We start from the raw sequence: 288,358 nt of genomic DNA on the forward strand, positions 1-288,358 counted from the left end.
TGTTCGGCTCGTTAAAACTATCGAAAATTCATCCCTTCTGTATTGTTTTATACTTTTTCGGACTTAAGGGATTAGATGACGAAAAAGGAATTTCGAAGTTAACTTTACGTACCTTTTTAGACTCTCTAAAAATGAAAAGGACCGAGTTATCTTTGTCGTTAGACTCGTTAAAAAGATTAATAGCAACAAACTTGTCTTTAGACGAGATCGCTAGGCTCGTTAAAACATAGCGATGGGTTTGCTCGAAGGGCAAATTATAGAACAAGCATATGTTATCCTCCTCAAGCTTGACAAAAATAAAGAGGTACTGGTCAGCAATGACTGGGGAAAAATTGGGAAGAAACTCAAAGAATCTTTATTGGTAGCAAGTCGCTCTTGAACATGACACTTCCACTCCGTGCTTGAGTCAGGTTGGGTTGTTTCATTCACCGGTCACATCACCATGGTCACGCCATACCATCCACATTTGGGGTGAATGCTACCAATCCATCACATAAGTGTCGCCGACATGTTCAAGAGAAGTCATCCAGAGAAGTCACCCGTGTCCCATCCACTACCATACATTATACTTCATTCCTTCATGACCGCCACCCTGAACCATATATCATCAGATCGTTTTCACCTCCATCAAAATCATTTGCTCCGTTCCGTGTCATTGATGTGGGATTCATTAAGGCCCTCCTTTGACGGATCGCTTCTTGTCGACATCAGCTCAGTATCCAAGAAGTTGATCTAGGAACACCCCATTCAGTACTTTGAAGCTTGCATGCCTCAATGGCAAGTTTCTCACTTCCGGCGACAGGTATACATCAATGACCTTCGACCGAAAGATTTTGCGTGGTGTTCGACGCCAAGTCCTTTATTCACACCACGTGAATTGTACTGCAGTACCTTGAGGGTCATCATCATTATCGGTGATTCCTCTCGCGCTTGTTAACAGTTTACATCATTGACTGGTAATCAAGCGATGTCTTTCCATGTTCGACTTCAAAACATTTCTCACATGGATCGACTTGTACTTCGAGTGAAGATCGGACGAGATTGAAGACCCCGGATCTAGTTTCATCCATCTGGGTTGCGATATATATTCAGGAAAAATAAAGACATTGACATGTACAGCATTGCAACACAGATAATCATCCTACCAAAAGGATGATGACTTCATCAAAATCATCAGTCTACCATCAGACGATTGTCTGTCCTGTGTACATAAAAATGAATTTATAAAGCTGAGCATGGGAATGCCCGCCTCAGCTAGATCATGAAAACAGTATGAAAATAATGTATTGTATTGTATCTTATTACAGGTCTCCTCCCAGCATTGAAAGAACTTCGGATCCTCCTAATAAAGCATTTCACCCGATAAACGGCCTCATACTTTAGGGGGCAACTGTTATAGACATTTTTGTGCCTTACAGCTCTAAGCATGAAATGTCCATAAACCAAGGGATCCTAAGTCCCTAAAAGTGTTGTTCCTACCCCTAGAGGAACAAGGTCAACCAATTACAGCTTCTCCCAGAAGTTCTCCACCAGAAACTGCTCAGAATCAGTCAAATCAGGATCATTTCAGCTGCTCCACTACCCAGCTGCGTTGCATAGCACCCCAGTACACTAGCTAGGTGCGTTGCAACGCACCTAAATTCACTACCAGGGTGCGCTGAGCGGGAAATGACAAATGGCAGTGTCATTCCGCGAGGTGGACAGACAATGGAAGCTTCCAGAATCTTCCTCAATGACACTTGCCTCACTGAGTTCGACCAAGGATGAGTAAGAGGCTCTCAGTCTCCAAGTGGAAGCAAGAACTGACAAAGAGAAGCCACAAGTCAAATCATAAGCTGACTCATCCTCTCTGCATACATCTATATATGGATCCCTCATCCCAGAGATCCAAAGGCTGGAATTTTGTACTTTGCAGAGAATTGCTATTGGTTTTGAGATTGAGATCAGTGCATTGGGTGATTTATGCTTTGTTGGAGGTGAAGAAGGGATTCCTTTGCTGGGAGGTTGATGCTGGATCGGGACTCACTTGGTTGTATCTCCTCCTGGATCTTCTTGTTATATCAATAAAACTATTTGAGTTTCTCCTACATGCTTGTGTATCAATGATGTTTATTTATATTTGCATGTTTAGCTTAAATCTGATCCTAAGCTATTTATGAATGTAAATCTATGTCTTTGTGTAGTTTTCCTCTTCTGTGATCTTGCAGGAACTTGGTGAAGCTGGGCAAGTAAGGGAGCAGGTAGCGGGAGGCTGTCAAAGAGAAGAGAGATTGGATCAAAAGACTAGCGAAAGACACAGGTTGGTTCATCCTATTCCTCTTCGTTTACAGTTCATAAAGAAGAATACGAAAGTAGTTTTCCTTGTTTGTTGCTAAGGCACTATCACACCTTAGTGGGATAGGGGCTTTCTGAGTAGACACTTTTCCCAACAACAGGAAAGCAGTGGTTGCATTTGTTTACATCATAGAGAAGGGTTTGGCCTGGAGTGTGGGAGATGGAACCCAGATCCGTTTGGGCCGAGATCCCTGGATAGGATGTTCAGAGGGATTCACTCTATCTCCGGGATTGGTTGCGGCTTTAAAAGATAGGGGTCTATACACTCTAAATTAGATGGCTAATCCTCGGGCTTCTACCATCTGGAGTCAAGGGTGGTTTCAGGGAAGAGATTTAAATTTGATCGATGATAGGTTGGAGGAGTGGGACAGGTATACAAGGGAGCTCCTCAACTCCTCAGTCAGGCTTTCTGACTCCCCGAATGAGCTAAAATGGGTATTTTCTCAGAATGGTTGTTATTCTCCAAAGGAGGGATACAAATAGATGATGTCTCAAAAAGGTTGGGAGAATCCTGACTGGTGGGCTAAATCATTATGGAAGTTAAAAGGGCTAGCTAAATAAAAATTGTTCTTCTGGTGTGTCCTTCTCCAGAAAGTTCCTACATGGGATTTCCTTCAGAGAAGAGGTAGGATTGGTCCTGGCAGGTGTCCCCTGTGTAAAGACAGCGCCGAATCTATTCAGCATCTGTTTCTCTTTTGCCCATTTAATTCCAGCCTATGGGCCGAAATGTTAAGATTGATTAATGTCCCTTATAGGTGGGAAGGGCAGGGGCTCCTAGATGCTTGGCAGAGATGGTGGAATGATTCCTCAAACGAAAGAGAAAGAACCATTCCGTTACTCATCACCTGGGGGACTTGGCTTGCTAGAAATCAAGTTATTTTCAAGGATTCTGTCTTCCCTATTGGAAGACTCGCCGCAGAGGGAGCTGCCATTTATGAAAGTATTCCTGTTCCTCAAGCTCTTTCTTCTTCCAGAGCTGTTTGCCAAGAACTCATCAGATACTCTATGTCGTGGGCTTACTTTGATGGGGCATCAGATATTAATGGTCGTTGCGGGGCAGGCTTGATCATCCACTTTTCAAAGGAGAAGGTTGTTAAAGCTTCAATAGGTCTGGGACAGGGTTCTAATAATTTTGCAGAATTGAAAGCCTTACATCTCCTTCTCAGCTGGCTTATTCTTAGAAATGTGAGAGAAGCTCAGATCTTCGAGGACTCCATGAATGTTGTGAAGTGGTTTAATGGGGCTCAGCGCTGCAGCAATCTTACTCTTATTACCCTGTTTAAAGAAGTTTCTCACCTCAGGAGTCGTTTCATGGAGATTTCCCTTAGTCACATCTTTCGGGAAAGGAACTTCGACGCGGACCGTCTCTCCAAAGTAGGTGTTGAGCTTGAGATGGGGTCATGGTCTGTCTCGGAGGTTGAAAATGGGGTGGTTCGATTCGTCGAACAACCCATATTTGTTTAATTTTTACTTCTCAGCTCTTCGGTCCTTGTAAATAATTTGTCTGGATCATTTTTGTTCCTTGTTTTTCCTTCTGTATTTTTCATTCCGGTTTCTTGGGTTGTTTCGTGGAGGCCGGGAAGCTGTTCTTTTTTCTTTTCTTCTCTTCAGCGCACGAATCCTTCAAGTGTCAACTGTGGATTCCCGAGGTCATAGTCTTTATTCTGATCTCTATGCGGATGTTTCCTGCGTGAATATTTTCCCGGGAAGCGTGTGTATTTGGAGGAGTAGTCCTTCTTGCAGTGGCTTGCTTAGATTTTTCTCAGCGAGCTGGTTTGACAGTCGGCCGAGACTTTCCCCGTTGGCAGGTGGATTTTTGTCTCTGCGTTTTGCTTGCATTTTATATGTAACCCTTTTATTTTTTTTAATAAGAGGTTGGTCTTTTTTCTGTGGAAAAAAAAAAACACAAACAACGTGACCAACTATTCATACAAACCATTCTTGGTTTGAATCTCATATTTGACTCATCTCCTTCTCGAATTCAGATTTGGAAATATCCACTCCTCGGATCTTACATTGACTTTTAACACAATCTAATTATGCTTATTGAGAAGCTATAAGAGATTGAAAATGCATGAGTTCGAATATCGAATATTCTCGTCACCTTGAGGACTAACATAAATAAGTAAACAAAATATAGGTTTGATAAATATGCATTTGTCTTTACTGTTATGGATATCATGGTTTATAATTTTGATGAGCATTGATTAGAGATTAATATGCATAAGTTTAAATGTCAAATATTTTCATTGCTTAGAAGATTGATATAAGTATGTGTATTGAAACCTATGGATCATAAAAAGTATTAGCATGAATGGGATGAGCACTTAAAAGGTTTACAAAATGCACATATGCTTTCTGGTTGGACTTGGTTGCCTATTTTTAGCTGATGTAACAGTTCGAAGAGCACCTAGTAGGTGTGTGCAACTATTTTATTTTGTTTACAGCTTTAGTTTGGACAATGTGGTTGTCAAGTAAGCATATTTTGGCCAAATGAGGCAACTCACACATGTTGTCATCCATGGAAAAATTGCAACTAATTGTGGCATTCTGAGTTCTAATTCATGGTTATAAATATGCAAAGAATGGCCATGACTATAAATGAGTGCTATAATTATATATTGGGCCTGTTACTAGTTCATATTCCTTCTGCTACTTATTTCTTTTCTTATAAAGAAATCAACCTTGCTCTCAACTTGAAGGCAAGAGTGAGGTTGTTGGTACCAGGCCAACCTACAGAGTCATCGACTGTACATGTCTTTCCAATAACATTAGCATCCAATTTCCCCAAGACCTCTATTCATCACGTATCTATATCTATTTTGTTGTTATATATATGCATGGATGAGAACTAACCTGCAGATTGGAAAGAACTATATGATAACCAAGATCTACTCGTCCATTGGGGAAGATCGAGACATCTCATGGGAAGGTATAATGTACATTGTTCTATTACATTTGGTATCTACTTGATATGCACTCTTATGACACGAGTAAAATGCAAATGATAGGTGGCAAGAGGACTTGACTAGATTATTCGGTGACAAGTCCAACCAACACTGTAGTGTGGTCCGTATTAGGGCGTTGACCCTAGATGTGAGGAGGGGTGGAGGCATTTCCCACTATGTAACCTCCAAACCTAGAATAATGGGAGGGTAGTGATGGACACGCTCCCCTAGACGTGTGATGACGATTGCCAGTTGCCTGTTGGGGAAGTTAGGTCGATATAGTTGACGCTTCCACCATGTTGGTTTTATAACCATGGTTAGATTGGTATAGCCGATGCCACCATATATAGTAGCAGAGGACGGATAGGGTGGGAACGAAAGTAGGTCAGGATGGATAGGAGGATATAGATCAGTTGGAGACTCTTGATGGGAAGAAATGACATTATCTTATCAAATTTTACTACTATAACTCTCTATATTTTGTTATGCCTTCGAACTCCTTGTATCTTTCACTCTAACTTCGAGACAAAGTTTTCTAAAGGAGGGGTGTATGTAATGCCCCACTTAATCTTATCATGCAAATTTTACTAATGTTTACATTACTTGAAAATATTGAGAAATATTGGTGAACACCTTCATTTAGGAAACTGTAAATTTTATTTACTGATGTAAAATTTATTATTTCTATTATTCAAATTCCCAACTTGTCTTCTCAAAATTAATCTTGGATAGGATATGGTCTCCTTCCATTATTACCAATTTATATATTCATCTCACATTCCCAAATGTACTCTCACATACACTTGGGAGAAGACATGGTCCTCTCCAATTAATTACCCAATTTTATATTCATATCACATTTCCAAATGTACTCTCACATTTACTTGGGAGAATACATGGTCTTCTCCAAATAATTACCAATTTATATATTCATCTCACATTCCCAAATGTACTCTCACATTTATTTGGGAGAAGACATGGTCCTCTCCAATTAATTACCCAATTTTATATTCATATCACATTCCCAAATGTCCTCTCACATTTACTTGGGAGAAGACATGGTCCTCTCTAATTAATTACCCAATTTTATATTCATATCACATTCCCAAATGTGCTCTCACATTTACTTGGGAGAAGACGTGGTCCTCTCCAAATAATTACCAATTTATATATTCATCTCACATTCTCAAATGTACTTTCACCTTTACTTGGGAGAAGACATGGTCCTCTCCAATTAATTACCCAATTTTATATTCATATCACATTCCCAAATGTACTCTCAGATTTACTTGGGAGAAGGGAAGTCAACTGTAAGGATGAGGGAGAAGTTATGACATTAATTGGAGGTTGTTGAGGTGGAGAAGCGGGGAGGGGCATAAAAGGGGAAGGAGGAAGGGAGAAAGGGGGATGTTGGGTCTGGCTTTTGGTTTTGGTTGGCTGTGATTTTGAGGAATTGTTAGAGAGAGAGGAAGGGAGTATTATTTATCTTGGTCTTGGACACACACACTACATCTGGTTGGACTTGGGCTCGGAGGGCTAGGGAACCTGTGGAGGTTTCCTGGGCTAGGAATTACTTCCTAGTTGGCTGGGAGGTAAATCCAGTCAGTAGTCAAGAGGAGTGTTCCAGCAGGAGCAACAGCTCAAGGGAATCTCCACCGGGCCATCGGTAGAAGTATTCCTCTATGCATAGATTACTCATGTAAGTGATTAAAATGAAATGTTCAATATTAAAATTGTATGGATTAGTATTTAAATGGTAAATTATCATCGTTTAAATGTCTTGTAAGAAAATAGATTATTGCCTCTTATTGTATTTAAATTTAGAGAATATAGATCTGTTAGAAGACCCTAGGATGGGACCTTATAACAAGAATCATAGCAGGCCATCCTGGAGACTTATTAATCCAGAGGGTCTGTTAGTTTGACTATCCATTGCATTGGGCCCATATGAGCGAGCTCACGTGGCATTGACCAAGCACAAACTTAAAGTGGGCCATCCCTGAGTTTTCATCTCGGAGATATAAGCATTAAGGCCGACGGTTGCAAGCGGGCACTTGGAAGCCACAATCGAGGGAATGGTTCTATGGAGGCATCAACTTTATGCCATAAGAGGTACTAGAGTCTACAAGAGTGTTGTGGTGGTTCTACCATCTAAAAACTTAGGAAAACGCAAATCTGCATCAAGCTAGAGGAAGAAAATGTAGATATGCATCATATCTTCTTTCCATGGCCTCAACATACATGACATTTTCTTAAGATACTAAGGGAAATGTGTGGGACCTCCTAGAGTAGATGAAGAAGAAGGATGCACAAATATCTAATCTAGAACAACGTGTAAAATTGTTGAAAGCAGAAACTAAGACAATAATATAGATTATCATCAAGGTAAAGGACTATAAGGCACGTGCATCATAAATACATGAGTCTTAAAAGGCTTTGGCCCTGTAAGTATACCCTTTTCTATAGATCATGCAAGAAATATCAACCAAGTTATTACCACTTTGGCAGCTAGTGAAGGAGTGAGGCATCTGATTACAAGGAGTCCTTAACGTTGTCAAACAACTAGAGCAATGGCCCAAAGAATATCCGTAGGCCCCAACAAAATTTATTAGAATCAACACTCAAGAATTAACATATGAGTTCATTTCTATCAATTGATCCATAAGATACAAGAGAAGTTAGAAAAGGATATAGAGCGGTCAGTGGCACAATATTAGGAGCATTACTCCTTGGATGAAAGGATCATCATAATGAATAGAATTCCATCAGTTAGGCCCTAGGGAGAGGCCATTCCAAGTGAAGAATTAAGTAGATATTTGGAGGAGTTATTAAATGCAAAATAAACATCTTTTAGTGTCTTCACCAACAAGCTCATTAAGGACAACCTGAAGTAGCTCCTTGTTGATTTTGATAAGCAATAGGCAATCTTGAACTCTTTCCTAGTTTCACTCAATAAATACAAGCAAATTCTCTCCCTGGAACATAGTAGAGTATCAAGTATTCACGGAGAGTTGTTTCCCAATAGGATCAAGATGATTGCATCATACTATGAAGTTTAGGTGGATTATCTTCAACAAATCGTGAAGTTCCCAATTAAAGACCCAATCAAATTCTAACAACTGTCAACTTCATCTTTGAGGGATTTTTAAAAATATTTTCTTTATTATATTTGTAAATCATGAGAAGCTCAAAAGTAACAAGGGAATTTAATGACTCAATATATAAATATTATAAAACTCTCAGTATAAGTGATTCCAAATTTTTGAATTTATTGATTTTCGTGCAAAGCAGAGTTGGGAGGTTGGTACTTTAATATTCATTGTTATAATATTAAGAAGCATTGAAGGTCATTTCTAAAGCCATATTTCCACATGCAATGTGTCTTTGTTTTAGACTCCTCTTGAACAAGTTCTTTTATGTGTGTATTTTGTGAAATGATTTGCTACTAAGTTAGACTGATTTGTGGGGTAGATAATCTATTCTCATATGTCTATTATCCAAGTTTTGCAACTTTCATTAATGATCACTTCTTAAATCAAAATGTCGACCATTCTGGATTTTTTCTAGTAATTTAAGCATTCAATTTCATCCTAGATATCAAATAAACATTTCCTTGAGTGTGCATTTGTATCTTTATCAACTCATTGCTTCCTAATTCTTACCTATCTTTCAGAAACTAGCTCACTTAGATTAGTTTCATTTCGATTTAGTTATTTTTATCTTAAAATTCACGTCCCTTATTGTGGAAATCATTTATATCTCACAAGATTCTTAAAACCAAGAATGGATATTATGCCAAAATATCTATGGATCTCTTATCCCAAATGATATGAGGTCTAATTGCGACCTCATACAGGAAAGAATCCCTTAGTAAATGTTGTTAGGCCATTTCTTCCTATCAACATGTACATCTCACCTACTAAAAATACATCATACGAACCATCAAATAAGTAGATCCTCCACCTATTACAACGTGAAAATACAGTAGCATCGACTAAATCAAATCAACCACCTCTTATAATCCCCTTGAGCATCACACCCACTAAAATAAATCCATACCATTGATCAACAAAGTCACTGATTTTTCCACGACACTCAAGAATCTCGTTTGAGTCTAAAATCTCAAACACAAAAACACTTAAATGCCACAACACTTCTACTTAGCACAGTGGAAAATACATACATCAATGAATCAACTAGTGTGAATAACGATTTTCAACCCACTATATGTTATATTATAAAACTTTAATACAATAGTCTGTACCAGGGATCATGGCCCTTACCTACAACCCTGATACAAGGACACAAATAGGGCTTGGTATCAACTATAGAAATTCTGCAAATTCTCTACAAATCTTGCTCTAAGACCATGTAGAAAATCTCACTGTAGATTAACCCGATAATGCAATATACATCAAAGCAAAATACTATAACCTACTTCTACTATCAATTTGTGGAAGCTTAAAGATCGAGTTGAATCGAGCTGAACAATATAACCAGAAGAAGAAGAATCAATGCACAAAACACATGAAAATACTTTTGGGAAAGCCTCAACTAAAAACCCCACTATCTGTATTATCATACAAGGTGGAAATACATAGGAATCATACAAAGCCTTAGCTCTCACAGCTAGCCAACTCTCAGTACAATCCTCACAGATGCTCACAGGCAATATTGGCTTCTCACAAGCCTTCCTCTCTGCCCTCCAAGCTCCTATTTCCTTGCGTTGTTCCTCTGGGATGATTCACCTTCAACCAAGTGGAACATTGATCTCGCACACTGTCAAAACTACACAATCCTCAAGGAATGATTCCTTCTACATGCATGAGTTTTCTTTATAAGAAAACACATGCAACTGATAGTACATTGTCCTTGACATTTAACTTAACTCGGTCTTTCTCAGAATAGACATGCATGAGTTTCTGATGAGGGAATCTTCAGTTAACTGGAGTACACTAGTTGAGTGCATGCATGCATCAACTGACTGTTAACTCTTTATTAGTTCCTCAAATAGTTTGGAACTAATTTAACTGGAATTAACTCAGTAAACTAAGTTAACTAATTACAACTCAAATATAACTCAATCTTATCACCTTAATTTAAGGCTTATCTCTTTAATTTAAGGAATAACTCTTGCACGACTTCAGAAAGACTTCTAACTTGAATTTCTCCAACTAATTAAGTCAAAATAACTTAATTAATTATTTCCAAGTAGCTGTTAAGACTAAATTCAATTTTAATTCACAATTAAATTCAAGGACAAATTAAATTGGAATATTCTTGTTGCCACATTTCAAGATCAACAACTATGATAACCAATCTACCCTGAACAAGATAATAAGTGACCTACTTGTTGATGGTGCACATCCGCAAACCTTTCAATTTATGTACCTTGAACGCATCTAGTAGGTCCATTTCCTTCCCATCTATTGATCACTGCAACTGCATCTCCAGTTGTCCAACCTGCCACTATCAATGATCACAACTCCTTTTGTGTCATTGAAATTTGGCTCACTGATCTGCCCACTGGCAGCCCTCTTTCTCCACTAAGAAGTCTGCTTATTGGGTCTTTTGGATCTGCCCTCTTATAAACAATGTCTCCTTTCATCAACTGAACTAGGGCTCCCATAAGTATGCCTCCTAATATTGCATGGATCCTTTCATGAAAATTGTACTTGGAGTCTTCTACCCACTGTATACTGCATATGAGAATCACTTGTTCGCAACTTCAGTTGTGAACGAAAATCAACTTCCTTCACACAATGTCTTAGTTGCTCTAAAATTGTTGTCATAAGGCCTTCCAAATTTGCACACTTGTCAACCTTCTAGTCAAATCAAAATGTTGATCCTAGGGCATCATCAATCTGACATGATGTTGTGACATATCAATCCTCTTGTCACTCTTCTTAGGGCATGCAAATCTACCCACACACAATCAACACTTTGTCCGGTATAGGGCTTGAAATTATACCCTCTTATCAATCCTCTAACTTCCACTCAACTGACTAAACTAGGGATTCTTCATGCTGCCTCCTAATAGTGATTTGACTCCTCCAAAATCATTGTTCTTGAGCATCAAAATTTTTGTTGTTCAAGCCTATGAATAGACCTCCAAAACCATCACTTTCTCTTCTTCTTTTCAAGGTTGATTCTACACATTTGTCCACTACTTATCTATATTCATGGGTGACATAATTTAGCCCTATTTCACACTTTACACAACCCTTCAAGTATGTGACCCTACTCACAGATGCTCACCACGCTAGGACGCCATCTTCTAAGGGTTACAACTCGCTGTTGAAACACATAATCTTGGCACTTGAGGGTTAGAACATTAGGACAGACCTTGTGCAGAAGAAGAAGCCCTAAGCTAGGGAATATTCACCTATGTCCTAAACCATTCAGGACAAATATTTCCCCATCCACTTAAGCTCATATCTTACCTTGATCCTACCTTATGTTGGCCCTATTCCACATGCCTCATCAACCTTCTCTTTTTCCCTAAAAATCACAATGTTGTACACATTTCTTAGCCTCCCTAATCCAAAGATCACATCCACAAAGATATGCCCGCAAATCTGTGACCTTATCACAAGGTTAAGGTCTTCTCTCTAAGGGTATCGATCCTCTCCCTTGTATAGAATCCAAAGGATACATAACTGACTTTAGGACAGAGACTTTAGGACTGATTAACTACGAAAGAAACCCTAACTAGAGCTTGAACTTTACACAGAAATAAACCTTCTCTTCATGCACAGATCTACTCTCCTTGACAGTCAAGTGTCACAGAGAAACTTCTCCACAAATTTGAACAACTTCGACCTCATTTCCAGACTTGGATCAGACCACCCATGCTCCCACTTCTCCTCCTTTAAGGCTCTGCAACTCCTGAGGTACTCAAACCTCCTTCTAGGTAGAATAACATGAGATAATCCATCTAAGATATGTCCAAATGAATTAAAAATATTTCCTTCTTATAGTTTCCTATAAGGGTAGATGTTAGCTCTCAAAGGGTGTATTTCCAAGCCAAAACCGACTTGAAATTTCTAGACAAACCTCAACTATCATTAGGCAAGGGTTTTCTTCCATTTAATTTCACCATCACATTGTTCCCTTAGGTCAACCTTGGTCCATTAAGTTTGACTCACTTGTAAAAATGAATAAACAATCGTTTTTCCTCATGATTTCTCATCCACACCTTGGCTAGAAAACCCCAATGCTTGGGTACTTCACCCACAAAACCCCTTTGTGGTCAAACTTCTCACAAACCTGACTCCTAGGGTTGTGTCATACCACCTAAGCTGCATAAATCAACATGAAGTAGATCTACCACCTATTTCAAGTGAAAACACACTAACATTGATTTAGATTGGATCATTATGTTATTTTTCATCCATATTGATGCTTTTAAAGTGGAAATTTTGGTGAAATCAGCTCACATGACTATTTTTCCGACAATCCCAATTTGGTGAATTAGGGTTTGAAGCCTTCCGAAAATAGTTTGAGACATTAAATTACATTTTTAGGGGGTAAAAATTTGCCACTTAAGTGTTGCACTGCCTAGTTCTATTTGACACTCAGATATTTTTCCAATGAGGCAAGAAATACCTAAAACAAAGTCTTTAAGCAAAAGTTATGCAACTCAGAAGTTGACCTTCCTATTTTATCCACCCTGATTCGAGAGTAATGTCAGCGCCCATTATTCATGGAAAAAGAGATATCCATGTGATCATGTTGCAAAAGAATCTAGAAGAGTCAATATTTTAACTCTAGTTAAGAGTTTAAGGAGTCAAACTTAACCACTAGGAGGTTATTGGGTTGTGTTATAACCAGGCCACTAGGAAGAAAATATGATTCATTCTATTTAGGTGCATCTTGTTCCATAGATGGGTAGAGTAGCTAAGAGTGGATAGTTGGAGAGAAAACATAGAGGGTTTGTGTTCTGTAGCAATCCATTGGTCACAAGTCTCACTCCTCTGTACTTACATCCATTTCCGTTAAGAGAACAAAAGAGTAGAGCAACCTCACCTTATTTGGGTATTCTCCCACTAGGGTTCCTAGATCATATCTTTTATTATTATGGTTCTAAATGATTGTATTTTTGTTTGTTCTCTATTTTCTACATTTATATATTGCATGTAAGAAAACAGTGACTTAATAAATCCAAAAGTCTAAGGAAAATAGCCCTCATAATATAGATTTCATATTTTACGTATAATTTTATCATACCTGTTGAGACAAACTGTGAAGTGGAATATCCAAAGTAGTTTATGGATCATGCATCAACTAGAACAAATCAACCACCTGTAAAAGTTTCTCATGGAATGTAGTTACCAAAGTTTTTCATGGAACCACTTTTCAATTTCGAGGTTGATTTTAATGTTTTTAACCCAAATAATATAAATAATAATAATTGACAAGTATAATTAATTATGAAAAGGCATGTCCTAAACTGTTGAAATGTAACTAGTGTCGGTCTTTATATTATAATGTAAAACAATCATTGATGTATTTATTATATTCATTATTATATATATTTTTGGTCAAAGCATGTTTTTCTTGCTTATAGAGTCAAAAAGAATTTGTTATGAGTCAAAGAAAATGTACTTGAGTCATGTCCCATTTGGAAAAGTGTAAGAAAAAGGATTTTGAAATTTTATTGAGTCAAAGTCCACCAAAAATTGTCAAGTCGGTCCTCCTTGGGAACAAGTCAGCTTGGGCCTCCAAGAGCCACCTATTCGACCTCCTAGAAAAATATATGGAAGACAATTCAATCACTTAGAAGGATATACACTCACTCATCATCATATATATCTTCTGCACCCAACGAAGGAATAATAGACCAAGAATATGGAGAGAAAGAGCTCGCACATGTGGAGGAATTTCAGTAAAAAATATGATGAATTTCAGAGCTAGTTGCAGGGCTCAATTTCAGAGCTTGTTGCAGGCCTGAAATTTCAAGGGTCAAAATTTCAAGAGTTTGACCTATGTTGACTTTGACTTTGAAGGTGACTTGGAGGAGGGTTGGACTTGGAATTTTGGTGGCAGTTTTGATTCTTGGTCTTAGTCTTGGAGATCCAATTTTTTTTTATTCTATATGAGAAGGATTGTTGGGTTTTCCCCCTTGTGGGGTTTTGCCCTGGCTTAGAGTCTAATTTTTGGTGTCTCTTGTCTCTTTGTGATCCTTTTGTTTTGAACATTTGTATAATTTTTTAATGAAGAGAACATAATAAATAATAAGAAAGCATATAACATTCACAAGTAATTATCAAGAAAGAAAAATCAATCATAGTCTACATTATACTTGGTTTCTCAACACAAAATACATGACTCCTTACAAAAGGGCACCCTCATCTAGCTATATATAACGGACCCTCATTGTACAACCAATATCATATTTTCTACTAGCAATTACTTTTATACAATTTATATATTTTCTACCTAGAATTCTTTATATTCTAGACATATTGAATATTTTGCGTAATAATAAACTTTGTTCATATCATTTGTTATCAAAGCCAATTTCCAATCCTAATGATTGGCCACACATAAAATAAAGGCTCAATCTAATATGGCATTTTGTCACACATTGTTTAAATTTTTCTGATTCTGATCTTTGACCAAAATTGGGCCACAAGCTATTTTTGAAAGTGTACAAGGAGAATAAGTATTTGCTACAAGAAGAAATTAACAAAAAAAGTTTGAAGATTGATTCTAGAACTATATATATATATATATATATATATATGTGTGTGTGTGTGTGTGTGTGTGTGTGTGTGTGTGTGTGTGTGTGTGTATAGATAAACCCAAAAAAATGATAAAACTGCATGCCACAATTGTGTCGGCGTAGTAAATTCCAATCGACCTGTGTGTACCAATATGAGAGCCAATTCAAATTTGTCACTCAGCCATATAGTTGTCTACCATCAATTACAATCCAAGCACCACTAATTACATTTCACACTTCCGATATTTTTTTCTTGTTCGAAAGTTTTTGTTTTAAATGTTTGTACCATTTAAGTGTAGTTTTCGATCATACAACTACCTATGTTGTACGACCATCACTATCATAAGCAACCCAATCATTCTGGTAGAAAAAGGAAATTTGAAGTACATTGAAGAATTTGGGGCTTGACATAGATTGCATCCAATATGCTTCCATTGGGTTTAACTTACCACAACCATTATTTGGTCATGGTTGAGGTAGGGAAAGATCAAATAATACATCACAAATCAACAAACTAGAATCGACCTTAATTTTCCTTGTCAATTTTGTACAATTAATATGCTACCATATCTATCCTTGCAATGAGTAGGTCACCGTAAAATCACTGCGGTCATGAGCCATACAAATTCCCTTCACTGCCATATGGAAAATCAATTGGTAAGCCGCATCCGTACATCCACCAATTGCATCTTACCTTTTAAACTTGTTTAAATCTAACGTTGGGCATATACAACCCAATCACATTAAATATCTTATAGACTGTTAACTATTGCTTGCCTTCAATTTTAAAGATATTCAAGGAAAGAAATCAACATCCTCTTTGCCCAAGAGCTAGAGTAATCAATTGGTAAGCCGCACACGTATATCCATCAATTGCGTCTTACCTTTTAAACTTATTTAAATCTAATGTTGGGCATATACAACGTGACAGCATTAAATATCTTATAGACTGGTAGATATTGCTTGCCTTCAATTTTGAAGATATTCGAGGAAAGAAATCAACATCCTCTTTGCCCAAGGGCTAAAGTAAGGTTGTTGGTACGTTCACAAGGATCATACTCCTCTTTGCCCAAGGGCTAGAGTAAGGTTGTTGGTACGTTCACAAGGATCGAGGTGAATACAACAATATTCATAGGGACAAAGCCATTACAACAATATTTATCAAGGTATTTAGCTCATCATATCATTAGCAAGGATTTGAACTTCGGTGGGGAGGATAATAACTATTTTGTCCAACCACCCAAGCTAAACTTAATTCACAACAAATATATATATATATATATATATATATAAAGTTTATAACAAAGAAGTACCTTATAAAAATAATAAAAAGGTATTTTTATATAGTATAAAAAAAGATTTAAGGGTGGAAGCAATTTTGGAGATTTAAGATTTTGGAGATTCCGGTGACGGAATCCGGCGGAAGAAATTGAGATTAAATCATGATTTGTTGCAGTTAAAATGGTTTTTTAACTGCATATTTGGATTCAGCACCCTGAAAAACCTCTGGGACGCTTTGATTGTGCAGAAACTAGCTATCAAACTTGCGATTCCAATAAATTGCTGCCGGATTTTCACCGGAAAAACCCGCCGGAAAGGCTTTCAAAAAGTCGCGTTATAGACAACTGCATTTAATGTGTGTTAAAAAAAGAGAAGTATTATTATATTTTAGTGAATCTTTTGTATTTTTGCATTTAATGGTAATAAAAGAGGTGAGTTGGAGAATAATGAAATTGTGAACTATGAATTCCTTACTTAAGTCAACATTTTGGATTAAATGTTTTTTTATGTGAAATAGAATTTAAGAATCTTTTGATTCTTAAAAATTAAAATGGTGTTGTCTAATATATAGGAAATTATTTATTATGGAAGAATATTAAGGTAATACACAAATACAATTAAAAAGTTTAGAAGATGAACTCTCAAAACTTCAACCAAACAAGAAAGTCAACAAATTAAGTGCTTTGATTGTAGCTTTCATGGACTAGCTAGTTTCTACAGGAAATTTATTAGAAATTTTAGCAAACTAAGTGCTTTGATTGTAGAAACAATCAAGAAAAATCAGCAACCATTCCAGTGGATTGATGAGGCCAAAAGGGAGTTCCAACTATTGAAGAAAAGGATTATTGAACAACCAATACTTGCATTACCATATTTCAACAAACCATTTCAGGTAAAATGTGATGCTAGCAATGAGGCCATTGGAGTAGTTCTCAGTCAAGAAGACCGACCCATAGCATATTTCAGTGAGAAATTAAATGAAGCCAAAAGAAAGTATACTTCTTATGACAAGGAGTTTTATGCAATGGTCCAGGCATTAAAGAAGTGGAGGCATTATTTGTTGTCTAAGGAGTTTATTCTTTACACTGATAATCATGCATTGCAATTTATTATGCAACAACCTAAGTTGAACCAAAAGCACATTAAATGGGTTGAATATCTGCAAAGCTTTACATTTGTTTTAAAATATATTAGTGGACAGTCTAATAGAATTGTTGATGCCTTAAGCATGAGATAATTGTATCTACAGGAATGATCTAAAATTGATTGCTAGTTAATGTTGTGCTAGTATCATTTCCAGATATAAAATTTTATTTGCTTTGGTTTGCTTATCCATAAAGAGTTCATCCACGAGCATGTGATTGTCAATTCATCTAACTTGGTGAAATTTAGTGTTTTGTATGAACTTAAAAGCATGAATTTAAATGGTTGAATAGCAACATATAGAAACACAGCAAGCACAAATAACAGAGCTCAATACACATTTTTTTGTTGAAGGAGTTCACCCCTCCTGGCCTACATCTCCTTGGCCTAGCTTCATAGTGTGGGCCTTTGTATTAGCTTCAATAGTGCTCAAATTAATGTTACATGCATCCAATTCTCTTCGAACCTATTCAAATGAGTTTAAAACATTCAAATCTATCATAAATGACTTTTTTTTACTAAATTTGGTTACCAGCTGCTCTGGGAATGACCTCCAACACCTGGTGGCCCTAGGCTTCAAAAATCTTCAAGTGACCAAAAACACCTATAGATGACATCTTTTGCCTCTACAACCTACTCCAATGAGTTCCTTGCATGCCAATTAGGCAAAAATGACTATTCGTTTTTGAAATTTGGCTGAGAATTGCCTCAATTATGGAAACCAATTTTTCCTAGAAAACCTCCGCTAAATCTGGAGAGACTCCAGTTAAGTCCACCAAGTTTCATGGCGGTTTCGAATTAGGTGGCTCTGCCATAAATTCCGCCAACTTAATCAATTGTTTAATTAAATGCTAAACATAATTAATTAATAGTAAGCACGATTAACGCGCTAAGCACATTTCGTTGGCCCTTGGTCGCATGCTTGAGGTCGCATAGGGTGGGGACTGGCTCCCACCACCCCGCCGTCGGACTTAACTGCACTTTAAATAGGATTTTGTGGCAAATAATTTTAAAGTACTTGTTGTGGTTCAATGGTAGAGCATGAAATTCGGGTGGGGGAGGTCATGGGTTCAAAACCCACCTCCACCCATCCCATTACCTTTTACCATAATATATGCTCCAATATATATATTCAAATTTTTGAATATATTTGAACTATGCGGAGTTTATATGTAGGCGGATTTAGATTTGAAGTTTACATGAATTCCAATTTAATTAAAATTAATATATTTAAAAAATATATAATATATAGTTAATAAAAACAATATAATGTAAATAATATATATATATAATTTCAACTTGTCACAGTTTCACTCGCTGAAACTAGAGAATATTCTTTGAATGATATCTGTGCATTCAGTCAACTCTAGTCAAACTTTGAATTTTTTACCAAACTTTCAGAAGCTCTAACTTTTGCATACGATGTCGGTTTTTTGAACCGTTCACGACAATGGAATTCTGGCGACGAACTCTATTCGGTCGTTCAGGTCTGAAGCAATTCTGAGCACTTTCGTTTTAAAATATTGATCCCTGATCAAGGAAATTCAAGTCCAAGTGTTTGAGTTTGATTTTATAAAGGAATTGTATGAGGTGGATGTTGATTTGAAGGAATCTTATGCAGCTTGTAAAAACCCAGCAATTCAAGATCAGATTCCATGGCATGATTACATGACTCAAGATGGGTTGTTATTTAAGAACAACCAGCTTTTCATTCCCAACTACTCGATGAGGGAAAACTTGATCAAGGAGAAGCACAATGGCGGTCTTGGAGCACATTTTGGGCATGATAAAACATATGAGTTGTTAAAGAGGAATTATTTTTGGCCAAGATTAAGAGCATATATGCACAAATTCATGAGTAATTGTCGAATTTGTCAATATGCTAAAGGAAGGAATCAAAACACTGGATTATACACTCCATTACCAATTCCAGAAAGGCCTTGGGATTCAGTAAGTATGGATTTTGTTTTAGGACTGCCAAAAACTCAAAAGGGCCATGACTCTATTTTTGTGGTTGTAGACAAGTTTTCTAAAATGGCTCACTTCATTCCTTGCACTAAAACTAGTGATGCTACTCATATAGGTAGTTTATTCTTTATGGAAGTTGTAAGGCTACATGGAGTACTCAAAAATATTGTCTTTGATTGAGACACTAGATTTTTTTGGACACTTTTCAAGAACATTATGGAAAAATCTTGGAACCGAGTTGAGTTTTAGTGCGACATATCACCCACAGATGGATGGCCAAACTGAAGTGGTGAACAATAGTTTGGGTAATATCTTACGCAATCTCATTGGACACCATCTTAAACAATGGGACCAAGTTTTAGCACAAGTTGAATTTGCCTACAATGAATCTCCCAACAATAGTACTGGTCAAAGCCATTTCTAAATTTTATATGGAATGCATCAAAGGGGAGTACATGAACTCATAAATTTGAGAAGAGCAAAGCAGAGAAGTGCAGTAGGTGAATATTTTTCCACGTCCATACATGAAATTCATGAACAGTTCAAGCAAAAGCTTTAGGAAAGTAACCTTAAGTATAACAATAGAGCAGACCTCAAAAGGAGAGAGCATAATTTTGAAGTAGGAGATAGGGTGCTAGCACATTTGAGGAAGAAGATATTTCCAAACAGAGAATATAATAAATTGAAATTGAAAAAGATTGGTCCCTACAGGATTCTTAGAAAATTCTCAGCAAATGCTTATGAGTTGGAATTACCCTCAGGGATTGGTATTTCTCCTATTTTTAACATTGCAGATTTATACAAATATCAACCAGGAGAAAAATTGTAACTCGTAGAAGACAATGAACAACAACAGATTCAATGGCAGAATAAGTTACCAACAACAAAGCCCTTGCACCCGAAATAATTCTGGATAAAATACTGATCAATAAAACTTGAGGCAAAGAGTACTATGAGTACTAGGTCAAATGGAAAAGCCATCTAGTAACTGATGCAACTTGGATGACTGCTACACTCGTACAAAAAAGTGGTAAAATTGTTGAAAACCTCATAGATAGGAGACCATAAATTCTTTGTTCCTCGGGAGTATGATGTAGGGGCATCAGTAAAAAGTCTGATTAACCGAGAGGTCAGTTTCTTTTATTAAAAGAGTTGGTTCCTTAATGAGTGGATTGTTAGAGTAAGATTTGTTTTAATTTGTTATGTAATTCATTAAATTAGGCAAATTGTTGTAATTTTTTTTGTTTTTCCCTCTTTTAATAAGTAAAAATTTTACCCTAAGAACCAGCTCTGCAATCTTTATATTTCAGTATATATATATTAACATGTGCATAGTATAAAACTATAACCCCAGTGATTCTAGGTTTAATTAATAATAAGGTCGAGCAGAAGATGCATTCTACAGTTTCATTTAGATGAAGCTTGCAAGATGTCTGTAAGGAGCGAAGGGGAACAAAGGAGTTGAGAGCATACAGAGGAGTCAGAGCTATTAACTATACGTTATATATAGAGGAACATTGCACAAAACTTAAGTTTGTTTTTTTCAAAGGTAGTCGGAGTCCGTTATTTAATGAATTTGAGATCAACAAGAAACAAAAGCGAGCTCATGTGCCAGCTGACTATATTGAGGAGTCGAGTGGGTCATGTCGAGTAGTTTTATGCCTTGATGGTTTGTTAGGTTCAATTAACCATGGTCCCTAGATTTTGATAGTAGCCCGAAACATTTAGTTGTGGGTCCTTCCCAGAGGCTTCTACCCCAATGGATTTTATAAACACGTTTTCCATCGATCCGAGCTTGCATGGGCGAGCTCATGTGGCAGGAGCTGAAGGTAGGCCATCTTAGAGTTTTATGAACTCGAAGGGTTTTATTAAGGTACTTTTTCATTGCATCGGGTTATTGCATCCAGGTTCACATGGCATCAACTAAGCATGAATCATAGTGGGCTAGCCTAGAGGCTTATTAACCCATAGGTTATATTAGTTCGACTATCCACACTGGGCTTATGTGGCATCGACCAGGCATGAACTTAAAATGGGCCAGCTGAGAGTTTTAATCTCGGGGGTATAAGGATTGAGGCCGATGGTTGCAAGCAGGCACTTGGAAGCCATAATCGAGGGAATGGTTCCGTGGAGGCATTGGCTATAAGCCAAAAAAGGCAGCGGAATCGTCAAGAGGGTTGCAGTGGTTTTGCCATCTAAAAAATTAGGAAAACACGGATCTGCATCAAGCTAGAGGAAGAAAAAGGTAGATATGCATAATATCCTCTTTCCATGGCCTCAAACATGGCATTCTCTTAAGGTGACTAAGGAAAATGTGTGTGACCTCCTAGAATAGACGAAGAAGAAGGATGCACAAATAGCTAATCTAGAACAACATGTAAAATTGTTGAAAGCAGAAACCAAGACAATGATATAGACAATCATTAAGGTCATGGAAAATTTTAGGGGTGAATTTTCGCCCTTGGGCTAAATTAAGGGGTTTTATATTTTTATTGGGCGAATATTTTGTATCATAGTACATTGTTATAAATCGCCTCAAATTTATTTTATAAAAAAATTAGGTATGGAGGTTAGCCCACCTTATTTTAAGGGAGAGCGTAAAAAAAGTAAATTTAGCCCTTTAAATTAGGAGTTACAATCTTCCATTCGCCGTCATTTTCAAGAAAATGTATTTATGATAGTTATAAATATAAATATAAATACAGTGGAAGTATGGTAAATAAATAAAAGCTCTTTTTATACTTACTCCAAAAGTATGGTAAATAAATAAAAATACAAATAAACTAGGGGTATGGTAAATAAATAAAACATATTTTTATATTTAGTCCATAACCCTCTTTCTATTTAAGAAGGTTCAAAAACGAGGTTCCATTTAAGTGAATCCTATGGGCCAAATACCATATTTATAAAAAAGGTATGGTAAATTAATAAAAATATAAATAAACAAGAGGTATGGTAAATAAATAAAACATTTTTTTATATTTACTCCATATGTCACCTTATATTTATGAACACGCAAGCGTGTAAATAAATAAAAATATAAATAAAGTGGAGGTATGGTAAACAAATAAAACATCTTTTTATGCTTCAAAGGTATGGTAAATAAATAAAACCTCTTTCTATATTTAGTCCATAACCCTCTTTCTATTTAAGAAGGCTCAAAAAAGAGGTTTTATTTAATTGAATCTTATGGGCCAAATACCATATTTATAAAAAGGTATGGTAAATTAATAAAAATATAAATAAACTAGAGGTATGGTAAATAAATAAATCATTTTTTATATTTACTCCATAATCCACCTTATATTTACGAACACTCAAAAAATGTGTTATATTTAGGTGAAGCCTATGGGCCAAATTATTATTAGTACCATGCAAAAAAACAGTATTAACCCTAATATTAGTATTAATAAATAATAAAAATAAAGATAACACATGGTATTGACCCATGGTATTCACATGGAATGCAGCCTATTTAAAGGGGGGAATTAAACTAGCATAGATCCATCTTTACTCTCGATCAAATATCGTGATATGCAAACTAACATAGAGTGAAAAAATATTTGATCCCTCTCGGGGCTTGGTAGATCAAGAGTAAAAATGGATCTTGTAATTTAATGTCACTTGAACATTTTAACTTGGTTAAAAAAATAAAATAAAAAATATTAATTATTAATTTTATTAATTTTTACAAATTACTAATAGTGGTTTTTAAGCTCCACGTTTATGATAACCCATGGTATTAACTCATGGTAATACCATGGTATTCATGTGAGCATAGACTATTTAAAGGGGAAATTATATCAGCTTAGATCCATCTTAATTCCGGATCTACCAAGTGTTGGGAGGGATAAATAGATTTCATCCCTCTAAGAGTGGTATATGTGGAGTTAAGATGGATATAGGTTGGTTTTTATGATAATGAATATATTAAATAGACTTAGGAAATTATATTGTAAAAAAAATCTTAAGGTGAATGATTAAAGCTACATTTAGTCACTTCACAAAATTTAGTAAAAAATAACGATATCTCCATTAATATTGGTTTTTCATATTTAACAAAAAAAATTCAAAACAATGAAATCTTAACTCTTTCCGCGTCACCCTCACAGAAGAGAGATAGTCGTTGCCCAGATTTCCCACCATTTTTCAAACATTCTCAATATGATATCTTCATGAAAAAGTTAAGGTACTGATCTTGGATTAGTTGTTTCAAAAATGTGCTGGTTTGTACAACCTTTCATCTTCTTTTCTATTCTTAGTTTGTCGTAATGATCTATAGGGGTTGGGTCACTGCACCATATTGTCCTAAAAGGCGGAGATTGTGCAGCAAAAAGGAAATTAATCCACATGTTACAACGTTGTTAAAAATGGTATGAACGTAGTGAATTATGCTAACAAGAAATTTAGATTAGGAGAGACATAATTAAATTTTATTATTTAATTGAAGATTTATAATTAGAATAATAATAAATCTACATTTATATATTGATTGGAAGGCTTCTCACAACGGTCACTTCTTTCCATTAGATCCCCTTCAAGCCTTTGGGATACCTACTACTTCATTATATTATATAGTTGGGGCTTGCTACTTGTTGGCGTGTTGGGGTAAACAAACTTGATGTGTTTTTTTTTATCTCGCAGTTGGAGTCTATGGAATAAGAAAGAAATTTGATAGCTTGGCAAAAGTGGTAGAGAAATTATTAATCTCTCCTACCATGACAAACATAACCACTAAAACTTGCAACATTGTTTGTAGGAAGTGAAAATTATGTTTCTTTTTTCCAAAATGTATGTTAGTATATTACAGTTTAATGAATATGTTTTATTAGTATCATATATGGTTTCATAGTTTAATAAAGCATTCGCCAAGACTTCACAATGTTTTATTATTAAGTGAAAGATTTTCCAAGATCTTACAAGATTTTATAATTCAGTGAAAGATTCGCCAATACTTTACAAGATAAGATAATTTGGTGAGAGATTCGCCAAATATATATATATATATATTAGTGATAAAATCGCCTCCCATTTTTCCTATGTATCATGGGGATTCGCCCATTTATTATACATATAAATTTAGGGTGGTTCTTAAAATTTTCCCTGATTAAGGTAAAGGACTATAAGGCATGTGCCTCATAAATACATGGGTCCTAAAAGGCTCTGGCCCTGTAAGTATACCCTTTTCTATAGATCATGCAAGAAATATCAACCAAGTTATTACCACTTTGGCAGCTAGTTGAGTGAGGCATATGATTGCAAGGAGTCCTTAATGTTGTCAATCAACTGGAGCAATGGGACAAAGAATATCCTTAGGCCCCAACAAAAATTCCTAGAATCAACACTCAAGAATGAACATTTGATTTCATTTCTATCAACTGATCTATAAAGATACAAGAGAAGCTAGAAAAAGATATAGCGTAGTCAGTGGCACAATATTAGGATCATTACTCCTTAACTGAAAGGATATTCATAATGAATAGAAATCCATGAGTTAGGGCCTAGGGAGAGGCCATTCAAGTGAGTAATTAAGTAAAGATTTGGAGTAGTTATTAAATGCAAAATAAATGTCTTTTAGTGTCTTCACCAACAAGCTCATTAAGGACAACCCGAAGCAACACCTTGTTGACCTTGATAGGAAATAGACAATCCTGAACTCTTTCCTAGTTTCATTGAATAAATACATGACAATTCTCTCCCTAGAACATAATAGAGTATCATGTATTCACATAGAGTTGTTTCCCAATAGGATCAAGATGATTGCATCATACTATGAAGTTTGGGTGGCTTATCTTCAAGACATCGTGAAGCTCCCAATTGAAGACACAATCAAATTCTAACAATTGTCAACTTCATCTTTGAGGGTTTTTTAAAATAATTTCTTTATTATATTTGTAAATCATGAGAAGGTGAAGAGTTTTAAATAACCCCATGAGAAGCCCAAAAGACACAAGGGAATTTACTAACTCAATCAATAAATATTATAAAATTCTCAATATGAATTGTTCCAAATTTTTTAATTTATTGATTTTCCTACAAACCAGAGCTAGGATGCTGGTACTTTTATATTCACTGTTATAATATTAAGAAGCCTTGAAGGTCGTTGCTAAATCCATATTTCCACATGCATTGTGTCTTTGTTTTAGACTCCTCTTGAACAAGTTATTTTATGTGTGTATTTTGTGAAATGCTTTGCTACTAAGTTAGATTGATTTGTGGGGTAGATAATCTATTCTCATATGTTTATTGTTTCAATTTTGCAACTTTCATTAATGAGCACTTATTAAATCAAAATGTTGACATTCTAGATTTGTTCCAGTAACTTAAGCATTCAATTTTGTCCTAGATATCAAATAAAAGTGTCCTTGAGTATGCATATGTATGTTTATCAACTCATTGCTTCTTAATTCTTACCTATATTTCATCAGCTAACTAGCTTAGATTAGTTTCATTTTGCATTTAGTTAGTTATATCTTAAAATTAACATCCCCTATTGTGGCAATCATCTATATCTCACAACATTCTTAAAACCAAGAATGGCTACTATGCCAAAATATGTATGGATCTCTTATCCCAAATGATGTGAGGTCTAATTGAGACCTCATACAGGAAAGAATCCCTTAATAATTGTTGTTAGGTCATTTGTTCCTGTCAACAGTACGTTATGGACATCTCACCTACTAAAAATTAATCATACCAACAAGCAATTAAGTAGATCATCCACCTATTACAACGTGAAAATACACTAGCATCAACTAAATAAAATCAACCACCTCTTATAAGCCCCCCTGAGCATCACACCCACTAAAATAAATCCATACTAACGATAAATGAAGTGATGATTTTTACATGACACTCAAGAATCTGGTTTGAGTCTAAAATCTCGAACACAAACACACTTAAATGCCACAACACTTCTACTTTGCACAGTGGAAAATATATACATCGGTGAATAAACTAGTGCACATGATAATTTTCAACATTTTCAACCCACTACATGTTACATTACAAAAAATTAATATAATAGTCTGTACCATGGATCATGGCCTTTACATACAACCATGTTACAAGGACACAATTAGGGTTTGGTATCAACAACTATGATAACCAATCTACCCTGAACAAGATAACAATTGACCTACTTTTTGATGGTGCGCATCCACAACCCTTTCAATTCACGTACCTTGAACACATCTGGAAAATCCAATTCCTTCCCATCTGTTGATCACTGCAACTGCATCTCCAACTGTCCAACCTGCCACTATCAGTGATCGCAACTCCTTTTGTGTCATTGAAATTTGGCTCACTGATCTGCCCACTAGCAACCCTCTTGCTCCACTAAGAAGTCTACTCAATGGGTCTTCTGGATCTGCCCTCTTGTAAACAATGTATCCTTTCATAAACTAAACTAGGGATCCCATAAGTCTGCCTCCTAATAGTGCATGGCTCCTTTCATGAACATTGTATTTGGGATCTTCTACCTGTTGCATACTGCATACGATAATCACTTATTCACGACTTCATTTGTGAGCAGAACTCAACTTCCTTCACACGATGTCTTAGCTGCTCTAAAACCATTATTACAAGGCCTTTCAAATCTGCCCACTTATCAACCTTCTAGCCACATCAAAATGTTGATCATAGGGCATCATCAATCTGACTTCATACCGTGAAATATCAGTCCTCTTTTCACTCTTCTTAGGGCATGCAAATATACCCACACACAATCCACACTTTGAATGATCTGGGCCTTGGAATTTCACCTCTTATCAATCCTCTAACTGCCACTCAATTGACTGAACTAGGGATTCTTCATGCTACCTCCTAATAGTGATTTGACTCCTCCAAAATCATTGTTCTTAAGCAACAAAATTTATGTTTTTCAAACCTATGAAAAAACTTCCAAAACCATCACTTTCTCTTCTTCTCTTCAAGGTTGCTTTTACACATTTGTGCACTACTTATCTCTGTTCACGAGTGACATAATTTATCCCTCTTTCACACTGTACACAACCATTCAAGTTTGCGGCCCTAATCACATATTCTCCCCACACTAGGACACCATCTTCTAAGGGTTACGACTCACTGTCGACACACATAATATTGGCACTTGAGTTATAGAACATTAGGAGAGACCTTGCACATAATAAGTCCTAACCTAGGGCATATTCACCTATGTCCTAAACCCTTCAGGAAAAATATTTTCCCTATCCACTTAAGCTCCTGCCTTACCTTGATCTTACCTTATGCTACCCGTATTCCACATGCCTCATAAACCCTCTCTTTTAGCCTAAAACTCACACTCCTGTACACAGTTCTTGACCTCCCTAATATTTAGATCAAAACTACAGAGGTATGGCCAAAAATATGCAACCTTATCACAAGTTTAAGGTATGCTCTTTAAAGGTATTCACCCTCTCTCTTACACAAAATCCAACGCATACATAACTGACTTTAGGGCAGAGACTTAAGGACTAATTAACCACGAAAGAATCCCTGACTAGGGCTCAACCTGTACATATAGATAAACCTCCTCTTCATGCATGGATCTACCCTCCTTGAGGGTCGAGTGTCACAGAGAAACTTATCCACAAATCTGAAGAACTTCAACCTCCTTTCTAGAATTGGATCAAACCACCCACACTCCCACTCGCCCTCCTTTAAGGCTCTGCAGCTCCTGAGGTACTCAAACCTATTCTAGGGTAGAATTAGATGAGATAAGCCATATATGTCCAAATGAATCACAACTCTTTCATTCTTATAGTTTCCAATAAGGGTAGACATTAGCCCTGAAAGGGTGTCTTTTCTAGCCCAAACCGACTTGAAATTTCAGACAAAACCCAACTATCATTAGGCAAGGGTTTTATTCCATTTAATTTCTCCATCACATTGTTCTCCTTGGTCCATTAAGGTTGCCTCACTTGCAACAATGTGTTAGCACTTGAGATTTCACCCTAGGCTGAGAAAGGTAAACCTTCAAGGCAACATCAAACCATTTCACCTCGTAGCTAGCCCTACGGGGTATGAGAAGGCTCTCTCCGGTCAAACTCGGTAGATCTTTCAATAGGATGAGCTGACCCAATTAGGAACACTGATATTAGGCTAGTAAACTGATAAGGGGGGTTGATTTAAAGTTTTTGGTGTTTTTGGTGGCAATTGGAGGGAGTGCGATTCAGGGTGCGGGGATTGAGCTCAGTTTTTGCAGGTGGGTCTTTGGGGCAAGGTAGGAGTTTGTGCTGATGCCTTTAGCTGAGATGGATGATCAAAGAAGAAAAAAGAGAAGCTAAAGAGGGCAAACAATGACTTTGAATCCTCTCTAGACAGTGGAAAACATAAACATTAAACAAATTTGAAAGCTGAGCATGGCAAGCATGAATTCAAACTTTATCACTTCATTTGTTTAATTAGCAGCAGTAAAGAAAGGGATGGAACACATAAACACACTTACAATTACAATAATAGAACACACCATCAACACAAAAGTCTACAAGAATCCCAATGATGTCTGCAAAACCCTGGTCTTCCTTTTCCTCAAATTGCAGAGATACAAGTAAAATATACAATAGGAGCTTCTCCCTCAAGAGTCCAACCATGAAAATGAGCAAGAGAAGGCATAATATAGATCATCTAACTCCTTTCCCCACCTCTAGGGGTCGAGCTCAGCTTCCTAGGAGCAGTTTGAACTAATTCTAAACTGAGCACTAGATAATAGGCAGTCAAAACAACTTGCCTCTAAAACTTAGGTAACCCATCCATGCATTTAATATTCACTATTTACATCAAGGAAACTTCTAGAAGGGTTAAAGGAGAGTAAATGTATCCATGTGCCATGAAAATTATCCAAAAATCCATCATTTACAAGCATTAAGAGTCAACCATAGTAAAAACTGAGTTTTGCAGGCCGAAATGGTCAAACTGGCAAAATTTCCCTGAGTGGTCGCGCCCCTCCCTTGGAGTGGTCGCGCACATTGGCAGCTGTGTTTGAGGGCCTTCCTGGTGTCCAAATCAAGTGCAAGATAGCTTGTTGGAAAGGTCTATGAGTCTACTTTCCAACCCCACCGGAATTTCTGAATTTGGAGTTGATTTGACCCCTCAAAAATCATTTGTCCCAAGGCAGCTTTCTGCAACTCAAAAAAGGGGCAGAAAGTCAAAATTTGCATGTATTTTGAGCTTTTGGAAGTCCAAATCTCCATAAAATTTGAAGTCCATCCATAGGCAAGTGTATTTTTGCATGAAAATTCCAAAAATGTAGAGTTTTCCCCGTTTTGAGCTGTCCCCACGAGTGGTCGCGCGCGGGGTGAGAGCACTCCAACGGCCAAAACCTGTAAAATTGCACAAAAAATTCACAAATGACAAAATTTTCTCCAAATTTCTTGAAATTTGGGCTGGGAGTCCCCAATCAAGTACCATGCTCAGTCAAAGAGGCTTTGGCCAAAATTTGGAGTGGATCGGGCGTTTTCCTTCGTTTTTGTGCTTTGGCCAACCGTCCTTGGAGCACCTTCGTTCTCGCCGGTATTTTTGACATTTCTCTCAAACCATGACACCTGTGTAAAAAGTGAAAGAGGTTTTTCTTCCTTGGCATGTTTTGGACAAAAACCTCTCTCAGTTTTGCAAAATTCATCTTTGATTGCTCAGAAATAGCTTTTGAGTGAAACTTGTCCCGATGTGTGAAACAAGGGATTTTGTCGAAATGGAGCGAAATGAAGGGGATAGAGGGCTTCTAAATTCTTGGGGAAATTTTTGGGAGTGGGGAGGTATGTTAGGAAGCAGGGGAAAGTGGAATCTCAGAGATTGAGTGAGGGGAAGGGGTCGAAAAGGACAAAACACAGGCCAAACCTAGAAAATTGCCAAGTTGTAGCTAGAAACTAGGGTTTGTGCAAAAATGAGGAATTTGGCGGATCTAAGGGATGGGAAGTGTTTGATAAGGTACTTTAAGGATGGGGAAGGTGTATGAACATCAGGAAACAAGTTTTGCCGGTGATTTGACCATCCAAGAGAAATTGCCTTCAAAACCCTAGGAGAGGGAAATGACCTTGCCTGGGCGCAACATGAAGCATGAACAAGGTGTAAAATGACTCATTAGACACTGACATGATAATGAAAACCCTACGAATGATGATAAACTCAGCTGCATGGTGACATGGACTGACATTTGGGCAAACCCTAGACCTAATGCCTAGTGACCAAATTTTGCTTGAAGACTCACTGAAATGACAAAATTTGACCTTGACAATCTGAGACCACTTTGTAAGAGCATATTTGATCACTGTAGGAAGGCTGGAAAGACTGACACTAACACAATGAATAAAAAATCATTTTTCCTCATGATTTCGCACCCACACCTTGGGTGGAAAACCCCAATGATTGTGTACTTCACCCACAAAACCCTTTTGTGGTCAAACTTCTAACAAACCCAACTCCTAGGGTTATGGAATACCAACCAAGCTACATAAATCAACATGAAGTAGATCTACCACTTATTTCAAGTGAAAACAAACAGGAATTGATGTAGATTGGATCGTTATGTTATTTTTCATCCATATTGATGCTTTTAGAGTGGAAAATATGGAGAAATCAGCTCATAGGATTATTTTTTCCAACAATCCCAATTTGGTGAATTCGGGTCTTAAGCCTCCCAGAAACAGTTTGAGACATTAAATTACATTTTCCGGGGTAAGAAATTGCCACATAAGGGTTGCATTGCCTAGTTCTATTCTACACTCAGATACCTTTCCAATGAGGCAAGAAAGACCTAAAACAAAGTATGTATGCAAAAGTTATGCAACTCGGAAGTTGACCTTCCTATTTTATCCACCATGATTCAAGAGGATGCAATGTCAGACCCCATTATTCATGGAAAAGGAGATATCGATGTGATCATGATGCAGAAGATCTAGAAGAGTCAATATTTTAACTCTAGTTAAGGGTTGAAGGAGTCAAACTTAACCACTAGGAGGCTATTGGGTTGTGTTATAACCAGGCCACTAGGAAGAAAAGGAGATTCATTCTATTTAGGTGCATCTTGTTCCATAGATGAGTAGAGTAGTTGAGAGTGGATAGTTAGAGAGAAAACATAGAGGGTTTGTGTTCTATAGCAATCCATTGGCCACAGGTATCACTTTTTTGTACTTACATCCATTTTCATTAAGAGAAAAAAAAGAGAAAAGCAACATCACCTTCTAGTTGGGTATTCTCCCATTAGGGTTTCCTAGATCATATCTTGAATTATTATGGTTGTAAATAATTGTATTTTTGTTTGTTCTCTATTTTCTACATTTTATATATTGCATGTATGAAAACAATGACTTATTAAATACAGAAGTATAAGGAAAATAACCCTCATAATATAGATTTCATATTTTACGTATAATTTTGTCATATCTTTTGAGACAAATTGTCAAGTGGAATATCCAAAGCAGTTTATGGATCAAACATCACCTAGAACAAATCAACCACCTATAAAAGTTCCTCATGGAATGTAGTTATCAAAGTTTTTCATGGAACCACTTTTCAATTTGGAGGTTGATTTTAATGTTTCTGACCCAAATAATATAAATAATAATAATTGACAAGTATAATTAATTATGAAAAGGCATGTCGCAAAATGTTGAAAATGTAATTGGTGTTGGTCTTCATAATGTAATGTAAAACAATCATTGATGTATTTATTATATTCATTATTATATTTATTTTTTGTCAAAACATGTTTTCCCTGCTTATAGAGTCATAAAGAATTTGTTATGAGTCAAAGGAAATGTACTTGAGTCACGTCCCATTTGGAAAATTGTAAGAAAAATAATTTTGAAATTTTATTGATTCAAAGTCCACCCAAAATTGTCAAGTCGGCCCTCCTTGGGAACAAGTCGGCTTGGGCCTCCAAGAGCCACCTACTCGACCTCCTTAACAGATATATATGGAAGACAGTTCAACCACTTTGAAGGAAATACATTCACTCATCATCATATATATCTTCTGCACCCAACGAAGGAATAATAGACCAAGAAGAGGGAGAGAAAGAGCTTGCACATGTGGAGGAATTTCGGTAAAAAAAAAAATGATGAATTTCAGATCTAGTTGCAGGGCGAATTTCAGAGCCCGTTGCAGGCCAAAAATTTATGGGGCTAAAATTTTAGGAGTTTGACCTATGTTGACTTTGACTTTGAAGGTGACTTGGAGGAGGGTTGGACTTGTGGTGGCATTTTGGGTCTTGGTATCAGTCTTGGATATCTCATTTTTATCTGATCCTATAAGAGAATGATTGTTGGGCTTTCCCCCTTGTGGGGTTTTCCCTAGCTTGGAGTCTAATTTTTGGTGTCTCTTGTCTCTTTGTGATCCTTTTGTTTTGAACATTTGTATAACTTCTTGATGAAGTGATCCAGGTGGATATTGGTGGCCACCCGCCAAGTCTACTTAGACCCCCATCATTGTTTCTTTCAACTTTTCTGTTTCCTTAATTGTAGCACAGTTTACTATTTTTAGCAGTTTTTCGGGTCCTGAGCTTCCGAAGCCGTTTTTGAGGCCCTAAACGATGTTTTTTGGGCAAAACTGGGAGCAACATGGATCTATCAACTGATGTTTCTCTTCCCAAATTTGTAGTTCTCGAATAGATCTTTCTAACGAGATATTGTGCGCGTCAAACAGAGATCATATGCCAAAGTTACAACCCCAGGAAGTTGATGTACCAATTTACCCAAACAGGGCCCACAGTTTGGTGTTTCATCTTCTAGGGTTAGGTTTTTGGATGTTTAGGGTTTTCCATTGTTTCTCAACAACAAATAGGCATTCGAGTTTCATTGTAACATAGTTCAGTGGTATGTAGCTGCCACATTCCTTCTCAGAGATAAGCTACCATCGCCCTAGCTAGTTTATTTCCATTTCTGTTTGTAAGCATATTTCAGTATTTTACAGTAATGAAATGAAGTATTATTTCTACTGCATCTCTATATGTATGGTTATATTTGTAATTTGTTGCGTTCCTGTTTAAATTTGGATCAGTGGTATCAGAGCGGTCTGCTTTTTCTCTGTCTTTCTTTGCATGTCCCCAACGAGGTCGGGATATAAGGAGTTAGGGCTTGAACTGGTTGAACCTTTGTAAGACCAGCCTCACAAATCCCGATGGCCTCCCATGGAGGATGAAAAGAAAGACGAGGGGGCAGGAGATCCTATCAAAATCTTGCTCGAAGAGGCCCTCGAGCGACAAAGGAACATGATGATGGACAACTTTGCCCAGATCCTTCAGCGGCTACCCAGGGGCGACACATCTACTTCCAGCAGCTACTCTGGAAGCGCCACACCCTTTAAGGTACAAGTTAACTTTGACATCCAATATTTGAGGGTTAGATACATGCAGACATCGTAGATAAATGGTTAAATCTGCTAGAAGGGTATTTTTTTGTTCACGATATTTCCTGCCGGGAAAAGATTACTTTCGCTCTTCTCAAAGCCGCCCCCCACGTCAAGGACTAGTGGGAAACCTATTGCGAGCATAAGGATGAAAGTACGACCTCACTGTTTTCACCCGCACCCACTTGGAATTCATTTCGGATTGTCATCAAGGAGCAATACTACCTTGTTAGAAGCTATCAGGATCAATACATAAAGTGGACCACGCTACAGCAAGGAAGGGACCAAGATGTGCCGGAGTTTACCAATATTTTCCATACCCTTCACAAAAAGTTGGGTATCAAGGATTCGGAGCAGCATTTGGTACTCAAATACCTCAGTTTCCTGCACATGTACATACAGGAAGAAATAGAATTCCTAAACATCTCCTCGCTCAACACGCATACCGATATGTCGTCAAGATCGAGCAAAAGTTTAAATAGAAGAAACGAGACTTTGGATCTGCAAATCCGAAGCAAGGGAAAGGTGCCCCCAAACCGCAGAACAAAGGATAAAGCCAAGGTGGGGTGGCCCAAGACAACTCTCCAAAGCTGCAAGCAAAGAACAGTGTTGCGAAGCCGAAAAAGGACATGAGAAAGTGGTGTGAGTTCCATAAGAGCTCTACTCACAACACGAGTGCGTGTCGGGCAAAATAGTCACTGGTGGCTGAGCTAAAGGTTTCAGAATCATATGCATGTTCCGACTTTGAGTCAGAACCCGACAAGGGGAATGACAAAGGGAAGCAGATTATCAATGCGGAGCCTAATGCCACCGTTGCCACCATGAAGATCTAGAAGGAGGAACCCGAAGATCTAGAGGGGGAGGAGAGTCTCCTCCACTCCCAAATGTGGGTAAAGGGATCCCCGCTACAGTTCATTGTTGATAGCGGGAGCCAAAAAAACCTCATTTCAATAGAGGTCGTGAAGCGGTTGGGCTTACCAACCACATCACATCCACAACCGCACACCATCAGGTGGCTTCACCAAGGACAGGATCTTCGCGTGAGCCAACAGTGTCACCTTCCATACAACATCAAGCCCTTCACGGATGAGGTATTGTGTGACGTTGCTCCCCTTGATGTTTGTGATGTATTGTTAGGACAACCATACTTGTGGAAGCGACATGTTGTGTATGAATCAAGGCCCCATGCTGTTATTGTTACTTTGGGAAATAAGTTGTACAGGATACCGGAGGTAGCACCACCTACCGCCATCTTTTTGGTTACTGCAAAACAATGCAGTAAGATCATTTCCAAAATCGGGAAATTTGCTTTCTTGATGATACGCCCTCAAGGAAAGAAGAATATGGTGGCCACGACCTCTAGACAGGGCCCCTCCGCACGACAACTACAGATGGACAAGGTCGTGGACGAGTACAAGGACATCTTCACCTGCCCTACAGGGGTTCCTCTACACTGTTAGGTCAAGCACTCCATCGATCTGACCCCAGGTGCGTCGCTGCCTAATGGACCAATCTATCGATGCTCCATTCTATAGAACAATGAAATCAAGAGGAAAATTTAGGAGCTACTGCAAAAAGGTCACATTCGTCTGAGTTCATCGCCCTGTGAGAGCCCGATCGTGTTGGTACAAAAGAAGGATGGGATTTGGAGACTCTATATTGACTATCAGACACTGAACAATATCACTGTCCGTAATAGGTACCTGATCGCATGGATTGATGACCTCCTGGACCAACTGAAGGGGGGGGGCATATTTCAGCAAGATCGATTTGAAGTCACGATATCACCAGGTACCAATCGAACCCTCCGATGTGTGGAAGACTGCCTTCAAAGCCAAGGAGGGCCTTTTCGAATAGTTTGTTATGCCTTTCAGATTGATGAATGCTCCTGCAACCTTCATGAAGCTAATGGATGACATCCTGATCTTTAGCCAGAGTTGGGAAGAGCACCTCCACCACATCCGACAGGTTCTCCAAACACTGCGGCTACACAAGTTATGCGCCAATTTGGAGAAATGCACTTTATGCATGATTCGGGTTCAGTATCTGGGATACATTATTGATGAATGAGGGGTGCATGTGGGTCCATCCAAGATCCAAGTCATTCGGGATTGGCCATCTGCAACCACTCTGATAGAGTTCCATAGCTTTCTAGGTCTTGCCAACTTCCATCGCAGGTTCGTGTTGGGATTTTCTCATATCACTTGGCCCTTGAGTCAAGTCACCAAGGGAGGAGCGAAAGAAAAATTCTTTTGGTCTGAATCTCAACAGAAGGCATTGACAGAGTTGAAAGATCACCTCTGCTCGGCACCAGTGCTCACATTAACAGACTTGCAACAACCATTTGAGGTCGAGACAGATGCCTCTGACTATGCTATTGGGGCAGTCCTTACTCAACATGGGCATCCAGTGGCATATCACAGTGAGACACTTTTAGACACAGTCTCGAAGTATCCCACTTATGACAAAGATATGTATTCCATTGTATAGGCCTGCCGACAATGGAAGCGTTACAATTTGGGGAAGGAAACAGTCATCCACACAGACCACCGACCCCTGCAGTTCATATAGACCCAAGGGAAATTACAGAATGATCGCCATAAGAAGTGGTCCATATACCTGCAACATTTCCATTTGAATATCAAGTATAAGAAGGGCAGCACCAATAATGTTGCAGATTGCCTTAGTCGACCACCGATCATGGCATTAACCACCGTGCTCAACTCTTGTGGGCACAAGACTTTTGATTGGCCACTTCTCTACAAAAGCGACCCAAAATTCGACCACACATCCCAGACACTCTTGGAGGGTCAGCATGTTCCATATTTTAACCTCCATGATGCCTTGCTATGCCACTTGGGTCACCTTTGTGTTCCTTCAAGCGATCATGCCAAGATGATTTGGGAAGCACACTACAATCGGGATGTTGGGCATTTCGAGGTCGAGAAAATGCTGGCAGTACTGCAGACGTATTTCTATTGGCCGAATCTTCGACAGGATGTCGGGAAGTACATCAGATCATGCACTGCCTTTGCCATTGCCAAACCGACCATCGAGAAGCAAGGCCTCTATACCCCGCTACCTACCCCTAATCGACCTTGGGAATCCATCTCCATGGATTACATGTCGGGCCTTCCTTCTACTAAGCATGGAAACTGTTAGGTTCCTATACCAATAGGAGTCATAATTTTTGAATGACTGAGATTGAAACTGTAATATGTACATACCTTTGCTTTTTGCAAATGTTTTCCATATTCAAAAACTCAAAAAATTAAAAAATGTAAAGAGGGTATGTCCTAAAAGAAAAATCAAAGGACAAAAAGAATAAAAAGGTTTAAAAAGATGAAAAATATGAACCCCAAAGAAAGAAAAGAGCAGGAAAGTATGCTAGTCAAAATGCCACTACTATTTACTTTTTTATGCAAAATAATGATTGTGTGCAACTTGTTATTCATGCCACGGTCCATGGTAATCAAACAGTTTAATCTTGGTTATTCCATGTTTTGAATTTCATGTTTATAGATAGAAAATGAAAATCTGACCAAACTGTTTAACCTTAGCAGATAATTAGATTAGGTAGAGTGAATAAAAGGAGCTCAATTGTTTAATATGAGCCCTTGGATGTAATAAAGTTAGACTTAGATAGATTACTCTTGTAAAAGAAAAGAAAAGGTTTTGATAAGGATTTGCCAGCTTAAGTGCACCCTAATAAATAGAAGTAAAAATGGTAGGATGAGTAGGTGGGTAAGTAGAAAAATGGTTGCAGAATTGTGATGATTGTTAGATAAAAGCATGTTGATCACCTTCATCATCAAAGTTCCAAATATGGATAATAATTGGGCATGTATCAAATCCACAAAGTCAAATTGATTAACCTCCTTCACTCATTACACTTTTAACTTAACTAATTTCCAAGAAAAGTCCTAAGTATCTAAAATATAAAGTCAAAGGGGCTCAGAGCATTTCTCTGACTTCTGGAGGGATCGAACCCTCGGCCTAATGACTTATAGACCTTAAGTACAAAAAATCCCCTCATAAACATTTACCCCTTTTCACTCCCCCTCATTCCCCTCATAAAACCCGTTTTCCTAAGGTTTAAACTCTATTTTCCTAAGGGAAAGCAATTACTCCCATGTAAACCCTTTTTCCTAACAAACCCTCAAAAATTACCTTTTTAGCCTAAGTTACAATGTGTTTATGAAAAGAAAATGAATTAGATACATTACACTTAGCCCTAAAACCCATTTTCCGCCATCTTTATATTAATTTCTAACACTTATATATGTATTAAATCCAAAAAAGAAATATAAACCCTTCTAGTATATATATTAATAAAACCCTTATATTAATACCCCGTCCCGAAAGTTTGAAATATAAACTTTATGAATAAAACACGACATAATTAATCAATCTGTGGTTAATTACAAGTCAAACCATCCGCTAATCAAATCACCCCCGATGCCCTTAATCCACCATAATCCGTGATTAATTAAACCCGCCGCTTTTAAACCCTCGCCAGGCCCCCCCACTACCGTTCGTGCATCTTCATGAACCGACCACCGCCTGATCTTCCCCCGTCAAATCTAACGATCCTCGTTGATTTCGCAAGGCCTCCGAAGACCAACCTTTACCTGCCCAATATAGGAAGTTTCCTGTTGGACCCCAATGCTACGTGGCGCCCGATGAATGGCATCGGGTGGCCTCCCCCCAATACCGCCAAGCGCCCAAAAGCTGTGCGAAACAAACCGCTTACCGCCCGCCTGCTACGCGACAAACCGTCTACTGTTCAGTTTGCGCCATATTTTAAAAGTTTGCCCGTTAAAGTTCAAACCCCAAGAACCCAGGTTTTCTCGCCCTTCGCCCATTCTACTGTGTAAACTTATGAAACCCTTCTGCTCCACCTGAAGCCTCTGCTAACCAATTAAAGCATGGTTTACCTCCCGAAATCACTTTGGACTCACTCCATAGACCTATAAAGCTCGATAAATCCATTAATGACCCTCCCTGTCAACCCAACGTTTTCCTAATAGTTTTTTTTATTTTACAGGCGATCAGGCGACTGCAGCCTTGGATAAACAGTCTTAATACTAGTCATAAGACCTGTTTACTCTGAGATTGTTATCAAATCTATTCAAACAGAGATGGAAAATAAAACATACAGTTAAAAGACAAGCAGAGGAAACATGAAATTAAATGATTTACTGTTGAAATAGATAGTAAAAAACCTAAAATATACAGTGAAGGTAAAAGGACACAGTAAAGAACAGTCAAAGTGTATCAGGGTTAAAGAGTATTAGATTGAAGACCAATTCAAGTAAATCAGCTAGCATGAAGATAAACAGCAGGGAAGACAGTTACAGAGCATACAGATTCATGTCAAAGTGAAGACAGATGAAAAAACAGAGCTGTAAAAGTAAACAGTAAAAGTAAACATGGAGGCAGTAAGGGTTAAATAGAGATGAAAACACTTTCACCAGCAACAATGAAGTTTATCCAAAGTAAAAGTGAAAAACAGTTAAAAGAAATTTAAGGTTAAAAGATGAAATCAGAGCAGAAATGGTATATTCTTCAGAAATTTCCAGTTTAAGTCATAGTTTTGCAGAAACTATTTTGGTAAATACAAGAAGTATTTTCAGAAAATGGAGGAGGTTTTTGTTCCTAAAAGGATAATCTACAAAACCTATCTCACTTTTTACACATGTATTACCAAAAGTGAGATAAGTGCATGTCTTCACAGCCTATTTTTTGGACTGTGCAAACTCCTGTTTTTGACATCTTTTTGCAGAGAATATTGTGAACAGCTGGAGCTGAAGTTTGGGAAACTGAGAGAGGTTTATCTCCAAAACATACTTATATACAATAACCTCTTTCACTTTTTACATATATATCACGAATTAATATATACAAAGGTATAAATGGACCCTAATCTTACAGAATTGCTCGAGGAGAATGCACAAAGAAAGGATGCAGTTAGTGACTGTGATACCTTATCATCAATTAAGAGTTGCTATCAAATTCGACTTTCTCTTCTTTATCACCATAAATCCATAAAAATAGTGCCAAATAGATTCATTAGTTTTGAATGTCCTTTATTTAAGTTTTATTAGTGTAAAACAGTTTGAGATATTTGTAAAACCAACCTTGATATTTTTTCAAGATATTTCAGTTTAGAATTTGTATAAATACTTCTGCATTTGAAGTATTTTGGGTGGATTCAAAGACATTTCTGTAGACATTTAATATCAAGCTAAAGATCTATTGTAATCAAGATTGGATTGGCTTGCTGGATCATGGAATAGAGTTAAAGTCACAGGATTCTTGTGCATAGTGGAAATCAAATAAGTATTATCTCTTGATGTTTATTACTGTTTTCTCTTCATGTTTATAAATATTCACATGTTTCTCTATTAAATCTAAATGGTAAACAAGGAATGATATTTCAGAATTAGCTTTAATGCTCTCTGTCTTGATTATTTACTTTCTCACTATTTTCTACTAAACTATCTTAGTCTGGGAATTCTTAATTGCTCCCTTACTTTCGTAGTTCCCCCCCCACTTTTGGTCCATAGTAAAGGATTCTTAGTTTCCCTTTGCTACTAATCATCCTTCTTTTCTTCATATTGATCCCGGTTTAAGGATTCTTCATTTCCCTTTACCCTGGTTAGGACTACCTCATCCATTTGAACTTGCAGATTTGCTTTTTGTTTTGCTAGCCTGCCCTATGAACTCCTCCTTTAGTAATTGATCTGATCTAGTTAAGCCACTCTTTGGTTGACTCCATAACCCAATGGCCTGAAGGCTTGCTCTACCCATATGTTATGAGAATTCCACCACCTAACTTCAATTTCAAAATCAAAACCTTATGAGCACTAAGAACTAGCCTAAAATCCCACCAAAACAAAGTTAAATTATAAAGAGAGAGCCCTCTCTGGAATTAGGTTGGCTAGAGCCTAAGCCTAAAAGATTAGTTTGTGGTTACCTCGGAAATTTCTTTCTTTAACCTTGAGAAAATTCTGAGTGATAACAGAAACGACTGTGTTTTTGTGGTTGTCGACAGGTTCTCAAAGATGGCCATTATGGCGACCTGCAAGAAGAATATCACAGCAGAAGCCACTACTAAACTCTTCTTTGAACGAGTGTGGGTACACTTTGGGATCCCGCAGTCTATCATCTCAGATTGGGATAGCAGGTTCCTCGGTAAATTTTGGTCCAGTCTCTGGTCAATGTTGGACACCAAACTCACTAAGTCCACAGCCTTCCATCCTCAAACTGATGGTCAGACAGAGGTTGTCAACAGGATGATTGTACACATCCTGCACATGTACAACTCAAATCATCCACGCAGATGGGATGAGAGCCTCCCCTATGTTTAGCACAGCTACAATCGGACTCTCCACAGCTCGACTGGCCACATCCCTTTTCAAGTGGGCTTAAGATTCCAGCCACTATGTTCCATTGATGTGGTCATGCCATTTGTAGCTACTCACGCAGATTCGGCTCATGTCCAGTCTTAAACAGATAAGGCAAACAGCTTCATTGAGCACATCCAACATATTCGCCAGCAATTCCATGAAATTCTGGAGAAATCAAATGCAAAGTACAAGCAACAACATGATCAACATCGGGTGCCACACAAGTTTCAAGTGGGCGACAAAGTCTGGTTGCATTTGCAAAAGGAACACCTTACCGAAGCCCATTGGAAACTCAGACCACTCTGATATGGTCCTTACACCATTACCAAGGTTGTGGGAGACAACGCATTTGAGCTCAGCATTCCCCCATTCCTTGGCTTGCACCCAGTGTTCAATGTTGACTGCCTTCGGCCATACTTTCCACCATTACTAGACACATTCGACATTGCAGAACAACTCACACCCACAGAGTTAAATCCAGATTGCATGGAACAAGCTGCAACTGATCGGATCATGGACACACAGATCAAGCACACTCGCTAGCAGAATATCCAACTGTATTGAGTTGTCAAAGCAGGCCAACTTCTTCACCAGGGCAAGTGGCTCACTAGGGACCAAGTTTAGCAGAAGTTTCCTCATCTCATGGAGGAACTCAACGCAATGGGGACCATTGCTTCGTAAGGGGGGAGGAATGATCCAAGTGGATATTGGTGGCCACCTGCCAAGTCCACTTGGACCCCCACCATTGTTTCTTTCAAATTTTATGTTTCCTTAATTGTAGCACAATTTACTATTTTTAGCAGTTTTTCGGGTCCTCAACTTTCAGAGTCGTTTTGAGGCCCTGAACGAAGTTTTTCGAGAAAACTGGGAGTAACATGATTTCCTGTACCGATGTTGCTCTTCACAAAGTTGTAGTTCTCAGATAGATCTTTCTAACGAGATATTGTGCGCATCAAACGAAGATCGTATGCCAAAGTTACGACCCCGGGAAGTTGATGTACCAATTTACCCAAACGGGCCCCACAGTTTGGCGTTTCATATTCTAGGGTTAGGTTTTTGGACGTTTAGGGTTTTCCATTGTTTCTCAATAATAAATAGGCCTTCGAGCCTCATTGTAACACAATTCAGGGGCATGTAGTTGCCACATCTCTTCTCAGAGATAAGCTACCATCGCCCTAGCTAGTTTATTTTCATTTTTGTTTGTAAGCATATTTCAGTGTTTTACAGTTATGAAATGAACTATTATTTCTGTTGCATCTCTATATGTATGGTTATATTTGTAATTTGTTGCGTTCTTGTTTAAATCCGGGTCATGAAGAGAACATAATAAATAATAAGAAAACAAATAACATTCACAAGTAATTATCAAGAAAAAGAAATTAATCATAGTCTACACTCTACTTGGTTTCTCAACACAAAAGACATGACTCCTTACAAAAGGGCACTCTCGCCTAGCTATATATAACGGACCTTTATTGTACAATCAATATCATATGTTCTAGTAGCAATTACTTATATACAATTTATATATTGTCCACATAAAATTCTTTATATTTTAAACATTTTGCATAATAACAAACTTTGTTCATATCATTGGTTATCAAAGTCACTTTCTCATACTAATGATTCACCACACTTAAAATAAAGACTCAATCTAATATGGCATTTTGTCACACACTGTTTAAATTTTTTCTGATTTTGGTCTTTAACCAAAATCGAGCCAAATGTTGTTTTTGAAAGTGTGCGGCGAGAAGAATTATTTGCTACAAGAAGAAATTCAAAAAAAATTATTTGAAGATTGATTATATATATATAGTAGCATCGATTTCTTGGCATTGTCTTTTCAGCGAGGGGATTGTTGGAAGGTTGGGCTAGCTCATCATCAATTTGAATAAGAAAATGATTGAATTGCAAAAGGTGAAAAGCAGGGAACTAATGGTCCCACAGACTACTTTTAATCTCATAAACATTAAAATATAATTTAATTTCATTCTATATATATATATATATATATCCAAAAAAAGGATAAAATTGCAAGCCACATTTGTGTCTGCATAGTAAATTCCAATCGACCTGTGTGTACCATTGTGATAGCCATTTCGAATTTGCCACTAAGCCGTAGAATTGTCTACCATCAATTACAATCCCAACATCACTTACTTCCAATAGTTTTTGCTTGTAGTTTTTTTTAAATGTTTGTACCATTTAAGTGTAGTTGTCGATCATATAGCTACTTATGTTGTATGACCATCACTATCTTAAGCGACCCAATCGTTTTGATAGAAAAAAGGAAATTTGAAATACATTGAAGAATTTGGGACTTGACATAGAATGCATCCAATATGCTTCCATTGGGTTTAACTTACCACAACCATTATTTGGTCTTGGTATTGTTGAGGTAGAGAAAGATGAAATAATACATCACAAATCAACAAACTAGAATTGGCCTTGATTTGCCCTTACAATTCGGTACAATTAAGATGCTACCATATCTATCCTTACAACCAGTGGGTCACCGTAAAATCACTACAACCATGAGCTATACAAATGCCCTTCGCTGCTGTTAGAGTCGGTCTAGTAGCCCTCCACCAGAGATCAAAGCTCTTTGCATTTCATGATTAGGTGTCCCATCAGTATGATCATGTTGCATTCCGTTAGGCATGCCATAATCTTGGTGGAAGGAGTTTATGTTGTTATTCCCCTCTTGTTTGGCACTGCTGGTTCAGGTTTGTTCAAATAAATAAAGTCCTTAAAGGGTCATTCATCTTGCTTTAAGTTTTAGGTCTTAGGTCTAGGGTTGAGTCTAATTTTATCTTGAGAGGTCATCAAGGACCAGCAGGCCAGAGGGATGTCCTTCATTAAACATTTCTCATCATTGTACAGCTAAATTTTTACCTTGTTCTCAAAAAATCTGTTTTTGAAAACAAGGTCATTATCTCATTTTTGTAAAAATTCTCAAAATTTCAAATTCTTCAAATGTCGAAGTGCAGCCTTGGTCTCCTTTGCCAAAGCATCCCAGAAGCTATCCCTGCAAAAAATTTCAGAAGAAATCATCATTTCAACCAATTTTTCAAAGAAATGAAATTAAAGGTCAGAGCCAATTAAAGCAAAAAGTGTCAACATTCAAAACATTACAAAGTGGGTTTTGGGCAAGTAAAAATTAAAAGGAAGCCTATAAAAGCATGCCATTCCTCATTGGTAACTCATTTTCCTCTCAACACTTCAAGAGAATACTTGTCAAGTCGATTTCAAGGTTCATTGGGCGAATTGGGCAATTGCAGTGGCGCGCTACGCATCAGAGAAGGCGCGCTACGCGTTGGGGGCGCACTATGCATCAGCGCGCATTTTCCAGTGTTAAATAACTCAGGCGCTACGTGTTGGAGGCGCGCTACGCATCAGGATGGGCGTGCTACGCGTTGGGTTTCTTGCTCAGGAAATCGCCAGCAAGCCACCAAAACTACTTCTCTCTCAAAATCTTTTCATGTAGGCCTCTAATCCATGGTGATTTTGGTTTGGCTAAGATGAATGAGCAATGAACATGTAAAAAATGCCATGCTAATATGAAGTAAAAACCCTACCTTGCTGTATCAAATTTTAAAAATGCAAATGTGCTAGGGTTTCATTGAAATTTTCTGCCCAAGGTTGCCCATTTTCCATTCCTCTTTCCCCATATTTTCCTCACCATTTTCCTTGACATTTTTCCATGCAAATCATATAATTTCCCTATTAAAAATCATTAAAATCCCTAAACCCTACTAATTCCTAAAACCCTATGTAAATTTCCTAAACCCCACTTCCCATTAAAGTCCCACAAATTATGATTGTATATGTTCCATGTTCCTTTCCTAAAATTTCCTTTCACATTTGTTTTCCCTAATCCCCTCAATGTTCCCTTTTCCCTAACATTTCCCATGTGTATTTGTCCCCTTGGTAACAGCATCTAAACAAGTCAAAACAGCAGTTCATTGGGTGCACAGTCAACATTATTTTTCAGTCACTTGCCTCCAAAACCATGTCAGAAACCGAAACAGATTATGAGCAAAGTGATGACCGTGAATCAACACCAGAGGTAGAGGTGCCAAGGAGGCATCACAGGGGTGGTAAAGGTGGTCAGCATGTCAGGGAGGAGCCCACCTCTTTGGCTTATCTACAAGCTTGTCCACTTGCAATGTCATGTTTCCGATATCAATCATGCTATGAATATTGTGAGAGAATCTCCCAAATTCAACACCACAAGGAATTGGCCCGCTTGTTTGTCCTACATTTGCACAATGGGCATGTGAATCTTGCAGTAGTGGACTTCACATTGTCACCCGAGATTGTTGCTCAAGCAACAGGGATACCCAATATTGGAGAAGAGTGGAACAAGCACCAGCAGTTGGACAGATTTCATTATGAGCCATATATCAAACCTGTATATATGAGGCACCTAACTGGTGTTTTTCCCTTCAGATTCTTAAGAGACGAATATGCACCTTTGATGAGGATCATCATTCGCTATTTCACTTGCGAGGGCAGATTTTCACGTTTATATTCGTACCATATCCGTTTGTTGATGCATTTCACACGGGTACGAATGATGAACATTCCATTCTTCATGTGCCGAAATATAGAGAGGATGGTGCCCTTGGTGCAAAGAAAGAGCCCAACACAGCAACACAAGAGCATTTATCATTATGCACTGATCAAGATTGTGGTCATGCATCAGTTGGCACAACAGGGTATTCCATGGGAGGATTTCATTTCTCGTGACTTGTTCACAGTGCCACAGCCACCTCCTGAGGTTGTCCGTGATGAGGGAGGACCTTCACATCAGTTTGACATTCCAGAGCCCGAGCATGTCAGCTCCCCTCCATTTGTTACATACCAGAGAGGCCACAGGGCCTTATTTGCATCTGCACGGCGAGTGTTATCTCCACATCAGGTGGAAGGGGCCTCGCTTTCGACAGCAGCGCAGGTACCAGAGAGAGGCAAGCAGCCCAAGATTGATGAGGGGCCATCAGGTGTTCCAGGCATAGATGTTGTTGACCTTGATATCATTTCTCCTAGCCTAGAGTCAAAGGAGATCATCCAGCAGCTAAGGGCTGAAAATGACTTGTTGCAGCAAAAATTGGAGATGGAAAATTGGACAATTACTTATTTAGATCAACTCAACAAGCAATTAGAGGATGAACACTTTCTTGATGAGTTGCGGAGGATCCGAGAATACCGGAACTTGGCTCGCAAGAGACCCGGTGATTTGACACCTAAGGAGCAAAGCTCTATGCTCATTCAGGTGAACACACATCTAGAGAGGTTGATAGCAAAGGCAAACATGGACAAAGACATGCTCCGCCACATGAAGAACCATTATTGGGCCCGCATGCATGTATGCAAAGCAAAAGTGAAGGTACTTAAAGCACGCTTGGCCAAGGCACTAAAACGGAGGAAACAGTCTGATCCGCTTCAAATTTTGGCTGAAGCTACTTTGAAGGAGCATGGTGCTCAATGATGCACTTCCAGCTCAAATTTCAGGAAATTTTGAGCAATTTTGGTCAATTTTGATTTTTTTTTTGTGCCACACACAGGTTTTTGCTCTCAACGCGTAGCGCGCCGCGCGCTACCCTGAAGATGGGCAAGTCCATTTCTCAAAAACTCAGCATTTTTGGATTTTTCATGACAAATTACACTTTCTCAGCAATTTCCAAGACATTTCATCAGGTTTTGAGCCCTCGGAAGGTCAAAAAACATGCAAAAAATGACTTTCTGCCACTTTTTGGACACACAGGAAGCAGTCTTGGGAGATTGCAATTTTGGAGGGGCAAATGGACACCAAATTGAGAAATTCCACTTGGGTTGGAAAGTAGACATCCATACCTTTCCAACAAGCCTACTTTTGCCTTATTTGGATTCCGGGAAGTGCCTCAAAAGTTGGCTTAAAGGCGCGCTACGCGTTGAGAATTGGGGCGCTACGCATCAGGGAAATTTGCTAGATTTTCACCTACAGCTCAGCAAAACGAAGATTTGACTAGTTTTGACTTTTTGGAGTGATTTTTCATCCTCCTTGATGTAATTGATGTAATTTTATGATGTCATGGCACTTATTTATCTCTTCTAGAAGATTCATTCATAAAAAGTCAAAAATTTAATGAATGAATTGGTTTCCTAGCTTATAGAGGCAAGTTGTTTTGACTGCCTAGATTTTAGTGCTCAGTTTAGAATTGGTTGAAACAGCTCCTAGAAGGATGAGCTCGACCCCTAGAGGCAAGGAAAGGTGTTAGCTTGCCTATATTATGTATTTTCTTAGTCATTTTCATGGTTGGACTCTTGAGGGATAAGCTTCTATTGTATTACACTTTGTATCTCTGCAATTTTGGCAAAGGAAAGACCAGGGTTTTGCAGCACTTTTTGGGATTCCTGTGGTTATTTGTGTTGATGGTGTGCTTCTCTCATGTACTTGTAAGTGTGTTATGTGTATCATTTTCCCACTTTTCTTTTCTGCACATTAAGTAAATGAAGTGTTAAGGTAGAATTCATAATTTTTATGCTCTGCCTTTAAGTTTGCTTAATATCTATGTTTTCCTCTGTCTAAAGAGAACTCTCGAAAGTTTCTTACTCTCTTTAGCTCCTCACCGGTCATTCCTATTCATTCACTTAAATCAAAGGCATCAAGACAATCTCCTACCTTGCCCCAAAAAGACCTCTGCAAAAGCTGTGTCCCATCCCCGCACCCAAAATTGCTCTCCTCCTGTTTTCCACCAAAACCCTAAAAATCTGAAATCAAACCTTCTCAATTAGTTTAATAGGCTAAAATCAGTGTTCTTTATTGGTCATCTCTGCCCTTTGAAGACCTTTTGCCGAGATAGACCCGGAGAGAGCCCTCTCCTGCCCCGTAGGGCTAGCTACGAGGCTAAGTGGTTTGATGTTGCCTTGGATTTTGTCTTTTTCAGCCTGAGGCCAAATTCAAGCCCTAACAGCTGCCATATGGAAAATCAATTGGTAAGTCGCATCCGTACATCCACCAATTTCATCTTTCCATTTCAATTTTGAAGGGGTTTAATAAAAGATAAACTTACTTAAGAAAAAAGTATATATATATATGAAGAAATAATTAAACTTTCTCTTAGTCTCTTGGTACCAGGGCAAGCCACAGGTATACTCATATAAGAGTTCAAAAGGCTCGAGGCTAATACAACAATATTCATTAAACTGAATTTACAACAAATATATATATATATAAGAGAAATAAAAGTTTTTAACAAAGAAGTACCTTATAAAAAATCTAAAAAGGTACTTTTATATAGTATAAAAAAGATTTAAAGGTTGGCGGCAAGAGTAATTTAACCTATCTGAAACGAAGCAGCGAATAAGCTTTCTAAAGATGGTCTGCAGCAAGCTATGGGCGTTTGGAAATTAACTGAGCAAATCCATGACCAGATCCGTGTGTCGGATCTCCCTCCTTATGCTTAAATTTCAATTTATCAGTTGTTTTGGTCTTTTTTGGTACTTTCAAAATGTATATAGCTGTTTGTGAACGATGATACAGCTATTGTTTTACTGGACATGATAAATTTGTCTGCCTCTGCGTTTATCCAGGATGCATTGGTTCTTTTTAGTGGGTTGTTTTCCTTTACGAGGAGACCCACGATTAAAACCTGACCTGTGATAACGCGTCACTGTTGGGAGTTTCCATAAAAAGGACTGTGTTTTTTGTATATGCCGGAAGGGCGAACGATCTGTTCGGTCGTAGGTGAACAGGGTTTTGTCTTTTTTTGTTTTGTTCAGAGGAGACTGCTTACCTCTCTGGGGCTGCTGTGGGTGTCGTCTCTACAGCAAACTGAATGCTATGCATCTACTTGTAACTTTTTATCTATCTCATATAAAAAGTTCGTTTTTTTTCTTTGGAAAAGAGTAATTTAACCTATGTAAAAAAAAAAGAGAAGTATTATTATATTATAGTGAAACTATTGTATTTTTTTGCATTTAATAATAACAAAAGAGATGAGTTGGAGAATAATGAAATTGTGAACTATGAATTCCTTACTTAAGTCAACATTTTGGATTAAATGTCATTTTGTGAAATAAAATTTAAAAATCTTTTGATTCTTAAAAATTGAAAACGATGGTGTCTAATATGTGGGAAATTATTTATTATGGAAGAATATCAAGGTAATACACAAATACAATTAAAATGTTTAGAAGATGAAATCGCAGAACTTCAACGAGACAAGACAGTCTTAGAAAATAAATATAAAGATCTCTAAGATATTTTTTACCAAGAGCTAACAAAAAAGGACACCGCATTTTTTTGCCTAAGGGAACATAGTAAAAAACTACTCACACTACACAAGATAGCAACAAATATGAAATTTTTTAATAAAGAACAAGAACAAGAAAAGGAAGTTCTCGAGAAATATTGTAAAAAGAATCTAACGCAAAAAGAAAAAGAAAATTTGCACTTAAAAAACCTTAACCAAATGTTATTATAGAAATCATAGTTTTAAAAGATGAGAATAAAGTTAAAAATCCAAAGAGAAAAGAACTTTCACGTTTAAAAAATCATACTCAAAATCCACTTGAGAAAATTAAGAAGCGTAAGAGTGATAAGCAATTGCTAGAAAACAAAGTACAACAACTAGTCAGAAGGGAAGCATCAAAATCTTTAGATGTGAAAATTCAAGTTGAAGAAAATAGAACTTTTGGAAATACTAAGAGGGGAGTGAATCAATATTTCACTTACAATTAGTTAATTTATTTTTTTAGAGCATTAATTATATTCAACAATAATTATATAAAAAATAGTGCAAAAAATCAAGACAATAGACACACAAATATTTAGGTGGAAACCCTTCTGAGAGAAAGTCCACTAAATGCTTTTCTATAATTTTATGAGTACATAAATACTTCAGCTACAAATTGTTAGCACTTCGTAAATTTCCCTAGGCTGAGGAGAGAAATTCCAGAGGTAACCACAAAACACTTTTAGGCTAGAATCTAATCCTTCTAGCCTTGGAGAGGGCTCTCTAGCTTAGATTGCTCAAACTGATCTGATATTAGGCTAGGTATATTGTTCAATGAGGATTGGTTTCAAAAAATTGTTGGAAAGAGAAGAGAAAGATAAATTTGGCATGGAGTCATGTCTAAATGATTTTTTTGTCGCGTGACAAGATGAAAAGAGAAAGGGTTTTTCCACAAGGGCAAGGTAGGAAGTCTTGATGATGAAATCAAGTTAAATCATTGTAGGAGGTTGAGTGGAAGAAAGGTGGAAGAAAACACATAGAAAATCAAAACTACATATGAATTCTAAATGTTGATTTACGAGGAAAACATATATCACTTGGAAAAACTAAATCAAAGCACCATTAAGATGAATTATGAGTTAAACATATGGTTTTTCCAAGCAAGAAGGCATACATTCAAGAGATGTAAACACATAAGACAAACTTAAAAGAATAAATAAGCACACATCATCAAGATTTGACACAAGAATCCCTGCAAATCACCTTATGTCTTTCATTCATTCACTAGCAAACCTTTCAGAAAATACAGTGCACAAAAGTTTGTTTCTCTCTAATCTGACCAACATAACCCTTTACTATGTTTTTCATCTTTATATACATCATGAATTTCGATCCCCCACTCTAGGTGGTCAAAATTATTTAATAAAACAAACTTCTAACTAGATACATCGAAATTTTGGTGCATATAATTAAAAATAGGAGTGATTGCACTTACAACCAATTATGCCTAAAACATCACCAACTTGGAATATTTTCAAATAAAAAATAAATACACCTCCTAAGACAATATTACACCTATCCACATGATCCAAACTACTTCTAGAAGTCAAAAATTTGAAATATGAAGTGAAATGGTGTCGACTGTTCAGTTTCGCAGCGCATCAGCCAGTTTCACAGCAAGTTGAAGCAGCCCTCCATGTTCTGTTTGGTTGCATCCATCCCCTGAAAAAATGGAGCAAATTGGTGTCTTTAAAATGTCTCTATGATGGTACTTAATCTCTGATATAGGCTTCATAGTTCTTGCAAAGTTCCTTATTGACTAACCCCCACTTTTGCAGCAAAATTGTCACCTTTCGCGCCTTCAAAATTCTGAACATATGATGACTTTCTTGTGGTATAAATGTTGGAGGCATCAATATAGGGGTCAAAGACTAGCTCATATCTCTTGAATCTTGACAGTTGTTACAAAACAAAAGGAATTTTTTTTTAAATGAGAGTGTCCTTGAGAGAAAATTCTCTCGTTTTCCAAAAATTCTTCTCCAAATCCTCACAATCTACACCTAAACATCATAACTAAAACAAGAAATTACAAAACCTAGAAAATAGGTTGTAACGATGCATTTGAATCTTCCAATATATGACACATGTGCAAAAAATGAATGAGGTTTGTGTTCTTTGGGCAGTGCTTGACAAAACCTCTTTTGGTTTTCTAAAATTTAGCTCCAATTGGTCGGAAAAATCTTTAGCAAAATATGACAAAAAAGGTCAGTTTCACAGCAAATTCATAGCAAGTCCAGCGTTTTGACCTTATGATGGCCTTTCTGCTTCAAAATTTCTGATGAGCAGTCTTACCACATAAAAAATCTTTATAAAACCTTATCAATATTTCAAAACTAAAAAACTCCCACACTTCACCAAAATGAGGGACTATGCAACTTGCGCAACAAATGGGAATCAAATGCGAATGCACATCCAAGGTTCGTATACTTCGGGTCTTCTGCAAACTCTAAGACTCACAGGAGGGTGTTCAAAAAGCTTCATGCAACATTTAAAATCGATCAGAAGAGTGAAATACTCTTACTCAAAAGCCCAAGGTCATTTCACCACTCATGCCGCAGGTCACTCACGCAGCATATTCATAGCGACTACTTGAAATCGACCTGCAACCTTTCCTTCGTCCTTCTCAATATTGTATTTCACCTTCAACTTGCTTTAGAGCTCAAACCATACTTCATTTGAGAGAAGTTTCAAACAATTTTTATTTTTTTATGCCACCCAAAGCCTTCTTCTTGTTATGATGGTGGATATTGAATGATGTAAGTGAGATGAAATGAGAGGGTATTCTTGTAATCATGAACTTGATATGACACTGACTAACTCTCCAACCAACTGACATGAATGGCCTGACACCAACAACTAAGTTATGATAACCAATTTCCCCATGACATGACCCTTTTTGACACAAATATTTACAATTACCCTTTGACTAAATTTGACCCTTTTGTACAAATACCCCTTAGACTATGAGACTCGTGAAACCATACGTTAAATTTTACAAAAGACCCCCAAATGAATAGTAAGACAGGAACACTATGATCCCTATATTATAGGACCATAAAATTGGCTCCAATGGGGATGACATCCTCCGTGTGAGGTGCCAAGAACATCGTAGACTAGTTGTCTGAACCATTGGGAAATGAAGTCCAATTGCAATTTTCTCTGACCTGCGACCTTCTCCAACTAAAGCCAAATGAAAATTGAAACTGAAACTGAAATTACTTCCCTCGATTGAAGCTGGGAGTGAAAACCAAACTGTAACCAAACTGAATACCTATTCTAATCCTCAAATTGATCCAAATCCATTCTTCAAATTGAAAGATAAATTGTGCACTGAGAGCTGAAAACTCTGCTGCAAACTGAAACTAAAAATAACGCTCAAGGTGTTGAGCTTATTCCTCACACCCACCTACTCAAATTTACTGGAAACATTTACTAGATCACGCAATAGAAAAATGCTAGTGTAACCATGAATGCAGATGACCACTTACTTGAATTCTACTCACACTTTCCTTAAGTAGGCAGAGAAAATAAGAGAATGGAAACTCAAACTGTAACTGAGACTGATAACCATAATCCATAAATGCAAGAAAATCCATCTTCCTTGATGAATGCAATAAATTGGCAAAAGGGTCTTGAGACCATGAAGTCCCTCATTCGGTTGATCCTTCTCAAATTGCAATGCAACAATTTGTTCTTTCCTATCATCCAAATTAGAGACAAGGTTTTTGTGTTCTTGCAGATCTTCAATTGAGGCAACTACATTTTGAATAACAGAAATGGCTACATCCAAGGGGTCTAGAACAACCTATTCTTCTTCATTATTTCCTTGCAACTTTAAGTAATTATTTTCATAAGTTTTTTCATGAGATGAAAACTGAGAAAATGAATGACACAAAGAATACACTGATCTATTATCCTTATCCCTTTCTTGGTCATTTGAAAACTGCTAAATATTTTCAACAAACTCAAGAAAACAAACATGTTGTACATTATTATTGAACTTAGTGGGTGAATCATGACTATCATATGTAAGCGTTGATTCTTCATTATAACTTAGCTTATTTTTTTCCAGTTCTCTGTAAATGTCTAAAGGTTGTTGAATTTCATCAACAAGTTCAGGAGAAAGCATGTCATTGAGATGCAGATTTGTTTCTTTTTCAGCCAGGGGAAAAATAACTACTTCTCGAGTGTCATGGCAACTAGCTCATACATCTTCTTCATAGTTAAAAGGGTTCTCATGAATAGCCTCCAGAATCTCATCATCCATAAACTTATCATCTTCATAAAAACTCTCCAAATGCTCAATAAAATTTTTAAATGAGTGCAAAAATCTTTGACCAGCAACAAGGATGACATTATTTATATCTCTCATAAAACATTGTATGAAAACCTCTAAGAGAAGATAAACAAGCATTTGGCAAGCTTTCATACGATGATTGTGCATGTTGTACTTGTTTCTCATAGGCAATTATTGGCTGCAAAACTATGCTAAGAAACCAACTCGACCAATCATTAGGTTCAATCTGGCCCTTGAACCATAGGGAACTCCCTCAATTGTTACGAGACTTTGTTTAACGATGCTCACTGTCATTAGACAACAACCTATGAAACATAATGATAAAATTTATGATTTATTTTGGGTGGTTGCTAATGCTTGTCTAATCTTTGTTTATGAATAAATCTCTCTCTTATAGAGTCCTTGGTCAAAGTGCCAACATCCAATTTGACAGAATAACATGACTTTTAAAGAATTTCATAGAAGAATAAAAGAGAATTCATGATAATTAAGTAGTCATATTGAATACTTAATCAACCAGACATAGTGGATCCGTATAGAATATTTCTACAGCCAAACAAAACACATTCAAGAGATGACAGAAGGCAATAATTAAAAGATGTAGAGGAATTAACCAAGACAGACAGTTTAGCTAGTTAATCTCTTTAAATGATTATAACTTTGCACAGGGGATTTTAGAGAGATTGACACTCAATAAATTCTTACGCAGATCTCCTATGTTACTTTGAACATGTGCATAAAATAAGGTATGAAAGCACTAGAAAAACACACAATAAACACAATTTCTGTAATGAATCGGAGCTTGAATACTTCAATTAGGATTTTTGTAGTAAAAGCTTTTCAAATCGACAAGGTCTTGGCATCAAAAGCCAACGCTATTACATCTTTACATAAAATTTTTTTTATAACTTACATAATAGTTTGAAAAATAATAGAATCCTCATAATTATAATACTGAGATATTATAAATATCTTTTTAAGTTCATGCATGAAAAATATAAACTTTAGAAAATATCTAATGAACCCTAGAAAAGTTGTAGGCAATTCTATTGTAATCTAGGCAAAACTAGAGTGATCTGGTCAATTGTCTAGCTGGAAAATAGAACAGGTTCCCCTGTAGATTATCATCGTTGTTTCAACAAAATATTTCCCTCTGTATACTTCATCAACATTATTCCTAGATGTCTTGTGTTGTTTGCACTTTTATGGAAAATTTGCTGACAAGCAGGCCATCGGCATTACTGATTTTGTAATATGAGATATTGGTTACAATTAAGAGATCAATCATTTCGAATATCGCTCACAACAGAGATGTCAGCGTCTTTGTTTCATTCCAAAATCGTTGATAGGCATGCTGTCGTCATTTTCCTATAGGTTTTGTTTATTGACCAGTATGCATAACTTTGTTCAAAATATTTGATAGACACACTGTTAGGCTTATAAAAAAAAGCGTTGCCAAAGGCATTGTCAGTTCTCCCGATTTGCATACAAAAGTAGCAGGCTGACTATCGAAAAAGCTGAGTTTTGGAATAAACAAGTGGACAAAAATGGTTATGGTACCCTACACATTAGTTGAGGGTACGGGCAACCTCAAGTAACACATTCAACTTATCTAATCTATGTTTCTTGTTCTTTCTAGTCTCCATGGGATTTGCTTTGGCAACATGTTTATTTCTTTTCTTATGGGGGCTTGCAGGGTTTTTCTCAAACTCTATAGGCTTTTTATTAGACTTTGCAGGTTCCTTGTTGATAATTAAGTCTTTCAGAGGCACATCATTTATATCAACGATTTTTTTAACTAATTTTGGGTTACTTCTAAGCTTGATTTTATACCCCAGTTTGTTTGTTGGCCTAGTGTGCCTATTACCATGTCTGAGAATCTTAGGTGTTGGTTCATTTTCCCTTTCTTCTGTCACTGGCTTTTTTCCCTTCAAATCTCTAGGTGTAGCTGTGTCTGTAGGGGAGATTTCTGAGGATAAAGGTGAAAAACTAGTGGAGCCAATATAAGTTCCTGGACTTCCTAACGATGTAGGCTCTGGCTTATGAAGCCGAGCACTCCTCCTTTGATAAACCTTGTGAGTTTTTGGGGCAGCTAAGGTGAATGGAGTTTTTGATTCTTCATACGTGATAGGAGTCCGAATAGGAAATTGAGTCTGATCTTCATCCTCCTGATAGTTTGGGGTCTGCCCCTTTTCCTCCTCGCAGGTTGAGGCTAGAACCCTCCCCAGAAAAGGAAATTGTTCCAAGTACTCCCTAGTTTAATCAACTGGCTTTCTATTAGAAGTTCTATCAATGCCTTGTGATAAATAAAATGTGATGAAGGGTCAACCCTAGCCCTGTACCTAGAAGCCATGTGCTTGAGGATTTCCATCAAGTACAAGCATGGATTAATCCTAATCTGTCGATCTAAATGAGCCAAGAAGTAGAAATGATACAAATTGACTCTATTATAATGACCCTCACAAGTAAAATATTGTTTTCAAAGTCACAGGGGGACATACCATTTGTCTTGTATCCAGTCCTTTTTAACCTCGACTTTTGAGTTCTTTGCTCTGTGCTCCTCTTTGAAGAAAGACGAAGCATTTATATCTACTAGGATATGACTATGAAAGACCCTTTCTCCATCCATGGGCAGAATTGTGGCTTCGTAAACAATGTGCTATGTGACTTCAAACGCTAAACCACTGACCTCTACATGGCTACCATCAAACATGTTGCAAACGATTGAGCTACCAAATCGTGATAATCGGAACGCTAATAGAAGAACTGACTCCACCATGCTTGTTGGAACAAATGTAGGAGATCAGGGTACACATCTAACAGGTATGGCGCTTCAGGCTTAGATCGTTCTAGCATGCCTCCCTTTCCCATTCCGACTGGCACTATCCACGAGATTCGATGTTGTGTCCTTGCAGTGGAACTATTTTTCAATTTCCAAGTAGAAAACTCAGATAATTTACGAATATAACTGCTTTACATGATATGAGTTGTAAGATACGTTGAACGCAATTATGTGTTAATTTAAAAATTAACATCACCCTTACTTATGATTGTGCATCAGAGTTCGTTTGATACTGAGGAATCGATCACATGGCATTCTTTATAATTACATTGGTAAGCATGATTAAATTCGTACTTTACCCTTTTGATCATAACAAAGACACATGCGCCCAAAATATTGGTGCTAACATGGTCAGTACAATCAACATTCTAAATATTTAAAAATGACTTAGTCGTTGACAACTGGCATGTCGATAAAAATGAGAGAATACCGCCATCCTCATTGTTGGCGATATTCACTTTCCAACTGTATCAGGTCCTAAAATGCTATTAGGAGTATTAACCTATTTATTATAACCTTAAATGCTAACGATGCAGCTGTCAACATTTTATAAAAAATTGAAAACATGAAATTTATTGTGATCTCTGGGGCTAATACCTATGCCCTGCTCTCTCTCCCTCAGACATCAGGAAAGTGAATTTCGGGGGGACCCCTTGGTGGTATAGGGTTTCAAGTCGGGGGGGCGGGGGTGTGGGGTGCGAAATTCACGAGAATATGCCACGTGATCAAAGGTGGTTTTGTAAAAAAAAGACTTCGGACCCCCCCTCAGTTGTTAAAGCTCGAATGACCTTGGGGGTGCCGAAATGGAATATAAACCGTTGATTCCCAAGATCCAACATCTGCCATTGAAAACTGCGAGAAATTTAATGGTTGAATTAAAACAACAATTTTAATTTTAAACTTAAAATTTTATAAAAATATATTCGATGATATATTTTAATAAAATTAAAATCATTTAAAATTAAAATTATTATTATTATAACAAAATAACCCAACATCACGTATTAAACCATTTTATCCTTGACAATTCGCATATGCGTGATAATGTGGCCATGAATAACTGGTAAATTTCACGATTTTCTTATAAATTTTAATGGTGCCAAAATAAGTTACAATAATGCATTTCCCTCCAAGGATACCATGAACATCTTCGAGAGACAATCTTCATGAAAATCAACCTTAAGTCTACGTACATGCATGTGAAATTTGACCAAATGAAGAGCACCGTCATCTCCTTTTTGATCTCTGAATTTTGGCAAATAAGTTTCCCAATCTACATAACCTCTAGCGATAGCCTCTTTGCAACTTTCCAAGAGTGTTGGTTTCACAGCTCGCTTGACGAACTGCGCAATGCTGGTTGGTAGTGCGGATGTATAGTAACCAACAGTGATGGAGTCATGAGGTTTAGTGTCCACTGAAAACTTGTTCAAAATACGTGTAAACCTCTGATTGAAGTCCTTTACCTTCTCTTTTCCCTCCATCTTGAGGCTTCCCAACTCTTTGAGTAGCATGGTTGGGGTCTTTTCATCAACGAACTTCTCAATAAACATGCGTTTGAATGCACCCCAGTTCTGTATAGAGTTTGGTGGAAGGTTGTGATACCATGCAGTTGCACGATCATCCAAGGTACATGGGAACAATCTACATGCTATGTCATCAAAATGTACCTCAAGGGTCTACAACTATAGGTAGAAGTTGTCTAAGTGGTCTTCTACCTTCACCATATTGTCAGGGTTGAACTTGATGTTCATCCTCTCTGCTCACTTCAGCATCTTGTGCAGAACAACCGGGAGAGGCAATGGTCCCTGAGTCATCCATTCAAGGTTTGGGTTAGACATATATTCTTCTTCTTCGCCCTCTTCTTCTCTTTCAGAGTCTGATGGTTCCATCTTTGAGTCTGTTGGTTCGTTTCTGCCTCCGCCTCCTCCGCTTCCTTCCCCCCGCCTCCTGTACCAGAGTCTGATCCCAAGATCACAAGAGTGTCTTGTTCGCCTTGCCGGAAGACTGGAGGTTCCTCTCCGTCTTTAATAGCTTCTGCCAAAACTTCAAGTGTGGCAAGGACTGCTTCTTCTATCGCTGATACAACAACTCCTGTGGGAGTGGTTTTTGACTTCCTTGACGCGTATGGAATATGTTGTATGCCTGGGATCAATCCGACTGCTTTCGCGAATTGGCGAGTGATGGGACAAACAAAGCAAAGTTGATGATACCGAATATCATGTTCAATTCTGAGAGGTGAGGAGTAACCAACTGCAGAGTTGCGTGTAGGTGAGAGGGAGTGTGAGTAATTGCCTTGGCCAGATGGTTGATGAATGAGTGTGAGGGGATGTTCTGCCATATACAATTGGTTTCCCTCCTTCTAGCACCAGAAATGTTGACGATGCTGGACCCAACAACATTTAGGGGATCACCCCGGTATGAAGTCCCAACTAGACCTCACACCGTTTGGTGTGGGAGTCTCATCTAGTACGATGGTCCAGTTGCCATTGTCTTAAAGATTTGCCTCAACTCTTTCTTGTCAGCACAAGAGAGTGATTTGCTTTGCCTTTGAGAAGTGAGTTTCGTGTGCTTGGTGAATGCTAGTGTACTTGTGTAAATGGTTCTTTCACTGTAAATCTAGCGGGTGAGAGTGAGTCCCAAGTTGGTTGGGATAAAGTCCCAACTCGGTTAGGAACACACAACACAACAAGACGTGCACAGCTTCCAAAGGAGTAGTCCACACAGATGCGGCAGTCACAACACACAAGGTAAGATAACACGTACAACACTCAATGGATATGTGAAAGGCATGTCTGATATCCGGGGAGATAGCCACCATGGGTGAGACAACGTTAACAGCATATACAACACATTTCCATTAACATATTATGTATTACAACAAGTGAAATAGTTCAAGTGTTCAACACAAGTTAAAGAAACATGCATTACAAGTGTTCAAGATTAGTCTCACAACAATTACAATGCACGTGTGAAAATGTGTTGGCCTGTTAGCAGGCTTATGAATTAAGCGAAAGTTCCAAGACACATCGTTACACCATACATCACTAACCCCATGAGTGGATCATTGGAGCCACTACTTACTCCTCAAAGAAAAGATTACAGACTCTCTTGGCTATGTGGAAGGAGATGAGGTGAAAAATTCCTTTCCATGTACAAATGAGGGGGTATTTATAGCCAAGGGTGAAACTGACCCTTGTGGTTGTTCGACTACCCTCCTGACTGTTTGACTTCCATGACTTTTCAACTTTACATGACTCTTTGTACAACAAGTGGGTCTCTTGGACTTCCAAGTTACATTACATCGATTGACAACATAGCCCATAGTAGAGATGTGGATGACATGACTCGACATGACAATGCTGGTACATTTATGTTGCTACTGGAGTGCATGTTGGGCTACAGTGCTGCTAGGTGATGGATGTGTTCATGGTGTAGCACAGCTTCACCTCCGCATGGCAAAATGTGCAGAGTCTTCGATGGTCTTTGGTTCGCTTGATGATTCATTGGCATGTTGTCCCTTGGTTGCATGTTGAAAGGCTTGACAGGTTCATATGTTCGCAAAAGATGCATGTTCGTTCATTCGTTCGTTCGTCCGTGAGCACATCTTGCATGTTTGCTCGTCTGTCCGTCCGCCTCTTTGCATGATTATCTGTTCATGAGCACATCTCTTTACATGCATCGTTTGTTCGTCCGTTCGTGAACATGTCCTTTTGCATGTGCTCCTTTCATTCATCCCTTTTGTTGTCACGCCATGTTTATTAGTGTACCTGTGCCTGCAATCACTCATGACGAGATGACATCAAATCCAAAAACCTCCTGGTCTACCATGACACATGATCATTTTGGATGCAGGTGATCAGGAGAGGCAGCAAGGTTGTGAAGTGGGATGATGGCTCCAGGCACTGCTGATGAAAATTGCGCAAGAGTCACTGAGTGATGAAGATGGTCAATCCAATTTGATAGTGGTTGTCCACAAGGTCTGGCTCGGTTGGAAGGAAAAATTGCGCAAATTTTGAGAGGGACAGTCGGGGCTGCAGGAAGGAAAGGTAGGCAAAATCTGTGCAGTTTCTGGAATGAGCTGGCAGCAGAGGATGGAAGGAAAAATTTGTGCAATTCTCTGGAGGAACAGGTCGGGCTGCAAGGAGGATCAACAGGCAGAAACTGTGCAATTTTTGGGAGGAACTGGATGGAAGCCTAGTAGTCAAAACTCCACAATTCCCAAAGGAAACTAGAATTTGGCTTTGGGTCACTGGTAGCAGAAGCTACACAATTCCCAAGGGGAACCGGTAGTCGGTTGCCGGGTGTTTGGTAGCAGAAATTGCGCAATTCCTGGAGGGAAATGGTAGTTTGCTGCTTGGAGTTGCTGGTGAGGAAAACTACACTAAGGCTGACAAGCTGACCTGTTGATCATCTCTACGCAGTTTCTGAGCTGAGCGGACTGATGTCTAGCAGAAGGCCTGCTCATGAAAACTGCGCAGTTTCCTGGATGAGCAGTCGGTCAGCTGTCGGGAGGACTGACTAGGAAAACTGCACAATTTTTTGGGGAGACAAGGACGGGCACTTGGTGTTTGTTTGGGTTGTTTGCACAATTTCCTCAGTCAGTAGAGTGGGAAAGGTCTACAGCCTCTACGCAATTTTTGAGGGTAGTCAGTCCCGGGGTGGCTGTCGGGTCCGACTGTCCAGGTGATCATCATGAAAGTTGATTGGATTGCTTGCGATCAACGCAGCTTGGAAAGACTTGCTTGGTTATTCTGCGATGTTCTGGGTGACATTCGATTGTGTAGATGACGTGGTGATGGTCTGGCTGTCAGAGGGGAGTCCGGTCGTCAGAACTTTAGCAAAATGATCAAGTGTGTGAACGGTCAAAAGATGCATAGGTGATCATTGAAACACACACTCATATGACTCGACGACGAAGCAACTTAAAACATCCAAACACACATGTTCAACATGACTGACCGACGATGCAAGTGATAAGTGCGACACTCGTGACTGATCATTGATTGACCATGACGACGCTTGTGCGATAGTGAATGTGACTTTCTCTGTGAGTGCGACAATTGCTTTCATAGCGAGCACAACAAGTACACACGAAGCTAAGACCTTGACCATAACCAGAACATGGACACAAGCATGACTTAGACACCAACATGCTGAAACTTGGATGAAACGAACAAGCAAGGCGGATGCAAAGACTCCCAAGGGCTCACAGAGTGAACTTGAGGGTGTGCAGTCATCGAGCGAAACTCCCAAGGGAGGATCCAAAATTAGGTGCAGGCCAAAATTTTGGAGGGTGGTTGTAGCCGCTACAACACTTGGAGACACACTAGTAGAACTCCATCTTCTCTGTTTTGGTTCATTGCTAGCACAGGACCTTGTTCTTTTGGGGAGTATTGAATCGTTGCGCGAGTACCTTTAGCTTCCCCACTTACCCCACGGACATACGTGGTTCACTCTTTGCCAACTTAGTCAATCACAATCAAAAGTTCAGCTTAGATCTCAATGTTTCGAATCCGGGAAGGGTAGTTTGTCTTGCGAGTTGAAGATTTTCAGAGTATAAGTTTTCATCTCTGGTGTTGCTCCGCTGCCAGTAGGCCTGGACAGTACCCCGGCGGAGTCACGCAGGAACACACACATTGCTCCACTGCCAGCGAGCCTGGTCAATACCTCGGTGGAGTTGCATGCTTCACCTCTTGGTGCACAAAGCCTTTCTCTTCATTCGCCTTTGTATTTTTCAAGAGGATTGTGCATAGGCACTTATTTATTTCTAGGGTGGAAGAGGGATCCCGACTTATTAAGAGAAGAAGAGGTTGTTCCTTCAGAGAAGCATGTACAACCTCTGACATAGGTTTTCTCGTTTGGATTTTCCCCTTCTCCATTTCTACTAGTTGGATGAGCTTGAACACACAGGGCAGAAGGTTGAGTACAGGCATGGGGCTTCCCAGTGTGGACATAAGTTCATGGTTGGACCAAAACTTCCCTTGCAGACAACTCGTAGTTTCCGTCAAGACTTCATCGGTCGAAGGTTATAACCAAGCACAGAGAAGACGGACACAAGACTGGCCAAGTGTTGCAATGTCACAAGTCTCTTCAAATTTCAACCACATACTCTATTCAAAAGCTAGAACATAGTAGTTGGCAACACTTATTTACAAAAGCAAAAATAGTAATATACCAAGCAAACAAAACAAACATAAACAAAAATAGTAAGCAGAATCAAACAAAATAAAAACAAAGATAATAAGCAAAGAAAACAAGATGAAAACAACAAGCAGCAAGTAGACTATGTACAAGGCACGGGCGCGGCCTGGCCTACTGAAAGTAATGCTTGAGATCTTGGCCACTGATAGGAAGGTTTTCAACCCTCCCATCAAGTGATTGCAGATGATATGTGTGTGGGCCAAGGCTCTCATGGACCAGTGTAAGTCCACCGAGCTCCGCTACTGCAACCTGGTGGCATTCGAAAAAACCTTTAAGTGAAGACAACACCACTGCTTCAGGTATCGCATGCAACATAGGCTCAGATGATGGCGCAGGTTAGTTGTTTTTATTCCGGGAACGGTTCAAGTTCCTGAAATCAATGCATAAGCGGATTTTCTTGGATTTCTTATGTGCAGAATTTAAATTAGAAACCCACGTATGACAACGAAATTTGCAAGTAACCCAAACATCCAACAATTTAGTCAATTCTTTCTGTATAAGGAGTTCAAACGATATATGTGTTTTACCTGACTTTTGCTGCAATGGTTTGGCTCCTCTTTTACCTAGAATCCCGTGTTGGGTTATTCGTGTGTCGTATGTACTCAGGTCGCCATCTACCCTCATGGACACATATTGGTACCATTTGATCAGGCGATCAATAGCTAACCACTGTTGTAGCACGCAGTTTGTACCAAGACTGACCATCTTCGGATTGTGATTGGTCCCCATGTTGCTTTGTTCGTTCGTAGTGGTGGGCTTGTGGGTTCTGTTGTTTCTTGGTCCTTGATCAAACTTTTGCAAATCATAGAGCTTGTTGATAGAACCCAACCCCTCGGGGGTGGGGTCGCCTTTGTTACCCCTAGCTGCAGTTTTCAAATATTGCTCGTGCTTACCTTCATCAATTGTTATGTTCTTGAAAGTATCAACACTGTTCGCAGAGTGTAGTACTACTTTGAGTGTGACCATGTTGAGGCTGAGGGTTCTTGGTGATCCCAACACGAGTGCTTCGTGCTCAGCGATGTTGTTTGTGCATTTTAACTTCAAGTAGCTTGAAATCATGCATTTTTTGTTGTTTTGGGCGACTAAGTTATACCTGGTCCTTGAGCCATCATGTGTCTTTGATTCGTCAAAATCCATGGCCCACAGCTTGTTTATACACAAACCGTTTGACATGCTTGTACTGCTGCTACTACTACTGTTGCTACTATTGCTACAATGAATTGTACAAGTTTCATTACCATCAATTGGGTAAGGAAGGAGTCCCAACTGTGTGTCTGATGAGATTGGAGTTGGCCGTGCAGGATAACACTCCAATGTTGTTTCAAGGAGGAAGTTGCCAAACATGAGTTCTGCGAAGGCCAATGGTTCGTTCTTGCTGTTAAGGGGAGTGACATTGTGTTTCATATACCTCTCGGATAACACCCAGATTTGGTTGCATTTTCCCTTGTACGGAAGCCACATGTGAGACCAGTCTGTAGCAAAATATCCATCTAGCTTGCTGGACCAGTCTCTGCTCAGTAATAGACCATATGGTTTCGGTATGTCCACAACGACTATGTTGATGCATTGGTGTACTCAAATGTCATGAGATAGTCATATGATCACGTCTCGCAGTTCACCAATGGTTGGTATTGATGTTCGATCAAGTTGGATGATTTGCGCAGATGTCTCGCTCAATTGCACATTGATCTTCTCAGCAATGGAGAGCGACATGATGTTGGCTGTCGCGCCAGAATCAACCAAGCAGTTGTGAACATTATAGTTAAAACTTCGAAATAAAGTAGGAATGGAGGGAAACTTGAGTTTGCGTCTTCCATCCAGAGTGTGTTGAGCACAATGGAAAGTGATCTGGGAGGTGTGCTTGCCCCTTCACTGGTGGACGCTATGTTGTCCATTGTTGTCTATCCCATTGCACGTCGTAGGATATCTTGCTGACTCTGGACCTTAGCTAACTTGAACAAACAGATGTTCGCTCAAGTTTTCTTCATGTCTTCAACAATGTTGTAGTCCAGAGGTGGTAGACTTACCGAGGTGTCCGGGGTGGAATGGATGTTCATGTTGTCTAACAGAGTGTTTTGCAACTTGCTGCTCATGGATGTACTCTTATTTGCCACTATCTTCCCAGACTTGCTTTTTGTTTTCTTCTTTGGGGCGGCTGATGGATCGGCCTTCTGCATTAGTAGTCTCACCTTCTCTTGCATTTCCCCAAGTGTAGGGGGAACCCTTTTACTCCTAATATTGTAACGATCATTTTTCTTTTGGGGTTGCTTCTTGGTGTTCATCTTTAACATTACTTGCAAGCACTGATATGTGTCCACCACATGCCCTGAACTTGATGTTTCATCAGGTGCAACCTCTTCGTCATCGTTAGTGTTTTTCGACTACTCCTGCATATTTCTTTCCGCCTCAAGTGTATGACTACAGACAGAGCTAACGACTCACTTCCAATCCGAACAAGAGTTTTGGGAGTGATGTTCTTTGTGGAAGGAACATAACTTGGGATCTGCGCACTGTTCAAGTTGGAACACAGGATTCTACACAATTTTTGAAGGGAACCGGTTGCTGCTTGATGAGCCGCTCGATGAGCTTCTTGCCTGTCTTCGTTTGGGCGGATGACTGCTTACAAATGTGTCCATTTTTTGTTGTTTGAGCTCGGACACTTCTGTAGTAAAGTTCTTGACAAGGCGAGTGAGGGTCTCAATATCGGTTGCTTCCTTGTCTCCACCCTTGCTCTCCATTTCTTGGGGCTTCCTGTTCGCATCCTTGGATTCCTTCATTGATTCGTCATCCTTGATGACTCCGATTGCGTGCAGGTCTTTCTCAACAACGATAGCCTCTTTGCAACTTTCCAAGAGTGTTGGTTTCGCAGCTCGCTTGATGAACTACGAAATTTTGATTGGCAGTGCAGACATATAGTAATCAACAATGATGGAGTCATGAGGTTTATTGTCCGCTGCAAGCTTGTTCAGAATACATGTAAACCCCTGATTTAAGTCCTTTACCTTTTCTTTTCTTTCCATCTCGAGGCTTCCCAACCCTTTGAGCAGCATGGCTGGGGTCTTGTCATCAACGAACTTCTCAAGAAACATGCATTTGAACGCACCCCAGTTCTGTATAGAGTTTGGTGGAAGGTTGTGATACCATGCAGTTGCACGACCATCCAAGGTACATGGGAACAATATACATGCTACATCATCAAAACGTACCTCAAGGGTCTACAGATGTAGGTAGAATTTATCTAAGTGGACTTCTGCCTTCACCGTACTATTAGGGATTAACTTGATGTTCATCCTCTTCGCTCGCTTCAGCATCTTGTGCAGAACAACCGGGAGAGCCAATAGTACCTGAGTCATCCATTCAAGATTTGGGTCAACCAACTCTTCTTCTTCTTCGCCCTCTTCCTCTCTTTCAGAATTTGATGGTTCCGACTCTAAGTCTGTTGGTTCATCTCCGCCTCTGCCTCCTTCGCTACCTTGCCCCCCGCCTCCTATACCGGAGTCTGATCCCAAGATCACAAAAGTGTCTTGTTCGCCTTACAGGAAGACCGGAGGTTCGTCTCCGTCTTCAATAGCTTCTACCAAACCTTCAAGTGTGGCAAGGACTGCTTCTTTCACCGATGATACAATAACTCCCGTGGGAGTGGATCTTGACTTCCTTGCGCATATGGAAGATGTTGTATGCTTGGGATCAATCCGACTACTTTCGTGAATTGGCGAGTGATGGGACGAACGTAGCGAAGTTGATGATACAAAATCTCGTCTTCAATCCTAAGAGGCGAGGAGTAACCAACTGCAGAGTCGCGTGTAGGTGAGAGGGAGTGCAGTCAGTGCCTTGACTAGATGGTTGATGAATGAGTGTGAGGGGATGTTCAACCATATACAACTGGTTGCCCTCCATCTAGCACCAAAAATGTTGACAGTGCAGGACCCGCCAACATTTAGGGGATCACCCTGGTATGAAGTCCCAACTAGACCTCACACCGTTTGGTGTGGGAGTCCCATCTGGTACGATGGCCTGGTTGCCATTGTCTTAAAGATTTGCCTCAACTCTTGCTTGTTAGCATAGGAGAGTGGTCTGCTTTGCCTTCAAGAAGTGAGGTTTGTGTGCCTGGTGAATGCTACTGTACTTGTGTCAATGGTTCTTTCACTATAAAGGGAGAGGGTGAGAGTGAGTCCCAAGTTGGTTGGGATAAAGTCCGAACTCACCTAGGAACACACAACACATCAGGACATGCACAGCTTCCAGAGGAGCAGTCCACACAGATGCGGCAGTCACAACACACAATGTAAGATAACACGTACAACACTCAATGGATGAGTTCGAATGAGTGCAACAGTTGTTACAACAAGCTTTATGTGAAAGGCCTATCTGATGTCCAGGGAGATAGCCACCACGGGCGAGATAACGTTAACAACATATACAACATATTTCCATTAACAAATTATGTATTACAACAAGTGAAATAGTTCAAGTGTTCAACATAAGTTAAAGCAGCATGCATTACAAGTGTTCAAGATTAGCCTTACAACAGTTACAATACATGTTTGAAAATGTGCTGCCCTGTTAGCAGGCTTCTGAATTAATCGAAAGTTCCAAGACAGATAGTTACACCAAACATCACTAACCCTGTGAGCGGGGCGTTGGAGCCACTACTTACTCCTCAAAGAAAAGATTACATACTCTCTTGGCTATGTGGGAGGAGATGAGGTGAAAAAGTCCTTTCCATGTACAAATGAAGGGGCATTTATAACCAAGGGTGAAACTGACCCTTGTGGTTGTTCGACTACCCTCATGATTGTTTGACTTCCATGACTCTTTGTATAACAAGTGGGTCTCTTGGACTTCCACGTTACATTACATCGATTGACAACATAGCCCATAGGAGAGATAGGGGTGACACAACTCATGACATGACTCGATTTGACAATGCTGGTACATTCATGTTGTTGCTGGAGTGCATGTTGAGCTACAATGCTGCTAGGTGATGGATGTCTTCATGGTGTAGCACAACTTCACCTCCACATGGCAAAGTGTGCAGAGTCTTCGATGGTCTTTGGTTCGCTTGATGATGCTTTGGTACGTTGTTCCTTCCTTGCATGTTGGAAGGCTTGACAGACTCATCTGTTCGTGAAAGATGCATGTTTGTCCATTCGTCTGTGAGCAAATCTTGCATGTTTTCTCGTTTGTCCGTCTGCGAACACATTTTTGCATGATTATCCGTTCACAAGCACATCTCTTCGCATACATTGTTCGTTCGTCCATTGGTGAACCTGTGCTTTTGCATGTGCTCCTTTCGTTGTCATGCCATGTTTGTTAGTGTACTTGTGCCTGCAATCACTCATGACGAGACGACATCAAATCCAAAAACCTCCTAGTCTACCATGACACATGATCATTTTGGATGCAGGTGACCGAGAGAGGCAACAAAGTTGCGAAGCGGGATGATGGCTCTGCGCACTGCTGATGAAAACTGCGCAAGAGTCACTAAGTAATGAAGATGGTCAATCCATGTGGAAAATGACTATCCGCGAGGTCTAGCACGGCTGGAAGGAAAAATTGTGCAAATTTTGAGAGGGACAGTCCGAGCTGCAGGAAGGAAAGGTAGGTAGAATCTGCGCAATTTCCGTAATGAGCGGACAACAGGGGCTATAAGGAAAAATTTGTGTAATTCTCTGGAGGAACAGGCCGGACTGCAAGGAGGATCAACAAGCAGAAATTGTGCAGTTTTTGGGAGGAACTGGCCGAGATCCTGGAAATGAAAACCGCGCAATTCCCAAAGGGAATTGGTAGTTGGTTGTTGGGTCACTGGTAGCAGAAACTATGCAATTCCCACGGGAAACAGATAGTCAGCTACTGGGTGCTTGGAAGCAAAAGCTACGCAATTCCTGGAGGGAACTGGCAGTCTGTTGCTTGGAGCTGTTGGTGAGGAAAACTACACTAAGGCTGACAGGTTGGCCTGCTGATCATCTATGCACAGTTTCTGAGCTGAGGGAAATGCTGTCTAGCAGAAAGCCTGCCCATGAAAAATACGCAGTTTCCTGGATGAGCAGCCGGTCAACTGTCGAGAGGACTAACTGGGAAAACTGCACAATTTTCTAGGGAGACAAGGACGGGCACTTGGTGTCTGTTCAACCTATCTGCGCAATTTCCTCTGTCAGTAGAGTGGGCAAGGTCAACAGCCTTTGCGTAATTTTTTAGGGGATTCAGTCTTGGGGTGGTTGCCGGATCTGACTGTCCGGGTGGTCAGCATGAAAGTTGATTGGATTGCTTGCGATCAACGTAGTTTGGAAAGACTTGCTTGGTGCTTTTGTGCTGTTCTGGGTGACAGTCGATCGAGTCGACGACGTGGTGATGGTCTGGCTGTTAGAGGGGAGTCCGATCGTCAGAACTTCAACAAAATGACTGAGTGTGTGAACGATTGAAAGATGCATAGGTGATCATGCAAACACACACTCATATGACTCAACGAAGAAGCGACTCAAAACATCCAGACACACATGTTCAACATGACTGATCGATGGTGCAAGTGACAAGAGTGACACTCGTGACTGATCGTTGATCGACCGTGACGACGCTTGTGCGCCAGTGAATGTGACTTCGTGTGTGAGTGTGACAGATGCTTTCATAGCGAACACAACAAGTATAGACGAAGCGAAGACCTTGATCATAACTAGAACAAGGTCGCAAGCTTGACTTAGACACCAACATGCAAAAACTTGGGTGAAACGAACAAGCAAGGCGGATGCAAAGACTCCTAAGGGCTCACGGAGTGAAATTAAGGGTGTGCAGTCATCAAGCGAAAATCCCAATGGAGGTTTCGAAATTAGGTGCAAGCCAAAATTTTGGAGAGTGGTTGTAGCCGTTACAATAGGACATAAAACTCTAAGTGTGTCAACCTTTCCTCCACGTGCTCCATACGCTCCACCAACCTGTGTTGACCTCGCCGTAATGAAGCCAAACAATCCAACATACTCCACTGGTTTTGTTGCAAATCATTCATGAAGTTGATGGCTTCATTTCAAACATCATGGTGGTCCTGTTCCAAAAGAAGGATGACGTGTTTCATCTGGGAATCCAAAGTGTCAAAAGGGTGAGGAAAAAAAACATGACCAGTAGAAGGGAAACTTATAAAGGCCACCTCCTCCTCTAGCTCTGCTTCCACATTGCCTTCTCGCCCTCCCTCCAAAGCAGGTCCTTTGTGCTCATTGTGTTTCCCTCTCTGTCCTAACCAGTGCCACTCTCTACCGCATTGTATGTACATTGTCTACTCAACACCTGCACCCTGAAATTCACACCTTACCTCCAACACTACACATGAGTTTGGCTCCTCGATAACCGTGTATCCTGCCTTGAGCTTTGCCCGATACCAAGACCATGCCTCTCTTAAGACATGCGACACCCAACCAAGGATTCCCCCACCCTCTACTGAAATTCCACTCCACGTCAACACCAAACTTCTCCGCACAACAATATTTATATGAGCCAAGTTACCACCACACGCTTCGGGATAGATGTGGAGCTTGCATATCGTTATGAGCATACCAGAGGCCCCAATTAGCTTTAGTCGCAAGAAGAATCTATAACCACCAACAATCGGTTGTGTATATGCCACTGCAACTGGAACATACAAACATAAAAACCCCCAAAGATGAACACAAAGCGCACTGTGCCTGGAACCTCGCCAACCACAACCTCTAACTTCTGGTCTAGGGCTTGAGAGTCTCAAGCCAGATATCCATAAACTAAAGAAATGACATTTATCAGGTGGTTCCACCACCCTAACAAGTAAAACGATTACTCTATGATGGTAACACAGGCTGTCAAAAATACTTACTAGAGTGCCAAAAGCGGGAATCTAGTACTGAGATGCCCCTTCGACTACTGAGCACAACAAACCCCATCTCTTCGCCTCACCATGATCCTAGATTTGATGCAACTTGCCCCCAACAGCTCCACTCGTAGCTCTCCACTTGCCCATAGGAACTGGAAACACAGAGAACCAAAGACGAAGGAGCATGCATAGGTTGGTTGCCTGCGCATACTCTTCACAATCAACACCACCCTCCCAACCACCCATAACCAAGCTTGCACTCATGTAGACTAAACTCGCCAACCCAGTAATAAGTTTTCCATCTATCATCTCGAAAATTCCATGTAATAGTCATGTCAAGTTGCTAGAGGGATTAATTCCCCTTCCTCTTCCCTCACGCGCTCACGCTCTTCTACCCCCATCAAGGCATTAAGGCTATTAATGTTAATAACATGATAATATTAATATTATCCACATTAATATTAAAATATAATTATAAAGATGCATTAATATGTCTATGAAAGAATAAATTGATATGTCTTTCAAAGAATGGATGAACAAAAAAGAAAGGAGGGAGAAGGATAATCAGAGGGAAAGAAACGAGGGGAGGTGAAGGTCTGACAAGGATAATATAGGGGAGAGAAATCAATCAAAGGAAAGAGAAAAAACAATCAGTCAAGGGAAAAATAAACTAGGGAAATAAACTAGGGGTTGATGAGCTGAGTGATAAGAGGGAACAAACTACTACTTACCTCATGTCCACCATCTCTATTGAGATTGCTTGGATGTCTTAGTATCTCCAAAGCCTCTCTAGATCTTCTTCTGGGGTAGTGGTTTTCTTTGGAGACAATCTTCGTGTTTTCAAGATAGATATGGTGTTTAGAGTGGAGGGAGAGTTTTGTAAGAGCAAAGGTGTTGATTTTTTGTGTCTGCTCCATGTTCTTTTATTCTTATTTTCAAGGATCTCCTAATTTCACCAATGTAACACATTCCACGTAAACAATCAATTTTGTAAACTCCCTTAAAATTAAGATGTTCCATCATTTAAATGTCATTTTTCAATGTAAAAATAAATTCAACACCATAAATAACCCTAAAATGTACAAAATCATCAACTTAAAATTATAAATATTACGAATTTCTAATCAAACTTTTAACAAAATTGACCAAAATCACTGTTCTTGTTAATCCCTAAAAATCTATACTTGTTAATCCCTAAAAATCTATAACTACATTTGAATTATTGTGCTATAAAAGGACCAGGATTTGAAAATTTATGCTCAATTTAGCCCTTGACGCATGAACTTAAGACTTTCCTGGCCTTGCAAATGGTCAATGTGAACCTTCGAATTGATTAGACTCCAATCACCTAAACCCCACCAACGAAACCAATTTATTATAAAAATTATTATCATTAACATGAAGACAACCATTCCCAAGGCACTTCCTCTCGTGTAAGTATCCTAATACCTGTCCCAATAATAACTAAAAGACAAAATCTCAAATATACCACGTCATACCTAGAACTCATCGACCACTGCCACGTGGAAAACTCTTCAGGCCGCACTGAGAAAATCTTGAACTGGTGGCTGAAACGGGGCAGTTTACTTTTTATAAATGTGTTTTACTTGCTGGAAAGTAATTTGGCGGTATCGAGAGATGAAACATCCAGATCATAACAATAAAAAAAAAATGATTCTTAAAATCTTCACTGTATTTTGGGCAAAATTGAAGAGGAAAAACATGCTTGGTGAAGTACCATGTTGTTTATACAAGTACTCGGAAAGGTGCTAAATCTATTTATGTATTTTAAACAAGAGGAAATCACAATATTATCTATTCCCAACAATTTTATTTATTGATTACATTGCACTTTAAATAAATGTTGTCTTTCAAATTTATAATAAATTAAATAAGTAAACAAATTCACTATTTTATTTTTTTTAATAATTTTTAAGTTAATTTATTTATTTTTCACGCATTATTGTACCAAAAAGCACTCTCCATTTCAATAAGGAAGAAATGTTGTAACACACTATTTAACATTTTGACTGTCCAAATAAAAAATAAATAATTATGAGCCAAATTATATAACTAAAATAAAATAAAATACAAAACAAAAAAGCTAATAATTATATTTAAAATTATAATTAATAATTACCCATTGAATCAGTTTAGATCTATTTTAATTTAGGATCTAGTTTTGGAAAAGCCTATCTTAAAATAGAAAAAAATCATCTTCTCCACCTTTCATAAAATCATAGTTTATTTATTTGATGTTTTGGAAAGTTTTCCAGCATATTTTTGGATTTAATTTGTGCAGAAATTTCTTGGAATTATAAATTTGAGTTAAATATCCCAGGGTTATAGAATCATAATCTATTTATTTTAAGTTTTAGTGGGTTTTTCAACATATTTTTCAATCTAATTTATTTAAAATTTCGTCTAATTTTTTTAGAACCATAAATTTGAGTTCAATGTCCCAATTCTTTTTTTCCGAATACTAAATTCATAGATGCAATAAAAAAAACCATTTTAAACCATTAACATTAAGATTTCACCCCAATTTTTTTTATAAATTAAGATAAAACCATTTTAAACCATAAAAATTAAGATTTCAGCCAAAAAATTTTCACCTATAAGAAATTAAGGTAAAATCATTTTTTACAAATTAAAATAAAACCATTTTAAACCATAAAAATTAAGATTTCAGCCAAAAAATTTTCACTGGTAAAAAATTAAGATAAAACCATTTTAAACCATAAAAATTAAGATAAAACTATTTTAAACCATAAAAGTTAAAATTTCACCCTAAAAACTTTTCACCCGTAAAACGTAAAAAATAAAGATAAAACCATTTTAAACCATAAAAATTAAGATTTCACCCCCCACAAATTTCACCGGTAGGAAATTAAGATTGGCTATAAATACGAAGTAAAGATGGGCTGGCTATAATTTTATAACTTTGAACAAAACTCTTCTCGTTTAACTTAATCCAATCTGATTTCTCGTACCCAAATCTGACAGTAAATGTTGGCAGGAGCATGCGAACCAAATGTTACAAGGAACGAAACTCCTCCAGGGTTCAAATGGCGTAAGGCTCAAGTAACTAGCTCTTAATTACGACGCCAGCTTCGAGGTGGTGAACAAGTTCTCTATATGTTAATGCCACCCATTTTTAATTTTGCTTAGTCAAAGATCTGCAAATCTTTGTGATTACCAAAATTGGGTTATGTTGTACTGTTATTTTCTCATAATGAATTAATAGATATACAGCTTTTTTCGTGCTGAAAAATATAGCAGCCTTCAGGTAGCTAACTTTCAACTTTTCTGGGGCGAATTCTAATGGAGTTCAGTGGCGACTACCTAGGGGAAGTGGCAAATGTGGCCCAGATCACAGGGCTGGACTATGCCAAATTAATAGCGCTGATCGTTAAAGCAGCCAACAATGCGCGCATGCACAAGAAGAACTGCAGGCAGTTTGCCCACCACCTGAAAATGATAGGGAACCTTCTGGAACAGCTCAAGATATCTGACCTCAAAGAGTGGCCAGAGACCAGGGAGCCATTGGAACAGTTTGAGGACGCCCTCAGAAGAGCCTATGGGCTTGTCAACAGTTGCCAGGATAAGAGCTATCTCTACTTGCTTGCACTTGGCTGGACTATTGTTTCTCAGTTCAGACACTCTCAGGCCGAGATTGATAGATACCTCAAGCTCATTCCTCTCATTCAGCTTGTTGATAACAAGAGAGTAAGAGTATGTCTCTACCCACAAACTCTTTTTTCCTTGTTATGTTACACACAATTTCCACCCCCCATTCAGGCTGCAGAATGCAATGATGTTTTGGGGTATTTCACGTTGATCAAAGGTTAGGATCTTCAATGCTATTTCAAAGATAGTCTCTAAGTGGTTGTGGGTGCCCAATAATTTGCACAGATATTGATTGCCATTGTATCAGTGCTTGTGGGTAAGCCAACTTTTGTAGCCTAGCGTCATGGTTAACCCTAAGGATTGATACCATAACAGCATTGAGATTTTTAGAGGAATTTGATATGTCTCGGCATATAATGGATTTGCGGTTAAACTGGGTTTTGTACAGGTTGGCCAATATTCAGAATAATAGTAATAAATATATTGATAATAATACTAAACAGTATGTCTTCAAAGTCTTTATGAATCTAGACTAGCTGGGCTGTAAAACTTGCCTCTAGGCACAATAAAATCACATTCTACCAGTTACCAAATAATAATATTCAGAATAATAGTAATAACAATATTAATAATAATACATATATGTCTTCAAAGTCTTTATGAATCTAGACAAGCTGGACTGTCAAACTTGTCTTTAGGCACAATAAAATCACATTTTACATTTGACAGAGATTTTCGGAATAATAATACATATATGTCTTCAAAGTCTTTATGAATCTAGACAAGCTGAGCTGTCAAATTTGTCTTTGGGCACAATAAAATCACATTTTACATTTGACAGATATTTTCGGAAGAAAACTATGTTGGAGAAGCTAAATTCTTAACACAGTTATCGTCGGAAAATCTCTGACAATATGATCAACTGTGAAAATCTGTATTCTCTCACATTTTACCAGTCACAAATAAAATTAATATAAGCATTTTTTAATCCGGATAAACAAGAAAAAGAAACAAAAACATAGATCCATCTTAGCCTCAGCTATTAAGCACTGCACTAGAAAGTTTGCACTGCATTTTTTAAATCTATTTAAATTCTTAATATAATAGAATGTTTTTATTAAGTCCACTAGAAAACCTATAGGATCCATGGGACCATATGAAGAGTTACATGTTGTTTTTGGTTTTTGATTTTTTTTTTTTTTTTTACCTTCAGAGCTTTGTTCTCGTTTATGTCAAAGATGTTTCAAAATACAATGTAGTTATTTTTTGGAGTTGTTCTAACATCTTTAATCAGAGCTTTTTGATTTTTCTTTTGATTTTTGAACTCCAAAAAATCAAAATCAGAGCTTTGTTCTAACATTTTTTGGAGGTGTCCATAAACATTTTGTGTTTGTATGTAACCTTGTGTTGAATCTAGATGATGTGTTGAATGTATTGAATATGAATTCGAACACTGAATCATATATGCTTTAGTTTAACATGCATGTAAAGATCAAGGACGCATATCTCAAATTGGCATAAATGGTTGACTTATTAGGTATCAGAACTTGAGATGTGCAATCTCAATGAGATGGGAAATATTTTAAGACTTTTGTGAGTGACTTCTGCAACTACATTCTTGCTATACATACGTCAAGATTTCTGTGAACATTCGAGATAGCTTTGCAAGATCCTAGAGCACGGAATCCCTTAGTGTTTGGGAGATCCTACTTAAGTTTGCTACGCATCAATATTTCTGTGAACATTCGAGATATCTTTGCAAGATTATAGAGAACAAAATCCCCAAGTGTTTAGGAGATAATACTTAAGTTTCAAATAATTTTACGATAGAGTACAGATTAAGATGCGTTGATTCTCCTTATATCTTAGCACAGAACAGTAATGACCTTTAGGGATTTTGGATGATTTTTTGTTCTTTTGATTTTTGAACAATAATTCAAATGCCACCTGATTTGCGTGTCTGCTTATGATTGTTAAATTTTCCACGAAATTCTGCAACTGCTTAGATGAAAAATCTGAAACTAACTTTCTTTCACCAAGACACAATTTTTTAACACTTATAAGCAGTGGAATTAAACTCAGATAAAAACACAGTCACACCAATTCAAAACGATTATTTTTCTTGGGAACCCCCACTGGGAAAACACTCTTCTTTGCTGTAGTATTTTATTGATACAGTTTGAGCAATAGAATCTCTTACAAGGCAAACTGTCACCCTGAGAACAGTCTTGTCCTCACACTGTACTAGTTGGACTCATCCTGCAAACACACAAACCATCGCTCCTACTTTCTTGTGCTCAGACAGTTCCTATTTCCTTGTGCACAGGCTTCCTATTTCCTAGCGCAGAGGACTCCCTATTCTTTAGGGCTTGACTCCTATTTCCTGGAACAGAATTGCCCTATTTCCTAGTGCAATTCTGCCACAAGAAAGACCTCTTCAATGCTGTGTATTGGCTCCTCCAAGATACACACTCATAACAAAGATTTCTCACACAACCTTGTGCTCTCTCTCACAATCTCGTGAGCTGTGTCTTGTCATAATCCTTTGTGCACAAAACAACCATGTAACTTTGTGCCTTCGTCCTCCTTTTTATTGATTTGATCCATGATAAAATTGGCAAGTTACAAATTTAGAACATGAGTTGTGATTGACTAGTTAACTGAGTCTAACTGGTTCTCTAACTCGTCCTTGCTTCAATCAAGGACTGAGCCTCTCAATTTGTCATCTTCTAAATTTATAACTGCCACTCGAACCTATAGTCAAATTGAAGAAGGTCCACATAACTGATCCTCCAATACTACACATGAATTCACTACCTCCACGAACTCATCCATGGTCAAAGGAAGACAAATTGTGGTCTTTTTAGCTGAGGTACGCACCAAAGAAGACCTTCTCTCGCTACACTTTTGAACACTCCCTTTTAGTGAGGAAGGTACTTTTGGAAGAACCTCATCCACTTGGATCTGTCTCCAACACTACCACATTCTCCGCTGCTGCAGCTGCTCCCTTTGAACTAGAAGACTTCCCGGCTTTCTCCTGTGGAACCTGATCTGAAGACCTGTTCTTTCCAACCTTGCTCTACGAGTCTATCACCTCATTCATAGGTGCCATGTACCCCATGTATCTCAGTGGCTGCTTACTCTGGTTGAAGGTTGTATTGGGAGATCCAACTCTCTTTTGATTCTCTTGAAACAACTCTTCTGCCCACCTAGCTCGAACTTTCCCCGTACTGGGAGTCACTGACTCAGTAGCTGCCTCCACTCACCCTAGGCTCCGCTCCTCCTCATCTAGCTGGTCGGCCCAACTGCCAACTAGCCGAGACTCAAACTAAGATACTGTCTGAGGCTCCATCTTAAGTAGCTTCTTCTCAAGTACTCTAACCTGCTCTTGTTCTATGGACTCCCTTTGAGCTATGCTCTTCTCAATCCTCATGTCTGTTGGAAAATCAGAAAGGCAGTAAAGATTTTCTCGATCTTGAGAATTATTCGTGATGTTTCTTATTATTACAATTCTTTATATCTTCTTTCTTTAGTTCATCAAGCAATTACCAAAAGCAGCAGCACATAAAACAATGAACACAAGATGTAGGCACATGCCAGGGCAAAACCCCCTTCGAGGGGAAAACCCAGTCAAAGTAATTCTTCCTTTCAATAGTATTCTTCACCCTAGACCTTGACCAGACCTTCCCTCCACACCAAGTTAGCCTCCAAAAGATTGACCTCTTCCCAACAACTTCGACTATGCAACAACTTGCAGCAGCCAACAACTTCCGACAACAGTCCAACTTGGAAGAATTCGTTCTCCCAATCCAGAGCACGAAACAGAGTGATACCACCACCAAAATTTCAATTTTTCTCTTCTCCTTAGACTCCCCCAAACTCGCATTCACTTTGGCTTCCTGACAATAGACTTTCCCAACTATCCACTTCGCACTTCTGCCCAACAATAGGATTTTCGCACTTCTGCCTAGTAGATGAGAAGATGAGAAGTGATGCTCCAAATGAATTTGTAGTCCTTCCTTTTATAGGCTTCTTGTGGGGTAGAATGGGTCCTTAGGCCGACTTGATCTTCTCTTAGGCCGACATGGTGTGGAGGTTACATAATTCATATTTGACTCAATACTTAACCAATTTACATGATTCAAAAGCCCAAGAAGGGTCTCTTTAAATGTACAATAATTCTATAGACCCAAAATAAATCCTAGAAGTCCTCAATGGGGACTTTGACCTAAAACATGGTGACCCAAGCATGAAACCCATGCTTTAATAAGTCACAATAATAATAATAAAAATTCTTTTCTTTATTCTTTTAACAAGTGCATTACATAATGACTCAAGTACATAATTGAAGACTGAACATAGTTACTTTTTCCAACACTCCCTTTTAACTAGGGAGGCATTCATAATGTACATATACAATGGAAGATCTCAAACTATATGAACCATGAAGAATTTTAGGCACCGCAATGCCATGGACTAGATTCCTGATCAGGGAAATCTATCCAGGTGGGACTAAGGTGGACTCAAGCTTTCAACCCCTCTAGGTACCATCAGGCTTACTTGCTAATCACCAACCCAAAAATCCAGGTGCGTGTTAGAGCTCAATGACCAACGCCACCTTTCCAACTTCGGGGACTCAAACATCAACTCAAAGTGTCAGCCAGATGTCTCCCCAGGCAATGCTTCACTTGCAAAACCTCAACATCCCTTAATCCAACATATCAAGAATAACCAATCTCTTCCAATCAAACTGATTGGTAACCAACAGGCTTTCCTTCGAGAGATTCACCTGTACAAACACAACCCCAATGAATAATATACTTTCACATGTACATAATCAAATACAAATCTCTGGGGTCTTCCAGGCAACAAATGTTACTTCTCAACTTTCCATAGTAGGACTATCAACCAAATCTTTGACAGAAGATTCTTTAATCATATTTCCTACTTTACATGCAACAACATATCCTCCGAGATTTATTCTTCAATTGGTAACAAGCTATGCTTTCCCTCTCAACAAGGAAGCACCTCTTTATCCAGACTCCCTCTTAATCTTAGGGAGATCTCTTCTATTCATGCTTCCTCTGGGAGATCAACTTCTTCTTTTCGACATCAGAGAATCTTTCGTGGCTTCCAACCATTTTATCAGAGTTATCATCATCCCCATCATGCTCATCACATCTTCACCAAGTTGAAGATTGTGTACCTGCACAACTTAAATAGCAAGTACAACCAAATCTATAGAAGCATGATGTTAGCCATATCAAAATTACGGAAGCATTTCAACTTTATTCATATCAGATACCCAAACTTTTAAACAAGAGACATATACTCTTCAACATTTTGCTAGGGACTTTGTTATGCACCCTAGACTACAACATTCATTCCATCTAGGGTTTCAATATGTTTTCCAAAGACATGACATGCTTTAACACAACACTTAGCAAACCCTAGAAACCATTCACACAAATATGGATCTACAAATCATCTAACAACCTTCCAAAATACATGTGTTAGACTTCTCACTAGGGATTTATACAAATCCTAGATGTCATACAAACAAATCAATCAAAGTCAATCACAACTTAGTCATCAACCTGACCAGCTTCCACTAGGGTTAGTTCCAAACCCCTAGATTTTCAATCAACCATCAATTAGTCACTAACATGACCAACTACTACTAATGTTAGTTGCAAACCCTAGATTTCTGAGCAATCATCATACTCAACCAAAAATTCAAATTTCAACAATTTCTTCACAAATCTCAAATCATCATATTCCAGAGATTTTACTTTGACTAAGGTTTAATTCCAAAACCTTAGATTTCCAATCTCAACAATCATTTCATGCATAAATCTCAGATTGTTATATTTCACACATACTAAGCAACTTTTAACTTCACTAGGGTTTAGCTTTAACACCCTAGATTTTCAAATACCATCATCCTAGAATCTCAGACAAGGACTTCCATAAAATCCTAAAACTCCTGACCATCAGTAACTAGGTCAACACACATATCTAGGAATTCATAACCATATATAATCATGTCATATGTTCATAAATGCATTTGACCTAGACCAACCTAGGACTTCAACCAAAAGGACATATCTATATATGCCTAGATTTTATCATCATGCAAATATATCATATCATGTGTTAGTCAAACCCAATTTCACAACAATATCAAATAAGAGTTAGACACACAATCATTTGATTACACTAGGGTTTGATCAGATAAACACACACATACCAAGTAAATTAATTCTAAGACAATGTAAGGGTCTTGCTCACACATTCCACCAAACCCTAATAAGCTAAGGTTCCAATGTAGAACACATATTCCACCAAACCCCAATGAGCTAGGGTTCCAACGTAGAACACACAACAAACCCTACATTACCAAAACTTCAAAGGTTCGGGATTTTAGACTTCATCATTCAACCCTAACAAGTTAGGATATCCAGATCATACCAAAATCCCAAACATGACTTCATCAATAACACTTCAACTAGCATTTCACAATATCCCTCAGCAACTTAGCATTTCAGACATTCACATTAGCATACCGTTCAGTTAGGGTTTTCCAAAACTTGTCTAGGGTTCTACATAATCAATCAAGAAAATGAGTGGGGTGGGTAGATTTTTCAAGAGATGAATCACCCAAACAAGAATCACTAGGATTCAATACAACTAGTCATGACAGAGTTAGTAATAGATCATCAAATGAATAAACCAATCAATGTATTCAAAACATACCTTTGTTTCTTGACTAACCTTGTCTTGAGAGATCCTCCTTCTTGTAGATGTTTTTCCTAACCAAGACAACAGAGGGGGAAAGGTGATTAGTATTTAATATCATCAAAACTAAATGAGTACATGAACCCAAACAAAAAAGACATGAAATACTTATCTTTGAAAGTTGTTGAGAGCTCCTTCCAAAGCTTGAGGGAAACCTACAAACTTAAAACAATACAAAAATGTCTTTTTCCAAAGATATGTTAAAAACCTATGAATTCTAAAACATGTAAAACAAGTTATGTAAAGCAAATGACTTAATAATGTAAGTCCCTAATGTCAGATTCTTTAGGCTTGACTTTCTTTGAGTCTCCTTCTTCAACAAAGTTGGCTTGATCTCTTCCTCTCTTCTTATTCGTTGGATTCTTGGGTCAGTCACTCTTGTAGTGACCTTTCTTATGACATTGATAGCACTCTATGTGAGACATGTCAATTTTCTTCCTTCGTCCCTTCGATCTCTTTTATTTATGATGAGCAACATAAGCATTTGATACTTCTTCAGGATTGGCAACCGTTGAGATCCTTAATTCTTCTTGACTACATGCGGTCCATAATTCTTCAAAGGTGGGAGCTACCTTCCAATTGTTGAGACCTGAAGCAAAAATACTCCAAGAGGGTGGCAATCCTAATATAGCAGTGATCACCAATTCTTTGTCTGGAATAATCTCATCGATGGCTAAAAGATCATCTTTGAGTCTAGCTATCTTTACAAAGAAGGTTGCAACAATATCTTCTTTAGTCATCTTTGTATTCCTCAGCTCATTCTTTAAACTTGCTACTTGACCAATGTTCTTAATAGTTAACAACTTCGACAAGGCTTCATACATCTCCTGAGCATGATCGGTGTTAGCTGTGAATGGGACAAGATTATCTTTTATCCCTTCTACCATTAGATCATAGCCACCAATTCTAGATCCTTGAATTTCGCTTTGTCCACATCATTGGCTTCTTCGGTAGGCTTCTTTATATTTCCTTTTACCAGATCTAATACCTTGTTTTTCTCGAGGATTAGGTCAATCCTCTTCTTCCATAATTTGAAGTTAGATATTCCTTCAAGCTTATACTCACCCTTGATAGAGTTAGACGTCTTCCTTTGATATGATAGATTCCTTCCCTAAGATAGTGCCTCTGAATGGATCTACCTTTTTCTTCTTTCTCCACCAAAGCTCCGAAACCATGTTTGAAAATCAGAAAGGCAGTGAATATTTTCTCGATCTTGATAATTACTTGTGATGTTCCTTATTATTACAATTCTTTATATCTTCTTTCTTTAGTTCATCAAGCAATTACCAAAAGCAGCAACACATAAAAAAATGAACATAAGATGTAGGCACATGCCAGAGAAAAACCCCCCTCGAGGGGAAAACGCAGTCAAAGTAAATTTTCCTTTCAATAGTATTCTTTGAGACTCTTCACCCTAGACCTTGACTAGACCTTCCCTCCACACCAAGTCAGCCTCCAAAAGATTGACCTCTTTCCAACAACTTCGACTATGCAGCAACTTGCAGCGTTCGGCAGCAGTCCAACTTGGAAGACTTTGTTCTCCCAATCCAGAGCACGAAACAGAGTGAGACCAAATTTTGATTTTTCTATTCTCCTTAGACTCCCCCAAACTCACATTCACTTCGGCCCGACAACAGACTTTCCTAGCTATCTACTTCGCACTTCTGCCCAAAACAAGATTTTCGCATTCCTGCCCAGTAGATGAGAAGATGAGAAGTGATGCTCCAAATGAATTTGCAGTCCTTCCTTTTATAGGCTTCTTGTGGGGTAGAATGGGTCCTTAGGCCAACTTGATCTTCTCTTAGGTCGACATGGTGTGGAGGTTACATAATTCATATTTAACTCGATATTTAACAGATTTACACGATTCAAAAGCCGAAGAAGGGTCTCTTTAAATGTACAATGATTCTATAGACCCAAAATAAATCCTAGAAGTCCTCAATGGGGACTTTGACTTAAAACATGGTGACCCAAGCATGAAACCCATGCTTTAATAAGTCACAATAATAACAATAAAAATTCTTTTCTTTATTCTTTTGACAAGTACATTACATAATGACTCAAGTACATTATTGAAGATTGAACATAGTTACTTTTTCCAACAATGTCTCTGCTTTGTGCACTTCCTGCCCTGCTGCTCAAGACTGTGCTTGTCTCTACCTGGAACTTGTAGAGATTCTTCACCCTCACACCTATTTGCTTCTTACATCTAGAAGCTAAGTGCTAGAGGTAAGCCTTACCTCTATTGAAGATAACATCATAACACATGTCCTCAAGGGTAGCTACCGTAACAAGATTTTGCTTTAGGCTTGGAACATAAAGGACATCTCTAAGGTTGAGAGGATTACCTGACTCCCTTTGAAAATTGACAATACCAACTCCTCCAGTTGCATACATACCATCATCTCCTAGCTCGATCTGAAACTGCATGTCCTTCTCCTTCAGGTGGCTGAAATATTTCTTCTTCCTGGTCATGTGGATGGATGCTCAGGAATCAATATACCGTACACTATTGTCTACTGAGCTTTCCATGCAAGCTATCAATGAGAAATCTTTCTCGAACTAGGTAGAAAGCACATCTACCTCCGCTGATGTAGCTACATGATCCTTACTGGACTCCTTCTTTCAATTAGGACACTTAGTGGTATAGTGTTCGAACTCATGGCAATGGAAGCACTTGATCTTGCTTAGATCCTTCTTCTTATTCTCGCTCTTCTGACTGGACTCGACCTCTCCTTGGCCCTTCTTGCCCTTGGCTTTGCTACCTTTGCCTGACACGGCAAAATTCTCCTCGTCCTCTGCTGGAGCTTTTCTACCAGCTCTCGTCCTTCTCTAGATCTCTTCTTCAACACAATCACTCCATAACTTTTCCCAACTGGGAATATTCTCTTTGCCACTTACTACATCTTGGAAACTATACCAAGACTTATGGAGTCCTAGTAGCTCGAGACTCACAAGGTCATTGTTTGCTACAGTCACGCCCACACCACCTAACTCATCTCAAACTTGAGTGAACTTCGAAAGATATGTGATGATGGTCTAGTCTAGATACTTCTTAGCTTCTCTTTGAGGGTAAGCTTCCTGACATCACTGGAAGGCTGAAACAAATCTAAGATGGCTTTAAACATCTCATACATTGTCTTCTTCTCATGGAGATGAGGAATAATATGATCTCTGACCCTCTCTAGAACGATCCTCCTTGCCTTCATGTCATTCTTAGTATGCCGGGCCACCTGTTGGGGATCTTGAGGTGGCACTATTCCTTGCTTGACAAACTCTTCCATGCCATTATCTTGCAACACTAGTATGAGTCGCTCCTTCCATGCGCAGAAATTTGAGGCTCCCTCTAAACTGTAATTTGACCTTAGCCCCAGGAACGGCAAACTGCTATCCAAGGAATTGCTCTGCTCTACTCTTCAAACTCTTGCGCTAGCCTTCCTCTCTGACCTGCGCCCTAGCCAATTTATCAACTTGTGCTAGTCTTTGTACTAAACTCTGCTATGATACCTGTTACCCACCACTAGTAGGTGACACCCATAGAATAGGATTTTCTCCTAGATTGTCTTCAGTCGACAACCAACAACCCCTTGCTACCACCAAATAGCTTGATGTGCCACCATCTCCGCCACCTGAGCTAACTGTTATGTGCCCTCACCCATCTATTATGATCGTATGTTTGAAGGTATGACTTTCATTATTTAATTGGGTATTGTTGCTTGCTTATCATGGTCACATCTGGGCATGCATTAGTAGGGGGATTCAACAGAAAGAGTGGGCTTGGTCTGTACTCTTGTCCCCTCGTCCAACTTGGTGGTTAGTCTTGTATCCTAGTATTGCGGCATCCCCTTTATTGGTTGCTGGCTTTAGTGTCCTTCCAAACCTCTAAGGTATGACTTTCATTACATAATTGGGTATTTTCCCTTGCTTATCATGGACACATCTGGGCATGGATTAGTGGGGGAATTCAGCGGAAAGAATAGGCTTGGTCTGTACTCTTGTCCCCTCGTCCAACTTGGTGGTTAGTCTTGTATCTTAGTACCGTGGGATCTCCTTTATTGGCTACTAGCTTTAGGAGTTGCACTACGTGGGAAACCCTGAGTTTGGTTGCGTGGTCTCACCTTGCGACACCACATACATCGCTCCCCTCCGCTCATCATAGCGCCTTTTTGCTTATTATCTGGGTCCACATTCGTCCATTGGGCCCACAAGGAGTTAACTGTGAAAATTTGGTAAACCCAAATCCTATTGCAACAACTAGAAATAATTCTCCTAATTGTTAAATTAATTTTAACAATTTATTTACTGTTTGCTATAGCAAATACTAAATCTATCACACTGCAACCTGCACAAATAAACTACAAAAGAAATAAACGTTGGAAGAAATACTAGCACACACACATAAAATGATAGTTATTTTTGGACTAATGTCTCCGGAAAAACCCAACTTGGGAAAATCGGTGCAACAACTGAGGGTTTTACTATTATGCAACAGTGAAATAATCTGAGTACAACTGGATGCCAAAACTGGCAAACCTACAGAGAAAAACTGGCAAAAATCTGGAGAGGAATTTCCTCACCACACAGGCAATTTCCCGACACCACTTCACTTCAGAATTTCGGCCTTCTGAGGCACTACGTTAGACTCTACGCTGCTTTGCGTAGCTGGCTGGATGACTTGCCTTCTGCTGGATTTTAATGAAGTCATTTTGCCTTCTGCTGACCAGAAATACGCTTCTTCGACACTCTGGAACTGAAAACGTCAATCCTCCTTAGCAAATCGACTTTGCCTCTAGAGGCTACTGCGCAACTCTGCGTCAACCTCACTGTGGCTCTTCTGCCTCTCTGCAAATGCACTAACCGGAACTGGAATCCTTCCTCCGGCTTCACTGTCTTTGCCCCTCTCTCACTACTTCTATTTCACTGGCTCTCTCTCCGTCAACTGACTGCTGCGACTCAGGAAATCGATCTGTTCATGAAATCGAACTGTTGAACTGATTTCTCCAAGCCCCATCGACTTCTTATAATCCTTTGTTGAGACTTCAACGACCAAGATTAGATTTTAAGCGATGGCTAGGATTAACTTGAAGTCGATCCGTGTGAGTTTCTATAATTTTCACACCATAACTTAATTAATTCTGATTAATTAGTCATATTCCCTAAGTTTAGACTCTACTAAACTGTTGCCAACACTGCATCTGCATTGCAACTCCCTCTCCATCTGTTGCTGTTGCAACTGAAAAGCATCCTAAATACTGAATCAACTGTGATCAGTATAATGCATCTGTCACCCGAGTCTCCAACTGTTGCTAGTGTCTGCGCTGCTGCCGACTCTGTGCTGTCACTAAGGCATCTGCGCTACTGCCGACTCTGCACTGTGCCACTCTGCAGTGCTGCCAACTCTGCCCTACGCTGCCCAACATCTGACTGCAACCAGACTCTGCATCTGTCACTCTGGCATCTAATTACATCTATTGCTAGTGGTCCATCCTGCTACAAAATATTGTGGGCTCCCGTACCAAGGTACTGATTCAAGAGGTGGACCTCCTCAAGAATCCTGCCCATCTGTAGCACTCTAGGGTGACAACACCAAATCACCCCACTTGACTCCTAGGGGTTTGTCAACAAACATGGCAAAGTCTTCCTCCAACCTGGAGGAAAGCCTATCGATCTCTGCTGATGCTGCTTGCTGGTCCTGCTTCTCCTCCTTGTCCTTCTTCCTAAGAGGACACTGAGTACTGTATCGACCAAGCTCACCACATCTGAAGCACTTGACCTTCGATAGGTCCTTTTTCTTTTATTGCTCCCCCTGTCCCTGACTGGGACCCTTTGATCCGAGGGCCACATTCTCCTCTTCCTTCACTTGCTTCGATTCGCTACTGCTGCCACTGATGGAGCGCTTCACTAGATCTCGTCTCAACTTCTCCTACTGCAGATCGGCCCACATCCTATCCCACCTTGGCAAGGAGTCTCTGCCCAATATACTTTGGACAAATACTTGCCACTCCTCTAAGACACTATTTAGTGCCAATCGCACTAGCTCTGTGGGTTGAGGCTTTGCCCCAACAAGTGCAAGCTGGTCTTGGATCTCCTGAATCTTGGTGAGGAAGGGGTCTATGCGTTCCCCTTTTTGCATCTTGGTGCATCTTAGATTCTCCTCTAAGTACATCTTTTGCTGCTCGGAAGTGCCTTGGTACAACGTGGTGAGAGTCTCCCACATCTCTTTGGCAGTCCCTTTGCCAACTATGTGAGAAACTATGTGATCCCGAACACCATCAAGGATCAACCTCTTTGCCCGCGCTATCTCCTTTCTGTACTCCTTCAGCTGATCTGCATCCGTGGGGATAGCTACCACTGTATCTATAAATGGCTTCAAGCCATATTCATTCAGAAGGAAGGACATCCTTGCCTTCTAGATGACATATTTGGAAGCACCATCCAATCTGTCCTAATCTCGAAGTCTTGCAGTGGCCATCTCAAACAATGTCGAAGATCTCCTCTTCCCTTCTGCTTAGCTGTTGCTAGGCTATTCTCACTCCCTTTTGGAGTGAGAAATTCTGCTCACAATGACTACTGATCTGCAAGGGAAATCGAACTTCTTGAGACTAGAAGTTCTCCGAGGAAAATTTTCCCTTAGTGTGTGCTCTTCTTCCACTCGATGCTAGTTATGCTCTAGCAAACTGTCTAGCTAGAGATTTGCTCTGCGAAAAACACTAGTTGCTCCCTTTGCCTCTTGAATTCCTTGATCTAGAGAGATCGAATTTTTCTGTCCCTCTCTCACAAAAATCTATTCTCCTCGGGAAACTTGACCTCTTGGCCAAGGTGACTGCATTGCCTCTGGGGTTTCAACCTGCTGCTCCTCAATGAACAACGAAACACCCTCTTCCTTCGCTATTGAGCTCTCAGGTTGATCATTTGCGCCTTGATACCATGTGAAAATTCGGCAACCCCAAATCCTATTACAACAACTGGAAATAATTGTCCTAATTGTTTAATTAATTTTAAAAATTTATTTATTGTTTGCTATAGCAAATACTGAATCAATCACACTGCAACCTACACAAATAAATTGCGGAAGAAATAAATGCTGGAAGAAATACTAGCACACACATAAAATGACAGTTACTTTTGGACCAATGTCCCTGGAAAAACCCAACTTGGGAAAACCGGTGCAACAATTGAGGGTTTTATTATTATGCCCCAGTGAAATAATCTGAGTACAACTGGATGCTGAAACGGGCAAACCTACAAAGAAAAACTGGCAAAAATTTGGAGAGGAATTTTCCTCACCCCACAGGCAATTTCTTGGCACCACTTCACTTTAGAATTTCAGCCTTCTGAGGCACTGTGTTAGCCTCTGCACTGCTCTGCGTAGCTGGCTAGACGTCTTGCCTTTTGCTAGATTCTGATGAAGTTGTTCTGCCTTATGCTAACTAGAAACACGCTTCTCTGACACTTTGGGACTCCTTCCTGGCCTCTGGAACTAAAAACGTCAATCTTCCTCAGCAAATTGACTTTGCCTCTAGAGGCTATTGCGCAACTCTGCATTAGCCTCACTGTGGCTCTTATGCCTCTTTGCAAATGCTCTCATCGAAACTAGAATCCTTCCTCCAACTTCATTGTCTTTGCCCCTCTCTCACTACTTCTATTTCACTGGATTTCTCTCCGGCAACTGACTGCTGCTACTCAGGAAATCGATCTGCTCATGAAATCGAATTGCTGAAGTGATTTCTCCAAGCCCCATCGACTTCTTCTTATAATCCTCTGTTGAGACTTCAACGACCAAGATTAGATTTTAATCAATGGCTAGGATTAACTTGAAGTCGATCCGTGTGAGTTTCTAGAACATTCACACCATAACTTAATTAATTCTGATTAATTAGTCATATTCCCTAAGTTTAGACTTGGGAAATATTAAAAAACTGACTAATAATCTAATTAAGTCATTTCTAGGCGGAATTTCCAAAAACGATTATGGGTTTTGGAGATCTGATGCATTCTAGCTTCTCCACAAAATTTCAAGGCTAGAACACATCCGATGCTACAAAAACTAAGATTAACTTCCCCCTCCCCTTGTCCATAATTTAGGTCGGGCCTAGAATGATTCCCCAAAGGTTGATGCAGCGAAAAAGAAAGTTAAAAACATAATTTGGCCACACACAATAGGAAATGTACCATAAGATGCAAAAGATGGCTGAGGCAAACATTTAGCACGTGGGCAAAAGCCAAACATGAGATCTACCCCTATCATTATGGCCATCACCCTGGTTCCTAAAGCCCCTTATGTGAGCCCTTTGCATCATTAAGGAACCCATGATTGTCCCAACCCCTGGTGGGCGTTGAACTGCCCTACCCTAAGGGGGTATCCATTGCTATATCATTCACGTCATGCTGTCATTCCCTGGAGACTCGAGCAATCAAAAGAAATAAACATCAATAAAAGGAAAAAGACATATGAAGAAGGGTGGAAAAACGAAGGACGAGGTAACTCATTTACCACAATTGCTCCCTCCTCCATCTATACACCAATGTGTGGGTTTTCCTCATTATAGCTACCCTTGTACCATGTTATGTGGCTTGGAGCCTTCCTTGTTGCCCCACTCCATTCCATCATTATTTCATATGACACCTACCACCTAACGGATGTACCATGGACCTGCCACTTTCTTACGGGTTGAAACCACCTAATAGGATCCTTGATTAACCTCCCTCTTGAGACTAGGGACACATGTACATTCTGAAGGCCTTTATGGAAGGGCATGCCACTACAAAGTGGCCACTTGGTTCCATGATTTGTAAGGCCATTTGCTTAATTGCACTAATGAATTGTTGTACTGGAAGGTGAGAAGACATAATGGATCTTATACAGGATTGCAGGTGGGTCTTCATCTTGGGGTGTGGCCCCCCTATATGGGATCCAAGACCTCAAGAGGCTCATGATGGCACTTGTAGGGTGAGTAGTCATGTTCCTCCACCACAACAAAGAGTAGATAGCCACATAATGGGATCCTTCAACACCACCTATTGCTTGTTTGTGTTCCAGTTATTTGATGATGATGATGCACTTTGACCACATTGCCCAGCCGACTACACACTTGCACCACACACTTGGCAGTTGGTCCAGGGCCCAGATGGGCTTGTGTCTCACCTAGGGAGACAAGGGAGGGCTTGCATCATTGTTACAACCCTTATAGATGGAGCACAATCTTGTTTGATTCAGTTGGAGACCTGTGAGGACATTCTTTGTGCCCCCACATCCACTTGGGAGCACCACAGGTTATTTTCTTGGAGATTAAGGGGCCACGCCGCCACCCTCTTCACCATTGTTGTTGGAGACCTCCTTTTCATTTTGGCACATGAGGGACTTGATTTGGCCTTCCAACGACCATATTAGCTATTGTTCTATCATTTCGACCCTCTTAAGAGGCTTATTATTCATCTTGTGGAGCTATTTGGCGGGCTTGTCACCAAAGTAGTGTTATTTTGCACATTATTTTATTCTAGGGGCATTATTAGGCCAAATTAGGCCATTTGAATAACTTTCATATAAATACATGAGAACCTCATTATAACATTGATCATCATTTGTATTGGATTTCTCTTGTGAAAAAGAATTCGAACTTGCAATCTTGGACGAAATTTGGAGCTTTAAATGCATTTTGATGTTTGGATAAGTTTTACACTTCTTTCTTGGAGCTTCTATGGCATTTTCATGGTGGATAGATATACTCTCTGTCTTGTAAGTGGATTATGATGCTATTTTATGTTATAATGTATGTCTAATGCATGGATTTTTTCTCTTTTAAAAAATGGGAGATGCCCTAATTTATGTGAATTTGCTTGGATCATTGAAAATTTGGTAAAATTTTGCATGTGTTACTTATTTAAAGGCATTGAAGAATGAATGTTCCTAGGGGAAATAATGTGTAATTAATTCCTTGAAACTCCACTTTGTCTTGCTTTGAAGTATAAAGTTCTTGAGGGTTTTTAATTGTTGTCTTTCAAAAGGATAACGAAGTCCCTCTAGGCCTCCTTGAAACATCAAAGTTGCCTCATCAAAATCGTTTTGACTCCATTTTTCCCAAGGACTAGGCACTAGATCCCAATCCTAGTTGATCACCTAAAACAAACCCTTTCCTTTAACTTTTTTGCCCTAACGTAATAGCCTTCTAGGGTCTAGTGTGAAATGCATTAGGTTGGTCCAAATCAAGAACGAGTTGGTCTTGATTTGCATTGGAGTGTCCTCCAGTTGTTCGCAAAATTTCAAGCATTTTCCATGATTAGATTTGGAGAAAACCTAAGCCCTAGCTCCAACATCGTTTTTGCTCCTAGGTGGCTTTGGTTAGTGGCTTTCAAAGGGTCCTTTCACTCAAAAACTCAAAGGAAGTTCATCTCTCAAAGGGGCCTTCCTCTCATCCTTTCTTGACCTAGTCATATTATTGATGATCACCCCAAACCCTAGGCCTTGCTTGGATCCCCTAGGCCTCTCTTGTGGTCCCAAGCCTTTGTATGATATATATTTCACAAAACCTTAAGAGAGGTCCTTCTCCCTTTCTAGGAAACCTTGCTCTAGGCATACCTCTTGTATTGAATAATCTTTCACCTAGGTCTAGGCATCCTTCCCACAAGCCTTTCTTGGAGAACCCTTCTTTGGCTTCTAAAACAAGCAACCTATTATCTGAGTCTCTCCTTTGAATGGGCTTTGGAAATCACATTGCACATTGTTATTGACCTCATTATTCTAGTAATTTCCACTATACCGGGACTCCTCCCATCAGTGAAAGTTCGTAAAGAGCAGGGGACATTGACTGAGGTGACAATGGGTCCTTATCCTGTTGTTGCCATTTGGTCTAGTAGTTGCCTTTTAAGTAGCCCTCCTAGGACCTCTGCTAGATTGTGTGATAATATTTTTGGCATTGTTGCTGGGGACATGAGACATGTGTCTTGTTTCCTATACGACAATATTGACATATCTATTGGTGACTCCATTGGAGGAACGATGCCCTAGTTCCTCATTGATCTTCAAAGTCTTGCTTGTGGGGTGAAGGAAGCATTTGTAAAGATAATTTCAATCGCCCTGGAGACTCCTCATATGATTAACATAGAATACTCAACACAATGTGGGATTGGACTGCAGAGCACCCAACATTGGATATTAAATGGGTTCTGGGATACCCAAATGCCATTAATTGTAATCGTAGGGAACCCTTGCCATTGTTTGATGGTGACCCATCTACAACAATTAACCATGTGGCTAATTTCAAAGCATATATCTCAAGGGTCAACGTGCCTCATGAAGATGTTCTTATTTATACATTCCTCACCTTTGTTAAAACCAAACCTGTGGGCTGACTTGGAAAATCACATGCACCCAAAAGTGTCCCTTCTTTATATGCTTTAGTTGACCACTTCCTAACACATGAGAAGCTTAAACTGCAAGTGGTTGAAGATGCCATCCATAGCCTAAATTCATTCAAATCATTAAATTTAGAGGCATTCCCCATCACTCCTCACTTGTTACTTGCTAAACATAATGGGTGGTTGCCCAAGTTTGATGGAAGAAAAATTGATGCCAAAAAGCATGTGGATGACTCTATATGGGAAGTTAATTTTTGATGCCTAATCAAGATGACGAGGATATCTTTATGATGGTCTTTGCATTATCACTTGAGGAAGAGGCTAGGGACTGGTGTGCCAACCTCCCTCGAAGAAGTATTGAAGATTTTGATCAATTTAAAGATGTATTCATGAAGAGATGGACTAATCAAGACAACCTTAGCAATGCTTAGGAGGGCAAATAAAGTCAGGCTCACCTTGATCTTGACGGAATCAACGATGAGGTAAATAAAGAAGAAGAAAATCAAGAAGAACCCTTTCTGCATGATCAACATGAATCAAGTAATGGAGCTTGTAATCTTGAAGGAGACCTTGATAAGAATGTCCATGAAGAGTACCCCTTGAAAGGAGAAACTAAGTGTGTCTATTCGTTTGTTGAAGATAGTCATCTTCTCATTGCATATGATAAAGCCATGAAGGAGGACCCTCCCATTACTCCTTTGGATATCTCTGACCACTCTTTAGGTGAAAAGGGAATATGGGAGATGAGGGATCATTCTTGTTATAGGAACCTTATCTATGATATCGATGACACTGTTAGGGCTCCTATTTTTCCCTATTATCTTGGAGGGATGTCTGAGTCATCAATTGATCCTTTTCCCATTCCTTGTCACACAACCATTGATGATAACGCTCCTTTTTCCCTTTCCAAGCTCGATTGTTTGGGAGAGTGCCTCGCAGACCCTGACCCTTCATGCCAACTTCTTGAGGAGGACCATGATGATGATGATATGCCTGAATTGGCACTCCATCGAAGATTCATGAGACTGATCATTGATATATCCATCTTTTGGTTAAAGCAGAGGTGCACATTCCATTCTTCTCTACCCTCCTTATATCATCCTTAGTGCATGGTAATTTCATTCGGCTAACTCCCACCCTCATGACTCTATCTGTGATTGTTCTTATCATTGTTATCATATGGGTGATTGTAGGGGTGTGTGCTTCCATGATGACTTGATGACATGTTGGTTACATTGGCTATATGACTTCACCTAACATTTCCATAATGTGGCCATGCATGTTAGAGTAGGATGCATTGCATATAGTTTTTGCATTAGAACCAACTTCATATTCTTTATCATGCTAGATTAGATGCATTTAGATTAAAATTGCATTTAGAATTAATTTTTTTTCTTGTTGATTTTTATGACCTAACAAAAACATGGGCGATCATAAGATGCCGCAAAAACATGCTGCCCCGTGTGCTTAGTCTGTGGTGTGCAAGTAACAGGTCTGCGGTCCCAAGAGATTGTTGGTGTTCTCATGACCTCCCCTTTCGAGTACGTTCATGCACTCTACCAAGTGATCATATCCCAGTTAGAGCTAGATGTTACCCACCACCAGTGGGTGGCACCCATAAAAGAAATTCTTCTCCTAGATTGTCTTCAGCCGGCAGCTAGCAGCCCTTTGTAGCCACCAGATAGCTCGATTTGCCACCATCTCCGCCACTTGAGCCAATTGTTATGTGCCCTCGCCCATCTATTATGATCGTATGTTTGAAGGTGGGCCTTCCAAACCCCGAAGGTATGGCTTTCATTATGTAATTGAGTATTTTTGCTTGCTTATAATGGACACATCTGGGCATGGATTGGTGGGGGGATTCGACGGAAAGAATGAGCTTGGTTTGTACTCTTGTCCCCTCGTCCAACTTGGTGGTTAGTCTTGTATCCTAGTCTCGTGGGATCTCCTTTATTGGCTACTAGCTTTAGGAGTGGCACTACATGGGAAACCCCGATTTTGGTTGCATGGTCCCTCCTCCCGACACCAGATACATCGCTCCCCTTTGCTCATAATAGCCCCTTTTCACATATTTCCCATCTGGGTCCACATTCGTCCATTGGGTCCACAAGGAGTTAGCCTCATCCTCCCCTTGTCCACAATTTGGGTCGGGCCTGGAATGATGCCTCGAAGGTTGATGCAGCTAGAAAGAAAGTTAAAAGCATAATTTGGCCACTCACAACAGGAAATGTACCATAAGATGCAAAAGATGGTTGGGACATAAACATTTAGCACGTGGGCAAAAGCCAAACATGAGCTCTACCCCTATCATTATGGCCATCACCTTGGCTCCTAAAGCCCCTTATTTGAGCTCCCTGCATCATTAAGAAACCCATGATTGTTCCAACGCTGGTGGGCGATGAACTGCCCTACCCTAAGGGGTATCCACTGCTATATCATTCACATCATGCTCTCATTTCTTGGAGCCTTGAGCAGTTAAAAGAAAGAAACATCAATAAAAGACAAAAGGCATATGAAGAAGGGTGGAAAAACAAAGGTCGGGGTAACTCATGTACCACGATTGTTCTCTCCTACATCTATACGCCCATGTGTGGGCTTCCCTCATTATAGCTACCCTTGTACCATTGCATGTAGGTTGGAGCCTTCCCCGTTGCCCCACTCCATTCTATCATTATTTCATATGATACCTGCCACCTAACGGATGTACCATGCACTTGCCACTCCCTTACGGGTTGAAACTACCTAATAGGATCCATGATTAACATCCCTATGCATTCTGAAGCACATTATGGAAGTGCATGCCACAACGAAGTGCCTAATTGGTTCCATGATTTCTAAGTTCATTTGCTCAATTTCACTAAAGAATTGTTGCACTGGAAGGTGAGGAGACACATTGGATCTTATATAGGATTGCAAGTGGATCTTCATCTTGGGTTTTGGCCTCCCTATACAGGATCCAAGCCCTCTAGAGGGTCATGATGGCACTCGCATGGTGAGTAGCCATGGGTTTCAACCACAACAGAGAGCAGATAGCCACACCATGGGATCCTTCAGCATCACCTATTACTTGCTCGTGTCCCAGTGATTCGATGATGATGATGCACTTGGACGACATTGCCCAACTGGCTGCACACTTGCACCACACACTTCGCAGTTGGTCCAGGGCCCAAATGGGATTGTGTTTCACCTGGGGAGACAAGGGAGGGCTTGCATCATCGTTACATCCCTTATAGAGGGAGCAGAAGCTTGTTCGATTTAGTTGGAGACCCATGAGGACATTCTTTGTGCCCTCACAACCACTTGGGAGCACCATAGGTTATTTGCTTGGAGATTAAGGGGCCACTCCCTTCAACATTATTGTTGGAGCCCTCTTTTTCATTTTGGCACACGAGGGACTTGATTTGGTCGCCAAAAGGCCATATTAGCTATTGTTATATCATTTCGGCCCTCTTGAGAGGCTTATTATCCATCTTGTGGAGCTATTTGGTGGGCTTGTCACCAAAGTAGTGTTATTTTGCACATTATTTTATTCTAGGGGCATTATTAGGCCAAATCAGGCCATTCGAATACCTAAAAAGCTCATATAAATACATGAGAGCCTCATTATAACATTGATCATCATTTGGATTGGCTTTTCTCTTGTGAAAAAGAATTTAGATTTGCAACCTTGGACGAAATTTCGAGCTTTAAAGGAATTTTGATGTTTGGATAAATTTCACACTTTCTTCGAGCTTTTATGGCATTTTAATGGTGGATGGATATACTCTCTGTCCTGTAAGTAGATTATGATGCTATTTTATGTTATAGTGTATGTCTAATGCATGGATTTTTTCTCTTGTAAAAAATTGGATATGCCATAATTTATGCGAATTTGCTTGGAGCATTGAAAATTTGGTGAAGTTTTGCATGTGTTACTCATTTAAAGGCATTGAAGAATGAATGTTCCTAGGGGAAATAATGTGCAATTAATTCCTTGAAACTCCACCTTGTCTTGCTTTGAAGTATAAAGTTCTCAAGGGTTCTTAGTTGTTATCTTTCAAAAGGATAACAAAGTCCATCTTGTTGAAAAATGTGTAACTAGGTTTGGTCTTCATAAATATGAAATGTACTTTTGATTCTTGTATATTGTAAAATGAAAGAAAAATGATTATTGTTAATTTTGCAGCATGGGTTTCATGCTCAAGGTCCTTTATTTTAGAGGCCAAGCACCCATTGAGTGCTTCTAGGGTTTGTCCTAGTGTCAAGAAGTCAAAAGAGTCATTGTCATATGAAGAAGACCCCATCGGGCACATTGTAACTTGTAAAAAGAATTATTTTTATATTTTAAAGTGGCATGATACTCTCCAAGACCAAGTCGGCCTGGTAGCTAAGAAGTCGGCCTAAACTAAGGCATTTTGCCCACCTTGGAAGCCTACATATAAGAGGGAAGTCGACCTCCTTAGGCCATCATTCATCCTTTCATCATTCAAGTGAAGGAGAAGAAGAAGGCCAATGAAGAAGGAAGAAAAATGAAGACAAGTGTTTGGGTTACTTCTCTCTCTTTTCACATGTGCGAAGGAAAGGAGGCTACAATTTTGTTGCTGCAAGATCGAACTTGGAGAAATTGAAAAAAGAAGGTCCAAGGAAGGTCCATTAAGTCATCCTCAAGCCAAGGAAGAGAAACTCAAGTGAGCCTTGGAAGCCCTAAACGTGCTCACACGTTTGGAGGCAACAGTTGTTGCAGGGGCCAAAAATTTTAGACCTGTAGTAGAGGCCGAAATTCTATAGCTGGGGGTTGAAGTTGTGCTGATGGAAGATATTCAACTGGGTTTGACTTGGACAAAGGAAACACATCATCAAGAAGGTCGGACTTGGTCTTGGAATGGTATTGGTATTGGAATTCGTCAATTGAATAATCTATAAGAAGAGAAGAGATTTGTTGGTTTTCCTCTCAAGTGGAGAAGCTTTGGCCCAGGTTTGCAGCGTATATCTTGTGTTCCTGTGTACTATTGATCTTCTTGTTTTTGGTCGCTGTTTGATGATAAGAATAACATAATATTAAGAAAAGCTAATAAGTAAGAAAAAGTAAAAAGGCATCACAAGCAGTTATCTAGTTTAAGATAAATCATACTAACTATAGCCCTTTAGATTTATCCACATGGTATCAGAGATAAAGTTGGCTAAGGGCATGATGAAGATCATTACATCCTTGAAGAAGTGTTCTATGGTAGCAAGTCATCTCAAGAAAGGTATCAAGGCATTATGGAATCTCTTATTATCCATCAAGAATAGAATGACCAAGACTTCTATAAAGGACAAAGGACTATTCTCAACACTTATTGGCACATTTGAAGATGAGAATATTTGGGTCATCAACAGTGGAGCATCAAGACATATGACAGGTGAGCACAAACAACTAAAGACCTTATCAAGAGGAAAATCCTCCTACTTCGTTGAACTTGGTGACAAGAAGAGCTATCCCGTGAGAGGAATTGGATCAACCTCACTAGAGGTAAAGAATGGAGGAAATATTCGTCTCAACAACATCCTATTTGTTCCAGTTTTGCGAAGGAATCTACTGTCTATTTCATGTCTAGAAGACAAAGGAGATAGAGTTGCTTTTATCGCTGGAAAGGTTGTAGTATGGGATGAAAAATCTAGCATTGAAAATGCAAAGATGATTGGGATTCGTGAAGCAAGACTCTATAGAGTGTTGACTCCTCTCTCTCAAGATTTGGTTCACATTGAAGTAAGTCCATGTGAACTTTGGCATAGAAGGTTTGGTCACCTTCACTACAAAATCTTATCAACTCTCAATTCAATGGTGAATGGCATCCCTGAAGTCAAGGAGGATAATGAAGGAGTATGCAAGGGATGTGCATTAGGTAAAAATGTCAAGAGACGATTTGGAAGCAATGCTTCAAGGTCAAAAGAAATTCTGGATCTTATTCATTTTGATGTACGTGGTCCTATGTCTACAAAGTCTCTTGGAGGTCATCTATATTATGTAACATTCATTGATGACCACTCAAGGAAAACTTGGGTCTATTTGCTGAAGACCAAGGATGAAGTATTCAACAAATTTCAAGAATTCAAAGCTGAAGTGGAGAACCTTATAGAAAGAAGGATAAAGATCTTAAGATATGACAATGGAGGAGAATACACTTCAAAGGAACTCATAGCTTTCTGTAAGGATGTTGGGATTAAGAGGGAGCTGATAGTCCCATACAATCTCGAACAAAATGGAGTTGCTGAATGAAAGAATCGATATATTGAAGAAAGTGTAAGAGCCATGTTACATTATCAAGATTTGCCAAAATTTCTGTGGGTTGAATAAAAAAAGACTGATGTATATATTCAAAATCTAAGTCCTCACATATCACTAGACAACATGACTCTCGAAGAAGCATTCACTAGGAAGAAACCAAGTGTGGACCATCTCCAAATATTTGGCTGTTCTGTCTATATTCACATTCGAAGGATAAGAGAAAGAAGTTGGATCCTACAAGCATGAAGGGAATATTTTTTGGCTACTATAATACTTCAAAGGCATGTAGGATCTACATAAAGGAAGGACACCGAATAGAAGTAAACCAAGATGTAATCTTTGATGAAAGTATTACATTCAAGAAGTAAAAGGACCTCCCGATGGACTTTGATGATGAAGAACTTCCAATATTTGAGGAAGAATGCACAAGGGAGGAAGAAAACACAAATCATGAAGATCTTAGTGAACCTGTGCAAACTGTGATCATCCCTGAAAGCAGAAAAAGACCTAATTGGTTGAAGTCTACACTTCTATATGCAGAAGGACATGGAGCAACCAAAGGCACATTCAGGGAAAGTAAGAAGCCCAAAAGATATTTAGGGTATGCAGCTTATATGACGAAGTTAATAGAAGCAAAACCATCCACGTTTGAAGAGGCTGTCAAACATCAAGAATGGAAAGATGCCATGAATGAAGAGTATCAATTTATAATGAAAAATGGAGTTTGGGAGATCATACTTAGGTCCGAAGACAAATATGTGGTAACTTCCAAGTGGCTCTAGAAGATTAAACATGCAACAGATGGAAGTATTGATATATATAAGGAAAGATTTGTGGCTAGGGGCTTCTCTCAACAATAAGGCATCGATTATGAAGAGACATTTGCACCTTCAACAGGGTATGCAACTATACGGTCGTTGGTCTCTTTGGCAGCATCAATGGGATGGAACATCCATCAAATGGATGTCAAGACAACATTCCTGAATGATACTATTGATGAAGAAGTTTACATAGAGAAACCATTGCGATTCAAAGTAAAAGATAGAGAGACTTATGTCTATAGGGTGAAGAAGGCACTGTATGGCCTCAGTGATCCTGACTTGTGTAGGAATGACACAAAATATAGATATAAACATAAACATAGAGATGTAGTAGAAATAAATCTTCATTTCATTAATATCAAAGAACTGAAATATGCCTACATACATAATGGAAATAAACTAGCTCAGGCAATGGTAGCTTATCTCTGAGAAGAGATGTGGTGGCTACATGCCTTTGAACTATGTTACAATGAGGCTTGAAGGCCTATTTATTATTGAGAAACAATGGAAAACCCTAAACATCAAAAAACCTAACCCTAGGAGATGAAGCGCCAAAATTGTGGGCCCCGTTGGGGTAAATTGGTACATCAACTTTCAGAGGTCATAACTTTGGGTGGCCACCAATATCCACGTGGATTAGTCCTCCCCCTCAGGAAGCAATGGTCCCCATTGTGTTGAGTGCCTCCATGAGATGGGGAAACTTCTGCTGAACTTGGTTCGTGGAAAATATGGCCGGAGGCGGTCCATGTTAAACATTAGGTGCAGGCCAAAGAATGGTGGAATGCTGAGCTTGAAAGCATTGTCTCCTACAACCTTAGTGATGGTGTAAGGCCCATATCAGAGCTTGTGAAGCTTGCGGTGGGCCCCAACAAGGTGCTCCTTCTGCAAATGTAACCAAACTTTGTTGTCCACCTGGAACTTGTTTGGTACCCGACGCTGATCATGACGTTGTTTGTACTTTAGCATTTGCTCTATCCAATATGTCATGGACTTGCCGACGGATGTGCTGAATGCGCTCAATGACGCTGTTAGCTCTGTTAGTTTTTTCTTGATATGAGCTGAATCTACCTGACTAGTTGCAAGTGGTATGGCAACATCAATGGGACATAGTGGCTAGAATCCCAATCCCACCTGAGAGGGGTTGTGGCTAGTTGAGTTGAGGAGAGCTCTGTTGTAGCGGTGCTGGACATAGGAGAGGCTTTCATGCCATATGCGTGGATGCTTTGAGTTGTACATGCGTAGGATGTGCATGGTCATTCTGTTGACGACCTCTATCTGGCCATCAATTTGGGGGTGGAAGGACGTGGACTTAGTGAGCTTGGTATCCAACAACGACCAGAGGCTTGACGAAATGTACTTAGGAACCTGCTATCTCGATTTGAGATAATGGATTGTGGGATTCCAAAGTGTATCCATACTCGTTCAAAGAAGAGTTTGGCAGTGGCTTCTTCTGTGATGCTCTTCTTACATGTCGCTAGAATGGCCATTTTAGAGAACCTGTTGATGACCACGAAAACATAGTCAATGCCATGCTTGGTAGAAGGAAGGCTCGACATGTAATCCATGGAGATGGATTCCCAGCGCTGGCTAGGAGTAGGTAGAGGAGTATACAGACCTTGCTTCTTGATTGTAGGTTTGGCTATGGTGTAGGCAGTGCAGGATCTGATGCACTTTCCAACATCCTGTTGATGGTTCGATCAATAAAAATACTTTTGCATCATTAGCACTGTCTTTTCTACCCCAAAATGTCTAGCGACCCAGCTGTAGTGCGCCTCCCAAATCATCTTGCACGCTCGCTTGAAGGAACACATTGGTGTCCCACGTGGCATAACAGTCGTCCTGGAGGTGAAAGTTTGGAACTTGCTTACCTTCTAGGAGCATCTAGTATGTGGTGCCAAATTTTGGATCACTCTTGTAAAGATGTGGCCATCCCAAAGTCTCGTGTCCACAAGAGTCGAGCAGAGTGGTTAGCACCATAACCGACGGTCGACTGAGGTAGTCTGCAACATTATTGATGCTGCCCTTCTTGTACTTAATGTTCAAATGGAACTATTGCAGATATGTGGACCATTTCTGATGTCGATCATTCTGCAACTTTCCTTGTGTTTGTGTGAACTGCAGAGATTGTTGTTCTGTGTGGATGACTGTTTCCTTCCCCATAATGTAATGCTTCCATTGTTAGCAGACCTGCACAATGGAATACATCTTTGTCATAGGTGCGATACTTTCAAACTGTATCTGAAAGTGTCTCACTATGATATGCCACCAGATGCCCCTGCTGGGTAAGAACTGCACCAACAACATAGTTGGAGGCATCTGTCTCAATTTCAAATGGTTGCTGTAGGTCTGGTAATGTGAGCACTGGTGCAGAGCAAAGGCGATGCTTCAACTCGAAAAACACCTTCTGTTGGGATTCAAACCAAAAGAACTTTTCTTTTGCTCCGCCCTTGGTGACTTGACTCAAAGGCCAAGTGATATGAGAGAATCCCAACACAAACCTGCGATAGAAATTGGTAAGACCCAAAAAGCTGCAGAGCTCTGTTAGAGTGGTTGGGGCTAGTCAATCCCGAATAACTTGTATCTTGGCTGGGTCCACATGCACACCCCGCTCATCAATGATGTACCCCAGATATTGAACCTGGGTCATACCAAAAGTGCATTTCTCCAAATTGGCACACAATTTGTGTTGTCGCAGGGTTTGGAGGACCTGTTGAATATGGTGTATGTGCTCTTCCCAATTCTGGCTGAAGATCAAGATGTCGTCCAGATATACTACCACGAACGATTTGGTGAAGGGCCATAAGATGTCTTCCATCAGCTGCATGAAGGTTGTAGGGGCATTCGCCAACTCGAAAGGCATAACCAGCCATTTGAAAAGGCCCTCATTGGATTTGAAGGCAGCCTTCCACACATCAGAGGGTTCGATTGGTACCTGGTGATAATTGGACTTCAAGTCAATCTTGTTGAAATATTTGGCCCCCTTAAGTTGGTCCAGAAGGTCATCAATCAGTGGGATTGGATGCCTATTCTAGACAATGATCTTATTCAATGCCCGATAGTCAATATAGAGGCTCCAATTTCCGTCCTCCTTTTGTACCAACATGACTAGACTCCCACAATGTGATGAACTTGGCCTTATGTCCCTTTTTCGACAACAACTCTTGAATCTGACTCTTGATTTCATTGTTCTCCAGAACAGAGCGTCCGTAGATTGGTCCATTGGGTAGCGGTGTGCCCAAGGTTAGATCGATAGAGTGCTTGACTTGATAGTGTAGGGTTACCCTTGTGGGTGAGGTGAAGATGTCCCTGTACTCCTCCATGACCTTGTCCATCTGCTATTGCCATGCAGAGGAGCCCTGTCTTGAGGTCATGGATGTGGCCACAATCTTCCTCTTGCTTTGAGGGCGAATCATAAGGAAGACAAATTTCACGGTTTGGGAAATATTCTTACTGCATTGTTTAGCAAAGACCAAAGAAAAGACGGTAGGCGGCACTACCTCTGGTATCCTGTACAATTTTTGACCCAAAGTAATAATAATAGAACGAGATCTAGATTCATATACAACATGACGCTTCCATAGGTATTGCTGGCCTCATAAAACATCATAGACTTCTAGAGGGGCAACATCGCACAATGCCTCATTTGCAAAGGGCTTGATGCTATAAGGCAAGCCACTCTACTGACTGACACAGAGATCTCGCCCTTAGTGGAGCCACCCAATGGTGTACGGTTGTGGCTGTGGCGCCATTGACAGCATCAATCTCGCCCTTAGTGGAGCCACCCAATGGTGTACGGTTGTGGCTGTGGCGTCATTGAGGCATCAATCTCTTAACGACCTCGGCTGAGATCAGGTTCTTCTGTCTCCCGCCGTCAATGATGAATTGCACCGACGAATCCTTTACCCACATCTGCGAGTGGAAGAGGCGCTCCCCCTCCTCTAGATCCTCAGATTCTGCCCTTTGGAGCTTCGTAGTGGTATCAACGTCAATGATCTGCTTTCCCTTGTTGGGTTTAGTCTCAGAATCAGAGCATGCATCCGTCTCTGAGTTTTTTAGTTCGACCACTAGCGCCTGCTTCGCGTAACATTCGTTCATGTTGCGAGTGGGAGTTTTATGGAACTCGCACCACTTGCGATGTCTTTCTTCGCCTTTCCATTATTCTTGGCTTGCGGCTTCGAGGAGTTGTCCTGGGTGGTCGCGGCCTGACTCTACCATTTGCTATGTGGCTTGGGGGTGCCTTTTCTCTGCTTCGAGTTTGTAGATCCAAATTCTCGCTTCTTCTGCTTGAATTTCTGCTCAATCTTGGTAGCATATCGGTATGTTGCACCAAGCAAGGAGATGTCCAGGAACTCCATTTCCTCCTGAATGTATTTGTGCAAACAACTATGGTACTTGAGCACCAAATGTTTCTCAGAATATTTGATACCCAACTTTGTGCGCAGGGTATGGAAAAGATTTGTCAGCTCATGCACATATTGATCCCTTTGCTGTCGTAGCATAGTCCATTGTATGTACTTGTCTTCATACCTCCCCATGGGGTAATACTGTTCCTTGATGGTGCCTCGGAAAAAGCAGTGAAGGTTCTCTCTCATCCCTCTGTTCACAGTAGGTTTCCCACCAGTCCTTGACATGGGGGGCGACTTTGAGGAGTGCAAAAGTAATCTTTTCCCTATTGGAAAAATCATGAACCGAAAAATATCCTTCCAACAAATTGAACCATCTATCTACAGTGTTTGCATCTCTCTGGCCTTCAAATATGGGAATGTCAAAGTTGACTTGTACCTTGAAGGGAGTCGTGCCTCTAGAGTTGCTGTTGGATGAAGATGCGTTGCCCATGGGCATCTGCCGAAGGATCTGGGCAAAGTTGTCTATCATCGTGTTCCTTTGTCACTTGAGGGCTTTCTTCAAGCAATATTTTGAAAGGATCTCCTGCTCCCTTGTCTTTCTTTTCTTTCGCCATGGGAGGCCGTTGGGGTTTGCGAGGCTGGTCTTGCAAAGGTTCAACTAGTTCGAGCCCTAACTCCTTATACCCCGACCTCATTGGGGACATGCAAAGAAAAACAGAGAGAGTAGATCGCTTTGATACTGTTGGAAATACTGAGAAGGGGGGGTGAATCAGTATTTCTTAGCAATTAACACTTTTTAATCCTTTTCAGAGCATTAGTTAATCTTTAGTTATTATTATTGTTCTTCTTCAAATGATCATAAACAATAATCAACAGTAGACAACACCATACAACAATGCAGAAAGATAAAACAGAGGACACAAAGATTTTTAGGTGGAAAACCTCCTCCGGGTCAAAAACCACCAAATGCTTCTTTAGTAATTGTCTTCTCCTTGTTAAAAGAAAATTGATTACATCAAGATTTCAGCTACAATTGAGGGAGGCGTCAACCCCCTAATTCACAGGCTACAACCTGTAGGATGCTACTAAACCCTAATATCCTGTTGCAACCAGAAGGACGCCCCAACGCCCTGTAGATCAGGCCATAACCTGATGAGTGCCCCAACACTCTGTTTACCAGCTGCTGTCGGAAAGGATGCTTCATTGCCTTGTTATTTTATCAGCTACAGCTGAATGGACGCCACAATGCCCTGTGCAAGCCACAACTTGCCCTAGCACCATCTTGCCACCCTGAAGTGTTCTCAGGCCACAACCTGAAGGTGATTCCAATCACCTAGAAGAGTCGGTAGATCACGTTTCACAATTTTCACACTGGATCCCCTGTACTCTGAATCAATGTAGAATAGATGTAAGGAAGATGTTGTATATCTGTCAAATCCTAGTAGCCACTGACCACTGCACAATCAAATCAATCACTGCACAATGCTGCACATTAAAGTCACTGCTCAACTGCACATCATTGTCACTGCTCAACTGCACATCAATGTCACTGCACACATAGATCACTGCACAACTGCTGGCTATCACTGCATGTCACTGCTCATGAATGAATAGTCATCAATGCACAACCACTGTCACTGCACATCTGCTGGCTGCCACTGCATGTCACTGCACTGAGCTGCTCACGAATGAATAAGCATCAAGACTCAATATATCTTGTTGCCACACTGTATCAAGTTGCACACGATGCTGCAACCATCTGGCATTGCTATCAAATGATGGCACAAACAAAGGTGCCTTAGGTCATCCCTATGACCTGCTACCAATGCTCTCAAGCTTTGTCCACAGAGAACTACCAGCATATGTCTAAACACTTCTGCCCTTGTACCATGTCAATACGCTGTTACAGACAAGTTATTTACCATTGTCAAGTGTCTTGTCAATTAACAAGTTTACAAGTCAATGTCAAAATAATATGCTTCTTATACTGAATTCTAGATGTCTCCAATTTGTTTTATGTCCAAATTTACCCAAGTGTTGCTCTAAGCACATGCAACCCTTTTCTTCAATGAAACCCTAGGACATAACACCTTAGGATAAAACTCTAAACCCTAGGACCAAACTAAAACCTTGCACTGCTTGAACAATTTCCTTGTCCAATTAACTGATAACTTCAGCAATACTTAATGTATGTCAAGTGTCAATTATGAGGATTATGTCAAACTACAGGTTATTAAGGTAACCAAGGTCACAATAGTTGGATTACTTAGGTTTTTCCACGCAACAAGTTTAATATCTTAACAAGGTAAGTGAACCACTGTTTACTAACTTCAAAGTTCAGTTCACTGAAGTCAAGATAGAATAAAGGTTATTGATGAACAAGTGTCACAGTCAATATGTCAATGTATCATTCTTAGTCAAATATGATATCTCAGTTAAGTATAGTCAAATGTCGAGGTCATATCACTGTAGGGTAGATAGGTTCACTGTGTATGTGCACTGTTGTTCACAAATTTGATGCATAGATCACTGTCAATGTAATATCAGATGTCAAGTCATGGTTAAGTCTATTACTGCAAGGTCACATAAAATAAGTGCTATGTTATTTGTGTTACTAAGTGTCACTTACAAGCCCATATATATATGTCACAGTTATCTATCTGTCTTTGTCATGTTAAGTTACTGTTATATCATTTACTGCTTTGTAAGATCACATAAAGTATGTCACTATGTTTTGGTTCAAAATTGCAATGAGAGGTTTTTCAATAAGATGCTGAATCAATCATTGGCTTAGTGCATGATGCTTAAAATTGTTCAATTTAATACGAGCTTACTGCCACTGTCTTCAAATGAAGTTCAATGTCATATATTCACAAGAGAATTGGATACCTAGTAATTTTTGACTAAATGCCAAAACCAAAGTTACAAATGATATCCCGGCTGCCTTCAAATACGGTTATATAGATATGATTCAGGTCTATATGATCTTGAGGATGTCTTAATTCATGTATATAAGCCTTGAGAGACCTACACCTTATAACAAGCAACCACAAGACTATACACAATCCTGCCTTAACACTGATCAATACTAGACAAGAGAAACTACCCAAATGCAAGCTTAAAAACTGCATAAACTAAAAAAAAATAAAAAATAAGAAAATCAGACCTGTAGAACACAACAGGCTTACCACTGATTTGATGACACAACAGAATTCAGAGCACAAGTTCTTACAGTTACACTAGGGCAGTCAACAAGAGTTTAGTCATCAAAAGATCACTGTTTTATTAGGACAGTCAAGATCATTTTACTATTTTAAAGTCATATCACTGTTCCAAATTAAGGTCATGTCATTGTTTCACTAGGACAGTCACAGATATATTGTCACAATTCTCAATGCGTCACAGTGATGCAAATGTATTACAAGATTTCTGTCGTATACACTATTAACCAACAAGGATAATGCAAAATACAACAGTTTCCTAAGTGCCAAGGTCTTGTCAATGCACAGTCCTAAACAAAAAACACAAGAGCCAATAATCCTTACTTGAAAGATTTCGCTGCCCTAGCTTTACTACCCCTTGCCTCAGGAATCCGAATCTTCCCTCAGATAGTCTGCACACTTTAGAGATAGATAGTCCGCACACTTTAGAGATAAGATCAAGATGACCGAAAATTTCAGATGATATGTTTGTGTATTGAGAATGTTATGTTTGGATATTAGAATAGGTCCCTTTTTATAGTGTTTTGTTAGGCTTAGAGAGGGATTCTAAGTGTTAGACGTTGGAGGAGCTTCATGAAATTTAGGCCATAGTGCATTAAAATATTCAAGTATATCTTTTTAAAAAGTTAGGAGGACCGCAGCACTAGACTTAAGCTTAGGCTTAGGTAGATTATTATAGGAATGTTTTTATAAATTAGAGAAGGGTTTTCTAAGTGATCGTTGGTTGAGAATAGGAATTTACTTTGAGAGTTGACTACCAAATATTCATAATTTATTAATTAAATTATGTCTAAAGTAAAGAAGTTGTTAGCTTTATGGAGGAGAGATAAGGGTTATTAATTAATGAAGGACCCTTCTTGTGAGCACAAAATGGTTTGATATCCATCCTTAAAATCATTTCTCCATGAGAGATGATGTGGAACCCTTAGACTTGATTTTTATGCTCATAACCAATAAAATATGCCAAGTCACCACCCCTTGGGGTTTTAGCCTAGAAACTAGGGTTTTTACCTTCAAACTCAATTATCTCTCTAATCAAGAGGAACCACATGGCGTACCACATATCACTGGAAAGATCTCGACAAGGAGAATCCAATGATGTGGATCTCCAAGCCAAACTCAATGTTTTGACCCTTAAAAAAACCCTTGACAAAGTCGGGATACATCCTTAGTCCAGGGAACCCAAAACCTAGGACTTGGGTTTTTAACCATCCAACAATATAGCTGCAATCTTGATGTAATTTGACAATTACTAAGAAGCGTTCATTAACCATTTGACATCAATGACTGGTGTTTTTGGTCAAAGTCAAACTCAGTCAACTCCATGAGTTGACATCAATAACAACACCATCCAACAGATACCAGTGATCCAGACTTATGCAAGAACGAAACAAAATACAGATATAGACATAAACACAAAGGTGCAGCGTAAATAAATATTCATTTCATTAATATCAAAGAACTGAAATATACTTACATACAAAATGTAAATAAACTAGCTCGGGCGATGGTAACTTATCTCTGAGAAGAGATGTGGCAGCTACATGCCTTTGAACTGTGTTACAATGAGGCTCAAAGGCCTATTTATTATTGAGAAACAATGGAAAACCCTAAACATCCAAAAACCTAACCCTAGGAGATGAAGCCCCAAAACTGTGGGCCTCGTTGGGGTAAATTGGTACATCAACTTCCCGGGGTCGTAAATTTGGCATACGTTCTCTATTTGATGCGCATAGTGCCTTGTTAGAAAGATCTATCCGAGAACTATAACTTTCGACTGCAAACATGAGTTTGCCCATTTTCCAAAAAAACATCATTTAGGGCTTCAAAATTACTCTGGAAGTTCAAGACCTGAAAAACTACCAAAAATAGTAAACTGTGCTACAGTTAAGGAAATTGAAAGAAACAGTGGTGTGGGTCCAAGTGGAATAGGAAGGCGGCCACCAATATTCACTTGGATCACTCAGGTAAGCACCAAGGGCATGGTATGTAAGGATGGATGCATACTTACAAAGATTGGGATTCTCGAAGAGTTCTGCTGATCTGAATCAAGATTGTGAAGGATGAGCCTATAATCATTCTTCTATATGTGGATGATCTTCTCATGATAGGTATGGAAGGTCGCATTCAAGAGTGCAAGAAGCAAAATTCAACATGAAGGTTCTAGGGCTAATGCACTATTATTTAGGATTGGAAGTTTGGCAAGGACCTGGTGAGATTTATCTTGGTCAAGTAAACTATGTGATCAAAATGCTAAAGAGGTTTGACATGATGGATTGCAAACCTAAGACAAACCCTATGATCACAAACTTGAAGAGGCTAAGAAGTTTTGAATCAAGCCTGGTGGATCCGACAAGGTATAAACAATTGATTGGCTCGCTGATGTTTTTGGTAAATACTCGACCAAACATTTGTTTTGCAGTAAATGTTCTCAGTTAATTCCAAGTAGAGCCCAAGCATGATCATTGGATAACAACCAAACATATACTAAGATATCTGCTAGGAACAATCCACTGCAACCTGAAGTATGATAAAAGGAATGATGTCCAATTGATTGGATATACAGATTCTGACTGGGGAGGCAGTGAGATGGATGCGAGAAGCACTACTGGAGGATGTTTTAGTTTGGTATCCTCCATGATATCTTGAATGAGTAGAAAGAAAGAATCAACTGCTTTGAGTAGTGTTGAGGTTGAATATGTTGCAGCCTGTGAAGTAATCAGAGAAGCTGTCTAGTTGAGGAAGCTGTTGTTTGACTTGTTTGAAGGATTGATGGACCCTACGGTGATACATTGTGACAACACCAGCTATATAAGGTTGTCTGAAGACCCAATATTTCATGGAAAGACAAAGCACATAAATAACAAGTATCACTACATTCGAAAGTTGGTGCAGGATGGAGTGTTGCAACTAAGCTATATTTCCACTGATGAATAGGTGGCTGATATCTTGACAAAATCTCTTCCTAATAAGAAGCTGATGTATTTGAGAGACAAGCTTAAATTCATTGATATATCCTCCCTAGTTGAGAGAGAGATAGACACATCATTATTGTCTTCATTCCGTGAAGAAAGAATGGAGGATTGAGTAAGCATCTGGCGTTCAATACTTTTTGAGGATAAGGTAGGGCATCCAAGACAAGAGTAGTCGTAGAGGAAATTCCTTGAGGATGTGGTATTCAAAGATAAGAATTGTCTTGGAAGGACATACCCTGTGAACACTTGGGTGGGGTATGTGCCTTGAGAGACAATGATGATGGTGTCTATTAGTCATTGGTCTCGCCAACATTGTGCTCTGATCTTGTGGAGAGATAGAGCTATTAGTCAAGGCCTTGCTCTGTGACAGTGTTGATTGATTTGATGCAAAGAGATGGCTTACCACTCTGACTCTTCTTATGAGATCTCTTTAGTTTGAGAATGTCCATGCACCATTTATGAATACCTCCCTAGTTAAGAGGGAGTGTTGCAAAATGTGTAACGAGGTCGGGTCTTCATAAATATGAAATGTACTTTTATTCTTGTATATTGTAAAATGAAAGAAAAATTATTATTGTTATTTTTGTAGCATGGGTTTCATGCTCAAGAAGTCAAAAGAGTCATTATCATATGAGGAAGACCCCATCGGGCACATTGTAACTTGTAAAAATAATTATTTTTGTATTTTAAAGTGTCAAGATACCCTTCAAGACCATGTCGGATTGACAAATAAGAAGTCCATAGCTAAAAAGTCGACCTAAACTAGGGTATTTCATCCACTTTGGAACTCGACCTCCTTGGGACATCATTCATCCTCTCATCATTCAAGCAAAGGAGAAGAAGAAGGCCAACGAAGAAGGAAGAATGACGAAGACAAGTGTTTGGGTTATTTCTCTCTCTCTTTTCACACGTGCGAAGGAAAGGAGGCTAGGGTTTTGTTGTTGCAAGATTGAACTTGGAGAAATTGCAGAAAGAAGGTCGAAGGAAGGTCCATTAGGTCATCCTCAAGTCCTAGAAGGAAGAGAAACTCAAGCAAAGGTCAAGGGAAGCCTTGGAAGCCCTAAATTTGCTCACACATGTGGAGGCACCTGTTGTTGTAGGGGCCGAAAATTTCAGACCCGTAGTAGAGGCCAAAATTCTGTAGTTGGGGGTTGAAGTTGTGCTAATGGAAGAAATTTGACTGGGTTTGACTTGGACAAAGGAAGCACATCATAAAGAAGGTCGGACTTGGTCTTGAAATGGTATTGGTCTTGGTCTAGAGGTCTTGGAATTCATCAATTGAAGAATCTATAAGAAGAGAAGAGTTTTGTGGGTTTTCCTCTCAAGTGGAGAGGTTTTGGCCCGGGCTTGCAACCTATATCTTGTGTTCCTGTTCACTGTTGATCTCCTTGTTTTTGGTAGTTTTTTGATGATAAGAATAACATAATAATAAGAGAAGAAGCTAATAAGTAAGAAAAGTAAAAAGTCATCACAAGTAGTTATCAAGTTTAAGAGAAATCATACTAACTATAGCCGTTTAGATTTCTCAACACCTCTAGGCCTCCTTGAAGCGTCGAAGTTGCCTCATCAAAATCATTTTGACTCCATTTTTCCCAAGGACTAGGCACTGGATCCCAATCCTAGTTGATCACCTTAAAAAAAACCCTTTCCTATCACTTTTCTAAACCTAACCTAATAGCCTCCTAGGGCCTAATACGAAATGCATTAGGTTGGCCCAAATCAAGAGCGAGTTGGTCTAGTGCTACACTAGAGTGTCCTCCAGGTGTTCACAAAATTTCAAGCATTTTCCATAGTTAGATTTGGAGAAAAACTAAGCCCTAGCTCCAACATCATTTTCATTCCTAGGTGGCTTTGCTTAGTGGCTTTCAAAGGGTCCTTTTCACTCAAAAACTCAAAGGAAGTTCATCTCTCAAAGGACCCTTCCTCTCATCCTTTCTTGACCTAGTCATATTGTTAATGATCACCCCAAACCCTAGGCCTTGCTTGGATCCCCTAAATCTCTCTTATGGTCCCAAGCCTTTGTATGATCTATATTTCACAAAACCTTAAGAGAGTTCCTTCTCCCTTTCTAGGAAACCTTGATCTAGGCATAACTCTCCTATTGAATATCCTTTCACCTAGTTCTAGGCATCCTTCCCACAAGTCTTTCTTGGAGAGCCCTTCTTTGGCTTCTTAAACAAACAACCTATTATCTGAGTCTCTCATTTAAATGGGCTTGGGAAATCACATTGTACATTGTTAATGACCTCATCATTTTAGTGATTTTCACTATACCGGGACTCCTCCCATTGATGAAAGTCTGTAAACAGCAGGGGACATTGATTGAGGTGACGGTGGGTGCTTGTCCCATTGTTGCCATTTGGTCTAGTAGTTTCCCTTTAGGTACCCCTCTTAGGATCCCTGTTAGATTGTGTGGTAACAATACCATGTTAAGTTTTTCACGAAATTCTACAATTGCTTAGATGAAAAATCTGAAACTAACTTTCTTTCACCAAGACACATAATTTCTTAACACTTATAGGCAGCGGAATTAAACATAGAGATAAAAACACAGTCATACCAATTCAACATGATTATTTTTCTTGGGAAACCAAACTGGGAAAACCCTCTTCTTTGTTGTAGTATTTTATTGATGGATTTGAGCAATATAATCTCTTACAAGGCAAACTGTTACCCCGAGAACAACCTTGTCCTCACACTGTACTAGTTGGACTCACACTGCAAACACATAGACCTTGCTCCTACTTTCTTGTGCTCAGATAGTACCTATTTCCTGGCACAGAGGGCTCCCTATTCTTTAGGGCTTGACTCCTATTTCCTAGTGCAAAATTACCCTATTTCCTAGCGCAATTTTGCTACAAGAAAGGCTCTCTTCAATGTTGCATATTGGCTTCTCGAAGATACACACTCACAACAAAGATCTCTCACACGATCTTGTGCTTTCTCTTACAATCTCGTGAGTTGTGTCTTGTCACAGTTCTCTGTGCACAAAACAACTATGAAACTTTTTTCCTTTGCCCTCCTTTTATTGATTTGATCCATGCTAAAATTGGCAAGTTACAAATTTAGAACATGAGTTGTGATTGACTAGTTAACTGAGTCTAACTAGTTCTCTAACTCGTCCTTGGTTCAATCAAGGACTGAAGCTACCAACTCGTCCTCTTCTAAATTTATAACTGCCTCTCGAACTTGTAGCCAAACTCAAGAAGGTCCACGTAATTGATCCTCCAACACTATGCATGAATTCACCATCTCCACGAACTTGTCCATGGTCAATGGAAGACAAATCGTGATCTTTCTGGCTAAGGCATGCACTAGAGAAGACCTTCTCTCGCTACGCTTTTCAACAATGATTTGGTGGTTTTCCTTGTCTTTTATCCTTGTTTCTGAAGAGTATTTATTTTTTTTTATTTTTTTTTTGATTACAGAGGAATCAACAACTGGAGCAGCCTCGCAACTTGCGTTACACGGGGTCGATTCTGACCGCTACCACTATAACCCCTGGCAAACTGCGCCTACCCCTCTCCACAGTTTACGGGGCTAGTCCGGGGGATTTGAACTTGTGACCTTCATTACGGAGCCCGCCTTTCTAATGAACTTCACCGCATTGTGATTACCAACTCACCTACCCCCGTGGGGCTTGTTTCTGAAGAGTATTAAAGTGGCTTTTACTTTTGAATTTATCCATATTCCTTTAGTATAGCATCTTAAACATTTGAATCTGTTCGATTTTAACTAGACATGCACATGAAATAAACACATGCACAATATAATGAAGATAATAATAAATGTAATTAATCAGATAGTATGTTGCAACAATATATCAAGGGAGCCCAACATGGGCTACTCTGTCATGTATCTCATTTATCTCATTCAAGTGTCATATATGGGACCCTAAGACAGTTAGGCCATCTAAGCACCTTATTAACCTTTTAATCATTAACATTAACTGTTATGTTACATGGTCGTATTATTACATTAACATATTAATACTGGCGCTTGCAGTTTACTTCCCCAAGACACCCCTTCAAACAAGAGTTCCAATAAAGCTGTTAACTTCTGAATCTGATCACCTTGAATTTGCGGATAAGTTTTTAACTCCAGCAAATATAGGTTTTAACAGATAACCCTAGCATTCATTATCTAATGTTGAGATCTCCACTTTCAACACCGCAATTTCAATACTCCTACTCAACCTGAAAGCTAGTGACAAGTTCTGTCTATTTCAGACCAGATTTCGAAGCCAGTTTGTCCCCTACTTGTTCTGTTACAGATCCTTGCATATAGGTAAATAAATCTTGTGGCCATCTTCTCATGGTTTTCAAAAGAAAATCATGTGCAAAAATTCTGAATAACTACTTTTCAACACCAGATGTTGTTCCACTCACACCCTACGTAACAAGGTTTGCTAAACTTCAACCTTTAGGTTTGAAGTTTGGCAAACCTAAAAAGTTTTCTCAGGTTTGAGTAGGTTTGTCGAACCTCATGGCTGAACCTCAAGTCAAATTCAAACTTGAAGGGTGAACCTTAAATTGAATTCGTGTTAGGATTAAAAAACAATACAAGAGAACTAATGATAACAATCACACACATAGCAACAACCCACATAGGCCATGCACACCATGATTTACCTTGGAAAACCCCAACTGGGGAAAACCAGCCAAATAATAGATCTATTATATTTTGTATTAAAAAACAACCAATCCAACCAACACCTTGGCCCTTGGCCTAGTGAGGCTTCTGCTCAACTTTGGCCCCTTACAATGGAGAATCCCCAAGGTTTTTATGCTAAATATTCTAATATTAGATCTGATTTATTTGTACCTCAACAATTCTTTTATAGCAAGAAATTTTTTACTCAATAAAATCTGAAAATCTACTGGAAAATAAAATCGTTTGTATTTTAACTTTCAGAAATTAAAATGCAGCGGAAATAAAATAGGGAAATCAATCACACTACAACAGGAAATTCTGCCCAACACATTCTTCCTTTACTTTAAATGACTTGGGAAAACTTAGGTCTAGACCCACAGAGAATACACAGAGAAATTGCAACTGTTGGAACTTGGAAATTGGTCTCAAGGAATTCGATTCACTGGAAATCATCCCTCTTGGAAGAATTCGGTCCTTGGAGAATGTAGCCTCCCACACCAGCAACTTGGTCCCTCCTTTTCCTCTCATATGGCCCTTGCACACTTGAGCAATTTGGCCCCTGGTTTGCCCCTCCAAAAAACTGCCCTCCTCCAAAACACGACCCTTCTCTTTGGCTAGCTCGACCTCTCTCTCTTAGGCTCAGCCTCCCTGAAAATTTCTCTTGGAATTCCCCTGCTGTAATCCTTTTCTCTTCTCTTCAGCGCTGGAATCTCTCACTCCTTGAGAAAACCATCATCTCAACAATGGCATTGTAAATGTGTCTTCATCCTCTCCCATAGGTTCTCTTATAATTTCTCCATGGGCCAACTCCCTAATCTCCAAAGTGATAGACGACTAATATTAAATCCTAGCCTTCTTAGATCAACAATGGAGGTTGGATCTAAGTCACTTAAATAATTAAGTTGAAACTTAGGAAAGAGACCATATGAGTTGCTCCTTTTGAACAACCACCTAAAGAGGACTTCTTATTTTACATGAAAGACACCAACCTATGCAAAAGTCCTTTTGAAGCTACAAAATCAACACTCTATCCTAACAAGGATGGGATTCTCCACCAACCCCAACTTGTCCTTGTAGAATGCAAACTTCCCCTTCACTAGGGACTTGGTGAGGATATTTACTACTTCCTCTCATATTGCAATCTCACAACACCTCTCTGAACCTTGTCTCTAATGAAGTGGTATTTGATCTGTATATGCTTGGACCTATCATGAAACATTGGATTCTCCAAAAGCTTGATGCAACTTTGATTATCGTAGTGAATCACCGTAGGCCCCATCTCAAGATCAAACAACCTTGAGAGCATTTTGTGAAGCCATATGGTCTCATAACTCGCTAGACTCGTTGCCATGTACCCAACCTCTGTTGAGCTTAGTGCCATTGAGTGCTGCTTCCTGCTAAACCACGAGATCATTGTTAACCCTAAGCTAAAACAACATCCACATGTACTCTTCCTGTCCACTGCTTTCTCTGCCCAGTTTGAATATGTATAGCCATGCAACTGCACTCCACCAACTTTGACATATCTCAACCCATAGTCCATTGTACCATAAAGCTACCTCAACACATGCTTCGTTGCCACCCAATGAACCCTCCTTGGCTTCACCATAAACTGGCTGAGTATATTCACTAACCATATATTCAGTCTTGTATTAACCAAATACATCAACAACTCGATCAACTGCTTGTACAATCTGGGTTCCACCAATTCACTTTCAAAAGCATAAGCTTCCTCAAGTTGGTGATATTAGGTGTAGACATCGTCTTGCAATCCTCATTTTGAATCTCATTAAGATCTAAATCGCATACTTGCGCTGTCTTGGGAAAATCTCTCCTGGATGTTGCCACATCTCCAATCCCAAAAAGCAATGCATCAATCCAATATCCTTTATCTTGAACTTCGAAGCAAGGTCCTCTTTGCACATCCCTATGAGCTTCTCCGATCTTGTCAGAAAGAGATTGTTAACATACAACACTAAGATAAGCAGCTAACCATCAACATGTACATAGTACAAGTTGGAGTTTGCTTCACTCTTGGTGAAGTCAAGTAGGTACCCATGTATCCTAGAGTACCATGCACACGATGCTTTCTTAAGTCCGTATAAGGCCTTCTTTAGTCTAAATACATGGGACTCCCTCCCATGCACCTCAAATCCTTGAGGCTACTTAATATAAACCTCTTCCCTAATTACCCCATTGAGGAGTGTAGTCTTCACATCCATCTAATGAATCCTCCACCCCATCTCTGAAACAATAGATATAACTACCTTGATAGATGCATATCTGGTAGTGGGTGCAAATTTCTCCTCGTAATCCACTCCTTCCTTCTGGGAGAACCCTCTCGCCATGAATCTTGTTTTGTACTTCTTGACACTACCATACACCGCATGCTTGATCTTGTAGATCCCTCGAGAAGTGACCATTGACTTCCCCTCAAGCCTCTGTACCATCTCCCACACATTGTTCCTCATGATGGAACTATATTCTTCGACCATGGCATCCATCCAAACCTGCTAGTCTGCTGCCTTCGCAAAGGTAGAAGGCTCGAACTCATTGATGCTGCTCATGAAGGCCATATAATTGGAAAATCTGGCTGGTGGTCTACTCTCCCTGAAGGTCATGCTAGGAGCCTCCACATGCTCCTCTGCATTTCTCAAGGTCTTCTCAACCCATCTTGACCTCCTCCTTGTAGATATCAAAGGAGTATCTTGCTCCTCATGTTGATCATAAGGCTGTGACTCTGTTGCTAGTCCTTGCTCAACCTTCAAAACCTCTTGCTTGTAATCCTTTTCCATTATTGGACCTATCACATGCAAATTCCTCAAGGTCCTACCCTCCTCAAGTTTGACATCTTGGCTAACTAATATCTTTCTATGTTGCAGAATGTGGACCCTGTAGGCCTTTGAGATCTCACTGTATCGAACAAAAATCCCTCTCTTAGATAAGGGCTCTAGCTTAGTCCTCTTCTCTGATGCAATATGGACATACATTGTGCTACCAAAGATGCGAAGATGACATGCCTTGGTTTCACTCTTGTAAATGCCTCCTCAAGAGTCTTGTCCTCCATTGCCTTGGGAGGACTTCTATTCTAGAGGTACATTGCTGTGTTACAAGCCTCTGCCCACAAGAACATAGGTAAGTCTTGATCATGGATCATTGCCTTTGCTGCTCCAATTATGGTTTTGTTCTTCCTCTTTGCCACTCCATTTCGCTGTAGATTGTAGGGCATTGTCATTTCTTTTTTGATTCCTGCCTCCCTACAAAAACCCTTGAACTCATTGGAGGTATACTCGCCCCCATCGTCTGATCACAAGACTTTGATCTTCTTCTTAGTTTGGTTCTCCACAAGAGCTTTAAATTCTTGGAACTGATTGAAGGCCTCATCCTTGGCCTTTAGGAAGTAAATCCATGTCCTCTTGGAATAGTCATCAATGAAGGTCACAAAATAACTACACCCAGAGATAGACTCCACTGACCTAGGACCACAAGTATCGGGATGCACCAAGTGCAACACTCCTTTGCCAAGCGCACATCCTTTGCACACTCCGTCTTGCTCCACATTGAACTCCGGAATGTGAAAATTCCGGAACCCAGAATCCTACTGCAACAACTGATTAAGTTTCTTCTATTTCTTAAATAAATTGAACAAATTATTTATTGTGATCTATGGTAAATATTGAAACTAATACACTACGACCTTCACAAATAAAATACTGCGGAAGAAAATAACGTTGGAAGAATAGATGCACACACACACAAATGCATAGTTATTTTTGGACTAAGTCCCCGGAAAAACCCAACTCGAGAAAACCGGTGCAACAGCTGAGGGTTTTAATTATTATGCAATAGTAAATCTGAGTACAAAACTATGGATGCTCAAATCTAGCAATCCATATAGAGAAATGACTGACAGAAAGTCTAGTGAGAAAAATCTCAGTTCCACTGGTGATCCAACACTGACCTTGGCTCAAGATCAGTTGCTCTCTGTTGCCTCTGCGCAGTCCCTACGTTAGCCTACGCAGTACTACGTCCCATAACTTGGAAATGCGTCTCTCTTGCTATCTGATCAGTTGCTTTCTAGAAGATGGACTCTCTTGGCCTCCGAGCTCCCACTTCGGCTTCTGGCACTGAATCATTGCTTCTCCCCAGCAAAATACGGATCCCCCCTGAAGCACTGCGCTGCCTTTGCGTTGCCTCCCTGTGGCACTCACTGCATCTCTGCGATGCACTCACCGGACTGGAAAATATCCCTCCGACCTTACTATCCTTGCCCCTCTCTCATTGCTTCAAGCTCACTAGCTCTCTCTCTGGAAACTTAGCGCTGCTACTCTGGATTTCGCTCTGCTAGTAAATTCGAACTATTTGTGGCTCAAAAAGCGTGTTCTCCAACCTCCATCGAATTTCTTCTTATAATCTCTCGTTGAGACATCAACGACCAAGATTAAAACATAATCGATGGCTAAGATTAACTAGAACTTGATCCATATCTTCTTCTAGAAGATTATCACCATGACTTAATTAATACCCTTTAATTAATCAGATTTCCTAAGTTTAGACTTAGGAAACATTAAAAAATGATTAATTATTTTAATTAAGTCGCCTCTAGGTGGAATTTCCAGATCGATTTATGGGTTTTGGAGAATACATGTATTCTAGCCTCTCCACCAAATTTCGTGGCTAGATCACAAACCAGTGACCATCCCCCGTAACAGTGGTAGAGCCGTGTAGTGTAGATGCTCCATCCTCCATGCAAGCTCACTTTGGCTGTCACTGTAATGTGTAATGGCCTTCACTTGTTGTCCTTTCAACAAATACAAGTTGCTCTCTCTATTGCCTGTCACTTGCCTCATGCTAGGATCAACTCCTTTCGGCTCGACAGATACCTCACCTTTCATGAAACTGACCTCAAGTCCTTTATCCTCCATAATTGAAATAGAGAGCAAGCTTTTCTCCAACTCAGGTACATACAATGCTTCTTTCACCTCCATAGGACTCCTAGAGTTCAACTAGAACTATATGCTGCCAATACCCTCCATTGCATACTTGGCATTATCACCAAGCTCCACATGAAGATCATGGTGCTCCTTGGCCATACTGGTGAAGAGGTCGCAAGATCTTGTTACATGACGATAAGCTTTGCTATCCACAAACCATACACCACGTTTCATGGTGCCTAAAAGATATGATACAATGCAAACTCGTCGAATTTTTCAATTAACTCATCCATTTGTGCAGATGTAGCTGTTGATGTCTTCCCTCAGTCTTTCTTCTTGTTGGGGCACTATCCAACATAATGGCCATACTTGTGACATGCAAAGCTATTGACTTTGCTCATGTCCTTCTTTTTCTCTGCATGTAAAGATCCTCCACTCTGGTTTCATTTGGCTTTACCCTTGCCCTTCTATGCTTTCCCAATAAGAGCAAGTTCCTCATCTCCACTTCCATCTCTACGCCGTCCACAAGATATCGAACTCTCCCATATCTGCTCTTGGGTGAAGTTGTCCCACAACTTAGTCCAATTGGGAAGCTTGTCTCTGGCAAGGATGCCTGTTACAAAGGTAGCCCATTGCTTGGTACACCACTCAGGGCTATCTTAACACGTTCACCCTCATCCACGACTTCCCCAACAACTGACAGTTCATCATGAACTTGTTGGATTCTTGTGAAGGATGAGGCTATAGTCTTAGATCTGTTCATTCTTATGTTTCTTAGTTTCTTTGTCAACACCATCTTCTTGTTTTGGTTGTTACTTTGGTATAGGTTCATAAACTCTGACCACATTTGGTGGGCTACATGCTTCCGTGATATGTTAGGGGTTATGTGATCCTCATAGTTTTGCCGCTTAATCCACACCTGGGCTAACGTGGAGAAAATCTTTAATCCCCTTGGTGTGGCCTTGGGAGCAAGTCTCAAGTTGAGTAGTTTCCACTCAATTCTCAACTCCTCCGTCTAGGCTAACTGCCAACAAAGTTAAGGGGAGTGGACCCTATGAGACAACCAAGGTTTAATTAAGCCATAGCAAGATAAAAAATATATTCTAGGAGTTAATTGAATAACACAAGAATACATTCAACCATCAACATATAATATGAAAGATAAATGAACAAGTAATCACATTCACCACCAATATACTAGACGAGCAAGATAGATAAGCAAATGATTAGGTGGCATAAATGAAGAGCAATATAGATCAGTGCCAAAAAGTAAATGCTTATGCTTGAAACTGAAGTGCTCAAAGAAGTTGCTTGTTGCTCAAAAGTAACTCTGGCAAATGAAATATGTTGTAAAAATAAATGTTGTGGAGAATGTTCTTGGTAAATTTTATTAAGTTAGATTTCAATTGGATTTAGATTAACTTGTGAGTGCATGCACAATGGAGAAGTCTGATTGCAAGAAAAGTAAATCTTATCTAAGGTGTGTTTCCCCTATAATTCTTATCTTTTGAATGAGGTAGAGATGGTTGCAAGGAGATCCAATGGGAGGAAGCTTCGCTTCAATGAGTACTCCCCTGATTTCACAAGTCAACCAGTTGCAAGGAGATCCAACACTATGAGAATTTAGCTCCTAGCATGATTTCGCAAGTTAACCTTTACTTTTCCCCCAATCTCGCAATAAAGGTAAAGTGGTTTTCCCTAATTAAAGTAGATCAACAAACAAGCTCTTTTTGATCATGCACAAGGATCAGGCTAGGCTTGCAATGGTGGAGAGCATGATAGAGCCTGATGGGGTTCATTACTCTTTGCAAAATGAAATCTATTCTAAAGTATAATCTAATCTACGAAAATGAAATCTACTCTGAGCTTTGCGGTGTTAAGTTAATTTTAGCTCAATATACACACCATGAAAATGAGACACAAAGCACAAGAGAGGCCCCCCTGCTGGGTAAGGGGGATTGAGATGACTAAGAGACTCTCTTAGCTCCCTCAATGTTACAATGCTTAGTAGTGATGGCGTCTCTTATGAATAAAGGGAGAATAGATGATTTTTTGAGTTACAATGGTGGAAGAAATGCTTGTTTTACAAAGGTTATAGTATGAGGTGCCTTCCGGGTGCTTGAATTTCTTCAACTTGACCAAATTTCGGCAGCACCTCCCTTTGTAAAACTGCTGACCTGCTAAAAACCAGCAAGCGGAGTTATGCAGAAAGCGCCCAAAATGCCTTTTGGAACACTCAAAATTGTTAGCATAAAAAACCCCAAAAAGACCAAGTGAATTGCTAGAATTAAAACTACGAATTTCTACTCTATACAACTAAGGAAAAGCCAAGTTACTTGGCTTTTTCTCAGCTGATTGGACTGTTGTTAGGACACCAATCAATTTGGTCTGCACAATGCTAGATTTATCAATGAAGCTCTTAGAAATCAAACCAAGAAATATTGAGGAAATTTTTAAAACTTTGTATGAGAAAAGGAAGAGATTTGGGGTCTTTGAGGCACTTGGAGGCCCTTGATGCCAAGTGGGAATAAAGCTTTGTTTATGTTTGGAAATGGATGCTCCAACCAAGGAGGTCCCATTCTTCAATGCTAGAGGAACCTGTAAAACTTAAAATCTTGCAAGAGATTAGTAATCATAGGTGTAGCTTGCATAATGAAAATGAGTAAACATGCTATTCAACCGAGAAACACATGTAAATTTCAATTCAACAATGCAAACTATCAAGAAGGCAAACAAACAATTGTTTGTCTTCTCCTTTGGACAACAATGCCCCTATTAAGGCCTAAATTACAAACTCAAAAGCAATGCAATGAAATAATACAAGGTTACCTCAAGAAAAGCTCCTAGCAAAACACACAAGTCACAATGCCATAATCCTCCAAAGCCTTCTTTTTATTAATAAAAAATTGGACAATTACGAAATGGCAAAACTTCCCCAAGCTCTCAAGCTCCAATACTCCTTGCTCAAGAGAGGGAGCTTCAATTTACAACAAGAAGGAGAAGATCTCAAGAAATTGACAATCTCAAGGAGAACCAACAAATTTCAAGTGGAGGGAGGAGATCCCAAAGCAGCCATGTGTTGATACCAAGGGAGAATGCGAGTTACAAGTGTAGTATGATGAGCTGTCAAAAGAGAACTGTGTGGGTGTTCCAATGCAACTACAAGTGGGTAGTGTGTATCTCTCCAAAGGTAGTGCGTAGGCCAGGTGTAGGGATAGTGGGGGAGTGAGGAGTCAATTTACTCTCCCTCTTCCCCAACTTGTCCTTGATTTTGAGTGCAACTCAGCCTGGCTGTAGTGTAATTCGACCTTCAATAAATGAGGCAACTTAGCCTCCATGTGGGCAGCAAACTCAGCCCTCACACTTGGTCTAACTTGTGTGTCATAGTTGAGAGTGGAGACATGTCACTTAACTCCCCTTGAGTGCTTAGCCACTCCACTTAACTATTTGCGAGAGTGAGTTGACTAGAAACATGTTTTTAATATGTTCCTAGTTATTTTATTTCTTGTTTTTTCTGTTCTTTTTCTCACTTTTATGAGTAAAAATGATTTTTCATGAGGAAATTTAATATTTTCCACCCCAAAGTCGGTACTAGGATAACGTTGGTACTCCAAGGATGAAAAACAAGTCCTCACATGCCATACAACATTTCCTAGCACCACTTTTTTATTTGCTACATAAAAATCAATTAAAAATTCCTGTTCTGCGGGAAATTTTTAATTATTAAAAATTCCTATAAAAACCTAGACTCTAGATCATGCCTAGAATGGTAATATACATTGACGCTAGACTTAGAAAACACACTCAAGGCCTAGTTATTAAGATGCAATTCAACTTTGGAGGTTGTGAGTGAAAAAACTCAATTAATATTTACTGCTAAAAAGTGGAAATAATTAAGTGGCAAAAAGTACCCTAGAGCAACTTCCTTAGTAATCAGGTCCCAAGGGTCTAATCCTTTTACATAAATTTATCATGCAAGCGACATTTTATACAAATCCCCCATGGGGGTACGGAATTTGCTTAAAGAAAGAAGAGAGAGAAGATAGAAGAATAGAGAGAAAATAAGGGGAAAAATTGTCCTGTTGGCTTTTGGTCTTGAAAATTTTGATTGGTGACTTCTCCATTGGGCCATGGAGACTTCATTCCCCGCTAGGTACAACTCAACAGGTAACACACAACATCCAATATGATCCCTCTAGCCTTCACATGCTTCAGATTATGTTCGGCTGCTTGTGTAGGATCTGAAGGAACTTGGATCTCTTTTACTGTGAGCTCTGACAGGCTATTTGCCATCGGATTAATCGTGATCCTCTCCTTCAATAGACTAAAATTTCCAGCCCCCTCCAATCTGCCTTCAAATATCAGACTTGGTGATGCCATTTCACCAGATCAATTTCAGCCACAAAACCCTTGTTGCAAAATAAAAATTCTGCTAGTAAAAAATAATTTGTTGCTGTAAAACCCTTGTGTTGTATGATCTCACCCACATAGTTTCTACTGCTTTGATACCATGTTAAATTTTCTAATATCAAGTCTGATTTATTTATACCTTGACAATTTTTTTATACCCAAAATTATGTACTTAATAAAATATGAAAAACTGCTGGAAAATAAAATCATTGGTATTTTAACTTTTAGAGATTAAAATGTAGGGGAAATAAAGTAGGAAAATGAATCACTCTACAACGGAAAATTCTGCCCAATACAATCTTCCTTCACTTTAAATTACTTCGGAAGATTTCGGCCTAGACCCATATAGAATACACTGAAAAATTACAATTGCTGCAACATGGAAATCAGCCCCACTAGAAAATCGGCCTCAAGGAATTCGAATCATTGGAAGTTGGCCCTCTTGGAAGAATTTGCCCCTTGGAAAATTTAGCCTTCCTCACTAGCAACTCAGTCCCTCCTTTTCCTCTCATACGACCCTTGCACACTCGAGAAATTCGGCCATTAGATATTTCGACCCCCCTCTTCAGCTAACTCGACCTCTCTCTCCTAGACTTGGCCTCCTTAAAAATTTGTCCTGAAATCCCCCTGCTGCAATCTTTTCCCTTCTCTTTAGCCATGGAGTCTTTCACTCCTTGAGAAAATCACTCTCTCAACAATATTATTGTAACTGTGTCTTTATCCTCTCCCATAGGTTCTGTTTATAGTTACTTCATGCACCAAATCCTCAATCTCCAAAGTGATAGACGACTAAGATTAAATCCATAACTTTCTTAAATTAATGGTGGAGATTAGATCTAAATCACTTAAATAATTAATTATTGTCCTTAGAAAAACATTAGCCCAAAGTTAACATTAATTAAATAATTAATCAATGTGCTTTTTTAAAGTTAAAACTTAGGAAGGAGACCATATCAATTGCTCCTCTCGAACAACCACCTAAAGAGGACTTCTTCTCTTACATGCAAAACACCAAACTATGCAAAAGACCTTCTGAAGCTACAAACTCAACATTTGAAAGGCTTTAACTACATGTAATGCCATGAGCTCAATACCGCAGGTCCTAAACCACCACTGTTAACCTAAGTTCTAACAACCTTGACTCTTTTATTTAGTTAAGTTTACTTAACTATCCCTCCTTTAAACTTGATTTGGGGTTTCCCTTGATCAAATGCAGCCAAACCAGCCAGGTGAGCCTTGACCGCTCACCTATAGGCCTTACCTTCATCAACTAGGGTTTCCAAGAGTTCTACATGCTCTCCCATATCACCACACACTCTTCCATATCATGTAGGTCTATGTTCAAACTTTACCAGTAATTTACCAGGGGTACACAAGCTTGCCCAGGTCTTACAATTATATGCCCATTTACATGAAAATTTTTCAACTCCATATATATCTATCTATATATTGTTGCTATCCTAGCACATGCCACTATCCTCTCCCCTTCACACAACCCCAACAGAATACCAAGCACCAATATACACAAGAAAGATTTCTTGTTTGTATCCACCATCCATACCCTCTATCAATTGTTCCTGGTAAATAATCGACACTGCTTTAGTTGTGGCCTCCCTTGAAATGACAGGTTGGGATTGATCCTGGAGTCGAACCAGAGTGTCCAGACCACGAACATCACCCTCGAGGTATTTTAGAGTGATCCCAATGCAATTTGTAATGCATTGACTTGAAATTAGATGCCTCTCGAAACAACGTTGATAACTTTGGTACCTATCTCATTGCTCCAACAAATCACTATCTTATTTTCTACAAACAAGCCATAGTAAAAATAGTGTGTTTTCCATTATTCGATCTCGTCATGTTTTATAAGCAACAACAAGAATCATCATACCTTTGTTTTCTTAGCCAATGGTTTTCTTAAACTCATCGCTTTTCATTCTTTGGGCTTGACATATGCAATCATTCCATATGTTGCCACTCGTTTCCTCCTGGAAACATCTCTGCTTTTCTTTCCTTTCACTGTGTAGGTTGATACCAAATGTAAGAATTAAGAAAGTTGAGAGAAATAATAATATTACAATAATGGATCATTATAATGTGCGTGGGGCATTGTCAAGTAATTTCCCAAAGTGTAGCTTCTAGCCTTCGTGTAGAGGCCACAAGCTCTTGCCTTTTCACAGTTCTTTCCTCCAATGTCTAGTGCCTGTCGTGAATACAACATCGTTGACCTTCTAAGTGCTCCACATCTTCGCTTATCTCGCACCACCGTTGTAGACTTGGCAGAGTTGTTGAATAGTACTGTCAATCAGTGACGCAACCCTTGGTGGTTGTGGCAAGCTCTCGATCATTTCCATGGAATTGTTGTAGCTGGGCAAAGATCATTTCCAGAGGTCACAAAAAATATTTGCTACCATTCTTTTCATAAGATTAGGCACAAACCCTAATTATCGAGGTTGCCCGGACATCAAAATTCAAGAATGCAATTTAACATTTATCCTGTTGTTGCTCCTTTACCACCCCCTTGCATAAACAACAATTAGGATTTGTTGCAAGTTCCAACAGTTGATGGCTATTTCAAATTCTTGTCTGACGCACGGGCCACTTCTCCTCCTTTGCGCGTGGATTAACTATTCCCCTTCATCAGGATCTCTCTGCAGACTGCATCTCTACTCGATGAGTAACTTCGATGAGGTTCCTCCATGTGGTGCTCATTATGATTAGGGTTTGAATGGCATTCAAAAAATGGTTGAACAAATCTTCGCATAGGTTTGGTGATGGTCTCTGAATCACCTTAGAACTCAACCCTTGGCTATAATACCACTTTTTAGTATTAAAAAACAATACAAAAGAAATAATGATAACAATCACACACATAACAACCCACATAAACTATGCACACAATGATTTACCTTGGAAAACCTCGAATGGGGATAAATCATGTTGATGGTTGTACCTCGGTTAGTTACTTATGCACAAGGCCAAGTATTCAGTTTAGTTATTATGTTTTGATCTCAACTGTTAACCTCAATTGAGGCGAGATATGATCTTTGTTGTAAATGTATCGATGGAAGGTGTTCTGGCTTGTGCCTTAGCTAGTGAAGACCACGAATTGGTCTTTCTCTAGCGTGAGTGCGAGTTCATGAGATGGACTTTAGTTATGATGAGTCGATTTCCAGTTTACTAAAATGGTCATCAAGGTTGCATGCGTAGTGTTGGAGCTTTAGTTACGTGGAGTCTTCATCTTTTTGACTATAGGACGAGGTTGCAATTACAAGTTGAGTTAGAATGATTTAAGACTTTAGTGCTGATTGGAGAGAGAACGAGTTTAGTTCTCAGTTAACTCGCAATCACAACTAGAGAGAATTAAGGAGGAACTCGAGCTAGTTAACTAGGACTTGCTCCAGTTAACTAACAAAAGCAACATGTGACTCTAGTGTGAACTGTTAATTTGACTAGGCCTCTTGCATGCTCAAATTCTATCTATAAAGAGAAGGACGAAGGCACAAGATTGATCATTCTTGAGAGATCAATTCTTTGTGTGTGGAGAGTGTTACTACTCAAACTAACAAGGGTTCTAGGAGGGGATCCTATAGAGCAACTACTAGGTCAAGGGGCAACAATGGAGTGATAACCCAATATCACCTCAGCTAAGATTTCCTACTCTTTACGAACTTTCATCGATGGGAGGAGCCTCGGTATGAGAGGAAACACAATGATGAATCAGTCAATAATTTGATAAGGAGTGATTCTTTAAGCCTATTCACAAGAGAGACTCAATTAAATAGCTTACTTGCTTGATAAGCAAGGTGATGGGTTCTCTAAGGACTATGAGGATACCTTGGTCTAGGGTTGGAGGATATGTCTTGACAAGGGGCTTCCGAGACTTAAGGATCCGTATGTGGAAATGGATTCTATGTAGTCCTTGTGAAATTTGAGTTATAAAGATGCGGGACCACAGAGAACCCAGGTGGACCCAAACTAGGTCAAGGGTATGGAGTTGATCGACCAAAGAGGGGCTTGACCTAATTAGGGAAGAGAATAGGATCAAAGAACTAATTTTCTTTTGAAATTTGAATGCAATGATCTAAGTGAGGACACTAACCCAAAATCAGCTTAGGGAGAGAAATGATCCTCGAGCTAGGGCTTGCGATATCTTAGGATTCCATCGTCGGATTATGCTCAAATTTGGTGGACCCCTTTTGAGAAGATCCCAACGTAGTTGTGCAGCAATTTTCAAGGTTTTCCGATGGATACAAAAGATTTCGTGTGATGCCCTATGAGACCTTCTGGGGTTAGGCCTAGAATTGGGAAAAGTGGAGAAAAGAGAGGGAAATTTGACCACCAAAGGGATATGAGGATCAACGCCTTATTGCTTGGGCTTAATGGAGTCAAGATACACAGATCGAGGATTTTCGTGTGCTAAGGAGGCCTAAATGATCTTTGCTAGCCTCTCCAAGGGCAGTGACAAGATCAATAGAGATTTATACTTCAAATTTGTGAAGGAGACAAAGTTTCGAGGTCTTTAAACTAAGAGTTGCCTCTAAGAACATTTGCCCAATCCCTCAAAGGTCAACACATGCATTTAATCACTTATTCAAGGTCCCAGAAGAATTTCGTATTACATTTAACCCATACAAGAATAAAGATAACAACATACATGTAGTTAACTAGTAAGATAACAAGAATAGCATAAAATTGATGTGGGAGCATCTAACCCCTCCTTAATTAAAGAGGAATCCGGAGCTCAGCGAGGAGGACGTAGACATCGAAACTGAACAAAGGGAAGATCTGCTCTTAAATTGATTTAAAATGAGAGATTTAAGTAAGTTGTTGAGTGAGTTTAGGGATCTTATGAAGGAATAGCGGATCTGGAATGATCCAATCTATTTTCCTCCATTCTTATAAACTAGTCTTGGTGCATTCGTAGGGTATCCAGACGCATGTATATCCAGCGCTGCAAGGAAACCTGGCTCAATAAAAATGTATTGTAATCTGAATTCAGAGATAATATAAATCATGTGTTTTGTGGTTACGATTTTCTTTCATTATGTATATGAGTATGTCAGTTTTAAATTGATCCTGCGTGCTGTTGTGAGAAGCGTGAATTCCATTTAAAGGCGTAATACTTAATTGAGGAGTGTTGATAGAAGAGTAAGATCGATTCACAGTTACAGCGTTATAAATCTGGTTAAAGAGCCAAATTATGGCTTGGCGTTGAAATCTTAAGAATGTCGAAGGAGCGATATTACAATCGCGTGGAAGAATCTGTTGAATGAAACAGCTTTAGGAATCGATCTGCAGGTGGAAGGGAGGGGTAATAGTATTGACGCTCAGCAGAATGGTGAAACCGATTCTCGTCGTACGTTTGATGATGAGAAGTGTAATTGCAGAACATTGCTCGGACCTAAGAACGAAGTGTTGCAGATTCGACGGATGAAGACAGATCGATTTACATGAATCGATGTTATTATATTTTCTTTGTATAAAGATAAGTACCAGGGTATTGATGGATTTTATTGCTGTATAATAAATTGTTTTGTTTAGATCGTGGGCCATAACCCACAGGTCAAGATTCGGAATTTCTACATGAAAGGGGATTTTGGGCTTACCCCAAGATTTCTTTTCATCAAGTGGTATCAGAGCAGGGAAAGTTTCCTGCGAGGAGAAGGATTCCAGAGAGAAAGAAGAAGAAGCAGGAGGTACAGTTGGTTAAGTTGGACAGTTTGTGGTCTTACTGTCGTGTAGATGGCGACAGCGGAAGGTGAGAAGATTTGCAGCAACCTAGAGCAAGGTGTGCTCAATTGGTTCCAGAGAAGAGAACCAGAAGGATGCCAAAAGACCGAGTGCGGAGGGCTTGGTGAGGTATCGTGTAACAGAAGGAGACTGTTACTGCAGAGGTTGGTTGTAGCTCACAGAAGATCATGAAAGCAGTTCTACTGAAGGAATACAATGGATAGAATTGCTAAGGACCAAGAGAAGAATATGACCAGGAGGTCATAATTTTTTTTACCTCGGGAGTCTGATGCAGGAGCATCTAACCCCTCCTTAATTAAAGAGGAATCCGGAGCTAAGCGAGGAGGACGTAGACAGCGAAACTGAACAAAGGGAAGATCTGCTCTTAAATTGATTTAAAATGAGAGATTTAAGTAAGTTGTTGAGTGAGTTTAGGGATCTTATGAAGGAATAGCGGATCTGGAATGATCCAATCTATTTTCCTCCATTCTTATAAACTAGTCTTGGTGCATTCGTAGGGTAGCCAGACGCATGTATATCCAGCGCTGCCAAGGCAACCTGGCTCAATAAAAATGTATTGTAATCTGAATTCAGAGATAATATAAATCATGTGTTTTGTGGTTACGATTTTCTTTCATTATGTATATGAGTATGTCAGTTTTAAATTGATCCTGCGTGCTGTTGTGAGAAGCGTGAATCCAATTTAAAGGCGTAATACTTAATTGAGGAGTGTTGATAGAAGAGTAAGATTGATTCACAGTTACAGCGTTATAAATTTGGTTAAAGAGCCAAATTATGGCTTGGCGTTGAAATCTCAAGAATGTCGAAGGAGCGATATTACAATCGCGTGGAAGAATCTGTTGAATGAAACAGCTATCGATCTGCAGGTGGAAGGGAGGGGTAATAGTATTGACGCTCAGCAGAATGGTGAAACCGATTCTCGTCGTACGTTTGATGATGAGAAGTGTAATTTCAGAACATTGCTCGGACCTAAGAACGAAGTGTTGTAGATTCGACGGATGAAGACAGATCGATTTACATGAATCGATGTTATTATATTTTCTTTGTATAAAGAAGTACCAGGGTATTGATGGATTTTATCGCTGTATAATAAATTGTTTTGTTTAGATCGTGGGCCATAACCCACAGGTCAAGATTCAGAATTTCTACATGAAAGGGGATTTTGGGCTTACCCCAAGATTTCTTTTCATCAAAAATTTTTGACTTACATGAGAGAGAGAGTATATCCATTTATCAACTTCGCATTAGAGAAGCTCCAAAGACAATAACGAAATCCAAACATCATAGTGCATTAAGAAAAGCTCCAAAAATTCATCCTAGCAAAAAGTGCAAAGATCTCATAAGAGGTACTAATCCAATCCAAGTGATGATAATGAAAATGTATCATCTCACTTTTATTTATACAATCCTCTAAGGGATTCAAATGGCCTAATTTGGACTAATAATGCCCCTAAAATTAAATAATGTACATAATAACAATGCTTTTGGTGACAAGCCCACCAAAATAGCTGAATAAAACAAGAATAAGCCTCTCAAGTGGGCAGAATGATCAATATAGTGAGTCGTTGGGCCTTTGAGGAGGCCTAATGAAGTCCTAGGGGTGCCATGATGTAAAATTGGACTCCAAACATAGTGGACAAGGGGTTGGCTCCTTGTTTTCAAAGCAAGAACCTGTGGTGCTCCCTAGTGGGTGTGGGGGCACAAGGACATCCTCATGGGTCTCCAAGTGGATTGAAAATGCATGTAGACCATCTGTAAGGGCTAAGATGATGACATAAGCTTTCCCTCTGCAGCGGGAGACATCCTCTAGACCCTGGAAAATCTACCAAGTGTATGGTGCATGTGTGGAGCTTGCTGGGCATGGTGAGCCAAGTGCATCATCCTCATCCAAAAGGTGGAACACGAGCAATCAACGAGCGGTGTTGGGGATCCATGAAGTACTCTTTGCTATGGTGGAGGCCCATGGTTCTCAACGCTCAACCTACAAGTGTCAATGTGGCCCTTTGGAGGGCTAGGACCCCGTATAGGGTGACCAAGCCCAATATGGAGACCCACCTGCAATATTGCATAAGATCCAATGCGTCCCCTTGCCCTCCAATACAACAAATCATCAGAATAATCAAGTAAAATAGCTTACAAGTCATGGAATCAATGGGGCACTTCATGGTGGCATGCCCCTCCATAGTGGGCTTTGGCATGTACAAGTGTCTCCAAGCTCAATAAGGGCTAATCAAGGACCCTATTAGGCGGTTTCAACTTGTAAAGGGGGTGACATGTCCATGGTACATCTCTCAAGTGGTAGGTGGCAATTGATATAGTAATGTAACCGAGTGGGGATCACGAGATTCATCCAGACCACATGTCATGATACAAGGGTAGCTATAATAAGGGAAGCCCACACCTGGGTATGTGAGTGAAGGAGGGAGCAAATCCTGGTACATGTGTTACCCTGGCTTTTGTTTTTCAACCCTTTTTCATATGCCTTTTCCTTCTGATTGATTTTTCTTCATAACTGCTCGGGGCTCTAGGGGATGAGAGCATGATGTGTAGTATATGGCAATGGATACCCCCTTAAGGTGGCGCAGTTCATTGCCCACCTAGGGTTAGGACAATCATGGTTTCCTTAATGATGGAGGGGGCTCATCTAGGGCCCATAGGAACCAGAGGGATGGCCATGGATAAGGGGTAGAGCTCATGTTTGACTTTTGTCCATGTGCTAAATTTGTATGCCCCAACCATCTTCTTTATTTTGAGGTACATTTCTTGTTAAGAGTGGCCAAATTATGCTTTTTCTTTTCTTTTTAATTGCATCAACCTCCGGGGCGTCGTTCTAGGCCTGACCTAAGGTGTGGACAAGGGGAGGGGAGGCTAACCCTATGTGGACCTAGTGAACCCATGTGGACTCGGATGGGAAAAGAGATGAATGGGGCTAAAATGAGTGGAAGGGAGTGATGTATAGTGTGTCGGGAAGTTGGACCACACAACCAAAATCAGGATTTCCCATGTAGTGCTAACCCTATAGCTAATGGCCAGTAGAGGAGATCCCATAGGACTAGGATACAAGCTAACCACGGAATCGCGCAGTGGAGACAAGAGTACAAACCTAGTCCACTCTTTCCGCCGAATCCCCCCACCAATCCATTCCGAAAAGTGTCCGTGACAAATAAGGAAAATTACTCAACTATACCAATGAAAGGCCATACCTTTGGGGTCGGGAGGCCCACCTTCAAACATACAATCATAAAAAGTGGGCGAGGGACCACGTGGCTATCTTAGCTGGCAGAGATAATGGCACATCGAGCTATCTGGTGGTTGCAAGGGCAAGGGGTTGCTGGCTGCCAACTGAGGACCATCTAGGACAAAAAAATTCTCCTATATAGACTACCCACACGTGGTGGATAACAGAGAGCACAAAATTGAGGAGCTTGTGTGCAAGGTTTTAAAGGCCACAAGTGCACAAGGAATTAGGAGATTTGTGCTAGAAAATAGGAGCCCAATTGTGCGCTAGGAAATAGGAGAAGTGCACCAGAAAATAGGAGTAGGGATAAGAGATTCTTAGGGCAATTAAAGGCTATTTAGTAGGAGAACTATTGTGTTATCAGAGGCAGATTGTTGGCTGCAGTAGCAACGTGAATTGTAATAGATCCAATTGCTCAAGAACAATTAATAAAATACAACAACAAAGAAAGCAAGTTTTCCCTTTTGGGTTTCTCGGGTAAATCAAGCGTGTCAGTTTGTGTGCATGTGTTTTTATCTCTGGTGTTTTTCCGCTGCTTATAAATTGTTAAGAAATTCTGTATCTTGATGAAAGTAAATTTGGTTTCAGTTTTTAGTTGCGTTGTTTTCAATAATTCATTTAAGTAGTTGTAGAGTTTCAAGAGAAACTTACCATGGTATCAAAGCAAAGTTCAGCATAAAGACCAACAACATAATTGTTCAGTAAATGAAGAGCGCAATTAAGTCAATAAGGCTTGCGCTAGAGTTTTGAAGATAAGTTTTTAGATAGTAGGATGTCGTTCCCAGGACTAAGGGTAGATCTCATTGGTGTTGGAAGATAATGGGGTGCTAGAATTTGTGAAGAATCAAATAGTTCCACCTAAAGATGCCCAACAGTTGGTCCAACATAACAAGAATGACACCAAGGCCAAGAGGATCATTCTTGAGAGGGTTAAAGACCATATTATCCCTCATCTCCATGGGAAGAAGACAACATACGAGATGTGGAAAGCCATCTTAGATCTGTATTAGGGTGCAACATAAGAGATGTGGAAAGCCATCTTAGATCTATATTAGGGTTCCAGTGATGCCGAGAAGCTTGCGGTGAAGGACAAGCTAAGAAATATCCAGCTGAGCAAAAGGAGAGCCCATCATTACATACCTTTCCAAATTCACCTAGGTTCAAGATGAGCTAGCTGGAGTGGGTGAGGCTGTAGTAGACAATGACCTTGTGAGTCGTGTGCTTCTAGGACTTCATAAGTCTTGGGAGAATTTTTTAGGATGCAGTCAATGGCAGAGAAAATATTCCCAACTAGGAAAGGCTGTGGCCATACTATGTCCAAGAAGAAATCCGGAGAGGGATGAGAACTGGAAGATCAACAAAGACAAAGGACAAGGAGAACTTTTCCCTGGCAGGCAAAGGCATCAAAGCCAAGGGAAAGAAGGGCCAAGGAAAGGTCGAGTCCACTGAGAAGGGCGAGAAGAAGAAGAAAGATTTGAGCAAGATCAAATGATTTTGTTGCCATCAATTCGGGCACTATGCCACTAAGCGTCCTAATCGAAAGAAGGGGTCCAGTGAGGATCATGTGGCTACATCAGCTAAGGTAGATGAATTTTCTTCTTAGTTTAAGAAAGACTTTGGAGCATCCTTCAACATGATCAGGAAAAAGGAATATTTCAGTCAACTGAAGTAGAAGGGCATGCAACTTCACATTGAGCTAGGAAATGATGGTAAGTACATGACTAGGGGAGTAGGTATTGCCAATTTTGAGAGGGAGTTTGGTAGCTCTCCCATCTCAAGGATGTCCTTTATGTTCTAGGCCTTAAGAAGAACCTTGTTTCTGTTGCTACCCTGGAGGACAAGGGTTATGATGTCATGTTCAACAGAGGTAAGGCTTACCTCAAGCACTTAGCTTCTGGATCAATGAAGCAGATTGGTGTGAGGATGAAGAATCTCTACAGGTTGCAGGTTGAGTCATGTGCAACAAGGCAGGAAGTGCACATAACAAAGACTTGGGGGAGCTTTGGCACAAATGCATGGGGAATTTACATCATGGGGCGCTGAAGATCCTTCAGCAGATAGCCACAGTGTTACCACAATGCACATTTGACCAACATGATGTGTGCAAGGGCTGCACACTTGGGAAGTATGCCAAGTCATCTTTTCAGGGCCAAGACAACAGAGCCAAAGGGATTTTGGAGCTGGTGCATTCACGCATATGTGGGCCCTTCTCTTCTCCATCACTTATGAGAGACAAGTACTATGCCACTTTCATAGATGATTATTCTCGAAAGACGGGGATCTTCTTTATGAAGAAGAAGGAAGAGGTCTTCTCCAAATTCATGGAGTTTAAGACCTTGGTAAAAAACTAGATCGGGAAGAAGACCAAAGCAATGAGGAGTGACAATGGCGGGGAATATGTCTCCAATGCCTTCAGGGACATGTGTGCCAAGGAGGGCATTAGGAGAGAGCTTATAACTATTAGAATAATGTTATTTTAATGTTTAATGCTCATTTATGTATTTTATTCGGATAAGATCGTCTGTGATCTTATTAGCAGTTTCTTATTAGAAACTTGCTGTTTCTGTTTCTTAGTAGAAACTTGCTGTTTCTGTAAATACATTTGTATTATTTATTGAGCTTCATTGCCCAAATCAATTCATTCATTGATTATGGTATCAGAGCTCGGGTATTTTTTGTCAAAATAATTTTTCATTGCTTGAAAAATTTCGTGCTTCATTTCGAAATTGCTCTCTACTGGATCGATACATTATTATAGCAGCAGAGAATCCACTGTTGTCGAGCGTTTCTGGAGCCATCGTCATAACCCACTCTTTTTCTGTATCAATTAGATCCCAAAAGAGGCCGTTCTGGAAACTTCAACTGTTGCTGTGCGTCTCTGGAACCATCATCTCAATCCTTTAAATTTCCCTCTCTCTACGTTTGGTCATCGAATTGCTTGTTCAATTCGAGGGTACCTGTTTCTCAAATCTGGGACTTCTTCGACTACGACAGCGCGTTGGACTCCCTGGCCTTTTCCTTCTCTCAGTACGCGCAGGCTGTTTCCAATACGAAGCTCGGGGGCTAGCGACCGACCTTGGTTTTACTCTTCAATCTTGTACATGGCTTTGCAAGTCGGTAATATTTTTGATTGACCTGCGGGTTTTGATTGACACGCGGTTTCTTCGGCTGGAAAACACTTTTATGGTGGCTGCTGCAGCATCTCTGGCTTCGCAGACGGCACGCGAGTCCCAACTGAATCTCCTGCCCCCGACTCCATTGCTCCCTGCCCTAGTCTTCTTCACTGTGGAATTACCATGGTGAGCGCTTTGAGCACTTTCAGCTGAGCGAGGGTTAGACGGATATCTATGACCACCCTGCCGTAATATACTGCGGTTCCAACTGCGTAACCAAGGTTAATTAAATCGACCACCTGGTTTTTGACAAATGCAAGGCCTCTATTGTCACTTTTACGGTTGTATGCGAAGGCGGTGAAGTCGGTTCCAGTTTTCTCTCTTCGGTATGTTGGGAATAATACTGAGGGGGGGGGGTGAATCAGTATTGGCAAATCAATAATCTTTTCATTTCCATTATTAGATTCATATACGCTACTTCAGTTAAGGATACCCGCGTGTATACGCAACTGTGTTTAATGAAACTAGCGTATATCCAGTAAACTTATGATTCAGTTAGTTGATCTTCAATGAGTGCATCAGAACATTATTAACCATATGAATAGTAAACAGGTGCAGTAAAACAGAACAGATCATCACACATAAGAAGCACACATGAACACCATGATATAAGGTGGAAACCCAATGTGGGTGAAAACCACCTGCTGCAATTTGTCTCTATCTTCTTTTAATAAGAAACTTCTTTTTACAATATTTCTGTACTGGTGCAGTCTTATACCAGTACGCAGGCTTCTACCTGCAGAAGGCTACAACCTTCTCTCGTTCTCCAACTTCTCCTGGAAGGGAGCTACAACCCCCTTAGCTCTTGTACTAGCTGATGTACTAGTACGTAGGTGTTGACCTACAGAAGGCTACAACCTTCTCTTTTCTTCCAGGGACCACGTTTCATAAATTTTCATACTAGATCCATAAATACAAAACAATCACCACTGCAATACAATCATTAACTCTGAATCATCCAACAACTGAATCATTGAAACCCTGTCATCAAAACACAATCACCAGAACACAGAGTAGAGCCCAGAACTCTGCAACAACCACTAGAACCAACAACAATCTCAAATATCTAATCTCATAATGTATACGCTACTTGACTATGTCGAACCAGCGTGTATACGCCCTTTCACCAGAGAGAACCCACGTACAGATCTGAAAATAATTACTTATACCTTCGCTGCAATTTTCAACTTCAGATATACCCAGAACATAAGATATAAAGGATAAGACGTGTCAATATTTAGATCTATTCATGATCATACCATATAATGATAATGCATTTTAGTCTTCATGATCCCGGTCCATCAACCTTTATCAACCGCATAGGTGGCTCTTTGGTTTAGATCAAGCAAAGCATCACAAACCTATAACAAGCATACTAGATCTCACACTTCATCAGATATTCATCACTTGCACACTTGCCACTTCGCCTAATCATCTTCTTCTCCTTATATAGGTTTAGGCCTCTCTTAATACCATGGTCCAAAGCCACGTAGGACCAATACCTTGGACCCAATACCTGGGGTCAATACCACGGACCAAAACTTAGATTTCCAACATGTACGCACCTTTCCTTCTGTAAACGTGCGCGTGTACGTATACGCGACTTGGTATATGGTGAACCCGCGTGTATACGCATCCTTATCTGATCATTCTAGCTGTACTATGATCTGTCATCTGAGTGAGTTGCCATCAAGGACAACACCTGTATCATACTTGTATCATAATACCAACAATCTTCCCCTTTGGACTTGATTGCAACATCCACACCAAGTCACTCTCCCCCTTTGACATCAAGGGCAAAGGGCGGACCAAGATATTCTCTCCCTTGATATACATTCTGCTGTCCATACTCCCCCTGAGTACATGCCGAAATCTCTGATTGAGCTCCCCCTTTGTATATGCTAAGATGTATCACTGTTGTCCATGCTCCCCCTAAGCACATATCGAGTCTAAACAAGATCATGATAGTCATCAGCAACTATCATACATCATATGATCTGCACTATAAGCATCTCTCATCAACATCAGCAACCTGTAACCTGCAATATCATTTTCTTGACCAACCAACAATAAGTAGCAAGATGTATCATTTAGCCACATAAGCATTATCACCAAAATCTTCTAACCACAATGCCAACAATGCATTATTTGAAGCATATGCTCCCCCTGAACCTGTGCCAACCACCATATCAGACTTCTTTTCCTGTTCTGCTGCTTTTTCTTCAGAGCTCCATATACGCGACTCTGAAGCCTCCAACTCGCGTATATACACGACTTCTCTTTATAATATCTACGTATGCAAATTGGAATACTGAAGGTCTACACTTTCAGTTTCCCCTGTGTCTGTTACGTCTGCTAACTGAGTTATGCCACCTCTTTCTGACTCTAATTCTGTCTTCTTCAATACCCGGAATTGCGATGATGTATGATCATTTTGCTTTGGTGTCTGAATTTTGCTCCTGCATTCCCTTACTTTATGTCCAAACTTGTTACATGCATAACATCTTACATGTTTCATATTCCTTTTATTGCAATCAATAGCTTTGTGACCAAACATATTGCAAGCAAAACAATATCCCTTAAAGTACTTGGAACGTGATGATCTTTTTGTGTGATGGTCTTGAAGCACTCTTCTTCTACATCTGGCTGCAACATGTCCAAGATTATGACATTCATAACATTCAATATTACTCATCGGAGGAAATAACTGTCTATCACTTCCATAGTTAGGAGCAAAAGATTTTCTTTGACGAATTTCTTTCCTTGGTTGCTGCTGGGGTTGACCATTTATCTCCTTGTTGATCATTTCAGATTTTGCATTAGAATTCCTTCCCTCACCTTGTGAGCTAGACTCACCTTCAACAGTTTCATAAAAACCAAGACCAGTTTTGATAGCAGGGGATCTTTGACTACTAAGAATATCATCCAAAATCTTAGTACTGTCCTGAAATCGTAACAGTTTATTCTTCTTCTAATTTACCTTTTAAGATATTTATCTCAACCTGATGTTGTTCTTCCTTTTCCAGATATTGCTTGTTTTCTTTAGCTTTTCTTCCTTCTTCCACTTGTTGCCTTAATTCGAGCATTTCATGTTCTTGTTCTTCAAGAGCTCCTTCATTCTGCTTCTTTGATTTTTCAAGGTCTTCCTTTAGAGAGAGGATCTTAGATTCAAGTCTCTGGATTGTTATGCTCTGATCTTTTACTACATCCTGCAGCTGCTCCCTTACTCTGGTTACTGTCTCTAGCTGATCTTTTAATCTGGTAACTTCTTCTGTTTCTACATCCTTATTTTCATATGCCATGAGAAGTCTAATGTCTTCATCACTATTGGATGAGTCATTACTTTTATCATGAGTATAATAACTTCTATTACCTTCTTCAGACATCTTTCCTTTGTTATGAGGGCATCTAGCAGCGTAGTGACCAACTCTACCACAAGAAAAACATTTGAAAGGTAGCTTACCTTCAAACCTTCCAGATCCTTGTTGAAGATTCTTGACAAAATTTACCTCATATTCTTCTTCTGAAATGTATCCTGATTCGTTGAGTTTTTTTTTCCCTTCGCTGATACTTTAAATGCGGCTTCTCTCATATCTGATGGTCCTCATTTTTTCATTTCAAAAGAAGTTAGGATTCCGTGAAGCTGCGTCATAGTGATTTTTTGCAGATCTTCCTTTTCTTCTATGGCAGACACTTTGGATTCAAATTTTGCAGACAAGGATCTTAAAACTTTCTCAACTAAGACAACTTCCTTAATTTCTTCACCTAGATTCCTCATACAATTGACAATCTCATCTATACGTAGGAAGTAATTAGCTATGCTTTCATTACTATGCATCTTAAGAGTTTCATACTGTATTCTGAGAGTTTGAAGCTTAGCATGTTTTACTTGAGCATCTCCTTCATAGCTTAGAATGATTTTGTCCCAGATTTCTTTGGCTGATTTGAATTGCATGACCTTGAAAAATTCTGATTGTGACAAACTTCCCAATAAGATAGTAACAACTTTGGCATTGATTTCATATTGCTTTCTACCTGCTGTATCTGTAGGAATTGCTGATGGATATGCATATCCTCCTTCCACGATTCCCCAAATATCCGTTCCAAGCGATTGTAGATAGGCTGTGGTTCTTATCTTCCAGTACATAAAATTGCTCCCATCGAAGATTGGTGGTTTGATGGCTCCCTCTCTTTCTTGATTACTCATCTTGATGGATCTTCCTTCAAGCGATCAAGCTTCTTTCGAAGGACCTGCTCTGATACCAATTGTTGGGAATAATACTGAGAGGGGGGGGGGTGAATCAATATTAGCAAATCAATAATCTTTTCATTTCCATTATCAGATTCATATACGCTACTTCAGTTAAGGGTACCCGCGTGTATACGCAACTGTGTTTAATGAAACTAACGTTTATCCAATAAACTTATGATTCAGTTAGTTGATCTTCAATGAGTGCATCAGAACATTATTAACCATATGAATAGTAAACAGGTGCAGTAAAACACAACAGATCACCACACATAAGAAGCACACACGAACACCATGATATAAGGTGGAAACCCAATGTGGGTGAAAACCGCTTGCTGCAATTTGTCTCTATCTTCTTTTAATAAGAAAATTCTTTTTACAATATTTCTGTATTGGTGCAGTCTTATACCAGTACGCAGGATTTTACCTGCAGAAGACTACAACCTTCTCTCGTTCTCTAGCGTCTCCTGGAAGGGAGCTACAACCCCCTTAGCTCTTGTACTGGCTGATGTACTAGTACGTAGGTGCTAACCTACAGAAGGCTACAACCTTCTCTTTTCTTTCAGGGACCACATTTCATAAATTTTAATACTGGATCCATAAATACAAAACAATCACCACTGCAATACAATCATTAACTCTGAATCATCCAACAACTGAATCACTGAAACCTTGTCATCAAAACACAGTCACCAGAACACAGAGTAGAGCCCAGAACTTTGCAACAACCACTAGAACCAACAACAACCTCATATATCAAATCTCATAATGTATACGCTACTTGACTGTGTCGAACCAACGTGTATATGCCCTTTCACCAGAGAGAACCCGCGTACAGATCTGAAAATAATTACTTATACCCTAAGTTACCTGACACGGGGATTCGGGATTTGTAGGATTCGGGGATTCGACTGTCGAATTCGGACATGTTGACCCCCTGGACCAGGACACGTAGGATTCGTTATATATTATTTTATTAAATATATATATATATATATATATTAAAAATTAGATATTTCTTACACAAATTCTAACTAATGATACAAATTCATTGATTTCAAACATAGATCTTCATCTATAGGCTATAGCATGCATAGTACATACAAAATTCAAATACATGTCAATGGTCACATAATTCATTATTCATAATTCATAATTTATAAATTCAAATACATGTCAGTGGTCACATAAATCATGATTCATAATTCATAATTTATTTTAATGCAATGTAACCATCTCAAAATTTTGAAGGTGCAATGCACTCCACCTCTGTGTTTCACCATAAAGAGGGATATGTCAATACCAGAGTATTTATATGAAGAAAATATTGTCAAAGGTATTTTAAACCACTGGTCTTCTTTTCCATATGCATCCCTCTGGCACTTCCTCTATAGTGTGCAAGACTGATGTTACCTCCAACACAAATCTTCAGGTAATGTTTGAAATTAACAGCGTCTTTGACCTCCATATTCAAGAGATTCTCCTCCATAATTAACAGATAAACTTTAAACTGAAAGAACAATAAAAATCTGCATTTCTGAGTGATTTTTTTGGAAAATTAAGCATTGCATTCTGAGTCATTTTCTTGGGATTCGAATCCCAGAACCGGGATTCGTTGTGCCCGTACGGGATTCATACGAATTTTGTACGGACACGTGGAATCCTATTCTGGGATTCGAATTCCTGTCGAATTGTATCCGATTCGCAGGATTCAGATTCGATAGGGATTTCCAACGAATCTGGTTACATAGCTTATACCTTTGCTGCAATTTTCAAATTCAGATATACCCAGAACATAAGATATAAAGGATAAGACATGCGTTAGTATTCAGATCTATTCATGATCATACCATATAATGATACTGCATTTTAGTCTTCATGATCCCAGTCCATCAACCTTTATCAACCGCATAGGTGCCTCCTTGGTTCAGATCAAGCAAAGCATCACAAACCCATAACCAGCATACTAGATCTCACACTTCATCAGATATTCGTCACTTGCACAATTGCCCCTTGGCCTAATGATCTTCTTCTCCTTATACAGGTTTAGGCAATGTTACTTGGGAGTGGGGGCGGGAGTGACATAAAAAAACATAGATTGATCATTGAACCATATCACATCAATCATCTAGAAGTTATAATCTTCATCAACCATGTCCACAAGTTAGTAAAATACATATTACCACTGCAACATATTGAGTCTCGTGAATCATGATTCATCAAATTCAATCTTAACGTTTCAACTTCAAGCTTTCAAAATTGAAAATTCAATATATAACATTTATCATCATTGATCACCAAAGTTGTACTTGTAAGCTAAGTTTAACCATTACAAGAAGTAATATCTTAGATATTTTTAAGTCCTAACTTCTAACTGTTAACATGAAATGAAATGTTATAAAATGAAACATGAATAATGAAATGAAATGAAACAACTTTTAGTCTTTCACGAAGCATCATATTCATAATTCACAATCATTACCAATGAGTTATAATTTCCAACTTCAAACTTCAAATTTTGTCACAGTCATATATTGTTTACAAAAAATATCATTATGATATGAAAGAGTCAAGAGTCAAGAGTGAAGGACTCAAAACTCAACAATTATGAAAACTAATAGAAACTAGAAAAGACAAGTAAACTGTAAATCTACATGTGGCCCTTGCCACGAGAGTCTCCAGGAGTATAAGCAGGTTGTGGTGGTCTTCTAGGAGTCTCCCGCATAGACTGACGACCATAACTAGAAGGCACATGCCCTCCATGTGAGGGTGTAGATGGAGGTGGCGACAGCAAAGGAACAAGACTTGGAACTCGAGCACTGCTACTGGATGGTGGAGGTGGAGGTGGCATGGCTGCTGCAGTTGCTTCATCTTCATCCCTTATAAGTTCCTCTTCCAGTTCTTCAAGATGTACAGTGCCATCCTCCAAATTGTCATCCTCTGGGTGATTGTCCCAAATTTTATATGTGGGATCCTCATAAGCCCGATCACAGTAATGACTCAACAACCTCAAGTTGTAGTGCACATAAACCAAGCTTTCTGCTCGGTTTTCATTGAGTCTGTTTCTTTTCACATTATGTATGTAACTATAGGTGCTCCAACACCTCTCTGCAGAAGAAGTATTTACAACCTATGAAAGAACTTTTTTTTGCCAATTTTCGCAAAAGTCCCTGGCCGCCATATGTTTCCCACCATGTGAGAGAATCAAATCTATCTCTGTCTTCCATTGAATGGAAGTTACCAAACAAACCAGTGCCACTGAAGTATTTGCCTATTTCAAGGCGCACAACTGCACATTCCTCCCTGTCAGGTATCAACTTTTCTAATGCTTGTAAATATCCACTAGTTACCTCTACATCTAAATGGGGTTTGGTCCTAATCCCACCCTCTGGTGCAGGTTGGCCCAACCAAGATGTAGAGTAGTATTTTGGCGTAAGGATATACGCCAAGCAATGTAGTGGAAGATTAAGTCTATTCCACCGTTCACCTACACAATTGTGAATCAATTTGTACAAGTCGGGATCTCTGTTATGAACAATATCTTTTATCTGCCCCAACATGGTATCCATCTGCTCATACACCTCGCCAATCACTGGTTTGTCTATATCTGCAAACCGAATCATGTGATAAATGGGCTTGGTGAAATCCAATATTTGCCTCACACTTGTCCAAAACTGACCATCAAGAGCGGCCTCCTCCACCAGTTCAAAACCTCGCCTGTCAGCTGCATTTGTAGCCCTTTCCTTTAAAACCTGCCAACGTGGACTTGATACCATGCTAGCCAATGACTCTCTTACCTTCAAAAGGCGCCTGAAGGTGAGGTAATAGCTACCAAATCTGGTCTTCGCAATCTTCAACAACTCCAATCTCGAGTGACTGCGGAAAAGGCCATGGGTATTGCTATGATTTGTAATAAATTCTATCATTTGTTTGCCTTTCTTGTACAAATCACCAATCCATTTGTATTGTGCATTTTTGTTCTTGACAACATCATGCATCAGAAGGTTCAATGTGTGAACCAAACATCAAAACCAAAATATGTTGGGGTATTTATCCTCAATAATTGCTCCCGCTGCCTTACAATTAGGAGCATTATCAGTGATGACTTGGATGACATTGTATGGCCCAATACGGTCAATTGTTTCAAGTAATGCTTCTACAATGTTGATGGCGGTCCTGAACTTGTCTAAGTAATCATGTACAGTTAGAAAGATGGCACCACTAACAGACACAACAAGAACACCTATCAATGGATTGCCTTTTACATTTGCCCATCCATCAGATACAATGGACACCCCATGGTCAGTCCAAGAACTTGTCATTCTATTCAAAGAATGTGATATTTTTGCTTTTTCATGATCAAGTCCAACGGTTCTTGCCTTGTCATACCCAGGGCTCTTGTATCCTTTAGGGGCATCATTTATGGCATAAACCATTTCGTGCCAATAAGGTGAGTGAAGAACATTGAATGGTATCCCACATGCATAGAGAAACCTGTAAACCTTTGAATCCACATTATTCCTACACCCCTCATCAAGGAAATCTGATATGGTTCTACGCCTTAAAGCTGATGACCCTGTGCCTTCGTATCCACTGCCTTGGGAGGATGTTGAAGGAGTTCTTTGTGCTTGTGATTGTGAGCTTGGTTCAAAGAAACACTTTGATTTTTTTGATCTGTATTGGGTTTCCTCCTCTTCCCTTATGTATTTGGCTCTATCCGCTGCTGACACCGCTGGACAAGTTTTGATTCCTATTTGTTTGTCTCCATCCCATGGCCTTTTCTCGCAGAGGTGTTTTCTGGCACGGGTTTATGAATCTGTGTAATCATTGTTGCAATGGGGGTAATGAAATTTAGTGGTTCCACCCCCTCTCCCTGCTTCAGGCCTGTTAACATATTTCCACAATGGGGTTTGGTCTTGTTTAGTTTTTTGAGAGTCATGTTCACCCTCCTCCAGCTCCTCCTCACCGGGGTTTTCATCAAATCCACTTTCTCCAGCTTCTTCATCCCCCTCTTCATTTTGGCCCCTCCATGTCCTACTCTCCAGCACCATAATAACCATAAAAGGGACCAAGAAGAGGAAAATGCCAAGAAATATAGCTAGGTCCATGATGTTTGATATTTGTAGGCTTTTGAATCTGCAAATTAATTTAATTTATTTAGATTAATTAATTTAATTTAGATTCATGATTTTTTTACTAAATATAGTTAATAAACTAAATAAACTAAATTAAACTAACTAAATTACTACCTAACTAAATTAAACTAACTAAACTAACTAAATTACTAAGTTACTTACCTCTTTGTAGGCTTGCTCCTTGCTTCTCGCTTCTCCTTGCTCCTTTGCTCTTGCTCTCATTCAAGTGATAATGAAATTTTTTTGGTCCCATTGTGTTTTTAAAACATAATTTTTTTTTTAAAATCTGAAATTTTTATTTATTTATTTTTTTGTTATGTTGTTGTTGTTGTTGTTTTTGTTTGTTTGTTTGTTTTTTTTTTGGTTTCGCCGGATCGCTCCCGGAACGAAAATTTGAAGCTCGGGAGCGATCGGGAGCTGATCGCTCCCGAGCTGTAATTTTCGCTCCGGGAGCGACGCTTTCGATATCGCTCCCGATTTTGGTAGGGAGCGGAATTTTTTTTATCGGGAGCGCGCTCGTGACCCGCTCTCAAGCCGCTCCCGACCCGCTCTCAAGCCGCTCCCGCCCGGAGCGCGGATTGGGAGCGGGAGCGAGGGGGGGAGCGCTCCCCCGCAACTCTGGGTTTAGGCCTCTCTCAATACCATGGTCCAAAACTACGTAGGATCAATATCTTGGACCCAATACCTAGGGTCAATACCTCAGACCAAATACCATGAACCAAATACCACGGATCAAAACTTAGATTTCCAACATGTACGCGCCTTTCCTTCTGTAAACGTGCGTATGTATGTATACGCGACTTGGTATATGGTGAACCCGCGTGTATACACATCCTTCTCTGATCATTCTAGCTATACTATGATCCGTCATCTGAGTGAGTTGCCATCAAGGACAACCACTGTATCGTACCTGTATCATAATGCCAACACGGTGGTATGCAGAAATGATGTATAACAAGCTGCTGCTATGAATTTTATTTCGTAATTTTTCCGGTGGTCGATTTGGTATTTCTTGGCCAACGCACCTGTCAGATTTTGTTTGGATCAGCCGGCATCTGCATTGAAATCCGTGCCAGACTCCTTTGTTGTTTTCTGTGTCTTGGGAAATGTGCAGATGGCCTCTCTAACCAACCTGATGTTGGAAGGCAGTGAGCGCTTTAATGGCACCAATTATAACATTTGGAAACAGAGAATGTTGACCATTTTTGAATATAGGCGTCTTGACCAGCTCGTTTTGGGGAAAAAGCTCAGTGCTGGTACACTTGGTGCAGATCAAGATAAGTTTGATGATCGAAATCGAGAGGCTATTATGCTTCTCAAACTCTCTGTGATTGATGATCACTTACCACAGATTCCTTCTAGCAAGACAGCTACCGAAATCTGGCAACATTTGAAGGAATTGCACGAGACATCCGACAAGAGCAGAGCTTTCTTTCTAAAGAATCAGTTGTTCTCCATCATGCTGGACGAACGTATGTCTTTACAGCAATGCAATGGGAATCGCCGAGTATGTCGATTACTCGCAATTCATACTCTGCTCGTTCACCAAAAGAGGCGACTCGAAACTCTGTGAGTCAAACTCACGTTGACCGAGTTTGACTCGTGGTCAACGCGAGTTTGACTCGCAGAGTGCCCGAGTTAGCCGACTTTGCCGCGTTTGCCGAGTGTGCGTTAAAAATCTCCGGGTGCGATTTTGATTTAGTTTTAAAGTTTTAACTTTTAGGTTAGTTTGTCTGTCCGCTGACAAACTAAGGCTAAGGCTAATGGCTCTCATATCCTCCGATTCAATTCATACCTCGATACGAGAAGCAGCTGCTATAGCGGTACCTTTTCGGATATCTTGGAACGTTTGAAATCACCCATAGAAAAACGATAAGTTCTTTGCTTCGCTTCTGGCTTTGGATTAAGCACAGGATAGTTTAAATCACTCACAGAGAGAAAAACTAATGAAAATATTTCTTCAATCTATTTACTATTGTAATTTAAAACTGGTATGAACTAAAAATTTAAGATTAAAGTTTAAAAACATTATTTAATTTTATTATTGTTTAATAGGTAAAAATATAATATTAAGTTTATATTGAATTTTACAGTTTTATTTAATAGTGGTTCAAGGATATTGGGTTGTAGTTATATTTATTGAAAATCTGAGCAGATCAATCTGTAGGAATCACAATTTTGGCTGGCTAAATTAGTAATCCTAATGAGATAAAAAAGAATTGACATTATAACTTCTTGTCAACAAAATCATAAAAAATCTACTAATTAAACTAACCCTTAAGATCATAAAAAATCAACTAATTAAATTAAACTAACCCTTAAAATCATAAAAAATCAACTAATTAAACTAACCCTTAGGCTTTAAACATAATATTACATTATATTAAATTTTAAAGTTATTAAAATAAAAAGACATCAGTTCCCTTTGCATTGTCCCCGAAGTCCATATAGATTTCATTGTCCACATTGTCCCCAACGTCCACATAAATTCTCCTTTCTTCTTCTTTCGATATTCATTTACAATTCTCATTTATTTCCTAAGGTAGCCTGTAGCTAGATAATTTTCTCTTATTCTTCTGAAGTAAGTTCGTCCCTATTGATGTTTGGTCTGAGGCAATTCAGCGAACGCATACCACAACTTTTTCTACCGCGTGTTAATATAAATTTTTTACTCTGTAGTCACTGGTTAGGAGTTAGGAATCAGTGCTTTGGATCATGTTTGGACTCATAACATATATGAGATACGTATTCATTCATGATATGTTGGACATCTATTGATAATAGATATTATGCGTTGTTTGAACATGGCTTTACTGAATATCAATGAAAAATGTTTTTTTTTTTTTAATTCAATATATGTGTATATTTTGATTTATTGAATTCCCTAATTTTTTTCCTGATTTTTTCCTGAGTCGATTAAAACTCTTTTCTCTTTTGCCTCGCCGATTTATTGTCGATTCAGAGTCTGGTAACATTGCTTTACAGGAACATCTTAACAAGATTAAAGACATTCGAGATCAGCCCGAAGCCATTGGTCGGACCATGGAGGAAGAAGATTTGGTAGTCATCACTCTGAAAAGTCTACCAAAACCTTATGAGCACTTCATAGAAACACTCAACATTACCTCCACTAATGTTGATCTGAAGTTTCCAAAGTTATGCACCAAACTCCTGCAGCAGGATCGTTGGAAACAATGGTTTGGTAGTGGTGCTTCATCAACCTCCTCAGAAAATGATTTTGCTGCCAAATATCAGTCCTCTTAGTCCTTTTTGCAGAAAGATTCTTCTCAGCGTTCTGATCCTGCTAAGAAGAAAAATGTGCAGTGTAATCACTGTCACAAGTTCGACCACATGAAGAAAGATTGTCGACAGAGGATTGCTTCTCAACAGAAGAAGTAGGGAGGGTCTCATCAGAAAGCGAATGTTGCAAAACATTCCGAGCAGAAGGAATCTGTCTTTTACGCCTTTATGGCTAAGAGGTCCTCAGATCATGCCCCGTCTTCTACCTGGTACATTGACTCTGGTGCATCACGTCATTTCTCTCACAAGCGTGATTGGTTTACTAACTTCTCATTGTTCAGTGATTCCGTGGTATTCGACGGAGGTGAGGAGTACACAGTGGTTGGTAGAGGTACAGTTCAGATCCAGTCTGATGGGCGCACACTCATCTTCCTGAATGTGTACTATGTTCTTGGTATGGAACTTAATCTGCTGTCTGTCAGCCAGATTATGAGGAACTCTCCTCAGCTCGATGTGGTGTTCAGTGCGCACAAGTGCTCCATTATTGACAGGGAAACTCGTCTTACTGTTGCTTTTGGCCTAGAGGATCATGGCCTATACAGGCTTCTTGACATTGGTGATTCTCTAGAAGTGGCTCTAGCGGCTTGTGTTTCTCCCATCGGCACTCTCTGTGGCATCAGAGATATGGGCATCTAAACATTTAGTATCTCTCTTAGCTATCTCGGGAGGGACCTGTGTCAAGGTTACCTGATATTCAGACTTAGCATTCAGGAGTGTGCGACGCCTGTCAAGCTGGCAAGCAACATCGGTCTTCATTCAAGGATGGAGAATCTTGGCGCGTATCTAATGTACTCCAGTTAATTCATGCTGATATTTGTGGTCCTATGAATACATCTTCAGTTACTGGTTGCAAATATTTTTTGCTTATTGTAGATGATTTCAATAGAAAGATGTGGGTGTACTTTCTAAAACATAAATATGATGTATTTAGTATCTTTCAGAAGTTTAAGTCCTTAGTTGAAAAAGAGTCTGGTTGTAATAACATAACTCTTAGGAAAGATAACGGGGGGGAATTTTGTTTTTCTGCTTTCTCCAACTTCTGTGATACCCATGGCATCAAACGCCAGTTAACTACACCCTACACTCCTCAGCAGAATAGTGTTGTTGAACGTCGCAACCATACAGTTGTTGAAATGGATTGTTCCATGTTACAACAAAGGAGTGTTCCGAACAAATTTTGGGTTGAAGCAGTGTTTACTGCTGTCTATCTTCTTAACCGATCACCTACTCAGGCTGTTAAGGGGAAGACTCCAGAAGAGGTTTGGTCTGGCCGTAATCCTAAGATCAGTCACCTTAAAGTGTTTGGCTCGGTTGCATATGTTTGGATTCCAGCTGCTAAGCGCTCTAAGTTGGATTCCAAAAGCCAAAAACTCATGATGACAGGGTACAGTGATCACCACAAGGCCTACAGGCTGATAGATATAGACATTGATCGTCTTATCTTCAATCGGGACGTAGTATTTGATGAAGACAGAGGGTTCTTTCAGTCCCTTCCTTCTGAGCAGTGTTCTGAGGATCAGCTTCACAGTGTTCTTCTTCTGTTAGGTCCACCTGATGGGAGGGATGATGCAACATCAGTATTTGATGATGCACTACCTGAGTTTCCTCCGGAAAATAATCCTCCTCTCGTTGCTCCTGTTGTTCCTGAGCCTCCTCCACCTACTCCAGATATTGGTTCTTCTACTCTTTGGCCTAAATGGTGGGCTAAAACTATTGGTGATCTCCGGGATAATGAGCTCCTTGAAGGTAGAACTTCCAGAAATAAGAGTAAACAACAGCCTACAGTTGCTCTTATGGCTAACCTACACAGTGTTTTTGAGCCTCAAACCTATTCAGAGGCTAAGGGTATATTTGAGTGGGAACAGGCTATGGAAGTTGAATTCCAGAGTCTTTAGAAGAATCACACTTGGACCCTTTTTGATCTTCCTGCAGGGAAGAAGCCCATTAGTTGCAAATGGGTGTATAAAGTGAAATTCAAAGCTGACAGAACCCTAGACAAGTATAAGGCTCGCCTTGTTGCTCGAGGGTTCTCACAGAAGGAAGGCATAGGCTATGAGGAGACCTTTGCTCCTACAGCCAAGATGAGTACCATACGGCTCGTCCTTGCCTTAGCAACTCAGTTCAGTTGGAAAGTCCATCAGATGGATGTAAAGAGTGCTTTTCTGAATGGTGACTTACAGGAAGAAGTCTACATGATGCAGCCTCTAGGATTCAAGGTTGCCGGTTAAGAATAGAAAGTCTGTAGATTAGTCAAAGCACTCTATGGTCTAAAACAAGCCCCTCGGGCTTGGTACATGAAAATTGATAAGTACTTAACAGATCATGGCTTTCAGCGGAGTCCATCTGATGCAAACCTGTATATCAAGCATAGTGGTGATGATATTCTGTTTGTGGTTGTCTATGTGGATGACCTTATCATTACTGGTAGTTCAGCACATTTGATCCATGGGATCAAACATGATTTGTGCAGCACTTTTGAGATGACAGATTTAGGACTTCTTCATTACTGTTTGGGGGTTGAACTCTGGCAGACTGAGAACAACATCTTTCTCTCTCAGTCCAAGTATGCCAGAAGTCTTGTGGACAAGTTCAGAATGCAGGATTGCAAACCTGCCACGACTCCTATGGAACTAGGGCTCAAACTTTTAGCTCAGTCATCCTCACCACTTGTGGATGAATCTTTATTCAGGCAATTAGTGGGTAGCCTCTCTACCTTACTGCCACTAGCCCTGATACCAGTTTTGCAGTGAGCTACATTTCACGCTTCATGATAGCTCCTAAGGTTGATCATTGGATAGCAGCAAAGCATGTGCTGCGTTATGTGAGTGGCGCTCCTGATTATGGACTTCTGTACACTCGGAGTTCAGATCCTACACTCAGTGGTTACACAGATTCCGACTGGGCAGGTTTGGTTGCTGATCGTAAATCTACAGCTGGGTATGTGTTTAGTCTGGGATCTGGTGCTGTCACATGGACTAGTAAGAAGCAACAGGCAGTGGTTCTCTCCTCGATAGAAGCAGAGTATCGGGGAGCAGTTAAGGCATCTTGTGAGGCAGTTTGGCTTCGACGTATGCTTGCGGATATGCATGTTTCCTAGGCAGGTCCTACTCCCTTGTTCTGTGATAATCAGGGAGTGCTCAAACTCGCCAAGAATCTAGTCTTCCATGAACGAACAAAGCATGTGGAAACCCCTTGTCACTACATTCGATAGCTTGTTGAAGAGGGATCCATTCAGTTGTTGTATGTTCTCACAACGGAGCAGCCAACAGACATCTTCACCAAGCCCCTTAATCTTGATAAGTTTGTAAAATGTAGAGGGTCTATAGGTGTTGTAAATAGATTGAGCATTAAGGGAGGGTATTAGAATAATTCTATTTTAATGTTTAATGTTCATTTATGTATTTTATTCGGATAAGATCGTCTGTGATCTTATTAGTAGTTTTTTATTAGAAACTTGCTATTTCTGTTTCTTAGTAGAAACTTGTTGTTTCTGTAAATACATTTGTATTATTTATTGAGCTTCATTGCTCAAATCAGTGTTACTTGGGAGCGGGAGCGGGAGCGGGGAGCGGGAGCGGGAGCGGGGAGCGGGAGCGGAAGCGGGAGCGGGAGCGGAAGCGGGAGCGGGAGCGACCATTTTCAGAAGCTCCCGGTTTGGGAGCGAATCCCGGAGCGATTTTTTAAAAATATATATATTTTTTATATTTTTTAATTTTTGATACATATATGTCAACAAAAACATGTAGAATGATGAAATAGACATAAAAAACATAAAAAAACATAAATTGATCATTGAACCATATCACATCAATCATCTAGAAATTATAATCGTCATCAACCTTAGTAAAATAATAAATTAAAATAACATTCAATTCAATAACATTTATCATCATTGATCACCAAAGTAACAAGTTGTACTTGTAAGCCAAGTTTAACCATTACAAGAAGTAATATCGAAGATATTTCTAAGTCCTAACTTCTAACTGTTAACATGATATGAAATGTTAAAAATTTATAAAATGAAACATGAATAATGAGATGAAATGAAATAACTTTAGTCTTTCACAAAGCATCATATTCATAATTCACAATCATTACCAATGAGTTATAATTGCCAAGGCCCAACTTCAAACTTCAAATTTTCATTGTCACAGTGATATAATGTTTACAAAAAATATCATAATGTCATAATGATATGAAAGAGTCAAGAGTCAAGAGTCAAGGACTCAAAACTCAACACTGAACAGTTATGAAAACTAAAGTGACAAGTCTAATAGAAACTAAAAAAGACAAGTAAACTGTAAATCTACAAGTGGCCCTTGCCACGAGAGTCTCCAGGAGTATAAGTAGGTCTTGGCGGTCTTCTAGGAGTCTCCCGCCCAGACCGACGACCAGAACTAGAGCCTCCACGCGAGGGTGTCGATGGAGGTGGCGACAGCAATGGAACAAGACTCGGGCCCCGAGAACTGCTACTGGATGGTGGAGGTGGAGGTGGCATGGCTGCTGCAGCTGCTTCAGCTTCATCCCGTACAAGCTCATCTTCTAGTTCTTCCATATGTACAATGCCATCCTCTAAATTGTCGTCCTCAGGGTGATTGTCCCAAATTTTATATGTGGGATCTTCATTAGCCCGATCACAGTAATGGCTCAACAACCTCAAATTGTAGTGCACATAAACCAAGCTTTCTGCTCGGTTTTCGTTGAGCCTGTTTCTTTTCACATTATGTATATAACTGTAGGTGCTCCAACACCTCTCTGCAGAAGAAGAATTTACAACCTGTGCAAGAACTTTCAATGCCAATTTTCGCAAAAGTCCGTCGCCGCCATATGTTTCCCACCATGTGAGAGAATCAAATTTATCTTTGTCGTCCATTGCATGGAAGTTACCATACAAACCACTGCCAGTGAAGTATCTGCCTATTTCAAGGCGCACAGCTGCACATTCCTCCCTGTCAGGCACCAACTTTTCTAATGCATCCAGATATCCTTTAGTTACCTCTCGATCTAAATGGGGTTTGGTCCTAACACCACCCCCTGCTGCAGGTTTGCCCAACCAAGAATCTGAGTAGTATTTTGGCGTAAGGATATACGCCAAGCAATGTAGTGGAAGGTTAAGCTTTTTCCACCGTTCACACACACAATCGTGAATCAGATTGTACAAGTCGGGATCTCTGTTATTAACAATGTCTTTTATTTCCCCCAACATGGTATCCATTTGCTCATACACCTCGCCAATCACTGGTTTGTCTGTATCTGCAAACCGAATCATGTTATAAATTGGCTTGGTGAAATCCAATACCTGTCTCACAGCTGTCCAAAACTGCCCATCAAGAGCGGCCTCCTCCACCGTTTCAAAACCTGCAATGTCAGCTACATTTGTAGCCCTTTCCTTTAACACCTGCCAATTTGGACTTGATACCATGCTAGCTAAACCCTCTCTTACCTTCAAAAGGCGCCTGAAGGTGAGGTAATAGCTACCAAATCTAGTCCTCGCAATCTTCAGCAACTCCAATCTCGAGTGACTGCGGAAAAGGCCATGGGTATTGCTATGATTTGTAATAAATTTTATCATTTTTTTTCCTCTCTTGTACAAATCCCCAATCCATTGGTATTGTTCATTTTTGTTTTTGACAATATCATGCAACAGAAGGTTCAATGTGTGAACCAAACATCCAGACCAAAATATGTTCGGGTATCTATCCTCAATAATTGCTCCCGCTGCCTTACAATTAGGAGCATTATCAGTGATGACTTGGATGACATTGTATGGGCCAATACGCTCAATTGTTTCAAGCAATGCTTCTGCAATGTTGATAGCGGTCTTGAACTTGTCTGAGTAATCATGTGCAGCTAGAAAAATGGGACCACTTCGGGACACAGCAAGAACACTTATCAATGGCTTGCCTTTTACATTTGTCCATCCATCAGATACAATGGACACCCCATTGTCAGTCCAAGAACTTGTCATTTTATTCAAAGAATGTGATATTTTTGCTTTTTCATGATCAAGGCCAACTGTTCTTGCCTTGTCATACCCAGGGCTCTTGTATCCTTTAGGGGCATCATTTATGGCAGAAACCATTTCGTGCCAATAAGGTGAGCGTAGAACATTGAATGGTATCCCATTTGCATAGAGGAACCTGTAAATTTTTGAATCCACATCATTCCTACACCCCTCATCAAGGAAATCTGATATGGTTCTACGGCGTAAAGATGATGACCCTGAGCCTCCATGTCCATATCCACTGCCTTGGGAGGATGCTGAAGGAGTTCTTTGTGAGCTTGGTTCAAAGAAACCCCTTGATCTTTTTGCTTTGTATTGGGCGTCCTCCTCTTCCTTTATGTATTTGGCTCTATCAACTGTTGACACCGCGTCACAAGTTCTGATTCCTATTTGTTTCTCTCCATCCCATGCCCTTTTCCCGCAAAGGTGTCTTCTCAAACGGGTGTATGAGCCTGTGAAATCAGTGTTGCAATGGGGGCAATGAAATTTAGTGGTTCCACCCCCTCTCCCTGTTTCAGGCCTCTGAACATATTTCCACAATGGAGTTTGGTCTTGTTTAGTTTTTTGACCCTCATGTTCACCCTCCACATCCTCCTCACTGGGGTTTTCACCTATTTGACTTCCTCCGACTTCTTCATCCACCTCTTCAGTTTCAGGCCCCCTCCGTTTCCTACTCTCCACCACCATAATAACCAGAAAGGGGACCAGGAAGAGGAAAATGGCAATAAAAATGCTCAGGTCCATTGTGTTTGATGTTTGTAGGGTTTGAGTCTTGAATCTGCAAATTAATTTAGTTTATTGGGATTAATTCATTTAATTTATTAATTTAATTTAAATTAATGATCTTTAAACTCAAACAGGTAAATGAAACTAACAAAATTAACTACCTAACCAGCTAAACTAACTAAATGATTAAGTTACTTACCTCTGCAAGCTTGCTCCTCGCTCCTTGGCACTTGCTCCTCGCTCCTCAGCTCTGGCTCCTTGCTCCTCAGCTCTTGCTCCTTGCTCCTTTGCTCTCAAACTCAAGCTCAATCTCATTGAAATGATTTTGTTTTGGCCCATTGGGCTTATAAATCCAAAAAAATTAGTTTAATTTTTTGTTTTTTTCGGGTCCGCGGATTTTTTTTCCGCCGAATCGCTCCCGGAAATTTAAAATTCGCTCCCGGAGCGTTTTTTAATGCCCGGGAGCGATCAGGGAGCGATCGCTCCCCGATCGCTCCCGGGCATTAAAAAGCGCTCCGGGAGCGCGGGAGCGATCGCTCCCTGAAGCGCTCCCTCACAGACCAGGGAGCGCAAATTTTTTTACGGGAGCGCGCTCCCGAAAATCGCTCCCGTCCGGGAGCGATTTGGGGAGCGCGCTCCCGACCCGCTCCCGAGCCGCTCCCGCCCGGAGCGCGCTTCGGGAGCGGGTTCGTAGGGGGGGGGGCCGCTCCCCCGCATCACTGGCTCAAATCAATTCATTCATTGATTAATAACACCCTATAACCCAGTAGAATGGGGTGGTTGAGAGTAAGAACCGCAACATAGTTGGAGTGGCCAAGGCCATGTTGCATGACCAAGGGTTACCCATGTTCTTATGGGTAGAGGCATGCAAGATTGCAGTATTTTTGCAGAACAAGAGTCCACAATAAGTGATTGGACGAGTTACATCAGAGGGGGCTTTCACGGGCAAGAAGCCTGATGTTTCTCATTTCAACATCTTTGGCACAAAATTTTACTGCCATGTTTCCAAAGAGAGCAAGAAGAAGCTGGAGCCCACAGTTGAAAAAGGATTTTTCGTGGGTTTTAGTGAGACATCTCAAGCATTTAAGGTGTATGTTGAAATGTGTAACTAGGTTCGGTCTTCATAAATATGAAATGTACTTTTGATTCTTGTATATTGTAAAAAGAAAGAAAATTTATTATTGTTATTTTTGTAGCATGGGTTTCATGCTCAAGGTCTTTTATTTAGAGGTCAAGCACCCATTGAGTGCTTCTAGGGTTTGTCCTAGGGTCAAAAAGTCAAAAGAATAATTGTCATATGAAGAAGACCCCATTAGGCACATTATAGCTTGTAAAAAGAATTATTTTTGTATTTAAAAGTGTCAAAATACCCTCCAAACCAAGTCGGTCTGGCAGTTAAGAAGTCGGCCTCATTAGGGCATGTCGTCCTCCTTGGAAGCCTATATATAGGAGGGAACTCGACCTCCTATGGAATCTCACTCATCTTCTCATCATCTAAGCGAAGGAGAAGCAAAAGAAGGCCAGAAAAGAAGGAAGAAGGACGAAGGATGAAAGTTTGGGTTGTTTCTCTCTCTCTCTCACTTGTGAACAAGGAAGGCTAGGGTTTCGATGTTGCAAGATCGAACTTGAGAAAATTGTAGGAAGAAGGTCGAAGGAAGGTCTATTAGGTCACCTACAAGCCCTAGAAGAAGGAGAAACTTAAGCGAAGGTCAAAGGAAGCTTTGGAAGACCTGAAACTGCTCACATGTGTGGAAGCAACAACTATTGCAGGGGCCGAAAATTTTAGCCCTGCAGTGGAGGCCGAAATTCTGAAGCTGGGGGTCGTAGTTGTGCAGCTAGAAGAGATTTGACTGGGTTTGACTTCGACAAAGGAAGCAAATCATCAAGAAGGTCTAACTTGGTCTTGGAAGGGTATTGGTCTTGGTCTAGAGGTCTTGGAATTCGTCATTTGAAGAATCTATAAGAAGAGAAGGGATTTGTGGGTTTTCCTCTCAGGTGGAGAGGTTTTGGTCCTGGCTTGTAGCCTACATCTTATGTTCTTGTGTATTGTTGATCTTCTTATTTTGATAGTTGTTTGATGATAAGAACAATATAATAATAAGAGAAAAAGCTAATAATCAAGAAAAATAAAAATAAATCACAAGTAGTTATCAAGTTTAAGAGAAATCATCCTAGTTGCAGCCCTATAGATTTCTCATCATGGTATCAAAGCTAAGGTTAGCTAAGGGCATGATGAAGATCTCTACACCCTTGACGAAATATTTGACGTAGTGTTTATGGTAGCAAGTCATCTCAAGCAAGGTATCAAGATATTATGGAATCTCCTATTATCCATTGAGAATGGTATGACCAAGACTTCTACAAAGGATGAAGGATTATTCTTAGCACTTACAGGCACATTTGAAGATGAGAATATTTGGGTAATTGACAATGGAGCATCAAGACATATGACAGGTGAGGACAAATAACTAAAGACCTTATCAAGTCGAAAATCTTCCTAATTTGTTGAATTTGGTGATAAGAAGAGCAATTCTATAAGAGGAATTGGATCAACCCCGCTAGAGCTGGAAAATGGAGGAAACATCCATCTCAATAACACTCTGTTCATACTAGGTTTGCAAAAGAACTTATTTTCTATTTCATGTCTAGAAGATAAGGGAGATAGAGTCGCTTTTCTAGATGGAAAAGTTGTGGTTTGGGATAAAAACTCTAGCATCGAAAATGTAAAGATCATTGGGATTCGTGAAAGAAGACTCTACAGATTGTTGATCCCTCACTCTCAAGCTTTGGTTCACATTAAAGTAAGTCCATGTGAACATTGGCATAGAAGGTTTGGAAACCTGTACTACAAAATATTACAAACTCTAAATTTAGTGATGAATGTCATCCCTGAACTCAAGGAGGATCATGAAGGAGTATGCAAGGGATGTGCATTAGGTAAAAATGTTTAAAGACCATTTGGATGCAGTGCTTTAAGGTCAAAAGAAGTCTTGGGCCTCATTCATTCTGATGTCTGTGGGCCTATGTCTACAAAGTCTCTTGGAGGTCATCTATATTATGTAACATTCATGTATGACCACTTAAGGAAAACTTTGATCTATTTGCTGAAGTCCAAGGATGAAGTATTTGACAAATTTCAAGAATTCAAAGTTGAAGTAGAGAACCTTACAGAAAGGAGGATAAAGGTACTAAGATCTAACAATGGAGGAGAGTACACATCAAAGGAATTCATAGCTTTATGTAAGGAGGTTGGGATTAAGAGGGAGCTAATAGTCCCATATAATCCTGAACAAAATGGAGTCCCTAAACGAAAGATTCGATCAGTTGAGGAAAGTGTAAGAGCCATGTTACATGATCAAGACTTGCCTAAATTGCCGTGGTGTGAAGCAACAAAAATTGATGCGTATGTTCAAAATCGAAGTTATCACAGATCCCTAGACAACATGACTACTGAGGAAGCATTCACTGGGAAGAAACCAAGTTCAGACCATCCCCAAATGTTGGGCTGTCCTATCTATATTCACAATCGGAAAGATAAGAGAAAGAAGTTAGATCCTATAAGCATGAAGGGTATATTTGTTGGCTACAGTAACACCTCAAAGGCATATAGGATCTACTTAAAGGAAGGTCACTGAATAGAAGTGAGTCAAGATGTGATCTTTGATGAAAGTATTGCATTCAAGAAATCAAAGGACCTCCTGATGGACTCTGATGATGAATAACTTCCAATATTTGAAGAAGAATGCACTAGTGAGGAGGAAAATTCAAATCATGAAGAAGAAGGTCCTAGTGAACTTGTGCAAGAAGTGATCATCCCTGAAAGAAGAAAGAGACCTAATTGGTTGAAGTCTACTCTTCTAGATGCAAAAGGACATGGATCAACGAAAGGCACGTTGAGGGAAAGTAAGAAGCCCAAAAGATATTCAAGGTATGCAACCTATATGATGAAGTTGATAGAAGCAAAACCATCCACCTTTGAAGAGGTTGTCAAACATCAAGAATGGAAAGATGCCATGAATGAAGAATATCAATCAATAATGAAGAATGGAGTTTGGGAGATCGTACCTAGGCTTGAAGACAAATCTGTGGTAACTTCCAAGTGGCTCTACAAGATTAAACATGCAACAGATGGAAGTATTGATAAATATAAGGCAAGATTTGTGGCTAGGGGCTTCTCCCAACAGGAAGGCATCGATTATGAAGAGACATTTGCACCTACAACAAGGTATACAACTATACGTTCGTTGGTCTCTTTGGCAACATTGATGGGATGGAACATCCATCAAATGGATGTCAAGACAACATTCCTGAATGGTACTATCGATGAAGAAGTCTATATAGAACAACCCTTGGGATTTGAAGTAAAAGATAGAGAGACTTATGTCTGCAGGTTGAAGAAGGCACTTTATGGCCTTAAGCAAGCACCAAGGGCATGGTATGCAAGGATGGATACATACCTACAAAGATTGGGCTTCTCGAAAAGTTTTGTTGATCTGAATTTTTATATCAAGGTTGTGAAGAATGAGCCCGTAATCATTCTTCTATATGTGGATGATCTTCTCATGACAAGTGTAGAAGGTCATATTCAAGAGTCCGAAAAGCAACTGATAGCATAATTCAATATGAAGGATCTAGGGCTAATGAACTACTATTTGAGGTTGGAAGTTTGGCAAGGACCCAATGAGATTTATAGAGGTCAAGGAAAGTATGTGATCGAGATGCTGAAAAGGTTTGACATGATGGATTGCAACCCTATGAAAACCCCTATGATCACAAACTTGAAGAGGCTAAGAAGTTCTAAATCGAGCCATGTGGATCTGACAAGGTATAGACAATTAGTTGGCTCACTGATGTATTTGGTAAATACTCGACCAAACATTTGTTTTGCAGTGAATATTCTCAGTCAGTTCTAGGTAGAGCCCATGCATGATCATTGGATAGCAACCAAGCATATACTGAGATACCTGCAAGGAACAATCCACTAGTGCCTAAAGTATGATAAAAGGAATGATGTCTACTTGATTGGATATACAAATTTTGACTCTAGAGGCAGTGAGATGGATGGGAGAAGCACTACGGGAGGATGTTTTAGTTTGGGATCCTCCATGATACCCTGGATGAGTAGAAAGCAATAATCAATTGCTTTGAGTAGTGCCAAGGTTGAATACATTGCAGCCTTGGAAGTAAGCAAAGAAGTTGTCTGGTTGAGGAAGCTGCTATTCGACTTGTTTGAAGGGCCGATGGACCCTATAGTGATACATTGTAACAACACCAGTGGTATAAGGTTGTCTAAAGATCCAATGTTCCATGGAAAGACAAAGCACATAAATAACAAGTATCACTACAAACGAAAGTTGGTGCAAGATGGAGTGTTGCAACTACTATATATCTCCACTGTTGAATAGGTAGCCAGCATCTTGACAAAATCTCTTCCTAATAAGAAGCTTGTGTATTTGAGAGACAAGCTTGGACTGGTTGATATATCCTCCCTAGTTGAGAGGGAGAGATAGACACATCATTCTTGTCTTCACTTTGTGAAGAAAGAATGGAGGATTGGGTAAGCATTTGGTTTCCGATACTCTTTGAGGATGTGGTAGGGCATCCAGGATAAGAGTAGTTGAAGAGGAAAATCCTTGAGGATATGTTATTCCAAGATAGGAATTGTCCTAAAAGGACATACTATGTGAACACCCAAGTGGGGTATGTGCCTTGAGAGACAATGATGATGGTGTCTATTAGTCATTGGTCTCACCAACATTGTGCTCTAATCTTGTGGAGAGATAGAGTTGTTAGTCAAGGCGTTGCTATGTGACAATGTCGGTTGGTATGATGCAAAGAGATAAGCTGAAATGATAGCTTATGAGATGGCTTACCAATCCGACTCTTCTTATGAGATCTCATTAGTTTGAGAATGCCCATGTACCACTATGAATACCTACCTAGTTAAGAGGGAGTGTTGAAATGTGTAACTAGGTTCGGCCTTCATAAATATGAAATGTACTTTTGATTCTTGTATATTGTAAAAAGAAGGAAATTTCTTATTGTTATTTTTGTAGCATGGTTTTCACGCTCAAGGTCTTTTATTTAGAGGTCAAACACCCATTGAGTGCTTCTAGGGTTTGTCCTAGGGTCAAGAAGTCAAAGAGTCATTATCATATGAAGAAGACCCCATTGGGCACATTGTAACTTGTAAAAATTAAAAGGGTCAAAATACCATCCAAGACCAAGTCGGCGTGGCGGCTAAGAAGTCGATCTCATTAGGACATGTCGTCCTCCTTGGAAGCCTATATATAGGAGGGAACTCGACCTCCTATGGACCCTCACTCATCTTCTCATTCTTTAAGCGAAATAGAAGCAGAAGAAGGCTATCGAAGAAGGAAGAATGACGAATGTTTGGGTTGTTTCTCTCTCTCTCTCTCATGTGCAAAGAAGGAAGGCTAGGATTTCGATACTGCAAGATCAAAATTGAGAAAATTGTAGGAAGAAAGTCGAAGGAAGGTCTATTAGGTCACCTACAAGCCCTAGAAGAAGGAGAAACTCAAGCAAAGGTCAAAGGAGGCCTTGGAAGCCCTGAAACTACTCACATGTGTGGAAGCAACAACTGTTGCAGGGGCTGAAAATTTCAGACCTGTAGTGGAGGTCGAAATTCTGTAGCTGGGGGTTGAAGTTGTACAACGAAAAGAGATTTGATTGGGTTTGACTTGGACAAATGAAGCACATCATCAAGAAGGCCTGACTTGGTCTTGGAAGGGTATTGGTCTTGGTCTAGAGGTCTTGGAATTTGTGATTTGAAGAATCTATAAGAAGAGAAGAGATTTGCGGTTTTTCCTCTCAAGTGGAGAGGTTTTTCCCTGGCTTGCAACCTACATCCTATGTTCTTGTGTATTGTTGATCTTCTTGTTTTGATAGTTGTTGGATGATAAGAACCACATATTAATAAGAGAAGAAGCTAACAATCAAGAAAAATAAAAATACATCATAAGCAGTAATCAAGTTTAAGAGAAATCATCCTATTTGTAGTCCTATAGATTTCTTAACATTGTATACCATCACACAAGAAGACAGTTATCAGGGAATCCTTTGAGGGAATCCTTGGAGCGAGAGCAAATTGGAGTACCTGAGGAGGAGCTACTCGCTCCCAAGCATGAGCCTCAGACAGTATCACAGATTGAGTCTCAGCTAGGTGGCAAGCAGGTCGCACAACAGGATGACTAGGAGCCATTACAGGATGAGGAGAAGAGACCAGAACGAGTGGAGGCATCTACTCAGTCAGTGACTCCTAGCACAGCGAGGAAGAGAGCCAAGTGGGCCAAGAGGTTGATTCAAAGGGCCCAGGAGCGAGTTGAGACTCCTAACTGTATGTTCAGGAAGAGCAAGCAGCCACAAAGGTATACCAGATATATGGCACTGATGACTGAGTCGTTGGACACAGAGGCTTCTTGTTATGAGGAGGCAGCCCCTCAATAGGTTTGGCAGGATGCTGTGGTGGAGGAATATTCCTCCATCATGAAGAACGATATCTGGGATATTGTGCCATGGCCATAGGGAAAATCAATAGTAGGCTCACGCTGGGTGTACAAGGTGAAGCATGCATCGGATGGGAGTGTGAAGTACAAGGCCAAGTTTGTGGCAAAGGGCTTCTCGCAGTTTGAGGGTGTCGACTAGGATGAGACATTTGCCCTAGTGGTTTGTTATTCATCCATTAGATGGTTCTGGTACTTGTAGCACAGATGGGGCGGAAGATCCACCAAATGGACGTAAAGACAACATTCCTCAACAAGGTGGTTGAGGAAGAGATTTATATGGAGTAGCCAGAGGGGTTTGAGACTTCAGTAGAGACACTCATGTCTATTTGCTGAAGAGAGCTCTTTACGGGCTCAATTAGGCACTGATAGCATGGTACACTTGCATCAATAGCTACCTTCGAGGATTGGACTTGAGTAAGAGTGAGGTGGATGCCAACCTGTACTACATCACAGTTGGAGGGCTTCCACTCATTCTAGTTCTCTATGTTGACGATCTTATATTGACTGGAATATACAACTTGATCCAGGATTGCAAGGCAGATCTTGCAAGAGAGTTTGAGATGAAGGACATAGGGCTTATGCATATTTGCTCGGGTTGAAGGTATGGCAGGGTGATGGGGAAATCTTCTTGGGGCAGGGGAAGTATAGTACAAAGACTGTTAGGAGATTCCATATGCAGGATTGTAGGCCCATGACCACGCCTTTAGTCAGAAACTGGGGGGAGGAGGACTCCAATAGAGTAGAGCAAGTAGATGCTACATTGTACAGGCAACTCATCGGGTCGTTGATGTACTTAGTCAACACACAACCTAATATTTGTGTTGCAGTGAACCAGTTGGGCCAATTTATGATGGATCCTACCAAAGTTCACTGGGTTGCTACGAAGCATGTTTTGAGATATCTCAGAGGTACAATAGATTATGGATTATGGATTATGGTACAAACAGGTTGATGGAGTGAGGCTTGAGGGCTTCACAAATGTAGATTGGGTAGGGAGCTCCACAGATCAGAAGAGTACTTCATGTTGCATCTTCAGCATTGAGTCAACAATTGTTTTCTGGTTCAACAAGAAGTAGAGATCAGTTGCACTCAATTCAGCAGAGGCCGAGTACATGGCTGCTAGTTTGGCAGCGTGTGAAGCCATTTGGATGAGGAAGTTGCTTGTGGGACTTTTCAGGCAGGGGATGGAGCCTATTATGATACACTGTGACAATCAGAGTTGTAGTAAGCTATCTGAGAATCCAGGGTTTCATGATCGCTCTAAGCATATTGAGATTAGATACCATCATCTCAGGGACTGTGCCAACAAAGGAGCAGACAACAAATATCTTGACCAAGAATTGGCAAGAGGCAGTTTCGTCTATTTTTGAGATAAGTTGGGAGTTGTACATGTTGGAATCACGATTGCCGTTACGCCAAAACCCACAGTTGTTAGTAAATGAATGAATCGTCAGAGTTAACGGATCCTCATGAGGCAGTTAAGCACATGTCGTGAAACACATGGGAAATGGTAGATTATCCAATGCCCAACAATCTTCCCCCCAACATGAGCCGGGGGTGTTTCGAACTCGAGGCCTTTAGCTCTAATACCACTTGTTGGAATCACAATTGCCGTTACACCAAAACTCACAAGTTAATGGAGGAATTGACAGAGTTAATGGATCCTCGAGAGGCAGTTAAAGACAGGTCGTGAAACACCTGAGGAGTGCTGGATTATCCAATGCTCATGTAAAATCCCTACTAAGAAATTTCCAGAATGACCATAATTTTTTTTGAGTTTTCAGTGATTTTCTTCAGTGGGACATTTTGTCAAATATATTATGAACTTACTGCTGTAGGAATACTTGAATAATTTTAGTTTTCAAACAGTGGTACACCGTACACCATAGGTGAATGTCATTCAAATGATGCTTCCAAATATCAGCAACTAGCAACAAGCAGTTTAGGGCAGATAAACACACCAGAACAACGTTCAGACTTTATTTAGATATCGAGCAGAAATACAACTCAGGAAAATGGCATACAGAGAACCTTGAATAGATGGAAATGATGGACAGCTCCTTGAATAGGCTCAAATCACTGGTTTTTTCCAGCACATGAAGGCTTCACGTTCTATCTCTTTGTAGCAACAATTACATTAGCCCTTCAACTCCACGCAGCTCAGAAAAAGAGTGAGACCATGGGACTGATATTATGCACAGGAGTCTTTTTCTTTGTTCTGTGTTCAAATCAGCTAGTCAACGCTTCAGATTTGGTCCCTTCTGTAGGGCGTTCACCCAGCTATACCTCTGAGAAATGCGGCCCTCTTACAGTCATCAACTCGATCCCATTATGATATATACTCGGCTCAGCTATTTAGGGACATGACCAACAGAGATTTTGGACACCTCCCAATCACAAAACACAGTTCAGGACTATGCCAACTCGGTCAGACTTTGCATGGGAGTTTCAACCCTTTCTCATAGCTCGAGCCTCAGGAAATTGACTGTTCTTCCTTCATTGAAACACAACCCAGCTATTCTTTCTTCTTACTGGAGCTCGACCCCTGCTTTAGAGAGGAGAACCATTTCGGGAAACGTTGTAGGGAGACTTCCTTCACTGATTATGTGAGTTTCCTTGCTGGAATAAAGGAATCCATGGTCAGTGGTTCAATTCTCTATTTCTGGGCAAGACTTGGCCAGATTTGGTCTTGGGTATTTGGCTCCTCATAGATTTGTTTCCAACCTGAAAAGATGAGATAGAAATACCCAATAAGACAATAAAATCAACTGATCAAGCCTATTTACCTCAAGATCTTCTGAAAATTTCTTTCTCCATGAGGGCACAATGGTGAAATATGTGTGATTCCACTCCTTGAACCAGTTAGGGTGTATAGTTTGAATACTGAAATCAGTGATGGCGGCTACGGTTTCCCAAACCTTAAGCTTCTCTCAGAAACTCTTTTCGACTTCATTTTTTCCAAAACACGAGTGAATGAATAATGAGAGGCCCCCTCATTTTCCTTTTTATAACTCATTTATTTTTTCCTTCCAATTAAATATGAAAAATACTTTTCCTTTCCTTATTTAATAAAGGGGCTTTTATAAACTAAAATGTTTAATTTGCTTCATGCGGTCACACTGGCCACTCAAAGCCCCTTTTTATCATCTTGCCCTGTAGGTCTTTTCGCTCTGATTCCAACGAGCTATTACATTAGGTGTTTCTCCAAGTAATGAATCTAAAATAACACCTTAAGTGTAATTAATTAAAATATGCTTGTTAATAATGTCGTTTTATGGAAATCGTCGGAATGCAATAGAACCAAGAGTAAATTGTTCATAATTGATCCTGATGATGAAATCTAGTAAGTGATCCTAGTTGGACCCATAAAATCTTTTTAAAACCCTCCGAACCCACTGATCGAGTAATCGTGCTCCTATGATCGGGCTGACACAAGCTTTGGAGTGATCCAGGTGGATGTTGGTGGCCACCCACCTATCCCATTTGGACCCCCACAACTATCTCTTTCAGTGTTTTAAGTTTCCTTAATTATAGCACAGTTTACTATTTTTAGCAGTTTTTCGGGTCTTAAACTTCTGGAGTCGTTTTGAGGCCCTAAACGACGTTTTTTGGGAAAATTTTTATGATAAAAATCGTCTTTTCCGTCGTAGTCATCGAAGAGATCTTTCCAACGGGCTATCATGCGCGTCAAACGGAGATAATACGACCAATTCGCGACCCCAGGAAGTTGGTTGTCCAATTCACCCCAAAACGGGGCCCACAATTTGGCGTTTCATCTTCTAGGGTTAGGTTTTGGAATGTGAAGGGTTTTCCATTGTTTCTCAATAATAAATAGGCCTTCGAGCCTCATTGTAAACACAGTTCAGAGGCATGTAGCCACCACATCTCTTCTCAGATATAAGCTACCATCACCCTAGCTGGTTTATTTCTATTACTGTTTGTAAGCATATTTCACTATTCTCCATTAATGAAATGAAGTATTATTTCTGCTGCATCTCTGTATCTATGGTTATCGCATCTCTATATTTATGGTTATCTCTGTAATCTATTGCGTTCCTGTTTAAATCCGGATCAGTGGTATCAGAGCGGTCTGCTTTTTCTTTGTTTTTCTTTGCATGTCCCCAACGAGGTCGGGATATAAGTAGTTAGGGCTTGAATTGGTCGAACCTTTGCAAGACCAACCTCGCAAATCTCGACGACCTCCCATGGTGGATGAGAAGAAAGACGAGGGGGCAGGAGATCCTATCAAAATCTTGCTCGAAGAAGCCCTCGAGCGGCAAAGGAACGCGATGATGGATAGCTTTGCGCAGATCCTTCAACGGCTACCCAGAGGCGATGCATCTTCTTCCAACAACTACTCTGGAAACGCCACTCCGTTTAAGGTACAAGTTAATTTTGAAATCCCCATCTTCGAGGGTCAAATAGACGCAGATGCCATAGATAAATGGTTAAATCTGCTAGATGGGTATTTTTCTGTTCATGAATTTTCAAGTCGGGAAAAGATTGTTTTCGCTCTTCTCAAAGCAGCCCCCCACGTCAAGGACTGGTGGGAAACATACTGCGAGCAGAAGGATGAAAGTACAGGCTCACTGTTTTCAGCCGCCCCCACTTGGAATGACTTCCGGGATGCCATCAAGGAGCAGTACTACCCTGTCAAAAGCTATGAGGACAAATACATCAAATGGACCACACTGCGGCAGGGACGAGACCAAGATGTGCTAGAGTTCACAAATATTTTTCATACCCTTCGCACACAGTTGGGTATCAAAGATTCTGAGCTGCATCTGGTACTCAAATACCGCGGCTGCCTACACAGATACATCCAGGAAGAGATGGAGTTCTTGAACATCTCCTCACTCGGCACAGCATACCGATACGCTGTCAAAATCGAGCAAAAGTTCAAACAGAAGAAGCGAGACTTTGGATCTGCAAATCCAAAGCCCAAAGGACAAAGCCAAGGCGGGGTGACCCAAGACAGCCCCTCGAAGCTGCAAGAAAAGAACAAGACCACGAAGCCGAAGAAGGACACAGAAAAGTGGTGTGAGTTCCACAAGAGTCCCACTCATAACACAAGTGAGTGTTGGACCAAGCAGTCGCTGGTGGCCGAGTTGAAGGCTTTCGAATTAGATGCATGTTCTGACTCTGAGCCAGAACCTGACAAGGGGGATGGCAAAGGGAAGCAAATCATTGATGCGGATCCTAGTGCCACTGTTGCCACTGCCAAGATCTAGAAGAATGAGCCCGAAGAGCCAGAGGAGGGGGAACGTCTTTTCCACTCACAGATGTGGGTGAAGGGTTTGCCGCTGCAATTCATTGTCGACAGTGGCAGCCAAAAGAACCTCATTTCAACAGAGGTCATGAAGCGGTTGGGCCTACCAACTACGCCACACCCACAACCGTACAGTATCAGGTGGCTTCATGAAGGACGAGATCTCAAAGTTCACCAGCAGTGCCGCCTTCCCTACAGCATCAAGCCCTTCACAGATGAGGTATTGTGTGATGTTACACCTCTGGATGTTTGTGATGTACTATTAGGCCAGCCATACTTGTGGAGGTGACATGCTGTGTATGAGTCAAGGCCTCGCGCTGTCATCAACAAAGAAAGATGGTTTTGCCTTGTGGGTTTCCTAGGTAAATCAAGCGTGTCAATTTGTGTGCATGTGTTTTTATCTTTGGTGTTTTTTCGCTGCTTATAAATTGTTAATAAACTCTGTATCTTGATGAAAGTAAATTTGGTTTTAGTTTTCAGTTGCTTTGTTTTCAGTAATTCATTTAAGTAGTTGCAGAGTTTCAAGAGAAACTTAACAATCTTGACCATCCATCACTTTGGAGATTAGGGTTAGGGATTTAGCTCAAATGAGAAGTTATATAAGAAAGGCTAATGAGAGGAGAAAGACACCATACAATGTCACAAAATGTTGAGCAAGAGATCTTCTCAAGCGAGGAGTGATCTCTCAAGTGTGCCAAGTCCAAGGAAGGTGTGGGGATTCAACATAGGAGATTCAAATCAGCCAAGCAGATCAAGGGTAGTTCTAGGGGTTGATCAATTGGATCTGATCCAGGTTATGTTGTATATATAAATTCCTTAGTTGTGTCATTATCCTAGGATGGGAGCCCAACTAGGTTCAAATTATTAATTTAATGAAGAATTATTGATTGGGAAAAATTTGTGTGTCATACGTGATTGAGATTGGTTATATGATTGTGCTTCCATTGAATATTTTATTAAGAACCTTCTTGTGCTTTTATTTAGTAGATCTGTGATAATCTGCTACAAATTAATTACTAGGTATTGTGTTCGAAATTTAACATGGTATCAAAGTTATAAACTCTAAGAAAGTTGATCTCAAAATCATAGAAGTCAGGTTTGTACACTTATAGTAGGAGCTAAGTTTGATCGCGATTGTACAAGGCACAAATATTTGCAGGTCAAGAACTAGAGGGTTGTATGTTGTACGATGACCAAAGGAAAATTTCATTGCTAAATTTTTTCATATGGTCATGTAAAGTTTTTTGACAAAAAATTTATTGTTAAGAGGTCAGCAACGGTGGGGGCTATGAGACCCCGCAACTGGGTCAACGCATAGGTAGGTAGTTGAGGAGTGGACTTGTGGGTTGGAGGAGTGTGTGTTGAGCACCCATGGAGTGAATGGATTCGTCATCATATGAGGAAAAGGTTAGGCTGTAGCCGAGAGGACAGGTCTGCAACAAAGGCTCATGTATGTAGTGCAGTAGAGAAGGGGCCTCAATGTAGTAGGTGTGTGAGTTTTGGGTTAGCGTCTGCAAAAAACTATGGACAATGCCAATTGCGGTGGTGGCAAAGATACAACGATAGGCATGCGACTACCGATCGCTGACCGGACATCGTCGCCATGGCAGACCTGCTCCTCATTTTGTCGCTGTTGTGTTGACTAACCACGTCAACCTGCACTTTGCCGAACCGTCGTATGCACCTTCATCCTAATTTCCGCCCACAACCCAACCACGCCGCTGTTGCTGTAATCTCTCACCCACAACCCTTCTTCTCAGTGGTTGCACAGTTGACATTCTAGCCACTTCGTCGTGTTGGAATTTGGTTAGCCGCACTCGTGCCCTACTGTGGCTTTTAGTTGTCGCAATAATCACTGGTATAAATTTAAATAAATAAGCCAAAGTATAGACAACCGCCACTGTCTAGCAATCCAACCACCGTACCACCGGTCAATTTTGTTGTACAGTGTGTCTCGCTTGCTCACAGCCGCAACTAGCGCCAACTGAACAATTTCGCTACAACTATTGCACCGATTCATCATACAATCGAAACATTCAACGACCACCTATACATTGTACTCATCGATTAGTACGATTCTGTCGTATAATATAAGATCATGACTAATCAACGCATCACATCATTTCAAATTATAAAATTAAAAAAAGAAAAGAAAGAAGGCTTACACATTTATAAAGTCAAAAAAAGGGGAGAAGTATTGTTTTCAAGTTGAAAAGAAAATAAAGACGGTTAGTTTAAAGTGGAAAAAGAAAAATACTAAAGTTAGTCCAAGAATTAATTTTAGTGGAATATTAAAAGAGTTTTCAGATTTTACTAAAAATATTTTAGTGGAATTCAAAAAAAAAGAAAAAGTCAAGCGATTTTTTTTTTTTTTTAAATTAAAATGAGTTTCGACCCAAGGGATTCAAAATGAACGAATTATGAGTTCAACCAACAAGTCGACATTGGAACATTGTCCAACATGTGGAAGGTTGTTTAGTATCGAAGAACATCAAGGTAATACAAGGATACAAATGAAAATATTAGAGGAAGAATTCACAAAGCTTGAACAAAAAAACAATGCATCGGAAAAAAATTATAAAGATCTTGAAGACATGTTTTACAATAAATCAAAAGAAAATGATGAAGAATTTTTGCGCCTAAGGGACCATAATAAAAAATTACTTGAACAAATAAGGAAGTCCAAAGTTAAGAAGCGAAAATTAAAGCAAGAAAATAAGAGCTCTAGGAAGAAACTCAATGAGGATCTATTAGAGAAGGAAGAATAAATTTTGTGCTTAAAAGACCTTAATCAAAGGTTTTGTTTTTGTTTTTGTTTTTTCTTTGGTTGTTTCTTCCCTTGGAAAAATCTGGGCAGATCAACCCCGAAGGGAATCTTTTAAAGCCCGTTGGCCAGACTAGCAGGGCCTAACCCCAAGGGTGTTGAGGAGAATTGACCTTGTGACCTCCCGATCGGCGAGGTACTTAACAACAGGGACTCGACCAGTTGAGCTAACCCTTGGGGCTACCCTTAATCAAAGGTTATTAGAACAAATCAAAGAATTAAGAGATGAGAAACTTAAAAATAAGATTGATGAATCAGAAACTCAAGAACTCATACGTCTCAAAAACCATAATCAAAGCCTACTCACTCAAATTAAGAAACTTAGGGATGATAAGAAGTCATTAAAAAACATATTAGAGGAACTTCTCATGAAGGAAGTATCGAAGTCGTCAGATGTAACTGTCCAAATGGAAGAAAAAGGAACGAAAACCGATCCAGTGAATATCACAACTCAAGAAGAGGATAAATCAATTGAAGTGATGACGTACTCAGAAGTTGCAGTCGAAACAACACAAAATTCAAGTGAAGATTTCACAATTAATCAAGCAATTTCTGTACCTGAAGAAATTAGATACCCCCAATAAGGGTGAGATCAAACTGCAAGAACTCCTTATCAACATCTGAATCCCAAGAGCAGACAACTAAGTCAGTATACATATTTGAACTATTCAGAATGGAAACAAAAAATTTATGTTCCAAGGAACACTGTTTGCAAAATCCAGTCCTATGATAACAATTCATTATAGACTTCCAGTAATTAGAAGATTCCATAGAAGATTAATCTAGGATGGTCAGATCCATTCTTAGTACGACAATTTTTTTTATCACTCAGAGGATCATATTATCTTGTATCAACAAAGATGAAAGTTCTGAGACAAGAAGATATTCAAAACGAGAAAAGAGATCAAGCCCTTTCATTAGTAAGCTTTGAGGACAAAGCTTTTTGAAGAGGAAGGCAATGCTATGAATATGATTCATAAAAAAAATAAAATTAATGTAAACAACAATAATCATAATAAGGTTAACTAAATAGTCATTAGTAATAAAAATGCATGTCTTAAAGACATGACCATTCATGAAGAGGCACATGCCTAGGTACATATGCAGGGCTCATTTGTAACATTCACATCATCTCATCAATTCTTTTATATAATATTCAATATACAATTACTTGTCTTACAATGAATTTCTTTGTCTTCGAAGTATTTCGAAGATTACTGCATAGTACGAACTTGTTCGTTACATTGGTATCAGAGCGTTTCTCTGAGTATACAAAATTTGTTCGTTTCAAACTGTCTTATCTTTTACAGTTAATGGCTTGACATCAGTAAAAGGGGCATCATCATTAGGTACAACAATGACACTCTTTGCTTTTGAAGACTTGAGGTACATAAAATGTTCAGATTAATATTAGTGCTTAGTTACATTGTTAGAAGCAGTTCAGTAGTGATGAAGAAGGTAGATCTATAGGTTATATTAGCTTTCTAGAAGGTCTACTTGATGATTAATTGAAGATGCTCTTGATGAAGTACCAAGCATTGGTATCATTGTTGGTCAGGCATCTATCAAGAAGCTGCTACTAATGTCACACCAACACTTGTATGGGAGCTTACATAGTTAAATGAGTGAAGCTATGTATGGACTACTACTAGGACCAATAGTGAAAATGTGTTTGTGAATGGAGGGAGTCGGAGTATTGATTTGTTGTTGATGCTGCTAGAGTTTTATACTTTTTGATCTCAGACTTTTGTGATCCATATTGATTCTTTGATGTTGACTTTCAGATTAATCACATCATCAATATTTGTTGGTCAATATTGATGATGTGATTAATCCAAAAGTCGATTTCAAAGAGTTTTATAATTGATGAGCATGGTGTTATTGCAGATTTGTAAGCTAGGGTTTGAACTTCCTAATGTCTTGACAACATAATATATGGTTGGTTGTTTTGAGTTCTTGGTTATAGAATATATATACCAGACCTTGTTGCAGTAAAAAGGGGCAGAGATAGTGCAACAGAGCAGTAATAGTACAGTGACAGACATTGTAGTTGCACATTGTAAGACTGTGTTTGCAAGTTGTACAATACAAGTTATAGATTGCATGATTGCAGGACTGACAATATATTGATGTAGAAACACTGAGTAGATTTTGAGCAGAAGCATATTGAGTATAGTTTGTATTTGTAGAGAATTTCTTTTTTTGCCGAGCACAGGTGGATCCAGTGTGAAAATTGTGAAACATGGTTTATTGTGGTGGAGTTGAAGGTTGGATCCTTTAGGGCAAGTGACATCTTGTTGAGTAGGGTGGCAGGGTGGTGCAAGGCAGGAGAGTGGAATCTCCTTTAGGTTGGAGCTCGAAAACACTTCAAGGTGATAGGGTGGTGTTAGGGCAGCTTGGAGCTGGTAAATTAGGGCATCAAAGTGTCCTTCCAGTTGGAGCTGGTAAATCAGGGCATCAGAGCATCCTTCCAGTTGGAGTTGGTAAATCAGGGCATTGGAGCATCTTCAAGTTGGGGCCTGTAAACTAGGGGGATGTAGCCTCCTTTAGTTGGAGCTGAAAAATTTGGAAGTTGGAGCTTCCCATTGTTGTAATCTTTTGAAGACCTATATTAAGAAGCATTCTGTGGTTTTTCTCCTGGAAGGGTTTCCACCTAAAAATCTGTTGTCTAATGTCTTGATATGGTGCATTATTGAATGGTGTTGTTTACTGTTCATGTGATGTAATGTTAACGTGAATTTAATGCTTTGAAGATTGAAAATTAATCAATGAGAAGGAAATACTGATTCACCCCTCTTTGTATTTCCAACAATGGTAGGGATGGATTCTAGTTCAAAGGGAGCAACCAAGGTAGCTTATGTAGCTCCGAGATCAAGGCCAATTCTAGGTTGTAGAATTACCTCCCTCTATAAGAGGAAGTGTTGATGATTGTAGTTTGGGTGGGTACTTCTACACAAACCTAAGTGTTTAGGTGCGGAAAAGTCACTCAAAGTCTCTTTAGAATACTTGCTTAAGTTTTAAGTAATTTGCGCCCAAGTCTAACTTAGAAAAATCACATAATTGATTATGCTGACTATTGAGCTAAAGAAACTTAGGAAAAGTAAAGTATTTATATTAGTGATTATGTTTTAATCTCAATCGTTAATCTCAAGTGAGATGAGATCTAATCTCGACCATCCGTCACTTTGGAGACTAGGGTTAGGGATTTATTTCGATGAGAAGTTATAAAAGTAAGGCTAAGGAGAGGAGAAAGACACACCATACAATGGCACAAGACATTGAGAAAGGGATTTTCTCAAGTGAAGAGTGAGATGCTCAACTTTGTCGGGTCTGAGGATGGTGTGGCGTACAAGATCTAGATAGGCCAAGCAGATCAAGGATAGATCGAGGGCTTGATTAGCTGGATTAAATCCAGGGTATGTTGTATATGTAAATTCCTTAGTTGGGCCATTATCCCAGAATGAGTCCAAGTATGTTTAGATTATTAATTTAATGAAGGATTGTTGATTGGTTAGAATTTGTGTGTGTCATATGTTATTGAGATTGGTTGTATAACTGTGCTTCCGCTGAATATTTTGTTAAGAACCTAGTTGTGCTTTTATTCAATAGATCTGTGCAATCTGCTAGGTATTAGTTTCGGTTGCTAGGTTCGAAATTTAAGAAACCAGCCTAATAATAGTTCTGTTGTCTTTTGGATTAAAAACAACCAATCCAGCCAACACTTTGGCCCCTGGCCCACTGAGTCTTCTGCTTAACTCTTGTCCTTGGCTTAGTGAGTCTTCCACTTAACTATGGCCCCTTACAGTGGAGACTCCCCAAGTCTTTTGAAGGCTCTAACTACATGTAATACCATGGGCTCTATACCATGGGCCACCAATACTAGGTGCCCAAAACTACCATTGTTAACCTAACAACATTGACTCTTTCATTGAGTCAAGTTTATTTAACAATTTGAATCTAATGGCAACGTTCTTTTTTATTTTTTTATAAATTATATAAAGAATAATTGCTGTTTCAACTCTCTTGAATTATTGACTTAAAGTCCTCTCCGCACTCAGCAGACCTGCCTCCATTGTTCATGCCGCCCTCTGTCCATTGCTACCAGCCCTTGACTTTGCTAACTGGAACCCTCAACCATGCAACAACTCAATGCTAACTGTAGTGTTGACTCTCCTCTCAGTGCGGATTCGACCTTCCATTACCACTGCCAGACGAACCATATACCTGCTAGGATGACGGTCCATGGCTCACAGAGACTTCTTTTGTTGCAGCCTGCAAGCTTGCTGCCATCTCTGTGGCCAGCCTTAAGGGGATTTTCCATGACCCATGGCTCAAGCAGTAGCCTGTAGACTATTCCATGGCCAACCACTTAAGTTGTAGCATGTAGCTTGTGCCATGGCCCATGGGATTTGTATCCACAGACCAGTCACCACAGTAGTCTGACTCTGTAGACAGTATCCAAGCAGCCAACCCCAAGTGGATTTTAATCTGTGTGTGTGTGTGAGAGACTCTGTAGACTGTATCCAAGTGGCCAAGCCTCAAGGGCATTTTAGTGTGTGTGTGTGCGTGTAGATGAACCTCATCCAAATCTCATTGGAAAATTTGAATTCGAATCAAATCTAATCGTCACCATGCCCAAACTCGAATATGAACCATGTGACTTAGCTCACTCCAACATCAAATAAATACAACACCAAGATACCTCTGTCCATACCCCCAATCTGGCACAACAATCTCCTATCTCCCGACCATCAGCTGATGTGCCAACCCAAATTCTAAATTTGAAAACACAGATAAAAAGAAATTGGAATCAGAGTAAACTTACTCAGATACAGACAGGATTGGTTGGCATCATCATGTGATTCTCCATGAGAATCGCACAGCTACAACACTGCATTGCACCAATGCATTTCTGCGTGTTTTCTTGCTCCCACCTTTCTAGGTCTTCCCAGGAACAATGAAGATCTTAGCCTAACCTTCAAAAACAAACTACCATGCATTCAGATATCCAAGACAGTTCTTCGTTGTTGAAATCCCTATCAACTGTTTCTCCTGCTATACATGAGGAGTTAATCCCCTGCCCTTTATGGACAGTTTGAAGAAGATGAGACAATACTGGCATTTCAACAGCAACTCATCAAATTTCCCACAGTCAGTTACCCATAAAATCTTCTGCCAACAAATTGCACTAATAGGGACTCTCTAACAAATTCCCACACCCCTTTCTGTGTTTTTCCTCATGTCCAACTAGATGGAGATTCATTCTTTTCTCACAGATATGGCTGCTTACAGGCTACTCAACAACCTACTGCTTCACTGAGGAAACCATCAGGACGTGTATTTTTCAAAACCTAATCAAATTTTGACAGCACTATCCTCTAGATAATATTTAATTAAATGTTTTATTTATACTTCAAATAAAAACAATGAAGTTTACTTGGAATTGCCATCTTCAAATATGTCTTGGCATTGACTCAAATTCTGCCCACAGATGGACCTGAAACCATTAGAATTGCATATGCACATGAAACAAGTGCACAAACACACAATACATGGAGAGAGTAATAAATGAAGTTCATCAAACAGTGTGTTACAACAGTACATCACCCAATATACACAAATACCACTCTCTCATTTACCTCATCATACATTGTGTCATATATAATCTTAAGACAGTTAGATCATCTAAACCACCTAACCAACCTTTTAATTATTAACATACAGTGTTATGTTACATGGCCACATTAATTCATTAGAATATTAATATTGGACCTTGCATTTTGTTGAGAAATCTGGGGGCAGCTTAATTAGATGATTTCTCTTACTTTGATAACTGCTTGTGATGTATTTTTACTTATCTTGATTAGCTTATTATTTTACTTGATTATAATTAGTATTCTTATTATCAAACAATTATCAAACATTGAAATAACAATGAGACAAGCAGACACAAGATATAGGCTATCAGCCAGGGTCAAAACCTCTCCTCTTGAGAGGAAAACTTGTTGGAAATAATACTGAGAGGGGGGGGTGAATCAGTATTATCAGATCAATAAAACCTTTTCAATTTCATACTCAGAAACATATACGCGACTTCAGTTAAGTGAACCCGCGTGTACACGCGACTGTGTCTAAAGCAACTAGCGTATATGCAGATATCTTATGATTCAGTTAATCTTATCTTCAGTAAATGCATCAGAACATTATTAAGCAATTTAGCAGTAAACAGGTGCAGTATAACAGAACAGAACATCACACAAGAGCCACACACATGAACACCATGATATAAGGTGGAAACCCAATGTGGGTGAAAACCACCTGCTGCAATTCGTCTCTTTCTTCTTTAATGAGAAACTTCTTTTACAATATACTGGTGCAGTCCTTTACCAGTATGCAGGCTACAACCTGCAGAGGGCTACAACCCTCTCTCTCGTTTTTCCAACTACTTTTGGAAGGGAGCTACAACCCCCTCAGCTCTTGTACTAGCTGATCCATTTACTAGTACGTAGGTGCTGACCCTACAACCTTCAGGGACCACGTTTCATTAATTTTCAGACTGGATCCAAGAGTACAAAGCAAACATTACCGCAATACAATCATCAACTTATACTTGCATCATAATTCATTAAACAACCCAATACCGAATCACTGAAACCCTGTCATCAAGAACACAGAACCCAAACCAGAATCTAGAACTCTGCAACAACCATCAGAATCAGCAACAACCTGAAATATCAACCCTTATCATGCATACGCTACTTCACTGTACCAAAACCGCGTGTATACGCGCTTTCTCCAAAGGCAACCCGCGTGCAGATCTAGAAATGATTACTTCTGCCTTTGCTGTCAGATCCGACCCTTGCCAAGCGTCCCGAACAGATAACCAGTAATACCAGATCCTCTCACTGCGTCAGACACCCACACACACTTGCTCTTTGCCTAGTGATCTTCTCCTTATATAGCCTTAGGCCTTGTTCAATACCAAGAGCCAAAACCATAGAAACACAATACCATCAACTTCAAAACTAGGGATCGACACGCCCGTCGAGATACAATGGTCCGAAACCATAGGCACAACTTCCAAGGACTAACCGCCATGGACCAAAGGTGCTTTTCCACATACACGCGCTTTTTCTGAATCCAACCTGCGTGTACACGCGACTTGGGCTTAACAAACCTGCGTGTATGAACTTCCTTGGCAAGCTGTACTAGGATCTGTCTTCTGAGTAAGTTGCCATCACCTGAACCAACTTCTGAGTATCTGTACCAACCTCTGAGTGAGTTGCCATCAAGGACAACACTTGAATCATAATGCCAACAATCTCCCACTTTGGACTTGATGGCAACCATCACACCAAGTCACTCTCCCCCTTTGACATCAAGGGCAAAGGGCTGACCAAGATATTCTCTTCTTTGGTATACCTTCTGCTGTCCATACTCCCCCTGAGTACTTGCTGAAAAATCCAACTATGCTCCCCCTTTGTGAATGCCAAAGTGTACCAATCTATCCATCCTGCTCTTGCTGAATTGTGCTGTTCATGCTCCCCTTGACTGTAGGCAAGATCTGCAAAAGATGTTCTTCAAGAAGAACAAGGACTTATACATTATAGAAGACCTTCCTATCACCAAAAGACTCAACATACATTCATCATTCATCATTCATCATTCATCATTCATCCCAGGCATAGTGGGGAAACCAACATAGGCCGTTACATGACCTTGACACCATAAAAGAGATATCACAAGAGATACATGACATAGAGACGAAATATCTAGACCAAGACTTATGAAAGCCACCAACAGCATCATGATATAAGCATCAGCCTGCAATACCATTCCTAAACAGTAAGATGTATCATTTATCTTCATAGACTTTATCAACAACTTCTAACCATAATGCCAACAATGCATTATTTGAAGAATATTCTCCCCCTGAGAGTGAGCCAACCATGTCTGAACCATTTCCTGAGTCTGTTCTGCTCCCCCTGAGCCTGAGCCAACCATGACTGAACCTGGGTCTGTTCTGCTGCCCTTTCTCCATATAACCATCTGTTCTGCTGCCCTTTCTCCATATACGCGACTTTGCAGCATGTAACTCGCGTATATACGCGACTTGTCTTCATTATCTCAGCGTATGCAGGATGGAATACTGAATCTCATCACTTTCAGATTCCCCTGTGTCTGTTATGTCAGCTGACTGAGTTGTCCCACACCTTTCTGTCTCTGTCTTCTTCAATTCCTGCAACTGTGATGATGTATGGTCCCCTTGTCTTGAATTTTGAAATCTGCTTCTGCATTCCCTTGCTTTATGCCCATAGTTGTTGCATGTATAACACCTTATATTTTTCATGTTCCTTCTATCACAATCAATTGCTTTGTGTCCATATGCATTACAGGCAAAGCAATACCCTCTGAAATACCTGGGATGAGATGATCTTTCTTGAACCATTCTATTTCTGCATCTGGCTGCAACATGTCCAAGATTATGACATACATAACATTCAACTTTATTCAGCGGAGGAAATAATCGTCTATCACGTCCATAGTTAGGAGTAAAGGATCTTCCTTGAGGAATTTCTTTTCTTGGTTGTTCCTTGAGCATTTCAGATTTCTCATTAGAGTTTCTTGTCTCACCTTGTGAACTAGATTCACCTTCAACATATTCATGAAAACCAAGACCAGTCTTGATAGCAGGAGATCTTTGACTATTAAGAATATCATCCAAGACTTTAGAACTATCTTGAAATCGTAAAAGCTTATCCTTTTCTTCTAGTTTACCTTTCAAGATATTTACCTCAACTTGATGTTGTTCTTCCTTTTTCAGATACTGCTTCCTTAGGTCTTCTTCAACTTTTCTCCCTTCTTCTACTTGTCGCTTTAGTTTGATCACTTCATGTTCTTGATCTTCAAGATCTTCTTTTAGAGAGAGGATCTTTGATTCAAGTCTCTGAATAGTTGTGCTCTGATCTTTTGCTATATCCTGCAATTTCTCCCTTACCCTGGTTTCTGTTTCCAATAGTTCTTTTAATTTGGCAGCTTCTTCAGTTTCTGCATTCTTCTCTTCATGTGCCATGAGACTTTTAATATCCTCGCTATCATTGGATGAAGCATTCTTCTTCTTGTGCGCCATGAGACTTCTAATATCTTCACTATCATTAAATGAACTTTTAATATGGGAATAATAGCTTCTACCATCTTCTTCATATATCCTTTCTTTGTTATGAGGACATCTAGCAGCATAGTGACCAACTCTACCACATAGAAAACATTTGAAAGGCAGCTTATCTTTGAACCGTCCAGTTCCCCGTTCAAGATTCTTGACAAAATTTACCTCATCTTCTTCCTCTGACACTTCGAATGCGGCCTCTGGTGGTACCTCTAGTCGCATTTCAAAAGCAGTTAAGATCCCGTGAAGCTGTGACATGGTAATTTTTCGCACATTCTCCTTTTCTTCTATGGCAGATACTTTAGAATCAAATTTAGTAGACAGAGATCTCAAAACCTTTTGAACTAAGACAACTTCCTCAAATTCTTCACCCAGATCCCTCATACAATTCACAATCTCATCCATACGCAGGAAATAATTAGCTACGCTTTCATTACTTCGCATCTTAAGAGTTTCATACCGGATTCTGAGAGTTTGAAGCTTCGCTATTTTTACCTGATCGTCTCCTTCGTAGCTTGTAACGATTTTGTCCCATATTTCCTTAGCTGATTTGAGATGCATGATCTTCATAAATTCTGATTGAGTCAAAGTACTCAATAGGACATTAACTACTTTGGCATTGAGCTCATATTGCTTTTTCTCTGCTGGATCTGTAGGAGTTGCTGATGGGAATTTGTATCCTCCTTCTATGAGTCCCCAAACTTCTGCTCCAAGAGACTGTAGATATGCAGTGGTTCTTATCTTCCAGTGAGTAAAATTGTTCCCGTCAAAGACTGGTGGCCTGATGTGTGCCTCTCTTTCTGGATTAGCCATTTTGATGGATCTTTTTCCTTCAAGCGATCAAGCTTCCTCTGAAGGACCTGCTCCGATACCAATTGTTGGAAATAATACTGAGAGGGGGGGGTGAATCAGTATTATCAGATCAATAAAACCTTTTCAATTTCATACTCAGAAACATATACGCGACTTCAGTTAAGTGAACCCGCGTGTACACGCGACTGTGTCTAAAGCAACTAGCGTATATGCAGATATCTTATGATTCAGTTAATCTTATCTTCAGTAAATGCATCAGAACATTATTAAGCAATTTAGCAGTAAACAGGTGCAGTATAACAGAACAGAACATCACACAAGAGCCACACACATGAACACCATGATATAAGGTGGAAACCCAATGTGGGTGAAAACCACCTGCTGCAATTCGTCTCTTTCTTCTTTAATGAGAAACTTCTTTTACAATATACTGGTGCAGTCCTTTACCAGTATGCAGGCTACAACCTGCAGAGGGCTACAACCCTCTCTCTCGTTTTTCCAACTACTTTTGGAAGGGAGCTACAACCCCCTCAGCTCTTGTACTAGCTGATCCATTTACTAGTACGTAGGTGCTGACCCTACAACCTTCAGGGACCACGTTTCATTAATTTTCAGACTGGATCCAAGAGTACAAAGCAAACATTACCGCAATACAATCATCAACTTATACTTGCATCATAATTCATTAAACAACCCAATACCGAATCACTGAAACCCTGTCATCAAGAACACAGAACCCAAACCAGAATCTAGAACTCTGCAACAACCATCAGAATCAGCAACAACCTGAAATATCAACCCTTATCATGCATACGCTACTTCACTGTACCAAAACCGCGTGTATACGCGCTTTCTCCAAAGGCAACCCGCGTGCAGATCTAGAAATGATTACTTCTGCCTTTGCTGTCAGATCCGACCCTTGCCAAGCGTCCCGAACAGATAACCAGTAATACCAGATCCTCTCACTGCGTCAGACACCCACACACACTTGCTCTTTGCCTAGTGATCTTCTCCTTATATAGCCTTAGGCCTTGTTCAATACCAAGAGCCAAAACCATAGAAACACAATACCATCAACTTCAAAACTAGGGATCGACACGCCCGTCGAGATACAATGGTCCGAAACCATAGGCACAACTTCCAAGGACTAACCGCCATGGACCAAAGGTGCTTTTCCACATACACGCGCTTTTTCTGAATCCAACCTGCGTGTACACGCGACTTGGGCTTAACAAACCTGCGTGTATGAACTTCCTTGGCAAGCTGTACTAGGATCTGTCTTCTGAGTAAGTTGCCATCACCTGAACCAACTTCTGAGTATCTGTACCAACCTCTGAGTGAGTTGCCATCAAGGACAACACTTGAATCATAATGCCAACAAAACTCACCAGAATTCTTCTCTTCTTATAGTATGTTCAGATGATGAATTCTAAGACCTGAGACCCTTGTCAAAGTCTCATCCAAGACCAAGTCAACCTTCTTCTTGATGAGCTTTTCCTTCCAGCAACTTCTCCAACAACTTCAACCCCAGCAACTTCTCCAGCAGCTTTGAACCCAACAATTTGTTCTGTAACTTCGACTACTGCAGAAACCCTAGCTCTTGCACGTGTGAGAGAAGATGGTGATTTCTTCCTTGTTTCTCCTTCACTAGAATTGGTTCTTTCTTCTAGTGAACTTGGCTTGTAAAGTATACTTATTGATGCCCTAACTTGACTTCTTTTAGCAGGTCTGCAATTCTGTTTAACCGCTGCAATAGGTATCCTATTTCTCTCGCACGAATGAAGGATAATAGCTGTAAAACAGTCCCAAAACTTCGCTTCCTTCTTCTTCTTCTTCACTAGGTATTTAGGCTTCTTTCTTGTCTTCTTATCTTCCTTGATCAAACTTCTTGAGAGCTGGATAGATACCCTTCCAAAGATGTCGAATACTTTGTATATATAGGCTTCTTGTGGAGGTCAAATCGCTGTCCATGAGGCTGACTTATCTATGCTCGTTGGCTGACTTGTTCTTTGCTTGTTGACAAGGTCTTGGAGGGTCTATATGACAGTTTTGACTTTACATAAATTTTCTTTGACTTGATGCAATAAGCCCATGAGGGTCGTCCATACATGACAATGACTTAATTGACTTGTTGACTCAATGACAAGCCCTAGAAGCACTCTTTGGGTGCTTGATCTATAAATAAAATAACCTTGAGCATGAAACCCATGCATCATGAATGAAAATGATAAATTTCTTTTTGTCTTTACATCAAATATCTAAAATCATGATTACATATGTCATTATGAAGACTGAACCTAGTTACATATTTCAACACTCCCTCTTAACTAGGGAGGTATTCATAATCTATACAAGGTACTTGGACATTCTCATACTAAAGAATTCTCATAAGAAGAGTCAAATTGGTAAGCCATCTCATAAGCTATTATTTCAGCTTATCTTATTGCATCTCATCATATCAACCAACATTGTCACATAGCAAGGCCTTGACTAACAACTCTATCTCTCCACAAGATCAGAGCACAATGTTGGCGAGACAATGACTAATAGACACCTTCATCATTGTCTCTCAAGGCACATACCCCACCCAGATGTTCACAAGGTATGTCCTTTTAGGACAATTCCTGTCTTGGATTAACACATCCTCAAGGAATTTCCTCTTCGACTACTCTTACCTATTGGATGCCCTACCACATCCTCAAAGAGTATCGGAAACCATATGCTTACCCAATCCTCCATTCTTTCTTCATAACATGAAGACAAGAATGATGTGTCTATCTCTCCCTCTCAACTAGGGAGGATATACTCATTCCTATAAAAGGAATATACTCAAGCTCCCTCTTAACTAGGGACTTGCCCAAGCTCCCTTTCAACTAGGGACTTGTTTCCATCAACAATTATCTGCTATTTGGTGGAGATCATGGTACTATCAGCTGCTTGTAGGGCTCCTCCTTTCTGTGTCATGTCATGTACTTCAACTTCTTCATTATGGAGCCTTCTTCTTCCAGAACTTTCTTGTAGGGCATCGACCATCTTCTACATCACTTTCTCTTTAACGAATCAATAGTCATGTCATCCTTCTCTTCATAGGAAAGTGATCTTCTAGTCCACATATGGCTATCCTTCATACAACTGCCTTTTTCTAAGTCATGTTTCTTTCAGGATCCTCCATCCATCCTCATGAATACTAGTTGTAGGCGACTTTCTACAACATTCTTTCAGTATCCCTATAACAACCCAACTAGATGATTTCAAAAATCAAAATAAACATCAAACCAAAGTTACCTTTGTTAAGATGGCTTTTCATCATGACATCAACTTTTCCTAGCATCAACATCCTGATTCTGCACATGCATGAATCCATCTCGAAGACATTCAATATCAAGGGTCTCCTTTTATAGACTTTATCAGGGTCTTCATACCTTCTCCATGGAGATGTCATATCTAATCCTTCTAGTTATTGGATGTTGATCACTTTTCTTATCTTATAGTTGCATCTTCCCACAAACTCTTCTTTCATCTTCTTCACATATTGCTTTCCTCAGGATCTTCGTTACGTGGTTCTTTCAACATAGGAACCATGATTGTCAGCCACCTCATATTGTTCATGAGGTCATACCATATTGATTTCATCTTGTCAATATGTAGAAGAGTTCAAGGCATATTGCCAACATGCCTTCATGCATCATTCTAATGGAAGAGATCCTTCTTCTTTGGTCATGGTCATGAGACAAAACATTTAACCATGCTATCTGCAACTATATGATGACATGACTTTATCTATCAAATATATACATACTTTTTCCTTCCTTTGGTCATCTAGACTTCTTTCTAGCAGCTTCCTTTCCTTGCTTGAAGATGAAGTTCTTCAACCAACTCAACACGCTGCATATATTCGACATCATACCTTACCAGTGGATCCCACACAAGGTGGAATGAGGACTATCTACAAGACACTTGTGTTAAATTATGGTATGCTCTATGCTTAGAGCAATTTACTTCTTTTACTTTTATTAGCCACTAATTAGCAATCACAACATAAAGTAAAATGCAGATAGAACATTAAATGATCGACATAAAACAAGCCAAGACAAGAGACACAAGATGTGGCGGCTAGCTAGGGACAAACTCCAATGCCCTTTGATCAAATTTTCTTTTATCTTCAATAGTTCAGCAGAGAGAAATAGTACAATTCAGAATTCTGTAATTTTATAACAGCAGCAGAGAACTCTAAATCAGCAAAGTCAAACTTGGTCAAAACAACCCCGGATTGACTTCTAGTCAACTTGAAGAACTCGGTCTTCAACAGCTGTCTTCAGCAGCCCAAAACAATCCACAAACCTCAGTCAAACAACAGTCAACACTTGGTCAAAGTCTGGTCAAACCTGCAGCAGCTCCTTGACAGTCAACACTGGTCAAAGGGGTGGTCAAACCTGGTCAAAGGTGCTGAACAGAACTGCGGCTAGCCTAGGAGAGGCTGCCCAACCCAATCCGCAATCAAGAAGGCCTCCACGCTGGTCAACACTATCCAATCTGCCCACCTGCAGCTAGGTCAGTCCAAGTCAACGCTGTCCTAACCAGAAATCTGCGTCTTCCTTCTTCAGCCACACGTGTGAGAGAGAGAGGCTCATCTAATCCGTAGGAGAGAGAGAAGACGATTGATGAGATGAGTTGCCACACACTTAGCTGCTGGCCGACCTTGACAATTTGTCAAGTAATTAGAAATAAATCCATATCTCCATAAATACTCGTCGGAATCGGATGATCTTTAAATCAATCCTACACCTCTCGATGAGAGGAATCTAGGAAAAATATCAGCTGCCATAAATAAGGTGACCCACATGGAGTTTGGCCCTAGTTGCCAATTTTAACAACTTGCTTTTTCCAAGTAGAGGCGAACCTTCGTATAAAGATTGTAGTGGAGGATCTTGATGACTCTTATTCTGCAAATGCTCCTTTCTAATGATTATGTATGATGACCTCTTTTATCTTCTATATTGCTAGATGACTTTGTCCAACCATATATATACTGCTACTTCAGTTGTCCTTATATGCTTTCAATGGAAATGTCATGAGCTTTCTTCCTTTCCATCATGATGACTTCTTCAACCATGAAGATTTCTACTTCAACTATCCTTCCAAGCTTCTATGATAATGTCATCACTATCTGTTAATTTTAGGAATGTTCTATGTTTAGAGCAATTTATTTCAATTTTCATAGTTAACTCAATATCTTTTCCAGATTAGCAATCACATTAGCATTAAAGTAAACTGCAGATAGAATATAAACATAAATCGCAGAAGACAAGCCAAGACAAGAGGATACAAGATGTGGCGCTAGCTAGGGACAAACCCCAATGTGGGGAAACCCTTGATCAATTCTTCTTATATGTTCTTCAATAGTTCAACAGAGAGAGAGAGAGAGAGAGAGAGATAGTACATTTACAACAGAAGTCAACACTTTGACTTATCTAGATAAGAGCATAGATCATCTCTAAGAAGATGATACATGAGATCAGTTGAAGACATGCTGCTTCAACTGATTCTCCAAGGTGACTCCTTCACCTATCATTGTGTTGCATCTCGTCATCATGCTGCACCTCACTGTGCTGCACCATGCTGCACCCATCATCACAATGTTGGACCTTATGACCATGCTGTACACATCATACTGCTGCACCTTATGCTGCACTGTTGTCCCAGTGTTTAGCACTGCTGTACCTTGTGCCACTGCTGCACCATGCTGTCACCCATGTGCTTGCTGCACCATTGCTACTTTGTGTACTTGCTGCACCAAGTACCATACTGCTATCCCAATGTGCTTGCAGCACTATGCTTGCTGCACCTTGTTGTTGTTGCTATCCCATGTACCATACTGTTGCAACACCATGAACTTGCTTCACTAAATACAGTTGTCCAATGTACCATACCACTATGTACAATCACCATGTACTTGCTATTGCTGCTGTCATCAAACAACTACCAAACAATCATCAAACAACTACCAAACAATGTAAAAACAATGAAACAAGATGACACAAGATATAGACTATCAGTGAGGGCCAAAACCTCTACTCTTGAGAGGAAAACCCACCAGAATTCTTCTCTTCTTATAGTATGTTTAGATGATGAATTCCAAGACTTAAGACCCTTGTCGAAGACTCCTCCAAGACCGAGTCAGCCTTTCTTGTTGATGAGCTTTTCCTTCCAGCGACTTTGACCCCAACAACTTGCAACGTCGACCCTAGCAGTTCTTTCTATAACTTCGGCTATTGCAGAAACCCTAGCTCTTGCACGTGTGAGAGAAGATGGTGATTTCTTCCTTGTATCTCCTTCACTAGAATTGGTTCTTTCTTCTAGTGAACTCGACTTGTAAAGTATACTTATTGATGCCCTAACTCGACTTCTTTTAGCAGGTCTGCAATTCTGTCTAGCTTCTGCAATAGGTACCCTATTTTTCTTCCACGTATGAAGGATAATAGCCCTAAAACAGTCCCAAAACTTCTCTTCCTTCCTCTTCTTCTTCGCTAGGTATTTAGGCTTCTTTCTCGCCTTCTTATCTTCCTTGATTGAACTTCTTGAGAGCTGGATAGATACCCTTCCAAAGATGTCGAATACTTCGTATATATAGGCTTCTTGTGGAGGTTGAATAGCTGTCCATGAGGCCGACTTGTCTATGCTTGTAGGCCGACTTGTTCTTTGCTTGTTGACAAGGTCTTGGAGGGTCCATATGATAGTTTTGACTTTACATAAATTTTCTTTGACTTGATACAAAAGCCCATGAGGGTCTTCCATACATGACAATGACTCAATTGACTTGTTGACTCAATGACAAGCCCTAAAAGCACTCAATGGGTGCTTGACCTATAAATAAAATAACCTTGAGCATGAATGACAATAATAAATTTCTTTTTCTCTTTACATCAAATATATAAAATCATGATTACATGTCATTATGAAGGCTGAACCTAATTACATATTTCTACACATTTTACTTCAACAGGATCTTCATGAGTGAAACCATTGAAAATGGTTCTGAAGTGTTGGACCAATAGCGTGACTGGTCAACATTTATTTTCAAGGATTTGATGTATCATTATTGAAGTTGAAAGTTGAAACCTAATAAGAAATAGGAATAAAATGTGAATTAAACTATCAGCTACTTCTGCATCCTTTTTTTGTGTTTATGCAAAATGACATTTAAGTTTTTCTGGATTGCCTTTTCCTGGAAGGGGATCAGAAGAGTCATATATCAATTACAACTTTAATGAAAACAGATACTGACAAGAGGGACCTTCTTACAACATAAGATTACCTTGTTTAGCAATTCCCGACTGTGATTCTCTTTCCAAGAAGTTACCTCGATTAATAAAAATCATTAGTCTTGCCCCATCCTCAAACAAACAGAAGGATGTAGAAATAAATAAAATAGCAAAACAGAGAGTATTGATGTAACGAGTTTTTAATCTTGGAACTGTTGTTTGATACTGCAAAGGTTGGAGTCTGAACAGAGAGTCCACTGGGCAATAGGAGATTAAACCGAGTAGAATATTCAGGTCTTCATATTTTGTTATAAAATGCTTCAAGCTCTTTTTCCTTACATTTGCCTTCCACCTGAACCTGTATTAAAAATTGAAATTTGAATTTTACATGAAGGTTTTGACTAAAAGCTTTTAATAGTCATTTGGATTGTCCCTAAGCATGTGAACCAATATATATAATCATATTTTATTGTCAGGTATTCTTTTGTTAAGAGTGGTTGAGGACCACTCAGTGATGTATTATCCCTCCTGTTATGTGTATGACTCGATAGTGGTCCAATCATGGTTTTGTGACAGTGGTTTAATGTACTCGTATGCCTATACATTGAAACTTAGTGTAATGAAATCAATTGAGCATTTTTGCGGCGATATGGCAGCACCTGTTTATTTCACTGTTGTACCTATTGTTTGGATGGCTGTTCACTTCTGTGATAAAGCTCACTGAACTAAAGCGAGGCCCAAATGACATTTATCTTTTCATTCCAAGTTTCAGGTACTGGTAAAAATCCTTTCTTCCAAAGTTTGTCTGATATATTAAAGTTACTCCAAGTTGTGACAACCAAATGCATATCAACTCTGAAATATAATGGTTTGCATGTCAGAAAGTATTGGAAATGAAATGGTTAATCCCTTATTAGATTATCAATTCTCATTTCATCCTTGCAAACAGGACTGAGATATGAGATATATGCAACTGTGCACTGAAGTTGCAGTGGTGTGAATGATTTGTGTTTTTCATTTTTTCTGCAGCATAGTGAAATATACACTTTGCATTCTCTAGTTTCTTTTGGCTGAACCATCATGCATTGAATTTCTCTAGATTCTGACAAAAATTCATGACTTTGAAGGAGAAGCTGCAGGCAATAGAAAAGGACCAGAAAGAGTATACACTTGATGAAGAGGAGAATAGAGAGCGGGAGGTACTTTTAAAATCTGACTGCACTTTGACAGGCTCTATGGTGTTGAAGAAGTCTTTGTCTCGTAGGTATCCTGACATGGACTTTGAAGAGGCTCTTCAAACAGAAAATGAGAAACTGCAAGAGGAGCTGCAACGGTTGGAATCCCGCCATGAAACTGAGCAATGTGATGTGGTTAAACACCTAATTGATTTCACAGAGGCTGCTGTTACTGTTACATCTGAGAGTGGAGAGCTCAAGTTCAACAAAAGTTATCGTCAGGCTGATTATCATTCGGATGATGTTCACCAATCGGAAGATGGTGAAAGCAATGCAACTCCAGATGCCAAGATCAGAAAATCACTTAAAAACCATGGAAAGTGTGCTGTCATGTAGGATGCCTTGTGTGAATCACTCAATGCGAAAATTGAGGAAATTTGGAAAATGTAGAAACTGATCTATGAATGAATGCTAAAGCTTAAGAAATGCTTATTGTTTACATAGCATCAAACCAGAATACACGCACATTGTCTTTAAGGTTGGAAATGGTTATTACCACGAGGCTTATGTAACACAAAATTTTAGGCATTCATATCCTTCAGCTATGGAGCATGATAGGAGGTGGAAGCAGATGGAAGACACACTGATTTTATATCAAGCTGTACCTTTTCATGCCTGTGCTCTCATATGAGATGAATAGTTTCTTGCTTTACACTATCCAGCCCAGATGTATTAATAATCAATTAATTACTTATAGAGAGAAACAGAGAAGACACCTTTCATTTGGAACATAGCTCTGCCTTATCAGGAATGTAACGACTTACGGTAAGATTCTTGATATCTGTGACGGAATTTATATGAAGGTGCAAGGAAAAGACAAAATAATTTTTTTTATTTGTTGCCTCTGAATAATAGTTGTGTACTACCTTGCAGAATGCACAGCCCATCACACTAAATTCATAAGGTTTCAAAAGTATATTAAGGTAGACTTCTTCTGTTTACGTGTGTCAGAGAGAGAGAGACTAGAATAATATTAAGAACATCAAGATTCTGAGGAACCATGTATACAATGCAATACTTGGCATCGAAGATGCAGCAGAGAAGAAATGCATTTGTCCATTGGTCACTTGCATGCACTTTTTCTTTTTGACTATTTTCTTGGTTATGCATTCAATAAAGCTCTATAGTGCAATATGCTTGCATTGGATTTTTTTCTGGGTTGAGTGCAAATTAAAATGCACTCATAAAACAGTCTTGCTTGGCTACTGTGAGAGAAGCCAACCATTACATCTATCATTTCTGATGATGTTTAACTGTATCGGATATCCTACTTAATTGTAACTAGTGCTTTAACTTTGCTAAGTACTCTTTCTAATTCTGGGTTTTAAAATACAAGAGATGCCACAAATATGTATTCTATTCCAAGACATTATTTCATATGAACACTAGGGCCACTAACAACTAGATTAGATGTATCATGAATGCCATATAACTAGGTTACAAGGTGGCATGAATGATGAGTGTTTGTGGAGTGCAATGAAACTTGAGACCAATGTTTTAAAACTCCGACTCCGACTCTGACTTAGCCGAGGGTTGACTCCAACTCTGACTCGGTATCGACTCGGCCGGCTCGATTTCAATGACTCGGTCGTTGTAAAAATTACATTAAATATTTATTTTTTATAAAAACACATCATTTTAAAGATTTTCATTTATGTTTCCAAACACATAGCATTAGAATATAGATAGAAGACAACATATGATCAAAGTAGGCTCATGCATATATCCATTATATCAATATGGCACCTAGTGCACTGTCCAATACATACACGATGATGATATAGAGATCAAAACAAAAACACATAACCGAGGAGGCTAGAAATGGCCTTTACAACAAAAGTTTGTGACCAGTACTACTGGCTACTACTAGAGTTGCCAACATCATCTGGCTCAGTGTTACTTGGGAGCGGGAGCGACATTTTCAGAAGCTCCCGGTTTGGGAGCGAATCCCGAAGGAGTTCGACAACCAATGTCACTAACATCAAGGTACATAGAGGGATTATTGCTCTTGATTAAATACAAGTTCCATACCCTAATACATGACAAAATTCAATGGAAACATTGTAATCCCCCAATCCTAAAATGCTGAAAAACTGATAAGTCTACTGGATTTTGAATGAAATCTAAAATTCTACTTTCTCCATATGAAATCCAATGACGCCGGAACCATTCTCAAACATCCTGAGTCATTTCATGGTAATGTTAAAAGTTTAAGTAAAAGGATGAAAATGAAGATTAAGGAGAATGTCACTTTTGCTTCAAAAATTTAACATTACCATGAATAGCATATCAATATTAGGGATCGGAGTCAGACAGGGAAACCCATGAGTCAGACAGGGAAGCCGAGGGGGTCCCCAAAAATGAAATTTAAAAAAAAAATGCCGCTGAAGTGACTTGACCAACTGCTGTTACCGAGCCGGTCGAGTCGTTAGCCAACTCCGCCGACTTGGTAACAACCTGGCCGGCTGGTCCGGTTCAAAGGTTGAGTCGACTCGGTTGGGCTATGACTCGGACCAACTCGGCCGAATCAGAGTCGAAATGGCCGGTTTTTAAAACAGTGCTTGAGACTTAGTTTTATCATTTTGTCACTTTGTTGTCAGACGACAAGCTCCTGTTACTCTCTTTTCTAAAGGTCACCAGTTCTAATGATGAAATGTCAACCTAGTAAGATCATGCTCAACTCTTCTAATGAAGGCTAGTCTTGAGTTTGACTGATTAAACCTTTAAACAATTATTTCTAAAAGGTTCGCCTAATTGGAATAACCTTGATTGATTGAAAGGTCAACCCTACACAGATTTGGTCTTGAAAGACTGATATTATTGTGTTAAAGTATAGGACCTTACTTCAAAGAGCCCTGAATGCTTCGACTTGAGCTCAAATAAGGTTCTAACTTAAAGGTCTTACATTGTAAGGTCAAAGTCGACTGTATGTTTTAAGGGTTGCTCATGACTAAAAGGTCAAGTCTTGATTAGTTAATAGGAAAGACACTAGTGTATTGGTTTTGATATAATGAGAAGTCAACCCTTCAAAGATAGGGCTTTGAGAGGCCTTAACCTGGTCTTGAAAAGTCTTGCTTGAGCTCATGTGGTCAACCTTTCAACCATGTGACTTTGAAGGGCATAATTGGGCCTTTAACTCATGTAAGTGTGTGTTGTAACTAATGGTCAAGTTAGTCTAAGGTCCTGATGTCTTATTAAAGTTTAACATCATTGTTGTAAGTAATGGTTAAGTTAGTAATGTCTTGATATCTTATTAAGATTAACATCATTGAATGAAAGGTCAACCCTTAAGATATATTGTTTTGAATGACCTTACTTAGTCCTGAGGTTTTAGTTGAGTACAAACAAGGGTTGGTCTGGATTGAATGAGAGGTCGACCTTTCATAGGTATAGTTTTGAAGGACTTTAATTTAATCCCTAAAAGGCCTTCTTGAATTTAATCCCTTAAAGGCCTTACTTGAATTCAAGTAAGGATTATCTTTAGTAAAGATCAATTTGATAAGTTTTTGATGCTAAGAGTTTTTACCTCCAATAAGCACATCTAAGAGATTTTGTAGGAGGTGTTATTCTAATCACTAATGTCACAAATTGCACTTCATTAAGCAATGTATTTTTAACCAACCACAAGCATGTATGTTTTAACAATCAATGGTTTTGATTTGTGTGTAGATAAGCATCATAGTTGGAAACACTCAATAATATCTTACTAAGAATGTATGTGTTGAGAAACCAAGTGTAGTGGAATTAGGTTTGGTTTCTATACTTGATAATTATTTGTGAATGTTTAGATTTCTTATTTTATTATTTGTTATGTCTTCTTCATCAAGCAATTATACAAAATGTTCAATCTTTCATGAAAAAAAAGAGACAAGGGACACAAAAATTAGGCTCCAAGCCACGGCGAAACCCCACAAGGGGAAAAGCCCAACAATCATTCTCTTATATAATAAGATCAAAATGAGATATCGAAGGCTTAAGACCAAGACCAAAACCTGCCACAAAGATCTAAGCCAACCCTCTAAGTCTCTGCAAACCAAGTCAAAGTCAACAAAAGTCAATGTTGGTCAAACCCTCTGAAAATTTGGTAACATCACATAAATTCTTTTTTCATGCAGTAGAGGCTGAATTTCAGCCTTGTAATGACCTCAGAAAACCACTGAAACTTCGCACGTGTGAGCAAAACTAAGGCAAAAAACACGTCTTATCTCTCTCCTTTGATTTCCACTGCCTTTTCTTCTTGACTAAGCGCAAAAGTGATGACAAGAATGAATAATGTTCCATGAGGCCGAGTTGACTTGTATATATCGCTGCCTAGGAGGGTGGAATAGGTGCCACATAGGCCGACTTGTCCAGGGAGGGTCGACTTGGTTTATGTTTGACTCTTTGACTAAAACAAAAATCTTTCTTTTCTTACAAAAGTCCAAATGGGGCTTGATTCAAATACATTTTCTTTTTGACTCATAATAAATTCTTTTTGACTCTTTTGACTCTATAAGCATGAAGAACATGCTTTGACAAAAAATAAAATAATAATAATAATGAATATAATAAATATATTGATGATAAAATTGCATTACATTATGAACACTGACACTAGTTACAATTTCAACACTCCTTTTTAACTAGAGAGGTATTCATAATGACACAACAAGATATTCTCAAGTTGAAATATTCATATAAGAAAGGATCTAGATTGATAAACATCAATGATGATTTATATCATCATAACCAACATTGTCAAAATACCGAGGCATTGACAAGTATGTTTTATATTTCCACTAGATTAGAGCACAATGTTGGGAGAAATAAATTTGGACAACATCGCCTCTCAAGGTACATACCCCACTTGGGCGATCCCAAGGTATGTGGTGAGAGTTAGTATTGCAGCGAGAATGCTGTAGCTCCTGGGCTACCAACTTTACTTTTATCAACCTGGTAGTTCGTAACAAACTTGGAAGCGTCGGTGCTATATGCACAAGGACTAGTTTTCGCTGCAGGTTGTCACTTGGTCAGCAGGCGCGAGATTACTAGGAGCTCAAGCCAACTTCTATAGATTTCAGAAGAAGCTCTATGTGTGATGAAAGGAAACAAAGATTACTTTACAGATGCTATTTTGACTGCAGAAAGGAGAAAGACTGGAATGTAAAACAAAATCTAGTAAACCCTAATTAACAAGCTAATTCTACTTTTGCCAAAAACACTATGAAAACCATGAAAGAACTACCATTACCTACTCAAGGAAGTAAACAACATCTAACCATGCTATTTCTGGAAGTAAATAAACAAAAAACATATTTTTGGATTTTTATGTGTTTTTATGTGAATTTAACATGCATCTAATTTATTTTGTGTGAGTGTGGCAGCGAACAAGTGGCGTTAGAGGGCGGTTTTGGAGCTTGGGAGGATGTAGGATGGTGTGGATGGGTCCTAGGAGATCTTAGGTGGCCTTCTGGAGGCTTTTCCCACAGTGGGCCTTCAAAAGAAAGCCTATAGGAAAAACTACAGGAGGATACAGGGGGACACAAGAAAACTACAGGAGGAAAATAGGGAAACTACAAGAGGCCTACAAGAGGAGGTTGAGAGCAATCTTTGCTGTTTTGAGGGTGTGAGAGTGGGTGGAAAAGGTGGATGAAGGTTGGAATGAGGTGTTAGGGCGCCTAAGGTCTACCCTGAATCACCAGGAGAGAGAAAGATGATTGGGTTTGCTCAAGGAGAGGGGAAGAAGTTCTATGAAAAATGAAGGAAACTAGGGTAGAATTGAGGTGAGGTTTGGGAGACCTATAGGGCATGGATCAGATGGAGGGTGTGATTGCTGGTACGTTGGCCTACTGTTGGAAGAGATCCGCTGCATAGAAACTGACAGTCAACCAAGAAAATCAAGAAACCAATGAAATGAGTGCATATTAGGAAAAACAGAGTTTTGCATTAAAATGACCTAAACTATGATGTATAGAAGGAAATGCTGGGAAACGATGTAAGAAAGGAAAGCATGCAAAATGACTATTTCAAATTAAGAAGTGAACATGATAAAGAATTTTTAAAGCAAAACAAAACTGGACTATCAACCTACTAAAGAGCTGTAAACACTAGAAGTCCTAGGAATGAGGAAAATTTGTGATTTTGGGGCAGCAAGAGAGTTTTTGCCTCAAATCATGGTCCCAGAGGGAGGAAGAGAGGCCAAGGCACTGCTGCTAGCCTTTTGAATATTCTCTGATCACTGCTTAACCTGCTACAGAAAGCACAAATGGAAGCAAGCTACTAAATCATCAAAAACAACCTATTCTTAACCATAAGAGAAATATATCTAACAACAAATTAATCTACAAGCTGAAGTAAAACATACAAATACATGTAAAAAGAAGCTTGACTGCTTGAATTGGGCCCTAACCCAAGAGTTTCAGCCCTCTGAGGTAACTCAGTGCTAGCGCAAAAAGGATTCCATCTTCATTATAAAAAATAGCAAGATTACATAAAACTGTCATAAAATAGTAAGCTCAAAATTTGAGCAGAGTTTACACAAGCAAAAAAAAAGTCGACCCTAGTGAGGCCCTAGGCCTCTCTACTTATACATCTGAAGCTACCAACAGCTTCCTTAAAATCAGGGAGGCTTGGCTCCCAAAACTTGAGATAACTATCAATCATCTTCCACTTGCTCGGCTGCCTTCTAGTGCATGATTCGGTTGCTTGTACTCCGAGCTGAATGAAGGGGAATTCAAAGTGAGGAGCAATAAATGAGGGGGATTCCCTCCTATAAGTCCTCTCCTCTGTCTACTTCGAGTTATTGCTGCAGTTTGACCACTAGATCCTTGACTTTGACCTCGAAATCCATCAATAATCTGCATTAAATACATGTTAGACCACATGGCATAATAACTAACTCAACTCACCCCTTAAGCATATATATAATTAAAAAATCATACAATAAGCTAAGAGAATGGTTGATTTGACTAGGTTAGGAGGTAAAATAAGCCCATATAATTACCCATTTATGAGGCTTATCAGTATGACCTCACAGGACCATTTCCTAATCCAAGGAAAAGTATGTCCTCCAGACCATTCTTTACCAAGTCCATGTATCTAATTTAGGATGTTAATCTTACTCAACCACAATAGATGACTCAAGAATGTATGTCCTTTATGCTTATCCAATCCACCATTCTCCTTACCAGTGTTCATGCATTAGGCTCACAATTGTTAGCCCTGGCCACAGTACGTGAACCATGGAGAACATGGTGTCCACCCTCACTCCCTCTCAACCACGGAGGATATATCCACAAGCCTGAGCTTGTTTAAAAAATACTCATCCTTTTTCCATGAAAACGAATGTAATAAGCACATCAACTACTTGTTCTTCTGTGGAGATCTGTTGTAGTTTCTCGGCTCCTATCTGCATTATACTCTCGAATAATAAATCACTTCAACCTTCCCGGTGCTTCGACAATATTCATTTATCAATCGAATCCAAAATGTCATCAAGTTGTCCACCAAACATCTTATGGGGCCAAACTTCTTTTTAGTTGATTTTACAAGTTTTCATATCTTCCTTCACATTACAACAAAGTTCTGCTTCGTGCTCTTCCAAGAAATCATACAAGTTCCCAACCATCAGTAGTATCTCTATCAACATCACTGCCATCCTAATTGATGTGTCCTTGAATCGAATAAATAAGGAATCCAATCAACTCGTATTCATCCAAGATTTTGCAGCTTCCTCTTTTCAATTGAGGTAAGTGAACTTCTTCTCTTTTGATGAGGGAACCTTCTCAAGTCTTGCTTCCATGTTGCCATCTAATGTTAACTTTAATGCAATCTTCAAACTGCTTTCTCCTTCTTTATTTATGTCTTCTAGGAAAGTCTTCATTCTTTGCTACATTCTTTCATTAGTTGTCAAAGCTTAGACAATTATTGACTTGCAAGGCTTATTAGAAGACTATGAAAGAACAAAAAGCAAAGTTCATAGACAAAATAACAATAGTAATAGTCAAAGAAAGTAGACGTAGAGTACTTACCTTTTGAGGAAGGTCATCTCCCTCTTAATCTTGAATCCTTTCACCAATCTTGTCCATCAACATGATGCCATTTTTGTCATTCTCAAGAGCTAGGACTTCTTCTTACAACATAAATGATTAGGTATGGTTTTGTTCCTAGGGTTTTCTAAATCAAATCTTTGCTAGGGCTTACAAACCATAAATGTCCAAAGTCTTCAAGACCTGCCATTATTTAAAAATTGCAAGTTCTACAAGCATACTAATGAGTTAGCTGCAAACCTTAGAAATGTCATTGACAAGATTTCTATATGTGAGATGGAATTCATTTAATTCCTTGATTTCAGAAACTTAGTCTTTATATGCAAGGAAAGACTTCTAATGCTAACATATCAATGATCTTTAAATATATCTACTGACCCATTTTATAATGTATAACTATCTTTCAAGAGAGCATTAGGTCATTATCTTAGCATTATATGCACTATAGTTAACATATGTCACTGATTGCAAATGAACAAAGGTTATACATTGTCAACTTTGATGGATATGGTAGCATCAAACAAGTGTTCTAGTGCTAAGGGGTTAGAGAGACGAAGGAACACGAGATCCCCAAGACCCATAAAATATTTAGATAGAAAACACTTGGATACCTCTTAATTAAATTAATTAATCAATAATTGAAAATTCCCTAAGTCGAGAAAATTGATTAATTAATGGGTATTAATTGAGAAAATCGATTTTTCTCTAGAGATTTATTGATGGAGTCAGAGTGATCTAAGCCATCGATCATGATTAGATCTTCGTTGTTGATGCTCCAATGAGATATTATAAGAGCAAGTCGAAGGAATTGGAGATGAGATATCAAGTGAACAAAATAATTCAAATTACCTAGTTCGCAATATTCAACAAGGTGCAGTTCGAACCAAGAGATAGTAGCAAGTGTTTGCAACAGAGAGAATTTACAGAGAAATTCTTAGGGGGTTTTCCAATGATCCAGAGTCAAGACACGAGGCTGAATTATCCAGCAGAGAGGGTCGCATTTTGTAGTGCGAGTTGCCAAAAGCAGCATTGTTTCAGTTGCTAGTGCTCGGATCTATTCTCAGGAGGCAGAGGGATGTAGGACAACCTAACTGGAGGGGGTTCTAGGTAAAACGAAATTCCTAGAGGTTGCAGTGTACATTTCTGGCTAGTGGTGCGAGTGTCAGGAGGAGTGTGAGCAGCCAAGGAGAGGCCAGATCGATTTGTTAAGAGGGAAAAGATTTTTCCCAGTATATTTCCAGTTGAGATAAATTGCTGGAGCTAAGCCAAGAAGGCTAGTAGTTGTAATTCTCTATTTTTGTTGCATAATAATAAAACCATCATCTGCTACACTGGTTTTCCCTTCAGGGTTTTTCCATGGAATTTTGTCCAAAAATAACAGTGTCATCTTTATTATGTGTGAATTTATTTCTCAGATCTAATTTTTATATTTCCGCACCGTAAATTTATGTTGAAGAATTACAATGCAAATTATTCACTATTAGCCATAATAAGAATTACAAAACACAAATAAATTGTTAAATTTAGGAGAATATTTTCCAATTGGTGTAGTTCAAAGAATTCTCACATGGTATTAGAGCATAGAGCACTATCCTTGCTAAAAGAGAGTATTATTTTTGATAGATATGGTAGCATCATACATGTGTTCTAGCCTCTAAAGTGTTAGAGAGGCTAAGGAACACAAGATCTCCAAAACCCAGAAAAGGTTTCGAGAGAAAACACTTGGAAGCCTCTCACTTAAATTAATTGATCAATAATAAAAAAGTTCCAAAGTATAACTTAGGAAAATTGATTAATTAATGGGATTAATTGAGAAAATGATTTTTCTTTAAAGGATTCTATTGATGGAGTCAAAGTGATCTAAGCCATCGATCACGATTAGATCTTGGCAATTGATGCTCCAGCGAGAGATTATAAGTGCAGGTCGAAGGGATTGGAGAAGAGACATCAAGTGAGCAAGGCAATTCAAATAACCCTGTTCGTCGTATTTGTTAGGGTGCAGTTCGAGCTAAGAGAGAGATAGTAGCAGGGGTTTGCAGTAGAGAGAATTTCCAGAGAAATTCTTAGGAGGTTTTGTTGAAAATAGCAACAAGAAATGCTAAAAATAACATTGCTATAAATAACATTTCAGGATATACTCCAACTCTGTTGGAAATAACAAAAAATGGAAATGCTAAAAATAACATTGCTATAAATAGCATTTCAGGATATATTCCAATTTTGATTTGTCCTTGAATCAAAATTGAGAATTAAAATTCGAATTTAGTCTCACTCGCTGTTTGAAAAAAATTAATTAATTCATCTTGAGTTAATTGATTGGAGAAAATCAAACATGAAGTCTATGTGAAGACATGCAACAATTATCCCTTTGATTGAGGAAGTTATCCCTTAATTAAGGAGATAAGGCTGAGTTGTATTTGAGTTGTAATTAGTTAGCTCAGTTAACTGAGTTAAGTCCAGTTAAATTAGTTCCCAACAGTTGGAGGAACTAATTGTGAGTTCAGTTAGTTAGTGTGTGCATGAATGCAACTAGTGTTCTTTAGATAACTAAATATTCTCTCATAAATAACTCATGCATGTCAGTTCAGAGAAAGACCCAGTTGGGATTAAAGGAAGGACAACGTACTATTAGTTGGAGGAATTTTCCTATAAAGGAAACTCATCCATGCAGAAGGAATTATCTCCTTCAGGATTGCGCAGTTATTTCAGAGGTCAGTGTTGCGTGTGAGGTGAGAATCACACAGGTTGCAGCTAGAGTACCCAAGAGAAACTGCGCAAGGAAATAAGAGGCTTGGAGGACTGAAGGAAGGCATATGTGTTGTCTATTCTGTCTATGCGCAACATTGAGGGATTGTACTGAGAGCTGGATAACTTGTGAGTTAAAGCTTTGTGTAATCCGAAAATATTTCCACTTGTATGATAATACAGATAGCGGAGGTTTTAGCTGAGGTTTTCCCCAGAGTATTCTTCTGTGTTCATGTGTGATTGATTTCTTCTTCCTCTGTTATATGTGTTCTATTTGATCTTGCTCAAAATTGATTAAGCTTCCGCATGTTTGTTTGTAGAAGTAGATCAAGTATTTTGCTTTAGTATATTGCATTATCAGGTGATCTACGATGAAATTATTACATGGTATCAGAGTAAAGTTGATCAAAGCGGGGAACAATACACAAAGAAGGGAGAAGTTCGAAGTTTGAAGTTATTGATTGTAGGTACAAAATCGATTTCTTATCACATATCAAAGTTCACCAATGGCGTTCAATGGCTTGAGACTGGAGTATGCCTTGGATGGCAGCTCGAATTACATAGCATGGAAGGATCACATGGAAGCGGTATTAGAGGACAATGGTTTGAAGCACTTCATTGATCAAGAAGTCCCCAAGCCAGCATCAGCTAATGCCCAAGAATTGGTAGAATGGAGGAAATGTGTGGCTAAAGCGAGGAGGCTTTTTCTTGAGGGAGTTCGAGACCATATTGTTTCGAGTCTCCATGGAAAAGAGACACCGTTTTCAATGTGTAAAACATTGAAGGATCTATTTCAGAACAACGGTGATAAGAGGAAGCTGGCGCTGAAATACAAGCTTCGGAAAATCAAGTGTGAAAAGGGCGACACGATCTCTACATATCTGAACAAGCTCACCACCTGCAGGGATGAGCTTGGAAGTGTAGGAATCACGACAGTCGATGATGACATGGTGAGTCTTGCTCTCCTAGGTCTTCCTAAGAGCTGGCATAGCTACCAAGACTTAGTGAATGGAAGAGAGAAACTGCCAGATTGGGAATGACTGTGGTCGGATCTGATGTAGAAGGAGATCAGGAGAAGCACCAGAGATGGTTCTTCATCCAAGGAGGATGAAGAAATTTGTGCCTTAGCGAGTAAGGCAAGGAAAGGGAAGGAGAAGGATTCTCATCCCAAATCGAGTTCTTCTCATGGAGGGAAGAAGATTGACAAATCTAAAGTGAGATGCTTTAATTGTCATGAGGTGGGCCCTTATGCAACTAATTGTCCATTGAAGAAATCCAAGAAGGGATCCAAAGAAGGATATGAAGGTGAGGCATTGGCCTCTCAGTTCGAATTGGATTTTACCCTCATCGCATGCATGGTTTCATCGATGATGGGTTGTGGATGGTTTCTTGATAGTGGAGCCTCATTCCACATGACTGGCGATAAGAGTTTGTTTAGTACCTTGGAGGAGAAGGACCTACAAATGCGCATAGATATGGGTAATGATGAAAAGTATAATGTTTCAGGAGTGGGCACAGTTGCTTTTCAGAGGGAGCATGGAGCTCGCATTACCTTGAGAGATGTGAAGTATGTACTAGAACTTAAGAAGAACTTGGTATCGATCGCGATGCTGGAGGACAAAGGCTATGATGTAGTCTTCAGTAAGGGAAAGGTTTTCCTTAGACACATCACCACGAGATAGGTGAAGCAGATTGGTTCACAAGTCAAGAACCTGTATGCTCTTGAGGTTCAATATGCATGCAAAGCCTTAAGGAGCAAGGCAACTGTTGGATACTTGGTGGTTGAGAGGGAGAGTACATTACCTCTCAACATGCAGCACCAGAAGAAGTCTCACACAATTGTGGAGGAGCCACAATTGGTGAAGTAGCTTCAGGAAGTTGTGGAGTAGCCACAACTGGAGAAGCTGAGTGGAGTCATCCACTCATGCAGAGATCTCAGGGGAAATTTCGAGCCAAGAGGGCAGAGGGATCACATGCATCCATACCTCCAGGTGGGAGGTGGGGCGATGTGGAGTGATAGTCCCAAGAAGGTTGAAATAGGGGCAGGATCTTTGAGGTACCCAACCTCTTTGATTAGACCTTGATACGGGATCCCCGATGAGGAGTAGCAACACTGACTGAGTGGGTAGACACAGATGCGGATGGGGTGGTAGAGGGAGCTTTAGCATCAGAGGGTGTTTCTAGCCCAACAGGGAGGTTAGTTGGGAGATTAGTTACTTATTTCTCAGTAACTGAGTTGCAGTGCAGTAGTGGGCAGCGTGATGCAACATGATGAGAGGAGGTGCAGTGAGGATGCAGTGCTGGGAGACAGGACCAACAGTAGCATAGATGCAGCAGTAGGAATCAGTGTGATTGATGCAGTCAGAGATCAAAGCGACAGAGGCTAGAGCAGTCAGATGCTGAGGAGCACAGAGGTGCAAAGTTTCAGTCGACAGAGGCAATATCAGTCAGAGACTTTGATGATAGAGGCATCATTCTGATTTAGGTTGGATATTTTTTGTGTTTCTAGAGTTGTTGGAGCAACAACACTTGAGAGAAGTGTTGCATGCAGAACATTCCAAAGGTTCAAGATCGGGTTCGAGTTGAATACCTTTCTTGTTGAGAGGGAGTGTTGAAAATAGCAATAATAAATGCTAAAAATAACATTGCTATAAATATCATTTCAGGATATACTCCAACTCTGTTGGAAATAGCAAAAAATAGAAATGCTAAAAATAACATTGCTATAAATAGCATTTCGGGATATATTCCAATTTTGATTTGTTCTTGAATCAAAATTGAGAATTAAAATTTGAATTTAGTCTCACTAGCTGTCTGAAAAGTAATTAATTAATTCATCTTGAGTTAATTAGTTGGAGAAAATCAAACATGAAGTCTATGTGAAGACATGCAACAATTATCCCTTTTATTGATGAAGTTATCCCTTAATTAAGGAGATAAGGATGAGTTGTATTTGAGTTGTAATTAGTTAGCTCAGTTAACTGTGTTAAGTCCAGTTAAATTAGTTCCAAACAATTGGAGAAACTAATTGTGAGTTCAGTCAGTTAATGCATGCATGCATGCAAGTAGTGTTCTCCAGATAACTGAATATTCTCTCATAAATAACTCATGCATGTCAGTTCAGAGAAAGACCCAGTTGAGATTAAAGGAAGGGACAATGTACTATCAGTTGGAGGAATTTTCCTATAAAGGAAACTCATCCATGCAGAAGGAATTATCTTCTTCAGGATTGCACATTTATTTCAGAGGTCAGTGCTGTGTGTGAGGTGAGAATCACATAGGTTGCCGCTGGAGGACCCAGGAGAAATTGCGCAAGGAAATAGGAGGCTTGGAGCACTGAAGGAAGACATATGTGTTGTCTATTCTGTCTATGAGCAGCATTGAGGGATTATACTAAGCGCTGGATAGATTGTGAGTTAAAGCTTTGTGTAATCCAGAGATATTTCCACTTGTATGATAATACAAATAGCAGGGTTTTTAGCTAAGGCTTCCCCTAGAGTATTCTTTTGTGTTCATGTGTGATTGATTTCTTCTTCATTTGTTATATGTGTTCTATTTGATCTTGCGCAAAATCGATTAAGCTTCCGCACGTTTGTTTGTAGAAGTAGATCAAGTGTTTTGCTTTAGTTTATTGCATTATCAGGTGATCTACGGTGAAATTATTATAGGTTTTCCAATGATCTAGAGTCAAGACAAGAGGTTGAATTATGTAGCAGAGAAGGTCATATTCTGCAATGCGAGTTGTCGAAAGGAGCATCGTTTTAGTATTAGTGTCGATATCTATTCCCAGGAGGTAGAGTGAATTGTTTCCAGAGGCAAAGGGAGGCAGGATGACTTCACTGGAGGATGTTCTAGGGCATAATGAAATTCCCAGAGGCTGCAGTGCACATTTCTTGCCAGTGGTGTAAGTTTCAGGGAGGAGTGTGAGTGGCAAATGAGAGGCTAGATTGATTTGCTGAGAGGGAAAAGTTTTTTCCCAATATATTTCTAGTTGAAATAAATTGTCAGAGCTAAGCCAAGAAGGATAACAATTGTAATTCTCTATTTTCGCTGCATAATAATAAAACCTTCATCAATTGCATTGGTTTTCCGTTCGGGGTTTTTCCAGGATTTTTTGTCCAAAAATAACGGTGTCATTTTTATTGCGTGTGCATCTATTTCTCAGTACTAGTTTTTATATTTCTGTAGCATAATTTTATTGTGAAGAATTGTAGTGTGAATTATTCGCTATTTGTCGTAATAATAATTACATAAGACAAATAAATTGTTAAAATTAGGAGAATAATTTCTAGTTGTTGCAGTTCAAGGAATTTTCACATACCTAACTCTTTCAATCTTACCTTATCCATCCTTATATAGATTTGATCCTTTGACTTTTTCTTCAGTTGACATGTATCATTTTCCTCCAACAGAGATACTTAAGATCTTACAGACTTAAGTGAATTAAATAGGTTGGCCTTGTTGATGCAATTCGTCTTTCTTTTATGTATAAGAAGGAAATCCTAGTAGTATGCCCGCTTCACATATTTGTGCCATAGAGATGAACTTCACGCACCTTCAAATTTCTTATTACCTTGATTACTGCCACTAGATCTTTAGGCTTGGCATTATATTGGTAATTTGATTCCTTTTACCAAAGGTACGATCCTCATGATCAGAGATATACCTTAATAGTTTGGTCTTTTTCAACAGAGTTTACAAAATTTCTGTCCCTTCCACTAGATGCCCCAAACTTTTGGCGATCTTCAAAACAAAACGTCACATGTTTGTCATTCAATGTAACATGGTCAACTTCATAGGTCAACAAAATTTTTTCTTTAGCATATATTATGGCGTAATATCCCTCAGGTCTACTCACAAGTTGCCACAAAACTCAGATTTTTCACATAGAAATTCATGATATGTAATTTTGAAATTGATTACTTAGAAAGTTTTGTATGCCATGTATAGTTTAGATCTAGGACAGGTGTTTTGTTACTTGGTGTCATTATATATGTCTTGAATATGTCATAGATATACCTTCGATGCTTAGTCATAGTCCTTTTCATAGGGAGATAAAACATTGTTTCCATGCTTCCCACTTATCATGTCTCTTAAATGAACTATTGCATATCTCAGGAATTCCATAGGGTTAAAGTTTCAAATTTCACCTTTAGATTAATACCTTTATATTTCAGACCTTTACTTTTGATTTTTCTTCCAAATTTCCTAGATCGAGTAGCCTTAGATGTATGTGATTTGATGAGTTTCAAATACAATGTTCTTAAAAGTGGATAGAGGCTACTCCACATGGTTCCAAAGGGATAAAAACTTGCTTCTACAATACATATTGTCAAGAAATTTGGATGCTTACCTCTGATCTTCGAATTATAGTTATTCTTTCAAGGAGATTTGATATAGTACAGTCCATAGTGCTTTGGAGACTAAACATATATTTCCATAGGAGATTTGTATAGACTTCAAAGTATATCAAGTGTAGATTTTGGTCTCCTTTTCTTCTTGAGCGAGGACTAGCAGAGATTAGCTATAACTTATGTTTTTCGTCTCTCAATAGTCCTTCTTCTTCATTATTCTTCCTCGTCTTGGATATAATATGGAGTGCTTCAGATCTATAAACTATGCTATTAACCTTAGAGAAGTGTCATAGAATTCAAATGCGATAGAGGTATAATGTCACAAAAAATTCAAATCCTTGGAAGTATAGTCCATTGCATGTTATAGAGAGAAGATGCTACTGAAACTCATATGCCACAAAATTTGTATGTCATAGAGATTCTTACCGTCCATTCCTCTTTTTCTAGCTTGAAGGTATGCAAACCATGTCTTGTGTTTTTGGCCTTCATCCTCCTTGTGGTCTTTACAGATTGAAAATATAAATAGCTTGAATTAGTTCAGTCCTTAGAGATTTGATCTTCCTTAAGAGTATTCCTTGACCTCAATACTTTTATGATATTTTTTTTGTAAGTAAGCAGAATGTTATATTACTTCAAGAAAGAAAAATGAGGATACATCAAAATCATTGCGGGTCGGCCCGTTTGAAAACTAGACCACCTACAATATTGTTCAATCTTTCTGACTTTGTACTAGTGGAATTTCATAGGCCTACTAGACCTAGTTGCTGACATAGTTACATAGTTGGGGAAAAACACTCCAAGGCAAAGCTTTCCACGTTGCCTCTATTAAATTGATGACATGGTTTGGCAACATCCAAACCATTTGTAAACCAATGAAACATGAAACTAAGCAACCGCATGGCAAAGTTTACAAAAATAGTACAAAATTTTCTGGTCATGACACAAATTAGTCCTCCCAGATGGGAATTGGATTAGCAGGTGATTTGCTTGCTTTAGCACTGTCCTCCTACAGATGGGCCGAGGTGTGGAAGATGATCCCATCGTCCAAGATTCATTACTTGATGTTCTTTGTGGTTTGCTCATCTTGGGAAGAATCCTTGGTGCAAGTAACAAATTTTTAATGGTGCACTTTTTCAACATAGACAGTAAATTTGGCATCCAACAAGTCTATCTTGTCCTCCAATGTCTTCTTGGCCTTTTTGTTTTCCTGCATGGCTAGCCCCAACATGGTTTTCATACTCCATGCTAGGTCGATGGTGTGACTATATAAATTTTCCCGAGCTATGGTAAGTCGTGGGCCTGGGATCCATTTAAATTGGGCATCCACCTCTTCACTACTGGTGTTTCATTGAATTTCCTTGACCTTATCGCCGAGCTGATCGATTTCAGATTTAGTCTTGGGTGAAATTAAGCTATGATAGTTAAGAGCATCCTCTCAAACTGCGGTCTCCGCTCTAGTTTGAGGGTGCATATTGGCCTGTCTCCATCGATCAATGCTGAGACCCCTTCCCCTATGGCTGGAGGAAGAAGCCCTGTTGAAATGAGGGAGATGGGCCATCTTGAAAACAAACAGAAGGTGTGGACAACGGGTTGTGAGACACATGGGGGTAGGGGGGAGATTGGCAGAGCACAGAGGGTAGGGGCAATGGGTGGCGATGCAAAAAGAGAGTGAAATTGCAGATAATAGTGTTAGCACTCAACAATTTTCTGAGGTTGCAGAAGAAAATCACCAAGGTAACCACAAAACAACTTCGGAAGATGGGATCTAGCCCTACCAGCTTCAGAGAGGGCTCTCTATGTAAGATTTAGCTTTGTTTAATCAACTATTAGGCTAGTTATGAAGTCTGAGGTTTGATTTGTATTTGAATGGTTGGTTGATAACTTAGATTTCCATTGGGCTATGGATTCTGATACATAAAATACTGATTAACTAGAGTATCTACAGATAGATCTCACAGGGCAAGGTAACCAAACTGACTGGATTCTTTAAAGTCTGTCAAATGGAGAAGAAGAACATAATAAGTTTCACTTTAAAATATAGAGCATTGTTACCTGAATTCTATATTCAAAGATCAGAAGAAAACATGGAAGTTATTTGTAGCTGGGTGCAAAGTGTAGATTTAAAAAAATTGTGCCCTCTATTTATCTATTGAATAATTCAGATTATTAGAAAACAATCATGTGCTATAAACAAAGAAATATAAACACATATAACAGATAGATGTACTTCACCACCAATTTGACACATGAATCATGTGAAAGAGCCTCTGTATTACTTTGGAAAATTAGTAGATGCTTCAGCAAAGGTATACAATAATGTTTCTTCGTACAAAAACTAGCTTGTACTACTTCAACAATTGAAGTATTTATAACTAAATTACAAAAAATATCCTCTCAGGATGAAGAGGACGTATCTACAAAATCATAGGACTACATTAAGCTAACTTATTACAATAAAATAAGGAGAATTGAACTGTATGAAGTGGTGGCACTAAAATAAAGGAACAACTGGTTGTCTGGTGCTGAAAACTGGATGTGTGGTAACGATGAGCTGTGCTGCTGAATTTACCATTTACTCTAACAATTAGCAGAGTTTATCCCAACGTTGTTAGCTTGGGATATTCATCTTCATTAATTTTCTGTATACTTCATCAACTTCAGTATACCTTGCAAATGTCGGCCGGGTGATGAACAAATTCGGAATTGCATACTGGATGTCGAGATCAAACGATAGTGCTTCTAGAAATGCCCTTCCTGTCATGCTGAGTCTTCTGACCGTAACTTTCAACCTATCTCTCGCCTTATTCATAATCTGTGCACTGTAATCTGGCCATGTACTGAGTTTGTCATTAATAACTAACAGGTTTGGAAGTCCCTTCTTGTAGAGAGGCTCCAGCTTGGAAAATAATATTTGTATGCCCGTGTTCATGTTTTTCCCTTTCTCTTCAAGATGTTTGATCAGGTTCCTTTTAGTCAGCACCTTTCTGACTTCCAAAATGGTTTTCATTCTGTCTTCAATCTCTAATTCTTATAACTCTTGATTGTTCTTGGAATTCGGAAATTTAATCAGCTCAGTGGCTTCATTTGGTTTATCTCCTAGTTGCTTTCTAACCCACTCAATGGCTTCAGTCGACCTTTCAAAAAGTTCGTTCTGTTCAAAAATGATTTGGATGGAAGGCCAAATTTCTCCCATGTCTTCATTAATTGTTTTCCAGATATTTTCTTTCCCCTGTGCCAATGTTTTTCCCATGGCACAATCTTCTTCCATTTTCTGCACTCTTTGGGACAAGCTTTGAGTTTTGTGTGTTTCTGTCAAGTAGGCATTTTCATACCTTTTACTCTGCTCATGCAAATCTTTTATCTCATGCTTCAGTGTCTTCAACTCTTCTCCTTGTATAGTCATATTTTCCATAGATTGAGCCAATTTATCTGAGTCGTCCACCACTAAAGTGGGAAGCACTGTTGAGGATGATGTTCCGACTGTAGTGTTGCTATAGGGACACTTGTCTGTAGCAGAGATGCAATTGGAACTGCATCAAGAGGAACAACTGCAAGTTGTGCATTCTCTTCCTTTTCCTTTATAAGCTTGTCCATTTCAGCTTCCATTGTTTTAATCTGGGCACTTTGCTTCACAAGCAACTTTAGCATCTCTTCCTTTTGCAGCTTTGTTTCTCCAAGTTCTTTAGCCCGGGGGTCTTCTGTTGCTGGAAGCTTCAATTGCTTTTTTAATGCTGCAATATCAACATTCTTCTTTCTGATTATCTCTTCTGTAGCTTTTTCATTTTCTGGATCAAGCCCTACTTTGACTACCATTTCCTCCAAGTATTTGATTCTAGTATCTTTGGCCAATGAGGAGACTTTCTCCAATTTGAGTTGAGACTGCACATTATTTAGAGTGAGCTGTAGTTTTGAGGCAGTGATAGCAGTCTGTGTGAAAGTCGAATATACCATCTCACCTGCTTGTTTGTGCATATCTATTTGATCCAACGGATGGACATCCTTTGACTCAAATTCAAAAGTGGTTTGGTTGAAGTCTGCTGTTGAAATTGGTTGAGGGACATGGGCTTGCAAGAATGCCATATGCATTCTTCCCTTCTCTGTATCATATGGTGAAATGAGTTTGTGTTGAATGGAAGAGGACTTTTTTCTGAACTGAGCTGATATGTTGTCATAAATGGCTTCATTCCTTTGCTCTATTTCCTTGTATCTCTGAAAAATGTCCTACTGTCTTTGCTCTGTAGAAGTTTCAGGTGTTTGAGGGATAGTAGCTGGAATATCCTTTGTAACTGAGGAAGATGTTGGAGATTCTGTAGTTCCAGTGTCCAACTTGAATGTCTTCGATCCTGGGAGCACAATAGTGCCTTGTGTATCCTCTAGTGATGGAAATTCTATTTTAGAAGCGGACCCTGATTTGAGCCTCTTAGTGTATATTTGAAATTCCTTGGTTGAGGTTTCGGCGACTGGAGAATCATCCTCCCTTGCTCTCTTATCTATTTTCTCTTTGGGTATTAGAGTGTCTGAAGCTGTCCTTGAAAGTACCTTCTCCTCGGCCTCCTGCAACGTATTTTTCACCCAAGTGTGCTGGTTCATATACTTTTCAATTTCAGGCCTCTATGTGTGCACATATGATGTAGTTTTTTGTTCTACTCTCAACTTGGAAATTACCCCAAAGGGGTCAGAAGGCCAAGTGAAGCTGAGAGGAAAGTTCATTTGTTTCAGCAGGAGGTCTGCTTCCCCTCCTACTGCTCTGCTATTGCAAATAAAGGTCCAACTTGTGCCTTGATCCTGAATTGGGATTTCTTTTTGGTTGCCAAAAATTGAATATTATCAGAATGAATTATCTGTCTGATATATTCCAAGGAAAATATCCTCATGGGCACATATTTGGGCAATTTGTATGGTGGCAGCTGTGAACCATACACTCTAATCCCTATGATGATTGGTAAAGGTACCAATCCCCTATTTTAACCTGTTCACTGAGTTGCAGAACCTTCTGTATTTCTTCACTGATCCTTGGAACCTGCTGGCCACTTAACACCCAAGTGGCTGGATATACAAATTTACCTATAAACTCTGAAAAGCTATACTCCTATGATTGTTTTCTAACTAAGGAAGTCAAAAAAACAACTGATTGTGGCTCTCCTTGCTGATCTAATTTATGCATTGAGAATGGAAACTTAACTGCTTGGAAAAATAGAAACATATACATCAGAATGGATGAATATCTGAACATTCCCTCATTTAAAAACTGAAGTAATTGTTCATGAATTACATTTGATAAGAACTAACCATAGTCAAAAGTGACTGATGGTCCTTCTTCTCAAGAAAGGGTGGAGAGAAAGCCTAGAATAGGCTCATCTACCCACTCATCTGAGTAGTAACCAAGAATGGAAGACAAAACAGAAATAATCTGTCTTGTCCTTTGAGGGAAGATAGAAGAGGGATATGGGGGATTTTTCTTAGGGAGTTCAGAGTCTTCAGGGAGGAAGATTTCAAAGATGGTTGCTCTTTGGGGGAAAGTTAACTTCTGGTAAATTTCTTTGAGATCTTCAATGGAGAAAGGGGAGAGGGAATCAGGAAAAATTCAGGAAAATGATAGGATTGGGGAATAACAAATAGAGGGAGCCTGGATTTCTAGAGATGTATTTCGTCGGATTGATCAAGGAAATTGTCTTGGAACTAATAGTACAATTCAAATAAGTCGAATTCACACTATGTTTAAGTGATTTTATAATCTCGATATGCCAGGGGAGTATGGTCTAGATCAATAGGGGGATTAAGCATCATATTGATTACAAGGGAAATTTAAGGTGCCATGGTGGTTTGAAAGATGAGAATCAAAGACTGCAATAATAATAAATCGTTGTGCATCCAGTAATTTGGGAAATTCAGAGTGGAAGACCGCTGGTGATTGATGAATTATAGGAAATAGGAATGCTACATAAATAATTACAGTACAAAAAGGAGGGAATTGTATTGAACAAGCGATGAAAAGAAAGTGTGATGAGAGTTTGAAATTCTATATTTATCAACAGTGAAACTGGCCTTAACCATTGAATTAATAGTCTTTTAAGGTGTGGGTAAATAGTTAGGATATTAGTGCAGGTTGAAACGATCTTAGACGTGGCAAATGGGGATTGAGGAAGGAGTGGAGTGGGACCGTTAGTGGGAGTGACGAGATATGGGGTGAGGTGGCGAGATGGGAGTGGTGACCGTGATAGGACGTGGATGCAACTGTTGGCGGGAAGGCGCGTTAGGCAGAAAATAAATACCACTTTCGGAGGGGGGTTGTGGTGGTATCTGGTTTAAGGAAGGGGAGGTTCTAACTCACTTGGTGGCGCCACATCAGGGGGCAGTAAACTGCTTTTCAGACCCCCCCCCCCCCCCCACCGCCGTTAAACATTGCTGCTTCGAGGGGGTCCAAACTCCTTTCTGGGCCGTTGAATGTAAGCAGGGGATGATCAGGTGGTAGTGAAATGCGAGGATGTTAACACCGGAAGGCCCCACCACATCTTTTTGGCGTATAAAACATAACCCAAAGTGAAAAACTTTGGATAATGAAAAACTTCTAACATATGACATAAAATCCTCATTTGCCTATCCTAATGCTATTTTAGTGCAAATATGGGTGTATTTGGGTATGCAAACCCCTTCAATTCTTATTCTCAAAGACGAAGGCTATCTATTTCAAACACTAGACTAATCTAATCAGCGAAATTAATCCAGATTAAACAATTGGATTAACATTATTCACTTATTTCTACCTATCTAATACTAACGAAGATTAAACTGTTTGGTTAAGCTATTCACTCTAACCTAATTAACATAAATTGAAAACAACTTGAGCATGATTAAACTATATGTCTCAAGTAGACAGAGATTGTGGCATTTTGAACAAGCTGCACACAATTCCATCTATTTATTCTTTTACAAAGGAAGAAGGCTAGTAGTGGTACTTAAACTAGCATCACTTTTAGGTTTATTTATTTTTTATGGGATTCATTTATCATTTTTTTTATTTTGTTTTTGTATTTATACCCTCTTTTCATTTTTTATTTTCACTTTTCTATCTCTTTTTTTGGAAACCATTTGCAAAAAGCTATATTATTTATAATCTGAAATACTAAAAGCAAGTACTCAATGATCATTGATTCTATAAATTATAGAACCCTAACTGTGGCTCCAGTTGGGGACGACACTTCTTGGTGAAGTGTGAAGAACACCATATACCAGTAGCCTTGAGTCCTTATCTTCAGTATTTACTGCATGTATTTTTTTCTGTTCTCTGTCTTTTTGGTGGTAAAATATCTCAAAGCTTAGGGCCTTCTCCATAGGCTTCAACTTTGAGATATAAGCTACCCACTCATGACAGTACAAAAGTAAATGGTATCAACAATGATTGTGATAAAACACTTTGTTAGTCCTGAAAAACATAATGTTTGAGCATCCTGCCATTGACAGGTCCTCCAGGTATTTATGTCCCATCTGTGTTCTTCAGAAAAAAGGCATTGTTACCTCGGTAAGAATCAATAATGTAAGGTCCCATCCATAAGTTTTCAAACTTACCATGATTTCCTTTTTCTTCCCTTCTAGAATCCCATTTCAGAACATGATTACCAATCTGAAAATCAACTTTTGTCCTTTGGTTTTCTTGATGTTGTCTTGGATCACCTGAGTTCTGTTATGAACTGCTTCTCTGGTTTGATGCAAATGGATGGTCTGGTTTATTCTCCTCTATAAATTATTTGGTTCCACCTCCAACTCTTGCATCATTTTTAAAACAAGAATTCCCAACGAAGTTGGAAAAACAACATCTATCCCATACACTAGCTGATATGGAGACATGCCTATTGAATTTTTGGTAGTAAGCTTGTTTGCCCACAATGCATTAACTAGCTTGATGTGCCATGATTTTTTATTGTCCTGCAACAACTTTTTTATGATGTTAACCAAGATTTTATTGGAGGATTCTGCCAGTCCATTTCCCTGAGGGTAATAGGTTGTAGAATGTCTCAATTTTATCTGATATTTATTACAGAAATCTATCATCTTTTTTTACCTGAAATCTGCAACATTGTCAGTGATAATCTTCTTAGGGCAACCAAATCTAGCAAGGATGTTGTTTTCTAGGAACTTTATGATGACTGTATCAGAAGCTTGTTTGGTAGGTATGGCTTCTATCCATTTGTTAAAGTAATCAATGGTTGTTAGAATCCACTTATGTTGGCTAGATGTAGTAGGGTGTATTTCTCCTATAAATTCAAGGCCCCATTGTTTGAAAGGAGTTTCAGCTGATATAGGCTTCAAGGGTAAAGGCGAAAACTTCTTTTTACCTTCGAAGATTTGGAACTTGTGGAATGAAACAACCTTCTTTTGGATAACATAAAATAGGGTGGGCCAGTAATAACCTGCCCTTAAAATCTTATTTGCATTAGTTTTCCAATACATGTGTCCACCATAGTCTCCTTCATGGAAATCTTGCATGACTTTATCAGCTTCACTTTCCAATAAACAATTTAGTAAAACACAACCAACATCTTTCCAGAACATATTGTCATTCAAAGTACAAAACTTAACAACTTTAAGTTTAATAAATCTAGCCTTTGTTTTAGTTAAACCAGGAGGAGCTTGTAAATCATGTAGCACATAAATAACGTCTTCATAGTAGGGAGAGCTAGCAAAATCTTCTACTACCATTGGAGTCGCAAACTCATATAGTTCATTAAATATTACCAGAAAATTGATATTTAAAGCATGTACGTTAGATTTTTCCATTAATTTTGCTAACCCTTGACATTTCATGAGCTTAGTGGGTCGGATTTTAATATCATATTCTAGCATAAAAACAATACACCCTTTTCCCATATGGATCGTTTTGAGGCAGTATATCTTTAACTCTTGCACTTAGAACAAAAGCAATGATATGTGAATGGAGAATATACACTCTAAAGTCTTTTATGGCCTTCACAGGGAAGAAGCTTGTTTTTCCGTAATGTCAGACTTCAAGGCTGCATCTCTCAAAGCTTTGCTGAAAAAAGCAATGGGTTGCTCATGGCCCTTGTTGTCCCTTAAGAAACCAATTTCTAGGCTGTGGAGAAATTGTTCTTAAGAAATTAAATTTTGTTATGCATGTCACTTATTTGTATAATGAATCTTCATTTGAAGGGTTTGAAGGACCTGACCTTAAACCCTTAATATTTCACTGATATGAAAGTCTCAAGATGCCATGTGATGCTGAATATAAATGCTATGTGAAGAATATTTTGAGAAATTAAAGACAATATGTTGTGTTTGATAGAAACTATTATATGTAACTTAGAAGAAATATAGACAAATGAGTTTTAAATATGGGAGCGCTCTTTTAAGGAATTTTAACTTTATTCACATAAACAAACAAAGACCTACAACTTCATTACCATATTTAAAGAGAGGAAGAGACATAATGACACATAACAAAGAAATCACAAAATCATACCCAACACTGTATGGAAAACTCATGATTCTTTCATTAATCATCAGCCTATCAAGTAAAAAACAATATAGTCTTCAAATTATTCAAAATTCCGACCTTTCTTCTATGGTTTCCCCTCTTTTTATACATCACGAGACAGTTGGTAACTACCAAAACTGTCAAACTACTTAACTACTTTCTAACTGTCTAAAGTATAAAGTCATTTCAGAACATTACATTGGAGGGTAAAAGACACCTCATTTTCCCTAGGAAATAAGATAACATAAAGTAAAAGAAATTAAATGATGATTGGTGATTGCTGATCAATGTTTGAATCTGTGGCTTGAGCAGGTGGTCCTGCTGGTGTATCTTTGGTCTGCTCTATCATCCGTTGTTTGCATTTTTTCCACAATGGTACATTTGACTTTGGTGCTTCTTCCAATTTGTCGAGTGTTATTCTACATGCTGTAATCCTACTATAAGTAGGCTTATTTGTAAATAGAGTCTTCACCATCCATAAAACCTTAAAATATTTATTAAGATAATTCACAATAGTGGCTCCTTTCAATATCGCTGTCTTTTCATGAGTGTTGTCAACTTTGCTTTTTGCCTCAACTAGCAAAGTCTCATATATCTTCCATGGCGGCAAGCTTCCTTGTAGATCCCATTTATCTTCTTCTTAGTAGTATTTTTGTAAATATTTCTGACAATCATCTTGTTAAAATCTATTACACATAGCATTTTATCTGGCATGTCATGCTCCTTTAGTTCTTTGAACAAATATACTTTGAATTAAAGGAACCTGATCATGAACAAGTTCTCTAGAGGATGGGGAAGCTAGTGCACCCTCTATTTCTCTCAATTGAATTACTAAACCAAGTTGAGCTGCAGATATCGCATCTAGAATTTTAGTTCTTTTCACTGCGTTTGATTCTTCTTCATACAAATCAATAACATATTCTCTAGCCCTCTTGACACCTTTTTCTGAAATACTAGGGGTTTCAATCTCTATCCCCTAGGTGTTCCGTAGACCTCCATTTTCCATTTTCTCTATTTCTGGTCTACTCTCATGCACAAAGGTTGACTATCCATTCTCTAACCTCCTCTTTGAAATAATTTGATGAGGGTCATAAGCCCACTCTGTTGGGTTGTGTTATATTCTTTCCATGACTAGCTCACGTAGTTAACCAGGGGGTTAGGGAGGGCAGAGCCCCCCCTTCATTGCGCCGATTGCGTAGCGCACGGGGGGGGGGGGTCACAGGGGGTTTGAGGGGTGCAGGTAACCCCCCTCTATGTGGTTCGGGGCAGCGCCCCAGAAACTTTTGTTTTTTGGACCCTATATTAGGTTGGGTGGACCTACTTATGGTTTTGTGCATGGTTTTCGCACATGGTTTTGGACACGATGGTTTTCGGTCCATGGTTTTGGATGTGATGGTTTTCAGTCCATGGTATTGGATGCTTCCACATGTATAAATATGTGTTGTAACATTGAAAGGAAAATAATGAAAAATCAAGCTGGTAGTCCCGGTATTGGGATCCAGGGGAAATCTCTGTGTATATGTGTTTTATGTGTTATGTCTCGCATTGTTTATTTTCTATGTTTTAGAATTCATATGCAGGTAATTTATGTATGGGGTTAAAACCTACATTTGGTATCAGAGTTGTTTTGGATTCAAGAGGATGCCTTTGTTACTGAGGGGTTTCGCTTGGGCCTGTGGTAAACCCTGTTTAGTGGGAGATCTGCGAGATTGATTCTGGTGGTGAAAGAAGATGACGAGCAGTGGAAAGACAAAGATCAAGAAATTTAATGGTCAGAGTTTTGAGTTATGGAAACTCAAGATGGAGGATCTGTTGGTGGATAAAGATCAGTGGATCGCGATAGATCCAGGTACTTAACCAATGGGAGTGTCCGATGAAGAATGGAAGAAGTTGGATCAAAATGCAAAGAGCACAATACAATTGTGTGTCTCAGATTCAGTATTACTGAATGTATTAGGCGAAGCTACGATGAAGGCTTTGTGGGACAAGTTGGGGACTTTGTACCAATCTAAGCCTCCGGTGAATAAATATTCCTACGGAAAAAGCTGTATAACCTGAGGATGAAAGATGGAGACTCAGTAACAAAGCATCTGAACACATTTAATGCTGTGGTAAGTCAGTTATTATATGTTGATATTAAAATTTCAGATGAAGATAAGTGCATCAGTTTGTTGTTTTCTCTAGCAGATTCGTGGGATAGTCTGGTTATCACAATAGGTAGCAACACAACTGCCTCGCAGTTTGATGAACTAATCTCTTCCTTGCTGACGGAGGAGATGAGACGAAAAAATATGGAGAGCTAGAATGGTAATGCCTTGTCTATACGAGGACGGTCCCAGAACAGAAACAAAAATAAGTCATCGAGTGGGAGATCTAAATCTAGAGGGAGATCTAAATCTCCAGGAAAACCTGTAAAGGTGGTGTGCTGGAAATGCGAAAAGGAAGGGCACTACAAAAGGGACCGTAAATCTAAAGCTCTTGATAAAGGAAAGGGATCTGATGATGCTCCTACAGAGGTAAAAACCACCTCAGATGAAGGTGGGGATGTGTAGTTGGCTTCTTCAAGTACACATGTAGATCATGAGGCATGGTTGATTGACTCAGGTGCATCCTTTCACTTCACTCCCCATAGAGAGTGGTTTTGCGAGTATGAGAAATACGATGTTGGTGATGTCTTCTTAGGGGATGATAGGAAGGCTAGAATCGTTGGTCGTGGAAAAGTAAAGTTGAAGTTGCAAGGTGGAAGGGTTAGAACACTTTCGGGTGTTCTGCATATTCCTGCATTGGCTAGAAATCTGATTTCTATAAGCAAGCTGGATGATGTAGGTGTAAAAACAATATTTTAGAAGGATACCCGTAAGATGGTTCGGGGAGCACTGGGATTGATGCGGGGAGTTCGGATTGGAACTCTGTACAAGCTGCAAGGTAACATTGTTGTTGATGGGTGCAATAGCTCTGTGGTTCCTGAAAATGTAGCAGAAAATCTAGTGGTCTCTGGAGAGAAGACCATGCTGTTGCATCAAAGGCTTGGACATATTGGAGAGAAGGGCCTTAAAATACTTCATGGTAAAGGTATGGTATAAGGTATCAGTAATAGATCTCTGGATTTTGATTTTTGTGAAAATTGTGTATATGGGAAGCAGAATCGGGTGAGTTTCCCTCTGGTGGTAAGAGGACGAAACAAATATTAGAACTTGTGTGCAGTGATGTGTTTGGACCTGTGAAGGTTCCATCACTGGGTAAATCTATGTACTATGTATCATTTATAGATGACTTCTCAAGGAATACATGGATATATTTCCTTAAGGAGAAATGGATATATTTCCTTAAGAAGAAATCTGAAGTCTTTGACAGGTTTAAAGAATTTAAGGCTCTGGTGGAAAACCAGATAGAGAAGAATATAAAGGTGTTGAGGACAGATAACGGTGGAGAGTTTTGCAGTAAAGAATTTGAAGAATTCTGTAAGAAGTGTGGTATAGCATGGTAGAAGACTACTCCATACACACCTGAGCAAAATGGAGTTGCAGAAAGAATGAACAAGATATTGATGGAAAGGGCAAGAAGCATGCTAAGTGGTGTCGGGTTAGTATAAGAATTCTGGGCAGAGGTGGTGGAGACAACATGTTACCTGGTCAACAGATCACATTCATCAGCGTTGGAGGATAAGACTCCACAAGAGGTATGGACTGGTAAGAAACCTTCTCTTTCACATTTGAGGGTATTTGGATGTGATGCATATGCACATGTTCCAAATGAGAAACGAACCAAGTTGGATAGTAAATCTGAAAAGTGCATCTTTATTGGGTATAAGGATGGTTTAAAGTGTTATAAGCTTTGGAACCCAGTGACAAGGAAGGTTGTGTACAACCGAGATGTGGTGTTCAGAGAGGTAAAATATGTTATTAAACATGAAGTCCAACCAAAGGAACCTAAGAAGATAGACTTTGAGCTTAAGGAGGAAGAATCAGACTCTACAACAGAGGAGGAATCAGAAGATGAAGAGCCACAAACTCTGGGTGTGAGAAGATCAGTTCGAGAAAGAAGACAGTCAGAAAGGTATAGTCCGTTTTCTTTTTGTTCAAATTTTTCTTTATCTATTACTGACGATGATCCTAAAACTGTGAAGGAAGCAGTAGATTCAGAGGATGGCAAACTCTGGAAAGAGGCCATGGTTGATGAAATGACATCTTTGCACAAAAATGAGGCTTGGGATCTGGTGGAGTTGTCGGTTGGAAGGAAACCCATTGGTAGCAAATGGGTGTTCAAGAAGAAGACAAATGCAGAAGGAAAGGTGGAGAAATACAAAGCTAGGTTGGTAGCAAAAGGTTATTCCCAGGTGTCGGGAATTGATTTTGGTGATATTTTTTCTCTTGTTGCCAAGGTAAATTCTATTAGATTACTTTTATTTGTTGTTGCTGCTTTTGATTTTGAGGTAGAACAGATGGATGTGAAGACAACATTTCTTCACGGGGATTTGGAAGAGGAAATCTACATGAAGCAACCTGAAGGCTTTGCGGTGAAGGGTAAGAAAGAACTGGTATGAAAGTTAAAGAAGTCTTTGTATGGGTTAAAACAGTCACCAAGGATGTGGTATAAGAAATTTGATACATTTATACGGGGACTTGGCTTCACCAGAAGCAAAGCAGAACACTGTGTGTATTTCAAATTAATTGGTGACCGTGTTATTTATCTGGTCTTGTATGTGGATGATATGTTGCTAGTTGGAAACGACAAAGAAATTATTCAGGATTTTAAGACCCAATTGTCCTCCAAATTTAGAATGAAAGATCTTGGTGCTGAAAAATATATTTTGGGCATGGAAATTAAAAGAGATTGGACAAAGAGGAAGCTCTAGTTAAACCAGAGGAAGTATGTCGAGACAATACTGCAGAGGTTTAATATGCAAGATAGTAAACCAGTGAAGGTTCCTATTCCTATAGGTGTGAAGTTATCTGCTGAACAGTGTCCCAAGACACAAGAAGAGGAAGAGGACATGTCCCATGTTCCATATGCAAGTGCAGTTGGTAGCCTGATGTATGCAATGGTCTGTACTAGACCAAACATTGCACATGCAGTGGGAGTATTGAGCAGGTTTATGTCAAAACCAGGGAAGGAGCACTGTACAGTAGTGAAGCAAGTTTGCAGGTATTTGCATGGCACTAGTGATTATGGTTTGTGCTACCAAGGAAGACCAGGATTGGATAAAGTGTTGTATATTTGTGGCTTTGTTGATGCAGACTGGCCTGGAGATCTGGATCAGAGAATATCTACAAGTGGATATGTGTTTAACCTATTTGGAGGTGCAGTCAGTTGGATGAGTAAGAAACAATCTGTAGTGGCACTATCAACTATAGAGGCAAAATACATGACATCCACTCATGCAAGCAAGGAAGCAATTTGGTTGTAGAGATTGTGTTCAAGTATGGGGTTAGTACAAGGAGATATAAGGATAGACTATGACAACGAAAGTACAATTTTCTTGGCAAAGAACCCTGCATATCATTCAAAGACAAATCACATTGATGTTCAGTATCACTTTGTGAGGGATATGATAGAAGACAAAAAGGTGTTGCTAGAAAAGGTGGACACTTTGAAGAATATTGCAAATGCATTGACAAAATCTGTGAGCTCTGAGAAGTTCTCTTGGTGTAGAGAAACAATGGGCGGTGCAGGGTTGGATAAATGACTAAGCTCTCTTGTGGACCCCTCTGGAAAGAAAGAAACAAGTGGAAAATGTTGGGTTGTGTTATATTCTTTCCATGACTAGCCCATGTAGTTAACAGGGGGGTTAGAGGGGGGGGGGCGGAGCCCCCACTTTGTTGCGCCAATTGTGTAGCCGGGTGGGGAGGCGTCACAGTGGGTTTGAGGGGTGCAGGTAACCGCCCTCTATGGGGTTTGGGGCAGCGCCCTAGAAAATTTTGTTTTTTGGACTCTATATTAGGTTGGGCGGACCTACCTATGGTTTTGTGCATGATTTTCGCACATGGTTTTGGATGTGATGGTTTTAGGTCCATGGTTTTGGACATGATGGTTTTCGGTCCATGGTATTGGATGCTTCGACATGTATAAATATGTATTGTAACATTGAAAGGAACATAATGAAAAGTCAAGCTGGTAGTCCCGGTTTTGGGATCCAGGGGAAAATCTCTGTGTATATGTGTTTTATGTGTTATGCTCTCACATTGTTTATTTTTTGTGTTTTAGAATTCGTATGCAGGTAATTTCTGTACGGGGTTAAAACCTACACACTCAACCACCTGTAAAAGACAAATGTCATGCAATAATTTCTCGACCTCTTGAGCAGCTTGTCTAGTATTCACAATGAAGGGTCCTACTGCTTTGGGCAATTTAAAGAAATAACCTTTCTTCATAGGAAAAAAATGAACCTGATCTACATTCAAGCTCTGTCTGATACATTCAAGAGAAAAAAGCCTCATTGGCACAAATTGTGGTAAACTATATGGTTTGATAGAGGCTCCATAAAGCCTGAGCTCTGCATGTTCTTCAAATATGGACCAATCTCCACACCTCAAATCTTTACTCAATTGAAAGAAATCTTGAGCTTTAGGAAGAAATGTTGGGGGCAAGGTTCCATTCAAGATATTGTAGGCCACTGGAAGGAATAAAGAAATGAATTCAAATAAGCCACCATCTCCTGGATCACCCCTTATCACGTCTGTCCAGAATATCATTGACTGCTTCATTTTATTTATGTCAACAATATTTAGTCCCAAACCAATAAAATGTTCAGCATTCTGGTACATAAATAAATAAGTAATAACTGAAGGAAACTTAAAGGACCCAGTAAGAGGCAAAGTTATGAATTGAGTATTGATAGTGTCTACCCAAAATGTTGGAACATCTAGTACTACTTTTTTTTTTTAACTATAACGGGTATGGAATTTATTTATCTGAAAAGATTATGGGTCTTTGCCAAAGCGATCCCTATTACAATGCAGAATTCTAACTGTTGTTGTTTTTGATGTACTACATTTTCAGGGCATTTGAACAAAACTTTCATTGTTTACAATTAACAGTCCTTTCATGAGTGAGCTGCCTTTGTTCGCCATCTGATCAGCTTCACTATTTGACTTTCTAAGAATATGATAAAACTTGCACGAGTCAAAGTCTAGAAGAAATCTCTTCAATCTGACCAAAATTTTGTTGAGGCTGACATCGCTGAACAGAGTCTCCAAGTTTAATTTTTTTATTATTATCTCTGAATCTCCGAAAACTTGAAGGTCTTTGACTCCTTTATCTCTTGCAATAAGGCATGCTTTGAGAAGCCCAAGGATCTCTACTTGATTGTTGGATTTCTGGCCTAATCCCCAACAGAAACAGTCTTTTGAAGACCCATTCGGTGAGTAGATGACACCCCCAGCACCGGCGGCACCGGGGTTCCCTTTGGACACCCCATCAAAAAAGATTGTGGATAAATTTTGAGACCGCCACCAAGATTGAAAAGTCTCATCATCATCTCTTATGCACCAATCTGGATTGACAATTTGTGGGGAGAGGAGATACTTACGCGGATAAGGCACTAGCGGGCCTAGCCACCTCTTTTCTTCGGGCATTAACAAAGGATCTTCTTTAAAATACTGTTGTTGGGCCGCTTCCAGGAGGAAGGATTTAGCTTTTGCAGCTACTTGCAACGGGGAGTGCCACATCTCTTTGAAAATCAACTGATTGCGAGCCAACCAAAGCTGCCAACATACATATTTAGGAAGCACTATCCAAATTTTGCGCCAAAATGATTTGGGAGGGATTCGTTGGGGATAGAAAAGACTCCATGAGGCAAAGAGATCCGATACAAAATTCTAGGAAGGGACTGAAATCTGAAAGTCCTGTAAAATTAATCCCCAGACCTCTTTAGCAAAAATGCAATCCAAGAATAGGTGCTGGGCTGTTTCGAAGTTGTTGCTGCATAACACGCATCTATGAGGCCCTACTATGTTCCTTTTCTCTAGATTATCACCCGTTAGAAGTTTATTATGTACCAAGGTCCAGAAGAAGAAGTTCACTTTTGGTAAGGCTAGTGATTCCCAAACGTTTTTCCAGAAAGCTGGTGTTTGACTGCTGTTTCTTGAGGCTTGCAAAACTCTATATCCAGCTACTGTGGTGTATACACTGGTCTGGCGCCAACCCCAGCTACCTTTCATGGATCTATTGACAGGGGCAGCGTGCTCCAGCAGATCTTCGAGCAAGGTTTGTTGAAGAGATAACTGGGCAGGGACTCCATGAAAATCCCAACCTACCCAATCTCCACGCTGATCCCAATTTGAAAGGTCATATAAGCTGTTAACTCCTGCTTGCTCTAGCCAGCCTTTGAGATCTATTATGTCCACGTTTTCGGCCAGAGTTTCTTTTCCCATGATGCTATCAAGCCACATATGAGTACGTTTGTTGTTGCCAGGTATTCTGTAGACCAGTTTTTTGAAGAAATTGCTGCTTTTGTAGCATAATTTCCACACCTGCGTGCAATTTGCTGTGTTAGCGTTATACAGATTGCTGAGAGATTTGTTGGGTCCATACTTTGAACCCAGAGTGACACTAACCGGGTGTGTGGGCTCGTGGATCAGCTTCCACAAAATCTTTCCTCCTAGTGCTAAATTGACGAGTGTGGGGTCTCTTATTTGCAGCCCGCCCTCTGCCATCGATTTTTTGACCACTTCCCAGTTCACCAAATGCATTTTTTTCGTTGCCCTTACCTCCCTGCCACAAGAAGTCTTTGAGAAGTTTGGAGATCTGCTCCATCACGTTTCTTGGTGCAAGAAGAAAAGCTTCCTGGAAGATTGGAAGCGCAGACAGCAAGGACTTGATTAAAATAACTTTGCCTCCCTTAGTCAACCAATAGCCTCCCCATGCAGCAATTTTAGTTTTTATTTTAGAAATTATTTCGCTCCATATCGATCTTTTGTTGACTCTGGATATGATGGGAAGGCCAAGGTACTTAAATCTGTCCCATATTGCTTGGCCTTTGAACCCGAGGAGAGTAGTAATGCCTGAGAGTTCATGCTGGTTTATATTCTAGCTGAAGACTTTGCTTTTGCTCTCGTTGACTAAAGCTCCTGAAACTCTGCAATAATTTTTGAGGACTGTGTCAAAAGCTTTGGCTATTCTAGTGGATGCTCCACCAAGGAGAAGGGAATCGTCAGCAAAGAGTGCATGGTTCAGGGGTTCTGCTCCATTGGAAGGTTTGAGACCTGGAATGTTACCAACTAATCTTTCAGCAGTGAGCTTTCGACTAAGGGAATCTGCCATTAAGATGTACAGGGAAGGGGAGAGAGGGAATCCCTGCCTGATGCCTCTCTGAGCTTGGAAAAAATTGGTTGGACAACCATTGACTAGAGGGGAAATCCACGGATTGTCAATGTAGGCTTTAATTAGATGAACAAAGTGAGGTGAAAAGCCAAAGGAGAGAAGAACATTGCTAAGGAATGTGCGATTAACTCTGTTGAAAGCATTTGCCATATCTAATTTTATCAACATACCTTTCTCATTCCGCTGCTTGCTTGAATGTATTGTCTCCTGAACTTGGATTACATTGTCCAGAATGTGCCTACCTTCCACAAAACCACCTTGAGAAATGGAGATCAATCTTTTTAGCAATGGCTTGATCCGATTTGCTAGCAGTTTAGCCATAATTTTATAAGAAGCGTTACACAGCGAAATGGGCCTGAATCTTGCAAATGATTCAGGGTTGGAGTCTTTGGGGATTAAAGCAAGGTAAGTGGAGTTGGTTCCTCCACATATCTTGGCTTTTTCTCTAAACCCACTTATCATTTTATGGAGATCAACCTTGATAATATGCCAACAAGATTTATAGAAATGGATTGTGAATCCATCAGGCCCAGGTGCCTTGTCTACGTCCATGGACCAGATTACGTTAATGGTTTCCTCCTCAGTGGTTGGTCTACAGAGGATTGTGTTATCTTCAGGACTGATGAGTGGAGGGATGTTAGAGAGGAAGTCAGCAGCTTCCTCATCATTGCTTTGAGTTCCTTCTCTGTATAGATTCCTGAAGTGGGTTTCAGCGGCAGCTTTGACTTGATTGAACCCTTTGCAGACTTAGCCCTTAGCTATTTTGATTTCTGCTATATGATTCCTAGACAGTCTCGCTCTATATTTTCGGTGGAAGAAGGAGGTGTTCCGATCCCCAGCCTTCAACCACAGACTTATGGATTTGAGTCTCCAGTATTCTTCTTCCTTTCTAAAAGATTGGTATGTGGATTGTTGGGCTTTTATTTCTTTTTCCAACAACTCTGCTGTGATATCTTTGCTTTCCATATCTGTTTGCAGGGACTGCAATGATTGCACTGCCTCTTTTCTTTGATTGGTAGGAGTAGGGGCTAGTTTCTTTATCCAGTCCTTCAGAGCTTGTTTTGTGGCTTTCAACTTTTGCTCCCATACATAACTTCATGATATCGAGAAGGATTTGGCCCATGCTGCTTTCACTGTCTCTAAAAAACCCTCTCTCTCGATCCAAAGAGGGCTGAATCAAAAAGGAATAAGACCCAGGTCTTCTTCATCTTCCAGGAGAAGCTTAATAGGCTTATGATTTGAGGTAAGTTTAGGTAGAATTTTTGTGATGATGATCTTTTTGTTCATCATTATGGATCTTTGCACCAGGAATCGATCTAATGGAGCAGAAATGTGGTCCGATCCCACCCTATTATTGGACCAAGTATAAATGCCTTGAACAGGATTGAAATCTAAAAGGTCCCAACACTGAGGTAGCTCCTCCACCTTGGCCAGCATGGGGTCTCTGATGCTGGAACCCCCCCTCTTCTCTTTTTCTTTCATTACGATATTAAGATCCCCGGCTATAATGATATTGCCGGGAGAAGACTACTCTAAAAAGGCAGAGAGAGAATTCCAGCATTCTCGTTTTTCAGAGTAAGAAACAGGTACATAAAGATTAAAGAGAGAGATGGACAACTTACTTGCATTGTGCTTCAGTTCCATGAAGATCTAGTGCTGGGTTTCATGATATTTATTCAGCTGGAATAGGTCTTCAGTCCACAGAGTTTCCAACCCTCCAGAGGTTCCCCTTGAGCTGACTGCTTTGCCTGTTCTTTTATTCCACTTTGAACTGTTGATCTCTAGAAGGGCTTGCCCTTCTATTTTGGTCTCTTGGAGCATGAGAATGTTTGAGGGATTTGCTTTCAAAAGGTCCTTAACTGATTCTATTTTAGAGGGATTCCCTAGTCCTCTACAATTCCAAGAGACGAGTTTCATTATTTACTTAAGGGGGAGTTGGGGCCTCCCTTGGAAGGCCTTGATCTCGTATTTCGCCCAATAGACATTTCTATTGTAGACTGACTTCCTTGTGTTTTGAGCCTTTCTGCCTCCTCCCTCTTTTCTTTGCGGGATTTCCTTCTTGCTTTTTTCGATGGATGCTCATAGGTTTCATCCTCCGAAGAACTAGAGCTTTCCACTGGTTTTTTCCTTGCTATTTCTGCGTAAGAAGGATTGGAGGGACTACCTTGGTTGGCTTCGATCTGTATTGCTTCCCCTCCCTCTTTGTTTGAAGGTGGTATGTCTGCCTGTTCCACATTCTCTTGGGTTAGATTTACTTGATTGATCTGATTTGCAGTTGCATTTCTTGGTTGGTTTTCGAGCTGCTAGGACCTCCAGTCATATTTCCTTTACCTGTGCCTTTTTTTGAGTTTGCATTTTTCTGGACTAGGGTCCATTGTTCCCCATTTTGTTTGTCTACTTGTTCCTCAACCTTCTTATTGCAGTGCTTTGCAAAGTGTCCATGTCCATGGCATTGTTTGCATTTAAAAGGTAGTTGTTCGTAGTCCAATTCCTGGACATGCGTCTGCCCAGCAACAGTGAGTTTGATTGCTTCCGATAACCCCTCTTCTAGATCCACTTCTACGCAAATACGAGCGCATGAATACTGATCTTTTCTTGTAGCTTGGTATATGTATTTTTCCAACGCATTACCTATGATCTGGAGGGATTTTTGATTCCAGTAGTGGAGAGGCAAATGAGGGAGCCTAACCCAAACCGGGACAGCAGAGGGGACATCCTGGGTGGGATCGAAATCAGGAGACCATTTGTTTATATAAATACCCTGGGGTCCCATGAAGTATGGTCCATTTCTAAAAATTAAGCCTTTTTCATTCGGGCTTTCGAAGACAAACACAAAGAAACCCTTACCTACGAAATAACTTTTGACTCCCTCTTTTATCAATGGCGTCCAGTTCCTTTGAGTCCATTCATCAACTGACTTGGGAGAAGGCCATAGGCCCGTGAACTAACCTATGAGACCTCTCTCAGCTAGGTTCAAAGCCGCTTTGCAAGTTTCTTCTTCTAGTAGGGCCATAGATGGGATTGAGTCCATTTTCTTAATGAACTTTTGCTGAGACGTAGAGGGAGGGCGCTTTGGACCAGCGGAAACCATGGTTTTGAAAGATAGAATCTCTGGAGATGGAATGGGAGGGGGGTCGGGGTCCCCGCAGGCATCCATGATCTGAAAGAACTTGAATCAGGCCGATCGAGATGACACAGAGGCCTCAGGGGTGCGCTGGAGCAGCCAACAGCCCTAGCGCTAGCAGAGCGCGAGGAGGCAGGAAAAATTCACATACAATTCTAAGATTTTTAGTACTACTTTTGGTTTCATCATTAAAGAGAAAAATACCAGCACTGCTTTATCAACCTTCTTGGAGTCTTCCTTTCCCAGAATCTTAGAAATTACTTGCAAGATAGGTCTTATATCAACTGCAAAAATGTCTAAAGAGAACATATTTCCATCTAGAGAGAATTGTCCAGATTTAGGAGCTAGGAATGAGGTAACATAAGAAAACTCCTCGGGTGACAGGTTATCGTAATATGAGACCAAAGACTCTTTAGTAAAGGTGGTGTAAGTTCCAGATACAGGGTAATTCAAAGCTTGGTGAATTAATTGAGAGGTTACTTGGAAAACACTCTCCCCAGACTGATTCATTACAAAACACTTCTTGGGGTACATTGTTGAGGCTAACCATTGAATGAATTCAGGGAACAAATGAGTCCTTGGGACAAAAGCTACTAAAACACTTGACCTAACCATTGCCATGAATATAGGAGACTTTTTATGGTTCAGAGTGACTTCTTGATATAGTGAAAGTTGCTTAATTGTGCATAGGGTATCAGAAATATCACGTTCAACATCCATTAACGAGGTATGGATGACTAAGGAAGAACATACTTGTTTGGCTATGGTGTCTGTAGATGACAATAGCTGATTCGAAATGCTGAATTTGAGGGTAGGTTGCTCGTTACCAAAAGCAAATGACTAATGCAACGGGGTTTTTTACTTTTCTTTTATATATGGTAAGCCAAACGGAGGGAAACCTACAATTAATGTAACAAATTAATGGAGTGGCAGATGAGGTGATGGGGTACGGTGGGTGAGGTGGACGATAATGAATGAGGGTGACAGATGATGTGGAGGAGGTGAGGTGGAGTGAAACAGTGTGGGTGGACCGTTGCGGGGGTAGGGAGTGTACGGGAGGTTCATCAGGCTTGAACCCCCGCAACGATCATAGGCCGTAGATCTTGGTCAACTATATTGACGTCATGGTCAACTGCGGGGGTTAAGCCTAAATTATAACTCGTGCTCATTCTTCCCTCGCAGAGCGCTTTGCCCGCCTCTTAAGCCGTCGTTTGATCACACTACATAAAACCACTCGAGTTTTAGCAGATAGGTCAGGCCCACCTTATATTGATTTGAATTCCATCAATAGCATAAATCAAATCACTACTTCGAACTTTTAGATTCCCTTTTGATTTTTCAAAACTTTAAACATAATATTTGATTTTTATATTTTAGTTTTGTGATAATATTAAAAATAAGATTCAAATGATGATGGATGCTACAACATCTGGCTCCACCTGGGGATAGTGCTTTTACCATAGAAGCACTAAGAACCACAGATTAGTGTCTTCACCTTGGGCATGGAGTCATATATTTCTTTGCCAAATTTAATTCTATGGAAACTATACAATGAATTCACTCTAGTATCTACAATGACAAGGTATTCGTGATTCAGAATTGGAAATAATGTTTAAGGTACTGCCCATTGACAGACAGCTGTAAAGTTTCACCATCAATATTCTCTAGGAAATATGTATTATTTTCCCTTACTTCTATTATCCTGAATGGGCCATACCAGAGAGGATCAGACTCCCCATGTTTGCCCTTGTCCTCTCTCTTAGTATCCCACCTTAACACCAGGTCTCCAGCTTTAAAATCAATTTCTTTAGCTTTTTTGTAAAAAACACCCTTCATTTTTATTGATACATAATCAAATTATCTCTTACCTTATCTCTGCTTTCATTTAACTCCACTACCTTATGCATCCTTCTTATTTAGAGCATTGGGTTCTTCTTTTGCCTCCTGAATCATTGCAATCACAGGCTTCACACGCTGCCTAGGAAACAAAGCTTGAGTTCCATATACTAACTCGAAAGGTGATTTGCCTATTGTCCTTTTTGTAGTCACTCAGACAACCCAAAGAGCAAACTTTAATTTTGAACCCCAGTCTTTCTGATTCTTTGCAATAGTTTTTTTTTAAAGAATTTTCATTAATGTTTTGTTGGTGGATTCAACCAATCCATTCCCTTGAGGATGATAAGCTGTTGAATGAGATAAAATGACATTATATTTCCGACAAAAAGCAACAAACTTAATTTAACTAAACACTTGAGCAGTATCAGTTATGATTTTGACAGGGCACCCAAATCTGTTGAAAATGTTTTCCTCTAAAAACTACATCACCACTTGGTCATTTGCCTTTTTAGTAGGTATAGATTCTACCCACTTGGTGAAATAATCAATGGCTATAAGAACCCATTTGTGCTGTCCACTCGAAGGTGGATTAATTTCTCCAACGAAGTCTAGCCCCCATTGTCTGAATGGTTCTTCTATGAAGACTGGGATCAATGGCAATGGAGCTAACCTCTTTTTCTCAACAAAAAGCTAACACTTCTCACAACTCGACAAACTTATATATGTCACCAAATAAGGTGGGCCAATAAAAGCATGCCTGGAGAATTTTGTGTGCAGTAACCTTCCAACTGTAATTCCCACCACATAACCTTTCATGATAATATTTAATTGCCTCTGTAGATTCATCTTCTATCAAACATAACAATAAAGTTCCCACAGGATATTTCCAATACAATCTTCCCTCCACAATCACATATGGTTGTGCCTTGATTTTTAATGCTCTATATCTTGTTTTATCCAATGACTGAGGACAAGAAAGAAAACATAAATAATGAACTATGTGCTTATACCATTCTGAGCATAAAAATTTATAACGGATATTCATACCTGGATTTGATTTTTCTTCACTCTCTTTAATTATTTCTTCATTTACAGGTGTTAACCAGTTGATTCCCAATGCCTAAAAGTTTGACTCTGTCAACATCTTCGCCAATCCCCGTCCTTTCACTAGTTTGGTTGGCTTTATGTCTAGGTCATATTATTGGATCTTAGCTATCCATTTTCCTCTTTTACCTTCCAGGTCACTCTAGACTAAGACATCCTTCATTGCAACATTTGACACATAAGCAATAATCTGTGACTATAACACATAAGTCCTGAAGGCTTTCAGGGCCTTTACCAAGGCATATACCTGCTTTTCAAGAATATTGTATTTGAGTTCAGCATCTTTGAGAACCTTACTAAAGAAAGCAACTGGTTGCTCTTTTCCTTCATCATTTTTCTGTAACAAAACAACAACTATTGAATTGGGTGATGCAAATGAAAATATTTGAAAGGGCTTTTGATAATCAGGGCTAATCAAAACTGGAGCTGCTTGTAATGCTTCTTTGATCCTAGAAAATGACTCCCTGGCCTCCTTGGTCCAATGTACTTCATTTTCCTTCTTCAACATATTAGTAATCTCTTTCACAATTTCAGCATAATTGGACACAAATCTCCTTAAAAAAATTATTTTTCCCAGAAATTTTTGAATGTCTTTCTTACTTCTAGGCAGGGGTATTTTTTTGTACATCTTGCACCCTTGCTAGATCTATCTTTACTCCACCTCTCAAAACAATGTGCCCCAACAATTTGCCTTCTTCTAGAGAAAAAATAGACTTCTTAGGATTCAAAGAAAGCCCATATTTTCTGCACTTCTCGAAAGTCTTTTTAAGATGTTCCAAATGCTCCTCATCTGACTTAGAGAAAACAATGATATCATCCAAGTATATCACTACAAACTTATCACCCACAAATGCAATGTCCATAGCCCTCTGGAATGTTGCACCTGCATTCATTAACCCAAAGGGCATTCGAGCATACATGAAGGTTCCCCAAGGAGTTGTGAATGCAATCTTCTTTTGATATTCTTTATCAACAACCACCTGATTATATCCAGAGAACCCATCAAGCATTGACATTATGAATGATCCAGTTACCTTCTGCAACACATGATCCATTTTAGGTAATGGATAGTTATCTTTTAAGGAGGCTCTATTCAAATTTCTAAAATCCACACATAACCTTATTTCTCCATTTTTCTTCCTTACAGGTACTAAATTGGCCACCCAGTCAGAGTATTAGAGTGGAACTATTATCTTGGCATCAAGAAGCTTCTTAACTTCTTTTTCAATTTATGGAAAAAGCAAAGGGTTGATCTTCCTGAGTTTCTTCTTAAATGGTTTAATCCCTTTTTTAGGGGAATCTTGTGCTGAATGATGTCCACATCATATGTCTTGAGATCCTCATAGGACCAAGCAAAAAACATCAGTGTACTTCTTGAAAAGCTCAATATACCTTTCTTTATAATTAAATGGAACTCCCTTAAACAATTTGACTAACTTGGGCTCCTTCTGGGTTCCAATGTTGTAATCTTGGATCTGTTCATCTTGTGAAACTTTCTGTGAACTAACAACTACATCATTGGAATTAAAAAGTATTTCAAGAGGGACAAGTCCTCTTGGAAAAATATTATCTTTCAATTGAATAATTTTCTGATTAACTATAGAATTTTTAAAATCACTTACTTTTGCACCTTATGTTACTTCATCCCCATCTTGATCAATTTCGGTGCCTTGAAAGCCTTCAATCATTGTCAACAATTCCCTAATCTGCTGATCATCCTCAAAAAATTGCCAGTACTTTATGTTATCTGGAATAGATGGTCTGTGCTTCATTTCGACCTCATATCTCAGTCTTGGATTTATGGGAGGCCTAAAGGTACTGGTTGCCACAGCCAAGGAGTCTGCTAACTTGTTCCCATCTCTTGGAATGAATTGTATGATGAAAGCCTAAAAGAAATTCTCGACTAAATCCCATGCTTCATTTCTATATGCCCTAAGCCTAGGGTGTTTTGTTTGATAGTGATTTTTTATCTACTTTATAACCAATTCTGAATCTCCAAAAACAAAAATAGACTGAACCCCCATTTGTTTTGCTGTTTGAAGAGAAATGATTAAGGATTCATATTCTGCCACATTGTTGGTTGCCTCAAACTCTAATTTAAAAGAAAACAGGATCATGTTACCTCAAGGTGTAATTAATAGAAAACCAGCACCTATTCCTTCCTTAGAGTAGGCACCATCAAAGAAAAACTTCCATACCCCTTCTGTTTGTAGCTCTGTATTTACACATGCTGAAGTGAGCTGCCTCTGATTATCTTCAGCCAATTCTACATTGTCATGCAGCATGAAACAAGAAAAGTCATATTTTTCTTGGCTGTACACAGGTGAATTACTTGCTCTGTTCTTTGTAATTGTTTTAACAAACCTTGTTTCTCTGTACAACCTTCTCTCCTCTCCACCAAAAACTGATATGTTAGCATAAGTAAAATCCAACTTCAGGACTCCCCCAATTTACCCCCCCCCCCCCCCCCATGACCTAGATAGCAACATTCCGAACCTAGCAGGGATATCTGCTACTACTACATCCATTACTAAGCTTCTAGCTAGGATCTGGGCTAATGACACCACCATATCCTTAATGACACCGAGACACTTGACTTTATTTGAATCAAAAGAATATAGGTCTCTGTAAGGCTTAGTAACTTGTAAATTCAACTGTTTCATTATTGATAGTGGCATAAGGTTGTGTGAAGCTCCAGAATCAAGCATACAATTATGCAAGAGGAAGTCATGAATCAATAAAGAAATGTAGAAAGGAGGTGTTGAAGAATCTACCTCCTCCACATGTGGGCCAAAAACAACTACTGGTTTATCTTCTTGTAGATTCACAGTGTCATTTATATTCACATTCTGGGACAAGTTGATAAACTCAGCAATCTCCCTTTTATAAAATAGTGTCTTGACCAACTCTGTGAGAGGCACCTGAATTTTAATTTTTTCCAATTCTTTAAAGAGACTAAATGCATGGATCTGTTTGGTATTTTTTTTCCTGTTTCTTCTTCACTTTCCCTCATAATTGGAATCTCTTCTGGAATGGAAATAATTTTTTTGTAAAGGAATTTTATCAGTTTTATCCTAGGAAGACTCACCTTCATGCATCTGAGTTTTGCTATTTGTACTCTGTTGTTGCTTTCCTTTATTTAACTGTTTTGTAGGTTATGCTTCCTGTGGAGTCGCCTTTTCTAAGGGAGTAGGAACTTGCTGCTCACCTTCATTTTCTTGAACTCTAGATATTTTTCTTGATCTCAAGTCATATTTCTTATGCAATTCTGTGTGCATAAAATTAGTGAATTTCTTCCAGTAGTCATCAATTTCATTTTCATCATAAGTATCATCTATTTCAGTATATTCTTCTCCTTCAACACCTAGTTCATCTTCATCTCCTACATACAATGTGGAAATATGATCATCATGATCTTTAGAATACTCTTCTGATACTTCACCAGGATCTACCTCTAAGTAAAGTGGTGCTTGAACTTGATCTTGGTCTTTTCTTTCCTTCTACAAAATCTGTAGAGGTTGTCTTCTATAGTGGGGATTAAAGTTTTTGTTTTGTTGTGCTTGCCTTTCAGAATTTTTACTCTCCAATTCCAATTTAATCAATTTGCTAGAAAAAATTTTAATCACATTTTTCATATCCTCTAATGTTTGACTTTGAGAGGATTCATCTTTGGCCTTTCCCTTATCTTGGGTAGGCTGTGCCTCTGGTGCTTTGTCTGTAGCCACCAGATTTGCTTCTATTTCTAGAGCATTGATTTGAATCTTAATCAAGGGTTGTGGATCTTCTCTCCCTTAATGTAAACCCAAAATCTAATTCAAATGCCCTTGCAAAAGTTATTTTTGCACTAGTAGGAGGGGGCTTGATCTCCACTGGAAGTCTGTTGTAAAGTTTATTAAACCTTCTGATGAACTCAACAACACTTTCATCAGATTTTCTTTTAATAAATTGAACTTTGTAAGTGAATACCCATGATCTCGCTTCTCTCCCCATATCTAGGTGAACTGGTGCTCCATCTCTTCCCATGTAGGGATAGAGTTATTAGCAAGCCCTTTAAACCACTTTTGTGCTTCACCATCTAAGGATTGCACAAAAAGTATTAAAACAACATCCAGATGTTCAACATTGAGATTTTATGCAAAATTACAAAACACAATTATATGCTTCTCTGTTGTTTGTTCATCTTCCCCTCATAAACAAGGAAGAACTTTTAGGTATTCTTGAGGCATTGGATTTAATTGTTGAGGCAATTGAATAGGTGCATACCTATTCAATAAGAATGCAGGTGCTGCCATGTTTGCACCTGAACTTACCGAACCTTAAGTACCGACAGATGTAGAACCTGTTTGAGGGGTAAATGGAGTATGAAAAGGGGGTAATGTATATAGAGGTTCAGGTTGAACAACTATAGCAAATATATTTTTAAATACTGAAAAAGAAACAAACTCTAAACATTGTTCTTGGTAGTTGGGTTCTTGAAATAAAGTAGATGTAAAAGGTAATTCTTGATCAAGAAAAGGTGAATGTTTGGATGAAAGATGTGCAAAACTGCTGCTAGGTGCAGACAATGTAGGATTTGGTGTAAATGGATATTTGGCTTTCCAACCCTCTTGGAAACTAATCTCTCAGGGTTTGAAAGGGCTTGAACTTTTGCTGCGAGGTATCTAACCTTGTATGAGGCCTTTTTGAAGCCATAATTGTTATTCTTCTTCAATACAACCAAATATTTCCTCCTCGCTGAACAACCAGAGGAAAATATTAAAAACCCAGGGAAAATCGTTCTTGCCTTTGTTCGCCGGAAACAGTGCCAATTAATGTTGTCCCTTAAGAAACCAATTTCTAGGTTGTGGAGAAATTGTTCTTAAGACATTAAATATAGTTACGCATGTCACTTATTTGTATAATGTATCTTCATTTGAAGGGTCTGAAGGACCTGACCTTAAACCCTTAATATTTAGCTAATATTAAAGTCTCAAGATGCCATGTGATGCTGAATATAAATGTTGTGTGAAGAATGTTTTGAGAAATTAAAGACAATATGTTGTGTTTGACAGAAACTATTATCTGTAACTTAGAAGAAATATATAGAAAAGAGTTTTAAATATGGGAGCGCTCTTTTAAGGATTTTTAACTTTATTCACATAAGAAAAGAAAGACCTATAGGTTCATTACCATATTTAAAGAGAGGAAGAGACATACTTACACATAACAGAGAAATTACAAAATCATACCCAACACTGTATGGAAAACTCCTGATTCTTTCATTAATCATCAGTCTATCAAGTATAAAATAGTATAGTCTTCAAATTCTTCAAAATTCTGGCCTTTATTCTATGATTTTCCCTCTTTTTATACATCACGAGATAGTTGGTAACTGCCAAAATTTTCAAACTACTTAACTACTTTCTAACTATTTAAAGTAAAAAGTCATTTCAGAACATTACATTGGAGGGTAAAAGACACCTCATTTTCCTCAGGAAATAAGATAAAATAAAGTAAAAGAAATTAAACGATGATTGTCGATTTCTGATCACGTTTGAATCTGTGGCTTGAGTAGGTGGTCCTGATGGTGTATCTTTGGTCTGCTCTATCATCCAATCTTTGCATGTTCTCCACAATGGTACATTTGACTTTGGTGCTTCTTCCAATTTGTCGAGTGCTATTCCGCATGTTGTAATCCTACTATAAGTAGGCTTATCTGTGAATAGAGTCTTCACCATCCATAGAAGCTTAAAATATTTATTAAGATAATTCACAATAGTGGCTCCCTTCAACAGTGATGTCTTTTCATGAGTGTTGTCAACTTTTCTTTTTGCCTCAACTAGCAAAGTCTCATCTGTCTTCCATGGCAGTAAGTTTCCTTGTAGATTCCATTTATCTTCTTCTCAGCAGTATTTCTGTAAATATTTCTGACAATCATCTTGTTAAAATCTATTGCACATAGCGTTCTATCTGGCATGTCATGCTCCTTTAGTTCTGAAGTAGATTTAGAATTAATAAAATCTATCATTCTCTTTGCAAACTTTGATCTATCTAAATCTTTTTGCTTATTTTTCATAACCACACCTTCCATGTCTCGGACAATTGTTTTCTCCTCAGAGATAATAACAAGGAACTCCAAGATGCCCCTGATAATTTCAATGATTTCATCCCATAGAATCTCCCTGGCTTGAATTAAGGACATATTGCCCTTCATTTTCTCCTTCAGTCTTTTAATTTCGTCTTCAGCCCTTAGAAGATCTTCCCTGTACTTTTTTTCATTTTCCTTTTCCATTCTTGCTTCTTCTTCACTTAAATTCAACAACTTACAGGCTATTTCCAATTCCCTTTGTGCTTTATTCACATAATGCTCAACCATTTTTAGCTCTGTTCCCAACTATAATACCCGTGCTGCTAGATCCTATATATTGGCTAGCATTACTATTGTATAGACATGAGTATCTACCTGTTGTTGTAGCTTATCCAAAGATTCTTTTAGTAAAGAAACTTCTTCAGTTTTATGCAATACATCCTGTAGGATCTTTTCCTTTTCATTTTCAACTTTAGCTATCCTTGCAGCAACGGGATGCTCACCTGTAGGCAGATTCAATTTCTTCTTTAAAACCCTAATCTTTGATTTAGCAGATTGCAACAATTTTTGTATTGTAGGTTGATCATCAGGGTTGTGTTGTGGCCACCAACAACCCCCCTCCTTCTTTAGTATTAGCAATAACACTAAACAAGTGGGGACCCTTAGTAAAAAATTCAAAAAATTTTATAAATTTTTTTTGTATTATACTCCTTAAAAATACATCACACGGAGAAGAGTAAAACATTTATTTATGAGCACAATAAAAAACTGCGAAGAAGCGACATGAAATTCATCGCATCACATACATTAAGAAACGCCCATAAATGAAAGAAATCTCCGATGGCTGATATGCGACATCGCATAAATAACACACAATAACTTAACAAATTGCAACGATCTGCGATCCGCGATCTTGCGATAAGCGCGATGCTGCGATCTTGCGATAAGCGCAATGCTGCGATCCTGCAATAAACGCGATGCTACAATTCTGTGATAAACTAATCAGGAAACCTTGCGATGACACATCTTGATAATGCGATTCGTGATGCTGCGATGCGAGTCGCAGAAGTCACCCATCGCAAATTTTCCTCAGCTCAGCATTTAAGAAAAGCTGTCCCTAAACCAAAAATTGGGCGCGCGCCTTAAAGGAAATTAATGAATGTACGCCAAAGTATTCATGAAGGACAGTTTTGTGTTTTTCGAAGAGTCAGTTCACTATAGGTGTCATAATTTTATACATTCGTGGAGCTTAGAGCTTTCGTGTCAAAATTTATTATCATTACTCTTTTTCTTTGTGTGAACTGCAGGAATGAAAAACAGGAAACAACATGAAGCAATGTGCAGGAAACATCTAAGAAAAAAGGGAAAGCGTCAATGCTCAGAGAACAGAGAAGAGATGTCCTCATAAACGGATACCTCATGCAACAGAAACGCGGATTTCAGAGTATTACTGAACAGATGCTGATATCAATAGGTGATTCGACACTCAAGGTCAAAAGCTCACAAAAGCAACATGTTTACAAAATTCTGAAGCTTATGCCCGGTAAAGGAAAAAGCGCTAAAGACGGAAAACGCACCAGAAAGGCCCGGATCAAAGAACGGAGGCAGTTTTCGTTCGCGCATCGCTAAGAAAATTGTTCAGAAAGAAAAGTCCCTAATTTGCTTAGTCATCCACGAGTCCAGAAACCGAGATAGCAAAAGCAGAAGCAATTTGAGAGAAATTTGGGTTGTTACCAAGTATATACGCAGTAAATTCGCCCATTCAGAGGATGATTCCCAAAAATATCTTCTAGTTTACTAAAAAGTAGTGCCAACTCTTGCCATTTCTATTTGCGTAGCCCAAGCAAAAGCAGAAAACAACCAGCCGACTCTTCCCAGGCAAATGTTGCATGCTCGCAACATTAAGGAGCAAATGCAGAAATAGTTAGGAATTAGATTCAATTTTTAGAAATAAGTTTGCTTAGATAAAGGGCGCTCATTTAAAACGTATCCTAAATTTATGTAATTAAGTTATTTAGTTAGCAGTATTTAAACCCTTCTCATGCATTTAGAGAAGGGTCCAGAAATTTGTCAAAAACTTGTCCTCAGAACATGCACTTCTGCACCCTCAGAGGAGGTTTTGATGAATGAATGGATCAAGGTTTATTGATGTTTGCATTTGATATCTGCTACTGATGTTGCACTTCTGTACTCTTGGTAGATATTAGAACAAGGAGAGATAAATCATTGTTGCTTGAAGCTTATGAGTAGGGCTAGTCATAAATGGTACTTTTATCTCTTGACCATTTCTGCTTATATTCTTAAAGTGATATACAATTTTTAGTTGTTTATATGTTATTGCATGAATGTTTGAGTTACCATTTGGCACTTTTGTACGGTGGAGTCATTTATTTATGTTTGATATATGAATAACTTATTATGCGATATGCTGTTCACAACTGTTTTGCCTAACTTTTTATGCAAAGTGGTTCATCTTAATTGATTTCCATTCTTATGATAGCTGAATGATCTTTATTACCAGTTATTATTTGAAATCTCTTTAGATCGCATAATAGAAGAAATACATCCCGGGTTAGCATAGATTAGATGTGCTGTTTTCATTAGATTACAATAGCATAGAATTAGATTAAAGTAGCTTAGATTAGAACTCTTAGATCAGCATCATCCAACTCTGCACACACACACACACCCTTAGATATGGAAACTGGTCCCATTATCCCTAGTCGGACCCGCTATACCAAACGGATAAGGAGCTGCCAACCAAGGTCCGGACTGGGTGGGTATCCCCCTTGTTGTCGACCCGATTTTCGGGGTTTCAACATATTTGGTGCTAGAAGGAGGGCCTGAACTATGAATGGCACCTAAATAAAAATCTAAATACCATTCTGAGAGTAAATCGCCCTCATCATCTCCCCCGACTTCTCCAGTATATTTAAATCTAGAGTTAGAAGTCGCTCGAGTATCAATCACTGCTACACACCCTGATATTTCAGAGCAATCTACCATTAAACCCCCTGGAGTTGAATCTCTGATTCACAAACTTCAGGGATTTTCCATTTCTCCTCAAAGGTCTGATAAATCTCAAAGCAGTGTGACTTCGCGGTACAATCCTGTTCATCCCCTAACGAGGTTAAAGAGTGAAAAATTTGGCATCCAGCCAACTGAGTTGCCTCTTTCCACCAGGAAAAGAGCGAGGAAATCACCACAAGGGTCTGACAGTGAGACTCTTTCGTCTACATCGCCCATTTCAACTACCTCACCGCGAAGTCAACCACCCACACCTCCATTCCAAACCATCATCCATCCGTCTACCAGAACTCCCACAACCCCTCTTCAATCATCTACGATCATAGTATCTTCATCTTCCCAGCCACATAGATCATCTTCTGCACTTTCTCTACTAGCATCTCAACGATGGCCCAGTCTCCATGGAACAACCCTGGGGCAGTTTTAATGCCCGCGCCCCTGAGTCAAATACCGGCCCATCCTGAGAAATGGCTGCCCAAATTCAATCTAGAAGCAGGCATGCTAGCAGAAGAACACATAAACAATTTCATGCTTTCTATCAATCTCAACGGAGTTACTAACGAAGATGCTGTTGTTCGGCTTTTTCCCTATACACTGCAAGGGACAGCCGGGTCATGGTATTTTTCATTACCCTCCGGGTCTATCACAAGTTGGGATATCTTCCAGAATCAATTCCTTATCAAGTTTGGTGATGACAGATCAATGGCAACATTAATCAATGACCTATCTAATCTTAAGGCCCAAGCTAAAGAACCTATCAAAGATTTCGATTTACAGTTCAATAAAATTCTCAACAAAATTTCCACTGCTTCCCAACCCAGTGAAGAAGTACGATGTGAATGGTATATTACTGCTTTACCATCAAACATAGCAATCTTCGTGGATAGAGAAAATAAGACAACCTTAGTTGAAAACATGACAGAGGCGATAGCAGTAGAGAAACGCGTAATAGCCCTGGAAAAGAGATCCGCGATAGAGGAACGCAAGTCTAAAAAAGTCACCTTCAAGGAAGACTCCAAGAAGAAACAAACGAAAGACCCTTTCGATTTGGAAGGATTGCAAAAAGTATTAAAGACCATGTCTAATGATATGGTTGACATAAAAAAACAAGTAGCAGAAACTTCTTTAAAAAATCCCTACAGAGCTTTTAAATGAGGTCCTTCAACGGATGCAAAACCACCCAATGTCATCTCCAATGCTGAAACTGAGGAAGAGGAAGAAGAAGAAAGTGCCATTGAAGGGCAGACCGAGGACGAAGAAGTTGTGGAATTACAAGGAATGTGGGATTTCATCCTCCCACAAGAAGAAGATCAAGAAGTATTTCCGGTTAGCACACGAAGCAAAAATCAGCTTGATCCTCCCCAAACTACCCCTAAGCAGAAGAGCGCAAGTCCTACAACAAAAGATAAAGTCGCAACAAAGAAAACAACCACTAAAGCGACTCAATCTAGCCCATTCCAAGCAGATCAAACAACTCCATCAAAAACACTGATAGTGTCGGATGAAATGGAGTACAATATTATTGATGACATGAAAAAGACTAGGGCTAATATTACCCTTTATGAATTGAGCAAATTAAAGCATCAACAGAAGATAATGATGAAAGAATTACATGCCGTGCCTATTGTACCTTTTCCTACCGCTGTACTCTCTCAAGCTTCCCACAACACGGGAAGACCTCAAACTAACGCGATCAATAAGATTGATCCAAATGATATTGCCTTGATTGGAGGAAGATCAAGATCTCACACTCCCCCGTTTCTTCTCACTTATGAAGTTTTCAACAAAAATGTGCACAATTGTTTGGTAGATTCCGGTGCTTCATCAAATATTTTACCCAGATCAATATGTGCTAAGTTAAATGTTCAACCACAAAAATCCGCAGTGCGCATAGTTCAGCTTGATCGATCTCAAGTCGAAGTGATTGGTGAAATTAATCAAGTAACCATAAGATTGTCATCTAACCCAAAGGTATGTCAGGTTATTGACATTCTAGTGGCTGATATCCCACATTTCTATGGCTTAATTCTTAGCAGGGATTGGTCCGAGAAACTCCATGGATACTTTGCAACCGACTGGTCGCACATGTGGTTACCCTACAATGGTAAACCGAATCAAATAAAGGTTGAACGAGAGTTACACCAGAAGTACATAGTAACGGAATTAGAGGGAGAAAATGAAGCAGTATCATATAACATCAGTATCATAGGCAATTACTTGGTAGATTCTTTTCTCGGTAATTTCAATGCGCACACATCACCTTACTTAGAAAATTCAGTTTTATCCCAAGTCGAAATTTTTTCCCAAACTGATAGTTCAAAGTGTGTTAATTTTGTAGATGAACCTGTAAATACATCTTTGTTTTGGAAATTATATTTCGATGGCTCTAAATCTAACGAAGGAGCAGGAGCAGGATGCGTTCTGATTAGTCCAGAAGGAAACAAAACCATGCTGACGTGCAAACTCGAATTCAATTGCACAAACAATACAACAGAATATGAGGCCTTGGTGCAAGGCCTATACAAAGCAATCGGGTTAAACGTCAAGTATCTTCAAGTCTTCGGAGACTCTGAGATTATCGTCAAATAGGTACGTAACACTATACATTGCCTATCAGGTCATTTAAAACACTATCAATCTTTAGTACAAGATCTGACTGAGCATTTCATAGCATTTAATATTTCTTCAATCCCGAGACTCCAAAACGCAAGCGCAAACCTTTTGGCTAACGTAGCCTCTAGGCTTATTCCCTCCGAAGATTTTAGTCCAGATAGATTCTCAATAGAATTAATCTTTAGACCGTCCATCCCTGACAACATTACAAATTGGAGAGTATTCAATGACGATCCTGATATTGTAAATTTCCTCACTTCTGAAGGATCCTACTCCAATCAGATAATTGACGAAGACCATCACGATCGACAGATACAACAAAATAGCACTGATAATGCTATACCTAAATCGGTGGTTAAGTTAGAAGACTTATACGATTTGAAAAATCGGTTTAAAAGGTCTACCAATTCAAAGCTCTACAGTTCAACTCTGAACTATGAATTAGTAAACCTAGGAACTGATGATAAACCACAAAACGTTAATCTAGGCATCGGCCTAGTCCCTGAAGAAAAACTAGCGTATATTCGTCTTTTGAGACAATATAAAAATGTTTTTGCCTGGAATTACGATGAGCTGAAGACGTACGACACTTCTATCATTCAGCATACTATTCCTATGATTGACAATGAAAAACCTGTCCAACAGAAACTGAGAAAGATCCACCCCAATTTAGAAAATCAGATAAAAACTGAGCTAAATAAGTTATTAAAAGTCAGAATAATTTTCCCCGTCATACATTCCAAATGGGTCTCCAATATGGTACCCGTTAGAAAGAAAAACGGAGATATTAGAATCTGTATCGATTTTCGGAATCTTAACAAAGCCTGTCAAAAAGACAATTTTCCTCTTCCACCTATGGAACAGATATTACAGGCAGTAGCAGGCTCAGAACTGATGTCTTTCTTGGACGGATTTTCAGGATATAATCAAGTGCTGGTGCATCCCGATGATCAGTTGAAAACCACATTCAGAACTAAATGGGGCACATATGCATATCGGAAGATGCCATTTGGTTTGATTAATGCCGACGCTACATTTCAAAGAGCCATGGACATCGCATTTAAGGGTTTAGTCAATAAATCTGTAGTAATTTATTTGGATGATATAACAGTGTACTCCAAGAAGCGAAGCGACCATCTCAAATATTTAAAACAAAATTTTCAACGATGTTTAAGGTATGGGATTTGACTTAACCCAAAGAAATCTTTTTCACATTGAGTGAAGGAAAACTTCTAGGATTCATAGTGTCAAAATCCGGTATTCACATTGATCCTGACAGAATCAAAGAGATCTCTGAAATATCTCTACCTCATAATAAAAAAGCCATGCAATCTTTCCTTGGTCAAATCAATTTTGTAAAGAGATTTGTCCCAGATTTTTCACGAATTGTGTCTCTTTTGCAAACCATGATTAAAAAGAATTCAAATTTCAAATGGGGTCAAGATGAACATGAAGCCTTCAACCTGATCAAACAAACTATTATTAATGCTCCATCTTTAGCAACCCCGAATTTTTTAGAATCTTTTGTTTTATACACATTTGCCTCAGAGAAATCATATGCTGCGATTCTAACTCAAGCAAATCAAGGAAAAGCAGAAGCTCCAATTGCGTTTTTTAGCTCAAATTTACAAGGTGCTGAACTCAATTATTCGGACGTGGAAAAACAGGCCTACGCTGTTTTCAAAGCGGTCAAATATTTCAGACCTTTCTTACTTAAAACCCATACTAAGATCATAGTACCGTTTCCAGCGGTAAGAAATCTTCTAGTACAGAAGGATATGGGCGAGAAAAGAGCAAATTAGATCACTGCTTTACAGGAATACGACCTTGAGATCAAACCAGCAAACATTGTAAGAGGTCAAGGCTTCTGCAAAATGTTGGCTGGAGCATCGCAAATCTCTGAAATTTCATCTGAAGAGATACAAATGTATGAGGTAAGCCTAAACGATGCAGAATCATTATATGATGATATCATTTATTATCTTAAGAACGGGTATGCTCCATCACAGCTGGATCACACTAAGAAAAGAGCTCTGAGATTAAAAGCTAAACAATATCAGCTCATAAATGATATTCTTTTTAGAAAGAATTATGATTATGTTTTTCTTAGATGTCTTGAAAAAACTGAAGCTGAATTTTTTTTGCAGGAACTCCACGATGGACCAGCAGGCAGACACTATGCTAGAGATGCTACTGCGCATAAAATTTTACGTGCAGGATATTACTGGCCTACGCTCTTCAAAGATTCACATAGTTACGTGAGGAAATGTCAAGTCTGCCAAACTACTGCTGGAAGACAAAAGAAGCTGTCCCTGCCACTACAACCGGTAAACATCGAGCAACCATTCATTCAATGGGGTTTGTACATAATAGGTGAGATCGTTCCTCACTCTTCTAAGCAGCATAGATACATCCTCACGGCAACAGATTATTTTACTAAATGGGTAGAAGCAGTTCCTCTCAAGACGGCTAATTCTGAAAATAATATCGAATTCATAGATCAATTTATAATCACTAGGTTTGGATTGCCAACAGCTTTAATGTTTGATAATGCATCATACTTTTCTGGAAATACAATGACTGAGTTTGCACTTAAAAGAGGGTTCAAACTAAAATATTCGGCCAATTACTATCCGCAAGGTAATGGGTTAGCTGAGTCAACAAATAAAAACCTAATCAGGATTATTAAAAGAGCAGTTGACCAGAACCAAAAGAATTGGCATAAAGCTTTGGTAAATGCTTTATGGGCAGATAGAATAACGAAAAAAGCTTCGATCGACACTTCCTCCTTTAATTTAGTTTATGGGCAAGAAGTGGTTCTTCCAACTCACTTAGTCATTCCCTCTTTGTCTTTAATACAATACATTGATGAAGTACCTACTTCCTCCATACAACTAAGACAAATGGAAATAATTCAATTAGAAGAACAACGAGAACAAGCTAAGAAAACCCATGCTCATCATCAAGCGCTAATAAAATCCTCTTTTGATTCAAACATAATGACCAGAATTTTTTTTCAGATGGGAGATTTAGCTTTAAAATGGGATAAGGCTCATGAAGAAAAGGGAAAACATACAAAATTTCAAAAGATGTGGCTTGGTCCTTTTCAGATTGTTGAAGTCATAGGTCCATCAACGTTTGTCTTACAGGATTTAGCAGGTAGAAGGGATTCTTTGCCTGTTAATGGACAAATCCTTAAAATATATTTTCCATAGAAAATTATTCTTCTATTTTGTAGAATAGCTTTATTTTTCTTTTTCTTAATAAAACCAGTTGTAAATGGTTACTACCGGTATTCACGAAAAGACACCAATTCTCTTTCAGATTTTTAGCTTTTCGCTTGTATAAATAGAAATTTTTTGAAAATCTGATCTTTATTATTGACATATACAGTTAAAAAACTCTAGCCTAGATATGATACTAGTTTCAACTTCAAAAAATTTGATGAAAGCAACCTTTAGCGAAGAAATCGTTTTATATCAGCACAATGAAAGGTATCAATAACAAAATAAAGATTCTCTGTAAAACTGCTGTTTTCAAACTCTATTATTGTCGTCCAGAGCTTTCTTAAGGAAAACAATGATTTCCTCCCTGTTAAAGAAAATCGCAGCATTCAGAGAGACAATCCAAGAAACTATATCTCAAAGAATAAGAGGTCTCATCATGAGCCGGCTTATCATGATCACAGATATTATAACTTTGCTGACTTTGCCAAACATTGTCCATCAAAACAGGGCAATGACTCAAGATTGTTGAAATCAAAAGACAAGGGGTCTCATCATGAGCCTGCTTGTTCAGCAAAAGTGTAAATCAAGTGAATGACTGTGTCATAATTTGGCTACCAAACCAAGACATTGTTCTTTAAGAATAAAAAAGGAAAAAGTGTTAATGTGGATTCTTCTTTGAAGGTTGTAGATAACCTTAAGCAGGATAAAGGATCATTGCTAGGTAACAGGTAACCCTGTTGAGACTTTGGACGCCTGCTGGAAGCAGAGGTTCTACCTACGACAAACGAGCATATTTTAAACTAGCACACAGAGAAGACTTTATTTTATCTTTACAAGACCAAGTAATGGCTGATATAAATACAAGGAAAAGCCTGAGGAAGCAAAAAATTAGAATAGAAAGAGGTTGAAACAAAATATCATTGATAGAATAAGGCATAATGTACTTTATCTGTCCATAACAAAGTTTAGATTTATGAAAATTTTTCCATTTTGGAAGTTTAAAAAATTCAATAGAAAAGTAGAGATAACTGGTTCTTCCAAGTGAATCGCCATTGTTGTGGCCACCAACAACCCTCCTCCTTCTTTAGTATTAGCAATAACACAAAAAAAGTGGGGACCCTTAGTAAAAAATTCAAAAAATTTTATAATTTTTTTTGTATTATACTCCTTAAAAATACATCACACGGAGAAGAGTAAAACATTTCTTTATGAGCACAATAAAAAACTGCAAAGAAGCGACACGAAAATCATCGCATCACATACATTAAGAAACGCCCATAAATGAAAGAAATCTCCGATGGCTGATATGTGACATCGCATATCGCAACATCGCATAAACAACACACAATAACTTAACAAATTGCAACGATCTGCGACCCGCGATCTTGCGATCCGCGATCTTGCGATAAGCGCGATGCTGCAATCTTGCGATAAGCGCGATGCTGTGATCTTGCGATAAGCGCAATGCTGCGATCTTGCGATAAACGCGATGCTGCGATTCTGTGATAAATTGATCAGGAAACCCTGCGAAGACACATCTTGATAATGCGATCTGCGATGCTGCGATGCGAGTCGCAGAAGTCACCCATCACAAATTTTCCTCGACCAAAAATTGGGCGCACTTTAAAGGAAATTAATGAATGTACGCCAAAGTATTCATGAAGGACAGTTTTGTGTCTTTCGAAGAGTCAGTTCACTATAGGTGTCATAATTTTATACATTCGTGGAGCTTAAAGCTTTTGTGTCAAAATTTATTATCATTACTCTTTTTCTTTGCATGAACTGCAGGAATGAAAAACAGGAAACAACATGAAGCAATGTGTAGGAAACATCTAAGAAAAAAGGGAAAGCGTCAATGCTCGGAGAACAGAGAAGAGATGTCCTCATAAACGGATACTGCATGCAACATAAATGTGGATTTCAGAGTATTACTGAACAGACACTGATATCAATAGGAGATTCGACACTCAAGGTCAAAAGCTCACAAAAGCAGCATGTTTACAAAATTCTGAAGCTTATGCCCAGTAAAGGAAAAAGCGCTAAAGATGGAAAATGCACCAGAAAGGCCCAGATCAAAGAACAGAGGCAGTTTTCGTTTGCGCATCGCTAAGAAAATTTTCAGAAAGCAAAGTCCCTAATTTGCTTAGTCATCCACGAGTCCAGAAACCGAGATAACAAAAGCAGAAGCAATTTGAGAGAAATTTGGGTTGTTACCAAGTATATACGCAGTAAATTCGCCCAGCCAGAGGATGATTCCCAAAAATATCTTCTAGTTTACTAAAAAGTGGTGCCAGCGCTTGCCATTTCTATTTGCATAGCCCAAGAAAAAGCAGAAAATAACCAGCCGACTCTTCCCAGGCAAATGTTGCATGCTCGTAACATTAGGGAGCAAATGCAGAAATAGTTAGGAATTAGATTCAATTTTTAGAAATAAGTTTGCTTAGATAAAGGGCGGTCATTTAAACCGTATCCTAAATTTATGTAATTAAGTTATTTAGTTAGCAGTATTTAAACCCTTCTCATGCATTTAGAGAAGGGTCCAGAAATTTGTCAAAAAATTGTCCTCAGAACATGCACTTCTGCACCCTCAGAGGAGGTTTTGATGAATGAATGGATCAAGGTTTATTGATGTTTGCATTTGATATCTGCTACTGATGTTGCACTTCTGTACTCTTGGTAGATATTAGAACAAGGAGAGATAAATCATTGTCGCTTGAAGCTTATGAGTAGGGCTAGTCATAAATGGTACTTTTATCTCTTGGCCATTTTTGCTTATATTCTTAAAGTGATATACAATTTTTAGTTGTTTATATGTTATTGCATGAATGTTTGAGTTACTATTTGGCACTTTTGTACGGTGGTGTCGTTTATTTATGTTTGATATATGAATAACTTATTATGCGATATGATGTTCACAACTGTTTTGCCTAATTTTTTATGCAAAGTGGTTCATCTTAATTGATTTCCATTCTTATGATAGCTGAATGATCTTTATTACCAGTTATTATTTGAAATCTCTTTAGACTGCATAATAGAAGAAATACATCCCGGGTTAGCATAGATTAGATGTTCTGTTTTCATTAGATTACAATAGCATAGAATTAGATTAAAGTAGCTTAGATTAGAACTCTTAGATCAACATCATCCAACTCTACACACACACACACCCTTAGATTGGGAAACTGGTCCCATTATCCCTAGTCGGACCCACTATACCAAACGGATAAGGAGCTGCCGACCAAGGTCCGGACCGGGTGGGTATCCCCCTTGTTGTCAACCCGATTTTCGGGGCTTCAACAGGTTGACACCTATTTTTACAATAATCTTCTTTAATTCATCTACCTGGGCATTCAGAGCCCTGGAGTTGGCTTTCTCCAACTTCAATTGTTGAATTAGTTTATTTAACATTTTCTCTGCCTTAATAGCAACTGCATTTGTTTTATGTAAATCATTTACAATCAATTGCCCAGTTTGCATGTGCAAATTGATCTTATCAAGAATTGGAAGCTTATGAGTATCAACAATCAAATTAACAGTTTTGAAATTATTGGTGGACCCAACTAACATTTCAGTAGGATGAGAGAAAGCAATTTAAGTTGACTTTTCTCCAAATTCATAGCAGGTAACAATTTGGTTTGTTTAGGAACAACTTGAGACTCAGCTTGAGCCTCCATATTTAGCTTCACTTTCTGGTTTCTCTCAGCTATTTGAGCAAACATACTTTGAATTAAAGGAACCTAATCATGAACAGGTTCTCTGGAGGATGGGGAAGTTAGTTCACCCTTTGTTTCTCCCAATTGAATTACTAAACCAGGTTGAGCTGCAGATATTGCATCTAGAATTTTAGCTCTTTTCGCTGCTCCTGATTCTTCTTCATCCAAATAAATAACATCTTCTCTAGTCCTCTTGACACCTTTTTCTGAAATAATAGGATTTTCAATCTCTGTCCCCTGGGTGTTTTATAGACCCCCATTTGCCATTTTCTCTGTTTCTGGTCTACTCTCATGCACAAAGGCTAAATATCCATTCTCTAACCTCCTCTTTGAAATAATTTGATGAGGGTCATAAGCCCACTCAACCACCTGTAAAAGACACATGTCATTCAATAATTTCTCGACCTCTTGAGCAGCCTGTCTAGTATTCACAATGAAGGGTCCTACTGCTTTGGGCAATTTAAAGAAATAGCCTTTCTTCATAGGAACAAAATGAACCTGATCTACATTCAAGCTCTGTCTAATAAATTCAAGAGCAAAAAGCCTCATTGGCACAAATTTTGGTAACCTATATGGTTTGATAGAGGCTCCATAAAGCTTGATCTCTGCATGTTCTTCAAATATGAACCAGTCTCCACACCTCACATCTTTACTCAATTGAAGGAATTCTTGAGCTTTAGGAAGAAATGTTGGGGGCAAGGTTCCATTCAAGATCTTGTAGGCCACTGGAAGGAAGAAAGAAGTGAATTCAAATAAGCCACCATCTCCTGGATCACCCCTTATCAACTCTGTCTAGAATACCACTAATTGATTCTTTTTATTTATGTCAACAATATTTAGTCCCAAACCTATAAAATGTTCAGCATTCTGGTATAGAAATAAATAAGTAATAACTGAAGGAAACTTAAAGGACCCAATAAGAGGAAAAGTCATGAATTGAGTATTGATAGTGTCTACCTAAAATGTTGGAATATCTAGTACTACTTATGGTTTCATCATTAAAGAGAAAAATCCTAGCACTGATTTATCAACCTGCTTGGAGTCTTCCTTTCCCAGAATCTTAGAAATTACTTGCAACACAAGTCTTATATCAATTGCAAAAATGTCTAAAGAGAACATATTTCCATCTAGAAAGAATTGTCCAGATTTAGGAGCTAGGAATGAGGTAACATAAGAAAACTCCTGGGGGGACAGGTTATCGTAATATGAGACCAAAGACTCTTCAGTAAAGGTGGTGTAAGTTCTGTTACTCCTTACAATCTCCTAGGCTGAAAAGGAAATCGACAAGGGTAACCTCAAACCACTTTAGCTCAGTAGCTAGCCCTACTGAGCATGAGAGGGATCTCTCTAAGTCTCTTATCAGTGATATGAATTTAAAGAAAATGGATTTTAGACTAGATATGAGTATTTGTTTGTTTGTTTGTGAAATTTTGGTTTTTAAGGATTTGCTAAACTTAGGGTTTGGAGCCACAAGTAGGTCTAGGTTGTGGGAATGCAGGAGGAAACATAAGAAGGAGCTAGGTGTCAGAAGCCATGGTGTAATTTGAGTATTTGTCAGTGTAGTATAAAGGATATAGTGTGGAAGAAACTAATGAGCATAAATAAACATGATTTCATTAGCTTAGGAAGACAAAACAAATAACTATGAAAACCAGATAACAGAGCTTGAAAAACAAGAATTTTGAGTATTTTATCACAAGGCATTCATGGAAAGAAGAGATATAATGTAGATAAAGAGGTTTAGACCATGAGAAAACAAAAATAATGAAAGTACAAGCACCATGAACTCACTAGGCTAGAGTTCCTTGAAAATAGCTGCAACCTATATCTGTATTAGCTGAAAGATGATTACAATGCAAGCCTCCTTCAAAAAAAGTTCAACCTTCTTCTCTTGAGGTGAAATGATACTTATAGACTCTCCTAGACCACTTTCCCACCTTCAGGAGTCAAATTCCTTGGTGAGGAATGGACTCCAATATTCTCTCAACCAACAGGTAAGAGTGAGAAGGTGCACTTCAAACACTTCATGAAGAGTTTGTTTAGGAGTTTGCTTCTTTTATGAGGCCTAATAAACATCAAAAACAACATATTATGTACATTTACTTCATGCCTACATCACCTAGCCTCGTAACTAGTGCCATTACATATAGAATCTTGACTTTGACCAAGTTAGACTAGAAACTAGAAATTTTACATAGTGAAAATTTTCAAATTAAAACACAGGAAGTGCAGAAGCGTAGCGCCAACTTTGAGCTGATTTTCAGGTGCCTTCTAGGGGTAAAAATACAAATCTGATAGAATGGTCAACTAGCCCTTCAAGTCTAGTTTCTAGAATAGTTTGACTTTTTGAATTTGGAGCATAAGAAGACCTTCAAAAATCCATTCTCCCAAGGTCACTCCAGAAGTGCACTGCCTGTCAAAAAATGATCAAGCATGCTAGTTTTTTGCCACTTTTTTGCATTTTTCTCCAAAACTAAGCCACCTCTGCAAAATCTGGGCAAATGGTTTTTTAGAGGATGTCAAGACATTTCCAAAAATGTAGACCTTTCCTCAAATGGGGGCCTGAGGAAAAATTCTGGAGCAACTAAATTTGTGAAGTTAGACCAAAATTTGCTAAAAAACCCAAAATGCTCAGAATTTGCTCAAAATTGGAGGGAATTTGTAAAAATAAGTTTTTTATAGGTTCATGGATGCTTCAGCAAGCATCTCTAGGTTTCCCTCGTCCTTTTGATCTTTTTTGGCCTCCTTGAGCTTGTTTTTAAGTTGTTTTACTTTGACATTAGCGATCATGTTTTGAGCTTGATAGTGATGCGCCATGTGTCTGAGCATTTGATTGTCTCTATTTGCCTTCTCCAGGAGCTTCTCCAAGTGTTCATTCACCCTATTAAGCTAATATTCTTTATCTTGATGTACCTTTAGGGCAATCCTTTCCTCTAGGTCAAGGTCTTCATTGAGCACAATTTATTATTGTTCCTCTTGCAAAGCTTTCTTGAGGCCTCTTGTTCTTGGTCTTTTCCTTTTTCCTTTCACCTCTGATGCTTCAGGCTCGCTTGATTTCATTATCTCCTTACCTTTGCTGACTTGCTGCATTAGCTTAGCTTTTTCCTTTTCTAGGATCAACTCTTTTGCTTTGAGTTGACCGTTTTCCTGTTCGAGGAATGATATAACATACTTTTCCCTTTCCAAATTTATCACCAACTCCTTGATTTGGTAGTCTTTGTCCTTGATAGTTTGTCTCATGCTTGTGGTTTAATCCTCAGCCTCTGGATCAATTAGCTCAAACTCATGCTCCACTGTATCCTTATCCTTTGCTGTCGATTCCTGCTTTGTCGATGAAGAAGGCTTGGCCCCTTTCTCTTTGTGAGAAGAAAACACAAGCCTCTGCCCTTTCTTATACACTTTGGTCACCTCCAGCTTAGGTAGCTGAGTCTTCTCTGCTGTTTTGCTAGATGACCCCATCTCTGTTTGTTGTTTTGGTGCACTTGGGGACTGAGATGCTGCATTTTCCTCATGCCATTTTAAAGCTGCTTCTAAAAAGGCTTCCCAAGCCATACCTCTCTCTGCCAGCTGGTGAAGGACAATGGTTTTGATGAGACTATGATGGAACAAGCTTGGGGAGTGCTCTTTGTCCTTTAATTGTATCTTTTCAGACATTTTTGAAATGCTCCTGAACAGGTAATTACACATGTTGAGTGGCTTTTGAGATGTGAAGTGCATCAAGAGGCGAATATGATAGGCATACAACCTGGAGAATCTACCTTCACAAGTAAATAACCTCATGATAGTTTTCATTAAAGGGGCATATTTCTCTAGTAAATATATGAAAGGCATGAGGTGAGTATGTGTATCTTTGTATGGTGTCTTTAAGAAGGGCTTGTAGTTTTCAAGATCTAGACTCATTACCTTAAACCAATATTTGCCATTGTCTGGTAAACTAGTTGCTAGTGAGATGGAGGCCACTGAGAATCTAAACTCAATACCAGCAATGACAACAATATCTCCTTTCAGTTGTGTTGCTACCCAATCTGTCAGTTGCTCATAAAACCCTACCTCACTTACCCTTTCACAAAATTCCAAGCAGTGAACATCCTCAAAGCACTGTTTGATGAAAGGATAGGAGTTGATTGTGTTGCAGTCTAATGGTTCATATCTGAGAATCCTCCCCCCTTTGTGTTGTCTCTTTCTTTTTGGCGAAAATTCAGCCTCCGTGATGACACAAAGTCCTAACAGCAGGAAGTGAAAATAGATGTGAGGTGTGAATGGAAATGAAGTGATATGTAGGAGATTTTGACAAAATGATGGGAGGGGTTTTATGAAAGATGAGATGACTTTGAAAACTGATGGAAATGAGTGAATAAAATAGTGAAAAGATGTTGTTTCTTGCAAGTGAGACCAAGAAGGTTTATAATGAAATTTTCCCAAAAGAACTCTAGGAATGAGCTAGGGTTTTGCTTTTTCAGTGTTTAAACTTTGTTTGGAGGTGAATGAACTGGTCAAAATGACTCATCAAACATGTGTGCAGGTGTAGGATATCAATTTACATGTTTTGGAGATAAAAAATTATGATGGCCATTTTTACCCTAGCATTTCCCATGAAAAATTTGCTACAAACCCTAACTTGGAGAATCATTGACATGAGATGAAATTGGGAAAGAAAAAGATGGAGGATGATGGTGTAATTACTTGTCCCTTGGCTTAGAAGTCAATAAAATCAATCTTTCAAGTGAAAAATTGAGATTTGGGAGAGTTTTGAAGGATTTCTAAGCACTCTGTCTTGCGCGCAGTGCAGTGTTCCTACGCACAGCGCCAAAGTGCAGCACAGTTCACAGAAGCGCAACGCCATCTTCCAAATCACTTTTGGAGGCCTTAAACTACTCCTAATTGAAAGCTTGATAGCTCATTGGAAAGCTCTTGAAGTTTTCTATAAGATGGACACCTCAAGCGTGTAATTTAGACACTCCATGAGGGAGAAAAATTGATTTTCCCAAGGTCACTCCAAAAACTCAGGGTTTCTCTGACAAAAGAGAAGCTCCAACTTGCATAGCACGTTTGGATGCCTTTCACTAATCCAAATCATGATCTGAAGGTACCATTGGAAAGCTTAGGATGTCTGCTACATAATAAAGTCCTTAAGAACTGCCAACACTTGCTCCAAACCCCTGAAAAACGGTCTTGAAGTCAAGCTGTCTAGAAGTGCATTAACTCTCCCGTAGCAAGTGTATTTTGGGAATTTCTTTCAAATCATAAAACCTGTGCATAAAATGAATGATGTTTTTGTTGCTTGGACTATAATCAAAACATATTTTGAATCAAAGATGTCCCTATGAGGAATGATGAGGCAAGGTAGTGTACTGCAACATTGTCTTATTTGAAATTAAATATTACCTTTACCTTTATTTTTCTTTCCCTAAGGTGCTAACTCCCTTTACCCACTGAATCACATGATGAACATGTTTTGTTTTGACATATGGTATCATGATGGCACATGGAGTCAAACCCTAGACCATGACCTAAAATGAGGAATTTAACCATTTCATGACCCAAGACATTTAAATGGAAATATGATACCGCGAAGAAGACAATGACCATGATAAATGATGAAGACCATGAGTAAGTGAAGGGAGCAACAGTGACCTAGACACAATAACTAGTGACCAAATTTTTATTTGAAGCCTCACTGAAATGACAAAAATTTGACTTCACACCCTAACAACACCTTATAAGAGCATATTTGATCACTGGTGACAGGCTGAACTGACTGACACTAACAAGTTCCAAATACAAGGTAATTCAAAGCTTGGTGAATTAATTGAGAGGTTGCTTGGAAAACACTCTCCCCAGACTGATTCATTACAAAACACTTCTTAGGGTACATTGCTGAGGCTAACCATTGAATGAATTCAAGGAACAAATGAGTCCTTGGGACAAAAGCTGCTAAAACACCTTACCTAACCATTGCCATGAATATAGGATACTTTTTATGGTTCAAAGTGACTTCTTGATATAGTGAAAGGTGCTTAATTTTGCAGAGGGTATTAGAAATATCACGTTCAATGTCCATTAATGGGGTATGGATGACTGAGGAAGAACTTACTTGTTTGGCCATGGTGTCTGTAGATGACAGTTGTTGATTCAGAATGCTGAACTGGAGGGTAGGTTGCTCGTTACCAAAAGCAAATGACTAATGCAATGGGGTTTTTTTACTTTTCTTTTATATATGGTAAGCCAAACAGAGGGAAACCTGCAATTAATGTAACGAACTAATGGAGTGGCAGATGAGGTGACGACGTATGGTGGGTGAGGTGGACGGTAATGAATGAAGGCGACGAATGACGTGGAGGAGGCGAGGTGGAGTGAAATAGTGTGGGTGGCCTGCTGCGGGGGTAGGGAGTGTACGGGAGGTTCATCAGGCTTGAACCCCCGTAGTAGTCACACGCCGTAGATCTTGGTCAACCATATCGACGTCATGGTCAATTGCGGGGGTTGAGCCTAAATTATAGCTTGTGCTCATTGTTTCCCCGTAGCGTGCTTGCCCAACTCTTAAGCCGTCGTTTGATCACACTTCATAAAACCGCTCGAGTTTTAGCAGATGGGTTAGGCCCACCTTATATTGCTTTGAATGCCGCCGATAACATAAATCAAATCACTACTTCGGAATTTCAAATTCTCTTTTGATTTTTCAAAACTTTAAACATAATATTTGATTTATTTTTTTTGTCATAATATTAAAAATAAAATTCAAATGACAATGGATGCTACAACAACCCTCATCATTCTTCTGTAGGAGGACTACAACAATGGTGTGTTCTAAAGAAAATGAAAAAATTAGAAACAATTTAGTAAAATCTAGACTAATCAACATAGGTGCCTGAGTTAAAGTTTGCTTTACACTGTCAAATGACTGTCTAGCTTCCATGTTCCATTTCACTTCAGTATCCTTTTTTAGCATATTGGTAATATTCTTTAAGATTTCAGCTAAATTTAGAATGAATCTCCTTAAATAAATTATCTGTCCAATAAAAGATTGAACTTCTTTTAAATTCCTAGGGGAATTAATTTTTAGTATAGCTTCTATTCTACTGGGATCTATCTTGATTCCTTCTTTCGAAATAATGTGTCTCAATAGTTTTCCTTCTTATAAACCGAATAATGTTTTCTTAGGATGGAGGGAAATGCCAAATCTTCGACATTTTTCAAAAACTCTTCTCAGGTGATTTAAGTGTTCCTCATCTGTTTTCGAAAAAATAGTGATGTCATCCAGATATATAACTATGAAATGACCCACTTCATCAACAAAAGTAAAATTCATGCCTCTCTGAAACATTTCTCCAACATTCATTAGACCGAACGACATTCTCACATACATGAAAGTGCCCCAAGGTGTAGTAAATGTTGTTTTTACTTGATCATTTGGGTGTACTAAGACGTGGTTATAACCAGAAAATCCATCCAACAAGGAAATCCTGCTAGATCCGATTACCTTTTGTAGGATGTGGTCCATCTTAGGGAGAGGGTAATTATCCTTTAGAGGCTTTATTTAAATTCTAGAAATCAATGCGGAGTCTGATTTCACTAGTCTTTTCCCGAGTGGGAACCAAATTGGACACCCATTTGGAATATCTCAGAGGTACTGTGATTTTTGCATCATACATTCTCTTTACCTCTTTTTAAACCAGAGGCATAAGCATTGGATTAATCCTCCTTAATTTTTGTTTAAAGGGTTTATGATCTTCTTTCAATGGGATTTTATGTTGTATGATACTGGTGTCATAGGATTTTAGGTCCTCATAACTCTAGGCAAAAACATCAATGTATTCTTTGAACAATTTAATGTAGTTCAACTTTTCAGCTAGAGGTAAGGATTTAGACAGTTTGATCATTTTGGGTTGAAGTTCAGTCCCAATGTTATGTTCCTCAACCCCAACTCCAGTGGGTTCAATTTTGGGCTTCTTAGCTACATCATTGAAATCAAATAAATCTTCTAAAGGAACAAGCCCTCTAGGCAGGATGTTGTCTTTCAGTTGTAAAATATATGTTTCTTGTTTTTCTTCATCTATTTCATGTAATTCTAATTTATTTACACTAGTATATACAATATCTTATATATCAAACTCTACATCTATATTAGTATCTTCAAATTCATCTTTAGACTTCAAAAAGTTTTGAATCTTAGCATCATCTCCAAAAACTTGCCAGTATCTAATGTTATCAGGTACAGTAGGTCTATTCTTCACTTCGACTGTATATGGACGAGTGGGACGAAATGGTAATTTACAAGTATATTTCGAAGTAGCAAGACCATCAAGCAATATATTTTGATCTCTTGAAACTGTAGATAAACTATATTCAGTGAAAGAATCAAGAACGTCTAACACAACGTTTCTGTAGGATCTCATCCTAGGATGTTTTGCAGAGTATTCTCCTTTGATTTGTTTTATCACTAACTCAGAATCTCCATGAATGGAAATTTGTTTTGCACCAAGTTTCTTCAAGAGTTGTAATCCTAATAGCAAGGCTTCGTACTTTGTGAAATTATTGGAACACTGAAAATTTAATTTGTATATGAATTAGAAACCCATACACCAACACCAACTCCTTCTTTACTCACTGATCCATCAAATCCAAATTCCACAAAACTTCATCTGAATTATCCTGGTCAGTGATTAAGGTTTGACCGCTAGCAATGGGACAAAAATTAGTACTATGGCTTTGAATTTGTTCTTGTGTGCTTACATCATTGTAAAGAATAAATGAGTCCAAATCAGAATGAACAAAATATATAGGATAATTGTTAGGCCTATCGTGAGTGGTGACCATGAATTTCATGAGTTTCTCTCTATAGAGTCTTCTGTTCTGACCAAAGATGGGGATGGTTGCAGAAGACATATCCATCTGTAAATTTCCTTGGAGTTTGGCTCCCCATGAATGGGAAAGCAGCATTCCATATTTGGGTGGAATATTGGCAACAACTATATCCATAAGTACACTTTTGGCAGGGATTTGGACTAAATTTACACACAAATATTTTATAAGTCCAAGGCAATTAACTTGAATAGAATCAAATGAATACAGGTCTCTATACCTTCTGGTAATATCTAACCCCAACTTCTCCATAATCACTTTCAACATAAGGTTGTGAGAAGACCCTGAGTCAAGCATAACATTGTGTAAGAATTTGTCATGAATAGTTAGACTAACATAAAAGGGAGGAACATCTCCCTCTTGAAGTTTTCCAACAACTTCAGGGCCAAATAGTAATTCGGGTTGATCATCTAATACAATAACTGTATCAATTCCTTCTCCCAGGCTCAATTCTTTTATTACCTGGGATCTATAAGGAGTTTTACTTGTCAATTATGTCAAAGGAATAGGGATTTTGAGTTTTGCCAATTTGTTTTCTATATTAAATAATGTTTGTGTTTTATTTGAATTGACAACTTCTAGTTTATTAGCCACATCTCTTTGGGGTATATCTCTTGGTTGGCTAGTAGAGGGATCATTTGTTTGAATGGTTTTGGACGCGGTGTTCGGTTTTTTTGGGATTATAACATCAGGATTCTTTTGAGTAAGGATCTCAACATTATTTTTGGCAAGTGTTTCAGCTGGTTTCTTTGGAGGAGTATCAAGTACTTTTCTACTCCCGAGGTTGTATTGTTTGTGAACTTCCATAATAGCATTCTCAAAGCCTTTCTTGTAATCCTATGTTTCTTCAGGTTCTATTTCATTTTGGGATAACATGAAAAGGTCTTGATCTTCCTCAGTAAGAAAAATATAGTCATTATCATTTACTCCTAATAGATTTATTTGAGTATTCTCTGTATCATCAGCTACTTCAGCCTCCTCATATGTATAATTTTCCTAAAAAGGAGGTATTACCTGCTGGTCTGGACCCTTTTGGTCTCTTTGTTTATTCAAGGGTTGATTTCTTTGATAGTTTGGATTTATTATTTGCCCAGTTTGATTTTCTCTTTGAGGATTCCTACCAACTATATTGATATGTCCATCATTTTTTCTACCGTTCTCAGTAGATTGTCTAACTTATAAAAAATTAGCCTCTACTACTTGCATCTCCTCTAAGGTGGAGGGATCTCTTTCTCTCAGTTGATAGGCCATATCAACATTGAATCATTCTAGGAAATATATCGGGGCCAAGCCTGGGGGTGGTTTAATGGCAATGTGAATTGCATTATAAACCCTATTGAATTTGTCACAATACTCCTCTACAGTTTCATTGGGACGTCTCTTAAGGTTTTATAATCATTAAGGATTTGCAGAGGACTCTTTTTGACTTCCCACCTAGTTAGGAAAGATTGGTGAAAATCAACAAGGTTAATTATACTACCAGCTGCTAGGTCTTTGAACCACTTTTTGACTTCTCCACATAAGCTCTAGGCAAAAAGCCTTAGTTTTACATCATTCTCATCTACTTCGTGAAGATCAAAGAAGTCATTCATCTTGTCAATGTGCTGTTGTGCAGTCACAGGAATAGTACCATCAAACTGGGGTATCCTAGTCTGATAGTCTTGGGGCATATTATGCAACTGTGTAGGTAGAACCAGAGGTGCATATCGAGCAGCCATGATATTTGGTCTTAAGGGAGGAGAAAATATAGGATTTGTGGGAATTAATTGGGTGACTACTTGAGATACTACTGGATCAGTAGTTGAAATTATAGAAGAGGATAGGCCAATTGATGTTAAATGAACTGATTGGGAGGATGAAGCAGATGTAGCAATAGTAAGGCAAAGAGCTCAACAGAATGTTGTATGTAAGCTTGATGTACAACCTAATCAACGGCTGAAACAAGATCTTGCAGCTTGTCAAACTCATAAAGGGCTTGCTGATCTGAATCAAGTTCAAAATGTTGTGTGTGGAGCATGATTGTTCAGAGGTCTTTGTTTTAGCCTGATGTATACCCCAGGAATTTTGTACACCCCTCCACGCGGGGGGGTGCGGGGGGGACTTTCCCCCCCGCGGGGATCTGGGGGGCCGATCCCCCCCGGCTGGGGGGTCCGGGGGCCAGCGGTCCCCTGGTGGGGGCTCGAGGGTAGCGTCTTCGAAGCTAAAAACAGATGTAAAATTGCCTTGTAAAAGTATAGTAATTTCTAGTCAATCTGGGCCATTCATTAGGCGGATGATCTGACAGTAGAACTTATGTTTAGTTTAGGGTTTTTTTCCCTAGAAGGCAACCCCTCTCTTTGTATGAGGGCATTGTATTTGAGGTTGTGTAATAGATGTGTATTTTGTGAGCGAGAAACAAAGAGGTGAGACTGAGAGAAAACAGAGGATATTATAGCGGATTTGCTGTAGGTTGTGTCTCTTTATTTTGCTGGATAATAGAAAGGAAGGACTGGCTGTTCAGGGTGGACGTAGCCCAAACTGGGTGAACCATGTATATCTATGTCTCTCTTGTTTTATGCATTTTTTTGTGGTTATATTTCTGCAATATTTTATGTGTTCCATTGCTTCATAATATATAATTTTCTAACACAAAAGATGGTCTTATTGGTTTATTTTGTTGAAGAATGGCTTCATCAATTTCTTTTTGATCAACAAAAGATTCAGACTTAGTCCTGAAAGGACTATGCTCGAAAGGTTGGTCAAACTGAATATCGTGAATAATGTCAAGGTTCTCAAGAAGAGAATTGGCCCTTGAAAGGGGGTTATTGCTTCCCTGGCTTTGAGCTAAACTTCTCCTTCTGAGTATTCTTTCAAGATTGTCTAGAATTTCAGGGGGGTCTGGATCAGGATTGGCTCTAGTATAAACTCTCTTTGGAGCTAGATCTTTTTGTTTTTGTTTTTAAAAGTAAAACAAACTCTAATCCTTTATTTCAAATGAGTTAATCATTAAATTTCTTGAAATACAGATATATAAACTAGGGAAATAATCTTATGATGATGGAATAAAGGATTATTTTAATTCCCTAGTATGGTTGCCAAAATGTTAGCACTCAACAATTTTCTAAGGTTACCGAAGAAAATCACCGAGGTAACCATAAACCAACTTCGGAAGTTGGGATCTAGCCCTACCAACTTCAGAGAGGGCTCTCTCTGTAAGATTTAGCTTTGTTTAATAAAATATTAGGCTAGTTATGAAGTTTGGGGTTTGATTTGTATTTGAATGGTTGGTTGATAACTTAGATTTCCATTGGGCTATGGAGTCTGATACATACAATACTGATTAACTAGAGTATCTACAGATAGATCTCACAAGGCAAGGTATCCAAGCCAAATAGATTCTTTAAATTCTGTGAAATGGAGAAGAAGAACATAATAAGTTTCACTTTAAAATATAGAGCATTGTTACCTGATTTCTATATTCAAAGATTAGAAGAAAACATAGAAATTATTCGTAGCCATTATGGGATTTTTGAGGTCTAAAATGGGCCTCCTACAAAAAATGCACAACCAAAATAAGCTTTAGAAGAACCAATAGGATTCAAGATGATGATGTGAACCATGGGGGATGATTCACCATTTTTGGAGTAAAAAAGTACAAAGATTAAAAAATAATAAAATAATAAAACTATTTTTTCAACTTATCTCCCTAAGTTTTTACTCAAATTTCGATCGGAAGTACTTGTTGGATGAAACATTTAATTCCTCATCCAAGGAGTACCAATATTGCATACTTTCGATGGACCCTACTACACGAATAATGAGAAATACATGAAAAAGCATGATTGCAATCACGTTTTTCATGTATTTCTCATTTTTCGTGTAGCAAGGTCCATCTAAAGTATGAAACAAGGGTACTCGAATGAGGAATCAAATTATGCATCCAAAAAGTGTTTCCGCTCGAAATTTGAGTAAACCCATAGGGAGATAGGTTGAAAATACGAGTTGAAAAAATAGTTTTGTATTTTTTCCCTCTAAAATTAGATGATGTAATCTAATATTATTTTATTTTTCCACTATTATTTTATAATTTCCTTAGGAGACCCATTTTAGAACTCAAAAATCCCCTAATGTGGGTGCAGAGTGTAGATTTAATTCTTCCCTTTGTTTATCTATTGAATAATTCAGATTTTTAGAAAACAATCATGTGCTATAAATAGAGAGATATAAACACATATAACAAATAGATGTACTTCACCACCAATTTGACACATGAATCATGCGAAAGAGCCTCTGTATTACTTTGGAAAATCAATCGATGCTTCAGCAAAAGGTATACAATAGTGTTTCTTCGTACAAAAACCAACCTGTACTACTTCAACAATTGAAGTATTTATAACTAAATTACAAAAAATATCCTGTCAAGATGACGAGGATGTATCTACAAAATCATAGGACTGCATTAAGCTAACTTATTACAATAAAATGAGGAGAATTGAACTGTTTGAAGTGGTGGCACTAAAATAAAAGAACAACTGGCTGTCTGGTGCTGAAAAACTGGATGTGTGGTAACATTGAGCTGTGCTGCTAAATTTACCATTTACTCTAACAATTCGCAGAGTTTATCCCAGCGTTGTTCGCTTGGGATATTCATCTTCATTAATTTTTTGTACACTTCATCAACTTCGGTATACCTGGAAAATGTCAGCCGAGTGATGAACAAATTTGGAATTACATACTGGATGTCGATATCAAACGGTAGTTCTTCCAGAAATTCCCTTCCTGTCATGTTGATTCTTCCGGCTATGACTTTCGAGCTGTCTCTCGCCTTATTCATAATCGGTGCACTAGAATTTGGCCATGTACTAAGTTTGTCATTAATAACTAACAGGTTTGGAATTCCCTTCTTGTAGAGAGGCTCCAGTTGGCAAAGAATCTCTGTATGCATGTGTTCATGTTTTTCCCTTTCTCTTATAGAGAGGCTCTTGCTTGGCAAAGAATCTTTGTATGCCTGTGTTCATGTTTTTCCCTTTCTCTTCAAGTTGTCTCATCAAGTTCCTTTTAGTCAACACCTTTTTGACTTCCAAAATGGTTTACGTTCTGTCTTCAATCTCTAATTCTTTTAACTCTGGATTGTTCTTGGAATTCAAAGATTCAATCAACTCAGTGACTTCATTTGGTTTATCTCCTAGTTGATTTCTAACCTGCTCAATGGCTTTAGTCGACCTTTCAAGAAGCTCCTTCTGTTCAAAAATGATTTGGATGGAAGGCCAAATTTCTCCCATGTCTTCATTAATTGTTTTCCAAATATTTTCTTTCACTTGTGCCAATGTTTTGCCCACGACATAGTCTTCTTCCGTATTCTGGACTCTTTGGGACAAAGTCTAAGTTTTCTGTGTTTCTGTCAAGTAGGCATTTTCATACCTTTTACTCTGCTCTTGCAAATTTTTTATCTCCTGCTTAAGTTTCTTTAGATCTTCTCCCTATATAGTCATATTTTCCATAGATTGAGCCAATTTAACCAAGTCATCCACCACTGACGTGGGCAACACTATTGAGGATGATGTTTCGGTTGTAGTAGTTGTTGTAGGGACACCTATCTGTAGTAGAGATGCAATTGGAACTGCAAAGAGGAACAACTGCAAGCTATGCATTCTCTTCCTTTTCCTTTATAAGCTTTTCCATTTCAGCGTCCATTGCTTTAATCTGGGCACTTTGCTCCACAAGCAGCTTTAGCATTTGTTCCTTTTGCAACTTTGTTTCTCCAAGTTCTTTAGCCTGGGGGTCTTCTATTGTTGGCAGCATCAATTGATTTTTTAATACTGCAATATCAACATTATTCTTTCTGATTATTTCTTTTGTAGCTTTTGCATTTTCTAGATCAAGGCCCGCTTTGACTACCATTTCCTCCAAGTATTTGATTCTAGTATCTTTGGCCAATGAGGAGATTTTATCCAATTTGAGTTGAGACTACACATTATTTAGAGTGAGCTGTAGTTTTGAGGCAGTGATAACAATCTGTGTGAAAGTCGAATATACCATCTCACCTACCTGTCTGTGCATATCTATTTGATCCAAAGGATGGACATCCTTTGACTCAAATTCAAAAGTGGTCTGTTTGAAGTCTGTTGTTGACTTTGGTTGAGGGACCTAGGCCTGCAAGAATGCCATATGCATTCTTCCCTTCTCTGTATCATATGATGAAATGAGTCTGTGTTGAATAGAAGAGGATAATTTTTTGAACTGAGCTGATATGTTGTCATGAATGGAGTCATTCCTTTGCTTGATTTCCTTGTATCTCTGAAAAATGTCGAACTGTCTCTTCTCTTTAGAAGTTTCAGGTGTTTGGGGGACAGTAGGTGGAATATCCTTTGTAACTAAGGAAGATGATGGAGATTTTGTAGTTCCACTATCCAGCGTGAAAGTATTCAAGCCCAAGAGCACAATAGTGCCTTGTGTATCCTCCAGTGATGGAAATTCTATTTTAGAACGGAGCCCGATTTGAGCTTCTTAGTGTATAATTTAAATTCCTTGGCTAAGACTTCTATGACTGGAGAATCATCCTCCCTTGCTCTCTTATCTGTTTTCTCTTTGGGTATTTGAGTCTCTGAAGCAATCCTTGAAAGTACCTGATCCTCAGCCTCCTGCAATGTATTTTCCACCCTGGTTCATATACTTTTCAATTTCAAGCCTTTGTGTGTGCATATATGGTGTAGTTTTTTGTTATACTCTCAACTAGGAAATTACCACAAAGGGTTCATAAGACCAGGTGAAGCTGAGAGGAAAGTTATTTGTTTCAGCAGGAGGTCTGCTTCCTCTCCTGCTGCTCTACTATTACAAAGAAATATCCTCATGGGCACATATTTTGGAAATTTGTATGGTGGAAGCTGTGAACCATACACTCTAATCTCTGTGAATGACTGGTAAAGATACCAATCCCCTGTTTTAACCTGTTCACTGAGTTGCAGAACCTTCTGTATTTCTTCACTGATCCTTGGAACCTGTTGGCCACTTAACACACAAGTGGCTGGATATACAAATTGAACTACAAACTCTGAAACTTTTTACTCCTCTGATTGTTTTCTCACTAAGGAAGTCCAAAAAACAACTAACTGTGGCTCTCCTTGCTGATCTAATTTCTGCACTGAGAATGGAAACTTATCTACTTGGAAAAATAGAAACATATACATCAGAATGGATGAATATCTAAACATTCCTTTAGTTAAAAACTGAAGGAATTGTTCATGAATTACATTTGATAAGAAGTGACCATAGTCAAAAGTGACTGATGGTCCTTCTTCTGAAGAAAGGGTGGACAAAAATCCTAGAATAGGCTCATCTACCCACTCATCTGAGTAGTAACCAAGAATGGAAGACAAAACAAAAATAATTTGTCTTGTCCTTTGAGGGAACATAGAAGAGGGATATGGGGGATTTTTCTTAGGGAGTTGAGAATCTTCAGGGAGGAAGATTTCAAAGATGGATGCTCTCTAGGGGAAAGTTAACTTATGGTAAATTTCTCTGAGATATTCAATGGAGAAAGGGGAGAGGGAATCACAGTGGGGAACCTGCAGCATTTGATTAATGCTATTAGCTGTGATGGTGAAGATAATTTCACCAATTGGGGAGATAATTTCCCTCTTGATTTCAAGGTAAGAGACTTGTTATCTCAACAAAAATTCAAGAAAATGATAGGATTGGGGAATAAAAAATAGAGGGAGTCTGGATTGCCAGAGATGTATTTCATCGGATTGATCAAGGAAATCGTTTTGGAACTAGCAATGCAATTCGAACAAGTCGAATTCACACTGTGTTTTAGTGATTTTATAATCTCGGTGTGCCAATGGAGTATGGTCTAGATCAATACGAGGATTAAGCATTAGATTGATCACAAGGGAAGTTTTAGGTGCCATGGTGGTTTGCAAGATGAGAATCAAAGACTGCAATGGTAAGAAATCATTGTGCATCCAGTAATTTGGGAAATTCAAAGTGGTAGACCACTGGCAATTGATGAATGACAGGCAGTAGGAATGTTGTGGAAAGAATTACAGTACAAAGAGGATGGAATTCTATTGAACAAGCGATGAAAACAAAGTGTGATCAAAGTGTGAAATTCTATATTTATCAGCATTGAAACTGGCCTTAACCGTTGAATTAACATCCTTTTAGGCATTAAAATCCTATAATGGCGCGGGTAAACGGTTAGGGTATTAATGGAGGCTGAAACATTTTTAGATGTGGCAGCTAGGGATTGGGGAAGGAGTGGAGCGTGACCGTTAGCGGGAGTGACGAGACATGGGGTGAGGTGGCAAGACGGGAGTGGTGACCGTGATAGGACGTGGATGCAATTGTTGGTGGGAAGGCGCGTTAGGCTGGAAAGAAATACTGCTTTCGGAGGGGGGTGTTATGGTATCTGGTTTAAGGATGGGGGGTCCGAACTCACCTGGTTGTGCGATGTCGGGGGTGGTAAAATGCTTTTCAAACCCCCCTCCCCCCCTTAAACGTTGCTTCTTTGGGGGGGGGTCCGAACTCCTTTTTGGGGCGTCGGATGTAAGCGGGGGATGATCGGGTGGTAGTGAAATGTGGGGATGTTAACACCGGAGGGCCCCGCCACATATTTTTGGTGTATTAAACATAACCCAAAGTATGAAACTTTGGATAATGAAATACTTCAGACATATTACGTAAAATCTTCAATTGCCTATCCTAATGCTATTTAAATAAAATATGGGTGTATTTGGGTATGCAAACGTGTTCAATTCTTATTCTCAAAGACAAAGGCTATCTATTTCAAACACTAGACTAATCTAATCAGCTAAATTAATCCAGATTAAACAGTTGTATTAACATTATTCACCTATTTCTACGTATCTAATCTTAACCAAGATTAAACTATTTAGTTAAGTTATTCACTCTAACCTAATTAACATAAATTGAAAACAACTTGAGCATGATTAAACTATATGTCTTAAGCAGAAGGGGGTTGTGGCGGTGTTTTGAACAAGTTGCACACAATTCCATCTATTTATTCTTTTACGAAGGAAGAAGGCTAGTAGTGGCACTTAAAATAGCATCACTTTTAGGTTCATTTATTTCTTATGGGGTTCATTTATCATTTCTTTTATTTTGTTTTTGTATCTATACCTCTTTTAATTTTTTATTTTCACTTTTCTATCTCTTTTTTTGGAAATCATTTGCAGAAAGCTATATTATTTACAATTTGAAATACTGAAAGAAAATACTCAATGATCATTGATCCTATAAATTATAGGACCCTAACAAATAGAAACATGGAAGGGAAACTCGAGCCGAAATTGAGAAATAATTTTAGTCCCCTTCCTTTAATAAGCCATGGATAATTATGGAAACATCAAAGCACCCTCCCATCACTCGTATGGCAGGATCGTCCCAGGCATTAGAGTGATTCATTCTGCTATCGGTTGGAGGGGACGAGCGATTGCACCAATATTTCCACGAGTAAGTCATTTTTCCTTTGCATGATAGTTCATTAAGAGCTATGAGAGGGAGGGTGGGTGCAAGATATTTGAGAGCACCTTTTTCAATATCCTCGTCCTTTAAAATCATGAGAATTGTTGTTGTATGGAGTGAGGGTGGATCCGCTTTGGGTGGCCAGTATTCTCCCTGTTCTTTTGATTGATATCCTCACAATCATTATGCAACATGCCTGCAGGTGTTGCATGCCATGCATTGGAGTGCAAAACCTATCTACCATCCATCCCTTAGTTAGCCAACATATCAGTGAGAGAGTTTTCCTTTTGTTGAACTTCTTGAAAGTGGACCCCAGCTAGGTCGGTGATGTGTCCTTGGATACATTGAAGGATCTTGGATAGTCGCCAGTTGGTGGTGACCTTGCTGACCAGGGTGCTATGCTAGGGCTTCCAAGCAGCGCGAGTTTCCACCATTGAGTCTCCTTCCACGATCAATGAAACCAAGTTGCAGAACCTTGTGATGTCGAGACCCTGTTCCAAAGCTTGCAACTCTGCTGCATTATTCATGTTGAACCCCAATTTTCCAAAGCATATCCATTATATATCCCCATTGTGGTTCCTGAAAACACCTTCAAAGCCTACTTGCCCTGGGTTGCCTCTTGAGGCTTTGTCGAAATTAAACTTGAAGACATTGATGTTTGGAGGATACCATTTCTCTAGTATGTCGGGAGAAACTAAGAGGTTTCACGTGGCAGGGATTAGGATTTATGCGAGCTAAAGGAGTTGTAGAATTCTAATATTCGAGGCTTGGGGTGGACCTTGTTGTGATAAAAGCTTAGAGACTAAGACCAAGTCCTGGATGACCTTCTTCTCCCTGGTAAGGAGCACTTCTTCTGTAACTTGCATGGCTTTGAAAATTTGAGCATTTCACTCTTTCCATAGAACCTAGCATAATGCTCTTAGAAACAATTCCCATGCTCTATTAACTATATGATGGGTAGATATTTGGGGTATGCAGGTTTCAAGGGTACCCTAGATGGAGGCTTTGTTCCTATCTGAGATTCTGAAAACTTCTGCCCCTTAGTCCCATATAGAGGTGGGAATTTTACATTTCTTTAGAGGATGGTTTATTGTTTCTTCTTGGTCCCCACACATAATGCATTTGGATGGACCTGTGAAGTTGTGCTTCATAATAATATCCCGAGTGAGGATTTTCCCCTGCATGACCAACAATAGAAACAGGGTTATCTTTGGCTAGTGATTTTTGGACCATATAGAAATCCATCATGGGTGCTTTTCTAACTCACTATGTTCAGCTAGGTATCCATAGGCATCTTTGAGGAAAATTTACCTTGAGTTTCTCCCCATCTAAACTTATCTTTGTCTTGATATGAGAGAATTTGGCAATCCTGGAGGAGCTTCCAAAATGCTTCCCAATTGAAGTCCTCTGGTAGAGGCTGCCACTCTTCTTTATCGATCCAAGTTCTCCATTTTTTTTCTTAAGGGGTGTTTTTCTAGTAATGAGAAACCAGGGTTTTTCCCTTGGCTTGCATTTTTTCTTGTAGGGTTGTTTGGGCACCCCTTTTTTTGTTTTGGGAGTTGTTGCCAAGCATCTTCCCAAAAGAGTGATCTTTGACCATTTCGTATTTCCTAGAGGCAATGTTGTTGGATAACAAGTCTATTTCACCAAGCTTGATTTCAGATGGCCAAGCCCTTTACAAGTCCTTCTAGTCAGATTAGGTCCTTCTGCTGATGGTTGGGAGCGTACTTCTCTTTCCACAGGCTCGCCCAAGGGGTGTTTGAAGATTCCAACCACTTCCACTAGGTCTTGGCTTTGAGAGCATTTCCCATGATTTATGGGTCCTAGAGACCCATTCCTCTTACTGATTTAGGCCTCCAGAGTTTCTCCCAGCTTACCAAAGCCCATTTTTTTCTTTCCTCCGAACCTCCCCAGAGAAAATTCCTATGAAGGTTACAAATGGTACATAGAACATTTTTGGGAGCGACTAGGGTGGAAAAAACATAGAGAGGCATGACATGTAGGATTGATTTAATCAGGACCAACCTTCCAACCAAGTTAAGGGAGTGGAAGGTCTAGTTCTTGAGTTTGGCTTGGAGTTTTGAAGGTAAGTCTTCCTAGGTGGTTTTCTTGAGAAATTTTTGGTAAGGGGAACCCTAAGATACTTGGATGGGAGAAAGAAGTTTTGGAAACCAAGGATCTTGGTTATGTTTCATTGTATAGGTAGGAGGCATTAAAGAAAAAGGCTATGGATTTCAATAAGTTGATCGAGGTGTCGGAGGCTTCAAAGAAGAGACTGAGGATCTGTTTGAGTTTCCAAGCTTTAGCTACAATGGGATTTCCCATGAGAAGAGTATCATCCACAAATTGCTGATGGGTGGAGGCACTCGATTTGGCATGTAGTTTGAGACCACTAAGTTGATTACTTTCCTTGGAAATTGTAATTTTTCTACCTAGTCCTTCAACCATTAAGATGAATAGGTAGGGTGATAGAGGATCACCCTCTTCGATTCCCCGAGTGGGCAAGAATGGTTGAGTGGGGGCTTTGTTGAGCAGTATAGAGAAGAAAGCCCTAGTCACTAGAGCCATTATCCAAGCTATCCATTCTGGTGAAACACAAAGGCCTTTAGAATTTTTCTCATGTATTGCCAACTAATTTTGTCAAAGGCTTTTGACATGTCTAGCTACATCAACATCCCTAGCTGTTTGGTGATCTTGAGAGACTGAACAGTTTCAGAGAGAGAATTATGTTGTCTAAGATTTGTCGTCCTTCTACATATCCAGACTGGCTTTGAGAGACTAAGTGTTGATCTAGATTGTCATTAATGTCAATATGAAGCCAAGGAGCTATCAGAGCAGAGCTATCAAAGCAGAGAAGAGAAGCAAGTGTAAGAGCGGAAATTGAGGAGGAGCCACATCGGAGGAGCCATATAGGCAGTATCACGTGTAATGTATGCCCAAGAAGAACCAAGAGGAAGAATTCATCAAAAGAAGCAAAGAGGAATCATAATGGGTATTTGAATCCGGCTGAAGTATCAGAGTGAAGCTCAGAGAGAATCAACAATGTATGAATTCGTAGAAGGAAGGCTTAGAGAGAGTTGAGAAACAGAAAAGTGAAAGGCCGAAACCCTGAAGAAAACCCGATACCACAGGAAAAACACTAAAGAAATGAATCAAAATCAAAGTGAGGAGACAAATTAATATTGAACGCACAGGAACCGTTCAATCTTGGAGATCAACAGATGAGGTCGAAGGAAATGATCGGCCAAGATTAAATCGCGCAAACTGGTGTCAAGAAATGAACGACAGAGATTGATTTAAGCAATAGCGGAAGAGGATTCTGGAGAAGGCATCGCAACCATCGATGGTAGAAGATCTACGGTCATCGGGTACAAACAAGCTTGGGCGTTAGTCAACAAAGGAAGGTGGATTTAAAGCTATAAGCAAGATTTCGAGTGGATGCAAAATGGTAAGTGGTATTTAGAGGAGTGCGCCCGATTCCATTCAATGGTTGACACGTAACAACTAGAGGAGAGAGAAAAATCGCTCATTTCAGGCGGGTAACCCTCGTGCAAGTAGTCCACCCGAAATTGCTGTAGACCGTTGGATTTTGGGGGTTGAAATCTACGGTGGAGAATGAACCCGACTGCACCATTGTAATACACCCTAATGTTATATCGTTTCCACCGCATTGGGAGTTATGTATCACAAGTGTTTAAGGCCTTTGTCATATTAAAGCTCCGATTGCGATATCGTAAGTCTCAAAGGGATGCAAACCTGCGATTGCGATATATATATATATATATATATATATATATATATATATATGGACCTGAAGGGTGTAATAACTTTTGTTTAATGTAATATCGCATCCGGTTCAATCGCAAGTCTTGAAGGAGTGTAATGATATAAATTTCCATAAAGAATAAGTCTATTGTTTGAATAATAATAAAGATGGCCTCTCTTCCTAATTAATGTGTCCTATGAGTATTGATGAATTCAAAGAGATAGAGGAAGCCAAAGAGTGAGCGCAGAGGAAGCTGAAAGATCAAGCGACCGTTGAGGAAGCCGAAGCTCAAGCGAGCAAGGAGGAAGTGAAAGGTCAGGCGTATCAGGCACATAAATACATAGAACAAGGAAAGTTTAGAGTGTTGGTGAACTGTAAGAAAAAAAGCAAGCCGAAGTTCTGGAAAAAGTGGAAGGAACAGGAGGACAAAACTAAGTCATAGGTCCAACAGGGTTAGGAGCAGAGAATTACAACCAAGCATATCCATACAGTTTACAGTAGAGGGTTAGAACCCTTGAGGTTGGTGCCTCAGAACTGAAAGTATTGGTGTGCTGGGAGTTGGTGCTCCTAAATTCAAGTTTGGTTCCTTGACAAGACAGAGTTGGTGCTCTGGAGGTTGGAGCCTCACAAAGAGTCCAAGTTGGTGCTTGGCAACTAATTGAAACCAGATATATATCTCTCTCTCTCTATATATATATATATATATATATATATATATATATATATATATATATATATATATATATATATATATATATATATATATATATATATATATATATATATATATATATATATATATATATATATATATATATATATATCTTGTACTTGATTTATTGCAGAGATCATATTAATAAAAGCATCTATTCCTGTTATCTATTTCTATGTTCCAAATATAAATGTTTTTAACTGATAAAAATGATTATTGAAAAGAAATACTGATTCACCCCCCCCCAGTATTTCAAACAATTGGTATCAGAGCGGGTTTCCTCATATCAGCCTAACAGCTTGAAGAAGGATTCTTAGTCATGATGAGAAATCAAAAAGTGTTAGGAAGACCTCCTCTGTTCGATGGCACAAATTTTGGTTTCTAGAAAAAGAAAATGTCCTACTACTTAATGTCCCTTTGACCTGAAGTTTGGCATTCGGTCTTAAATGAGTACATAGCTCCTTCCACTCTTCCAATAGATCAAGATGAGAGGAAAGCATACGTTGCAAATGCAAAAGCCTTAAACTCCATCACTAGTGGAATCACTGATTCTGAATTTACAAAAGTCATGAATAGTAACTCTGCCAAAGAAGTATGGGATAAGCTAATTGGCTTATACGACGAGGACTCCAAAGTCAAGAGGGAAAATCTTCAAACTCATAGAAGAAAATTTGAAAGTCTGAAAATGGATGATGAAGAAGATATTGCATCATACTTTCTCTGAGTAGCTGAAGTGGTCAACTCTCTTAAAGGATTGGAAGAAAACATTGAAGAAAGCACCATTGTTCAAAAGGTCTTAAAATCTCTCCCAGACAGATTTGACTCCAAAGTAAGTGCCATAGAAGAAATGAAGGATCTAGATACTCTCAAGATGGATGAACTCCATGGAATCCTCATTGCCTATGAGATGAGAAAAGGTTTCCCAAGTTCCAAAGATGTAGCATTCAAGGTCTCAAAATCAAAAAAGGGGAAAGAAAGGAATGTCAGTAGTGATGACTTCAATGTTGAATCCAAATTGGTGCAATTTGTATGAAGGCTGAAGAAAGGATCTAAGCTAAAAGGTAAATACCCTCTTATTTGTTTCAAATGTGGAAAAATAGGTCATTATGCTACAAAATATCCTTATAAGCATGATAGTGACGATGAAGAAAATTCTAAAAGGATGGTATACAAAAAGAAAGGGTTCAATAAGAAGAATTTCCTCTCTAAGTAGGATGAGTCTGATGAAGATGAATTTGTAGTCATCAAAAAGAAATCAACTAACAATTTCCCTCATCGCAAAGGAGGTAATGAAGAATCAGATGAAGAAAATGACCATGCTGGAAGCCAAGAAGTATTATTCATGGCATTCACAAATGATAATGACTCAGGGCTAGATGGAAATGTAGATGAATTGTTAATAAGTGCCATTGAAGAAAATGAGAAATTATGGAATAAAATCATTTCTCTCAAAGTAGAAAACGAGGAAACAAAAATAAGGGAAGATCTCTTGAAAAATAAGCTAAAAGAAAAAGAAGAAGCTTGCAAAGAACGTGAAGTCGAAATAGTATCTCTGAGGAAGGAATTGGAGCAAGTTAAAAAGGGTTGGAAAAGCTCTCAAATACTTGACACTATCCTAAATAATAAAAAACCTCAACATGACAAATTTGGAATAGGTTTTAAAGGAGAATAATCAAGTACTAAGAATAATGCGAAAAGCTATGCCGACATACTTTCTAGAAACCCAAAAGAAGAAAGATTATTTCATCAAAGGCTCATCCCAGATCCAAAGAATGAAGAGAGAGTAACTCTAATGAAGAATGTTGATTCGAATCATGGATGTTACAACGGATACAAAATAGTGTTTCATCAAAGGCCCATCTCAAAGCCAAAGAATGAAGCAAGAGTAACTCCAAGGAAGAATGTTGATTCAAATCATGGCTATTACAACATGTACAAAACTATCTTTTTTGGGCATTGTTTCCATTGTAAAAATTTTCGTCATCAAGCTAGACATTGCATGGCTCGTAAGAATGACACACCAAAACTGAAGGATCAAATAAACAAACCATATGGCCCCAAAGGACAAGGAAAAATCAAGACCTACAATTCTTTTGATCCCTTGGCCAAAGTTGATCTGATTCGCTCATTATGTAATAATAATGGACACAATGAACAAAATTTCCCACTCAAAAGAGGAAAAGCAAGAAGTGAGAATCCCAACACGGATAAATGTGGCCTAGCTCTATTTGCTCAAAATAATTAAAATCATTGATTTGTGGATAGTGGGTGCTTTAGACACATGACAGGGGACAAAAGGAAGTTTGTCTCATTGAACAAAAAGGAAGGAAATGTATCCTTTGGAAGTGGATCTGCCAAAATTGCTGGAAAAGGAACTGTTACTCTTATTAATGGAAAAGGAAAAGCTCAAAATGCTTTGCTAGTAAACGGGCTCAAACACAACCTCCTGAGTGTTAGCCAAATCTGTGATCAAGGACATAATGTTTTCTTTAGCACCAAAGACTATGAAATAAGGAACTCTTCCTTAGGGGAACTTGTGGCGAAAGGGGTTAGAACACCAGAAAACATCTACATTCTGAACAAGATTCAAGAAGATAAATGCTACTTAAGTCAAACAAATGAAAGATGGTTGTGGCACAAGAGACTTAGACATACAAGCTTCGATAACTTGATCAATATCAACAAGATTAAAGTAGTACAAGACATTCCAAAGTTATTCAAACCAAATCAAGGAATATGTGGTCCATGTCAACATGGAAAGCAAACCAGAACTAGCCACAAGACCAAGGAGTTTTCTACATCAAAGCCTTTGGAGATCATTCATGTTGATTTATGTGGACCAACTAGAACTCCAGCACTCCAAGGAGAAAGGCAATTTTCTTTATTTGCTAATGACTATACTAGAATGATGTGGATATATTTTATAAAATATAAATCCGAAGCATTTCAGTGTTTTAAGAATATTAAAGCTCTTGTAGAAATGAAAAGGACTAAAAGATTAAGTGCCTTAGAATAGATAGATGGGGAGAATTCAAATCAAAATAATTTAATGAATTCTGTAAAATACATGGAATTAAAAGAGAACTCTCTACTGCCAGAACACCCAAGCAAAATGGGGTAGTTGAAAGAAGAAACCGAACAGTTCAAGAAATGGCAAGAACAATGTTAATAGCAGCTGACTTGAAGCCAAATTCTGGAGAGAAGCAGTCAGGATAACTGTCTATACCTTGAATCAAACTCAATTAAGACCAAATAATGAAAAGACTCCTTATGAATTATGGAAAGGAAGACTTACTTCAATAAAATACTTCAAGATTTTTGGAAGTAAGTGCTTCATGAAAATCAATGATGACTCACCAAGAAAGTTTGATTCTTGGGTTGGCAAGGGGATCTTCCTTGGATATTCTACATGGAGCAAAGCCTGCAAGTGCTACAATAACCGACTATGGAAAATAGTGGAAAGCGTTGATGTGAATATTGATGAAGACCTTCCAGAGAAAGAAATTGAAGAACATGAAGTTGACCCTCTCATCGAAGAAGAAGAACCTGAAGAAGAAGGAAATAATCAAGAAATACCCAAGGAAAAAGAACCATCTCAAACTCCTTCTAAGATGAAACTTCTCCAAAAATATCACCCGAAAGAGTAGATTATTGGCAATATAGATGAAGGGATGCAAATCCGAAGAAGGATGACAAATGCACCAAAAGAAAAATGGTATTGCTCTTCTATCCATGATAGAACCAAAAACATTTACTCAAGCAAGTAAGGATCCTCATTGGGTAAAAGCCATGGAAGAAGAAATGTCTCAAATTGAGAAGAATGGGACATGGGAGCTGGTACCTTGTCCAAAGGACAAAAACATAATAGGAACCACATGGGTGTTTAAAAACAAAATGAATGAAGATGGACAAATCATCAAAAACAAGGCAAGGCTTGCTTATAAAGGCTATTCACAAATTGAAGGAATTGACTTTGAAGAAACATTTGCACCAGTAGCTCGTGTGGAAGCTATCAGGATGTTCTTGGCATTTTCTTGCTCAAAAGCATTCAAAATCTATCAAATGGACGTAAAATCAGCATGAATGGGGAACTCAAGGAATAAGTCTACATGGAGGAACTAGAAGGGTTTAATCTAATAGAAGAAAAATACTTTGTTTGTAAGTTGAAAAAGGCATTATATGGGTTGAAACAAGCTCTTAGATCTTGGTACGTAAGATTGGATCACTATCTACAACAACAAGGCTTCAAGAAGGGGGTGGCAAGAAGTAACCTCTACATAAAGACGGATGAGGATAAGTTACTAGTCACACTTGTTTATGTTGATGATCCGATTTTTGCTAATAATAATGATGAGATGAGCCATGAGTTTTCTCAAAATATGTCAAAAGAGTTCGAGATGTCAATGATAGGAGAGTTATCTCACTTCCTTGGACTACAAGTATCTCAAACCACAACAGGCATGTTTATATCTCAAGCCAAATATCTTAAAGGCATGCTTAAAAGATATGGAATGGAAGACTGTGCACCCATGAGCACACCTATGACCACAAGTTGCAAATTGAGCAAAAATAATGACTCCACTTCAGTAGATGCAACTCATTACAGGTCAATAATTGGAGCCCTTCTGTACTTAACTGCTACGAGACTCGACATTATGCAAGCAGTAGGAATGGTGGGAAGATTTCAATCAGCTCCTAAACAATCCCATTTGTTGGCTGTAAAAAGAATTCTCAGATACCTAAAAGGAACTCTTGATTTCTGTCTCTGGTACCCTAAGAGCTCAACTCTTACTTTGACTGCATACACTGATGTTTATTGGGCCAGAAGTGTCGATGATCGATAAAGTACTAGTGGAAATGCATTCTTCCTAGGAGACTGTTTAGTATCTTGGCTCAGCAAAAAATAGACATCCATATCACTATCTACAGGTGAACCCGAGTATATAGCTGCCACATATTATTCTACCCAAATACTATGGATGAAGGAAGCTCTAAAAGATGTCAACATAGGTACAAATCAACTAATTACCATCTATTGTGATAACACAAGTGCGATCAACCTCAAAAAAAATTCAGTGATGCACTCAAAGGCCAAACATATACCAATCAAGTATCATTTCCTTCGTGAATAAGTAGCTGAACAAAATATCATCTTGGAATATATAAATACTAAGGAGCAGATAACTGATATTTTCACAAAACCTCTTCCTCAAGAAGCATTTGAAAATCTTCGTCAAAAGATGGGGGTTATCTCTTTAGCATCACTTAAGTTGATTCATAAAGATGTTGCAGGACAGGGGGAGTAGTTCGACAGGGGGATTCCTTGTACACTCCTTTACCACTGATGTCAAAGGGGAAGAGAAGAAGAATATTGCCATCAATGACAAAGGGGGATATTGTTGATCTAGATTGTCATTAATTTCAATATGAAGCCACGGAGCTATCAGAGCAGAGCTATCAAAGCAGAGAAGAAAAGCAAGTGTAAGAGCGGAAATTGAGGAGGAGCCACATCGGAGGAGCCATATAGGCAGTATCGCGTGTAATGTATGCCCAAGAAGAACCAAGAGGAAGAATTCATCAAAAGAAGCAAAGAGGAATCATAATGGGTCTTTGAATCCGGCTGAAGAATTAGAGTGAAGCTCAGAGAGAATCAATGATGTATGAATTCGCAGAAGGCAGGCTCAGAGAGAGTTGAGCAGCAGGAAAGTGAAAGGCCGAAACCATAAAGAAAACTCGAAACCACAGGAAAAACACTGAAGAAATGAATCAAAGTCAAAGTGAGGAGACAGATGAAGATTGAATGCACAGGAACCGTTGGATCTTGGAGATCAACGGACGAGGTCGAAGGAAACGATCGGCCAAGATTAAATCGTGCAGACTGGTGTCAAGAAATGAACGACAGAGATTGAATAAGGAGAAGGAAACGATCGGCCAAGATTAAATCCGGAGAAGGTGTCATAGCCGTCGATGGTAGAAGATCTACGGTCATCGGGTACAAACAAGCTCGGGTGTTAGTCAACAAAGGAAGGCGGATTTAAAGCTATAAGCAGGATTTCGAGTGGATGAAAAATGGTAAGTGGTATATAGAGGAGAGCGCCCAATTCCATTCAATGGTTGACACATAGCAACTAGAGGAGAGATAAAAACCACTCATTTTGGGTGGGTAACTCTTGTGCAAGTAGTCCACCCGAAATCATTATAGATCATCGGATTTTGGGGGTTGAAATCTATGTGGAGAATGGACCCGACTACACCATTGTAATACGCCCTAATGTTATATCGCATCCGCCGTGTCAGGAGTTATGCATCACAAGTGTTTAAGGCCTTTGTCATATTAAAGCTCCAATTGCGATATCGCAAGTCTCAAAGAGATGCAAACCTGCGATTGCGATATATATATATATATATATACGGACCCGAAGGGTGTATTAACTTTTGTTTAATGTAATATCGCATCCGGTTCAATCACAAGTCTTGAAGGAGTGTAATGATATAAACTGTCGTAAAGAATAAGTCTATTATTTGAATAATAATAAAGATGGCCTCTCTTCCTAATTAACGTGTCCTGTGAGTATTGATGAATTCGAAGAGACAGAGGAAGCCGAAGAGTGAGCGCAAAGGAAGCTGAAAGATCAAGTGAGCATTGAGGAAGCTGAAGCTCAAGTGAGCAAGGAGGAAGCCAAAGGTCAGGCGTATCACACACATAAAATCAAAGAACAAGGAAAGTTTAGAGTGCTGGCTAACTGTAAGAAAAAAAGGAAGCCGAAGTTCTGGCAGAAGTGGAAGGAACAAGAGGACAGAAGTAAGTCATAGGTCCAACAGGGTTGGGAGCAGAAAAGTACAACCAAACAGTTTACAGCAGAGGGTTGGATCCCTTGAGGTTGGTGCCTCAGAACTGAAAGGATTGGTGTCCTGGTAGTTGGTGCTCCTAAATTCAAGGTTGGTGCCTTGACAAGACAGAGTTGGTGCTCTGGAGGTTGGAGCCTCACAAAGAGTCCAAGTTGGTGCTTGGCAACTGATTGAAACCCCATATATATATATATATATATATATATATATATAGTACTTGATTTATTGTAGAGATCATATTAATAAAAGCATCTATTCCTGTTATATTGATTCACCCCCTTTCCTAGTATTTCCAACACTAAGAGGAGAAGGAGAGGTTTATGTTGGTTTACTCTGACCTTTGAAATAATTTTCTATATGACATTATAATGGGAAATAGGGTGATACCTCTATGGAGAATCAACACCTTCTTCTTTTAGGATTAAGGTGAGAAAGGTGGCTTTAAGAGCTCACAGAACCGACTTAGAGTGTCTTGAGTCACCACTATGGTGTGAACATCTTTCTTTAGCATGGATCAACAAGGTTTGGAGTGAGTTTGAATGATCAACAAGTCATCTATAGCTTGTAGATTTCTAGTGTATGTTTGAGGGAGAATAGTGTGTTTTTGGTTTGGTTTGAGACTAGAGGGAAAGAAGCTTTAAAACTCCCATTATTGGGGCTATCCATGAGATGCTAGTAGAAGTGTGGGAACCCGGATACATTGGAGGAGACTAGCAACGTCAAGGCATTGGTTGTAATCTCTTTCTGAACTTATATGAATACAACTATTGATTGGTTTCCTACATTGAAGTGTTATCTTACATTTGATGGCTTATTTTTCCTTGACCTGTTAAGTAGGCTGAATGAAATTTGTATTCTATCACATCTGTTGTTGTTGTTTCTTTGCTTGTTTCAGGTATTCAAAGGAAGGAAACGAAAAGTAGTTAGAATAAGAAAGCAGGATCATCATCAAGCGGAATAATGTTCTAAGAGGTAGGCCCTCTTATGTGATTCTAGCTTAAGGAAGTTTTCCATAGATTGTTTGTTAGTGGCTAGACCTACTTTCTCTAGCTAGAGGAATTGTTTGTGTCCGCATTGAGAATTTACTTGCACCACAAATTGGCGACTCCACTAGGGAGATAATCCTTTTGTTTGATTGATTGTCATTTTATGGTTTTGTGTGAACTTTTCTAGTATCACCATTTCCCTTTAGTGTTCCCTGATTTGCCTAGTTTACTACTTCGATCCTGAAATTTACAGTGGCAAGTCTGGTCTTAGGCTTTGATTTTTATTTTGTTTCCTTGAATCCTCAGTCAACACATTTATTTTTCTGACAGTTGCGCCAATCAGCAAGAGTTTCTAAAAAATAGTTGCGCTAACCTCCTTTTGGCGCTTGTTGTCAGTTAGGCAGTCACGTTGACTCCTGTAGGTGGAGATCAAGATTTACCCTAGATCATACCTAATGTGTCTTTCCCTTCTGATTTCTGTCTCTCAGCTTGTTTTGACTGTGTTCTCCCTATCTGGAAAGCTCTTTTAGCTTGGTTTGTATGCTTGGTTGATTTTCACTTTCTTCACTTGGTTTATTGAGTTATTGAATGGTTTATAGCCCTAGGGCATCTAGGTCATCATCCAGTCACTTGTTTGTGTGATTTACAAGTCAAGTCGATAGTCAAATTTTCTCTCTGCATTTCATTCGTTAGTCCTTTTGTTTCTTGGATTTCCATTTAACAAGTTTGAAAATTTTCCTCTAGTGTTTGAGCGTCTCTTTTCGGCATAGATCATATTGCTCATCTTGTTTTTGGTTCAATATTTGCTTCATTAGTTTGAAACAAATTCTCTTTTGTGCTTCGTGTTTTCTTGTGATTGATTGTATTGGAAATGTTTCATTGAAGTGAGAAGTGTTTGTGAAAGATTAATTCCGTCATTTCATTGAAAAATACATAATTCTAGTTTGTTGAATCAATATGTTACATTAGTTAGCATCATTGAAGGCTAGAGTTGCATCGTCACTTGTATTGAAAAGAAATGAATTCTCTTTACTAGTGAAAAGACTACTTGAAGTGCATTTGATAGGAAAATTAGGAATTGGAAAGATTTTTTTCATCATTTTGTTTTCAAAAGAGAAAGAGTGAAAAGGTCATTTTGCTTTCAATTGCTTGTTTTGTTGCATTTTAGTGTGTTTTCTACTCTCATTAGTGTAGAAAATTCATGAAATTGAAAGGATCTTGTCTCATTTAGCTACATATAAGTGTTTTTCGAGTCACATCGATAAGTCCTAAAAACTGAGAGATAATTTCAAGATCAACTCTAAAATTTACTCAATTAACCTAAGGCACATTTGAAATCTAACGATCACATTTCAGAAGGTCTAGGCCAAAGACGTGTTCCGACGTCTTAAAACCTACCAATTGTCGTTCACTTAGACATTAGATAGCACTAGTACGGACTTGTGCTTCCCGTACTGTCGAGTATATAAAGGGAGACCCCACTAGGTTGCAATCCTTTATCCATAGGAAGCCGAGTCTGCCGCCTTGTAAACGTGATACACCGAACACATGATTCGGGGAGATTTCATGCCCGTACTTCTCGGTTTGCCAGGAGGTATTCTACAATTCACGGTTACCTTGTAATCCCTTTTTCCCAGATTATCCTGAGTAATCGTTTTGGTCTTTTTGACTCTTTAAATTTAAAAGATCACCTTTCGTCCTTTTCTCGACTCTTAAAATATGAAAAGGAAAAGTTTTGTTTCAGTGTCTTAAAATTAACTACCCACGAAATATTCTTGGTTAAAGTTATCTTCCTTAGTGATTCTTTAGGGTCGTTTCCAATGGCAACATTTCCAGAGTCTACTAGTCAAGGATTCCCCTCAAATGGGAATCCTAGTCCTTTTCCTTCTTTTGGAAATGTTGGTGCTCCTTATATGGCAACGTTGTCCCTCCCTGGGTTAACCATTAGTTTACCTATCTGGTTATTTTCGACCTCAGTGGTCCCGAGTGTCCCAACTCCTGTCCAGCCATCTCCTTCATCTGAACCAGATCACGTTGATTCTAAGGTTGACCTCTCACCTTCTTCCCCTATGTCTTCATTTTCCCCTTCTACTTCGCCTAGTGAAAGTTTGAAATCCAGTAACCAAGGGGATAAGAATAAGAAGAAGAAGATGAAGAAGAATAAATCAGATAAGTGAGAGGCCAACCGTGCGGATGTTACTCCAAATGCACCTCCTGTAGACAAACTTTCTAATCCTCCATGGAAGGTCAGATTCCCTTGCAAGATGTGTAAGGGTTACCACCTCCTTCGATACTCTCCTGGCATTCCCAAAGTCTTAGAGGTATGGTCTCAAGCCCTTAATCGACCATCCCCGTCGACCTATGGAGATCATGTCTATGGTACACCTTCAGCTAATGATGGTAAGAAGAAGGGAAAGATTAGATTACCCGGTAAGTTATGTGAAGGGAAGCATCTTCTTCACATTTTTCCTCTTATGGATAAAGCTTCCAAAATTTTGGAAAACCTTACAGCTCCTCAACCCCAAATTCCTGTTGGTTATTAGAGGCTTTCTTCTAACCCTCTCCTCATTGGTAAAGAGATTGACTTGGATTCGTCTCTTGCCCATCCCTATCTTCCTGAGCATGACTCTTTTGTGTCTGTTCCCAACCGACCATTGGTTGAAAAGAGTGTCAACTTGGCTCCACCTTCAATTGTTCACTCTGTTCCCGAAGAGAGTAGTGATCATACTACTCATGTTCTTCTCATCTCCTCAGATTCTCATGAATTGTAGAGTGACCCTCCCATCCTAGTTGTTTAGGAGAGTCCTTCTCCTTCTTCTGTAGGGCATGGGGTTAATCATATGATACCCCCACCAAGTAGTTATGTCGTTTCTTTTTATTGGAGTCAATTGACTTCTTTCCGCCTCCCATCTTATGGCCTTTCCAGATCACAATACAAGCCTATAATATGGTAGTACATGGCACTATATTAGATGAAGTTGTGTCTGTTAGCATCATGTATTCTACTACTTGGCAAGCTTTAGCTCCCCACAGCTTGTGCCTTTCACTCGGAATTTTTTGGCTTTCAATGGAGGAACCATTCAACCCTTGGGGGTCCTTCCGAAGTTTCCTATTACTTTGGGAGGAAAGACCATCTATATAGACATGATGGTACTCCAAGGTCCCTTAGATTTCAATCTTCTCCTTGGACGCGACTATGTTTATGTCATGGGAGCTCTTGTTTCTTCACTTTTTTGTGTGGTTTGTTTTTCGCACGAAGGGAAAATTGTGACCAATGATCAAATGACGTTCATTGGTCACCAGGCACCTCCTTTGCAACCATCATCCCCAATCGGCTCTTGCTTGCAAGCAGTACGTTCCCCACCATAGGTAAATTATGTAGCTACCCGTTCCGTCTCCGCGTTTGTTGACGATCACACAGATGGTATTGTACATTATGTATTGGGGCCATTGGAACCGGATCTGTCTTTGGTACCAAATGACATGTATTCCTCCCAGAGCGTGGTTATTCCGTCTAGTGAAGACCTCTTGGGAGCCATGTTCTCTTATGGGTCATGAATAGACATACGAGCATAGTTCCTTGTCTTGTGTCAAGCTCGTTAAAAAATGAAACAAGGGGTCGGAGCATAGTTCCTTGTCTTGTGTCAAGCTCGTTAAAAAATGAAACAAGGGTTCGAGGATAGTTCTTTTAATGTGTCAACCTCGTTAAAAAATGAAACAAATCCCTTTTCCAAATCGAATCTTTGATTACAATCTTGTAAAATCCCAGTCGATTATTTCCTGGATCTCGAGAGTGAACCTTCATTCCATCCACCTCGCTTAATGAAATGAATATTGGGGTCATGTACCTCGAATTGAGTCATTATGTCGAGGGCATGCAAACTTATCTCAAGCATAGTTTTTCATTTCAAGCTTGTGTAAACATGAAGCTAAATCCAAGCAGATTTCTCCATGGTTCAAGCTTGTGTAAAAATGAACCCAAGACTAATTTACATCTCGTGATTTCCGTTTTAATCAGTTGATTTCTGCTAGATGAGCCTTGGTTGTTTTATTCCATTGCCACCATCTCTTTGGCCGGTCATATGCTTTGACTTGGTTGTTTTTTCCTTTCCTGAGGAACCGCAACAATGAGTGGTTTTATTAAGTAGTCTCTTGACCATTACATGTTTTGAGCAATTCCTCCATTGTCGGAACCAGTTTCCACCCTTTATACCACTCGTTCCTCCAGGACGTGTCACCTTTAAGCCCTTTTCTAACTCGTAAAAGATGAAAATATTTCCGAGTATTTTTTCCCTTTTTTTGACTCGTAAAACAGAATAAAATGGGGTGTCTGCTTTTAAGCTCTTTTTCGACTCTTTAAACACGAAAAGGTTACCGAGCTCTTGTCGTTTTGAACTCGTTAAAGGCTACGAAACGTTGTTTACCCAATATATGTTTACCCCTTTTTCGGGCTGGGATGAACTATTTACGAAAAAAATACTCCTTGACTAAAATGGTCAAGCGGTTCTCTTAAGTATTGCTTTCTACCTTTTCGGGCTCGAGAGACACAAATGTACGTAAAGGGACCATGAAGAGTTTTATTTTCCATGTCTTTTTCAAACTCTCTAAACATGAAAAAGATATCGAGTTACACATTTATCAGACTCGTTAAAATATTAAACGACATTGGATTCATCACCATGAGGAACATGAGCTTCTCCTTCCTAGGGCCCATTAATCTTACTAGGTCGGATTCATCTGAAGGATGAACTTACAATGCAAGCACATGCTATCACATTCAAGCTTGTGATAAAAAATAATTGGGGTACCTACCAGAAATGGTGGGGGAAAATTGGAAATTCTATCAGTCATGTCGGTAACTCACTCTTGAACATGACACTTTCTGCTTCGTATCAGGTTGGGATATCCTCCTTTTCATCATTGACCTTCCTGGGTTGGGCTGTTCATTTTTGCCTTCCATTTGATCTCTGCCACGTCATCATGACCACCGATCCTATGGATCCAAAAGTTTCCAAACTCTGAAATCATGTCGCCGATATGTTCAAGAGCTAGTCCTTTTGTAGTTACACTTAATCCTGATTCTCTGTATCACCTGAAATCATTTGCAGCCCTTTGTCTTGTGTCGATGATGTGAGATACATCATGGCCCTCCTTTGACGCGGTCACTTCCTGTCAACTTTAGCTCATTATCCATGAAGTTGACCGAGAGACTCCCTTCCAGTACCTTAGATCTTGCATGCCCTAATGGAAAGTTCTTTGCACTCGATGACAAGCTCACATCATTGGATTTCGATCGCGTGATTTCACGGGTGTTCTACATCAGTTCCTTTATTCACATTTCGTGAACTGTGTTTCTGGTACCTTGAGAGTCATTGTCATTATTGGTGGTTTCTCTCGCGCTTGTTAATGGTTCACATCATTGACCAGTAATCAAGCGAATTTCTATCATGTTCGACTTCAACACATTCATTCACATGTTAGGATTTGTACTTTGAATGGGTCGTTTGGAGCGCAAGACCCTAGGCTAAGATTACACAAGTCTAGGTTGCGAGGCGATGCGACATGATCGTGTTGATATACATGTCTCTTTAAGATGGATGGTTGTGACCATACCATGAGTTGTTATATGTGATCCTTCTCATTATTGGATGGTTGTGACCATACCTTGGTTTCGTTATGATCCTTTCTATTGGATGGCTACGACCATGCCTTAGATCCATTTACATGATCATTCTCTAGATGGTTGCATCCATATCACGATCCATGTAACATTATTCAGAGTTCTCAGTGATGTATATGTATCTATGCTTGTTTGCAGGTTTTCCTATGATGGACTCTGGTTCCCCACTTCCACTTGTAAATCATTTCACCCCTCACTCTAGTTCGACCTTCACACTTTAGGGGGCATTTGTTACACATCATTTTTCCACTATCTCTATACTCCCCGTCCACGATCCTGGAGGACCTCTACATTTAACTCGACATGCTTTTCCATCATGAAGAAACTCCCAGTATGTCCCTCTTCATGAGTAGAATAATTCCCCTTTACATCATTTCCCAAGAATCTTCCTTTTATCCCAGTTTACAAGATCGACACTACTGACTAGTTTCCTCCTCGTGCCAATTTGCAGATATTAAACTAGCTCTCGCGCCGTACGGAGTGACTTAACCCTTTTCCAGTCATGCCAATCCTCTTTTGGAAGGTTTTTTAAATATGGAGCCGAAGCTTCCATGTCTAGAAGCTTCGTAACAGAAGTCTAGTAGATGGTTGGGCCAGACAGAGCCGAGGAAGTCAGTTTGGGCTCCTTTCGCCTATTAGGATGGAACAAACTCAAGAGATAAGATCTTCTCCCATGATGAGAGGAACCATATCCCATCCATCCAAGCTATATAAACCTCTCTTTTCCCAAGCTAAACTAGTTTTGGAGTGAGTTTGAATGATCAACAAGTCATTTATAGCTTGTAGATTTCTATTGTATGATTGAGGGAGAATAGTGTTTTTTTGGTTTGGTTTGAAACTAGAGGGAAATACGCCTTAAAACTTCCATTGTTGGGGCTATCCATGAGATGCTAGCAGAATTGTGGGAACACGGATACATCTTAGGAGACCAGGAACGTCAAGGCATTGGTTGTAATCTCTTTCTGAACTTATATGAATACAACTATTGATTGATTTCCTACATGGAAGTGTTATCATACATTTGATGGCTTAATGTTCCTTGACCTGTTAAGTAGGTTGAATGAAATTTGTATGCTATCACGTTTGTTGTTGTTGTTTGTTTGCTTGTTTCAAGTATTTGAAGGAAGGAAATGAAAAGTAGTCAGAGTAAGGAAGTATGATCATCATCAAGTGGAATAGCGTTCTAAGAGGTATGCCCTCTTATTTGATTCTAGCTTAAGGAAGTTTTCCATAGATTGTTTGTTTGTGGATAGACTCGCTCTCTCGGGCTAGAGGAATTGTTTGTGTCTGCACGAAGAATTTACCTGCACCACAGATAGAGAAAGACAAGTTTATCACAAAAGTATTGAAGGATAAAGGACTCAAACATGTGCAAAAAGGAAATAAAATTTTGGTCCTCAAACAAGACAAAATAATATAGCTAAGATTATGGAAAGATTATGGAAGCTCATATCACTGGATAGATGGAGGAAGATGAAGAAAAGGGGGAGTAACATATCTCTACTATGATTGAAATGGTATCCCTCATAAAAGGGTCCTACCATAAGCTTCTGATATAGATATGACCATGATAATTAGATGCATTGTGGCATCATGGAAACAATAAGATCTTAGAACATTACCATAGGAATCATGAAGGAAAAAATCCATGACAATCAAACATATAGGATATAGCTCTTGGGAACCTCATTGGATATTACAAGAAAGGAAGAAGTCATCCATGACAAGGCTCATCATACAAAAGGGAGAACATCTTCCAGATGGGGATATGCAAGATCCTCGAGATTCTCTAATGGAATCCTCATCGGAGGGTTCACTAATCTAGAGAAGAAACAAGTGTTTCATTAGGAACTCCAACTTATGGAATTCATGGGACGATGGTGTGATGACATGAGAAATGAAGCAGATCAAGGGATTGCAGATATTTCCAATCAAGGAAGATGTTGGATGACCTAAAGGTAAAATGAGGTATGTATATTTGTATTTAATATTGTAATGTCATGTTGTATGGTTGTAGGTAACATGGATCATTACTTAAATCTTCAGAATCATGATCAAGGGAAAAAAGATCTCCTCCTCTGAAAGGATACAGGGAGGCATAAAATCACACTAAGATGAAATCAACATTATATGTCCACATATGAAGTATGAGCTGGTTGGCTGAAATTAAGAAACTCAAATTGAAAGCTATTGGGAATGGAATATGTTAGGAAGGAAGAGATCGTGAAATATGCAACCTTGATGAAGGCGATCATCCAAAAGACAAAGAAGACTTGACTAGGAAATATCTCAGAAAAATATGAAGACTTTGATGGAAAAGATGAAGAACCTTGACAATGAATATCTTTGGGAGATGTGTCAACATGTATGAAGGATGATGATACCTACAGGAAGATGTCATGATGAAAAGCCATCTTGTAAGGTATGATTTGATTTAATACTATGTTTTGATTTCTTGAATAATATCTGGATGAGTTCATGGAGGGCTACTCGAACAAGAGTTGTAAGTACAAGTACAACTAGCATTCATGTGATGGATGGAAGAAGCATGATGAGAAATAAGTAGTCATCTGAAGAAGGTTCTAGATATGTACCAAGAAAGCCAATTTCCATGAAGAAAGGAATGACATGACGAACTAAGAAGGAAAGTGATCGGTGGCTAATGCCCTACAAGAAAGAAGCTCAACTATATTTCATGACATCAAGGAAAGAAGTTGATC

The 288,358-nt window shown here is 39.1% G+C and overlaps 1 protein-coding gene across 3 annotated transcripts; it reads left to right on the forward strand.

Annotated features, from left to right (window-relative positions):
- The first annotated feature begins 73,561 nt into the window (after nucleotides 1–73,561).
- On the forward strand, nucleotides 73,562–190,401 carry LOC149162875 (protein MID1-COMPLEMENTING ACTIVITY 1-like). Of its 3 annotated transcripts, none has more exons than XM_089437426.1 (3): nucleotides 73,562–73,724; nucleotides 73,889–74,341; nucleotides 189,563–190,401. In XM_089437426.1, the coding sequence occupies exons 2-3, from the start codon at nucleotides 73,931–73,933 to the stop codon at nucleotides 190,004–190,006; spliced, it is 855 nt and encodes a 284-aa protein (XP_089293552.1). In that variant the 5' UTR covers nucleotides 73,562–73,724; nucleotides 73,889–73,930; the 3' UTR covers nucleotides 190,007–190,401. The 3 variants fall into 3 exon arrangements, with proteins under 3 accessions (XP_089293552.1, XP_089293554.1, XP_089293553.1); XM_089437428.1 differs by having other exon boundaries at nucleotides 73,942–74,341; XM_089437427.1 differs by lacking the exon at nucleotides 73,562–73,724 and having other exon boundaries at nucleotides 73,731–74,335.
- Nucleotides 190,402–288,358: the final 97,957 nt, after the last annotated feature.

Source organism: Pinus tabuliformis, chromosome 5_2 (assembly GCF_031772625.1).
Source record: "Pinus tabuliformis cultivar Carrire ecotype Pingquan chromosome 5_2, CPIR1, whole genome shotgun sequence".
Lineage (NCBI taxonomy): Eukaryota > Viridiplantae > Streptophyta > Pinopsida > Pinales > Pinaceae > Pinus > Pinus tabuliformis.

What these genes read in the sequence shown, in the direction of transcription:
- LOC149162875 (XM_089437426.1), top strand. Translation starts at nt 73,931, where the DNA reads ATGGAGTTCAGTGGCGACTACCTAGGGGAAGTGGCAAATGTGGCCCAG. An exon ending in TTGATAACAAGAGAGTAAGA is followed by an intron (nt 74,342 to 189,562) that starts GTATGTCTCTAC and finishes ATGACTTTGAAG; the next exon opens with GAGAAGCTGCAGGCAATAGA.